The sequence below is a fragment of the Oncorhynchus mykiss genome, chromosome 5 (genome assembly GCF_057628025.1).
Source record: "Oncorhynchus mykiss isolate SJ-2025 chromosome 5, ASM5762802v1, whole genome shotgun sequence".
Lineage (NCBI taxonomy): Eukaryota > Metazoa > Chordata > Actinopteri > Salmoniformes > Salmonidae > Oncorhynchus > Oncorhynchus mykiss.
In genome coordinates this window covers 90,922,321-91,209,820 of record NC_143026.1, presented here as the reverse complement: position 1 = coordinate 91,209,820, position 287,500 = coordinate 90,922,321, and the positions used below count along the sequence as shown (strand labels likewise).

The following is a 287,500-nucleotide window of genomic DNA, read 5'->3' as shown; positions in this document are numbered from 1 at the left end:
GGCAGCACCTCCTACTGGAGAGTTGATCAACCTACAGCTATCCTTAGGTCTCCTATCGAGGCTGGGCAGCACCTCCTACTGGAGAGTTGATCTATCTACAGCTATCCTTAGGTCTCCTATCGAGGCTGGGCAGCACCTCCTACTGGAGAGTTGATCTATCTACAATTATTAATTTGGTCTCACATCCAGGGTTTTAACAAAGCCCAGCCCTGATTAGCTTTGATATTTGTCACTGACTAATACCAATGTGCTATCATGAGAATCATTATTGAAAGATATCTTAATAACCAATTATATTTGCAAAGTCATTCCAAAGGGTAGGTTTAAGAGACGAAATGAAATATAACCATAAGTCATATAGCATCAATGAGACTATTTAGGACGATATAGCGTTTGCATCATCAACAGCTGTTGTTTAAATTCAACCCAGGGTTTAACTAAAATAGACAGGCAGGTAGCTTAGGAGTTATGAGTGTTGGGCCAGTAACTGAAAGGTTGCTGGTTCAAATCCCTGAGCTGACTAGGTGAAAGATCTGTCAATGTACCCTTGAGCAAGGCACTTAACCCCTAATTGCGCCTGTAATTCGCTCTGGATAAGAGTGTCTGCTAAATTATGTAAATACAGGTCTAGGATTTCAAGCTTTGGTGGATTTTAAATGTTATCATCAAGTGAATAATTAATATGTTGGATTCACGTCTCTATCTCAACCAAACAAGTCAAAGAAAATACTAAATCAAATCAAACTTTTTTAAAAATGCATTTAAAGTTTGATTTGTTTTAGTCCTATTCTTTAACTGTGATTTTTGGTGGAGATAGAGACATGAATCCAACGTACTGTCTCAATTATTAATTTGTAGACGAACTAGACATTGAATTGTGTTTGGTTGTCAACGCAACCAAACATCAACATTTGAAGGAGATGCAGGTTCTGCTTTGATAGGTCCATCCTGTGCCACCGACTTAGTCTGGCTTTAATCCTACTGTATACACTGACTTAGTCTGACTTTAATCCTACTGTATACACTGACTTAGTCTGGCTTAGACCTACTGTATATACTGTATACACTGACTTAGTCTGACTTTAATCCTACTGTATACACTGACTTAGTATGGCTTAGACCTACTGTATATACTGTATACATTGACTTAGTCTGGCTTAGACCTACTGTATATACTGTATACACTGACTTAGTCTGGCTTAGACCTACTGTATATACTGTATACACTGACTTAGTATGGCTTAGACCTACTGTATATACTGTATACACTGACTTAGTCTGACTTTAATCCTACTGTATACACTGACTTAGTATGGCTTAGACCTACTGTATATACTGTATACATTGACTTAGTCTGGCTTAGACCTACTGTATATACTGTATACACTGACTTAGTCTGGCTTAGACCTACTGTATATACTGTATACACTGACTTAGCCTGGATTTAATTCTACTTTGTCTACAAATGAATAATTGATATGTTGGATTCAAGTGTCCACCTCAACCAAAAATAACACTTAAAGAACAGGACTAAATCAAATGAAACTTTAAATGCATTTTAAATCAAGTTTGATTTGGTCATATTCTTTAACTTTGATGTTTGGTTGAGATGGAGACGTGAATCCAAACATATCAATTATTCATTTGTAGGCAAACTGGAATTAAAGCCAGACTAAGTCAGTGGTACAAAAGATACATCTCCTTTTTGCGTTGACAACCAAACATAATCCAATAGCACTTTTACAATACATTACATATCCCATGAACTATTAACAAGTTAACAAATGATATGTTTGGATGCACATCTCCAACTAAACCAAAAATCAAAGTTAAATTATAGGATTAAGCCAGTGGCTCAGATGAAACTATCCAAGCATTAGATATCTTTTAAATGTTGATATTTGGTTGCGTTGTCAATCAAACACATTTAATTATACAGTGCCTTCAGAAAGTATTTATACCCCTTGACCTATTCCACATTTTGATGTGTTACAGCCTGAAATTCAAAATGGATTAAATAGATTATTGTTCACCAATCTACACACAATACCCCATAATGACAAGAGAAAACCCGTTTACATGAGTATTCACACCCCTGAGTCAAAACTTTGTAAAAGCACCTTTGCCAGAGATTACAGCTGTGAGTCTTTCTGGGTACGTCTCTAAGAGCTTTCCACACCTGGATTGTACAACATTTGCCCATTATTCCTTCAAAAAATTCTTCAAGCTCTGTCAAATTGGTTGTTGATCATTGCTAGACAACCATTTTCGGGTGTTGCCATAGATTTTCAACGTGATTTTAGTCAAAACTGTAACTCAGCCACCCAGGAACATTCACTGTTTTCTTGGTAAGCAACTCCAGTGTATATTTGGCCTTGTGTTTTAGGTTATTGTCCTGCTGAAAGGGGAATTCATCTCCCAGTGTCTGGTGGAAAGCAGACTGAACCAGGTTTTCCTCTAGGATTTTGCCTGTGCTCAGCTCCATTCCATTTCTCTTTTATCATTAACTTTCCAGTCCTTAATTAACGATTACAAGCATACCCATAACATGATACAGACACCACTATGTTTGAAAATGTGGAGAATGGATTTTCCAAGCATACAGTAACACTTTGTATTCAGGACATAAAGTACATTTCTTTGCCACATTTTTAGCTATTTTATTTTAGTGCCTTGTTGCAAACAGGAAGCATGTTTTGGAATATTTGTATTCTGTACAGGCTTCCTTTTTTTCACTATATCAATTAGGTTTGTATTGTGGAGTAACTACAATGTTGTTGATCCATCCTCAGTTTCCTCCTATCAAAACCATTAAGCTCTGTAACTGTTTTAAAGTCATCCCTGGCCTCAAGGTGAAATCCCTGAGCGGTTTCCTTCCTCTCCGGCAACTGAGTTAGGAAGGACGCCTGTATCTTTGTAGTGACTGGGTATATTGATATACCATCCAAAGTGTAATTAATATCTTCACCATGCTCAAAAGGATATTCAATGTCTGCTTTTTATTTATTTTTTACCCATCTACCGATAGGTTCTCTTCTTTGTGAGGCATTGGAAAACCTCCCTGGTCTTTGTGGTTGAATCTGTGTTTGAAATTCACTGCTTGACTGAGGGACCTTACAGATAATTGTATGTGTCAGGTACAAATATGAGGTGGTCATTCAAAAATCATGTCAAACTCTATTATTGAGTCCATGCAACTTATTACAATATATGACTTGTTAAGCACATTTTTACACCCAAACTTATTTAGGCATAAGAAAGGGGTTGAGAGTATTCATACTCCTTGTCATTTTCCAAATATTTTGTTGTGTTACAGCCTGAATTTAAAATGGATTCAATTGAGATTGTGTGTCAAAGGCCTGCACACAATAACCAATAATGTCAAAGTGGAATCATGTTATCAAACAATTGGTTATAAATTAATTTAAAAAATGAAAAGCTGAAATGTCTTGAGTCAGTAAGTATTCAACCCCTTTGTTATGGCAAGCCTAAATAAGTTGAAGAGAAAGAAATTGCACGTCACATAGTAAGTTAATAATAGTGTTTAAAGTGATTTTTTGAATGACTCTATACCCCACACATACCTGTAAGGTCCCTGAGTCGAGCAGTGAATTTCAAACACAGATTCAACCACTAAGACCAGGAAGGTTTTTCCAACGCCTCGCAAAGAAGAGCATAGGTGCATAGGTGGGTAAAAATGTAAAAAGCAGACACTGAGGGCTCTATTTTCAGCCGGTGTTAAGGTGGCGCCGGTGTCAAATGCACGTTAGTTTGCAATTTTGTCATGTTAAAATTGCCACACTGGCATTTTCCAGCCCTAGCGCCAAGACTCAGCAATTCACCTGTCTTAAATCAGCTCGCTTGCTGGGTGGATGGGGGGGGAAATATTTGAGGTGTGTCCTTAAAAACATTATCCAAAGTGCTAATTTCAGGCAGCGCTGCAGAATACGTTTAGAAACTCTGCCTTCCACCAGACACTGGGAGATGAAGTCACCTTTCAGCAGGACAATAACCTAAAACACAAGGTCAAATATACACTGGAGTTGCTTACCAAGAAGACAGTTAATGTTCCTGAGTGGCTGAGTTACAGTTTTAAATTAAATTGTCTTGAAAATCTATGGCAAGACTTGAAAATGGCCGTCTAGCAATGATATGTTTTACGCTGCTGCTACTGGCTGTTTATTATCTATGCATAGTCACTTTCCCCCTGCCGACATGTACATATTACCTCAATTACCTTGAAGGCAGGTAGCCTAGCGGTTAAGAGCGTTGGGCAGGTAGCCTAGTGGTTAGAGCAGGTAGCCTAGTGGTTAGAGCAGGTAGCCTAGCGGTTAGAGCAGGTAGCCTAGTGGTTAGAGCAGGTAGCCTAGCGGTTAGAGCAGGTAGCCTAGCGGTTAGAGCGTTGGGCAGGTAGCCTAGTGGTTAGAGCGTTGGGCAGGTAGCCTAGCGGTTAGAGCGTTGGGCAGGTAGCCTAGCGGTTAGAGCGTTGGGCAGGTAGCCTAGCGGTTAGAGCGTTGGGCAGGTAGCCTAGCGGTTAGAGCGTTGGGCAGGTAGCCTAGCGGTTAGAGCGTTGGGCAGGTAGCCTAGCGGTTAGAGCGTTGGGCAGGTAGCCTAGTGGTTAGAGCAGGTAGCCTAGTGGTTAGAGCAGGTAGCCTAGCGGTTAGAGCAGGTAGCCTAGTGGTTAGAGCAGGTAGCCTAGCGGTTAGAGCAGGTAGCCTAGCGGTTAGAGCGTTGGGCAGGTAGCCTAGTGGTTAGAGCGTTGGGCAGGTAGCCTAGCGGTTAGAGCGTTGGGCAGGTAGCCTAGCGGTTAGAGCGTTGGGCAGGTAGCCTAGCGGTTAGAGCGTTGGGCAGGTAGCCTAGCGGTTAGAGCGTTGGGCAGGTAGCCTAGCAGTTAGAGCGTTGGGCAGGTAGCCTAGCGGTTAGAGCGTTGGGCAGGTAGCCTAGTGGTTAGAGCGTTGGGCAGGTAGCCTAGCGGTTAGAGCGTTGGGCAGGTAGCCTAGCGGTTAGAGCGTTGGGCAGGTATCCTAGCGGTTAGAGCGTTGGGCAGGTAGCCTAGCGGTTAGAGCGTTGGGCAGGTAGCCTAGCGGTTAGAGCGTTGGGCAGGTAGCCTAGCGGTTAGAGCGTTGGGCAGGTAGCCTAGTGGTTAGAGCGTTGGGCAGGTAGCCTAGCGGTTAGAGCGTTGGGCAGGTATCCTAGTGGTTAGAGCGTTGGGCAGGTAGCCTAGCGGTTAGAGCGTTGGGCAGGTATCCTAGTGGTTAGAGCGTTGGGCAGGTAGCCTAGTGGTTAGAGCGTTGGGCAGGTATCCTAGTGGTTAGAGCGTTGGGCCAGGTAGCCTAGTGGTTAGAGCGTTGGGCAGGTAGCCTGGTGGTTAGAGCGTTGGGCAGGTAGCCTAGTGGTTAGAGCGTTGGGCAGGTAGCCTAGTGGTTAGAGCGTTGGGCAGGTATCCTAGTGGTTAGAGCATTGGACTAGTAACCATAAAGGTTGCTAGATCGAAATCCCAGAGCTGACAAGGTAAACATCTGTCGTTCTGCCCCTGAACAAGGAAGTTAACCCACTGTTCCTAGGCCGTCATTGCAAATAAGGAATTTGTTCTTAACTAACTAACTTGTCTAGTTAAATGAAGGTTAAATAAATAAACTAACCTGTGCCCCACACATTGACTTGGTACCGGTACCACCTGTATATAGCCTATTGTGTTACTTTTGTACCATGAGATTTTCTTAACTCTTATTTTTCTTAAAACTGCATTGTTGGTTAAAGGCTTGAAAGTAAGCATTTCATGGTAAGGTATTCGGCACATGTGACAAATAGAATTTGATTTGATTTGATCAAGAACCAACTTGACAGCGCTTGAAGAATAAAAAATATAAAAAAGTGTAAATATTGTACAATCCAGGTGTGCAAAGCTCTTAGAGAGTTACCCAGAAACACACAGCTGTAATCACAGCCAAAAGTGATTCTATCATGTATTGACCCAAAGGTTTGAATACTTATGTAAATGAGATATTTCTGTATTTCATTTTCAATAAATTTGCAAACATTTCTAAAAACATGCTTTCACTTTTGTCGTTATGGGGTATTGTGTGTAAATGGGTAATAAAATATATGTATTTAATCCATTTTGAATTCAGGCTGTAACACAACAACGTGTGGAATAAGTCAAGGGGTGTGAATACTTTCTGAAGGCCCTGTTTATGGTTGAAATCACAGTGATTCACACATTTTGATGACAACTAAACCAAATATCTGACATTATTTTTTCCATTGAAATTTTGGTTGTGCTTTTAGATGGTTGAAAGTATGGTGATAATACATTGGGAATTAAACTTATGTCTGTCTTCTTGAGTTGGGTGAATAAATGTTGAAATCTCATTGATCAACGTCTCAACCAAATATGACCTACATTTTCCCGTTGAAAGAAGGTGGTGTGCCCAGCGGGAAGTTTCCAAATGCATGACAAAACAAATGGCTACATTTCATCATGTTCCAAATAGAGACATTGACACATTGGCACAGAACATTTGAAAAGAGGAAGAGGATCAATGGTTTGGCCGGTGCTGAGACAGACAGACAGAGACAGACAGACAGACAGACATACAGAAAGAGATAACAGATTTTTTTGGTTGCGAGATAAAGAAGCTCAACTCAAACAACAACAGGACAGGGCCAGTCAGACCTAACCCAACGATTCCCGATCGAGCGTGAAGGGGACAGACTGACCAGATTTTGCCACACAACAAACAAATAACAGCAGAAGAAGTAACCAGCTGACCAGTCCCTGTTCCAAACTAACATTCTCATGTGGTTACTGGATGGGAAGAGGAGGAGGAGGGGAGGAGGAGAGGAAGAGTGGAGAGAAGTAGGAGAGGAGGAGGGGAGAGAAGTAGGAGAGGAGGAGGGAGGAGGAGAAAGGGAGGGGAGGAGGAGTAGGAGAGATGGGAGAGAAGGAGGAGAGGAGGAGAGAGGAGTCAGAGAGGAGGAGGGAGGAGGAGAAGAGGAGGAGGAGGGGAGAGGAGTAGGAGAGGAGTAGGAGAGGGGGAGGGGAGGAGGAGGGCAGAGGAGTAGGAGAGATGGGAGAGAAGGAGGAGAGGAGGAGAGAGGAGTCAGAGAGGAGGAGGGAGGAGAAGAGGAGGAGGGGAGAGGAGTAGGAGAGGGGGGGAGGAGGAGAGGAGTAGGAGAGGGGGAGGGGAGAGGATTAGGAGAGGGGGAGGGGAGGAGTAGGGGAGAGGAGTAGGAGTAGAGGGAAGAGGGGAGGTGAAAACAGGAAGTGAGACAAAGCTGTGGGGATAAACGAAATAAGGCTGGTGCATGTGCTGTTGCTGGCAAGGGAACATCCCTGTTCACTCTGACTCCTCTGGTGCGCTGCTCATTCCCGTCTAACCCACTCACATCCAGTGACCCTTGACCTGGGTAGGTTGCCCTGACCAGACTGTGACACACTACCAGAGCGCCCCAGTCTCAGCGTACTGCACAGAGACCATTTGAAAGATCATCATGTATCATGGCCCAATCAGCACACTGCAGACAGATAAGGAGAGAGTAAAACACCCAGACAGACTGACTGTTTGTGTTTACTAGTCAGATCGCTCTGTTTCTCATAGACTAGACATATTCACCTAAGAGCAGTGGGCTTAAAAACGGCGGTCAGTAGTATTCATCTGTTATCTCGTCCTCTCTCAGGATCAGTAGGATTCATCTGTCATCACAGTCATCTCTCAGGATCAGTAGGATTCATCTGTCATCTGTCATCTCGTCCTCTCTCAGGATCAGTAGGATTCATATGTCATCACAGTCATCGCGTCCTCTCTCAGGATCAGTAGGATTCATCTGTCATCTGTCATCTCGTCCTCTCTCAGGATCAGTAGGATTCATATGTCATCACAGTCATCTCGTCATCTCTCAGGATCAGTAGGATTCATCTGTCATCACAGTCATCTCTCAGGATCAGTAGGATTCATCTGTCACCACAGTCATCTCGTCATCTCTCAGGATCAGTAGGATTCATCTGTCATCACAGTCATCTCTCAGGATCAGTAGGATTCATCTGTCATCTGTCATCTCGTCCTCTCTCAGGATCAGTAGGATTCATATGTCATCACAGTCATCTCTCAGGATAAGTAGGATTCATCTGTCATCACAGTCATCTCTCAGGATCAGTAGGATTCATCTGTCATCACAGTCATCTCGTCCTCTCTCAGGATCAGTAGGATTAATCTGTCACCACAGTCATCTCGTCCTCTCTCAGGATCAGTAGGATTCATATGTAATCACAGTTGTCTCTCAGGATCAGTAGGATTCATCTGTCATCACAGTCATCTCATCCTCTCTCAGGATCGGTAGGATTCATCTGTCATCTCGTCATCTCTCAGGATCAGTAGGATTCATATGTAATCACAGTTATTATCTCTCAGGATCAGTAGGATTCATCTGTCATCACAGTCATCTCATCCTCTCTCAGGATCAGTAGGATTCATCTGTCATACCGTCATCTCTCAGGATCAGTAGGATTCATCTGTCATCACAGTCATCGCGTCCTCTCTCAGGATCAGTAGGATTCATCTGTCATCACAGTCATCGCGTCCTCTCTCAGGATCAGTAGGATTCATCTGTCATCACAGTCATCTCTCAGGATCAGTAGGATTCATATGAAATCACAGTTATCTCTCAGGATCAGTAGGATTCATCTGTCACCACAGTCATCTCGTCATCTCTCAGGATCAGTAGGATTCATCTGTCATCACAGTCATCTCTCAGGATCAGTAGGATTCATCTGTCATCACAGTCATCTCGTCATCTCTCAGGATCAGTAGGATTCATCTGTCATCACAGTCATCTCGTCATCTCTCAGGATCAGTAGGATTCATCTGTCATCACAGCCATCTCGTCATCTCTCAGGATCAGTAGGATTCATCTGTCATCACAGTCATCGCTCAGGATCAGTAGGATTCATCTGTCATCACAGTCATCTCTCAGGATCAGTAGGATTCATCTGTCATCACAGTCATCTCTCAGGATCAGTAGGATTCATATGTAATCACAGTTGTCTCTCAGGATCAGTAGGATTCATCTGTCATCACAGTCATCTCATCCTCTCTCAGGATCGGTAGGATTCATCTGTCATCTCGTCATCTCTCAGGATCAGTAGGATTCATATGTAATCACAGTTATTATCTCTCAGGATCAGTAGGATTCATCTGTCATCACAGTCATCTCATCCTCTCTCAGGATCAGTAGGATTCATCTGTCATACCGTCATCTCTCAGGATCAGTAGGATTCATCTGTCATCACAGTCATCGCGTCCTCTCTCAGGATCAGTAGGATTCATCTGTCATCACAGTCATCGCGTCCTCTCTCAGGATCAGTAGGATTCATCTGTCATCACAGTCATCTCTCAGGATCAGTAGGATTCATATGAAATCACAGTTATCTCTCAGGATCAGTAGGATTCATCTGTCACCACAGTCATCTCGTCATCTCTCAGGATCAGTAGGATTCATCTGTCATCACAGTCATCTCTCAGGATCAGTAGGATTCATCTGTCATCACAGTCATCTCGTCATCTCTCAGGATCAGTAGGATTCATCTGTCATCACAGTCATCTCGTCATCTCTCAGGATCAGTAGGATTCATCTGTCATCACAGCCATCTCGTCATCTCTCAGGATCAGTAGGATTCATCTGTCATCACAGTCATCGCTCAGGATCAGTAGGATTCATCTGTCATCACAGTCATCTCTCAGGATCAGTAGGATTCATCTGTCATCACAGTCATCTCTCAGGATCAGTAGGATTCATCTGTCATCTCGTCATCTCTCAGGATCAGTAGGATTCATCTGTCATCACAGTCATCGTGTCCTCTCTCAGGATCAGTAGGATTCATCTGTCATCACAGTCATCTCTCAGGATCAGTAGGATTCATCTGTCATCACAGTCATCTCTCAGGTGCTCACCGGTATCCAAGAGAGAATCCCGAGCAAGCGAGTGAGTGAGTGAGTGAGTGAGTGAGTGAGTGAGTGAGTGAGTGAGCAAGTGAGCGAGCGACTGAGTGAGAAAAGCGGTTGTGAATGTCTGAGTCCATGCGTGTCTGCGAGTAAGAGTTGTACCATAGAGACTTAGTTTCCACTTTTGCACAGAGATGGGAAATACATTTACAAATAAATAATAAAATAATGAAAGTAAACAAAAGCTGTGAAACTTCAGAAACATATTTTCATCCAATCATTTATTTGTTTGATCTAACTGGGCAAGTCGGTTAAGAACCAATTCTTATTTACAATGACAGCCTACCCCGGCCAAACCCGGACGACGATGGGCCAATTGTGCGCCGCCCTATGGGACTCCTAATCAATGCTGGTTGTGATACAGCCTGGAATCAAACCAGGGTCTGTAGTGACGCTTCTAGCACTGAGATGCAGTGCCTTAGATGCCTGCGCCACTCGGGATCATGATCATGATTTTCCTAGACACCCATCTGAGCGACCCACCCACCCACCAGACATCCTTGCCCGTTTGATGGGCCTACTGCAAGTAGCCTATGTAGCCAAGACCGAAGCAATGAAGAATCTAGACACAAAACAAAAATATAACTTATTCAGGAAAGATGAGGTTTCATTTATTTAAAATAAAAACAGACAAAAAAACGGCGAAAAATGTTTTTCCTAAGCGACCAAAATTAACCTACAGAAAATAGCTACAAACAATGGAGAAATCCTTATCTCACCAAAGGAGATTTTGAATGAGGAAGTAAAATATTTAAAACAAGTTCCTCCAACCTTATTTGATGATGGGTTTTGAGTGAGATCTTGTGATGTCACAGGACAAACTATGGTTGGCAATCGATTCCTTTCAGACGGGAAAAACCGCCGAGCCTCGGTGGCATTCCAATAGAGATATATCAAACTTTTTATGAACCCCCGGAAGATTCATTACTATCATGTTGTAATTGCTAATACAGTGCCTTGCGAAAGTATTCGGGCCCCCTTGAACTTTGCGACCTTTTGCCACATTTCAGGCTTCAAACATAAAGATATAAAACTGTATTTTTTTGTGAAGAATCAACAACAAGTGGGACACAATCATGAAGTGGAACGACATTTATTGGATATTTCAAACTTTTTTAACAAATCAAAAACTGAAAAATTGGGCGTGCAAAATTATTCAGCCCCTTTACTTTCAGTGCAGCAAACTCTCTCCAGAAGTTCAGTGAGGATCTCTGAATGATCCAATGTTGACCTAAATGACTAATGATGATAAATACAATCCACCTGTGTGTAATCAAGTCTCCGTATAAATGCACCTGCACTGTGATAGTCTCAGAGGTCCGTTAAAAGCGCAGAGAACATCATGAAGAACAAGGAACACACCAGGCAGGTCCGAGATACTGTTGTGAAGAAGTTTAAAGCCGGATTTGGATACAAAAATATTTCCCAAGCTTTAAACATCCCAAGGAGCACTGTGCAAGCGATAATATTGAAATGGAAGGAGTATCAGACCACTGCAAATCTACCAAGACCTGGCCGTCCCTCTAAACTTTCAGCTCATACAAGGAGAAGACTGATCAGAGATGCAGCCAAGAGGCCCATGATCACTCTGGATGAACTGCAAAGATCTACAGCTGAGGTGGGAGACTCTGTCCATAGGACAACAATCAGTCGTATATTGCACAAATCTGGCCTTTATGGAAGAGTGGCAAGAAGAAAGCCATTTCTTAAAGATATCCATAAAGACTGTCGTTTAAAGTTTGCCACTAGCCACCTGGGAGACACACCAAACATGTGGAAGAAGGTGCTCTGGTCAGATGAAACCAAAATTGAACTTTTTGGCAACAATGCAAAACGTTATGTTTGGCGTAAAAGCAACACAGCTCATCACCCTGAATACACCATCCCCACTGTCAAACATGGTGGTGGCAGCATCATGGTTTGGGCCTGATTTTCTTCAGCAGGGACAGGGAAGATGGTTAAAATTGATGGGAAGATGGATGGAGCCAAATACAGGACCATTCTGGAAGAAAACCTGATGGAGTCTGCAAAAGACCTAAGACTGGGACGGAGATTTGTCTTCCAACAAGACAATGATCCAAAACATAAAGCAAAATCTACAATGGAATGGTTCAAAAATAAACATATCCAGGTGTTAGAATGGCCAAGTCAAAGTCCAGACCTGAATCCAATCGAGAATCTGTGGAAAGAACTGAAAACTGCTGTTCACAAATGCTCTCCATCCAACCTCACTGAGCTCGAGCTGTTTTGCAAGGAGGAATGGGAAAAAATGTCAGTCTCTCGATGTGCAAAACTGATAGAGACTTACCCCAAGCGACTTACAGCTGTAATCGCAGCAAAAGGTGGCGCTACAAAGTATTAACTTAAGGGGGCTGAATAATTTTGCACGCCCAATTTTTCAGTGTTTGATTTGTTAAAAAAAGTTTGAAATATCCAATAAATGTCGTTCCACTTCATGATTGTGTCCCACTTGTTGTTGATTTTTCACAAAAAAAATACAGTTTTATATCTTTATGTTTGAAGCCTGAAATGTGGCAAAAGGTCGCAAAGTTCAAGGGGGCCGAATACTTTCGCAAGGCACTGTATATAAAGCGAATTGTCTGACACAAAAAGAGGGACTGATCTCGCTCCTACTGAAGCAGGAACCTGGGGGACAGAACAAATACCCTGTCTCTTTAAAAAATTGGAGTCCCGGCCTCCCGGGTGGCGCAGTGGTTAAGGGCGCTGTACTGCAGCGCCAGCTGTGCCATCAGAGTCCCTGGGTTCGCGCCCAGGCTCTGTTGTAACCGGCCGCGACCGGGAGGTCCGTGGGGCGACGCACAATTGGCCTAGCGTCGCCCGGGTTAGGGAGGGCTTGGTCGGTAGGGGTGTCCTTGTCTCATCGCACACCAGCGACTCCTGTGGCGGGCTGGGCGCAGTGTACGCTAACCAACCTTCGTCTCTCCCGAGCCCGTACGGGAGTTGTAGCGATGAGACAAGATAGTAGCTACTACAACAATTGGATACCACGAAATTGGGGAGAAAAAGGGGTAAAATTCAAAAAAAAAAAATAATAATAATAATTGGAGTCCCCTCACCCTTCAATGTTATGACACAAAAATATTGGCAAAATGTATTGCTCATATAAATAAAAAAGGTCCTATCAGACATTATTCATCACAATCAGACGGGAGACAACATCAGACAACTACTAGAAATAATGGAAAACTTTGAGAACGCAGGGAACTCAGGTATAATCTTGAAATCAGATTTCCCTTGAATTTTTTTACTTTGGAGAATCTCTCCTAAAATGGCTAAAAGTAATGTACAACAATCCTTCTGAGAAATTTAAATTGTCAAGAGGCGTAAAACAAGGTTGCCCTCTGTCACCAAACTTATTAGGGCCATTGAACTGTTATCTATAATTTAAAAAAAAATATGGTTGAGAGGGACAAGGAATGGGAAATACAGTGCCTTCTGAAAGTATTCAGACCCCTTGACTTTATCCACTGTGTTCATGAGGACCTTCAATGCTGCAGACATTTTGTTATGTTACATGTTGTTACTTTACAGCTTTATTCTAAAATGGATTAAATAAAAACAATCCTCAGAAATATACACACAATATCCCATAATGGGACAAAGCAAAAACAGGTCATTCTAAATTACTGCTAATTTATATAATTTTCTTTTTAAATAAATGTATTCACATAAATATTCAGACCCTTTACTATGAGACTCCAAATTGCATCCTCCGGTGCGTCCTGTTTCCATTGATCATCCTTGAGATGTTTCTACAACTTTATTGGAGTCCACCTGTGGTAAATTCAATTGATTCAACAGGATTTGGAAATGCACACACCTGTCTATATAAGGTCCCACAGTTGACAGTGCATGTCAGAGCAGAAACCGAGCCATGAGGTCGAAGGAATTGTCCGTAGAGCTCTGAGACAGGATTGTGTCGAGGCACAGATCTTTCTTAAATGGAAGACGTTTGGAAGACTCTTCCTAGTGCTGGTCGCCCGGCCAAACTGAGCAATCGGGGGAGAAGGGCCTTGGTCAGGGAGGTGGCCAAGAACCCAATGGTCACTCTGACAGAGCGCCTGAGTTCCTCTGTGGAGGAAGCTACTCCTCAGTAAAAGGCACATGACAGCCCGCTTGGAGTTTGCCAAAAGGCACCTAAAGACTCTCAACAAGATTATCTGGTCTGATGAAACCAAGATTGAAATCTTTGGCCTGAATGCCAAGCGTCTCGTCTGGAGGAAACCTGGCAGCATTCCAATGGTGAAGCATGGTGGTGGCAGTATCATGATGTGGGAATGTTTTTCAGCGGCAGGGACTGGGAGACTAGTCAGGATTGAGGGAAAGATGAATGGAGCAAAGTACAGAGAGATCATTGATGAAAACCTGCTCCAGATCGCTCAGGACATCAGACTGGGGAGAAGGTTCACCTTCCAAAAGGACAACAACCCTAAGTACACAGCCAAGACAACACAGCAGTGGCTTCGGGATAAGTCTCTGAATGTCCTTGAGTGGCCCAGCCAGAGCCTGGAATTGAACCCAATCAAAAATCTCTAGAGAGGGGCCTCCCGGGTGGCGCAGTGGTTAAGGGCGCTCTGTGCCATCAGAGTCCCGGGGTTCGCGCCCAGGCTCTGTCGTAACCGGCCGCGACCGGGAGGTCCGTGGGGCGACGCACAATTGGCCTAGCGTCGTCTGGGTTAGGGAGGGATTGGTCGGTAGGGATCTCCTTGTCTCATCGCGCACCAGCGACTCCTGTGGCGGGCCGGGCGCAGTGCGCGCTAGCCAAGGTTGCCAGGTGCACGATGAGGGTGGGTTGTGTATCCGAGGACATTCAGCCTTCGTCTCTCCCGAGCCTGTACGGGAGTTGTGAGACAAGATAGTAGCTACTACAACAATTGGATACCACAAAAATGGGGAGAAAAAGGGGTAAAATTTAAAAATAAAAAAAACATTCTCTAGAGAGACCTAAAAATAGCTGTGCAGCAACGCTCCCCATCCAACCTGACAGAGCTTGAGAGGATCTGCAGGGAAGAATGGGAGAAACTCTCCAAATACAGGTGTGCCAAGCTTGTAGTTTCATACCCAAGGAGACGCAACGCTGCCAAAGGTGCTTCAACAAAGTACTGAGTAAAGGGTCTGAATACAGCAACGCTCCCCATCCAATGTGATATTTCAATTATTATTATTTTTTGTCAATATGGTGATTGATGCAGGGAAAAAATAATTAGAATAAGTCTGTAATGTAACAAAATGTAGAAAAAGTCAAGTGGTCTGCCACCACAAACTTTCCGAATGCACTGTAAGTCTAATAACATTAAGGAGCCAAAAATGTATGGATTAGACACAAAAGTATCAATGTATGCTGATGATTCAAGTTTTCTCTTGAGTCCTCAATCAATAACCTTGAAGGGCCTTATTGAGAACCTGGATACATTTGCCAGTTTATCTGGTCTAAAACCCAACTATGATAAGAGTACTGTATTAGAGATTGGGTATCTAAAAGATACCACATTTTTTAACTGCCATGTGGTCTCCCGATTAAATGGTGTTGATGTGATTGGTGTACACATCCCGGAAAAGTTGAGTGATAGAAAAACATATAGGATCTTGAAACCGTGGAAACACCTGGCCATCTTTGGGAGAATGACCCTGATTCATTCTCTAGTGATGTCACAGTTAACACATTTATTCATGGCTCTACTAACTCCAGGAGATTCCTTTTGTCAAATCATGTGACACATTTTTTTTCTCTCCCCTATTTCATTTGGATTGGCAAACCAGATAAAGTTCAAACAACATGAGTTTTGAGGGTTAAAGGCATTAACTGCCAGGTCAAAAGTTGTAAATGAGAACTTGTTCTCAACTAGCCTACCTGGTTACCTGGTTAAATAAAGGTGAAAAAAAAATTCAATTATTTTTTATTTTTTTACTTCTCTCTTAAAGCATAACAAAATGATATCTAAATCCAAACTGGTTTTCCAGCAGGCTACTATGAAAAACAAGAAGGGGTCTTTTTTTGCAGTTATACAGATTAAAACCAACCATTTCCAATGAATTGACAATTGATCCCTATTTAAAACTACCTTCCTTTTAAAATGAAGCCACACAGAGTTGGTTAATATTACAATTTCATCCTCCAGTAGAGGCCGAACAAATATTAGAGCAAATAATATGTCTCAACTGAGGAAAGGACCATTTTCTTGGGATATTTGTTTTTTTAAGGAAGTTAGTATCATGTTCACGAATGACATTGTAAATAAGGAAGGTCAAATTATGGCACACAACCAGTTAACAAAAGGTGTATGGAGACGTATGCTCAACAGAAAAATATAACCAACTCATCGCAGCTCTGCCGCAAAAATACACACACACACACACACACAGTGTCGGTCCTCTCGGCTGATAATGGCTAGCGACAGGACCCTGTCCGTGTCTCTCTTCTGTCTGTGTGTAAAAGGATCACATCATCACCTCCAACACCTCGCCAACCAGAGGAGGGGGAAAACACAGAGGAAGAGGGGTGATGGTGAGATCAGAGTGACAGACAACAGAGACAGAGAGAGAGGGAGAGAGAGGTGTTGAGAGATAGATAGATGTGCTGAAGGTAATACTAGGTAGAGTGCAGAGAATGAGAGAGAGTTGTTATGGTGATAGCTTGGTGGTGACATCAGCTCAACGACCACCTTTGAACCGTGAACTGAGAGAGCTAGGCTTCCATACTCAGATCCCCCTAAAAATCTCTCTCTCTCTCTCTCCCCCTCTCTCCCTCCCTCTCTCCCTCCCTCTCTCCCTCCCTCCCTCTCTCCCTCCCTCTCTCCCTCCCTCCCTGTTTCACACATTAAATCATTTTCTGACCTCTTCTTGTATCATACGCAATCATCCATGACACCATATAACAATAGTTAAAATATCTAAGAAGATCACCAAATAAGAGGCAGGTAACAGAACACATTCAAACCATACTTCATTAATCTAAACCAAGACACAGAAAAGGCCCATTCTGTTCCCCTTATAGGAGCCCCCTGACCAAAACACGACCCCCCCCCTCCCCTCCCCCAACCCCGCTCTACTTCGTGACACTTACAGCCTACATTCTGACTTACAGTAACAGCTATCAGCCAATTCAAACGGTATCATAAACCACAAGTCTATAAACAGCCCTCACATACCACAAAGCACATATTACAAAATAACCACCCAACATACTGCAGTAAAGGAACTCATCAAATGAAAGCAAAGCTCAGAACAGAAGAACGCATCTATCCAGATGCTTAAAGGGATAGACAGACACATAGAAATATCCCTGACTTCCTCTGACTCTGGGTAAGTAGCAAAAGATCATACTATAAACAAACAACAGCCCATAAAACGACACTGAATACAAAAAGACAGTTTAAAAACCTGTTGTCTTTAGACGCTTTGAAAACAACATTTTCAGGACTTTGCAGTGTTGCAAACGTGTTACCAAACACACACAAACACCATAAACCAGACACACTCCTATATATATCCGCTCTGCACTGCCACTGACTGCCAGGATAAATAATTAACCTCCCTGATCCATGATCTTTACATTTCTCCTCCCTGATCTATGATCTTTACTATTCACCTCCCTGATCCATGATCTTTACTATTCACCTCCCTGATCCATGATCTTTACTATTCACCTCCCTGATCCATGATCTTTACTATTCTCCTCCCTGATCTTAACTATTCACCTCCCTGATCCATGATCTTTACTATTCACCTCCCTGATCCATGATCTTTACTATTCTCCTCCCTGATCCATGATCTTTACTATTCTCCTCCCTGATCTATGATCTTAACTATTCACCTCCCTGATCCATGATCTTTACTATTCACCTCCCTGATCTAGGATCTTTACTATTCTCCTCCCTGATCTATAATCTTAACTATTCTCCTCCCTGATCCATGATCTTTACTATTCACCTCCCTGATCTAGGATCTTTACTATTCTCCTCCCTGATCTATGATCTTTACTATTCACCTCCCTGATCTATGATCTTTACTATTCACCTCCCTGATCTATGAGCTTTACTATTCACCTCCCTGATCTAGGATCTTTACTATTCTCCTCCCTGATCTATGATCTTAACTATTCTCCTCCCTGATCCATGATCTTTACTATTCACCTCCCTGATCTAGGATCTTTACTATTCTCCTCCCTGATCTATGATCTTTACTATTCACCTCCCTGATCTATGATCTTTACTATTCACCTCCCTGATCCATGATCTTTACTCTTAGGAGTATGTCTGTCAGTGTCCCAGTCCTGCGGTACTCACAGCGCATATAACCCAGCTCCCTTCTGTCCCAGTCCTGCGGTACTCACAGCGCATATAACCCAGCCCCCTTCTGTCCCAGTCCTGCGGTACTCACAGTGCATATAACCCAGCTCCCTTCTGTCCCAGTCCTAAGGTACTCACAGTGCATATAACCCAGCTCCCTTCTGTCCCAGTCCTGCGGTACTCACAGTGCATATAACCCAGCTCCATTCTGTCCCAGTCCTAAGGTACTCACAGTGCATAAAACCCAGCTCCCTTCTGTCCCAGTCCTAAGGTACTTACAGCGCATATAACCCAGTCCCCTTCTGTCCCAGTCCTGCGGTACTCACAGTGCATATAACCCAGCTCCCTTCTGTCCCAATCCTGCGGTACTCACTGTGCATATAACCCAGCTCCCTTCTGTCCCAGTCCTAAGGTACTCACAGTGCATATAACTCAGCTCCCTTCTGTCCCAGTCCTGCGGTACTCACAGTGCATATAACCCAGCTCCCTTCTGTCCCAGTCCTAAGGTACTCACAGTGCATATATCCCAACTCCCTTCTGTCCCAATCCTGCGGTACTCAGAGTGCATATAACCCAGCTCCCTTCTGTCCCAGTCCTAAGGTACTCACAGTGCATATAACCCAGCTCCCTTCTGTCCCAGTCCTAAGGTACTCACAGTGCATATAACCCAGCTCCCTTCTGTCCCAGTCCTGCGGTACTCACAGTGCATATAACCCAGCTCCCTTCTGTCCCAGTCCTAAGGTACTCACAGTGCATATAACCCAGCTCCCTTCTGTCCCAGTCCTGCGGTACTCACAGTGCATATAACCCAGCTCCATTCTGTCCCAGTCCTAAGGTACTCACAGTGCATAAAACCCAGCTCCCTTCTGTCCCAGTCCTAAGGTACTTACAGCGCATATAACCCAGTCCCCTTCTGTCCCAGTCCTGCGGTACTCACAGTGCATATAACCCAGCTCCCTTCTGTCCCAATCCTGCGGTACTCACTGTGCATATAACCCAGCTCCCTTCTGTCCCAGTCCTAAGGTACTCACAGTGCATATAACTCAGCTCCCTTCTGTCCCAGTCCTGCGGTACTCACAGTGCATATAACCCAGCTCCCTTCTGTCCCAGTCCTAAGGTACTCACAGTGCATATATCCCAACTCCCTTCTGTCCCAATCCTGCGGTACTCAGAGTGCATATAACCCAGCTCCCTTCTGTCCCAGTCCTAAGGTACTCACAGTGCATATAACCCAGCTCCTTCTGCCCCAGTCCTAAGGTACTCACAGTGCATATAACCCAGCTCCCTTCTTTCCCAGTCCTAAGGTACTCACAGTGCATATAACCCAGCTCCCTTCTGTCCCAGTCCTAAAGTACTCACAGTGCATATAACCCAGCTCCCTTCTGTCCCAGTCCTAAGGTACTCACAGTGCATATAACCCAGCTCCCTTCTGTCCCAGTCCTAAGGTACTCACAGTGCATATAACCCAGCTCCTTTATGGGGCTTCCAGATGAGGCTGATGCCATTGGGTGCCACATGGCTCCAGAGGGGGTGGAGAGGGGTGACAGACGAACTACCTTGCCAAAGAACACAGCCTCCCTAGCAGCTGGAGAGAAGGACGTACTCTGACTCCTGCTCCCGCTCCGACAGGAGAGAGAGACGAGAGGACAGAGAGGGACGGATAGAGGAAAGAGAGGGAGGGACGAAGGGAAAAGGAGGGAGAGAGGCAAAGTCCACCCGCGTCGTTTATGGGATTAACCAGATTATTCTCTGATCAATCCCAGAGGAACCAATTGCAGTCGCGGATCAACTCGTTTAACTCTAGAATTCCTACCCTCTATATCTGAAATGAGGATCTCTCTTTTCTCTCTCCTCTCTTCTTTAGGCACGTCCGTAAGTTCCCAGGATGCCTTTTTTTGTAATTAGGGCAGCATACATGCCTGTTAGCGCTGTGTTGGCACACTGCACGTCGCCTGTGTGTGTGTGTGTCCCTGTCACTCCGTGCCTTAGAGCCAAAAGAGTCCAGCATGGTTTGTGTGTGTGTGTGTGCGCGCATGCACGAGTGTGTATGTGCGTGTCGTCTAACAAGCCTTGCATTCCTGGAACTGTCTATTCCTATGTATGTGTCTCGGTACAGAAAACAGTACGGACCTAGAGCGAAATGTGTGCACTCAAAACAAGACCCAAGACCAAGACATTTAAAGGAACACACACTGAAAATCAACTACAATGAATGACTTCCTTCAGCAGCCCATAGCACCTGACTGACAGTGAAGTTAAGCTAGCATGCCTGGAGGCTCTGCTCCCTATAGAGTAGAGACCGGAGCAGCTGTCATACCAGTCTATTACACCCAACAAGTCTTCAGGGAACAGCTCAAATAATACACACCTCTTCACAGTCATGTGGAGTTGGAATAATAAGCGATGGCCCACATAAAACACATCGCCCTGAAAGACATAATTAGCATTCATGAAGACATTTTGCACATTGAGAGGTTAATGTGTTTCCTCATTGGAGAAATGAAACATTGAATTCCAAACAAAGCTTCAGGGTAATAATGATGTTTGTGCGTGTGTGTGTTTTCCTAAAAGCACTGACAGAAGAAGCTGACTCACATAGGCTTTTAATTCAATTTGATCTGAGGAGGTACGAGGAGGAGGCAGTTTAGTTTTCATACCTTCCTCTGTCCCTGAGGTACGAGGATGCAGTTTAGTTTTCATACCTCCCTCTGTCCCTGAGGTACGAGGAGGCAGTTTAGTTTTCATACCTCCCTCTCTCCCTGAGGTACAAGGAGGCAGTTTATTTTTCATACCTCCCTCTCTCCCTGAGGTATGAGGAGGCAGTTTATTTTTCATACCTCCCTCTGTCCCTGAGGTACGAGGAGGAGGCAGTTTAGTTTTCATACCTCCCTCTGTCCCTGAGGTACGAGGAGGAGGCAGTTTAGTTTTCATACCTCCCTCTGTCCCTGAGGTACGAGGAGGCAGTTTAGTTTTCATACTTCCCTCTGTCCCTGAGGTACGAGGAGGCAGTTTAGTTTTCATACTTCCCTCTGTCCCTGAGGTACGAGGAGGCAGTTTAGTTTTCATACCTCCCTCTCTCCCTGAGGTACGAGGAGGCAGTTTATTTTTCATACTTCCCTCTGTCCCTGAGGTACGAGGAGGCAGTTTAGTTTTCATACTTCCCTCTGTCCCTGAGGTACGAGGAGGCAGTTTAGTTTTCATACCTCCCTCTCTCCATGTTCTCTAATACCGCTGGCTGGACACTGTGTATTTTGGCAGGGAGGAGGACTCAAACATGTGACATCTTTTGTAACCCTGTGTGTTTTCAAGGAAAATAACTGATAGACAGGGATAATAGATATCAGAGAAATAAAATAAAAACGATAAGACTGACAGACAGGGATAATAGATATCAGAGAAATAAAAAAACAGAGAAGACTTGACAGACAGGGATAATAGATATCAGAGAAATAAAAAAACAGAGAAGACTTGATAGACAGGGATAATAGATACCAGAGAAATACAATTAAAACGATAAGACTGACAGACAGGGATAATAGATACCAGAGAAATATAATTTTTTTGAAAAGGACAGTCAGCTGTGAAGCAATCAGTGTGTGTGTGTTTAACTGTGTGCACGGGTGTGTATGTGCATGTGTCTGTCCATGCGTCTGTGTGAGTGTGATCGTGCGTGTGATGGGTTGGACTGACATGGCACTCTGAGCCCTCAAAATAGATATGTGGAGCTGCATTCTGTTCTGTGTAGAGCAGAGGGGCAGAGCAGAAAGGAGGGGTGGAGGAGAGATGAGGGGTGGAGGAGAGAGGAGGGGCGGAGGAGAGCGGAGGGGCAGATGAGAGAGGGGGCCAGCAGCCCAGGGGGCCAGGGGTCTGTGAGGCACATTGCTTGACTAAAGCAAGAATTAAAGCGTCAACACTTTGACCTTCACTTCACTAATGAGTAATTACTGACAATTAGCTGAAAGAACACTCCCCTCCCTCTTACCCCCATACCTCCCCCTTGAGACTCCTCTAAAACACACACACACAGGGTTTCTGTTAGCCAGCAATTGATGACTTTTAGCCGATAAATAAAACTGTTGCCTTATCTGTTGCCGTTGCAAAATGACTGGGAGGAAATAAATGCCATTGTATGTACATTTGACAGTCATGTTTATCGGTCTATAGGTTCATTTGCATAATTTAGTGGAATTAAATTAGCTCGTGTGTATTTTCGTTAGTCATCATGTATCTTATTTATCCAACACAACGAATCACATGTGCACAGCATACAGAGCCTATTTTGAGCAGGATTTCTCCTGAGGCACGTCAGCTGGTTGCGGCTGGAGTAAAAATGTGCTTTCATTGCGCAACAATTTTAAATGCAATCGCGTGTTACAGTTTTGATGCACACTTAAAAGAAGATACTATGTTTATTTCTAAACTGGCAATTGAAGCACACATCCCATTCACCATTCAAGGGCAGGCAACAGGCTATGAGCGCTTCACCCACCACTTTACAATGTGAGCTGGAGGCAGAACGCATTTTGAAAACACTTAATTGTTTGAAACCTAAATGTTTTATTTCATATTATGAGGCGTGTCTTACATTGCTTCAACATGGCCTTCAAGGCGAAATCCGACCATGGAAACGTGGAGGCAATTATTTTATAAAGACTTCATAGGTGGCGCGTGAGTTTCAGGTTTACAATTTATCCTACAATTTCTACCGTTCTGCGTTCCATTTCTGATTCTCATATGCGTATTTTCATGGAACAGTTTCATTTCAAAAACAACGTTTTCGTTTCTCTTAGTCATTGCCAAGTGGATAATCATAAAAATCAGAATTAAAATGATAAAAATCTAAAAGTTCAAAGTCAATTCATGCGAGATCACCAGCCACTTGGACTGTAACGGTTGTCGTTGCAGGATGAGGATGAGGAAGAGTAGTCGGACTAAAGCGCATTGTGGTAAGTGTTCAAATGATTTATTGAACTGAACACTAAATACAAAAATAACAAGAGAATAACTGAAACCGAAACAGTCCCGTAAGGTGCAAACACTGATACGGAAAACATAGAACACAAAAACATAGAATGCCCACCCCAACTCAGGCCCCTACCAAACCAAAATAGAGACATGAAAAGGATCTCAAAGGTCAGGGCGTGACATGGACACATTAATACTAGAGGTAAACGGATTATGATTTTTCAATGCCAATACCGATTATTGGAGGACCAAAAAATTGATACAGATTAATCTGCCGATTTTTTAAAAGGTATTTATTTATTTATTTGTAATAATGACAATCACAACAATACTGAATTAACACTTTTATTTTAACTTAATATAATACATCAATCAAATCAATTTAGCCTCAAATAAATAATGAAACATGATCAATTTGGTTTAAATAATGCAAAGACAAACTGTTGGAGAAGAAAGTAAAAGTGCAATATGTGCCATGTAAGAAAGCTAATGTTTAAGTTCCTTGCTCAGAACATGAGAACATATGAAAGCTGGTGATTCCTTTTAACACAGTCTTCAATATTCCCAGGTAATACATTTTAGATTGTAGTTATTATAGGAATTATAGGACTATTTCTATCTCATATACATTTGACTATTGGATGTTCTTATAGGCACTTTAATATTGCCAGTGTAACAGTATAGCTTCCGTCCCTCTCCTCGCCCCTACCTGGGCTCGAACCAGGAACACATCGACAACAGCCACTCTCGAAGCATCGTTACCCATCGCTCCACAAAAGCAGCAGCCCTAGCAGAGCAAGGGGAAAAACCACTCAGTCTCGGAGCGAGTGACGTTTGAAACGCTATTAGCGCGCACCCCGCTAACTAGCTAGCCATTTCACATCGGTTACACCAGCCTAATCTCGGGAGTTGATCGGCTTAAAGTCATAAACAGCTCAATGCTTGAAGCACAGCGAAGAGCTGCTGGCAAACGCACAAAAGTGCTGTTTGAATGAATGCTTACAAGCCTGCTGCTGCCTAGCATCGCTCAGTCAGACTGCTCTATCAAATATCAAATCATAGACTTAATTATAACATTAATAACACACAGAAATATGAGCCTTCGGTCATTAATATGGTCGAATCCGGAAACTATCATTTAAAAAATAAAATGTTTATTCTTTCAGTGAAATACGGAACCGTTCCGTATTTTATCTAACGGGTGGCATCCCTAAGTCTAAATATTGCTGTTACATTGTAAAACATTCAATGTTATGTCATGATTATGTACAATTCTGGCAAATTAATTACGGTCTTTGTTAGGAATAAATGGACTTCACACAGTTCGCAACGAGCCAGGCGGCACGAACTGCTGCAAATACTGCTTGCACAGAACGCAAGAGAAGTGACACAATTTCCCTAGTTAAAATAAATTAATGTTAGCAGGCAATATTAACTAAATATGAAGGTGTATTGATTTTAAAGAAAGGCATTGATGTTTATGGTTAGGTACACATTGGTGCAACGACAGTGCTTTTTTTCACGAATACACTTGTTAAATCATCACCCGTTTGGCGAAGTAGGATGTGATTCGATGAGAAATTAACAGGCACCGCATCGATTATATGCAACGCAGGACACGCTAGATAAACTAGTAATATCATCAACCATGTGTAGTTAACTAGTGATTATGTTAAGATTGATTGTTTTTTTATAAGATAAGTTTAATGCTAGCTAGCAACTTACCTTGGCATCTTGCTGCCCTCGCGTAACAGGTAGTCAGCCTGCCACGCAGGCTCCTTGTGTAGTGCAATGTAAGGCAGGTGGTTAGAGCATTGGACTATTAACCGGAAGGTTGCAAGATCGAATCCCCGAGCTGACAAGGTAAAAATCTGTCGTTCTGCCCCTGAACAAGGCAGTTAACTTCTCAACCAGTGAAATTGCAGGGCGCCAAATTCAAAACAACAGAAATCCCATAATTAAAATTCCTCAAACATACAAGTGCTATACACCATTTTAAAGATAAACATCTTGTAAATCCTGCCACAGTGTCCGATTTCAAATAGACTTTACGGAGAAAGCACACCATGCGATTATGTTAGGTCAGCGCCTAGTCACAGAAGACCATACAGCCATTTTCCAGCCAAGAAGAGGGCTCACAAAAGTCAGAAATAGCGATTAAATTAATCACTAACCTTTGATGATCTTCATAAGATGGCACTCACAGGACTTTATGTTGCACAATAAATGTTGTTTTGTTCGATAAGGTACATCATTTATGTCCAAATACCTCCTTTTTGCTTGCGCGTTTAGCCCAGTAATCCAAATGCTCAATGCGCGATCACTTAGTTCAGACGAAAATTTTTAAAAGTTATATAACAGTTTATAGAAACATGTCAAACGATGTATAGAATCAATCTTTAGGATGTTTTTATCATAAATGTTCAATAATGTTTCATGTGTTTTCCCAGATGCGCTGTTTAGAATGTGTCACGCCCTGGTCGAAGTATTTTGTGTTTATCTTCATTTATTTGGTCAGGCCAGGGTGTGGCATGGATTTTTGTATGTGGTGTGTTGGTATTGGGATTGTAGCTTAGTGGGGTGTTCTAGTTAAGTCTATGGCTGTCTGAAGTGGTTCTCAATCAGAGGCAGGTGTTTATCGTTGTCTCTGATTGGGAACCATATTTAGGCAGCCATATTCTTTGAGTGTTTCATGGGTGATTGTCCTTAGTGTCCTTGTTCCTGTCTCTGTGCTACTTTGCACCAGTTTTAGGCTGTTTCGGTTTTCGTGTTACGTTTATTGTTTTGTATTTGATTCGTGTTTTCTTTGTTTCATTAAACATGTATCGCAATAGCCACGCTGCGTTTTGGTCCGACTCTACTTCGCCCAAAGAAAACCGTTACAGAATCACCCACCCCAACAGGACCAAGCGGCGTGGTGAAAGGCAGCAGGAGCAGCGTAAAGAGGAATGGACATGGGAGGACGTTTTGGATGGCAAGGGCTGTTACACTTGGGAGGAGATACTGGCTGGAATAGATCGCCTCCCATGGGAACAGGTGGAGGCACTTAGGAGAGCAGAGGCAGCCGGAGAGAGGAGTCGGCGATACGAGGGAACACGGTTGGCAAGGAAGCCCGGGAGTCAGCCCCAAAAATGTATTGGGGGGGGGGGGGGGGGGGGGGGGCTCACAGGGAGTATGGCTACGCCAGGTAGGAGACCTGTGCAAACTCCCTGTGCTTACCGGGGGGCTAGAGAGACCGGGCAGGCACCGTGTTATGCTGTGGTGCGCACGGTGTCTCCAGTGCGGGTGCATAGCCCGGTGCGGTACATTCCAGCTCCGCGTATCGGCCGGGCTAGAGTGAGCATTGAGCCAAGTGCCATGAAGCCGGCTCTACGCATCTGGTCTCCAGTGCGTCTCCTTGGGCCGGCTTACATGGCACCAGCCTTGCGCTCGGTGTCTCCGTTTCGCCTGCATAGCCCAGTGCGGGCTATTCCACCTCGACGCACTGGCAGGGCGACCGAGAGCATTCAACCTGGTAAAGTTGGGCAGGCTCGGTGCTCAAGAGCTCCAGTGCGCCTGCACGGTCCGGTCTACCCAGTACCACCTCCACGCACCAGCCCTCCGGTGGCAGCTCCCCGCACCAGGCTTCCTGTGCGTGTTCTCGGCCCAGTACCACCAGTGCCAGCACCACGCATCAGGCCTACAGTGCGCCTCACATGTCCAGCGCTGTCAGAGCCTTCCTCCTCTCCAGCGCTGCCGGAGTCTCCCACCTATCTAGCGCTGCCAGAGCCTTCCGTCTCTACAGCGCTGCCGGAGTCTCCAGTCTGCATAGAGCTGCCAGTCTGCAAGGAGCTGCCAGTCTGCAAGGAGCTCCCAGTCTGCAAGGAGCTGCCAGTCTGCAAGGAGCCGCCAGAGCTGCCAGTCTGCAGGATGCCACCAGAGCTGCCAGTCTGCAAGGGGCCGCCAGAGCTGTCAGTCTGCAAGGAGCCGCCAGAGCTGCCAGTCTGTAGGGAGCAGCCAGATCCGCCAGTCAGCATGGAGCAGCCAGAGCCGCCAGTCAGCATGGAGCAGCCAGTCAGCATGGAGCAGCCAGAGCAGCCAGTCAGCATGGAGCAGCCAGAGCTGCCAGTCAGCATGGAGCAGCCAGAGCTGCCAGTCAGCATGGAGCAGCCAGAGCTGCCAGTCAGCCAGGATCTTCCAGATCCGCCAGTCAGCCTGGATCCGCTATTCAGCCAGGATCCGCCATTCAGCCAGGATCTTCCTGAACCGCCAGTCAGCCAGGATCCGTCAGTCAGCCAGACTCTTCCAGATCTGCCAGTCAGCCAGACTCTTCCAGATGTGCCAGTCAGCCAGACTCTTCCAGATGTGCCAGTCAGCCAGACTCTTCCAGATCTGCCAGTCAACCAGACTCTTCCAGATCCGCCAGTCAGCCAGGATCTGCCAGAACCACCAGCCAGCCAGGATCTGCCAGATCCAACTACCTGCCTGAGCTTCCTCTCAGTGCTGAGCTTCCTCTCAGTGCTGGGCTTCCCCTCAGTGCTGAGCTTCCCCTCAGTGCTGAGCTTCCCCTCAGTGCTGAGCTTCCCCTCAGTCCCGAGCTGCCCCTCAGTCCCGAGCTGCCCCTCAGTCCCGAGCTGCCCCTCAGTCCCGAGCTGCCCCTCAGTCCAGTGGGATTCTGGGTGAGGACTACTAGGCCATGGTCGGCGGCGAGGGTGGACTATCCTAGGACGCGAGGAGGAGGGACTAAGACATTGATTGAGTGGGGTCCACGTCCCGCGCCGGAGCCACCACCATGGACAGACGCCCACCCGGACCCTCCCTATTGTTTTGATGTGCGTCCGGGAGTCCGCACCTTAGGGGGGGGGGGTTCTGTCACGCCCTGGTCGAAGTATTTTGTATTTATCTTCATTTATTTGGTCAGGCCAGGGTGTGGCATGGGTTTTTGTATGTGGTGTGTTGGTATTGGGATTGTAGCTAGGTGGGGTGTTTTAGTTAAGTCTATGGCTGTCTGAAGTGGTTCTCAATCAGAGGCAGGTGTTTATCGTTGTCTCTGATTGGGAACCATATTTAGGCAGCCATATTCTTTGAGTGTTTCATGGGTGATTGTCCTTAGTGTCCTTGTTCCTGTCTCTGTGCTACTTTGCACCAGTTTTAGGCTGTTTCGGTTTTCGTGTTACGTTTATTGTTTTGTATTTGATTCGTGTTTTCTTTGTTTCATTAAACATGTATCGCAATAGCCACGCTGCGTTTTGGTCCGACTCTACTTCACCCAAAGAAAACCGTTACAGAATGGTGTTTTCCCAGGTGTACTGTTTAGAATGGTGTTTTCCCAGGCGCTCTGTTTAGAATGGTGTTTTCCCAGGTGCTCTGTTTAGAATGGTGTTTTCCCAGGTGTACTGTTTAGAATGGTGTTTTCCCAGGTGTACTGTTTAGAATGGTGTTTTCCCAGGTGTACTGTTTAGAATGGTGTTTTCCCAGGTGTACTGTTTAGAATGGTGTTTTCCCAGGTGATCTGTTAGAATGGTGTTTTCCCAGGTGTACTGTTTAGAATGGTGTTTTCCCAGGTGCTCTGTTTAGAATGGTGTTTTCCCAGGTGTGCTGTTTTGAATGGTCTTTTCTCAGGTGTACTGTTTAGAATGGTGTTTTCCCAGCAGGTGATGATAGCAGGTGATAACACCAGTCAGTAGGGCTGTGATGATAGCAGGTGATGATAGCAGGTGATGATAGCAGGTGAGGATAACACCAGTCAGCAGGGCTGTGATGATAGCAGGTGAGGATAACACCAGCAAGCAGGGCTGTGATGATAGCAGGTGAGGATAACACCAGTCAGCAGGGCTGTGATGATAGCAGGTGAGGATAACACCAGTCAGCAGGGCTGTGATGATAGCAGGTGAGGATAACACCAGTCAGCAGGGCTGTGATGATAGCAGGTGAGGATAACACCAGTCAGCAGGGCTGTGATGGTAGCAGGTGATGATAGCAGGTGATGATAGCAGGTGAGGATAACACCAGTCAGCAGGGCTGTGATGATAGCAGGTGAGGATAACACCAGTTAGTAGGGCTGTGATGATAGCAGGTGAGAATAACACCAGTCAGCAGGGCTGTGATGGTAGCAGGTGATGATAGCAGGTGATGATAGCAGGTGAGGATAACACCAGTCAGCAGGGCTGTGATGATAGCAGGTGAGGATAACACCAGTTAGTAGGGCTGTGATGATAGCAGGTGAGGATAACACCAGTCAGCAGGGCTGTGATGGTAGCAGGTGATGATAGCAGGTGATGATAGCAGGTGAGGATAACACCAGTCAGCAGGGCTGTGATGATAGCAGGTGAGGATAACACCAGTCAGCAGGGCTGTGATGATAGCAGGTGAGGATAACACCAGTCAGTAGGGCTGTGATGATAGCAGGTGAGGATAACACCAGTCAGCAGGGCTGTGATGGTAGCAGGTGATGATAGCAGGTGATGATAGCAGGTGATGATAACACCAGTCAGCAGGGCTGTGATGATAGCAGGTGAGGATAACACCAGTCAGCAGGGCTGTGATGATAGCAGGTGAGGATAACACCAGTCAGCAGGGCTGTGATGATAGCAGGTGAGGATAACACCAGTCAGCAGGGCTGTGATGATAGCAGGTGAGGATAACACCAGTCAGCAGGGCTGTGATGATAGCAGGTGAGGATAACACCAGTCAGCAGGGCTGTGATGGTAGCAGGTGATGATAGCAGGTGATGATAGCAGGTGAGGATAACACCAGTCAGCAGGGCTGTGATGATAGCAGGTGAGGATAACACCAGTCAGCAGGGCTGTGATGATAGCAGGTGATGATAGCAGGTGATGATAGCAGGTGAGGATAACACCAGTCAGCAGGGCTGTGATGGTAGCAGGTGATGATAGCAGGTGAGGATAACACCAGTCAGCAGGGCTGTGATAGTAGCAGGTGATGATAGCAGGTGATGATAGCAGGTGAGGATAACACCAGTCAGCAGGGCTGTGATGATAGCAGGTGAGGATAACACCAGTCAGCAGGGCTGTGATGGTAGCAGGTGATGATAGCAGGTGATGATAGCAGGTGAGGATAACACCAGTCAGCAGGGCTGTGATGATAGCAGGTGAGGATAACACCAGTCAGCAGGGCTGTGATGGTAGCAGGTGAGGATAACACCAGTCAGCAGGGCTGTGATGATAGCAGGTGAGGATAACACCAGTCAGCAGGGCTGTGATGATAGCAGGTGAGGATAACACCAGTCAGCAGGGCTGTGATGATAGCAGGTGAGGATAACACCAGTCAGCAGGGCTGTGATGATAGCAGGTGAGGATAACACCAGTCAGCAGGGCTGTGATGATAGCAGGTGAGGATAACACCAGTCAGCAGGGCTGTGATGATAGCAGGTGAGGATAACACCAGTCAGTAGGGCTGTGATGCAATGTTGTATTCCATGGCAAAAAAAGAAAACATGAAGCAGACAACTCTTTGGTCCTTTAAAAACCTGCTGTATGTGATAGAGGTCGTCCGATTATGATCTTTCAACGCCGATACCGATACCGACGATTGGAGGACCAAAAAGCTGATACCGATTAATCGGCCGATTTTTATTTATTTATTTGTAATAATGACAATTACAACAATACTGAATGAACACTTATTTTAACTTAATATAATACATAAATAAAATCTATTTAGCCTCAAGTAAATAATGAAACATGTTCAATTTGGTTTAAATAATGCAAAAACAAAGTTTTGGAGAAGAAAGTAAAAGTGCAATATGTGCTATGTAAGAAAGCTAACGTTTCAGTTTATTGCTCAGAACATGAGAACATATGAAAACTGGTGGTTCCTTTTAACATGAGACTTCAATATTCCCACGTAAGAAGTTTTAGATTGTAGTTATTATAGGAATTATAGGACTATATCCCTCTATACCATTTGTATTTCATTAACCTTTGACTATTGGATGTTCTTACAGGCACTTTAGTATTGCCAGTGTAACAGTATAGCTTCCGTCCCTCTCCTCGCTCCGCCCTGGGCTCGAACCAGCAACACAACGACAACAGCCACCATCGAAGCGGCGTTACCCATGGGGAAGGGGAACAAGCCATTTCACTTCGGTTACACCAGCCTCATCTCGGGAGTTGATAGGCTTGAAGTCATAAACAGTGCAATGCTTGACGCACAACGAAGAGCTGCTGGCAAAACGCACAAAAGTGCTGTTTGAATGAATGTTTACGAGCCTGCTTCTGCCTACCACCGCTCAGTCAGATACTTAGATACTTGTATGCTTGTATGCTCAGTCAGATTATATGTAACGCAGGACACGCTAGATAATATCTAGTAATATCATCAACCATGTGTAGTTAACTAGTGATTATGATTGATTGTTTATTATAAGATAAGTTTAATGCTAGCTAGCAACTTACCTTGGCTTACTGCATTCGTGTAACCGGCAGTCTCCTTGTGGAGTGCAACGAGAGAGAGGCAGGTCGTTATTAACTGTAAGGTTGCAAGATTGGATCCCCGAGCTGACAAGGTGAAAATCTACCGTTCTACCCCTGAACAGGGCAGTTAACCCACCGTTCCTAGGAAATAAGAATGTGTTCTTTAACTGACTTGCCTAGTTAAATAAAGGTATACAAAAAAAAATATATATATATATATCGCAGTTCTGATGTCCATATATATATATATAATATATAAAAATTGGTAAATTGGCGCCCAAAAATACAGATTTCCGGTTGTTATGAAAACTTGAAATCGGCCCTAAGTAAATCGACCTCTAGTATGTAACATATTGTGTGCTGTAGTTTGGAAAATAAATAAATGTGCCTCAGGATGACAACATAATGATGATTGTTTCCAACATAAGGGCTGTTTTCCTAAAGAAGTTAAATCTGCTTCATGTTTTGTTTCCTTGACACAATAGTAAGGAGTATCGCGATACTGGTATCATCCTGGCTCTAGTAAAAGTGGAAATACATGAACTAAATTTAAAAAGTGTCAAGACATCCAAGCACTGTATAGCAGAAAAGACAATGTGCCAAAATGGGCATGTGACGAAGCATATGAATGCGAGGGCCTATTTAAATATGAAACCAAACCAGCCTGTGAACAACAAACTCACAAGTTGACTCTCCCTCTATTGACTCCCCCCCCCCCCCCCCGGTAATACCAAGCCATACAGGTGTGGGTGTGTCGACCAAGCCATATTTGCACAAGGATTCTGCCATTTCATACCAACTGCAGTTCAAAACTGTCATATGTATTAGCAGACGGCACACAATAGATGTGAGCCTGGTAAAAGCCTATTGGAGTGTGTGTGAGTGAGTGAGTGAGTGAGTGAGTGAGTGAGTGAGTGAGTGAGTGAGTGAGTGAGTGAGTGAGTGAGTGAGTGAATGAGAGAGTGAGAGAGTGTGTACATGTAGAGTGGGTATCCATGATGACGTCGGAGGGGAAGGCTAACGTCTTATTGGCTCTTAACCAGCCAAGCTATTTTGTTAGTTTTTTCGCGTTGTTCGTAACTTGTTTTGTACATAATGTTGCTGCTAATGAAAAGAGCTTCTGGACATCAGAACTGCGATTATTCATCTAAGATTAGAAGAAGAGTTTTTCTTCAATGAGTCAGAGGGGAGGGATATACTACAGACACCGAACCATTACCGATCCCCGTAATTCGCTGGAGAAGGAAACAGAGATTTTGCTGAAAAATATTGGGGTGCCTCGTGAGCATCAGGTGACAAATTGCTAATCTGTCTTTGCCTTCTGTCCTGCTAGCTAACATTTAATCGCTGGAAAATAAATGGGACGAACTGAAAGCACGTATATCCTACCAACGGGACATTAAAAACTGTAATATCTTATGTTTCACCGAGTCGTGGCTGAACGACGACATTAAGAACATACAGCTGGTGGGTTATACACTCTATCGGCAGGACAGAACAGCAGCCTCTGGTAAGACACGGGGCGGCGGTGGCCTATGCATATATGTAAACAACAGCTGGTGCACGATATCTAAGGAAGTCTCAAGGCTTTTCTTGCCTGAGGTAGAGTACCTCATGATAGGTTTTAGACCACACTATCTTCCTAGAGAATTTTCACCTGTATTTTTCGTAGCTGTCTACATACAACCACAGACCGACGCTGGCAATAAAACCTCACACAATGAGCTGTATACCGCCATATGCAAACAGGAAAACACTCATCCAGAGGCGGAGCTCCTAGTGGCCGGGGACTTTAATGCAGGGAAACTTAAATCAGTTTTACCTCATTTCTATCAGCGTGTTAAATGTGCAACCAGAAGGGGAAAAAACTCTGGACCACCTTTACTTCACACACAGAGAAGCATACAAACCTCTCCCTCGCCCTCCGTTTGGAAAAATCTGACCATAATTATATCCTCCTGATTCCTGCTTACAAGGAAAAATTAAAGCAGTGAGCACCAGTGACTCGGTCTATAAAAAAGTGGCCAGATGAGGCAGATGCTAAACTACAGGACTGATTCGCTAGCACAGACTGGAATATTCCTCTGATGGCATTGAGGAGTACATCACATCAGTCACTGGCTTTATCAATAAGTTAACGTTGTCCCCACTGTGACTGTACGTACATACCCCAACCAGAAGCCATGGATTACAGGCAACATTTGCACTGAGATAAAGGGTAGAGCCGCCGGTTTCAAGGAGAGGGACTCTAACCCGGAAGCTTCTAAGAAATCCCGCTATGCCCTCAGACGAACCATCAAACAGGCAAAGCGTCAATAAAGGACTAAGATCGAATCGTACAACACCGGCTCTGACGCTCGTCGGATGTGGCAAGGCTTGTAAACTATTACAGACTACAAACGGAAGCACAGCCTACCAGACGAGCTAAATAACTTCTATGCTCGCTTTGAGGCAAGTAACACTGAAACATGCATGAGAGCATCAGCTGTTCCGGACGACTGTGTGATCACACGCTCTCCGCAGCCGATGTGAGTAAGACCTTTCTTTAAACAAGTCAACATTGACAAGGCCGGATTACCAGGATATGTTCTCCGAGCATGTGCTGACAAAGTGGCGAGTGTCTTAAATGACAATTTCAACCACTCCCTATCTGAATCTGTAATACCAACATGTTTCAAGAACACCACCAAAGTCCCTGTGCCCAAGAACAATGCAATGAAAAAATGAAATGCTTTGAAAGGCTGGTCATGGCTCACAACACCATTATCCCAGAAACCCTAGACCCACTCCAATTTGCATACCGCCCCAACAGATCCACAGATGATGCCGTCTACATTGCACTCCACACTGCCCTTTCCCACCTGGACAAAAGAACACCTATATGAGAACGCTATTCATTGACTACAGCTCAGCGTTCAACACCATAGTGCCCACAAAGCTCATCACTAAGCTAAGGACCCTGGGACTAAACACCTCCCTCTGCAACTGGATCCTGGACTTCGTGACGGGCCGCCCCCAGGTGGTGAGCTAGGTAAAAACACATCCGCCACGCTGATCCTCAACACAGGGGCCCCTCAGGGGTGCGTGCTCAGTCCCCTCCTGTACTCCCTGTTCACTCATGACTGCACGGCCAGGCACGACTCCAACACCATCATTAAATTTGAAGATGACACAACAGTCAACACTGATCACCGACAACGATGAGACAGCCTATAGGGAGGAGGTCAGAGACCTGACCATGCGGTGCCAGGACAACCTCTCCCTCAACGTGATCAAGACAAAGGAGATGATTGTGGACTATAAAAAAAAGAGAACCGAGCACACCCTCAATCTCATCGACAGGCCTGTAGTGAAGCAGATTGAGAGCTTCAAGTTCCATCCACATCACCAACATACTGACATGTTCAAAGCACACCAAGACAGTCGTGAAGAAGGCACGACAAAGCCTATTCCCCCTCAGGAGACTGAAAAGATTTGGCATGGGTCCTCAGATCCTCAAAAGAGTTTTCAGCTGCACCATCGAGAACATCGTGACGGGTTGCATAACTGCCTGGTATGGCAACTGCTCGGCCTCCGACCGCATGGCACTACAGAGGGTAGTGCGTACGGCCCAGTACATCCCCAGGGCCAAGCTTCCAGCCATCCAGCACCTCTATACCAGGCGGTGTCAGAGGAAGGCCCTAAAAATGGTCAAAGATTCCAGCCACCCCAATCATAGACTGTTCTCTATTATGCTACCGCACGGCAAGCGAAGCACCAAGCCTAGGTCCACGAGGCTTCTAAAGAGCTTCTACCCCCAAGCCATAAGACTCCTGAACAGCAAATCAAATGGCTACCCAGGCTATCTGTATTGTCCCCCCCCTTCTACGCAATTGTTATTTCATTGCAAGGTATTGTTGTATTCGGCGCATGTGACAAATACAATTTGATTTGATTTGGTTACTCAAACAGAAAACTGGAGGATCATTGACCCTTGGCAGCAGTTAAACAAGAGTTGCTACTGTTAACCAGTCCTGGTGGGACCCCTCTCTCTCCTCTCTCTTTCTCTTTCTTCCCTCCTTTTCTCTCTCTCTTCACTCTCGCTTCCCTCTCTCTTTCTCACTCTCTCTTCTCTCTTCTCTCTCGCTTCCCTCTCTTTCTCACTCTCTCTTCTCTCTCTCTCTTCTCTCTTGCTTCCCTCTCTCTTCTCTCTAGCTTCCCTCTCTCTTTCTCACTCTCTCTTCTCTCGCTTCCCTCTCTCTTTCTCACTCTCTCTTCTCTCTCGCTTCACTCTCTCTTTCTCTCTCTCTCTCTTCTATCTCGCTTCTCTCTCTCTTTCTCACTCTCTTTTCTCCCTCTTCTCTCTGTCTCTTTCTTTCCTATTCCAATACTTATTTTCCACCCCATCTCCGTTGACTGTCTTTATCTCCAGGACTTCCACAGATCTGTGAGTTATGTGCATATCGTTTCCCTGAACAGCAGCAGCAGAGTGAATGCCTGCACGTCTGTGAACCCCCAGACTGACGGGAAACCACAGAAATGCCAAAAAGCAAGAACATTTATAACTTGGCATAATCCACTGAAGTTCTCCAAACTTTATTAAACTATGATGTGCTGCTGAGTCCGACCTCTCCCTGATTTGATTCATAGAATTAGGAATTGGAATGCTAGAATGGACATGAATCTTCTTATGATGTGATAAAGGTCAGCTATTTTGGTCAGGGAATTGGTCAACCATGATTTGCCATTGCTGTGTAAGATAGTGTAAAATAATGAACTTGAAGAATGTTCCTGTACTGTATGTTTGCTAGCTAGCCATCTTTAGAGGAATTATTCTTTACAGGTTTTTAATTAACTGCCGATATGCCAACCTTCCGTTCAACCAATGCAGTCAATCCACAGCCAGACACTGGCTGAAATCAGTTGTTGACAGGACTCAGACAAGTTGTGAATGCAACAAGTACTGATATTGTATCATATAACAGCATTCACAGCTTTCCAAGAAAAATCATTTAGACATTTATGGTCTGTTTACATATATTTTAGAGGCTATTTACCGGTATACAGAAAATTGGTATAAAAGCCTTATAAACTATATTTTAAGAGTTTATTTCCAAACCGCTATACAACTATTTTCTTGAAGAGCATAGTCAGAACTACAAATTTCAGATTTTTCCATGCAAAGCATTGGCACCTTCGGATTACAGAGTATCAGTGGGGTTTGAAAACAGCGACCCTTGTGTTCAGTGCCGGTATTACAGAATATCCAGGGTATGGCACAAGGTCGGTATGAAAGTAGGACAATCTGGATACCGCTCAAGCCTACTAGCTACATGCCAAATTGATAGGCTACCCTCACATATCTGAAACTACATGATCAATTGATGTTTACTGATCATGAAAAGCATGCAGTTACTTCCTGTATAACTCCGATGATTGAGATAAACGTGGAATGATCTGAAAATGTGTAGTTCTGACGAGGCTCTTCAAGAGGTGATGATATTGAAACCAAATAGTTAGAACATTTATTTAACAATCCCTTGAAAACGGCTTGAAGTTGTCAATGGTTTTATTAGAGCTGGGAGTCTCCTTTCCAAATCGAACTCTCCGTATTGTGAAGTTTTATTGATAACGTCCTGTAGGATCTCTACTGTCGGCTCGATGCACAGATTCTCTATTACATGTTACAAATTCCGAGGGACAGTTTTATTATTTTGTCAATGTGATCGTCCATGGCTATGAAACGACACTATATTATAGCTAATAAATATGCTTTCCTGTACATTAGGTTGTCCTGAACAGTGTGTCAATTGAATGACTGTACTTGAATGGCCTGTTTTACAGCCTTCACAGAACTCGGTGTCACTACAACAGTTTATGTTTAGTACGAAATAATAAACCATTAAAAAAAAGATAGAATTGAATGTTTCATATCAGAACTCTTATGTCTGTTATGGAACATGAATAAAATAACACCTTATCAAATCAAATCTAATTTATTTATATAGCCCTTCGTACATCAGCTGATATCTCAAAGTGCTGTACAGAAACCCAGACCTAAAACCCCAAACAGCAAGCAATGCAGGTGTAGAAGCGCCTGCATATTAGACCTATGAACTTGTTATTTCCAGTACTCTGTAGGGAATAACAATTTCAACAAGACACAACAGAAGTGAACTGAGTGAGATTCTAGTCTGAGGGGGATACAAATGGTCCGTTTAGGAATATTCTGTCATGTTTGCTCACCGCTTCACAACAGTCTCCCATTACCAGGAGGCACAACCGTTCACAGCGATGGCAGTTTCACTCACATACAAGCTGCTGAACTATCTAGTCAGGCAACAACATCCCAAAGATAAATGACTCCAAGAGACTCCAATCCCTTTAATGTGGTTTTAGATGTATTTTATTTGAGTTGAACCTTTATTTAACTAGGCGAAGCCAGTTAAGAACAAATGTTTATTTACAATGACGGCCTACCCCGGGCCAACCCCTAATCCGGACGACGCTGGGTCAATTGGGCGCTTCCCTATGGGACTCCCAATCACGGCCGATTGTGATACTGCCTGGAATCGAAACTAGGGTCTGTTGTGATGCAGTGCCTTAGACCACTGCACCACTCGAGATCTCCCGACATTGTCACAAAGCACTGTTGATGATAATAATAACATCATGCTCTATTGCAGTGGCTTGGCAATGAATGTTTCATTCAAGGAGAACATCACATGATAAATGATGCATGTAGTGTGTGACTCACTATGTGGACTTAAAGAAGCCCTGGGCTGCTTAACTGCTGCACAAATCACAGACTGAAAGCGTCACAAAAAAGTCTCACATCATGTTAGTATTCACCTCAGCATGTACTGCTGCCTTTTACACACATCTTGCATTATGATTACATGAGTAGGATGCAGACTAGACTACAACCAATACATAAGAAATAACAGCGTTATTAGCTATGGGCCTATTTGCTGCCTAGGCTCCTCAATGTTTTTTTTATTTTTTCTTGTTGTTTTCTGTGCAGTTTCTCTTGTCTGAATAAGTTCGTGGTATGTATGTGTGAACCATAACTCCAATAGGGCAGCCTCCAGTCTCCACATTGACCAGGGAGCCCCATAAGATTATTATTTTTTTCCACTCGGGAAAAGTTTTGTTGAAGACCTGGACAGAAAAGCCCCACTCTTTCGATCGTTAGGCCTAGACATATCGCCCACGATAGGGAAAACACCATTGTAAACCAATAAATTGTGTTTATGTCAAAAACAGTTGGCAAGAAATGCCGGACGACCATTCATAAATTACATACATTTAAGCGCAATTAAACTGCCAACCTCTGACCTTGTCTGAACAGGAGAACCGCAATCCCATGACTTTTACATTGCCCGCAGCCCCTCATTGTCAAGAGGCACTACTACAGCCGGACGAGTGCTAAGCAGGCCGAACTAAACATGAACATTGAATAAATATCTACGGAGGGAAATCTCCAGCCGAGTCCGTGGACTGCTCCATCTAGCTCGCCCGCTGGCACTCCGAGAAAAAGACGCCATGGACCGTCTCCAAATAGCAGAACTAACCAACGAATATAGAGGATTAAACGTATTTCAAACAGAGCAAGGAAAGATACTTACTGGGGTGTAAATATGGGTCATTATGCCTTCTGTCCATAATGTGTGAGTTAGCGCTGTGTCGTTCTCTGTAGCCGCGCCGTCACAGGCAGCAACAGCATCCCAGCGAATAACACTCCCCAACCGGGAAAACTGTGCAAGGGCAGGTCAACGCGGGGCCCAGCAAGGGGGTGGCAAAAGCAGGTCTCCTCCCAATGACAACAGTCATCGAGATATCTAAGCCCACGAACCTGACGAAACTTCTTGCCTCGCAGCGTAACAACGTTGCAACCTAGAATGTATAAAATGTGACACAAATCATTTTCCCAAACAGAAAGTAACGAGGGGAAAAAAAATCCAATATGGCGTTCGAAAAGCCAGAGTCGTGGGTTTTTTAAGCTAAGTGAAATCAGGTGGATGTTTCCACATTTCCAAAAGCCTTTCTATACGCTCTACTTCTACGCTCATTTTATTTTAGGCTACATTTTATTTGTGTGTTTTATAGCCTACCAAATAGAGCCTATTCATAATTTCAACAATATATATATATTATTTTTTTGTCTAATCTTTGCCTTTGGGCTATGTTTTGTAATTACTCTGTAATGACATTTTGATTTATTGATTTTTTTTCACCTTTATTTATCCAGGTAGGCCAGTTGAGAACAAGTTCTCATTTACAACTGCAACCTGGCAAAGATCATTAAGACATTTTGTAGGGCCAAGAGGCATATTGTTTCGTGTAGTCAGTCCCTCGTTATAAATTGCGTGAATAGGCTGTTTACCGATTTTAATAGCCTACAATATTTTCACCTTCTGAATTATGTTCACACATTTAGCTTAATTTTGAATATGATTAGGCCGATTTCCATTAAATGGGATTGATTCAAATTAACAAAAATGTGTCAATGTGTGCGTATGTGTGTAATGTATTCTATGTGTAATCTGAACGCCTGTGTGCGATGTTTTTGTTTGTGTAGTGATATATAATTAGTTCTCTCTCTCCGGCAACCCAAAGCACCCTCCACATTCAGCGGTCTACCTATTGAAAAGTGCGGGTCCGGGTCTCGTGACCCCTTGGAATCCCCCTAGATCTTTCTTCAGAGTTTGGGGTCATTTGAGGGTGAGTTCGCGGTACCTCAGAAGGTTACTCAGGAGTCAACCCGCGCTGAGGGATTCACAATCTTGAACTGGGGGAGCAGGCCGCGCAGACGCTCTGTCAACGCCGGTCCCTGACCACTCAGAGAGAGCCTTTCGCTGCCCTGTTAATGGAACAAGCACCTCGACCCGCGGCCTTGTAACAACGAGCCCCGGAGGATACTAGCCAAGATGAATGGCATTTTTTTCTCCAGTCATTGTACACTGATCAGGGCTTTTCATTTGTTACCCCTCCTCATCCCCACCCCCACCACCTCCATTAGATTACATAAATTCATTAAAGTCAAAGAAAGGCATTAAAAGGGCTATTTGTCAGTTCTCTCTTTTGTGTGTTCCTAATGGCTGCATGTGGTTCAAGGTATTCGTATTTTCTTTTTAAAGGGTTGCACATGGGTTTATGGACCACATGGAGAGGGAAATTGAGGGGAGGAAATCAGAAGTAAGATTTACAAGCACAATACCATACCATGCTTTCATGTTGCCTAGACTGAGGTCATATGAAATAGCCTTTTAGCACATCTCTTAAATTGCATTTCATTTGTACGGCAGTCAAGGAATGGGGCTTGTGCAAATATTCAACAGGATTGAGTAGAAGGCCTAATGTTATTGTCAACATTACCTCAAAGATAGGCGAAGCTGTGGGGTGTTGGATTACTGAAGCTGTGGGGTGTTGGACTACTGAAGCTGTGGGGTGTTGGACTACTGAAGCTGTGGGGTGTTGGACTACTGAAGCTGTGGGGTGTTAGACTACTGAAGATGTGGGGTGTTGGACTACTGAAGATGTGGGGTGTTGGACTACTGAAGATGTGGGGTGTTGGACTACTGAAGCTGTGGGGTGTTGGACTACTGAAGCTGTGGGGTGTTGGACTACTGAAGCTGTGGGGTGTTAGACTACTGAAGATGTGGGGTGTTGGACTACTGAAGATGTGGGGTGTTGGACTACTGAAGCTGTGGGGTGTTGGACTACTGAAGCTGTGGGGTGTTGGACTACTGAAGCTGTGGGGTGTTGGACTACTGAAGCTGTGGGGTGTTGGACTACTGAAGCTGTGGGGTGTTGGACTACTGAAGCTGTGGGGTGTTGGACTACTGAAGCTGTGGGGTGTTGGACTACTGAAGCTGTGGGGTGTTGGACTACTGAAGCTGTGGGGTGTTGGACTACTGAAGCTGTGGGGTGTTGGACTACTGAAGCTGTGGGGTGTTAGACTACTGAAGCTGTGGGGTGTTGGACTACTGAAGCTGTGGGGTGTTGGACTACTGAAGCTGTGGGGTGTTGGACTACTGAAGCTGTGGGGTGTTGGACTACTGAAGCTGTGGGGTGTTGGACTACTGAAGCTGTGGGGTGTTGAACTACTGAAGCCGTGGGGTGCTGAACTACTGAAGCTGTGGGGTGTTAGACTACTGAAGCTGTGGGGTGTTAAGACTACTGGCAGATGCATTATTTTATTTTACCATTCCATCTAGATCTCTACCATCATCACCTAAATTCCAAGCCACCTCCCAAACACAAATATATATATATACACACACACACACACACACACACACACACACACACACACACACACACACACACACACACACACACACACACACACATACGGTCAATGAAGCAACCCTTGGACTAATCCCTTTGTATTCACAGCACCATTCCCACCAAACAATGTCCTAAAGCCTAATCCCTCACCCAACACAACAGACCTGGGCCACCTGCTAGCACAGCTCTTATAGTGGAGGACAGAAGCAGAACAGAGAAGGAGCAACACTGACCAACCCAGAGTCAGGAATGTGTTAGCCCACTGAACTAAAGCCTATGCATCAGCTTGAGGATCTTATAGTCTTCAGGTCTAAGGCAGACGTTACTCATCACATGAGCCTAGTTCACCGAACGACCTCCATTACACATGCACAGCAAAAATAACCATGTTGAATGAAACACACATACACATCACAGAACACGGAATACAGAACACAGAATACAGAATACCTAATACAGAACACAGAACACAAAACAGTCAATGCCTGCAAAAATACACTCTTTCCCCTCTCTCTCTCTGGCTGTGCTTATAGTGTGTTTAAGGGAAGTCATGGGAGACGGTTCTCTCTTCATCTGCTTCTGTCCTCATTAACCCATCTCCACCATGCTTTATCAAACCCCTCTGCTCCCCTCCCCCATCCACCTACACCCCTACCCCCTCCCCATATATAGGCTTGAGATGATAAATGTTCCCCTTCCTCGTGGCTGCTGGGATGAGACTATGCCACACAACAGTAACGAACATCATCCATCTCACAAACACAAAAGATTAAATGTGGCAGACCGGGATTCTGTTTGGTAGGGATTGATCTTTCTTTTTGTTTATAACTAAGCAAGCTCTTGTCTACCTCTCTCTCTCTCTCTCTCTCTTTTCTCTCTCTCTCTCTCTCTCTCTAGGTCCAGGGACTCTGTCTCTCTAACCGCCCCCTCTCTCTCTCTCTCTCTCTCTCTCTCTCTCCAGGTCCAGGGACTCTGTCTCTCTAACCGCCCCCCCCCCCTCTCTCTCTCTCTCTCTCTCCATCTCCTTGGGGTCCTCTTTATCTCATTTTGTTTCCTTCCCTGTGTGGTTAGTTGGCAGGGAAAGTGCTCTGGTGAGCATGCCAGGAATGAGAATATTTTTCATGAGTCTCGATGATAGAGCTGGGCTAGTATTAAATTCCCATATGAATCAGATCTGCTCTTTCTCTCCCTCTTTCTCTGCCTCTCTCCCTTTTTCTTTCTTTCTCCCTCTCCACCTCCATATTCTTTCCTTGAAGTTGTTGTCTTTCACCAGCATCCCTGATAGCCAGCCCCAGTAAGGGGCGGGGGGGTGGGGATCTAGGCATATGCAACATGAAATGGTTGGCTTTCCACTGGTTCTCTGGGAACAACAAATGAGTGTAGAGTAAAAGAGGGGAACAGACCTAATACAGTCTATGGCAAATCCATGAAACAAACAAACTGGTGGTCTCAAAATTTTGCTCCATTTTGCTCCTTTGCACCCCCATTATTTCTATCTCTACTTTGCACATTCTTCCACTGCAAATCTACCATTCCAGTGTTTATTTTTTATATATATTTATTTTACTTGCTGTATTGTATTTACTTCGCCACCATGGCCTTTTTTGCCTTTATCTCCCTTATCTCACCTCATTTGCTCACACTGTATATAGACTTATTTTTCTACTGTATTATTGACTGTATGTTTGTTTTACTCCATGTGTAACTCTGTGTCGTTGTATGTGTCGAACTGCTTTGCTTTATCTTGGCCTGGTCGCAGTTGTAAATGAGAACTTGTTCTCAACTTGCCTACCTGGTTAAATAAAGGTGAATAAAATAAAAAAAATAAAAAAAGACACAATGTTGAGTCTCATTCTTGTAACACTTTTGAAGGCTACGAACAGACGCCAATCTATGAGTGTAACAGGATGGTAAAGGAGCCGTCAGTCTCATGCATGCTAGTGCTGTTTATCCCACCTCGTCTCCTCATCATGTACAGGTACAGCTAACTGTATTCTGTTCACTTAGACAGCATTGGATCCTGTTGTAAACAAACAGAAAGGATTACGGGAAACCAGTAACTAACTCACAGTCAAAATCCTACAGAAACCCTGCAGGTTGTTTCACAGGAAAATGGGCACAAAAACCATGTGGGATTTTTCACTGTTAAATTCCTGTATGCAGGATTGCTGTAGGATTTGCACAGATGTATTTTTTTATCCCAAATTAAATGAGATAGTCTGAATGGACTGTTATCAAGACAATAGTAAATTAATGGTCTGTTATGAATTATGCAAATTACAATGTAATTACAATGTTGTGCTTCAGATTTACCTACCAGTTATGATCTAACAGAAAAATTAATCATACCCAGACGTAGCATTTTCCATAGCAACGGATGTATCCAAATCCCCTAATCGATTTTACACAGATGTTCCGTTTAACCGTTCTGACTTCTGGCATTAGGGTAACCTGTTAATCTCCTGTCTGGTTCTAGGGGCTTAACACACAATCACCACAATGGGACCTCCTAGACCTGGACCTATCGTCAGTTTAAAACACCAACGCCACTACCCATCATACCGTGCGCCTCCAAACAACTACCACTACCATTCAATGTTATTATCAGTTAGTAACACAATACAATTAAGACTACATCAACCTACCAACAGGGTTGATTATGTTTTAATGGTCTTGTTACTTTGTCACATAATGATGGAGTAAAGAAAGAGGTTAAATATCTTTATCTGGAGCTTTTCTTTATAAAACAGAGAGGATCCAATCCATCCAATGCGTAGGGAGGTAATCAGGAAGACCACCTCAGGTTAAGCCTTCCCTGTCCCAAGTTGCCCAGGACAGATTATTCCAAGCAGGCACTTGCTACTGATCTTTACTATGCCAATGTGAGTGACCTGCGGCTGGGGCATTTCGGAATCACCACTAATGTCTAAGAATATACCTGGAAAGAACAGGCTTCTATTGTTACCACAGAACAGGGCCCCGGCCCAGTTTGAACTGACTGGCATGTCCCCATCTGTCTGTCTGATCGATTGGAAAAGAAACCTAGCTATGGAACATAGCTGGGCTATTTGAGCTGGCTGATGCTGTCTCACCTTTCAAATGTGTATACAGCATTTCTAGATATAGTCTACAGTAGACCAAAGTCTGAGTGGACAAGGCCTCTTTCACTTGGAAGATATAATTGTAGGACTATTTTGTTAATTAAAACATATTTGAGGCTGCTACTGGGGTGGAGCCGGTAAATAATTGTGTTTTTGAGGTGTAGTTGTGTTTTTAATTTAAAGGCATGAATAGAGGCCAAAAGTCGCAAGACGATTAAATCAGAACATCAGCTTTCTCTGCATAAATTAACCTTACTAAACCAATGATGCCCTTCTAACCCTAAGCCCACTGTTGACAAAATATCTGTCCCCTTCACTTTAGGAGTAATATAAATTAATCGTTTTAAATTGGGATGACGGATATGGCTAATTGTGTGCACCCACTGGTTAAGGAAAATTATACTTTTTAGAACCTGTGCTTTGCTGCAGCCTCATGGTGTATCTCGTCATTACAACCACCGAGGGATTTATATACCCTTCTCGGGAGCCGTAGATTTACGGTAAAGCAAGACGTGTATCTTGTTTTTTTTAAAGTAGAACAGGAAGAACATTTATCTGTGAATACGAACCAGCAACATGTACAGCCGATGCTAAGCATATGACCTATTAGAATAAACAATTTCTTTAAAATCGGTTACTAATGTATTCGAGGAAGTATGTCGTCCGATTTAATGTTAGACTTCGAGACTCAAGAACAACAAATGATGAACAGTGAAACTGGCACCATGTCCATCGACCAGGATGGCGAGTGGGGTAAGCAAGCGTCACTTGCCAACAGCTAACGTTAGCTTGCTAGTGTACGGTTAAAGAGAGACACCAACTCCTCGGAAATATTTACTACAAATGTCAACATGTTGGTTGTGTTTACGATGGTTATAGTCTATCGAATGAATGTTCTTCATTTGCCATGCTTGTTGCTAACATAGTAGCTAGCTAGTTATTTGGCAAGCTGGCTAGCTAACGTTTAACTGCCTCAAGTCAGTAACCGCTATCGCCCACTGGTAGCTGTTGCCATGTCTAAAAATAACGTTTTACAATCTGAATTCTCTACAATCTAAGTTAAATTATTTGTAACTATCTCTGCCCTGTACGAATATGTTATTATTATCATCATCATAAAACAAATAGCCTGTTAGATAGGGGGGGGGGGGTAGGGTTATGAATTCGCGAGAAGAGAAACAAAAACATTAGATTGCAAAACGTCTAATCCTTTTAGTTATAGATATGGCTAGCCTTAGCCCAAAATGCACTCTTATTAAGGAGCCAACTGTTACATTCTAAGCAAAGATAGAACATCGAGACAGATATTTAACCGGATGTATAAATGTGAAGCATCCGGTTGGCGTTTGCAATCGCTAGCAAGATGGAGCTAGATGGAATTTCTGGCCGATATTTCTGCTTATTTCCTCATCGATTAAACATTTGATCTCAATGCAGTTTTCTGTTTCTAAAACTAGAATCTATTACGAACAGAGTGGACACATGTTTGTAGACTTTACCCTTTGCCAAAGTTTCCCCGAAATTGCGTTGTTTAGAAGGAGTGTACTCGCATTTCACAGAGTAGGCCCTCCCTAAAGGAAATATGCAAATACATGCTAGAACGCGCCAATCGGCTCCTACTATGTGTCATTTGCTGACATGCTGTGTGGTCTTTCTTGGGTTAGTTGTAAAAACCCTTGCCGTACGTTATTTTCGAGGTAGACTGGCTCTTGCGGCCAAAACAGCCAAATCGAAACGTGAATCGATTATCAATTGCGATAGGGTTCAATAAACATAAAGCCCTTTACTTTAATATCACATCAAAAATAATGTCACTAATACAAAATATACACTTACTGTATGTACACAGTTTTAACCGGCTTTATCACAGTTGCAGCCAACTGATTTTTTTCATTGACAACACGTTTCTGTTTTCACGTTTCTTCAGTTGCACACAGGTGTTCAGAGCATGCTAGACAGCTAATTTCCACAGGTGGCTTTGTTTTACAGCTGTCTTCCGTAAATATGCTTTGTAACGAGTGTAGGGGCTCTTAACACAACTCCCTCATACAGAAGATACCTTGGTCCAATGACTCTCTTATGTGTTATGTAATGGAACTGAGAGTCATGATCAAATCAAATGTATCGGTCACATACACATGGTTAGCAGGTGTTTATTGCGAGCGTAGCGAAATGCTTGTTCTTCTAGTTCCCAGACAGTGCAGCAATATCTAACAATTCCACGACAAATACCGAATACACACAAATCTAAGTAAACTATAAGAATGTACATATGTGGATGAGCCAGGCTAGCCTAGGCTCTTTTTAGAATCCAAGAGTGAAATGCTTACTCACCTCTCTATCACACCTACAGGGTCATTGTGCAAAATGGTACGCAGCATCATCTGGATTTGTGTGCAACAAAAAGTTCAACATTACACCTTCTGCTACCATTTCTGCCAAGCCGTCTTCGCGTACAGTTTGACACGTACGTTCGATAAATCCAACGTGTGCACCACCCAGAACGCACTGCAACTTCCTCTGTAATGTAACGCAACGCTGCAAGGCAAACGCAGCGTTCCATTGGAAATGAATGGACATCTGGTGTAGCAAAACGCAAACGACGCTGTCGGTGTGATGGATGCGTAACATGTAGGCTCTAGTGTTGTCACGATACTGGCATTTTGACTTCGATACCTTTAGTATCACAATACTCGATACCATCACGATAATTTACCAAAACAACACCAAAATGATACCAGGGCAAGCAAAATAAGAATGGCACTTAATCCAGACAAATCTTTTGATTTCAATATCATTCATTACTTTAGTCATTTTAGATTGTTTTATTGTATGCATTAATGAATCAATTATACAGTCAAACATTCAATTTGACTTTGGTATAATAAAAAAAAATGTAAACAATCTAACTACATAATAGTAATAATTTGTTTGAATAGTAAATCTGTAGTCTGTTGATAAACTGGGTAAATCAAGATGTAGCCGAGGCCTATTCACAATGCAGGTGAATGCATATTCAATAGGACTGTGTGCATGCATTGAGTTATTGAGCTTGTTCTGGCTGATTTTTCATGGATGAAAATAAATCTGTCTCTTTTCCATTTAGGTCTTTTATTTTATGATGCTGATCAACAACATTTGCATAGAAGAAGTCATCTCTTTTATAGAAGTGTGCACCGTCTCTTTAAAGGGGCAATCAGCAGTTGTTACATCCATTTTTGGACGTATAAATGTACTGATATGTATCCATTGATTCCTAAAGAATATAACTTATAAATGTCTCATGAGCTTAGTTCAACTGTCACACCCCCACCCTCAGAACCCCAAATTACAAGCTTGTTTTACTCCAACGATGTAAACATGAGAAATATGTAAACAAACACTATATAGCCTCAAAACATGGTTAAAACTATCATTTTCATATCATGGCTGGGACTGATCCTTGCATCCATAGCTCTCTTGTCTATGAATTTGTGTTTACATTTCTTCAGCCACATCCCCTCAGCTTTTCACTGTGCCAGGGGGCGGGGACGCGGCTTTGTTATTGTTTCTATTGCTGCTTTGAGACCCACGACATTTACACACAGTCTGTTCGAGGCTCGAGCAAAGATGATCTTGACTGGGGGAGACAAAATGAAAGTATAACGTTTTTGGTGACAATCCGCTTTGTAATCCAGCAATATTTTGTGTTATTGTGTGTATCACAAACAAGGTAATAGGGTAGTGAAGTGATTTTAGCTTCAGCTGTAAGCTAGCAAAGAAAGCTAGCCTACAAAGCTGGAAGCTACCGGTGTCTTCTTGCATTGTAAAGTGTTCCTGCCTTTAATGAACCATTGTTTTGTGAACAGTAATGTACAGTTTCAACATTTCTACATGCCGTGTTGCGTCGATCAAGTGAGTTAACTTCTGTGCAGCATAATGTGATGCAGCCCAGACTCCCAGTGGTTCCTCAGGACAGACTAGAGTCAGTATGAGAGGGGAGCTAACATGATACAGTCCAGACTCCCAGTGGGTTCAGTGGTTCCTCAGGACAGACTAGAGTCAGAATGAGAGGGGAGCTAACATGATACAGTCCAGACTCCCAGTGGGTTCAGTGGTTCCTCAGGACAGACTAGAGTCAGAATGAGAGGTGAGCTAACATGATACAGTCCAAACTCCCAGTGGTTCCTCAGGACAGACTAGAGTCAGAATGAGAGGTGAGCTATCATGATACAGTCCAGACTCCCAGTGGTTCCTCAGGACAGACTAGAGTCAGAATGAGAGGTGAGCTATCATGATACAGTCCAGACTCCTAGTGGTTCCTCAGGACAGACTAGAGTCAGAATGAGAGGGGAGCTAACATGATACAGTCCAGACTCCCAGTGGGTTCAGTGGTTCCTCAGGACAGACTAGAGTCAGAATGAGAGGGGAGCTAACATAATACAGTCCAGACTCCCAGTGGTTCCTCAGGACAGACTAGAGTCAGAATGAGAGGTGAGCTAACATGATACAGTCCAGACTCCCAGTGGTTCCTCAGGACAGACTAGAGTCAGAATGAGAGGGGAGCTAACATGATACAGTCCAGACTGCCAGTGGGTTCAGTGGTTCCTCAGGACAGACTAGAGTCAGAATGAGAGGGGAGCTAACATGATACAGTCCAGACTCCCAGTGGGTTCAGTGGTTCCTCAGGACAGACTAGAGTCAGAATGAGAGGTGAGCTAACATGATACAGTCCAAACTCCCAGTGGTTCCTCAGGACAGACTAGAGTCAGAATGAGAGGGGAGCTAACATGATACAGTCCAGAACCATTGTCTTCAACAAGGTCCGAAGGGCCACACTGAAAATTGGCTATATTTCCTCATGGTCAAAATTAACAAAAAAATAGTCCTCTATTCATCGTTTTCTAGTCTTTGATGCTCTGTGACAGTCTAGCTTGAATTTGTTGTGATTTTTTAGTGAACTGGACATTTCAAGAAAATGTTCTATGAATGTAGGTCCATTATGTCTACACAGTTTAGATTTGGTTTTAGTCATTTTAAAGCACATTCTAATTTAAAAAAAAGTTTTTATTTAACCTTTATTTAACTAGGTACGTCAGTTAAGAACAAATTCTTATTTACAATGACGGCCTAACCCAGACGGCGCTGGGCCAATTGTGCGCCACCCTTTGGGACTCACAGTCACGGCCGGTTGTGATACAGCCTGGAATCCAACCAGGGTCTGTAGTGACGCCTCTAGCGCTGAGATGCAGTGCCTTAGACTGCTGCGCCACTCGGGAGCCCTTACCAACAGGAAAACGTAAATGGAATGTTTACTAATTTGATCAAACAAGTGGGCCGTCAGTTATGCATTAACAATGTGTAAATAATAAGTGAATAGCCATATCTATGACCTAAGAGAAGCCGTTTACAATATGAATTCTCCTTCTTTAGCCCCATGTGGCTAAACTGTGATTAACTATCTGACGTGGCGTTGTGGATAACTATCTGAAACATGTCAAGACATCTGTTAAACTAGCCTTCGATGAAAACAGTAGTTAGTCTTTGGCGAAGGCAACTAAGTATTGTTTTCATGTAAGGCTACTGTTAAATCCGACGTGTGTGTGTGTGTGTGTGTGTGTGTGTGTGTGTGTGTCTCTTGCTCTCAAGCAGACATCAGCCTGTTTGACGAGCTGGACAACCTTGGAGATGCAGACGAACTTTTTCAGGGCTTGGAGTGCGTGGGATATGTGAGTACAGGGCTACAGACACACTCTAGGCTACACAGACACACTCTAGGCAACACAGACTACACAGACACTCTAGGCAACACAGACTACACAGACACACTAGGCAACACAGACACACTCTAGGCAACACAGACTACACAGACACACTCTAGGCAACACAGACTACACAGACACACTCTAGGCAACACAGACTACACAGACACACTCTAGGCAACACAGACACACTCTAGGCAACACAGACTACACAGACGCACACTAGGCAACACAGACTACACAGACACACTCTAGGCAACACAGACTACACAGACGCACACTAGGCAACACAGACTACACAGACACACTCTAGGCAACACAGACTACACAGACACACTCTAGGCAACACAGACTACACAGACACACTCTAGGCAACACAGACTACACAGACACACTCTAGGCAACACTGTCTCTTAAAGTGGAACTGACAAGTGTTTTAACTACTTTGCTGATTTCAAACAGACAATCATAATATCAGTAAAAAAAATACATAGAATTCCCAGTTTCTTCTACAAAACCAATAGGTTCTATTTGATGATGAGTTCCATGATGTAGAGTAAGGCATTGTTGGCAGAATAGATGGATGCAGTTAAATGTATGATTAATATAATTATACAATACATTTCTTGGAAGTCCCACAAATATTGCTATCAGGTTGTAAATCACAGCTGGCCTGTTAACATTGTTTGGTTCCTCCGGCCATTTAGGAATGCACTGTTTCAGTTTCAAAGACCTAATGTTTTTGGGTAAAAACAGATGAATGTAACAAGAGCTGGGAATGCCAATACAATCAAAACTAGCAATGGCAATGGTCACAGGTCAGTCGTACCATGGCTAATAGGTTATCTATTTATTTACCAAGCTAAAAAAAAACTGAGAGTAATGTTAGCTAGCTAGCTGCTGGGAGGGTGTTGTCATTGGATGAGTGGGTGATTGGCTGACTCCCCTCCCGAGAAAGATATATCGCCCAGCCCTTTTAGTGTTAATAGTAAATGATGGCAGGCAAATGGCTTATTTGCATACAGGCCTTCTGTAGCTCTGATTGGCTATGGCACAACAGTCGAGATGGATGTTGTTGTTTTTTTCATTAGGTTTTATTTACTGCAGTGTCTTAATTGTACCAACGCACGGCCACTTCCCTACTATATATTGCTATAGAATTTTCACAAATGCCTTTAGTATACAGAATTTCCAAACATTCTGTGAATGACCACATCTAAATGCTCCCTTGTCATAAAATGTAAAAAAAAAGTGTCATATTCTTCCCGGAGGTTGTATATGAACAGATTTTAGATTTTTTTTTACAAGATTTCATGTTGCTAAAACACCGTCAGTTCCACTTTAGAAAATCGTAACAGACCAGATTCACAGTGAACCATCATAATGAGAAGTACAGCGATTGTGTGTCTGCTCTGTTTAACCCTCTAGGCCGGCGATGCCCCAGACCTCGACTTTGACATCGACCTGCCTCCCTGGAGCACTGACACAGGCAGCACCTACACAGGTGTGTCTAATACCGGTCTAATCAGGTCTATGGTATAAGGTGGTATTGGACAAAAATTGTTTAAACATGTCAGTACCAGTATTTCTCTTGTGTAAATTTGAGTGTGGACTCTCTCCTTCCTGCCCACACCATGAGCTCTGTGTTCCTTGTCTGCAGATGGGGATCTGAGTGTGGACTCTCTCTCTCCTGCCCATACCATGAGCTCTGTCACCTCGCCTGCATCCCGAGAGGCCCTGTCACCTTACTCCATACAAGTAAGTCCCCCTGTCTCTCTCCAGTGTGTTTCACTGTAGGTCATTTTGCATTTATGTGTTTGATGTGCCTATTTTGTATGGCTGGGAGTATTTCCAGTGTGTGTCTAGGCCCATCTGTGTTAGTTTGTGTTTTTCGCCCCACATGGTACCATTACACACGTTGCTATCTCTGCCATCTGCTTTCGCAATCCACACACACACACACACACACACACACACACTTGAGCACCTCATTAAGGAAGGTCTGAAGCACCTTGTCAGACTAATTATCCACCATCTGCCAGAGGTGTGGCCCCGCCCCCTCGTTAAAATGAGGTGATGACAACTCTGGCCATATTAACATAATGTAGCAGGCAGTTGTTTTCACAGCATGTCAGAAAGAGGACTAGGGTTAGATCTTGTGACCCTACACTGCACATGTTTATATCTCCTGCCATTATGATCAAGGGCATTTGTGCACTACACCTCAAAGATACTTTGGATGTCGCCAAAGGCATCAAGTCTTCAAAAACTTTGTAGTTCCTTTTAGTAAGATTTTGATTTTTTTATTTCACCTTTATTTAACCAGGTAGGCTAGTTGAGAACAAGTTCTCATTTACAACTGCGACCTGGCCAAGATAAAGCACAGCAGTGTGAACAGACAACACAGAGTTACACATGGAGTAAACAATAAACAAGTCAATAACACAGTAGAAAAAAAAGAGAGTCTGTATACATTGTGTGCAGCGGTGAATACCTTCCTTGGCCATACATCTATACAATCGGCATTATAACACTCAAATATTTAGTATTTTAGCCGTGGTGGTGCGCTGCGTGTAAATGCATATAGGGGAACACTGGACCTTCTGGAGGTATTGTAAAACCTCACACAGCAGGGAAACATTGATGGCTCGTCTCTCTGCTGCCCCCTACAGGAGGATCTAGCCCAATCTCCTGCCGTCTCTGTCTGCTCCGAGTCCAGTGGCTTCTCAGAGCCCCCCCTGCCCCTGGCCAAGAGGGCCCCCAAGAGGACCAATCAGGCTACGCGAGGTCAGATATACACCTCTCCATCCATCCATCCATCCATCCATCCATCCATCCATCCATCCATCATCATCCTCCTCTTCTTTCATATCAGGCTGCCATTTCTTCCTGTAGTTACATTGGCTTTCAGTGAAAATACTGTATCACTCTCCCTCGTCAGTCTGTTTCTGATTTGGAAAATATGTTATTGATTGACTTTGTTAGTTTTAATGGATCGGAAAAAGTATGATGACTCAAGCCAAACATTAGTAGAACCAAACAACAGATGTTTATTGGCTCAAGTCCATTCGCCCTGTTTTCATTGGACCAAATATATATTTTTTATGATACATAAAATAGCATCTGGAGGGGGAAGAAGGCTCCGTTTTAAAAAATGGAAACAGTTATGAATTATGATCCGTCTCACAGTGAAGAGGCCTATCCAGCTCACCCCCAAGGTGTCCATCCAGCCCAGACCAGTTGTAATGGCTGTACCCCAGCATGCCGCGGGCCCTCTCCAGACCATCATCATCCAGCCCCTGCAGACCACCCTGGTGCCTCACCCTGCTGTGGTCAAACCTGCCCCTGTCAGCATACAGCCAGCGCCACCTATAGGTGAGTCTAAAACTACACTATAATACATATTATAAACTGGGTGGTTGGAGAACTGAATGCTGATTGGCTGAAAGCCGTGTTATGAGACACTATACCACGGGTATGACAAAACCATTGTATTTTTACTGTTCTAATTATCTTTGTAACCAGTTTTATAATAGCAATTATAAACTGGGTGGTTCGAGCCCTGAATGCTGATTTGGCTGACAGCCGTGGTATATCAGACCGTATACCACGGGTATGACAACTTATTTTTACTGCTCTAATTGCGTTGGTCACCAGTTTATAACAGCAATAAGGCACCTCGGTGGTTTGTGATATATGGCCAATATACCACGGCTAACGGATGTATCCAGGCACAACGCCATGTACCACAAACAGGAGTTCCCTGATCCTGGTGCAGAATGCACAGCGTTTCTCCCTCCCGATATTGACTGATACCATTCATTTCAGTAATACATTTAAAAAAAAGACAATACAAGTAAGTGTCTACTAACATTTTTAATGCAGAGTGCCAGGTCTCTCTCCATTCAGAGACATCAGTATCAAGCCTGTCTGTCAGAGTGCCAGGTCTCTGTCCATTCAGAGACATCAGTATCAAGCCTGTCTGTCAGAGACATCAGTATCAAGCCTGTCTGTCAGAGTGCCAGGTCTCTCTCCATTCAGAGACATCAGTATCAAGCCTGTCTGTCAGAGTGCCAGGTCTCTCTCCATTCAGAGACATCAGTATGAAGCCTGTCTGTCAGAGTGCCAGGTCTCTCTCCATTCAGAGACATCAGTATCAAGCCTGTCTGTCAGAGTGCCAGGTCTCTCTCCATTCAGAGACATCAGTATCAAGCCTGTCTGTCAGAGTGCCAGGTCTCTGTCCATTCAGAGACATCAGTATCAAGCCTGTCTGTCAGAGTGCCAGGTCTCTCTCCATTCAGAGACATCAGTATCAAGCCTGTCTGTCAGAGTGCCGGGTCTCTGTCCATTGAGACATCAGTATCTGTCTGTCAGAGTGCCAGGTCTCTCTCCATTCAGAGACATCCGTATCTGTCTGTCAGAGTGCCAGGGCTCAGTCCATTCAGAGACATCAGTATCAAGCAAAAGCATCTCCAGTCCATCTGTAGAAATACAGTAGGCAGAGTTCAGCAGTGACACATAGAATGAAAAGGGTGTTGCTGTTACTGGACTGTGTTATTAGAAATCACCTCACTGTGGCTATGTTACTGGGCTGTGTTATTAGAAATCACCTCACTGTGGCTATGTTACTGGGCTGTGTTATTAGAAATCACCTCACTGTGGATGTGTTGAGGGGGAGTGTTGAGGGGGCGTGTTGAGTGCCAGGTCTCTCTGCATCTCATATGCATCAGTGAACACACAGTCACTGTTCTATTACCAATGGCAGTTAGGGATGGGTGATATGACACACACACAGATACTATGTTGAAGTTTAAACCGGTCAGACTAAATTTACCTAATTCTGTTCTCCCCATTGACGACCGTTGGAAAGCAGGCAAGAGGTGAGGCTGGAGATAAGGTCTTTGCCAGAGCCCCGATTGATGGGCATAGCAGTTTAGATTAGCACCTGGGCCCTCAAAGATACTTGTTGGTCACACACACACACAGTGATCAGGCTGGTTCCGCTAGGCTAGGTTATACCCTGGACATTATATAGTGAACACAGTGATCAGGCTGGTTCCACTAGGCCTGGTTATACCCTGGACATTATATAGTGAACACAGTGATCAGGCTGGTTCCACTAGGCCTGGTTATACCCTGGACATTATATAGTGAACACAGTGATCAGGCTGGTTCCACTAGGCCTGGTTATACCCTGGATATTATATAGTGAACACAGTGATCAGGCTGGTTCCACTAGGCCTGGTTATACCCTGGACATTATATAGTGAACACAGTGATCAGGCTGGTTCCACTAGGCCTGGTTATACCCTGGATATTATATAGTGAACACAGTGATCAGGCTGGTTCTGCTAGGCCTGGTTATACCCTGGACATTATATGGTGAACACAGTGATCAGGCTGGTTCCGCTAGGCTAGGTTATACCCTGGACATTATATAGTGAACACAGTGATCAGGCTGGTTCCACTAGGCCTGGTTATACCCTGGACATTATATAGTGATCAGGCTGGTTCCACTAGGCCTGGTTATACCCTGGACATTATATAGTGAACACAGTGATCAGGCTGGTTCCACTAGGCCTGGTTATACCCTGGATATTATATGGTGAACACAGTGATCAGGCTGGTTCCGCTAGGCCTGGTTATACCCTGGACATTATATGGTGAACACAGTGATCAGGCTGGTTCCGCTAGGCTAGGTTATACCCTGGACATTATATAGTGAACACAGTGATCAGGCTGGTTCCACTAGGCCTGGTTATACCCTGGACATTATATAGTGAACACAGTGATCAGGCTGGTTCCACTAGGCCTGGTTATACCCTGGACATTATATAGTGAACACAGTGATCAGGCTGGTTCCACTAGGCCTGGTTATACCCTGGACATTATATAGTGAACACAGTGATCAGGCTGGTTCCACTAGGCCTGGTTATACCCTGGACATTATATAGTGAACACAGTGATCAGGCTGGTTCCACTAGGCCTGGTTATACCCTGAACATTATATAGTGAACACAGTGATCAGGCTGGTTCCACTAGGCCTGGTTATACCCTGGACATTATATGGTGAACACAGTGATCAGGCTGGTTCCGCTAGGCTAGGTTATACCCTGGACATTATATAGTGAACACAGTGATCAGGCTGGTTCCACTAGGCCTGGTTATACCCTGGACATTATATAGTGAACACAGTGATCAGGCTGGTTCCACTAGGCCTGGTTATACCCTGGACATTATATAGTGAACACAGTGATCAGGCTGGTTCCACTAGGCCTGGTTATACCCTGGATATTATATAGTGAACACAGTGATCAGGCTGGTTCCGCTAGGCCTGGTTATACCCTGGACATTATATAGTGAACACAGTGTTCAGGCTGGTTCCGCTAGGCTAGGTTATAGGGCCGAGACGGTACCATTATCTCAATATTCTTTCCATGGCAAAAATCTAAACACGAAAAACACCGAACTCTGTAATGCTTTAACCTGCTGTATGTAAAGTATTGTTGCTATAGATACATGTGACTCTGGATGGCATTATGATGTCTGTTTGCAACATTAGGGCTGTTTTCCTAAAGAAGTTAAATCCACGTCTTGTTTTGTTCCCTTACCACGATTACTAATGAGTGCCACGATTACTAATGAGTGCCACGATGACTAATGAGTGCCACGATGACTAATGAGTGCCACGATGACTAATGAGTGCCACGATGACTAATGAGTGCCACGATGACTAATGAGTGCCACGATGACTAATGAGTGCCACGATGACTAATGAGTGCCACGATGACTAATGAGTGCCACGATGACTAATGAGTGCCACGATGACTAATGAGTGCCACGATGACTAATGAGTGCCACGATTACCAATGAGTGCCACGATGACTAATGAGTGCCACGATGACTAATGAGTGCCACGATGACCAATGAGTGCCACGATGACCAATGAGTGCCACGATGACCAATGAGTGCCACGATGACCAATGATTGCCACGATGACTAATGAGTGCCACGATTACCAATGAGTGCCACGATGACCAATGAGTGCCACGATGACCAATGAGTGCCACGATGACCAATGAGTGCCACGATGACCAATGAGTGCCACGATGACCAATGAGTGCCACGATGACCAATGAGTGCCACGATGACCAATGAGTGCCACGATGACCAATGAGTGCCACGATGACCAATGAGTGCCACGATGACCAATGAGTGCCACGATGACCAATGAGTGCCACGATGACCAATGAGTGCCACGATGACTAATGAGTGCCACGATGACTACCGAGTGCCACGATGACTACCGAGTGCCACGATGACTAATGAGTGCCACGATGACTAATGAGTGCCACGATGACTAATGAGTGCCACGATGACTAATGAGTGCCACGATGACTAATGAGTGCCACGATGACTAATGAGTGCCACGATGACTAATGAGTGCCACGATGACTACCGAGTGCCACGATGACTACCGAGTGCCACGATGACTACCGAGTGCCACGATGACTAATGAGTGCCACGATGACTAATGAGTGCCACGATGACTAATGAGTGCCACGATGACTAATGAGTGCCACGATGACTAATGAGTGCCACGATGACTAATGAGTGCCACGATGACTAATGAGTGCCACGATGACTAATGAGTGCCACGATGACTAATGAGTGCCACGATGACTACCGAGTGCCACGATGACTAATGAGTGCCACGATGACTAATGAGTGCCACGATGACTACCGAGTGCCACGATGACTAATGAGTGCCACGATGACTAATGAGTGCCACGATGACTAATGAGTGCCACGATGACTAATGAGTGCCACGATTACCAATGAGTGCCACGATGACTACCGAGTGCCACGATGACTACCGAGTGCCACGATGACTACCGAGTGCCACGATGACTACCGAGTGCCACGATACTGGTATCGTCCTGGGTCTACTAGGTTATACTCGGGACATTACATGCACCTAAGAAGTAGAAAATAAAGCAGTTTACATAAATTATGTTTCACAATTGGGTTATCTAATGTGTCAAAGTAATGAAGTGGGTTTACTTACCTTCTGTATTTGAACAAATGATGAGCCTGTGAAAGCTGTTGTCGCTGACAGGTGAAGGTTGCTGGCTGGATACTTGCCAACATGTGGCTGACTGTTCTATGTATAGGAAGGCTCACAGTGAGGCCATGTCTGTCTGTTCTATGTATAGGAAGGCTCACAGTGAGGGCACGTCTGTCTGTTCTATGTATAGGAAGGCTCACGGTGAGGCCATGTCTGTCTGTTCTATGTATAGGAATGCTCACGGTGAGGCCATGTCTGTCTGTTCTATGTATAGGAAGGCTCACAGTGAGGGCACGTCTGTCTGTTCTATGTATAGGAAGGCTCACAGTGAGGGCATGTCTGTCTGTTCTATGTATAGGAAGGCTCACAGTGAGGGCACGTCTGTCTGTTCTATGTATAGGAAGGCTCACAGTGAGGGCATGTCTGTCTGTTCTATGTATAGGATGGCTCACAGTGAGGGCATGTCTGTCTGTTCTATGTATAGGAAGGCTCACAGTGAGGGCATGTCTGTCTGTTCTATGTATAGGAAGGCTCACAGTGAGGGCACGTCTGTCTGTTCTATGTATAGGAATGCTCACGGTGAGGCCATGTCTGTCTGTTCTATGTATAGGAAGGCTCACAGTGAGGGCATGTCTGTCTGTTCTATGTATAGGAATGCTCACGGTGAGGGCATGTCTGTCTGTTCTATGTATAGGAATGCTCACGGTGAGGCCATGTCTGCATTGATGCTGATGAGAGCCCCCTTTGCTGGTCTTCTCTATGCTGCATGTTCGGCTGAAAACGGGACATCTCTCGAACAACTGCAGCAGGCAATCTTATGAGGTGGTGTGACAGTGTGATATAATGGACAGTCAAGTGGTAAATTGCAAAGAAAATACAAATATTTTTGCTAATGTACTTAACAACCAAAATGACTATACTTAGTTGTATCTGCTTGGCCGGAGAATTAGCCCACTAGTTTATCAACCTGGGTAATTTTGAATACAACGTTTTTATTTATTTATTTACATAATGCACATTACCTGTCGTTGTTGATCAGGGCAGTAACTCGGGTCACTATCAGAGGTCTCACGATAGCGTGTCCTTTTCATAGGAGTCGAGGGAGACTGGCAACAACAGAGGAGGTGTCACAAGGCTACTTGTGTTGCATGACACACTTTTAAAAAATTCTGAGGTCTTGCCTGACAAACTGTGAAAATAGCAAGTGAACAGTGAATTAAATTATTTTTGGAGGTAGCTAAACCATTGCAATCACATTTGCTGGACATGTTATGATACCCACCTTTGCTTCTCTGGTAGGCGCCGGCATCCGTTCATGACCCGGGGATCAGTCTTCCACTTGGTGCAACAGGGAAAAACAGGGTCAACGATTGTCACATCATCCCTCAATAATAAACATATCTTGAGAAATAACGTAATGTCGTTTTGTAAACTAATTACATGAATTACAGATGTAGACTGACCGGCTTCAGATGGATTTAGATTCAGACCGGTAACGCTGTTACACTGTGCAACCAACTGGGACATGTTCTGCTATGGCCCTGCGTTGGTTTGAGTTTGTTGCTGCCAGTACACTGTTGTAGTCCTAGTCAGACATAAATGTTGTTTTGAGTTTGTTGCTGCCAGTACACTGTTGTAGTCCTAGTCAGACATAAATGTTGGTTTGAGTTTGTTGCTGCCAGTACACTGTTGTAGTCCTAGTCAGACATAAATGTTGGTTTGAGTTTGTTGCTGCCAGTACACTGTTGTAGTCCTAGTCAGACATAAATGTTGGTTTGAGTTTGTTGCTGCCAGTACACTGTTGTAGTCCTAGTCAGACATAAATGTTGGTTTGAGTTTGTTGCTGCCAGTACACTGTTGTAGTCCTAGTCAGACATAAATGTTGGTTTGAGTTTGTTGCTGCCAGTACACTGTTGTAGTCCTAGTCCGACATAAATGTTGGTTTGAGTTTGTTGCTGCCAGTACACTGTTGTAGTCCTAGTCCGACATAAATGAGCTAATACTACCATCGCTGCATCCAATATGTATTTGTGCCCCTAGACATGGGGTTGCTCCTCACAGGCTAATGTGTGACTGTTTCATCTAAATTACACTCATTTAGAGTGGAATGGAAATACGATGACATTGCTAAAGTAGACAAATAAATAGTAGGAAACAGCTAGAGAGGTTTGTCAAAAATAGCTACCGATACTAATGTTAGCTAGTTAAAAAATACGGTGGTCCCTTCAATCCTAGTTTGCTAGCTAACGTCAGCTATGATAGAGATAATAATGATCAAACTATACATAACCAGCAGTCTCTAGTCTAGTCAACAGGTATACTCACCACTACTGGTTGGTCGATCCGTACAGGGATGTTCAGTCTCTAGTCAACCGGTATACTCACCAGTACTGGTTGGTCAATCCGTACAGGGATGTTCAGTCTCTAGTCAACCGGTATACTCACCAGTACTGGTTGGTCAATCCGTACAGGGATGTTCAGTCTCTAGTCAACCGGTATACTCACCAGTACTGGTTGGTCAATCCGTACAGGGATGTTCAGTCTCTAGTCAACCGGTATACTCACCAGTACTGGTTGGTCAATCCGTACAGGGATGTTCAGTCTCTAGTCTAGTCAACAGGTATACTCACCACCACTGGTTGGTCAATCCGTACAGGGATGTTCAGTCTCTAGTCAACTGGTATACTCACCAGTACTGGTTGGTCAATCCATACAGGGATGTTCAGTCTCTAGTCAACAGGTATACTCACCACCACTGGTTGGTCAATCCGTACAGGGATGTTCAGTCTCTAGTCTAGTCAACAGGTATACTCACCAGTACTGGTTGGTCAATCCGTACAGGGATGTTCAGTCTCTAATCTAGTCAACCGGTATACTCACCAGTACTGGTTGGTCAATCCGTACAGGGATGTTCAGTCTCTAGTCAACAGGTATACTCACCAGTACTGGTTGGTCAATCCGTACAGGGATGTTCAGTCTCTAGTCTAGTCAACAGGTATACTCACCACCACTGGTTGGTCAATCCGTACAGGGATGTTCAGTCTCTAGTCAACAGGTATACTCACCAGTACTGGTTGGTCAATCCGTACAGGGATGTTCAGTCTCTAGTCTAGTCAACAGGTATACTCACCACCACTGGTTGGTCAATCCATATATGGATGTTAAGTCTCTAGTCAACCGGTATACTCACCAGTACTGGTTGGTCAATCCGTACAGGGATGTTCAGTCTCTAGTCAACCGGTATACTCACCACCACTGGTTGGTCAATCCATATATGGATGTTCAGTCTCTAGTCAACCGGTATACTCACCACCACTGGTTGGTCAATCCGTACAGGGATGTTCAGTCTCTAGTCAACCGGTATACTCACCAGTACTGGTTGGTCAATCCATATATGGATGTTCAGTCTCTAGTCTAGTCAACCGGTATACTCACCACTACTGGTTGGTCAATCCATACAGGGATGTTCAGTCTCTAGTCAACCGGTATACTCACCACCACTGGTTGGTCAATCCATATATGGATGTTCAGTCTCTAGTCAACCGGTATACTCACCACCACTGGTTGGTCAATCCATATATGGATGTTCAGTCTCTAGTCAAGAGGTATACTCACCACCACTGGTTGGTCAATCCATATATGGATGTTCAGTCTCTAGTCAACCGGTATACTCACCAGTACTGGTTGGTCAATCCATACAGGGATGTTCAGTCTCTAGTCAACAGGTATACTCACCACCACTGGTTGGTCAATCCGTACAGGGATGTTCAGTCTCTAGTCAACCGGTATACTCACCACTACTGGTGGGTCAATCCATATATGGATGTTCAGTCTCTAGTCAACCGCTATACTCACCAGTACTGGTTGGTCAATCCGTACAGGGATGTTCAGTCTCTAGTCAACCGGTATACTCACCACCACTGGTTGGTCAATCCATATATGGATGTTCAGTCTCTAGTCAACCGGTATACTCACCAGTACTGGTGGGTCGATCCATATATGGATGTTCAGTCTCTAGTCAACCAGTATACTCACCACCACTGGTTGGTCAATCCGTACAGGGATGTTCAGTCTCTAGTCAACAGGTATACTCACCACCACTGGTTGGTCAATCCGTACAGGGATGTTCAGTCTCTAGTCAACCGGTATACTCACCACCACTGGTTGGTCAATCCGTACAGGGATGTTCAGTCTCTAGTCAACAGGTATACTCACCAGTACTGGTTGGTCAATCCGTACAGGGATGTTCAGTCTCTAGTCAACAGGTATACTCACCACTACTGGTTGGTCAATCCATATATGGATGTTCAGTCTCTAGTCAACCGGTATACTCACCACTACTGGTGGGTCAATCCATATATGGATGTTCAGTCTCTATTCAACCGGTATACTCACCACCACTGGTTGGTCAATCCGTACAGGGATGTTCAGTCTCTAGTCAACCGGTATACTCACCAGTACTGGTTGGTCAATCCATATATGGATGTTCAGTCTCTAGTCTAGTCAACCGGTATACTCACCAGTACTGGTTGGTCAATCCATATATGGATGTTCAGTCTCTAGTCAACCGGTATACTCACCAGTACTGGTTGGTCAATCCGTACAGGGATGTTCAGTCTCTAGTCTAGTCAACTGGTATACTCACCACTACTGGTGGGTCAATCCGTACAGGGATGTTCAGTCTCTAGTCAACCGGTATACTCACCACCACTGGTTGGTCAATCCATATATGGATGTTCAGTCTCTAGTCAACTGGTATACTCACCACTACTGGTGGGTCAATCCATATATGGATGTTCAGTCTCTATTCAACCGGTATACTCACCACCACTGGTTGGTCAATCCGTACAGGGATGTTCAGTCTCTAGTCAACCGGTATACTCACCAGTACTGGTTGGTCAATCCATATATGGATGTTCAGTCTCTAGTCTAGTCAACAGGTATACTCACCACTACTGGTGGGTCGATCCATATATGGATGTTCAGTCTCTAGTCAACCGGTATACTCACCACCACTGGTTGGTCAATCCATATATGGATGTTCAGTCTCTAGTCAACAGGTATACTCACCACCACTGGTTGGTCAATCCATATATGGATGTTCAGTCTCTAGTCAACCGGTATACTCACCAGTACTGGTTGGTCAATCCATACAGGGATGTTCAGTCTCTAGTCAACAGGTATACTCACCACCACTGGTTGGTCAATCCGTACAGGGATGTTCAGTCTCTAGTCAACTGGTATACTCACCAGTACTGGTTGGTCAATCCATATATGGATGTTCAGTCTCTAGTCAACCGGTATACTCACCACTACTGGTGGGTCGATCCATACAGGGATGTTCAGTCTCTAGTCAACCGGTATACTCACCAGTACTGGTTGGTCAATCCATATATGGATGTTCAGTCTCTAGTCTAGTCAACTGGTATACTCACCACTACTGGTGGGTCAATCCGTACAGGGATGTTCAGTCTCTAGTCAACAGGTATACTCACCACCACTGGTTGGTCAATCCATATATGGATGTTCAGTCTCTAGTCAACTGGTATACTCACCACTACTGGTGGGTCAATCCGTACAGGGATGTTCAGTCTCTAGTCAACCGGTATACTCACCAGTACTGGTTGGTCAATCCGTACAGGGATGTTCAGTCTCTAGTCAACCGGTATACTCACCACCACTGGTTGGTCAATCCGTACAGGGATGTTCAGTCTAGTCAACCGGTATACTCACCACTACTGGTGGGTCAATCCATATATGGATGTTCAGTCTCTAGTCAACCGGTATACTCACCACCACTGGTTGGTCAATCCATATATGGATGTTCAGTCTCTAGTCTAGTCAACAGGTATACTCACCACTACTGGTTGGTCGATCCATATATGGATGTTCAGTCTCTAGTCTAGTCAACCGGTATACTCACCACTACTGGTGGGTCGATCCATATATGGATGTTCAGTCTAGTCAACCGGTATACTCACCACCACTGGTTGGTCAATCCATATATGGATGTTCAGTCTCTAGTCTAGTCAACAGGTATACTCACCACTACTGGTGGGTCGATCCATATATGGATGTTCAGTCTCTAGTCAACAGGTATACTCACCACTACTTTTGGGTCGATCCATACAGGGATGTTCAGTCTCTAGTCAACCGGTATACTCACCACCACTGGTTGGTCAATCCATATATGGATGTTCAGTCTCTAGTCAACCGGTATACTCACCACTACTGGTGGGTCGATCCATACAGGGATGTTCAGTCTCTAGTCAACCGGTATACTCACCAGTACTGGTGGGTCAATCCATATATGGATGTTCAGTCTCTAGTCAACAGGTATACTCACCACTACTGGTTGGTCAATCCATATATGGATGTTCAGTCTCTAGTCTAGTCAACTGGTATACTCACCAGTACTGGTTGGTCAATCCGTACAGGGATGTTCAGTCTCTAGTCAACTGGTATACTCACCAGTACTGGTTGGTCAATCCATACAGGGATGTTCAGTCTCTAGTCAACCGGTATACTCACCACTACTGGTGGGTCGATCCATATATGGATGTTCAGTCTCTAGTCAACCGGTATACTCACCAGTACTGGTTGGTCAATCCATATATGGATGTTCAGTCTCTAGTCAACCGGTATACTCACCAGTACTGGTTGGTCAATCCGTACAGGGATGTTCAGTCTCTAGTCAACCGGTATACTCACCACCACTGGTTGGTCAATCCATATATGGATGTTCAGTCTCTAGTCAACCGGTATACTCACCACCACTGGTTGGTCAATCCATATATGGATGTTCAGTCTCTAGTCAACAGGTATACTCACCACCACTGGTTGGTCAATCCATATATGGATGTTCAGTCTCTAGTCAACAGGTATACTCACCAGTACTGGTTGGTCAATCCGTACAGGGATGTTCAGTCTCTAGTCAACCGGTATACTCACCAGTACTGGTTGGTCAATCCATACAGGGATGTTCAGTCTCTAGTCAACAGGTATACTCACCACCACTGGTTGGTCAATCCGTACAGGGATGTTCAGTCTCTAGTCAACCGGTATACTCACCACTACTGGTGGGTCAATCCATATATGGATGTTCAGTCTCTAGTCAACCGGTATACTCACCAGTACTGGTGGGTCGATCCATATATGGATGTTCAGTCTCTAGTCAACCAGTATACTCACCACTACTGGTGGGTCAATCCGTACAGGGATGTTCAGTCTCTAGTCAACCGGTATACTCACCACCACTGGTTGGTCAATCCGTACAGGGATGTTCAGTCTCTAGTCAACAGGTATACTCACCAGTACTGGTTGGTCAATCCGTACAGGGATGTTCAGTCTCTAGTCAACAGGTATACTCACCACTACTGGTTGGTCAATCCATATATGGATGTTCAGTCTCTAGTCAACCGGTATACTCACCAGTACTGGTTGGTCAATCCATACAGGGATGTTCAGTCTCTAGTCAACCGGTATACTCACCAGTACTGGTTGGTCAATCCATACAGGGATGTTCAGTCTCTAGTCAACCGGTATACTCACCACCACTGGTTGGTCAATCCATATATGGATGTTCAGTCTCTATTCAACCGGTATACTCACCAGTACTGGTTGGTCAATCCATATATGGATGTTCAGTCTCTAGTCTAGTCAACCGGTATACTCACCACTACTGGTGGGTCGATCCATATATGGATGTTCAGTCTCTAGTCAACCGGTATACTCACCACCACTGGTTGGTCAATCCATATATGGATGTTCAGTCTCTAGTCAACCGGTATACTCACCACCACTGGTTGGTCAATCCATATATGGATGTTCAGTCTCTAGTCAACCGGTATACTCACCACCACTGGTTGGTCAATCCATATATGGATGTTCAGTCTCTAGTCAACAGGTATACTCACCACCACTGGTTGGTCAATCCATATATGGATGTTCAGTCTCTAGTCAACCGGTATACTCACCAGTACTGGTTGGTCAATCCATACAGGGATGTTCAGTCTCTAGTCAACAGGTATACTCACCACCACTGGTTGGTCAATCCGTACAGGGATGTTCAGTCTCTAGTCAACTGGTATACTCACCAGTACTGGTTGGTCAATCCATATATGGATGTTCAGTCTCTAGTCAACCGGTATACTCACCACTACTGGTGGGTCGATCCATACAGGGATGTTCAGTCTCTAGTCAACCGGTATACTCACCAGTACTGGTTGGTCAATCCATATATGGATGTTCAGTCTCTAGTCTAGTCAACTGGTATACTCACCACTACAGGTGGGTCAATCCGTACAGGGATGTTCAGTCTCTAGTCAACCGGTATACTCACCAGTACTGGTTGGTCAATCCGTACAGGGATGTTCAGTCTCTAGTCAACAGGTATACTCACCACCACTGGTTGGTCAATCCATATATGGATGTTCAGTCTCTAGTCAACTGGTATACTCACCACTACTGGTGGGTCAATCCGTACAGGGATGTTCAGTCTCTAGTCAACCGGTATACTCACCAGTACTGGTTGGTCAATCCGTACAGGGATGTTCAGTCTCTAGTCAACCGGTATACTCACCACCACTGGTTGGTCAATCCGTACAGGGATGTTCAGTCTAGTCAACAGGTATACTCACCACTACTGGTGGGTCGATCCATATATGGATGTTCAGTCTCTAGTCAACAGGTATACTCACCACTACTGGTGGGTCGATCCATACAGGGATGTTCAGTCTCTAGTCAACCGGTATACTCACCACCACTGGTTGGTCAATCCATATATGGATGTTCAGTCTCTAGTCAACCGGTATACTCACCACTACTGGTGGGTCGATCCATACAGGGATGTTCAGTCTCTAGTCAACCGGTATACTCACCACCACTGGTTGGTCAATCCATATATGGATGTTCAGTCTCTAGTCTAGTCAACAGGTATACTCACCACTACTGGTGGGTCGATCCATACAGGGATGTTCAGTCTCTAGTCAACCGGTATACTCACCACCACTGGTTGGTCAATCCATATATGGATGTTCAGTCTCTAGTCTAGTCAACAGGTATACTCACCACTACTGGTGGGTCGATCCATACAGGGATGTTCAGTCTCTAGTCAACAGGTATACTCACCACCACTGGTTGGTCAATCCATATATGGATGTTCAGTCTCTAGTCAACCGGTATACTCACCACTACTGGTGGGTCGATCCATACAGGGATGTTCAGTCTCTAGTCAACCGGTATACTCACCAGTACTGGTGGGTCAATCCATATATGGATGTTCAGTCTCTAGTCAACAGGTATACTCACCACTACTGGTTGGTCAATCCATATATGGATGTTCAGTCTCTAGTCTAGTCAACTGGTATACTCACCAGTACTGGTTGGTCAATCCGTACAGGGTTGTTCAGTCTCTAGTCAACAGGTATACTCACCACTACTGGTGGGTCGATCCATATATGGATGTTCAGTCTCTAGTCAACCGGTATACTCACCAGTACTGGTTGGTCAATCCATATATGGATGTTCAGTCTCTAGTCTAGTATACTCACCAGTACTGGTGGGTCAATCCATATATGGATGTTCAGTCTCTAGTCAACAGGTATACTCACCACTACTGGTTGGTCAATCCATATATGGATGTTCAGTCTCTAGTCTAGTCAACTGGTATACTCACCAGTACTGGTTGGTCAATCCGTACAGGGATGTTCAGTCTCTAGTCAACAGGTATACTCACCACTACTGGTGGGTCGATCCATATATGGATGTTCAGTCTCTAGTCAACCGGTATACTCACCAGTACTGGTTGGTCAATCCATATATGGATGTTCAGTCTCTAGTCTAGTCAACTGGTATACTCACCAGTACTGGTTGGTCAATCCGTACAGGGATGTTCAGTCTCTAGTCAACAGGTATACTCACCACTACTGGTGGGTCGATCCATATATGGATGTTCAGTCTCTAGTCAACAGGTATACTCACCACTACTGGTTGGTCAATCCATATATGGATGTTCAGTCTCTAGTCTAGTCAACTGGTATACTCACCAGTACTGGTTGGTCAATCCGTACAGGGATGTTCAGTCTCTAGTCAACAGGTATACTCACCACTACTGGTTGGTCAATCCATATATGGATGTTCAGTCTCTAGTCTAGTCAACTGGTATACTCACCAGTACTGGTTGGTCAATCCGTACAGGGATGTTCAGTCTCTAGTCAACAGGTATACTCACCACTACTGGTGGGTCGATCCATATATGGATGTTCAGTCTCTAGTCAACCGGTATACTCACCAGTACTGGTTGGTCAATCCATATATGGATGTTCAGTCTCTAGTCAACTGGTATACTCACCACCACTGGTTGGTCAATCCATATATGGATGTTCAGTCTCTAGTCAACTGGTATACTCACCACCACTGGTCTGTCAATCCATATATGGATGTTCAGTCTCTAGTCAACTGGTATACTCACCAGTACTGGTTGGTCAATCCATATATGGATGTTCAGTCTCTAGTCAACTGGTATACTCACCACCACTGGTTGGTCAATCCATATATGGATGTTCAGTCTCTAGTCAACTGGTATACTCACCACCACTGGTTGGTCAATCCATATATGGATGTTCATTCTCTAGTCAACTGGTATACTCACCAGTACTGGTTGGTCAATCCATATATGGATGTTCAGTCTCTAGTCAACAGGTATACTCACCACCACTGGTTGGTCAATCCATATATGGATGTTCAGTCTCTAGTCAACCGATATACTCACCACCACTGGTTGGTCAATCCATATATGGATGTTCAGTCTCAAACCGCCTTTTGATTTGAACGTTTTGGGGGAAACGGAGTCCCATTCTAGGGGTTTGTTTTTCTGTCCCGGGTTACCCCAGTGGGAGGAGTTTGAACCGGGTAAAAAAAAGTGATTGCATTCGGTTTGGAACCGGCCTTTCTCCCGGGAGTGAGCCAGGTGCCCCGCTCTGGTGCCCCGCTCTGGTGCCCCAGTGAGCCAGGTGCCCCGCTCTGGTGCCCCAGTGAGCCAGGTGCCCCATTGAGCCAGGTGCCCCGCTCTGGTGCCCCAGTGAGCCAGGTGCCCCGCTCTGGTGCCCCGCTCTGGTGCCCCAGTGAGCCCTGTGCCCCGCTCTGGTGCCCCAGTGAGCCAGGTGCCCCGCTCTGGTGCCCCAGTGAGCCAGGTGCCCTGCTCTGGCCGACGGCAAAGTCGGTCTCAAAACAAATAATAATCAATCACGTGGAGTGATGAGAAGGATTCAGTGTTTTCACATGTAGAAGTGACTGCTTTTGATAACGTGTTATCTGCCTTCCCAGTGAAAACAACTAGTTTTACAATTGAAACACTATGTTTCTGGACGATGCAACTAGCTTGCTTGTAGACAACATGACCAAGCGGAGCAGATTAGTTTACTGGTGATCTTCCCTCCCTTCTTTCACGCGTTGACGTGATTGGTCCATTGTCGGTTCAACGCGGCCAGTGCAATAGAGTGAGCGGAGGGGCGATTTGCACGTGGAGCTTGGCGAAAGGAGGCACGATATGTTGGCGACATTGTATATCCCAAACCCAACCTTAATTTACTCCAAACTCCGTTTTAGACTGCCTTTATGACCAAACATTTTCCTATTTACACTGTAGTCAATTATGACACTATAATAAATGTTTCTGACTCATATCGATGCCACGTTGGTTTTTGGAGGGCAGTCGATCTGTAAAGCATTAGGGAAGTTTTGGGTGGGAGTTTGGGAGGGTGTTGTGTATCGTTGGCCAGCAGATGTCGCCCTATCTCTACTTTCGTTGACCCTCTTTTTAGGATCTGTGTTTAATCATTTGTGAGTCAATGTTTTAGTAGTGTTTCCTTACCTCGGCCCACCAGCCTGTGTTTCATTCAGACCTACCAATCTGATCCTCTTTCTGATCTTCTACCTCAGCTGAGTCTGGGCCAATACAGTCTGCCCGGGACTAAACCAACACTGGAATATTTGACCTCTGTAGTCTTGAATGTGAATTTGAACCACATTTTTAGTTTAGAGTTTGAATATAACTTTCTCTCTAGATCAGGGCTCTCCATCCCTCTTCCTGGAGAGCTACCGTCCTGTAGGTTTACACTACAACCCTAATCTAGCGCACCTAATTCCTGTTAAGTAGCAGTTAGCTGCTAGCCGTCATGGAAACGGAGCAGGCTAACGCTAGTAGTGCTTAACCCTCTAGTGTTTTTATCCACGACTGGGCACAAATGCTTTAGGTGTGAGATGACTTCCACACAATCACAAGATTAAGATAAGGTGGAACTGAACAATGGACAGGGATTTGTCTGCCCTAAATGCACCACCATCAAGCAACTCCGGGAAGAGATCCTCCAGCTGCTCGCTCGGCTGCGAGAAAAGGATTACCTGCTTTCTAAGTGCACCAACCTTGCTGTAACCCAGACAAACCCAATCCCATTTTTAAATCCCTCCTGTAGCAAACGAGGTAGTAAAAAAGACCAAGAGTGATCAGATAAAGCAACATCAACAATAGAGGATGTGTCAGTAGAAAGCCCCTTGGTAATAACCAGGTCCAGAGTATGACTGCGGTTATGGGTGGGCCCAGTAGAAAGCCCCTTGGTAATAACCAGGTCCAGAGTATGGCTGTGGTTATGGGTGGGCCCGGTAACATGTTGGAAAAAGTCCATGAAGCTCAAAACATTCATAAATTCAATGGTCTTGGAGTCAGTCTCTTTGTCAACATGAATATTAAAATTCCGCAACACAATGATTTTTAAAATAAAGAGTGAAGAAAAAGCAGCCAACAATTTGGAACTCCTTCAATACTGTTGGAAAAGCATTCCAGGTGAAGCTGGTTGAGAGAATGATCTTGGTCGGTCCACAGATCGTAGGCAGGCCAATATTTTTCCCCATCGAGCTGTCCACAATGATGGTGGTCTTGATGGAATCCAATGAGGGAAGAGGGGGAGCAGGGTCTTGAGTCCGCGACCTCCTGAACTGTGGTGGTCGTGGAGAAGGTGCCACTGGGCGGCCACCACCTGGTGATATACTCCCAGGAACCGTCACATCTGGAGGAAACATGGTGATGGCAGCATCATGCTGTGGTGATGTTTTTCAGTGGCAGGGACTGGGAGACTAGTCAGGATCAAGTGGAAAGATAAACAGAGCAAAGTACAGAGCAATCCCTGATGGAAACCTGCTCCAGGGCGCTCTGGACCTCAGACTGGGGAGAAGGTTCACCTTCAAACAGGACAACAACCCTAAGCACACAGCCAAGACAATGCCAGAGTGGCTTCAGGACAAGTCTCTGAATGTCCTTGAGTGGCCCAGACTTGAACCCAATCGAACATCTCTGATGTGACATGAAAGTGGCTGTAACGCTCCCCATCCAACCTGACAAGAGCTTAAGAGGATCTGCAGAGAAGAATTGGAGAAACTCCCCAAATACAGGTGTGCCAAGCTTGTAGCGTCATACCCAAGAAGACGCAAGGCTGTAATCGCTGCCAAAGGTGCTTCAAGAAAGTCCAGAGTAAAGGGGCTGAATACTTGATATTTCAGTATTTTTATTTTTGCGTTGTCATTATTGGGTATTGTGTGTAGATTGATGAGGGGGGGGGGGGGGGGGACAATTAAATACATTTTAGAATAAGGCTGTAACCTAACAAAGTGTGGAAAAAGTCAAGGGGTCTGAATACTTTTTAAATGCCAGACAGGCTCTAATCTGATCACTAATCATTTGAGAGATATCCTACACCTGCAAACCTACTGTATATGAACTTTCCTCCACATCTAAATGAGATGCGTTTGCAGCATATTTTAGAGATAAGATTAACAAACATTAGGCTGGGTATCAGTCAAGAAAGACCTGATAAGAAGTTTGATATGTGCCCTAGCCTACAACGCAAAGTTACTATGGAGTTATTTTCCCTATTTGACACAGACATGCCCAGCAAAGTGATATCACAACTTAAGCCTTCTACACCTAGGTTTTCTTTCAAAAACAAAGGACATTTCTAAGTGACTCCAAACTTTTGAAAGATAAGTGTATATGGCTCACAACTTCCTCTCTAACTAAATCAAGTAAATACAGAGTTACTTATTGTTTGAGCCAAAGTACAGAGAGAGAATCTGGACGAACATTTTAATTCATGGGAAATAAAGATACAACACCAGGATAAAAAAACCTTTGTCATTTTAGATTCTGAACTAAATGTCGAATCACACATTAGGAATGTGACCAAAATAGCTTTTACCACCTGAGGAACATTGCCACGGTGTGGCCATTTCTCTCCCAGGCTGATAGAGAGACTCATCCATGCTTTTATTACAAGCAGGCTTGACTACTGTAATGCTCTCCTGTCTAGTCTACCCAAGAAAGCCATTGGTCAACTGCAAAACATACAGATTGTTGCAGCACAGATTTAATACCAAGATGGTGTAGCAGTCAGACGTCTTTGTCTTTTGTCCTGTCGTGTCCCTTGTATATATCTTTTTACATATTTTTCTTCGCATATCTTTTAAAAATATTTTGCTAAACCTCAACTTCTAAATACTCTCCTGCAACCCGCCTCACCCAATGTGGCGTGGATCTGCTTTTTTCTAAAATATTTCTATTTACTTTGGATCTGGAGTCCCTCAACTGAAGCTAGCGAGCTAACTACCTACCAGCTATCAGTTAGCAAACCATTGCTAGTTGGTCATCAGCTAACCTTTTAGCTTGGAAAGCTCTCGCCAGTTCGAACAACGTGACTCAAACCAGAGCATAACGGACCTATTTCTCTCCATATCCAGATGGCCTGCAGAGTTCTGTATTACTATGCAAGTCTGTATCCAAACAATTCGAGCTTCTACTTCTAAAAATGCACCTTTCCAGAAACAAGTCTCACTGTTGCCGCTTCCTATAGACCTCCTTCTGCCCCCAGCTGTGCCCTCGATACTATATGTGAACTGATTGCCCCCCATCTATCTTCTGAACTCGTGCTACTAGGTGACCTAAACTGGGACATGCTTAACACCCCTGCTATCCTACAATCCAAGCTTGATGCCTTCAATCTCACACAAATTATCAATGAACCTACCAGGTTCAACTCCAAATCCGTAAACACAGGCACCCTCATAGATGTCATCCTAACTAACTCGCCCTCCAAATACACCTCTGCTGTTTTCAATCGAGATCACTGCCTCATTGCCTCATTGCCTGCATCCGTAATCGGTCTGCGACCAAACGACTACCCCTCATCACTGTCAAATGCTCTCTAAAACACTTCTGCGAGCAGGCCTTTCTAATTGACCTGGCCGGGGTATCCTGGAATGACATTGACCTCATCCCGTCAGTAGATGATGCCTGGCTATTCTTTAAAAGTGCCTTCCTCACCATCTTAAATATGCATGCCCCACTCCAAAAAAATATAGAACTAGGAATAGATATAGTCGGTCCTTGGTTCACTCCAGACCCTCTTCAAAGGGGGTGACACTCTAGACCCAAACTGCTATATCTATCCTACCCTGTCTTTCTAAGGTCTTCGAAAGCCAAGTTAATAAACAGATTACCGACCATTTAGAATCCCACCGTACCTTCTCCGCTATGCAATCTGGTTTCAGAGCTGGTCATGGGTGCACCTCAGCCACGCTCAAGGTCCTAAACGACATCATCACCGCCATCGATAAGAGACATTACCGTGCAGCCGTATTCATAGACTTGGCCAAGGCTTTCGACTCTGTCAATCACCACATTCTTATTGGCAGACTCGACAGCCTTGGTTTCTCAAATGATTGCCTCGCCTGGTTTTCCAACTACTTCTCTGACAGAGTTCAGTGTGTCAAATCGGAGGGCCTGTTGTCCGGACCTCTGGCAGTCTCTATGGGGGTGCCACAGGGTTCAATCCTCGGGCCGACTCTCTTCTCTGTATACATCAATGATGTTGCTCTTGCTGCTGGAGATTCTCTGGTACACATCTACGCAGACAACACCATTCTGTATACTTCTGGCACCTCTTTGGACACTGTGTTAACTAACCTTCTGGTGAGCTTTAATGCCATACAACTCTCCTTCCGTGGCCTCCAACTGCTCTTAAACGCAAGTAAAACTAAATGCATGCTATTCAACCGATCACTGCCCGCACCTGCTCGCCCGTCCAGCATCACTACTCTGGACGGCTCTGACTTAGAATACGTGGACAACTACAAATACCTTGGTGTCTGGTTAGACTGTAAACTCTCCTTCCAGACTCACATTAAGCATCTCCAATCCAAAATTAAATCTAGAATTGGCTTCCTATATCAAAACAAAGCATCCTTCACTCATGCTACCAAACGTACCCTCATAAAACTGACCATCCTACCGATCCTCGAGTTCGTAGTCTATCGCAGTGCCATCCGTTTTGTCACCAAAGCCCCATATACTACCCACCATTGCAACCTGTACGCTCTCATTGGTTGGCTCTCGCTTCATACGCATCGCCTAACCCTCTGGCTTCAGGTTATCTACAAGTCTCTGCTAGGTAAAGCCCCGCCTTATCTCAGCTCACTGGTCACCATAGCAGCACCCACTCGTAGCACGCGCTCCAGCAGGTATATCTCACTGGTCACCCCCAAAGCCAATTCCTCCTTTGGTCGTTTTTCCTTCCAGTTCTCTGCTGCCAATGACTGGAACGAGCTGCAAAAATCTCTGAAGCTGGAGACTCATATCTCCCTCACTAGCTTTAAGCACCAGCTTTCAGAGCATCTCACAGATCACTGCACCTGTACATAGCCCATCTGTAAACAGCCCATCTATCTACCTACCTCATCCCCATACTGTATTTATTTATTTATCTTGCTCCTTTGCATCCCAGTATCTCTACTTGCACATTCATCTTCTGCACATCTACCATTCCAGTGTTTAATTGCTATATTGTAATTACTTCTTCACCATGGCCTATTTATTGCCTTAACTCCCTTATCTTACCTCATTTGCACACACTGTATATAGACTTTTTGTTTTCTTTTGTTCTACTGTATTATTGACTATGTTTGTTCATTACCTGTGTAACTCTGTGTTGTTGTATGTGTTGAATTGCTATGCTTTATCTTGGCCAGGTCGCAATTGCAAATGAGAACTTGTTCTCAACTAGCCTACCTGGTTAAATAAAGGTGTTCTCAACTAGCCTACCTGGTTAAATAAAGGTGTTCTCATCTAGCCTACCTGGTTAAATAAAGGTGTTCTCAACTAGCCTACCTGGTTAAATAAAGGTGAAATATTATTATTTTTTAAAGATACAGACCAAGACCAGACGGAGAGCACATATTACACTGGTTTAAAACACTGACTGCCTGTGAGTTTTACAATACATTTTAATATTCTTCTATTGGTTTTTAAATCAATCCATGATTGTGCACCACAATACATGTCAGACATGCTTTTAAGTTATGTACCCAGTAGGTCCTTCAGGTCCTCTGGCCTTCTAACTATCCCAAAGCCTCGGACCAGGAGGCATGGAGAGACAGTCTTTTAACTATCCCAAATCCTAGGACCAGGAGGCATGGAGAGACAGCCTTTTAACTATCCCAAAGCCTCGGACCAGGAGGCATGGAGAGACAGTCTTTTAACTATCCCAAAGCCTAGGACCAAGAGGCATGGAGAGACAGCCTTTAGTTACTATAGTTACTATGCTGCCAGCCTCTGGAATAGCTTGCCGGGGGGATGGGGGGTGAAACTGTGGACGTATTGAAGAGATCATCCACGTTCCTTTATCAGCGCTGTAGCTTTGTCTAATCTCATCATCATTAACGCTGACAGGTCATTTAGCAGGAGACGGACGGACGGACGGGGGGGGGGGGCTGTGCCAGTGTTTCTGTGTGATGGATGGTTCCTGGTACAGAGAGTGGTTTGACACTGCGCTGTGGGCCACAGCTTTAAACCATGGACATGGTGTTTTATAAACATTAGTATTGTATTACATTAGTATATATATTACCGTGAGACCGCCACGCTAACTGTCCAGTTAGTTACCCAGTGTTCAGTTCTCCTACATGTGGGGAGAAGGGAGTTCTATTAATGCTCAGGGGTTAATGCAGGGTCGCTGAGAGGTCAGAGGGTAGAAGGAACTCTGGGTGCACTCTGTACAGACAGTACCACTGGGGAAGGGGGGGGGCTTTTTGAGACGGACCAGACAGTACCACTGGGGAAGGGGGGGACCGCTTTTTAAGACGGACCAGACAGTACCACTGGGGAAGGGGGGGACCGCTTTTTGAGACGGACCAGACAGTACCACTGGGGAAGGGGGGGGGGGGGGTTAATGCAGGGTCGCTGAGAGGTCAGAGGGTAGAAGGAACTCTGGGTGCACTCTGTACAGACAGTAGCACTGGGGAAGGGGGGGACCGCTTTTTGAGACGGACCAGACAGTACCACTGGGGAAGGGGGGGACCGCTTTTTGAGACGGACCAGACAGTAGCACTGGGGAAGGGGGGCCGCTTTTTAAGACGGACCAGACAGTAGCACTGGGGAAGAGGGGCTCCCAGCTGTCACGGGTGACCAAGTGCTCTGGTGTTTTTGTAGTTAGCGACTGGCGAGGAATACCGAAACGCACAGCTTATTATTTAATAACAGCTCAGTAAAGGTATATAATATAATCTAAGTGTTGTTTGTCCCCTCCTAACAGGTGGTCCGTTGGTGCTGTGCCAGCCGGCCCAGGTGCTGCAGATCCACACTCCACAGGCAGTCACCGGGCACCTGGTTACCATGCCAACACTGACCCAAGAGAGGCCCGCCCCCATTGCAGTCACACTCCACAGCCCTGGCTCTGACGAAGATGTAAGTGTGTGTGTGTGTCTGCTGTGTGTGAGAGAGAGAGTGTGTCCTACATGTCTGGGTTTGCTCGTATGCCTCTGATTTCATTCTCCAATGGAAGACTGTATCTCCCTCTGTGGTGCTGGTTCCTCTTCACTTCATTGATTTTAATTCCTGGGTGAAATACGAAAACACAAAATGGCAGCTAGAAAAAAAAATAGCCACCATTATTATTGATGATGCTGTCAGTCTTTTTTCTAGACTGACAGAAACTAGATTCACAGCATCCAGGATTGACATACAGCTGAGCTTAATTTAATGTCAAATCAAATTGTATTAGTCGCATGCGCCGAATACAACAGGTGTAGGTAGACCTTACAGTGAAATGCTGAATACAACAGGTGTAGGTAGACCTTACAGTGAAATGCTGAATACAACAGGTGTAGTAGACCTTACAGTGAAATGCTGAATACAACAGGTGTAGTAGACCTTACAGTGAAATGCTGAATACAACAGGTGTAGTAGACCTTACAGTGAAATGCTGAATACAACAGGTGTAGTAGACCTTACAGTGAAATGCTGAGTACAACAGGTGTAGTAGACCTTACAGTGAAATGCTGAATACAACAGGTGTAGTAGACCTCACAGTGAAATGCTGAATACAACAGGTGTAGTAGACCTTACAGTGAAATGCTGAATACAACAGGTGTAGTAGACCTTACAGTGAAATGCTGAATACAACAGGTGTAGTAGACCTCACAGTGAAATGCTGAATACAACAGGTGTAGTAGACCTTACAGTGAAATGCAGAATACAACAGGTGTAGTAGACCTTACAGTGAACTGCTGAATACAACAGGTGTAGTAGACCTTACAGTGAAATGCTGAATACAACAGGTGTAGTAGACCTTACAGTGAACTGCTGAATACAACAGGTGTAGGTAGACCTCACAGTGAACTGCTGAATACAACAGGTGTAGTAGACCTTACAGTGAAATGCTGAATACAACAGGTGTAGTAGACCTTACAGTGAAATGCTGAATACAACAGGTGTAGTAGACCTTACAGTGAAATGCTGAATACAACAGGTGTAGTAGACCTCACAGTGAAATGCTGAATACAACAGGTGTAGTAGACCTTACAGTGAAATGCTGAATACAACAGGTGTAGTAGACCTCACAGTGAAATGCTGAATACAACAGGTGTAGTAGACCTTACAGTGAAATGCTGAATACAACAGGTGTAGTAGACCTCACAGTGAAATGCTGAATACAACAGGTGTAGTAGACCTCACAGTGAAATGCTGAATACAACAGGTGTAGTAGACCTTACAGTGAAATGCTGAATACAACAGGTGTAGTAGACCTCACAGTGAAATGCTGAATACAACAGGTGTAGTAGACCTTACAGTGAAATGCTGAATACAACAGGTGTAGTAGACCTCACAGTGAAATGCTGAATACAACAGGTGTAGTAGACCTTACAGTGAAATGCTGAATACAACAGGTGTAGTAGACCTTACAGTGAAATGCTGAATACAACAGGTGTAGTAGACCTTACAGTGAAATGCTGAATACAACAGGTGTAGTAGACCTTACAGTGAAATGCTGAATACAACAGGTGTAGTAGACCTTACAGTGAAATGCTGAGTACAACAGGTGTAGTAGACCTTACAGTGAAATGCTGAATACAACAGGTGTAGTAGACCTTACAGTGAAATGCTGAATACAACAGGTGTAGTAGACCTTACAGTGAAATGCTGAATACAACAGGTGTAGTAGACCTTACAGTGAAATGCTGAATACAACAGGTGTAGGTAGACCTTACAGTGAAATGCTGAATACAACAGGTGTAGTAGACCTTACAGTGAAATGCTGAATACAACAGGTGTAGTAGACCTTACAGTGAAATGCTGAATACAACAGGTGTAGTAGACCTCACAGTGAAATGCTGAATACAACAGGTGTAGTAGACCTTACAGTGAAATGCAGAATACAACAGGTGTAGTAGACCTTACAGTGAACTGCTGAATACAACAGGTGTAGTAGACCTTACAGTGAAATGCTGAATACAACAGGTGTAGTAGACCTTACAGTGAAATGCAGAATACAACAGGTGTAGTAGACCTTACAGTGAACTGCTGAATACAACAGGTGTAGGTAGACCTCACAGTGAACTGCTGAATACAACAGGTGTAGTAGACCTTACAGTGAAATGCTGAATACAACAGGTGTAGTAGACCTTACAGTGAAATGCTGAATACAACATGTGTAGTAGACCTTACAGTGAAATGCTGAATACAACAGGTGTAGTAGACCTCACAGTGAAATGCTGAATACAACAGGTGTAGTAGACCTTACAGTGAAATGCTGAATACAACAGGTGTAGTAGACCTCACAGTGAAATGCTGAATACAACAGGTGTAGTAGACCTTACAGTGAAATGCTGAATACAACAGGTGTAGTAGACCTCACAGTGAAATGCTGAATACAACAGGTGTAGTAGACCTTACAGTGAAATGCTGAATACAACAGGTGTAGTAGACCTCACAGTGAAATGCTGAATACAACAGGTGTAGTAGACCTTACAGTGAAATGCTGAATACAACAGGTGTAGTAGACCTCACAGTGAAATGCTGAATACAACAGGTGTAGTAGACCTCACAGTGAAATGCTGAATACAACAGGTGTAGTAGACCTTACAGTGAAATGCTGAATACAACAGGTGTAGTAGACCTCACAGTGAAATGCTGAATACAACAGGTGTAGTAGACCTTACAGTGAAATGCTGAATACAACAGGTGTAGTAGACCTCACAGTGAAATGCTGAATACAACAGGTGTAGTAGACCTTACAGTGAAATGCAGAATACAACAGGTGTAGTAGACCTCACAGTGAAATGCTGAATACAACAGGTGTAGTAGACCTTACAGTGAAATGCTGAATACAACAGGTGTAGTAGACCTTACAGTGAAATGCTGAATACAACAGGTGTAGTAGACCTTACAGTGAAATGCTGAATACAACAGGTGTAGTAGACCTCACAGTGAAATGCTGAATACAACAGGTGTAGTAGACCTTACAGTGAAATGCTGAATACAACAGGTGTAGGTAGACCTCAGTGAAATGCTGAATACAACAGGTGTAGTAGACCTTACAGTGAAATGCTGAATACAACAGGTGTAGTAGACCTCACAGTGAAATGCTGAATACAACAGGTGTAGTAGACCTTACAGTGAAATGCTGAATACAACAGGTGTAGGTAGACCTCAGTGAAATGCTGAATACAACAGGTGTAGTAGACCTTACAGTGAAATGCTGAATACAACAGGTGTAGGTAGACCTCAGTGAAATGCTGAATACAACAGGTGTAGTAGACCTTACAGTGAAATGCTGAATACAACAGGTGTAGTAGACCTTACAGTGAAATGCTGAATACAACAGGTGTAGTAGACCTTAGTGAAATGCTGAATACAACAGGTGTAGGTAGACCTAACAGTGAAATGCTGAATACAGCAGGTGTAGTAGACCTCACAGTGAAATGCTGAATACAACAGGTGTAGTAGGCCTTACAGTGAAATGGTGAATACAACAGGTGTAGTAGACCTTACAGTGAAATGCTGAATACAACAGGTGTAGTAGACCTTACAGTGAAATGCTGAATACAACAGGTGTAGTAGACCTTACAGTGAAATGCTGAATACAACAGGTGTAGTAGACCTTACAGTGAAATGCTGAATACAACAGGTGTAGTAGATCTAACAGTGAAATGCTGAATACAGCAGGTGTAGTAGACCTCACAGTGAAATGCTGAATACAACAGGTGTAGTAGGCCTTACAGTGAAATGGTGAATACAACAGGTGTAGTAGACCTTACAGTGAAATGCTGAATACAACAGGTGTAGTAGACCTTACAGTGAAATGCTGAATACAACAGGTGTAGTAGACCTTACAGTGAAATGCTGAATACAACAGGTGTAGTAGACCTTACAGTGAAATGCAGAATACAACAGGTGTAGTAGACCTTACAGTGAACTGCTGAATACAACAGGTGTAGGTAGACCTCACAGTGAACTGCTGAATACAACAGGTGTAGTAGACCTTACAGTGAAATGCTGAATACAACAGGTGTAGTAGACCTTACAGTGAAATGCTGAATACAACATGTGTAGTAGACCTTACAGTGAAATGCTGAATACAACAGGTGTAGTAGACCTCACAGTGAAATGCTGAATACAACAGGTGTAGTAGACCTTACAGTGAAATGCTGAATACAACAGGTGTAGTAGACCTCACAGTGAAATGCTGAATACAACAGGTGTAGTAGACCTTACAGTGAAATGCTGAATACAACAGGTGTAGTAGACCTCACAGTGAAATGCTGAATACAACAGGTGTAGTAGACCTTACAGTGAAATGCTGAATACAACAGGTGTAGTAGACCTCACAGTGAAATGCTGAATACAACAGGTGTAGTAGACCTTACAGTGAAATGCTGAATACAACAGGTGTAGTAGACCTCACAGTGAAATGCTGAATACAACAGGTGTAGTAGACCTCACAGTGAAATGCTGAATACAACAGGTGTAGTAGACCTTACAGTGAAATGCTGAATACAACAGGTGTAGTAGACCTCACAGTGAAATGCTGAATACAACAGGTGTAGTAGACCTTACAGTGAAATGCTGAATACAACAGGTGTAGTAGACCTCACAGTGAAATGCTGAATACAACAGGTGTAGTAGACCTTACAGTGAAATGCAGAATACAACAGGTGTAGTAGACCTCACAGTGAAATGCTGAATACAACAGGTGTAGTAGACCTTACAGTGAAATGCTGAATACAACAGGTGTAGTAGACCTTACAGTGAAATGCTGAATACAACAGGTGTAGTAGACCTTACAGTGAAATGCTGAATACAACAGGTGTAGTAGACCTCACAGTGAAATGCTGAATACAACAGGTGTAGTAGACCTTACAGTGAAATGCTGAATACAACAGGTGTAGGTAGACCTCAGTGAAATGCTGAATACAACAGGTGTAGTAGACCTTACAGTGAAATGCTGAATACAACAGGTGTAGTAGACCTCACAGTGAAATGCTGAATACAACAGGTGTAGTAGACCTTACAGTGAAATGCTGAATACAACAGGTGTAGGTAGACCTCAGTGAAATGCTGAATACAACAGGTGTAGTAGACCTTACAGTGAAATGCTGAATACAACAGGTGTAGGTAGACCTCAGTGAAATGCTGAATACAACAGGTGTAGTAGACCTTACAGTGAAATGCTGAATACAACAGGTGTAGTAGACCTCACAGTGAAATGCTGAATACAACAGGTGTAGTAGACCTTACAGTGAAATGCTGAATACAACAGGTGTAGGTAGACCTCAGTGAAATGCTGAATACAACAGGTGTAGTAGACCTTACAGTGAAATGCTGAATACAACAGGTGTAGTAGACCTTACAGTGAAATGCTGAATACAACAGGTGTAGTAGACCTTAGTGAAATGCTGAATACAACAGGTGTAGGTAGACCTAACAGTGAAATGCTGAATACAGCAGGTGTAGTAGACCTCACAGTGAAATGCTGAATACAACAGGTGTAGTAGGCCTTACAGTGAAATGGTGAATACAACAGGTGTAGTAGACCTTACAGTGAAATGCTGAATACAACAGGTGTAGTAGACCTTACAGTGAAATGCTGAATACAACAGGTGTAGTAGACCTTACAGTGAAATGCTGAATACAACAGGTGTAGTAGACCTTACAGTGAAATGCTGAATACAACAGGTGTAGTAGATCTAACAGTGAAATGCTGAATACAGCAGGTGTAGTAGACCTCACAGTGAAATGCTGAATACAACAGGTGTAGTAGGCCTTACAGTGAAATGGTGAATACAACAGGTGTAGTAGACCTTACAGTGAAATGCTGAATACAACAGGTGTAGTAGACCTTACAGTGAAATGCTGAATACAACAGGTGTAGTAGACCTTACAGTGAAATGCTGAATACAACAGGTGTAGTAGACCTTACAGTGAAATGTTGACAGGTACTGGTACAGAGTCAATGTGCGGGGGCACCGGTTAGTCAAGGTAATTGAGGTAATATGTACATGTAGGTAGAGTTATTACAGTGACTATGTGGTTTGAGTCTTTTAGGGCCTTCCTCTGACACCGCCTGGTATCGAGGTCCTTGGATGGCCGGAAGCTTGGCCCCAGTAATGTTCTGGGCCGTACGCACTACCCTCTGTAGTGCCTTGCGGTCGGAGGCCGAGTAGTTGCCATACCAGGCAGTGATGCAATCAGTCAGGCAGGATGCTCTCGATGGTGCAGCTGTAGAACCTTTTGAGGATCTGAGGATCCATGCCAAATCTTTTCAGTCTCCTGGGGGGGGGGGGTAGGTTTTGTTGTGCTTGGACTATGTTAGTTTGTTGGTGAAGTGGACACCAATGAACTTGAAGCTCTCAACCTGCTCCACTACAGCCCCGTCGATGAGAATGGGGGCGTGCTTGGTCCTCCTTTTCCTGTAGTCCACAATCATCCCCTTTGTCTTGATCACGTTGAGAGAGAGGTTGTTGTCCTGGCACCACACGGCCAGGTCTCTGACCTCCTCCCTTTAGGTAGTCTCGTCGTTGTCGGTGATCAGGCCTACCACTGTTGTCATCGGCCAACTTAATGATGGTGTTGAAGTCGTGCCTGGCCGTGCAGTCATGAGTGAACAGGGAGTACAGGAGGGGACTGAGCACGCACCCCTGAGGGGCCCCTGTGTTGAGGATCAGCGTGGCGGATGTGTTTTTACCTAGCTCACCACCTGGGGACGGCCCGTCAGGAAGTCCAGGATCCAGTTGCAGAGGGAGGTGTTTAGTCCCAGTGTCCTTAGCTTAGTGATGAGCTTTGTGGGCACTATGGTGTTGAATGCTGAGCTGTAGTCAACGAATAGCGTTCTCATATAGGTGTTATTTTGTCCAGGTGGGAAAGGGCAGTGTGGAGTGCAATGTAGACGGCATCATCTGTGGATCTGTTGGGGCGGTATGCAAATTGGAGTGGGTCTAGGGTTTCTGGGATAAGGGTGTGGATGTGAGCCATGACCAGCTTTTCAAAGCACTTCATGGCTACTGACGTGAGTGCTACGTCTCGGTGTGTAATATGTATCCACATTAACTGTACAGCGTACAGGAAATGCACCCAGTCTACAGAACGCCATTGTTGATGATTCACTTCATCGTCCTGAAGATGTTTCTTCAGTCTCAGTTTGTTCCATTCCGTTTCCCGCCTCTTGATCTTCAGTATAGGTGACGATTGCAAAATGACAGGTCAGTGTTGTAGTAATGGAACAGCTGGCTACAGTCGGAATGTGTTGTAGTAATGGAACAGCTGGCTACAGTCGGAATGTGTTGTAGTAATGGAACAGCTGGCTACAGTCGGAATGTGTTGTAGTAATGGAACAGCTGGCTACAGTCGGAATGTGTTGTAGTAATGGAACCGCTGGCTACAGTCGGAATGTGTTGTAGTAATGGAACAGCTGGCTACAGTCAGAATGTGTTGTAGTAATGGAACAGCTTGCTACAGTCAGAATGTGTTGTAGTAATGAAACCGCTGGCTACAGTCAGAATGTGTTGTAGTAATGGAACAGCTGGCTACAGTCAGAATGTGTTGTAGTAATGGAACAGCTGGCTACATTCAGAATGTGTTGTAGTAATGAAACCGCTGGCTACAGTCAGAATGTGTTGTAGTAATGGAACAGCTGGCTACAGTCAGAATGTGTTGTAGTAATGGAACAGCTGGCTACAGTCAGAATGTGTTGTAGTAATGGAACAGCTGGCTACAGTCAGAATGTGTTGTAGTAATGGAACAGCTGGCTACAGTCAATGTGTTGTAGTAATGGAACAGCTGGCTACAGTCAGAATGTGTTGTAGTAATGGAACAGCTGGCTACAGTCAGAATGTGTTGTAGTAATGGAACAGCTGGCTACAGTCAGAATGTGTTGTAGTAATGGAACAGCTGGCTACAGTCAGAATGTGTTGTAGTAATGGAACAGCTGGCTACAGTCAGAATGTGTTGTAGTAATGGAACAGCTGGCTACAGTCGGAATGTGTTGTAGTAATGGAACAGCTGGCTACAGTCAGAATGTGTTGTAGTAATGGAACAGCTGGCTACAGTCAGAATGTGTTGTAGTAATGGAACAGCTGGCTACAGTCAGAATGTGTTGTAGTAATGGAACAGCTGGCTACAGTCAGAATGTGTTGTAGTAATGGAACAGCTGGCTACAGTCAGAATGTGTTGTAGTAATGGAACAGCTGGCTACAGTCGGAATGTGTTGTAGTAATGGAACAGCTGGCTACAGTCAGAATGTGTTGTAGTAATGGAACAGCTGGCTACAGTCGGAATGTGTTGTAGTAATGGAACAGCTGGCTACAGTCGGAATGTGTTGTAATAATGGAACAGCTGGCTACAGTCGGAATGTGTTGTAGTAATGGAACAGCTGGCTACAGTCAGAATGTGTTGTAGTAATGGAACAGCTGGCTACAGTCGGAATGTGTTGCAGTAATGGAACAGCTGGCTACAGTCAGAATGTGTTGTAGTAATGGAACAGCTGGCTACAGTCAGAATGTGTTGTAGTAATGGAACAGCTGACTACAGTCAGAATGTGTTGTAGTAATGGAACAGCTGACTACAGTCAGAATGTGTTGTAGTAATGGAACAGCTGGCTACAGTCAGAATGTGTTGTAGTAATGGAACAGCTGGCTACAGTCAGAATGTGTTGTAGTAATGGAACAGCTGACTACAGTCAGAATGTGTTGTAGTAATGGAACAGCTGGCTACAGTCAGAATGTGTTGCAGTAATGGAACAGCTGACTACAGTCAGAATGTGTTGTAGTAATGGAACAGCTGGCTACAGTCAGAATGTGTTGCAGTAATGGAATGGTAAAACAGCTGGCTACAGTCAGTTGGAGGAAATATCATGTGACGGGTCAAAAGGGGTGGTGTCCTTCGGGTGCTTTTATGTTTCGCTAGGGTGCTGTAAGGACAGCTGCAACACATAACACACAATTCACACTGGTGATATGACCTCCTGTGCTGTCTACACACTAATTACCAGTACTGAGAAGTCCTACACACCACACTACACTGGTTTCAGCTCAGACAAGGCATTATTTCACTTCAGCAGAGGCCGTCCAAGAGAAGCAAACCAGGCACAAACAAGACAAGAATAGTCAGTTATAGCGTATTTTTTGGGGTTTATACTAGCCAGTGGTTTCTCAGTAAAAGTCCTCTGTCTTTTGTGCTGGTTTTTGTTTTAGGGGGCAGCTTTCGTTGTTCTCTATTAAAAGCTAAGGGATAGTTTTTTGTTTCTTTTGGTCTTTTTGTTACTATGTTGTAAACTCATTTGAAAATGCCGGCTTACACACACTTCAGACGCCCGAATTTATGGAGAGTCAAACTTGACTAGAAATTAAAAGTGGGCTGGCACGTTTTTAAAAGCTTTTCCTGACATACCGAATGGTTTCATACAACCGCTCTCAACCCCGTTCGGTTTTTGGGGTCGAATTCAGGCATAACAGCGACCTCTCACAGAAGTCCCCCGCCTGCTAATCCGAGGCCATGGTTGTGCTTCCGTTGTGGGTGTGATAGAGAAGCAACCTTTTTATTTGCATGCAATTAACATATATTAACATGCATTAGCATTTCTCCCGACAGTGGAAGGACTTCTCTGGCGCGCTGCATCAAACAGAGGTGTGCTTCAGCAGCAAGGAAGAGACTCGCACTATTGTTTCAGATGGCACTTTAACCTCTTCGAAAGAGAAAGTGACTTATTTTTTGTTCAGTGTTCGATAGAGCGCTGTTTGAACTCAGGCTTATTGCTTTTAGATTGGTCTTGGTTTCTAGAAGGATCCTTCATATAGCCAGCAGGTAGTAAAAGGTCATTCCTGTGGCTGTGAGTACCAGTAATTCCTTATAGTAACCACCACTTGCAACAGCCCTTGTGGTTTTCACAAGGATCTTTCAGAAGTACACATCCTCGGTTTCTCTCTCGGTTTCTCTCTCTCTCTCGGTTTCTCTCTCTCGGTTTCTCTCTCTCTCTCGGTTTCTCTCTCTCTGTCTCTCTGTCTCGGTTTCTCTCTGTCTCTCTCTGTCTCTCTCTCTGTCTCTCTCTGTCTCTCTCTCTGTCTCTCTCTGTCTCTCTGTCTCTGTTTCTTTCTCTCTCTCTGTTTCTTTCTCTCTCTCTCTGTTTCTGTCTCTCTCTCTCTCTGTTTCTGTCTCTCTCTCTCTGTTTCTCTCTCTCTGTTTCTCTGTCTCTCTCTCTGTCTGTCTGTCTGTCTGTCACTCTCTCTCTGTCTGTCTGTCGCTCTCTCTCTGTCGCTCTCTGCGTCCTCCCCCAACAGGACGGGTAGCCTATTCTCATCAGAGAGGTCTTTGAAACCTTAAATAAGGGTTTCAAATATGGGGAAATGACACTCTCAATTTTTTTTTTTTTTTTTAACATTTTGTCAGGAAATGCAGCTCTGTCTCAGGTTCTGCTGTGGTGCAGTGGTTACACAGCCTTTCCTCTACAGGGAGCCAGGTTTTCCTGTGTCTACCCTTCTCAATGGCAAAACTGTGCTCAGTGAGCCTGTACTTTGTCAAGGGTTTTCAAAGGTTTTGATCAGTAACCATGGTCAAAGAGTTAGCCACGGTGTACTGTCGATTTAGGGCCAAATAGCACTGCATTTTGCTTTGTGTTTGTGCATGTGTTTCCCAATAAGCAGTGTAGTTTTGTTTTGACTGTGTTGTAATTTGGTTTATTCTGATTGATTGGATGTTCTGGTCCTGAGGCTTCAGTGTGTTAGTAGAACAGGTTTGTGAACTCAGCCCCAGGACCAGCTGGATGAGGGGACTGAGGCTTCAGTGTGTTAGTAGAACAGGTTTGTGAAATCAGCCCCAGGACCAGCTGGATGAGGGGACTGAGGCTTCAGTGTGTTAGTAGAACAGGTTTGTGAACTCAGCCCCAGGACCAGCTGGATGAGGGGAATGAGGCTTCAGTGTGTTAGTAGAACAGGTTTGTGAAATCAGCCCCAGGACCAGCTGGATGAGGGGACTGAGGCTTCAGTGTGTTAGTAGAACAGGTTTGTGAAATCAGCCCCAGGACCAGCTGGATGAGGGGACTGAGGCTTCAGTGTGTTAGTAGAACAGGTTTGTGAAATCAGCCCCAGGACCAGCTGGATGAGGGGACTGAGGCTTCAGTGTGTTAGTAGAACAGGTTTGTGAACTCAGCCCCAGGACCAGCTGGATGAGGGGAATGAGGCTTCAGTGTGTTAGTAGAACAGGTTTGTGAAATCAGCCCCAGGACCAGCTGGATGAGGGGACTGAGGCTTCAGTGTGTTAGTAGAACAGGTTTGTGAAATCAGCCCCAGGACCAGCTGGATGAGGGGACTGAGGCTTCAGTGTGTTAGTAGAACAGGTTTGTGAACTCAGCCCCAGGACCAGCTGGATGAGGGAACTCTTTGTTTTCTTTGCTCAGTGCTTGGCATTGCAGGGCTTGGTAATGATATGAGAGGGGGTCACTGTATTTAAGTTTTGGAAACATCTAAATGGCTCTTTTTTTAAAGTTTTTATTATTAGTGGATATTGGCCTAATTCTGCCCTGCATGCATTGTTTGTAGTTTTCCTCTGGACATGTAGGATAATCTTACAGAACTCTGCATGCGGGATTTCAATGGGGTGTTTGTCTCATTTGGTGAAATCTTGTTTTGCAAGTGGAACCCACACCTCGCTGGAATAAAGTGCAATTGGTTCTATGACGCATTCAATTAGTTTTTGCCAAATTTGAATAGGTATTTCAATTTGAATTGGTTTTTTAATGGTGCAGAATGCCCTGCGTGCTTTCTCTCTCAGCTCATTCACTGCATCATTAAGGTGTCCAGTTGAGCTTATTTTTAAACCTAAGTAATTGTAGTGTATTTTGTACCAATTGAAAACTTTGGTCTAATTCCCTGAGATCTGGATCTTCCCTCCAAAATCATTATTTTAGTATTTTTGGGGTTTACTGCTCTAACAGGTCCAGGTTCTGATGTAGGCCATGTGCTGTGGGTGACAGCAGGCATTGGTCATCTGTGAGGAGTAGGCATTTATCCTCTGAATTGTGGAGACTAACACCAGGGGCTGAGGATTTTTCTAGAATAGTGGCCAATTCGTTGATGTAAATATTGAAGAGTGCAGGGCTCAGATTGCAACCCTGGCGAAGGCCCCGCCCCCTGGTTAAAGAATTCTGTTATTTTCTTGCCAATTTTAATGCTGCACGTATTGCCATTATACATTGATTTAATTATGTCATATGTTTTACCCCCTACACCACTTTCAATAACTTTGTCGAACAGTCCTCCTGTATGCCAAATAGAATCAAATGCTTTTTAGAAGTCGATAAAGCAAGTGTATATTTTGGTGGACATGTTTATCTATCAGGGTGTGTAGGGTGTAAATAAAATCAGTCGTGAGTTTAGGCCCTGAATGTTCCACATGCTGACTGATAGGTTGAGTTTAGACCCTGGATGTTCCACATGCTGACTGATAGGGTTGATGACTTAAGGCCCTGAATGTTCCACATGCTGACTCATAGGTTGATGAGTTTAGGCCCTGAATGTTCCACATGCTGACTGATAGTGATTTCATGTCGCAGAAAGAAAGAATAGCAATCAGAAATACAGTAACTACTAACTAAAGTTAAGAGATAAACAGGATAACAACTAACATTTTTTTAAATATATATTCCTATTCATTGAACAACTAACTTTTAGTACAATTAGTGTTTAGTTTAGTTTAGTGCAGATGTATTGGAGGAGCTGTTTAATCTCACTCAATCCTACAGAGTTCTCTTGTCCTCAGTGTTATAATAGTAGAAAACACAAGGTGCAATTTTGAAATTTGGTTGTGCATCAGCAGTTTTTCAACAATTTAGCCTTCGGGCTCCCAAAAAGACTTGGGCTGTCTTTGACTGCATTTGTACTCAGACCTGCGAGCCAATGTGTGCCCTACATGATGAATTTACGATTCTTTTGTGGTCCCCACCTCCATCAAAGTTGCCCATCCTTGCTCTGGGGGAATAATCTAGACTGCCCTCTCTGTTATGTTATCTGTTATGCCAGTCCAGTCGACTGAAGGATTGCTGTTGACATTAACATGGAACATATTTTAGCAGTTGTTGTTGTTGTTTTTATGAATGGTAATGGTGAACCTCAGCTGTTTCAGAGCTGTGTTTGCACAGTTCGAGTGGAGACGAGGACTGGGAGTGTCTGGTAGTTAAATAATCGTGACGGAGTCTGGAGAGGAGGAGTCTGGAGAGAGAGCATTGACCAGGAATTCCGCCGAGCTACAAGAGGCCAAAACAAACCAGCCACTTAGGCCGTTTTTTACAAACCTGACAGTCAATAACGTTACAATACAGAAATGAAAGGGGGGGGGGGGGTTCATTGTGAGAAAAGCATCAAAACCAGGTTTTTGGAGCTGAAATAAACCAGAATCTCAGGATAAATAGTCCATCCATGGTTCCAGAGAATAAACCTGTATTTAGACTCATCAAATGTCTAAAATCAAAATGATTTGAACTCTGTCAGATATGTTTATACGCTGAAAAGCAGTGGTAAATGGTTTAGCTATGTCTGTTGTGTTAGGCCTGGTGTGCTGCCTTAAACAGACTTTTTGCATGACTCAGCCGCATTGGCTCACACAAAGCAGTTGGGGTGTGTGTGTGTGTGTGTGTGTGTGTGTGTGTGTGTGTGTGTGTGTGTGTGTGTGTGGTTTGACCCATCGCAGCTGTTTTGACTGTATCGTTGTGGTTTGGCCACAGCACAGTGGTTAGAGTGATCAGTAAACCGCGTGGCCTACTTCAGGCAGGTGTTGGAGTGTGTTTACATCAGTGTCATTCCTCAGTGCCAGTCTGTGTTTGAGCTGTGAGCGTGTTTGTGTGTACAGTGCATTTGGACTCCTTGACTTTTTCCACATTTTGTTACATTAGAGCCTTATTCTAAAATTGATTACATTTAGTTTTTTCCCCCTCATCAACCTACACGCAATACCGCATAATGACATCGCAATACCCCATAATGACATCGCAATACCCCATAATGACATCGCAATACCCCATAATGACATCGCAATACCGCATAATGACATCGCAATACCGCATAATGACATCGCAATACCGCATAATGACATCGCAATACCCCATAATGACATCACAATACCCCATAATGACATCACAATACCCCATAATGACATCGCAATACCCCATAATGACATCGCAATACCGCATAATGACATCGCAATACCGCATAATGACATCGCAATACCGCATAATGACATCGCAATACCCCATAATGACATCCCAATACCCCATAATGACATCACAATACCCCATAATGACATCGCAATACCCCATAATGACATCGCAATACCCCATAATGACATCGCAATACCGCATAATGACATCGCAATACCGCATAATGACATCACAATACCGCATAATGACATCGCAATACCCCATAATGACATCACAATACCCCATAATGACATCGCAATACCCCATAATGACATCGCAATACCCCATAATGACATCGCAATACCCCATAATGACATCACAATACCCCATAATGACAAAGCAAAAAACGTTTTTGGGACATTTTTGCACATGTATTAAACATTTTAAAAATGATATCACATTTACATACACTACTGTTCAAAAGTTTGGGGTCACTTAGAAATGTCCTTGTTTTTTAAAGAAAAGCAATTTTTTTTGTCCATTAAAATAACCTCAAATAGATCAGAAATGCAGTGTAGATAATGTTGTAAATGACTATTGTAGCTGGTTTTTTTTTAATGGAACATCTACATAGGCGTACAGAGGCCCATTATCAGCAACCATCACTCCTGTGTTCCAATGGCACATTGTGTTAGCTAATACAAGTTTAGCATTTTAAAGGCTAATTGATCATTAGAAAACCCTTTTGCAATTATGTTAGCACAGCTGAAAACTGTTATTCTGATTAAAGAAGCAATAGAACTGTCCTTCTTTAGACTAGTTGAGTATCTGGAGCATCAGCATTTGTGTGCTCGATAACAGGCTCAAATTGGCCAGAAACGAAGCACTTTCTTCTGAAACTCATCAGTCTATTCTTGTTCTGAGAAATGAAGGCTATTCCTTGCGAGAAATTGCCAATAAACTGAAGATCTCGTACAACGCTGTGTTACTACTCCCTTCACAGAACAGCGCAAACTGGCTCTAACCAGAATAGAAAGAGGAGTGGGAAAACCCGGTGCACCACTGAGCAAGATGATACGTACATTAGTGTCTAGTTTGAGTAACGCCTCACAAGACCTTAACTTGCATCTTCATTAAATAGTACCCGCAAAACACCAGTCTCAACGTCAACAGTGAAGAGGCGACTCCGGGATGCTGGCCTTCTAGCTCTGTCAGGTTGGATGGGGTGCGTTGCTGCACAGCTATTTCCAGGTCTCTCCAGAGATGTTCGGTCGGGTTCAAGTCCAGTCTCTGGCTGGGCCACTCAAGGATATTCGGAGACTTGTCCCGAAGCCACTCCTGCATTATCTTGGCTGTGTGCTCGGGGTGATTGTCCTGTTGGAAGCTGAACTTTCACCCCCGTCTGAGGTCCTGAGCGCTCTGGAGCAGGTTTTCATCAAGGATCTCTCTGTACTTTGCTCCATTAATCTTTACCTCGATCCTGACTAGTCTCCCAGTCCCTGCCGCTGAAAAACATCCTCACAGCTTGATGCTGCCACCATGCTTCACTGTAGGGATGTTGGCAGGTTTCCTCCAGACATGACGCTTGGCATTCAGGCCAAAGAGTTTAATCTGGGTTTCATCAGACCAGACAATCTTGTTTCTCATGGTCTGAGAGTCCTTTAGGTGCCTTTTTGGCATACTCCAAGTGAGCTGTCATGTGCCCTTTACTGGGGAGTGGCTTCCGTCTGGCCACTGTACCATAAAGGCCTGATTGGTGGAGTGCTGCAGAGATGGTTGTCCTTCTGGAAGGTTCTCCCATCTCCACAGAGGAACTTTGGACGTCTGTCAGAGTCACCATTGGGTTCTTGGTCACCTCCCTGACCAAGGCTCTCCTCCCCCGATTGCTCAGTTTGGCCGGGCGACCAGCTCTAGGAAGAGTCTTGGTGGTTCCAATCTTCTTCTATTTAAGAATGATGGAGGCCACTGTGTTCTTGGGGACCTTCAATGCTGCAGACATTCTTTGGTACCCTTCCAAAGATCTGTGCCTCGACACAATCCTGTATCGGAGCTCTACGGACAATTCCTTCGACATCATGGCTTGGTTTTTGCTCTGTCAACTGTGGGACCTTATATAGACAGGTGTGTGCCTTTCCAAATCATGTCCAATCAATTGAATTTACCACAGGTGGACTCCAATCAAGTTGTAGAAACATCTGAAGGATGGTCAATGGAAACAGGATGCACCGGAGCTCAATTTTGAGTCTCATAGCAAAGGGTCTGAATAATTATGTAAATAAGCTATTTCTGTTTTTATTTTTAATACATTTGCAAACATTTCTAATAACCTGTTTTCGCTTTGTCATTATGGGATACTGTGATGTCATTATGGGGTACTGTGATGTCATTATGGGGTACTGTGATGTCATTATGGGGTACTGTGATGTCATTATGGGGTACTGTGATGTCATTATGGGGTACTGTGATGTCATTATGGGGTACTGTGATGTCATTATGGGGTTTTGTTTGTAGATTGATGAGGAATAAAAAAATATATATTCCATTTTAGAATAAGGCTGTAAAGTAACAAAATGTGTAAAAGGTGAAGGGGTCTGAATACTTTCCCAATGCACTGTTCGTAATTATGAGGGTGTGAAAAGCTTACTAAATATTGGGACAGGTGTCGAAATAGAGTGGCAAAGCTGAAAAACTGAGCTATTTGTAAAATAATATGCTCAGATTTCCTTCGAGATTTTCTGCTACGTTCTGGGCTGTAAATCATTACACTACAGGCCTCGGGGAAGCCCCCAACACGGGTAGACACCAGGCCAGGGGGAGGATGCTGTGACCCTGGGTACGATGTGTGTCCAGATGCTTGCCTGTGGAAACACTTGTCACTAAAACCTGTTTAACGTCCCCTCGTAAACTAAAGAAATGTTTTCGTCTTACTTGTTAAAAGATCTGAATTTTGAAGGGTTAACGGATCATCACACACTTCCTCCTTAATTAACCTCTGACCTCTGAGGTGATCTGAATGGAAAGAACAGTCCTGAACAACACCAGGGTGGTCAGCTGATCAAGGAACAGGCTCTGTAGTGCTGCTGTTTATTGCCCTCTGATTAGTCTCGTGTGCCAAACCTCAAAACGTGAGTCTTATGAATCGATAATTCAAGATAATGTGTTGGGAGCGGCTGGTGTTGAGGTTCAGGCTACCAACTGAAGGCAGTTGGAATCTATCAGTGAAAAGTTACCAGGCCTGCCAGTGGTACTCAACCCAACTCCCCCCTCACCGGTTCTGTTGATGTGGCGATTGAACCAGAGCCCACCCCGTGTCCTGGTAACCTCTGTCTCCCGGCGTTCCCAGGCTCTGGTGGTGGCACGGATCCCAGATCTGGGCCTGGAGGACAGAGCGAGAGAGTTTCTCAGGAGACGGAATACCAACTGTTACGGAGCTGTCATCTCTCCTCCTCGTCTGCTCTCCGGATCCAAATAACTTAATCAACCAGCTGGTCCATTAGACCCAGTGTCTTACAGGCTTACTGCTGCTGGGGGGAGAGGGGTGCCGTCAGGTTCCTGGGAGGGGATGTGTTTAGCTGTCATTCACACAGATGGGGGAAGTGTGTGTTTGGGTTAGGATGATTGAGTGTTGATTTAAATCCTTGGGATAAGAGGTGATGTTCAGGATGATAAGGTTTAAAAGTTTTTTACTGGGACAAATGACATTTTATTTCTAGTGTGTGTATGAGGCCTAACTCTAACCTCTGATATTAGTCCCTCCAGCTGTCTCTTCAATATGCCCTTCTGGTTCCTTTGGCGCCTGGCTCTCAGACAGAGCCATCTCTCAGATAGGCTAAAGTGTTTAAAGCTTGAACTTCGAAAGAGTATATACACTGGCTATACCAAACATTATATACACTGGCTATACCAGGAACATCTTCCTAATATTGAGTTGCTCCGCCCCCCCCCCCCCCACCCCTCTTTTGCCCTCAGAGCAGCCCCCATGCCCTCAGAGCAGCCCCCATGCCCTCTGCCCTCAGAGCAGCCCCCATGCCCTCTGCCCTCAGAGCAGCCCCCATGCCCTCAGAGCAGCCCCCATGCCCTCAGAGCAGCCCCCATGCCCTCTGCCCTCAGAGCAGCCCCCATGCCCTCAGAGCAGCCCCCATGCCCTCAGAGCAGCCCCCATGCCCTCAGAGCAGCCCCGATGCCCTCAGAGCAGCCCCCATGCCCTCAGAGCAGCCCTCACTCAGAGCAGCCCCCATGCCCTCAGAGCAGCCCCCATGCCCTCAGAGCAGCCCCCATGCCCTCTGCCCTCAGAGCATCCCCCATGCCCTCAGAGCATCCCCCATGCCCTCAGAGCATCCCCCATGCCCTCAGAGCATCCCCCATGCCCTCAGAGCAGCCCCCATGCCCTCAGAGCATCCCCCATGCCCTCAGAGCATCCCCCATGCCCTCAGAGCATCCCCCATGCCCTCAGAGCAGCCCCCATGCCCTCCGAGCAGCCCCCATGACCTCAGAGCAGCCCCCATGACCTCAGAGCAGCCCCCATGACCTCAGAGCAGCCCCCATGACCTCAGAGCAGCCCCCATGCCCTCAGAGCAGTCCCCATGCCCTCAGAGCAGCCCCCATGCCCTCAGAGCAGCCCCCATGACCTCAGAGCAGCCCCCATGCCCTCAGAGCAGCCCCCATGCCCTCAGAGCAGCCCCCATGCCCTCTGCCCTCAGAGCAGCCCCCATGCCCTCAGAGCAGCCCCCATGCCCTCAGAGCAGCCCCCATGCCCTCAGAGCAGCCCCGATGCCCTCAGAGCAGCCCCCATGCCCTCAGAGCAGCCCTCACTCAGAGCAGCCCCCATGCCCTCAGAGCAGCCCCCATGCCCTCAGAGCAGCCCCCATGCCCTCTGCCCTCAGAGCATCCCCCATGCCCTCAGAGCATCCCCCATGCCCTCAGAGCATCCCCCATGCCCTCAGAGCATCCCCCATGCCCTCAGAGCAGCCCCCATGCCCTCAGAGCATCCCCCATGCCCTCAGAGCATCCCCCATGCCCTCAGAGCATCCCCCATGCCCTCAGAGCATCCCCCATGCCCTCCGAGCAGCCCCCATGCCCTCCGAGCAGCCCCCATGACCTCAGAGCAGCCCCCATGACCTCAGAGCAGCCCCCATGACCTCAGAGCAGCCCCCATGCCCTCAGAGCAGTCCCCATGCCCTCAGAGCAGCCCCCATGCCCTCAGAGCAGCCCCCATGACCTCAGAGCAGCCCCCATGACCTCAGAGCAGCCCCCATGCCCTCAGAGCAGCCCCCATGCCCTCAGAGCAGCCCCCATGACCTCAGAGCAGCCCCCATGACCTCAGAGCAGCCCCCATGACCTCAGAGCAGCCCCCATGACCTCAGAGCAGCCCCCATGACCTCAGAGCAGCCCCCATGACCTCAGAGCAGCCCCCATGCCCTCCAGCCCCCATGCCCTCAGAGCAGCCCCCATGCCCTCAGAGCAGCCCCCATGCCCTCCAGCCCCCATGCCCTCAGAGCAGCCCCCATGCCCTCAGAGCAGCCCCCATGCCCTCAGAGCAGCCCCCATGCCCTCAGAGCAGCCCCCATGACCTCAGAGCAGCCCCCATGACCTCAGAGCAGCCCCCATGACCTCAGAGCAGCCCCCATGCCCTCAGAGCAGCCCCCATGCCCTCCAGCCCCCATGCCCTCAGAGCAAGTACCTAGGTGTCTGGCTAGACTCTAAACTCTCCTTCCAGACCCATATCAAACATCTCCAATCGAAAATCAAATCAAGAGTTGGCTTTCTATTCCGCAACAAAGCCTCCTTCACTCACGCCGCCAAACTTACCCTAGTAAAACTGACTATCCTACCGATCCTCGACTTCGGCGATGTCATCTACAAAATTGCTTCCAACACTCTACTCAGCAAACTGGATGCAGTTTATCACAGTGCCATCCGTTTTGTCACTAAAGCACCTTATACCACCCACCACTGCGACTTGTATGCTCTAGTCGGCTGGCCCTCGCTACATATTCGTCGCCAGACCCACTGGCTCCAGGTCATCTACAAGTCCATGCTAGGTAAAGCTCCGCCTTATCTCAGTTCACTGGTTACGATGGCAACACCCATCCGTAGCACGCGCTCCAGCAGGTGTATCTCACTGATCATCCCTAAAGCCAACACCTCATTTGGCCGCCTTTCGTTCCAGTTCTCTGCTGCCTGTGATTGGAACGAATTGCAAAAATCGCTGAAGTTGGAGACTTTTATCTCCCTCACCAACTTCAAACATCTGCTATCTGAGCAGCTAACCGATCGCTGCAGCTGTACATAGTCTATTGGTAAATAGCCCACCCATTTTCACCTACCTCATCCCCATACTGTTTTTATTTATTTATTTTTCTGCTCTTTTGCACACCAATATCTCTATCTCTACCTTTACATAACCATCTGATCATTTATCACTCCAGTGTTAATCTGCATAATTGTAATTATTTGCCTACCTTCTCATGCCTTTTGCACACAATGTATATATAGACTCCCCTTTTTTCTACTGTGTTATTGACTTGTTAATTGTTTACTCCATGTGTAACTCTGTGTTGTCTGTTCACACTGCTATGCCTTATCTTGGCCAGGTCGCAGTTGCAAATGAGAACTTGTTCTCAACTAGCCTACCTGGTTAAATAAAGGTGAAATAAAAAAAATAAAAAATAAAAGAGCAGCCCCCATGCCCTCAGAGCAGCCCCCATGACCTCAGAGCAGCCCCCATGCCCTCCAGCCCCCATGCCCTCCAGCCCCCATGCCCTCAGAGCAGCCCCCATGCCCTCAGAGCAGCCCCCATGCCATGCCCTCCAGCCCCCATGCCCTCAGAGCAGCCCCCATGACCTCAGAGCAGCCCCCATGCCCTCAGAGCAGCCCCCATGCCCTCAGAGCAGCCCCCATGACCTCAGAGCAGCCCCCATGCCCTCAGAGCAGCCCCATGACCTCAGAGCAGCCCCCATGACCTCAGAGCAGCCCCCATGCCCTCCAGCCCCCATGACCTCAGAGCAGCCCCCATGCCCTCAGAGCAGCCCCCATGCCCTCAGAGCAGCCCCCATGACCTCAGAGCAGCCCCCATGCCCTCCAGCCCCCATGCCCTCAGAGCAGCCCCCATGCCCTCAGAGCAGCCCCCATGACCTCCAGCCCCCATGCCCTCAGAGCAGCCCCCATGACCTCTGACCTCAGAGCAGCCCTGTTCATAGGCCCTTGAATATTTTGTCTTTCCCACAATCCACGTCTCAATTGTCTCGAGACCTTAAAAATCCTTCTTTTAACATGTTTCCTCCACTTCATCTACACTGATTTGAAGTGGATTTAACAAGTGACATCAACAAGGGATCATAGCATTCACCTGGTCAGTCTATTTCATGGACAGAGCAGGTGTTCTTAATGTTTTGTCCCCTCAGTGTATATGCCTTCTTCCCCATTCTGTGCATGTATAAACCTGTGTTTCTGTTTTATGATGACTAATTCTTCATGGAATGACACCGCCTATAAACACATCCATCGTCTATAGAGCAGAGCAGGATGATCACATGCGCCATTCTGTCTCCTTTATCCTGACCCCCCGACCTCTGAGTCAGGAAGTTTGATCCTGCAATTGTCTGTGTACTCTGGAGTCTTAGGGGTGACTTAAACCCATGCTGTGTTGCCGGGGGAACCGTTTACGATGTCACATGTCTTAGATGTCTTTATTATTTTCTGCTGCAGAGAGCGGTAGCCATCAGCGAGCGGTAGCCGTCAGTGAGCGGTAGCCGTCAGCGAGCGGTAGCATCAAAGGCTAAATAATTATCCCAGGAAATGAAGTAGAGCAAGGCTAGTTTTTATGTTAACCCCACCTTCTTTCCATTCACTCTCTCTCGCTTTCTGTCGCTACTTTCCCACCCACTCTCTTCTCACACATCCCCCTCTCTTCTCCTATGGTTCTCACTCTTTATTTTAAGGAGCCACATTCCTTAATGATGCTCACTGGTGTTCTGTGCCAGATCTCTCTCTCTCTCTCTCTCTCCTCTCCTCTCCTCTCCTCTCCTCTCCTCTCCTCTCCTCTCCTCTCCTCTCCTCTCTCTCGGACTATGAGTGCTCATGGGTACGTCATCCTTTTACCACCTGTTTAAGTCCAACTGATAAATCAGATGATATGAATGATGGTCCAGCTGATAAATCAGATGATATGAATGATGAAATGCCCTTCTCCTGTTGACACAACCACCACTGAGAACTAGAACCACCCCTGAGAACTAGAACCACCCCTGAGAACTAGAACCACCCCTGAGAACTAGAACCACCCCTGAGAACTAGAACCACCCCTGAGAACTAGAACCACCCCTGAGAACTAAGAACCACCCCTGAGAACTAGAACCACCCCTGAGAACTAGAACCACCCCTGAGAACTAGAACCACCCCTGAGAACTAGAACCACCCCTGAGAACTAGAACCACCCCTGAGAACTAGAACCACCCCTGAGAACTAAGAACCACCCCTGAGAACTAGAACCACCCCTGAGAACTAGAACCACCCCTGAGAACTAGAACCACCCCTGAGAACTAAGAACCACCCCTGAGAACTAGAACCACCCCTGAGAACTAAGAACCACCCCTGAGAACTAAGAACCACCCCTGAGAACTAAGAACCACCCCTGAGAACTAGAACCACCCCTGAGAACTAGAACCACCCCTGAGAACTAGAACCACCCCTGAGAACTAGAACCACCCCTGAGAACTAGAACCACCCCTGAGAACTAGAACCACCCCTGAGAACTAGAACCACCCCTGAGAACTAGAACCACCCCTGAGAACTAGAACCACCCCTGAGAACTAAGAACCACCCCTGAGAACTAAGAACCACCCCTGAGAACTAAGAACCACCCCTGAGAACTAAGAACCACCCCTGAGAACTAGAACCACCCCTGAGAACTAAGAACCACCCCTGAGAACTAGAACCACCCCTGAGAACTAAGAACCACCCCTGAGAACTAAGAACCACCCCTGAGAACTAAGAACCACCCCTGAGAACTAAGAACCACCCCTGAGAACTAAGAACCACCCCTGAGAACTAGAACCACCTTCCTGCTGAGTACTAACTGTAATCCACAACAGGTGCTCAGGGCACTCACAGATCAAACCTTTTTTTCTAATGAATGTCTTGTTTTTTGCCCTTTCATCATGATGATTACACTTTTTTCATTTCAATCAGCTGTGATACTGGGGTGGAAGTAACCTATAGGTAGAAATGTCAGTGAAACAAAGTTACGGGGGGGGGGGTTGATTTAAAAACATTTTTTTTTAAATGATAATTTAATTTGTTAGAACTTTAACCCCGTAGAGTCGATGTCCATGCCACAGAGGAAATCGTGTTAGTATAATAATACAAATCCCCCATCAATCTGTCTGTTTTTAAATAACTGTATTATCATTTGAGGAAAAAATACAACAAAATCACCATTTTAGTTTCAGTTATACCATGGCATTGGTGAATAATCGTTTCTGATTGGCTTGAAGGGCATTCTAGAGTGTGCATCATTTCCCTATAATGCACGGAATATTAGCACGGTCGAGTTCAATGGCTGTAGTTCATTCTTACTGTTTTATTGAACAGCCTTTTGAAAGCAAAAGTTGAATTGAAAACATAATTCAATACTAGCAAGCTAGGACTGGATGACTTGGTTAGCTATGACTTGGTTAGCTATGCCTTGGTTAGCTATGCCTTGGTTAGCTATGACTTGGTTAGCTATGCCTTGGTTAGCTATGACTTGGTTAGCTATGACTTGGTTAGCTATGACTTGGTTAGCTAAACTAGCGCAAGTCTGTTTGGTTACCAGGGCAACTACTGTAGCTATCTAGTAAACGCGCATGCTACTTCAGTGGACGTTGAACACATTTCTACTTGCAAATGAACACATTTGTTGCGGTTTAATGTGCTAAATTATAGCCATGGTATAAAAGGGATAATCAACGAGGGGCTTTATACGTTCTGTGGAAAATAATGCAACTTAGTGGAAGGTCAATTTCACGTCGTGGAACACACCTTCCACGTAGGTCGTTCATTATTTTTCAGAGAACGCATAACCCTCGTTGATTATCCCTTACATGTCCAAATGTGTAGCCTACAGTTCAGGAATATTTACTTTTGCCCTCATGGCTATATTGTTAAGAAGTAAAGTCATTACTCCATGCAGGGTAAGACTATATTGTTAAGATGTAAAGCCATTACTCCATGCAGGGTAAGACTATATTGTTAAGAAGTAAAGTCATTACTCCATGCAGGGTAAGACTATATTGTTAAGAAGTAAAGTCATTACTCCATGCAGGGTAAGACTATATTGTTAAGAAGTAAAGTCATTACACCATGCAGGGTAAGACTATATTGTTAAGATGTAAAGCCATTACTCCATGCAGGGTAAGACTATATTGTTAAGAAGTAAAGTCATTACTCCATGCAGGGTAAGACTATATTGTTAAGAAGTAAAGTCATTACTCCATGCAGGGTAAGACTATATTGTTAAGAAGTAAAGTCATTACTCCATGCAGGGTAAGACTATATTGTGGTGGTAAACGAGGAAATTAAATACTTTAATTCAGTTGTTCGGGATGATTGTCAAATAGATAAATCACTATAGTCTGCTATAATAGCAGGATTAAATTGTTCTGAGGATGATGATGATGATGATACCCACCACAGGGTGAAATGTTCTTGAAAAATGTTGGCAGAAATCAGAACTAAGAGTAAACACCGACATTTAGGGAGAGGGAAATCGGTAGAGTAAACCCCCGACGTCCGCTTTAGGGAGAGGGAAATCAGTGGAGTAAACCCCCGACATCCGCTTTAGGGAGAGGTAAATCAGTGGAGTAAACCCCCGACATCCGCTTTAGGGAGAGGTAAATCAGTGGAGTAAACCCCCGACATCCGCTTTAGGGAGAGGTAAATCGGTGGAGTAAACCCCCGACATCCGCTTTAGGGAGAGGGAAATCGGTGGAGTAAATCCCCGACATCCGCTTTAGGGAGAGGGAAATCGGTGGAGTAAACCCCCGACATCCGCTTTAGGGAGAGGGAAATCGGTGGAGTAAACCCCCGACATCCGCTTTAGGGAGAGGTAAATCGGTGGAGTAAACCCCCGACATCCGCTTTAGGGAGAGGGAAATCGGTGGAGTAAACCCCCGACATCCGCTTTAGGGAGAGGGAAATCGGTGGAGTAAACCCCCGACATCCGCTTTAGGGAGAGGTAAATCGGTGGAGTAAACCCCCGACATCCGCTTTAGGGAGAGGTAAATCGGTGGAGTAAACCCCCGACATCCGCTTTAGGGAGAGGGAAATCGGTGGAGTAAACCCCCGACATCCGCTTTAGGGAGAGGTAAATCGGTGGAGTAAACCCCCGACATCCGCTTTAGGGAGAGGTAAATTGGTGGAGTAAACCCCCGACATCCGCTTTATGGAGAGGGAAATCGGTGGAGTAAACCCCCGACATCCGCTTTAGGGAGAGGTAAATCGGTGGAGTAAACCCCCGACATCCGCTTTAGGGAGAGGGAAATCGGTGGAGTAAACCCCCGACATCCGCTTTAGGGAGAGGTAAATCGGTGGAGTAAACCCCCGACATCCGCTTTAGGGAGAGGGAAATCGGTGGAGTAAACCCCCGACATCCGCTTTAGGGAGAGGGAAATCGGTGGAGTAAACCCCCGACATCCGCTTTAGGGAGAGGTAAATCGGTGGAGTAAACCCCCGACATCCGCTTTAGGGAGAGGTAAATCGGTGGAGTAAACCCCCGACATCCGCTTTAGGGAGAGGTAAACCCCCGATGTCCGCTTTAGGGAGAGGGAAATCAGTGGAGTAAACCCCCGACATCCGCTTTAGGGAGAGGTAAACCCCCGACGTCCGCTTTAGGGAGAGGGAAATCAGTGGAGTAAACCCCCGACATCCGCTTTAGGGAGAGGTAAACCCCCGACGTCTGCTTTAGGGAGAGGTAAACCCCCGACGTCTGCTTTAGGGAGAGGTAAACCCCCAACGTCTGCTTTAGGGAGAGGTAAACCCCCGACGTCCGCTTTAGGGAGAGGGAAATCAGTGGAGTAAACCCCCGACATCCGCTTTAGGGAGAGGTAAATCGGTGGAGTAAACCCCCGACATCCGCTTTAGGGAGAGGGAAATCGGTGGAGTAAACCCCCGACATCCGCTTTAGGGAGAGGTAAATCGGTGGAGTAAACCCCCGACATCCGCTTTAGGGAGAGGGAAATCGGTGGAGTAAACCCCCGACATCCGCTTTAGGGAGAGGGAAATCGGTGGAGTAAACCCCCGACATCCGCTTTAGGGAGAGGTAAACCCCCGACGTCCGCTTTAGGGAGAGAGAAATCAGTGGAGTAAACCCCCGACGTCTGCTTTAGGGAGAGGGAAATCAGTGGCCAATAATGGGAGATCAGCTTTGCGGATGATTTCAGCATATATTGATGGTTTAACGACAGATCAGCTGGCGATAATATGGTGGCCATCAATGGTTGCAAATGGCCCGTATAGGCTAACGTCTCTCTCTTCATCCCCGCTCTCTCCTCCAGTCGAAGGTGTCCCAGAGGCAGCAGAGGATGATAAAGAACAGGGAGTCAGCGTCTCAGTCCCGTAAGAAGAAGAAGGAGTACCTGCTGACGCTGGAGGTCCGTCTCAAGATGGCGCTGTCTGAGAACCAGCTGCTCAAGAATGAGAACGGCACCCTGAAGAGACAGCTGGAGGGACTACTGTCAGAGGTCAGAGTTAGACCACAAATACCTGTCAACTATATAAAACAGTTTAGATAAAATGTTTTCTGGGCCAGGCTGGGAGTGGATGTGTGATGTAATGATGCGTTTCCTGTGATATAACGTGATGATGCGTTTCCTATTCCTGTAGAACACGGTTCTGAAGACCAGTGCTCCTAAGAGGCGGGCCATTTGTCTCATGGTTGTGCTGGTGTTCCTCATGCTCAATGTGGGACCAATGAGGTGAGTCTCTGTGGGACTGAGGTGAGGTGAGTCTCTGTGGGACTGAGGTGAGGTGAGTCTCTGTGGGACTGAGGTGAGTCTCTGTGGGACTGAGGTGAGGTGAGTCTCTGTGGGACTGAGGTGAGTCTCTGTGGGACTGAGGTGAGTCTCTGTGGGACTGAGGTGAGGTGAGTCTCTGTGGGACTGAGGTGAGTCTCTGTGGGACTGAGGTGAGGTGAGTCTCTGTGGGACTGAGGTGAGGTGAGTCTCTGTGGGACTGAGGTGAGGTGAGTCTCTGTGGGACTGAGGTGAGGTGAGTCTCTGTGGGACTGAGGTGAGGTGAGTCTCTCTCATTCTACCACACTTACCGCACTTGTTTATTCCCACTGCAAAGCCTTTAAAAAGGTCAGGGGGAGTGAGCACGTGTCTGTCCACTTCTGGGACTGAGAGAAGGGTAGAAAATCATATCGTAGCCTGTGTTCCCCAAACTGTTGGAGTTCAAGGGGCATGATGTGTGCATGCGCTTGTGAAGTGTTGGTGTTCCTAGCTAGGAATTTGCTGTTTCAGTAGCAGACTGAGAGAACATAGTGTGGTTTTGAATGTAACTGTGAATGAGCATGTGACTCTTGAGTCTTTAGAGGAACACTATTGGGGCCGTCCATTGGAATGTAAAATAGCCACCATATGGGGCCAGATGGCATGAAATGATGAGACACATGGAGGTCAGAGTTGAGATTCTGCTGTTGCTTTTAAGACTGAATGTCTTTGGGCCACTGGATGTTAGGCTCATTGATTTCAGCCTTCTTTACTCTGGGTTTTTTGATCATGTCTTTCTTTTTCTGTCTCCCTCTTTCTCTCTCTCCATCTCTCTTCTCCCCTCCTCTCCCCTTCCCCCATCCTGCTTCAGTTTGTTTGAAGGTGGCCGTGGCTCTAAACTTCAGGCTGGCTCCATGCACAGCGGCAGACATCTGCTGGACTTCTCCCCAGAGACAGACACCTCGGTGGGCCCCGAATCCCTCCAGACCACCCCTCCGACCCACAGGTAATGACCTAACTCAGTATCACCACAGACCTGGCTGTGGCGGGAGTGCTGCATGTCATAAACCTGCCTCCCCTTTGCTCTGCACTTTAACTGTTTATACCACACACACACACACACACACACACACGTCAGTGTTGTCCAGGTCAGGATATTCTGACAACTGATCACTTAACCCGGAAGCCAGCTGCACAATTGTGTCGGAGGAAACACCGTTCAACTGACAACTGAAGTCAGCCTGCAGGTGCCCGGCCCGCCACAAGGAGTCGCTAGAGCTCGATGAGCCAAGTAAAGCCCCCCCCTAACCCTGGACGACGCTGGGCCAATTGTGCGCCGCCCTATGAGACTCCCGGTCACGGCCGGTAATGACACTGGGGATCGAACCCCAGGCTGAAGTGACGTCGCAACACTAAGCTGCAGTGCCTTAGAAAAACAGTCTATCTCAGTTCCGTGGACCAGGGCCAGAACGTGGGACGTTGTTGTCTTGTCTCTGAGATGGTTGGTTACCTGACACTAATTTTGTATATTTGTTGATCCCATGTTTAAAAACACTGTCTTAGAACAGATCAGACTCCATGTTCCACTGTAAGATGACCACGGTGGGTCTGGACTGGAGAGGTAGAGACTGGGTTGGGTTGACCAGGACTGGAGCAGTAGAGACTGGGTTGGGTTGACCTGGACTGGAGAGGCGGAGGTAGAGACTGGGTTGGGTTGACCTGGACTGGAGAGGCGGAGGTAGAGACTGGGTTGACCTGGACTGGAGAGGCGGAGATAGAGACTGGGTTGACCTGGACTGGAGAGGGTAGACACTGGGTTGGGTTGACCTGGACTGGAGAGGGGGAGGAAGATGCTGGGTTGGGTTGACCTGGACTGGAGAGGCGGAGGTAGACTCTGGGTTGGGTTGGCCTGGACTGGAGAGGGGGAGGTAGAGTCTGGGTTGGGTTGACCTGGACTGGAGAGGGGGAGGTAGAGTCTGGGTTGGGTTGACCTGGACTGGAGCGGGGGAGGTAGAGTCTGGGTTGGGTTGACCTGGACTGGAGAGGTAGAGACTGGGTTGGGTTGACCTGGACTGGAGAGGCGGTGGTAGAGTCTGGGTTGGGTTGACCTGGACTGGAGAGGGGGAGGTAGAGTCTGGGTTGGGTTGACCTGGACTGGAGAGGGGGAGGTAGAGGAAGAGGCTGGGTTGACCTGGACTGGAGAGGGGGAGGTAGAGGAAGAGGCTGGGTTGACCTGGACTGGAGAGGGGGAAGTAGAGGAAGAGGCTGGGTTGACCTGGACTGGAGAGGGGGAGGTAGATACTAGGTTAGGTTGACCTGGACTGGAGAGGGGCAGGTAGATACTAGGTTAGGTTGACCTGGACTAAAGAGGAGGGGGGGGGGGGGGGGTAGAGATAGAGGCTGGGTTAGGTTGACCTGGACTGGAGAGGGGCAGGTAGATACTAGGTTAGGTTGACCTGGACTGGAGAGGGGCAGGTAGATACTAGGTTAGGTTGACCTGGACTAAAGAGGAGGGGGGGGGGGGGGTAGAGATAGAGGCTGGGTTAGGTTGACCTGGACTGGAGAGGAGAGGAGGAGGTAGAGGAAGAGGCTGGGTTAGGTTGACCTGGACATAGGAGGCAGTGCATTTACTAGTTAGGGTTTGTTGTACGGAAGGGTTATCGATATTTTTGGGAAACGCGACACCGGCCCTTGGGCCTCATTTGTAAATTACCTCAATAACATGCGGCTTTGATGTGTCCACACAGATCATAAAACATGACATAATACAGAACATTAATAGACAAGAACAGCTTGAGGACTGAACTACACAAATGTAATAAACAGGGCATTCGGAAAGTATTTCAGACCCCTTCACTTTTTCCACTTTTTATTACATTACCGACTTATTCTAAAATGGATTAAATAAATTGTCCTCATTCTACACACGATACCCCATAATGACAAAGCCAAAACAAGTTTTTAGAAATGTTTGCAAATGTATTTAAAAAATGTAAAACAGAAATACCGTATTTACATCAGTATTCAGACCCTTTGCTATGAGACTCAAAATTGAGCTCCGGTGCATCCTGTTTCCATTGATCATCCTTGAGATGTTTCTACAACTTAATTGGTCCACCTGTGGTAAATTCAATTGATTGGACATGATTTGGAAAGGCACACCTGTCTGTATAAGGTCCCACAGTTGACAGAGCATGTCTAGGGCTGTTATGTGACTGTATTACTGCCACACCGGAGGTCACAAGCACGGATTGCAGTCACATTCCACGTGACCGTTTAGTCACTGTAGGCTTCGCCAAGCTCTGATGCTGCTGATGGTCATTAGTAGCCTACCAAACCTGCTAAATGCCTGGTCCTCAGCACTCTATTGTCCCTCTAATCACTCAGACATCAATACAAATGTTATCGAAAATCTAATCAAACACCAAACACTTCATGAGCTCATGTTGCACACCATTTCTATAGGCTAAGCAATTGCGTGAGAAAACAGAGTGATGGCCTCTATTAAAAGGAGGAGAATCCCATCAGCTTTAATAGGCTAGGCTTACTATATTTATTTTGGCAGTGGTTAGAGCGTTGGGCAGGTAGCCTAGTGGTTAGAGCGTTGGGCAGGTTGCCTAGTGGTTAGAGCGATGGGCAGGTCGCCTAGTGGTTAGAGCGCTTGGTTGGGTTGTGTTACGGAGGACGCATTGCTTTCGACCTTCGTCTCTCCCGAGCCCGTACGGGAGTTGTAGCGATGAGACAAGATAGTAACTACTAACAATTGGATACCATGAAATTGGGGGGAGAAAGGGGTAATAAATAAATGAATAAACAATTGTTGGAAGAATTACTTGTGTCACGCACAATGTAGATGTCCTAACCGACTTGCCAAAACTATAGTTTGTTAACAAGAAGTGTGTGGAGTGGTTGACAAATTAGTTTTAATGACTCCAACCTAAGTGTATGTAAACTTCCGACTTCAACTGTATGTAAAGACAAGATTAAATCAGGGATTGTCTCATGGGTGTCAATATTAGCCTATCACTTGTGAATTATATATCATTACTGGTGAACGATGCCCAGCTTGCGTGCAATAAGGCAAGAAGCACATTAAACCGCTTTAAATCTTGTCTGCTAAATGAACTAGTATAGCCCGCAGCCATTTGGCTTAGCCAGATCAGGGCCTAACATTAGGACATCTCAGAGTATTCTGTTCTTCTGAAATAAATTTTCTTCATATCATGTTTCTTTAGACCTGTCTAAAATAAATAATGGATTAGAGAGAGAGAGAAAGACAGAGAGAGAGACCTAAAAGTGAGAGAGAGAGACCTAGAGAAAGAAGAGGTTCTCATCTAGATGAAATGACAGAGGCTGAATGTTGTCTAGATAGAGACATACATAGCTGACATGTGTGACCCAGCCGGTCTCTCTTGAGAATGCCTACATATTGTGGCACCACTTCTGTCACTGTCAACCTGCTCTGCACAAGGCCTACATGGTTCAAACTTGGCATCACAGCTATTTGGCTTAGTCAGATCTCAGAGTATACTATTCTGTTCTTCTGAAATACATTTTCTTCATATCATGTTTCTTTAGACCTAAAATAAATAATGGATTTATTGTGAAGGCGTTGGCTTTATTACGTGGATTTTGTTCAACTTTTTAAAAATGTTCCGAAGTTCTGCGCCAGTGTCTTGTAGGCTGCGTGGAAGCCAGGAGACGCTAAATGTGTTTATGTTAATTAACGGTCAATTACCGGGAGACCGGCAGTTATCTGCTTGACAATCACCGGCTGCCGTAATGTCATGACCGCCACAGCCCTAGTGAGCATACACAGCCCTAGTGAGCATACACAGCCCTAGTGAGCATACACAGCCCTAGTGAGCATACACAGCCCTAGTGAGCATACACAGCCCTAGTGAGCATACACAGCCCTAGTGAGCATACACAGCCCTAGTGAGCATACACAGCCCTAGTGAGCATACACAGCCCTATGCATGTCGGAGCAAAAACCAACCCATGAGGTCGAAGGAATTGTCCGTAGAGCTCCGAGACAGGATTGTGTCGAGGCACAGATCTGGGTACCAAAAAAAAAAAATGTCCTGGTCTTGTCTCATCGCTGCAACTGCCGTACGGACTCAGGAGAGGCGAAGGTCGAGAGCCGTGCGTCCTCCGAAACGTGTCACCTCGCACTGCCACCCGGTCATCCACAAGAGTCGCTAGTGCGCGATGGGACAAGGGCATCCCTGCCGGCCAAACCCTCCCCTAACCCAGACGACGCTGGGCCAAGTGTGTGCCGCCCCATGGGTCTCCCGGTCGCGATAGAGCCTGGACTCGAACCCAGAATCTCTAATGGCACAGTTAACATGCAGTGCCTTAGACCACTGCGCCACTTGGAGAGGAGAACCATCTCTGCAGCTCTCCACCAAGCAGTCCTTTATGGTAAGAGTAGATTCACAGACATGTTGTTTCTCATCTTACTGCAGTCCGATTTCATCACATCAAGCTCTCTGGGAGAATTGAGAACTGTTTTTTCATGTCCTGGACCTCTGGTCAGATCGTACATTATTTGACTTGTTGTATCCACCAATATCTGAACAAAGCTCTTAAAACTATTCTCCTGCTGTTGTAACAACTCCTTGTAGAGTCATTTTTGTTGGTTTTTAAAATATATTTTACTCTGCAGCTTTAGGGGGTGGTGGTAGCAGAGTCGGCTAAAGTTGGTAGCTATACCGCGCAGTTCCAGCCAGGTCCGGTTGCAGGGAAACAACAACAGGCACCAGGGAATACAGCCACAATTAGCACGAGACGCCACCTCCGTGGTCCACAAGGGCTATCCGTGTTCAAGCTGTTTGTGGAAACCCCTGCTAGCTGAATAGCTAGGCTAGTAGCTAGCTGAATAGCTAGGCTAGTAGCTAGCTGAATAGCTAGGCTAGTAGCTAGCTGAATAGCTAGGCAAGTAGCTAGCTGAATAGCTAGGCTAGTAGCTAGCTGAATAGCTAGGCTAGTAGCTAGCTGAATAGCTAGGCTAGTAGTACAGCAAACAACTTCAGACTGTTTTTGTCTCGCAGGGACAGATACAGTGTTAAATAATAGTTAAAGAAAAACTAACAGGTCTGTGAGAGCCGGGAATTCTTACTGGTTGGTAGGTGATCAAATAGTTATGTCATGCAATAAAATGCAAATTAATTACTTAAAAATCATACAATGTGATTTTCTGGATTTTTGTTTTAGATTCCGTCTCTCACAGTTGAAATGTACTTATGATTAAAAAAAATTACAGACCTCTACATGCTTTGTAAGTAGGGAAACCTTCAAAATCGGCAGTGTATCAAAATACTTGTTCTCCCCACTGTAGGAGTGCTCACAGTAACTGAGGCTAGGCCACATCGCGCGATCCAAAATCAAAAAGTACATAAACCGAACTTTACGAGAAAACACTGTCACAACGTTACAATAATAAACCGAGGTCTCTCGTTCAGCATACGTCACGCTCTGATGACGTGAGGTTGGTCGTGCCTCCCGCTAGCCCTCTGTTTGAAAATGTAATTTTTCTGCACAGCTTTCATAGCCTCTCGTTGCCTTCTTATTAAAATTCTGGGTCGTAGTATCTGAGCCGATGCGTGAGGCAGGTCACGTTTCACACAAACCATTTCTTCTTCCTGTGGTATCACGTCTCTCCCAAAGCATCTGTGCCCAATACGCTGGCCTGCCTCCCTTCCTGCCTCCCCCCTCCCCCTCTCTCTCCATCCCTGCCTCCCCCCTCCCTCGCTCTCTCCATCCCTGCCTCCCTTCCTGCCTCCCTCCCTCCATCCCTCCCTCTCTCTCTCCATCCCTGCCTTCCCCCTCCCTCGCTCTCTCCATCCCTGCCTCCCTTCCTGCCTCCCTCCCTCCATCCCTGCCTCTTTCTCTCCATCCCAGCCTCCCCCCTCCCTCGCTCTCTCCAGCCCTGCCTCCCTCCCTCCATCCCTGCCTCTTTCTCTCCATCCCAGCCTCCCCCTGCCTGCCTGCCTGCCTCCATCCCTGCCTCCCTCCCTCCATCCCTGCCTCTTTCTCTCCATCCCAGCCCCCCCCTGCCTGCCTGCCTCCATCCCTGCCTCCCTCCCTCCATCCCTGCCTCTTTCTCTCCATCCCAGCCTCTTTCTCTCCATCCCAGCCTCCCCCCCTGCCTGCCTACCTTCCTCCCTCCATCCCTGCCTCCCTCCCTCCATCCCTGCCTCTTTCTCTCCATCCCTGCCTCCCCCCTCCCTCGCTCTCTCCATCCCTGCCTCCCTTCCTGCCTCCCTCCCTCCATCCCTCCCTCTCTCTCTCCATCCCTGCCTTCCCCCTCCCTCGCTCTCTCCATCCCTGCCTCCCTTCCTGCCTCCCTCCCTCCATCCCTGCCTCTTTCTCTCCATCCCAGCCTCCCCCCTCCCTCGCTCTCTCCAGCCCTGCCTCCCTCCCTCCATCCCTGCCTCTTTCTCTCCATCCCAGCCTCCCCCTGCCTGCCTGCCTGCCTCCATCCCTGCCTCCCTCCCTCCATCCCTGCCTCTTTCTCTCCATCCCAGCCCCCCCCTGCCTGCCTGCCTCCATCCCTGCCTCCCTCCCTCCATCCCTGCCTCTTTCTCTCCATCCCAGCCTCTTTCTCTCCATCCCAGCCTCCCCCCCTGCCTGCCTACCTTCCTCCCTCCATCCCTGCCTCCCTCCCTCCATCCCTGCCTCTTTCTCTCCATCCCAGCCTCCCCCTCTGCCTGCCTACCTCCCTCCCTCCATCCCTCCCTCCCTCCCTCCATCCATCCCTGCCTCCCTCCCTCCATCCCTGCCTCCCTCCCTCCATCCCTGCCTCCCTCCCTCCATCCCTGCCTCTTTCTCTCCATCCCAGCCTCTTTCTCTCCATCCCAGCCTCCCCCCCTGCCTGCCTACCTTCCTCCCTCCATCCCTGCCTCCCTCCCTCCATCCCTGCCTCTTTCTCTCCATCCCTGCCTCCCCCCTCCCTCGCTCTCTCCATCCCTGCCTCCCTTCCTGCCTCCCTCCCTCCATCCCTCCCTCTCTCTCTCCATCCCTGCCTTCCCCCTCCCTCGCTCTCTCCATCCCTGCCTCCCTTCCTGCCTCCCTCCCTCCATCCCTGCCTCTTTCTCTCCATCCCAGCCTCCCCCCTCCCTCGCTCTCTCCAGCCCTGCCTCCCTCCCTCCATCCCTGCCTCTTTCTCTCCATCCCAGCCTCCCCCTGCCTGCCTGCCTGCCTCCATCCCTGCCTCCCTCCCTCCATCCCTGCCTCTTTCTCTCCATCCCAGCCCCCCCCTGCCTGCCTGCCTCCATCCCTGCCTCCCTCCCTCCATCCCTGCCTCTTTCTCTCCATCCCAGCCTCTTTCTCTCCATCCCAGCCTCCCCCCCTGCCTGCCTACCTTCCTCCCTCCATCCCTGCCTCCCTCCCTCCATCCCTGCCTCTTTCTCTCCATCCCAGCCTCCCCCTCTGCCTGCCTACCTCCCTCCCTCCATCCCTCCCTCCCTCCCTCCATCCATCCCTGCCTCCCTCCCTCCCTCCCTCCCTCCATCCATCCCTGCCTCCCTCCCTCCATCCCAGCCTCTCTCCCTCCATCCCAGCCTCCATCCCTGCCTCTTTCTCTCCATCCCAGCCTCCCCCCCTGCCTGCCTGCCTGCCTCTCTCTCCCTCCATCCCTGCCTCCCTCCCTCCATCCCTGCCTACCTCCCTCCCTCCATCCCTGCCTCCCTCCCTCCATCCCTGCCTACCTCCCTCCCTCCATCCCTGCCTACCTCCCTCCCTCCATCCCTGCCTCTTTCTCTCCATCCCAGCCTCCCCCCCTGCCTGCCTGCCTGCCTCCATCCCTGCCTCTCTCCCTCCCTCCCGGTGTTATGTAAGTTTTCTTTATCTTGGTTGTGATATTCTGTGAGTGTTTAGTCTGGCCCCCGTTACATTTCCATTATTTAGGCTCAGCCCCCTCGCCGTATTTCAACTCGCGAGTCGTCGAGTTTGCACTTTTCCCTCGTCTTTTCTCTGTGCCAGAGCTCGGTGTCAGCAGAAGCTCGTCTCAGAGTTCTGTCATTGTCAGCCTGATCCCCAAGGTATCCCTGATATTCCCCAGCCTGTGACAGACGGTGGACACATTGTATTGAACAGATCAGCACTTCCTGGATGGTACGACTCATCATTTTAAAGTCCTCAGATGTAAACGCACGCCCACTGCCAGCTCTGCACGTGTTACTGTTTCACAGCCTCGTTTTGGCATTCCGTACGTGCAGATATCATTTAACATGGGATTAATGACCTCCATGTTGAAGAGTTGAGAGTGTCATTTGGACTCTTAGCTACACTACTCTGTGGGTAGTCTCAGGGCTCCGCGTGGCCTTGGTAGGCAGAGGCAGTGCCATCTTGGTTCCAGTCACTACCTCACAGTGGGGAATCTCTCGCCTGTATCCAAGAATAGTTTGTTTTTTGCCACCAAAGTAAAATAAATCTGAACTTTTCTCTCATTGTTCTCCCTCTCTGTCTGTGTCTCCCTCCCCGACTGTGTCTCTCTCCCTGTCTCTCTCTGTCTCCCTCCGTCCGTCCGTCCGTCTGTCTGTCTTAGTTCGGAGGACAAGGCTTTGATGGTGGTGAAGAAGGATCCTCTGTTCTTCGGACCTCCTCCTCCCTGTCTGCCGCCTGTCAACAGGACCAAATGCCTCAGGTCAGTTCTACACGCTGTTACACTCTGCCCTAGGGTTACACTCTGTTTCACTCTGCCCTAGGGTTACACTCTGTTTCACTCTGCCCTAGAGTTACACATCTGTTTCACTCTGCCCTAGGGTTACACTGTGCCCTAGGGTTACACGCTGTTTCACTCTGCCCTAGGGTTACACTCTGCCCTAGGGTTACACGCTGTTTCACTCTGCCCTAGGGTTACACGCTGTTTCACTCTGCCCTAGGGTTACACGCTGTTTCACTCTGCCCTAGGGTTACACGCTGTTTCACTCTGTCCTAGGGTTACACGCTGTTTCACTCTGCCCTAGGGTTACACTCTGTTACACTCTGCCCTAGGGTTACACACGGTTTCACTCTGCCCTAGAGTTACACTCTGTTTCACTCTGCCCTAGGGTTACACTCTGCCCTAGGGTTACACGCTGTTTCACTCTGCCCTAGGGTTACACTCTGCCCTAGGGTTACACGCTGTTTCACTCTGCCCTAGGGTTACACTCTGCCCTAGAGTTACACTCTGTTTCACTCTGCCCTAGAGTTACACTCTGTTTCACTCTGCCCTAGGGTTACACTCTGCCCTAGGGTTACACGCTGTTTCACTCTGCCCTAGGGTTACACTCTGCCCTAGGGTTACACGCTGTTTCACTCTGCCCTAGGGTTACACTCTGCCCTAGAGTTACACTCTGTTTCACTCTGCCCTAGGGTTACACTCTGTTTCACTCTGCCCTAGAGTTACACATCTGTTTCACTCTGCCCTAGGGTTACACTGTGCCCTAGGGTTACACGCTGTTTCACTCTGCCCTAGGGTTACACTCTGCCCTAGGGTTACACGCTGTTTCACTCTGCCCTAGGGTTACACGCTGTTTCACTCTGCCCTAGGGTTACACGCTGTTTCACTCTGCCCTAGGGTTACACGCTGTTTCACTCTGTCCTAGGGTTACACGCTGTTTCACTCTGCCCTAGGGTTACACTCTGTTACACTCTGCCCTAGGGTTACACACGGTTTCACTCTGCCCTAGAGTTACACTCTGTTTCACTCTGCCCTAGGGTTACACTCTGCCCTAGGGTTACACGCTGTTTCACTCTGCCCTAGGGTTACACTCTGCCCTAGGGTTACACGCTGTTTCACTCTGCCCTAGGGTTACACTCTGCCCTAGAGTTACACTCTGTTTCACTCTGCCCTAGGGTTACACTCTGCCCTAGGGTTACACTCTGCCCTAGGGTTACACTCTGCCCTAGGGTTACACTCTGCCCTAGAGTTACACTCTGTTTCACTCTGCCCTAGGGTTACACTCTGCCCTAGGGTTACACTCTGTTTCACTCTGCCCTAGGGTTACACTCTGCCCTAGGGTTACACTCTGTTTCACTCTGCCCTAGGGGCAACTTTTACGAAAGTTTCCAGAATTTTGCAACCCTACTTAGTCCCATCTCTAGTTCCTCCACATTGGGCCATAAGACTATGTACGCCTTTTGAAATAACGACATCTAAACCACAAGATTTTATTAAAGCAATGCCCATATCTGATTCAGGTGAATTCATATCTTTCCTGGGTCTTTTTCAATAGTTAGATGGAAACCATCTAAGGCTCCGTTTACGAGCGTTCAGAACATATCGGTTCTGGAGGTTCAGCATGTGGACTCCATGTGGACTCTCTTCAATTCACTGCAGCAAATTGGCTCCCAAGCTTTATGGAACAATGAATCACACCTAGTGTTTCTTTACGTGTCATAAAGATATGCTTTCATCCTGAATCCATTTAGTTGGGTTTTAATTATTGTCTTATTGTTGGCTTTAATTTGAGAGAGAGTTTTATAAATGTAAAGTGTTGTGTTATTATTATTATTAGTAGTAGTAGTATCTCGAAAGTGCTACAGTGGCTGAATTAAAGTCAAATCCAAGATGTAGACAGAGTAAGGACACAACTTTATAGGCTATAGTTGGAGAAACCTATCACAGCAAAGCAGGGGGGGGGGGGGGCAGCCAACCAGATCTCTCCCAGTCTACGGAGTGCACACGTATGTGGAAATGTCTAAGTGACTTGACTCAGTGATTTGGTTGACAGGTTGAACCATGAGCTGCGAGGCTGGGTCCATCGACATGAGGTGGAGCGGACCAAGACCAGACGCATGAGCAACAGCCAGCACCGAGCAAACAGGACTATCCCTGTACGCACAGTACTGATGCATCTAGTAAAGCAGCACCCTACACACACACACACGCACACGCACGCACACTCTCTCACACTCTCACACTCTCACACTCTCACACTCTCACACTCACACACTCACACACTCACACACTCACACACTCACACACTCACACACTCTCACACTCACACACTCTCACACTCTCACACTCTCACACTCTCACACACTGACACACTGACACACTCTCACACTGACACACTCTCACACTGACACACGCACACACACTCACACATATAATAAACTAAGATTTTCAAACTGTACAATAACCGATCTGTAATGTTACTCCAGTTTAATAACCGATCTGTAATGTTACTCCAGTTGAATAACCGATCTGTTATGTTACTCCAGTTTAATAACCCATCTGTTACGATAGTTTAATAACCCATCTGTTATGTTACTCCAGTTTAATAACCCATCTGTTATGTTACTCCAGTTTAATAACCCATCTGTTATGTTACTCCAGTTTAATAACCCATCTGTTATGTTACGACAGTTTAATAACCCATCTGTTATGTTACTCCAGTTTAATAACCCATCTGTTATGATATTCCAGTTTAATAACCCATCTGTTATGTTACTCCAGTTTAATAACCCATCTGTTATGTTACTCCAGTTTAATAACCCATCTGTTACGACAGTTTAATAACCCATCTGTTACGACAGTTTAATAACCCATCTGTTATGTTACTCCAGTTTAATAACCCATCTGTTATGTTACTCCAGTTTAATAACCCATCTGTTATGATATTCCAGTTTAATAACCCATCTGTTATGTTACTCCAGTTTAATAACCCATCTGTTATGTTACTCCAGTTTAATAACCCATCTGTTATGTTACGACAGTTTAATAACCCATCTGTTATGTTACGACAGTTTAATAACCCATCTGTTATGTTACGACAGTTTAATAACCCATCTGTTATGTTACTCCAGTTTAATAACCCATCTGTTATGTTACTCCAGTTTAATAACCCATCTGTTATGTTACTCCAGTTTTAATAACCCATCTGTTATGTTACTCCAGTTTAATAACCCATCTGTTATGTTACTCCAGTTTAATAACCCATCTGTTATGTTACTCCAGTTTTAATAACCCATCTGTTATGTTACTCCAGTTTAATAACCCATCTGTTATGTTACTCCAGTTTTAATACCCCATCTGTTATGTTACTCCAGTTTAATAACCCATCTGTTATGTTACGACAGTTTAATAACCCATCTGTTATGTTACGACAGTTTAATAACCCATCTGTTATGTTACTCCAGTTTAATAACCCATCTGTTATGTTACGACAGTTTAATAACCCATCTGTTATGTTACTCCAGTTTAATAACCCATCTGTTATGTTACGACAGTTTAATAACCCATCTGTTATGTTACTCCAGTTTAATAACCCATCTGTTATGTTACTCCAGTTTAATAACCCATCTGTTATGTTACTCCAGTTTTAATAACCCATCTGTTATGTTACGACAGTTTAATAACCCATCTGTTATGTTACTCCAGTTTAATAACCCATCTGTTATGTTACTCCAGTTTAATAACCCATCTGTTACTCCAGTTTAATAACCCATCTGTTATGTTACTCCAGTTTAATAACCCATCTGTTATGTTACTCCAGTTTTAATAACCCATCTGTTATGTTACTCCAGTTTAATAACCCATCTGTTATGTTACGACAGTTCATGCTTTAAATTCTTAGGTCTTTTGGATCTCTCCTCTACCCTGCCACACTCTCTGCCTCTCCTCCTCCCCTCTCCATCTCTTACTCCCCTCTCCTCCTCCCCTCTCCCTCTCTCTTCATGGGAATGAACCTAATCCAGCAGTCTTGGGAAAGTAAACACAACTGTTAGAGGAAGGATTTTAGTAATCACTTTCACCTCTGCTCTCTCGCCCTCTTTGTTTAGAAGAATGAACAAAGCCCTCATCTAAACAGTCTTATGTCTGCTGATGACGGGTGGATGTGTTATCCCATGACAGTCCAATACTCCAGTTCCCACTCTCTCCAGTCCACACAGGCACTGTGTCAGAGAAGATGGAGATATATTTTCCCAGGACCCCTATAGACTTCTTGGGTTCTTGTGATTCCAACATGTTGAAGGATTCCAATACAGAACAGCACCACTCTACACCGTGTTTTTAGGAGTGGGCAGGTCCACTACTCAGTGTTTGTTTATTGGACAGATGTAGAGGTGGAAAGATTGAGGACAGTTTGTTTGTTTATTGGACAGGACATTAGTAGACTATCATGATTCAGTTTCAAGAAAGGATTTGTACTTGTGTTAATGTTCTGTGAAGCTGGGAGGTTAGCTAATTGAAGTAATATTGATAGTTTGTAATGTGAAGCTAGGAGGTTAGATAATTGAAGTAATATTGATAGTTTGTAATGTGAAGCTAGGAGGTTAGCTAATTGAAGTAATATTGATAGTTTGTAATGTGAAGCTAGGAGGTTAGCTAATTGAAGTAATATTGATAGTTTGTAATGTGAAGCTAGGAGGTTAGCTAATTGAAGTAATATTGATAGTTTGTAATGTGAAGCTAGGAGGTTAGCTAATTGAAGTAATATTAATAGTTTGTAATAGTAAAGTGAACAGTTCAGCAGGAAACCTGTGGCTTAGTTAAGTCAGAATGACTGAGTGAGTTTCTACTGAAAGGAAACAGTTGAGTTGTTCAGCAATGAGCTGCACTTCTGTTTTCCCTGTATTTACCATACACAGCCCCCTGAAACATGACACACCCCTGTATTTACCATACACAGCCCCCTGAAACATGACACACCCCTGTATTTACCATACATAGCCCCCTGAAACATGACACACCCCTGTATTTACCATACACAGCCCCCTGAAACATGACACACCCCTGTTTCCCCTGTATTTCCCATACACAGCCCCCTGAAACATGACACACCCCTGTTTCCCCTGTATTTACCATACACAGCCCCCTGAAACATGACACACCCCTGTTTCCCCTGTATTTACCATACACAGCTCCCTGAAACATGACACACTTCTGTTTTCCCTGTATTTCCCATACACAGCCCCCTGACCCACCATGACTACTTGGAAAGGTCTTAGCAGCCCAGTTGAATCGAAACAACATTAGCATTGTTGGTTTAATTTCTACTCATTCAAATAAATGATCGTACAGACATGTCTGTTTTTAGTTTTGAGTCATTTGTTTGGGAGGTATTCACAGCTAGCTGTTTCCCTAAGGCCTTGGTTTTAAGGTTTTAATGAGAACCATCCATTAAGCCAAGCCCAGGAGGGCCCAGCTATGCTCCCACAAGAAAAACACTTGAGTTATGCCTGGAGTGATGTCATTTGTCTGGGGGAAACTGTGTGGCTGGCATGGCCCCTGAGGTAGAGGTGGTCAGTGACTTGGGCTGTGTTTACACAGGAAGCCCGATTCTGATCTTTTGCCCAATTATTGGCAAAAGATGTGATCTGATTTGTCAAAAGACCAATTAGTGGCAAAAAAAAATCTGAATTGGGCTGCCTGTGTAAACACAGCCTTGGTGATGTGACGTCTTCCTGAAAGGGATAGAGTGTCATCCAGCTCTCTGCTGGAAAAAAGAGGCCAGGGAGCTTGTCATTGACTGTGTGGGATGAAAACACATACACACCTGAACATATACTGTACCAACATACATACACACACCTGGACATATACTGTACTGTACCAACATACTGTATGAACACACTGAACTGTACCAACATACTATACTGTACCAACATACTGAACTGTACCAACATACTATACTGTACCAACATACTGAACTGTACCAACATACTATACTGTACATACACAGCCAACAAATGTATCTCCAGTAGTTTTCACTTCATTCAAATGTTCTAACCACTAACTAACTCTCTTTCTCCTCTGTCTCTGTCTCTCTCTCGGTCTCCTCTGTCTCGGTCTCCTCTGTCTCCTTCTCTCTCTCTCCTCTGTCTCTCTCGGTCTCCTCTGTCTCCTCATCTCTCCTCTGTCTCTCTCCTCTCTCTCGGTCTCCTCTGTCTCGGTCTCCTCTGTCTCTTTCTCTCCATACAGAAAGAGGATAAGAAGGCTGAGGTGTCCCAGGTCCTAACAGTCCAGTACACTGACTCCACAGAGAAGTGAGTTGAGGAGTGTGTATATATACAAAATATATATGATTTCTAGATGTATGTCATGTTTACCTTATTCCAGTGTTTAGATCGTCAGACTGCCTGGGAGTATCTATCAGATGTCTTTACTGTGTCAGTCTGCCTGGGAGTATCTATCAGATGTCTTTACTACATCAGTCTGCCTGGGAGTATCTATCAGATGTCTTTACTGTGTCAGTCTGCCTGGGAGTATCTATCAGATGTCTTTACTGTGTCAGTCTGCCTGGGAGTATCTATCAGATATCTTTACTGCATCAGTCTGCCTGGGAGTATCTATCAGATGTCTTTACTACATCAGTCTGCCTGGGAGTATCTATCAGATGTCTTTACTACATCAGTCTGCCTGGGAGTATCTATCAGATGTCTTTACTACATCAGTCTGCCTGGGAGTATCTATCAGATGTCTTTACTGTGTCAGTCTGCCTGGGAGTATCTATCAGATGTCTTTACTACATCAGTCTGCCTGGGAGTATCTATCAGATGTCTTTACTACATCAGTCTGCCTGGGAGTATCTATCAGATGTCTTTACTACATCAGTCTGCCTGGGAGTATCTATCAGATGTCTTTACTACATCAGTCTGCCTGGGAATATCTATCAGATGTCTTTACTACATCAGTCTGCCTGGGAGTATCTATCTGATGTCTTTACTGTGTCAGTCTGCCTGGGAGTATCTATCTGATGTCTTTACTGTGTCAGTCTGCCTGGGAGTATCTATCAGATGTCTTTACTGTGTCAGTCTGCCTGGGAGTATCTATCTGATGTCTTTACTGTGTCAGTCTGCCTGGGAGTATCTATCTGATGTCTTTACTGCGTCAGTCTGCCTGGGAGTATCTATCTGATGTCTTTACTGTGTCAGTCTGCCTGGGAGTATCTATCAGATGTCTTTACTGTGTCAGTCTGCCTGGGAGTATCTATCAGATGTCTTTACTGTGTCAGTCTGCCTGTGAGTATCTATCAGATGTCTTTACTGTGTCAGTCTGCCTGGGAGTATCTATCAGATGTCTTTACTACATCAGTCTACCTGGGAGTATCTATCAGATGTCTTTACTGCGTCAGTCTGCCTGGGAGTATCTATCAGATGTCTTTACTACATCAGTCTACCTGGGAGTATCTATCAGATGTCTTTACTACATCAGTCTGCCTGGGAGTATCTATCAGATGTCTTTACTACATCAGTCTGCCTGGGAGTATCTATCAGATATCTTTACTGTGTCAGTCTGCCTGGGAGTATCTATCTGATGTCTTTACTGTGTCAGTCTGCCTGGGAGTATCTATCAGATGTCTTTACTACATCAGTCTGCCTGGGAGTATCTATCAGATGTCTTTACTACATCAGTCTGCCTGGGAGTATCTATCAGATGTCTTTACTACATCAGTCTACCTGGGAGTATCTATCAGATGTCTTTACTGCGTCAGTCTGCCTGGGAGTATCTATCAGATGTCTTTACTACATCAGTCTACCTGGGAGTATCTATCAGATGTCTTTACTACATCAGTCTGCCTGGGAGTATCTATCAGATGTCTTTACTACATCAGTCTGCCTGGGAGTATCTATCAGATGTCTTTACTACATCAGTCTGCCTGGGAGTATCTATCAGATGTCTTTACTGCGTCAGTCTGCCTGGGAGTATCTATCAGATGTCTTTACTACATCAGTCTGCCTGGGAGTATCTATCTGATGTCTTTACTGTGTCAGTCTGCCTGGGAGTATCTATCAGATGTCTTTACTACATCAGTCTACCTGGGAGTATCTATCAGATATCTTTACTGTGTCAGTCTGCCTGGGAGTATCTATCAGATGTCTTTACTGTGTCAGTCTGCCTGGGAGTATCTATCAGATGTCTTTACTACATCAGTCTACCTGGGAGTATCTATCAGATATCTTTACTGTGTCAGTCTGCCTGGGAGTATCTATCAGATGTCTTTACTGTGTCAGTCTGCCTGGGAGTATCTATCAGATGTCTTTACTACATCAGTCTACCTGGGAGTATCTATCAGATGTCTTTACTGTGTCAGTCTGCCTGGGAGTATCTATCAGATGTCTTTACTACATCAGTCTGCCTGGGAGTATCTATCAGATGTCTTTACTACATCAGTCTGCCTGGGAGTATCTATCAGATGTCTTTACTACATCAGTCTGCCTGGGAGTATCTATCAGATGTCTTTACAACATCAGTCTGCCTGGGAGTATCTATCAGATGTCTTTACTACATCAGTCTGCCTGGGAGTATCTATCAGATGTCTTTACTGTGTCAGTCTGCCTGGGAGTATCTATCAGATGTCTTTACTGTGTCAGTCTGCCTGGGAGTATCTATCAGATGTCTTTACTACATCAGTCTGCCTGGGAGTATCTATCTGATGTCTTTACTACATCAGTCTGCCTGGGAGTATCTATCTGATGTCTTTACTACATCAGTCTGCCTGGGAGTATCTATCAGATGTCTTTACTGTGTCAGTCTGCCTGGGAGTATCTATCAGATGTCTTTACTGTGTCAGTCTGCCTGGGAGTATCTATCAGATGTCTTTACTACATCAGTCTGCCTGGGAGTATCTATCTGATGTCTTTACTGCATCAGTCTGCCTGGGAGTATCTATCTGATGTCTTTACTACATCAGTCTGCCTGGGAGTATCTATCAGATGTCTTTACTGCATCAGTCTGCCTGGGAGTATCTATCAGATGTCTTTACTGTGTCAGTCTGCCTGGGAGTATCTATCAGATGTCTTTACTGTGTCAGTCTGCCTGGGAGTATCTATCAGATGTCTTTACTGCGTCAGTCTGCCTGGGAGTATCTATCAGATGTCTTTACTACATCAGTCTGCCTGGGAGTATCTATCAGATGTCTTTACTGTGTCAGTCTGCCTGGGAGTATCTATCAGATGTCTTTACTGTGTCAGTCTGCCTGGGAGTATCTATCAGATGTCTTTACTGTGTCAGTCTGCCTGGGAGTATCTATCTGATGTCTTTACTACATCAGTCTGCCTGGGAGTATCTATCTGATGTCTTTACTGTGTCAGTCTGCCTGGGAGTATCTATCAGATGTCTTTACTGCGTCAGTCTGCCTGGGAGTATCTATCAGATGTCTTTACTACATCAGTCTGCCTGGGAGTATCTATCAGATGTCTTTACTGTGTCAGTCTGCCTGGGAGTATCTATCAGATGTCTTTACTGTGTCAGTCTGCCTGGGAGTATCTATCAGATGTCTTTACTGTGTCAGTCTGCCTGGGAGTATCTATCAGATGTCTTTACTACATCAGTCTGCCTGGGAGTATCTATCAGATGTCTTTACTACATCAGTCTGCCTGGGAGTATCTATCAGATGGCTTTACTACATCAGTCTGCCTGGGAGTATCTATCAGATGTCTTTACTACATCAGTCTGCCTGGGAGTATCTATCAGATGTCTTTACTACATCAGTCTGCCTGGGAGTATCTATCAGATGTCTTTACTACATCAGTCTGCCTGGGAGTATCTATCAGATGTCTTTACTGTGTCAGTCTGCCTGGGAGTATCTATCAGATGTCTTTACTGTGTCAGTCTGCCTGGGGGTATCTATCAGATGTCTTTACTGCATCAGTCTGCCTGGGAGTATCTATCAGATGTCTTTACTACATCAGTCTGCCTGGGAGTATCTATCAGATGTCTTTACTGTGTCAGTCTGCCTGGGAATATCTATCAGATGTCTTTACTACATCAGTCTGCCTGGGAGTATCTATCAGATGTCTTTACTACATCAGTCTGCCTGGGAGTATCTATCAGATGTCTTTACTGTGTCAGTCTGCCTGGGAGTATCTATCAGATGTCTTTACTACATCAGTCTGCCTGGGAGTATCTATCAGATGTCTTCACTGTGTCAGTCTGCCTGGGAGTATCTATCAGATGTCTTTACTACATCAGTCTGCCTGGGAGTATCTATCAGATGTCTTTACTACATCAGTCTGCCTGGGAGTATCTATCAGATGTCTTTACTACTTCAGTCTGCCTGGGAGTATCTATCAGATGTCTTTACTACATCAGTCTGCCTGTGAGTATCTATCAGATGTCTTTACTGTGTCAGTCTGCCTGGGAGTATCTATCTGATGTAGTAAAGACATCAGTCTGCCTGGGAGTATCTATCAGATGTCTTTACTACATCAGTCTGCCTGGGAGTATCTATCAGATGTCTTTACTACATCAGTCTGCCTGGGAGTATCTATCAGATGTCTTTACTGTGTCAGTCTGCCTGGGAGTATCTATCAGATGTCTTTACTACATCAGTCTGCCTGGGAGTATCTATCAGATGTCTTTACTACATCAGTCTGCCTGGGAGTATCTATCAGATGTCTTTACTACTTCAGTCTGCCTGGGAGTATCTATCTGATGTAGTAAAGACATCAGTCTGCCTGGGAGTATCTATCAGATGTCTTTACTACATCAGTCTGCCTGGGAGTATCTATCAGATGTCTTTACTACATCAGTCTGCCTGGGAGTATCTATCAGATGTCTTTACTACATCAGTCTGCCTGGGAGTATCTATCAGATGTCTTTACTGCGTCAGTCTGCCTGGGAGTATCTATCAGATGTCTTTACTACATCAGTCTGCCTGGGAGTATCTATCAGATGTCTTTACTGTGTCAGTCTGCCTGGGAGTATCTATCAGATGTCTTTACTGTGTCAGTCTGCCTGGGAGTATCTATCAGATGTCTTTACTGCGTCAGTCTGCCTGGGAGTATCTATCTGATGTAGTAAAGACATCAGTCTGCCTGGGAGTATCTATCTGATGTCTTTACTACATCAGTCTGCCTGGGAGTATCTATCAGATGTCTTTACTGTGTCAGTCTGCCTGGGAGTATCTATCAGATGTCTTTACTGTGTTAGTCTGCCTGGGAGTATCTATCTGATGTCTTTACTACATCAGTCTGCCTGGGAGTATCGATCAGATGTCTTTACTGTGTCAGTCTGCCTGGGAGTATCTATCTGATGTCTTTACTGTGTCAGTCTGCCTGGGAGTATCTATCAGATGTCTTTACTACATCAGTCTGCCTGGGAGTATCTATCAGATATCTTTACTGTGTCAGTCTGCCTGGGAGTATCTATCAGATGTCTTTACTGCGTCAGTCTGCCTGGGAGTATCTATCTGATGTCTTTACTGCGCCAGTCTTCCTGGGAGTATCTATCAGATGTCTTTACTACATCAGTCTGCCTGGGAGTATCTATCTGATGTCTTTACTGTGTCAGTCTGCCTGGGAGTATCTATCAGATGTCTTTACTACATCAGTCTGCCTGGGAGTATCTATCAGATGTCTTTACTGTGTCAGTCTGCCTGGGAGTATCTATCTGATGTCTTTACTACATCAGTCTGCCTGGGAGTACCTATCTGATGTCTTTACTACATCAGTCTGCCTGGGAGTATCTATCTGATGTCTTTACTACATCAGTCTGCCTGGGAGTATCTATCAGATGTCTTTACTACATCAGTCTGCCTGGGAGTATCTATCTGATGTCTTTACTACATCAGTCTACCTGGGAGTATCTATCAGATGTCTTTACTGTGTCAGTCTGCCTGGGAGTATCTATCTGATGTCTTTACTGCGTTAGTCTGCCTGGGAGTATCTATCTGATGTCTTTACTGCGTTAGTCTGCCTGGGAGTATCTATCTGATGTCTTTACTACATCAGTCTGCCTGGGAGTATCTATCTGATGTCTTTACTGTGTCAGTCTGCCTGGGAGTATCTATCTGATGTCTTTACTGCGTTAGTCTGCCTGGGAGTATCTATCTGATGTCTTTACTACATCAGTCTACCTGGGAGTATCTATCAGATGTCTTTACTGTGTCAGTCTGCCTGGGAGTATCTATCAGATGTCTTTACTGCGTCAGTCTGCCTGGGAGTATCTATCTGATGTCTTTACTGCATCAGTCTGCCTGGGAGTATCTATCTGATGTCTTTACTACATCAGTCTGCCTGGGAGTATCTATCTGATGTCTTTACTACATCAGTCTGCCTGGGAGTATCTATCTGATGTCTTTACTACATCAGTCTGCCTGGGAGTATCTATCTGATGTCTTTACTACATCAGTCTACCTGGGAGTATCTATCAGATGTCTTTACTGTGTCAGTCTGCCTGGGAGTATCTATCTGATGTCTTTACTACATCAGTCTGCCTGGGAGTATCTATCAGATGTCTTTACTGTGTCAGTCTGCCTGGGAGTATCTATCAGATGTCTTTACTACATCAGTCTGCCTGGGAGTATCTATCTGATGTAGTAAAGACATCAGTCTGCCTGGGAGTATCTATCTGATGTAGTAAAGACATCAGTCTGCCTGGGAGTATCTATCAGATGTCTTTACTACATCAGTCTGCCTGGGAATATCTATCAGATGTCTTTACTACATCAGTCTGCCTGGGAGTATCTATCTGATGTCTTTACTACATCAGTCTGCCTGGGAGTATCTATCTGATGTAGTAAAGACATCAGTCTGCCTGGGAGTATCTATCAGATGTCTTTACTACATCAGTCTGCCTGGGAGTATCTATCAGATGTCTTTACTTTGTCAGTCTGCCTGGGAGTATCTATCAGATGTCTTTACTACATCAGTCTGCCTGGGAGTATCTATCTGATGTCTTTACTGTGTCAGTCTGCCTGGGAATATCTATCTGCCTTATTGGACGTTTGAGTTTTTGGCCTCGCAAAGCTTTTCCCATTTGTAAATCCGATTTTATAAAATAGCTTTCAACTTTTCAGGACACCATACAACATGAACAACGGGCATATTCACTTGCAGTACAAGTTCTGTTTTTAGTATGAAATGGAAAAAAATAAATATTCTAAATATGACATTTTGTATTTGTTCCCCCAGAGGACTAATGTTTTTGTTCGTAATCATATGTTATTTTGGTCCTACATTTTCCTCATGCTTTTGACTTTCCCACATTTGAAAATCAAGTTGATGGCCAACCAGACACTCTGGGGCATAGTAGCAGGCCTTGCCAAACCTTTAACCTTGACCCCTGACTGTCTGTCATTAAAGTGAGATACAGACTGCAGAGAAGGACCACGTTTACATGATGCTCACAGTTTTCCGGGATAGTAGCTCATATCACGCTAGCACCTTTTTGATATCCCGCTCACAAGTATCCCTGTTGCCATGAATAAACAGAATATTCTTCATTTAAATTCATAAGGGTTAAATGGTATAGTAACTGAAATATGGTCACTGATTGTAGGCCCATAACCTCTCACATGTAATATAGTATTAACTCATGCAGAATTATGCATTTCTTGCAGTAAAATTATACAAAACATTTTTACATTTTGTCTCGGGAACAGGAGTGGAGAAATACGATTTCTTTCTTTCAGCATCTCTTGAGAAAACACATGTGCTGGTGCATATAACTGTTATATTTGACACTATTATGAAAGCAGACAGTATTTCAACCACCAAATTTGTACCCAAGACAAACTGAAGTCTTATCAGAAACATGTTTCATAGTTTTCTCAGCTTTTCATTTCCTTAAAACTGGTCAAACTGATGACATTTGGACATTTTGCTTTGGGAACAATCTTTCCACTGTTTTGAAATGTATTGTATTTTCTCCCCGGTCCCTAAACGTAACAGACAACTTTGCCGGTGTAAACTAGATTACTAATGCATTCATTCTATCTATGTAAGACATTCAGTTAAGGCAGTTAACCCACTGTTCCCCGGTAGGCCGTCATTGAAAATAAGAATTCGTTTTTTAACTGACTTGCCTAGTTAAATAAAGGTAAAATAAAAATAAAATTCAGCTGAGCCCTAGTTTATTTAGTCTTCTGGGGCAACAAGTTATGATAGAAAAGAAGCTGAGTCCTAGTTTATTTAGTATTCTGGGGCAACAAGTTATGATAGAAAAGAAACTGAGCCCTAGTTTATTTAGTCTTCTGGGGCAACAAGTTATGATAGAAAAGAAGCTGAGCCCTAGTTTATTTAGTCTTCTGGGGCACAAGTTATGATAGAAAAGAAGCTGAGCCCTAGTTTATTTAGTCTTCTGGGGCAACAAGTTATGATAGAAAAAAAGCTGAGCCCTAGTTTATTTAGTCTTCTGGGGCAACAAGTTATGATAGAAAAGAAGCTGAGCCCTAGTTTATTTAGTCTTCTGGGGCAACAAGTTATGATAGAAAAGAAGCTGAGCCCTAGTTTATTTAGTCTTCTGGGGCAACAAGTTATGATAGAAAAGAAGCTGAGCCCTAGTTTATTTAGTCTTCTGGGGCAACAAGTTATGATAGAAAAGAAGCTGAGCCCTAGTTTATTTAGTCTTCTGGGGCAACAAGTTATGATAGAAAAGATGCTGAGCCCTAGTTTATTTAGTCTTCTGGGGCAACAAGTTATGATTAGAAAAGAAGCTGAGCCCTAGTTTATTTAGTCTTCTGGGGCAACAAGTTATGATAGAAAAGAAGCTGCGTGTATCAAACTATAGTTGACAAACAAATGGCCTATGTCGTACATTATAGTAATATGGCCTACCAAATGTCGTAAATTATATTATTACGGCCTACCAAAGGTCGTAAATTATTAGCAGAAACATACTAGCAGAAACTTACTAGCAGAAACATACTAGCAGAAACATATTAGCAGAAACATACTAGCAGAAACATACTAGCACAAACATACTAGCAGAAACATACTAGCAGAAACATACTAGCAGAAACATATCTAAATGGGGGTGAAAGTAGCCTAAGCCAGTGGACTATACGGTCCAGTATGAGGTATCAGCAGAACTATTTATGATGGCATTAGTATGGTGGATCAAACTGAGCAGGTAACCTACTTTTTTAAATGATTTGTTTTGACAATCAGATGAAAACATTATCACACAACATCAGTGATATATGAAACTGACCCTGTGCAGACTGCAATTTTTTTTTAAAACAACACTAAACGGGAGAAGATGTTTACATGCCAGAGTATCCCGTTTAAGATCAGCATATCCCAGGCATATTATCCAGGTTTCTCATGACCGGGAGACATTGTTTTTTGGGGTTATTGTAAATGGGATATGACGTTAAGTATCACGAATAATAACAGGATATTAGTGTGTAAATGTGATCAGTGACTAGGGCTTGTGTGACACTGGGCTTGTGTGACTAGGGCTTGTGTGACTAGGGCTTGTGTGACTAGGGCTTGTGTGACTAGGGCTTGTGTGACTAGGGCTTGTGTGTCTAGGGCTTGTGTGACTAGGGCTTGTGTGTCTAGGGCTTGTGTGTCTAGGGCTTGTGTGACTAGGGCTTGTGTGACTAGGGCTTGTGTGACTAGGGCTTGTGTGTCTAGGGCTTGTGGGTCTAGGGCTTGTGTGACTAGGGCTTGTGTGTCTAGGGCTTGTGAGGTCCTAAGACAGAGGCTGGTGTGTGGTAGTGCGTTCTCCTGATGTTTTGGCTGTAGATTTGAAAAACTCTGTCAAAATGTATTAAATCTGTTATTCATCTTGTACTGCGAGAATGCACATGTTTGATTCCTGTGAAAACAAAAGCTCAACTGCATATTCATGCAAATGTCCCTGAGGGAAGGAGTTTAGAATCCGTTCTGGTGTTTGTTGTATACACCGGAGCCTGTAACTGAGGTAAATATTGTATTTGTCGTCCCCCCCCCTCCCACAGGAGCCCAGGTAATGAGCTGCAGGTGTACTTCGCTCCTCACCGCACCTACAACGACTTCTTTGACGAGATCCATCGCCGTGGAGACACCTTCTACGTGGTGTCTTTCCGCAGGGTGAGCTTGGAATGACTTTTAAGTTATTTATACATATTATACAACTTCAAAGGTAACCTAAACCTAATCTATACCTGCTGGCTAGTTCACATAAAATCATGTTTGATAGGTGACATATATTCAGTAATATAAATCAACTAAGGGGTGGGTTTAGTAGCAGGCTTCCAGAGACATTATTTCCATGTCCCTAGGGCTGGTTAGAGAAACACTGCACATGCTGATGGAATACAGATGGATCGACTTATAGATTATTAATAACATGTAAAAGGAAAAACACTGCAAATGCTGATGGAATACAGATGGATTGACTGCTCCGCTGTTCTTGGCCACCCTGTGTGCTCCTCTCTCTTCTAAAGGACAGATCTGATGTTTTCTCTGAGTGAGAGTGAGAGTGAGAGTGAGAGAGAGTGAGTGAGAGAGTGAGAGAGAGAGAGAGAATATGACTCTATCTATCTATCTATCTATGTACATGTCTGTGATGTATTGTCTAGGTAGAACATCACAGATGCAGGGCGAAAGCCCGTAAAGTCATCAGACACTGAGACAGGCTATTAGGTCTATTCTACATCCAGGGGCCAGGTCCAAGACGTTAGCATCAGTCAGCTCACACCTCTGCCTGTGTTAAGGTTTGGATTTGGGTGAGAAGGGAAGGAAGGGTGTAGTTCCTCTTTCCAGCCTATCCCCAGGCCATTCATAATCATCAGTTAAACTGTGTCTAGAGGTTACTCTCTGTTTTTGATGAAACAAAGATGTGGTTGAATTGATTCTGCTTATTGTCTCGTCTTAAGGCCTATATATCACGCTGGCAAGGCATATGAAGACAGTTTGGCTGTCTTGGTTATACAAGTATTACATCTGAGCTCCTAGAGTGTACTACTCTCCTTTTTCTTTTTCCAAGTCCTATGAGCTATCAGGTTATACAGCGAACAACTCACTTATCAAAGAACAGGTTGTAATATGAATTTTTCTTCTGGAGAAAGTTTCCCCGGTGATTTTACCCCACACTCCACTACTGAGTTTAACTTTGTTTTACCTGAGAGAGTCTGACCACCAATCAGAGACCTCTATGGTGACACGCCAAGTGATGACCACCAATCAGAGACCTCTATGATGACACACCAAATGTGTTTGATGGATCATTTTTGTTGTCTTCTAATGTCTCTTAAGAGGAAAGTAATAGGGAAAGTAACTGAAAGTAATCCGATTACGCTACTGATTTTGGGTAATCTGAAAGTTATGTTACTGATATCAATTTTGGACAGGAAACTAGTAACTGTAACAGATTCCATTTAGAAAGTAACATACCTAACCCTGGCGAGCAGACACAGGTCTACGTAACCTAGCCTGGATTGACCTCTCCCGTACACACTTCTTGTGCTCTAGCTCTGACTAAACAAAAGGAGACCAAATCTGTTAAAGGTTGCACAAGTTTCCCTAAATTATAATTACTTCCATAAAGCCCTGGATCCCCATGTTCTCGGTTCCATCCCTTTGTAGACTATACCGCTGCACTTCCAGACACTCTAAACTGGGCCAAGGACTGAGAAAAAAGGACACTTAATGACATTGTTTATTGGAAAAATAGCTAATGTTAGGTAATGACTAATTGCAGTCGAAAAACAGGCTTGTAAATTTGAAACTCTTCCTGCCGTCCGTTCAAACAAAGACGTGCTCATGGTCCTGTGGCCAAGGAACAGACCGGAGGATTAAAACTGACCTGCTTCTCACCACCTCTAGGCTCTCTCTCTCTCTCTCTCTCTCGCTCTCGCTCTCGCTCTCGCTCTCTTTTTCTCTCGCTCTCTTTCTCTCTCTCTCTCTTTTCTCTCTTTCTTTCTCTCTCTCTCTCTCTCTCTCTTTCTTTCTTTTTCTCTCGCTCTCTCTTTCTCTCTATTTTTCTCTCGCTCTCTCTAATTCAAGCTGCTTTATTGCCATGAGCAACAATGTATACAATATATACACATCACACTCTTCGCAGCTGATGTAAGTAAGACCTTTAAACGGGTCAACATTCACAAGGCCGCAGGGCCAGACGGATTACCAGGACGTGTACTCAGAGCATGCGCTGACCAACTGGCAAGTGTCTTCACTGACATTTTCAACCTCTCCCTGTCCGAGTCTGTAATACCAACATGTTTTAAGCAGACCACCATAGTCCCTGTGCCAAAGAACACTAAGGTAACCTGCCTAAATGACTACCGGCCCGTAACGCTCACATCTGTAGCCATGAAGTGCTTTGAAAGGCCCTCATCCCAGAAACCCTAGACCCGCCCCAACAGATCCACAGGTGATGCAATCTCTATTGCACTCCACACTGCCCTTTCCCACCTGGACAAAAGGAACACCTATATGAGATTGCTATTCATTGACTACAGCTCAGCTTTCAACACCATAGTGCCCTCAAAGCTCATCACTAAGCTAAGGACCCTGGGACGAAACACCTCCCTCTGCAACTGGATCCTGGACTTCGTGATAGGCCGCCCCCAGGTGGGAAGGGTAGGTATAACAACACATTCGCCATGATGATCCTCAACACAGGGGCCCCTCAGGGGTGCGTGCTCAGTCTCCTCCTGTACTCCCTGTTCACTCATGACTGCACAGCCAGGCATGACTCCAACACCATAATTAAATTTGCCGACGACACAACAGTGTCGCCTGATCAACGACGATAGGGAGTAGGTCAGAGACCTGGCCGTGTGATGCAAGGACAACAACCTCTCTCTCAACGTGATCAAAACAAAGGAGATGATTGTGGACTACAGGAAAAAGAGGACCGAGCACGCCCCCATTCTCATCGACGGGGCTGCAGTGGAGCAGGTTGAGAGCTTCAAGTTCCTTGGCACACCAAGACGGTTGTGAAGAGGCCACGACAAAACCTATCCCCCCCCCCCAGGAGACTGAAAAGATTTGGCATGGATCCTCAGGTCCTCAAAAGGTTCTACAGCTGCACCATCGAGAGCGTTGCATCACTGGTTGCATCACAGCCTGGTATGGCAACTGCTCGGCCTCCGACCACAAGGCACTACAGAGGGTAGTGCGAACAGTTCAGTACATTACTGGGGCCACGCTTCCTGCCATCCAGGACCTGTATACCAGGTGGTGTCAGAGGAAGGCCCTAATAATTGTCAGACTCTAGCCACCCTACCCATAGACTGTTCTCTCTGCTACCACATTTAATTACTAGTTACATTTATCTGTTATTCTTATCCTTATTTTCTTTTAACTTCATTGTTGGTTTGGGGCTCGTAAGTAAGCATTTCACTGTAAGGTCTGCACCTGTTGTAGTTGGCGCATGTGACTAATAAAATTTGATTTGACATTGTAATAAAATAATGAATTATAATAATTTAAAAGTGATTTAAAATAATTTTAAATAACAATCAAATAGTAACAGTGAAGAGTAATAGGATAATCTACTAAATAATACTATTATTATTACTACACAAATGAATGCTACCACCACTATTATTAGCACTAATACTACCATTACCACTAGTAGCATTACTACCTCTAATATACAGTGCCTTGCGAAAGTATTCGGCCCCCTTGAACTTTGCGACCTTTTGCCACATTTCAGGCTTCAAACATAAAGATATAAAACTGTATTTTTTTGTGAAGAATCAACAACAAGTGGGACATAATCATGAAGTGGAACGACATTTATTGGATATTTCAAACTTTTTTAACAAATCAAAAACTGAAAAATTGGGCGTGCAAAATTATTCAGCCCCTTTACTTTCAGTGCAGCAAACTCTCTCCAGAAGTTCAGTGAGGATCTCTGAATGATCCAATGTTGACCTAAATGACTAATGATGATAAATACAATCCACCTGTGTGTAATCAAGTCTCCGTATAAATGCACCTGCACTGTGATAGTACTACTACCACCACCACCATCATCATTACTACTACCACCACCACCATCATTACTACTACTACTACTACCACCATCATCATTACTACTATTACTACTACTATTACTCCCACCACTACCACCACCATTACTACTACTACTACCACCACTACCACCACCATCATCATTACTACTACTACTACCACCACCACCAACATTACTACTACTACTACTACTACCACCATCATCATTACTACTACTACCATTACTCCCACCACTACCACCACCACCATCATTACTACTACTACTACTACCACCACTACCACCACCATCATCATTACTACCACCACCACCACCATCATCATCATTACTACTACTACCACCACCATCATCATTACTACTACTACCACCACCATCATCATTACTACTACTACTACCACCATCATCATTACTACTACTAATACTACTACCACCACCATCATCACCACCATCATCACTACTACTACTACTACCACCACCATCATCACCACCATCATCATTACTACTACTACTACTACTCCCACCACTACCACCACCATCATCATTACTACCACCACTACCACCACCATCATCATTACTACCACCACTACCACCACCATCATCATTACTACCACCGCTACTACCACCATCATCATTACTACTACTACCACCACCATCATCATTACTACTACTACCACCACCATCATCATTACTACTACTACCACCATCATCATTACTACCACCCCATCATCATTACTACCACCACCATCATCATTACTACTACTACCACCACCATCATCATTACTACTACTACTACCACCATCATCATTACTACTACTAATACTACTACCACCACCATCATCACCACCATCATCATTACTACTACTACTACTACTACTCCCACCACTACCACCACCATCATCATTACTACCACCACTACTACCACCATCATCATTACTACTACCACCACCATCATCACCACCATCATCATTACTACTACTACTACTACTACTACTACTACCACTACCACCACCATCATCATTACTACGACCACCACTACCACCACCATCATCATTACTACTACCATCATGATTGCTACTACTACTACTCCCACTACTACCACCACCATCATCATTACTACTACTACTACTACTACTACTACCACTACCACCACCATCATCATTACTACGACCACCACTACCACCACCATCATCATTACTACTACCATCATGATTGCTACTACTACTACTCCCACTACTACCACCACCATCATCATTACTACTACCATCATCATTACTACTACTACTACTCCCACTACTACCACCACCATCATCATTACTACTACTACTACCACTACTACTACCACCACCATCATCATTACTACTACTACCACTACCACCACCACCATCATCATTACTACTACCACCATCACCACCACCACCATCATCATTACTACTACCACCATCATCATTACTACTACTACTACTACTACTACCACCACCATCATCATTACTACTACCACCATCATCATTACTACTACTACTACTACTACTACTACTACTACTACTACTACTACTACCATCATCATCATTACTACTACCACTACTACCACCACCACCATCATCATTACTACTACCACCACCACCATCATCATTACTACCATCATCATTACTACTACCACTACTACCACCACCACCATCATCATTACTACTACCACTACTACCACCACCACCATCATCATTACTACTACTACTACTATTACCACCACCATCATCATTACTACTACCACCACTACCACCACCATCATCATTACTACTACCATCATCATTACTACTACTACTTTTACTCCCACTACTACCATCATCATTACTACTACTACTACCACTACTACTACTACTACCACCATCATCATTACCACTACCGCCACTACTACTCCTACTACTACTACTACCACTACCACCACCATCATCATTACTACTACTACTACTACTACTACTACTACTACTACTACTACTACTACTACTACCACCATCATCATCATTACTACCACCACCACCATCATCACTACTACTACTACTACTACCACCACCACCATCATCATTACTACCACCACCACCATCATCACTACTACTACTACTACTACTACTACTACTACTACCACCATCACTACTACTACTACATCATTACTACTACTACTACTACTACTACTACCACCACCATCACTACTACTACTACCACCACCACCACCATCATTACTGCTACTACCACCACTACCACCACCATCATCATTACTACTACCATCATCATTACTACTACTACTACTCCCACTACTACCACCACCATCATCATTACTACTACTACTACCACTACTACTACTACTACTACCACCATCATCATTACTACTACTCCCACTACTACCACCACCATCATCATTACTACTACTACTACCACTACTACTACTACTACCACCACCATCATCATTACTACTACTGCTACTACCACCACTACCACCACCATCATCATTACTACTACTACTACTGCCACTACCACCACCATCATCATTACTACCACTACCACCACCACCATCATCACTACTACTACTACTACTACTACTACTACTACTACTACTACTACTACCACCACCATCATTACTGCTACTACCACCACTACCACCACCATCATTACTGCTACTACCACCACTACCACCACCATCATCATTACTACTACTACTACCACCACCACCACCATCATTACTGCTACTACCACCACTACCACCACCATCATCATTACTACTACTACTACCACCACCACCACCATCATTACTGCTACTACCACCACTACCACCACCATCATCATTACTACTACTACTTCTACTACTACGTTACCATCACCTCGTACCACTACTATTTGGAGTAATAATCACAACAATAATAATGTTTATGATGATAATAATGACAATAATACTAATAATAAGTAAGTTACTTCTTACTGTGCAGACGTTATTATTCAGTGTCCCTCAGGCTTTGGCAGGCATCCAATGATTGCCAAGGTCAGGGGTCATGTCATGAACTCTTGTCACAAAGGAAATCACAAACAAACCCCCGTTGAGGAATTGTTGACATGGCGACGACAGTTGTGTTTTCTTTGGTCATTACATGTTGTTGGTGGGAAGGAGGTCTTCTGACCTCAGTGAGACTCCCTTTTTAAATAAAAGTTAAGGGCTTGATTCAATCAGTAGGACAAAATATCAGCATTATTGCGCGATTGACATTTAAAGGCAATGTTTCCGAGTTTGCTCAGACTGCATTCACGGTAAACGCTGCATATGTCGGCACAATCTAAAAAATACTTTTAAATTTAAACTGCGCTACTACAAAGCAGATTTTCTACGCCACGGATTGAAACAAACCCTGATTTGTAAAACAAATTATAATAATCTGAAGGTCAAGTGCCAATCTATCTGGTTAGAGAAGTAACTGAGCAGGACTGGACAGTGTAGTCTGGCCAGGGAAAGACCACTAACCTCTGCCCTGTCTAACCTTTGACCTCAGTGCTCACTCGTCAATAGTCTTAAGACTTTAAACCATACTTGATCTCTGTTGAGACACAGCCATATTGGATGTATCTTCCTCCATGATCTCTGTTGAGACACAGCCATATTGGATGTCTCTTCCTCCATGATCTCTGTTGAGACACAGCCATATTGGATGTCTCTTCCTCCATGATCTCTGTTGAGACACAGCCATATTGGATGTCCCTTCCTCCATGATCTCTGTTGAGACACAGCCATATTGGATGTCCCTTCCTCCATGATCTCTGTTGAGACACAGCCATATTGGATGTCCCTTCCTCCATGATCTCTGTTGAGACACAGCCATATTGGATGTCTCTTCCTCCATGATCTCTGTTGAGACACAGCCATATTGGATGTCTCTTCCTCCATGATCTCTGTTGAGACACAGCCATATTGGATGTCCCTTCCTCCATGATCTCTGTTGAGACACAGCCATATTGGATGTCCCTTCCTCCATGATCTCTGTTGAGACACAGCCATATTGGATGTCCCTTCCTCCATGATCTCTGTTGAGACACAGCCATATTGGATGTCTCTTCCTCCATGATCTCTGTTGAGACACAGCCATATTGGATGTCTCTTCCTCCATGATCTCTGTTGAGACACAGCCATATTGGATGTCTCTTCCGCCATGATCTCTGTTGAGACACAGCCATATTGGATGTCTCTTCCTCCATGATCTCTGTTGAGACACAGCCATATTGGATGTCTCTTCCTCCATGATCTCTGTTGAGACACACCCATATTGAATGTGCCTTCTTCCATCATCTCTGTTGAGACACAGCCATATTGGATGTCTCTTCCTCCATGATCTCTGAGACACAGCCATATTGGATGTCTTTTCCTCCATGATCTCTGAGACACAGCCATATTGGATGTCCCTTCCTCCATGATCTCTGAGACACAGCCATATTCCTCATGGTCTCTGAGGGAAAAGGTGGATCAGAAGTCTTTATATTGGTATAGTTAATGGCTGACTTTTCCACCCTTGTTCAACAGCATCACGAGAGGCTTAAAAGGGATCAATTCTCTAATGATTTTATGAGAGGTGATGAAGGTAGAGATTGACGGAGGGAGTCTGAAACGGAGAAAGATGGAGAGACCGCTAAAGGAGAGAGGAAGGGAACTCCTCCAGCTCTGTGCAGAGCCCACAGCTCGTCACCCCGTTGCCCACGGTGATAGTTTACATTTTTTACAGTCCTTTATTAGCTCTGCTGCTTTATTATTTGCTTGTGTTTTGTTTCCTGGGTTTCAGCAGGGTGTTTCCTGGGTTTCAGAAGGGTGTTTCCTGGGTTTCAGCGGGGTGTTTCCCTGAGAGGGGGTGTGGCTTTTGTTTTTGTTCCCCTTCGTGTGATGGTGATGTGACTGTAAGTCTGCCAAGGCTCTGGACTTCATTTGAGATTTGTTTTAAATCCAACATTTTCTATAGCAGACTAACTAGAGGCACTAATTCTTGCCTTCCTGTACTGTAGTCTGCTGTGACAGTGGTCAGTCTCTGCACCCTGTATCCACTCTGACCGTGTGGACTGTAACATTCAGAGCTGCCACATTTAGGGTAGCCTAGTGGTTAGAGTGTTGGACTAATAACCGAAAGGTCAGCTCGGGGATTTGAACTTGCAACAAGGTACAAATCTGTCGTTCTGCCCCTGAACAGGCAGTTAACCCACTGTTCCCTAGGCCGTCATTGAAAATAAGAATCTTAACTGACTTGCCTAGTTTAAATAAAGGTCAAATAAAAATGTATAGCTTTACATTACCTGTGGTTTTGTGGCAGTGTGAAATGAGACTGAGGTGACGGAAAGAATAGATCTGGACAAAACCCAGTCATGTATAGGTCATTTTGCGGACATGCCGCGGTCACCATCATCTCAGTATGCTGTACCTGTGGCTTTACTGGCTTTGTGGAAGTGTGAGCTGAGGTCAGCGGTTCCTGTGACCGGCGTCCAGCAACGTTCCAGCAACCTGCTCTGACCGTCGCCATGGTAGCAGCAGCCATGTCAGATTGGCGGGCAGCCTCTGCAGCAGGAAGGGCTCTGATGAGAAGAGCAGCAGGACTGGGGTCCTGATTTTCCATATTGATATAACTGAAACGTAGACCTGGGCCCATATCCACAAAGCTCTGAGTAAGAGTGCTGATCTGGGATCAGTTTTGCCTTTTAGATCATAATGAATAAGATTATCCCCTCCCACTATGCTTTGGCGGTATCCAGATTTTCATATCGTCATATTGTCCTTCTCTCATCCCGGGATTTAGGGTATTACCCTCTTAGTACACAAGGGGGCGCTAAAACGCAAGAAAACCCCATTGGGCCCCTATTACCAGAATACTAGCAACATTTGCAAAACATTATAGACATACATTTTCGGTGAGTGTGGACATTTACAGGTGAAAGCGAATAAGAGAAATGTTGCGATGCATGCTTGTCTGAAGGAAGAGCAGCATGTGTACACGGAGCAGAGGGGAGAAGAACGGAGGAGGAGGTTAAAAAACACTTGCAGGAAGCACAGGGACAAAATGGCAGCTCTACAGATAACTCATCCAGAGATCTTTGAAGCAGCGTTACCCATGCAGAGCAAGGGGAACAACTACTCGAAGTCTCAGAGCTAGTGATGTTTGAAATGCTATGAGAGAGAGAGAGAGAGAGAGAGAGAGAGAGAGAGAGAGAGAGAGAGAGAGAGAGAGAGAGAGAGAGAGAGAGAGAGAGAGAGAGAGAGAGAGAGAGAGAGAGAGAGAGAGAGAGAGAGAGAGAGAGAGAGAGAGAGAGAGAGAGAGAGAGAGAGAGAGAGAGAGAGAGAGAGAGAGAGAGAGATCTCTTCATTGAATCTAAGGCCCTGAGTTTATGTGATGCCAAGTTTGAACCATGTAGGCCTTGTGCAGAGCAGGTTGACAGTGACAGAAGTGGTGCCACAATATGTAGGCATTCTCAAGAGAGACCGGCTGGGTCACACATGTCAGCTATGTATGTCTGTATCAAAACAACATTCAGCCTCTGTCATTTAATCTAGATGAGAACCACTTCTTTCTCTATCTCTCTCTAGGTCTCTCTCTCTTTTAGGTCTCTCTCTCTCTCTCTAATCCATTATTTATTTTAGACAGGTCTAAAGAAACATGATATGAAGAAAATGTATTTCAGAAGAACAGAATACTCTGAGATGTTCTAATGTTAGGCCCTGATCTTGCTATGCCATATGGCTGCGGGCTACGCTAGTTCATTTAGCAGACAAGATTTAAAGCAGTTTAATGTGCTTCTTGCCTTACTGCACACAATCTGGGCATTATTCACAAGTAATAATATACAGTTGAAGTCGGAAGTTTACATAGACCTTAGCCAAATACATTTAAACTCAGTTTTTCACAATTCCTGACATTTAATCCTAGTAAAAAATTCCCTGTTTTAGGTCAGTTAGGATCACCACTTTATTTTAAGAATGTGAAATAATAATAATAATAGTAGAGTTATTTATTTCAGCTTTTATTTATTTCATCACATTCCCAGTGGGTCAGAAGTTTACATACACGCTATTATTTGATAGCATTGCCTTTAAATTGTTTAACTTGGGTTAAATGTTTCGGGTAGCCTTCCACAAGCTTCCCTCAGTAAGTTAGGTGAATTTTGTCCCATTCCTCCTGACAGAGCTGGTGTAACTGAGTCAGGTTTGTAGGCCTCCTTGCTCGCACACGCTTTTTCAGTTTTGCCCACAAATTTTCTATAGGCATGAGGTCAGGGCTTTGTGATGGCCACTCCAATACCTTGACTTTGTTGTCCTTAAGCCATTTTGCCACAACTTTGGAAGCATGCTTGTGGCCATTGTCCATTTGGAAGACCCATTTGCGACCAAGCTTTAACTTTAACTGATGTCTTGAGATGTTGCTTCAATATATCCTCATAATTGTCCTTCCTCATGATGCCATGTATTTTGTGAAGTGCACCAATCCCTAATGCAGCAAAGCACCGCCACAACATGATGCTGCCACCCCCGTGCTTCATGGTTGGGATGGTGTTCTTCAGCTTGCAAGCCCCCCCCTTTTTCCTCCAAACATAACGATGGTCATTATGGCCAAACAGTTCTATTTTTGTTTCATCGGACCAGAGGACATTTCTCCAAAAAGTACGATCTTTGTCCCCATGTGCAGTTGCAAACCGTAGTCTGGCTTTTTTATGGCGGTTTTGGAGCAGTGGCTTCTTCCTTGCTGAGCGGCCTTTCAGGTTATGTCGATATAGGACTTGTTTTACTGTGGATATAGATACTTTTATACCTTTTTCCTCCAGCATCTTCACAAGGTCCTTTGCTGTTGTTCTGGGATTGATTTGCACTTTTCGCACCAAAGTACGTTCATCTCTAGGAGACAGAACACGTCTCTTTCCTGAGCGGTATGACGGTCCCACGTGGTCCCATGGTGTTTATACTTGCGTACTATTGTTTGTACAGATGAACGTGGTACCTTCAGGCATTTGGAAGTTGCTCCCAAGGATGAACCAGACTTGTGGAGGTCTACAATTTTTTTTCTGATGTCTTGACTGATTTCTTTTGATTTTCTCATGATGTCAAGCAAAGAGGCACTGAGTTTGAATGTAGGCCTTGAAATATATCCACAGGTACATCTCCAATTGACTCAAATTATGTCAATTAGCCTATCAGAAGCTTCTGAAGCCATGATATAATTTTCTGTAATTTTCCAAACTGTTTAAAGGCACAGTCAACTTAAACTTCTGACCCACTGGAATTGTGATACAGTGAATTATAAGTGAAACAATCTGTTGTTTGAAAAATTACATGTCATGCACAAAGTAGATGTCCTAACCGACTTGCCAAAACTATAGTTTGTTAACAAGAAATGTGTGGAGTGGTTGAAAAACGAGTTTTAATGACTCCAACATAAGTGTTTGTAAACTTCCAACTTCAACTGTATGTGGGTTGTACTTGTAATGGTGTTTGTTCTTCACTGGTTGCCCTTTTCTTGTGGCAACACGTCATAAATCTTGCTGCTGTGATGGCACACTGTGGTATTTCACCAAATATACATGGGAGTTTATCAAAATTGGGTTTGTTTTCAAATTATTTGTGGTGTGTAATCTGAGGGAAATTTGTGTCTCTACTATGGTCATACATTTGGAAGGAGGTTAGGAAGTGCAGCTCAGTTTCCACCTCATTTTGTGGGCAGTGTGCACACACACTTCTCTTGAGAGCCAGGTCTGCCTACGGTATTCAGGTATTCTGACACTGTTTACTCTCTAGGGCCAAATAGCATTCTAGTTGCTCTGTTTTTAAAAAATGATTTCCAATGTGTTAAGTAATTATCTTTTTGTTTTCTCATGATTTGTTTGTGTCTAATTGTGTTGCTGTCCTGGGGCTCTGTGGGGTCTGTTTGTGTTTGTGAACATAGCCCCAGGACCAGCTTGCTTCGGGGACTCTTCTCCAGGTTCATCTCTCCGTAGGTGATGACGATTGGCGGGTATCGGCCTAGTTCTGCTCTGCATGCATTATCTGGTGTTTTGCCTTGTACACAGAGGATACTTTTGCAGAGTCTCAATTTGGCATTTGTCCCATTTTGTGAATTCTTGGTTGGTGAGCGGACCCTCATCCCTCAAAACCATAAAGGGCAATGGTGCTCTCTCTGTGTTTGCTGTCTCATTTATTTCAAATTGAGTTCCACATTTCAGTTGTCACTTCAAGATGGATACCATGTTCGGGTTATAATCCTTGCCTTTATGTAATTGTAATCGTCTCAGAGACCAAGGGTTGTTAGTCTCCCTAAACATCTAAAGGCAGAGCCAGACATTAATATTTAAGAGTTTTGGTGAGGTTATTTCACCTCTGAAGTAGTATTTATCTACTCTTGAAGCCGTGGGGGGAGAGAGACCGTTGACAGAGACTATCCCATATGGTAGCCATCTGATTTGTGATTCGCATGTTTATGACGAGAGATGTGGAGATGCTTTCATGTTGCTTGTGGCCTTTGGCTGTGACTTCCTGAACTCACTGTAAACTCTGGATTATGTTTCGATTGTCTGTACTGGCGCCTCACTGTCCTGTAGTGTGATGACACTATAGATGTACTGTAGGGTTTAGTGGAGCATTAGAGATACTGTCTTGTAGTGTGATGACACTATAGATGTACTGTAGGGTTTAGTGGAGCATTAGAGATACTGTCCTGTAGTGTGATGACACTATAGATGTACTGTAGGGTTTAGTGGAGCATTAGAGATACTGTCCTGTAGTGTGATGACACTATAGATGTACTGTAGGGTTTAGTGGAGCATTAGAGATACTGTCCTGTAGTGTGATGACACTATAGATGTACTGTAGGGTTTAGTGGAGCATTAGAGATACTGTCCTGTAGTGTGATGACACTATAGATGTACTGTAGGGTTTAGTGGAGCATTAGAGATACTGTCCTGTAGTGTGATGACACTATAGATGTACTGTAGGGTTTAGTGGAGCATTAGAGATACTGTCTTGTAGTGTGATGACACTATAGATGTACTGTAGGGTTTAGTGGAGCATTAGAGATACTGTCCTGTAGTGTGATGACACTATAGATGTACTGTAGGGTTTAGTGGAGCATTAGAGATACTGTCCTGTAGTGTGATGACACTATAGATGTACTGTAGGGTTTAGTGGAGCATTAGAGATACTGTCCTGTAGTGTGATGACACTATAGATGTACTGTAGGGTTTAGTGGAGCATTAGAGATACTGTCCTGTAGTGTGATGACACTATAGATGTACTGTAGGGTTTAGTGGAGCATTAGAGATACTGTCCTGTAGTGTGATGACACTATAGATGTACTGTAGGGTTTAGTGGAGCATTAGAGATACTGTCCTGTAGTGTGATGACACTATAGATGTACTGTAGGGTTTAGTGGAGCATTAGAGATACTGTCCTGTAGTGTGATGACACTATAGATGTACTGTAGGGTTTAGTGGAGCATTAGAGATACTGTCCTGTAGTGTGATGACACTATAGATGTACTGTAGGGTTTAGTGGAGCATTAGAGATACTGTCCTGTAGTGTGATGACACTATAGATGTACTGTAGGGTTTAGTGGAGCATTAGAGATACTGTCCTGTAGTGTGATGACACTATAGATGTACTGTAGGGTTTAGTGGAGCATTAGAGATACTGTCCTGTAGTGTGATGACACTATAGATGTACTGTAGGGTTTAGTGGAGCATTAGAGATACTGTCCTGTAGTGTGATGACACTATAGATGTACTGTAGGGTTTAGTGGAGCATTAGAGATACTGTCCTGTAGTGTGATGACACTATAGATGTACTGTAGGGTTTAGTGGAGCATTAGAGATACTGTCCTGTAGTGTGATGACACTATAGATGTACTGTAGGGTTTAGTGGAGCATTAGAGATACTGTCCTGTAGTGTGATGACACTATAGATGTACTGTAGGGTTTAGTGGAGCATTAGAGATACTGTCCTGTAGTGTGATGACACTATAGATGTACTGTAGGGTTTAGTGGAGCATTAGAGATACTGTCCTGTAGTGTGATGACACTATAGATGTACTGTAGGGTTTAGTGGAGCATTAGAGATACTGTCCTGTAGTGTGATGACACTATAGATGTACTGTAGGGTTTAGTGGAGCATTAGAGATACTGTACTGTAGTGTGATGACATTATAGATGTACTGTAGGGTTTAGTGGAGCATTAGAGATACTGTCCTGTAGTGTGATGACACTATAGATGTACTGTAGGGTTTAGTGGAGCATTAGAGATACTGTCCTGTAGTGTGATGACACTATAGATGTACTGTAGGGTTTAGTGGAGCATTAGAGATACTGTCCTGTAGTGTGATGACACTATAGATGTACTGTAGGGTTTAGTGGAGCATTAGAGATACTGTCCTGTAGTGTGATGACACTATAGATGTACTGTAGGGTTTAGTGGAGCATTAGAGATACTGTCCTGTAGTGTGATGACACTATAGATGTACTGTAGGGTTTAGTGGAGCATTAGAGATACTGTCCTGTAGTGTGATGACACTATAGATGTACTGTAGGGTTTAGTGGAGCATTAGAGATACTGTCCTGTAGTGTGATGACACTATAGATGTACTGTAGGGTTTAGTGGAGCATTAGAGATACTGTCCTGTAGTGTGATGACACTATAGATGTACTGTAGGGTTTAGTGGAGCATTAGAGATACTGTCCTGTAGTGTGATGACACTATAGATGTACTGTAGGGTTTAGTGGAGCATTAGAGATACTGTCCTGTAGTGTGATGACACTATAGATGTACTGTAGGGTTTAGTGGAGCATTAGAGATACTGTCCTGTAGTGTGATGACACTATAGATGTACTGTAGGGTTTAGTGGAGCATTAGAGATACTGTCCTGTAGTGTGATGACACTATATATGTACTGTAGGGTTTAGTGGAGCATTAGAGATACTGTCCTCTAGTGTGATGACACTATAGATGTACTGTAGGGTTTAGTGGAGCATTAGAGATACTGTCCTGTAGTGTGATGACACTATAGATGTACTGTAGGGTTTAGTGGAGCATTAGAGATACTGTCCTGTAGTGTGATGACACTATAGATGTACTGTAGGGTTTAGTGGAGCATTAGAGATACTGTCCTGTAGTGTGATGACACTATAGATGTACTGTAGGGTTTAGTGGAGCATTAGAGATACTGTCCTGTAGTGTGATGACACTATAGATGTACTGTAGGGTTTAGTGGAGCATTAGAGATACTGTCCTGTAGTGTGATGACACTATAGATGTACTGTAGGGTTTAGTGGAGCATTAGAGATACTGTCCTGTAGTGTGATGACACTATAGATGTACTGTAGGGTTTAGTGGAGCATTAGAGATACTGTCCTGTAGTGTGATGACACTATAGATGTACTGTAGGGTTTAGTGGAGCATTAGAGATACTGTACTGTAGTGTGATGACATTATAGATGTACTGTAGGGTTTAGTGGAGCATTAGAGATACTGTCCTGTAGTGTGATGACACTATAGATGTACTGTAGGGTTTAGTGGAGCATTAGAGATACTGTCCTGTAGTGTGATGACACTATAGATGTACTGTAGGGTTTAGTGGAGCATTAGAGATACTGTCCTGTAGTGTGATGACACTATAGATGTACTGTAGGGTTTAGTGGAGCATTAGAGATACTGTCCTGTAGTGTGATGACACTATAGATGTACTGTAGGGTTTAGTGGAGCATTAGAGATACTGTCCTGTAGTGTGATGACACTATAGATGTACTGTAGGGTTTAGTGGAGCATTAGAGATACTGTCCTGTAGTGTGATGACACTATAGATGTACTGTAGGGTTTAGTGGAGCATTAGAGATACTGTCCTGTAGTGTGATGACACTATAGATGTACTGTAGGGTTTAGTGGAGCATTAGAGATACTGTCCTGTAGTGTGATGACACTATAGATGTACTGTAGGGTTTAGTGGAGCATTAGAGATACTGTCCTGTAGTGTGATGACACTATAGATGTACTGTAGGGTTTAGTGGAGCATTAGAGATACTGTCCTGTAGTGTGATGACACTATAGATGTACTGTAGGGTTTAGTGGAGCATTAGAGATACTGTCCTGTAGTGTGATGACACTATAGATGTACTATAGGGTTTAGTGGAGCATTAGAGATACTGTCCTCTAGTGTGATGACATTATAGATGTACTGTAGGGTTTAGTGGAGCATTAGAGATACTGTCCTGTAGTGTGATGACACTATAGATGTACTGTAGGGTTTAGTGGAGCATTAGAGATACTGTCCTGTAGTGTGATGACACTATAGATGTACTGTAGGGTTTAGTGGAGCAGTAGAGATACTGTCCTGTAGTGTGATGACACTATAGATGTACTGTAGGGTTTAGTGGAGCATTAGAGATACTGTCCTGTAGTGTGATGACACTATAGATGTACTGTAGGGTTTAGTGGAGCATTAGAGATACTGTCCTGTAGTGTGATGACACTATAGATGTACTGTAGGGTTTAGTGGAGCATTAGAGATACTGTCCTGTAGTGTGATGACACTATAGATGTACTGTAGGGTTTAGTGGAGCATTAGAGATACTGTCCTGTAGTGTGATGACACTATAGATGTACTGTAGGGTTTAGTGGAGCATTAGAGATACTGTCCTGTAGTGTGATGACACTATAGATGTACTGTAGGGTTTAGTGGAGCATTAGAGATACTGTCCTGTAGTGTGATGACACTATAGATGTACTGTAGGGTTTAGTGGAGCATTAGAGATACTGTCCTGTAGTGTGATGACACTATAGATGTACTGTAGGGTTTAGTGGAGCATTAGAGATACTGTCCTGTAGTGTGATGACACTATAGATGTACTGTAGGGTTTAGTGGAGCATTAGAGATACTGTCCTGTAGTGTGATGACACTATAGATGTACTATAGGGTTTAGTGGAGCATTAGAGATACTGTCCTGTAGTGTGATGACATTATAGATGTACTGTAGGGTTTAGTGGAGCATTAGAGATACTGTCCTGTAGTGTGATGACATTATAGATGTACTGTAGGGTTTAGTGGAGCATTAGAGATACTGTCCTGTAGTGTGATGACATTATAGATGTACTGTAGGGTTTAGTGGAGCATTAGAGATACTGTCCTGTAGTGTGATGACATTTATAGATGTACTATAGGGTTTAGTGGAGCATTAGAGATACTGTCCTGTAGTGTGATGACATTATAGATGTACTATAGGGTTTAGTGGAGCATTAGAGATACTGTCCTGTAGTGTGATGTCATTATAGATGTACTGTAGGCTTTAGTGGAGCATTAGAGATACTGTCCTGTAGTGTAATGACATTTATAGATGTACTATAGGGTTTAGTGGAGCAGTAGAGAGATATTGTTGCTTTCTACAGTTAGCAGTTAGTCAGTAGCTCATCCACTGACTGACTGGATTGAATTTGGTCAAACTGTCCTCGAGACACGCTACAGACAGACAGACAGATTGACGTCATACAGACAGAGCTGTGGGTCGATGGGGTTTTTCCTTTTGATTAACAAATAGCAACCACGGGGTTCCTTTCACACCTTCACTACAAAGCCGTCTTGTCTGATGAACATCAGTGTGTTTTTCAGTTTCTATGACTACCGTGTGGTTATTACTAAAAAGTTGTAGTCTGATGTTATGTGGTATTTGATGTGTGGGGTCAAGGTGTGCTTCATGCTTCTGACCTTTAACCCTTCATTATAAAGCCAGCTATCTGATAAACATACAGCCTGATGTTAGGTGGTATTTGATGTGTGGGGTCATGGTGTGCTCCATGCTTCTGACCTTTAACCCTTCATTATAAAGCCAGCTATCTGATAAACATACAGCCTGATGTTAGGTGGTATTTGATGTGTGGGGTCAAGGTGTGCTCCATGCTTCTGACCTTTAACCCTTCATTATAAAGCCAGCTATCTGATAAACATACAGCCTGATGTTAGGTGGTATTTGATGTGTGGGGTCAAGGTGTGCTCCATGCTTCTGACCTTTAACCCTAATCCTTCATTATAAAGCCAGCTATCTGATAAACATACAGCCTGATGTTAGGTGGTATTTGATGTGTGGGGTCAAGGTGTGCTTCATGCTTCTGACCTTTAACCCTTCATTATAAAGCCAGCTATCTGATAAACATACAGCCTGATGTTAGGTGGTATTTGATGTGTGGGTCAAGGTGTGCTTCATGCTTCTGACCTTTAACCCTTCATTGTAAAGCCTAAGTGCTACGATTTGAACTCCAGTTTGACATCCGTTGATCTGGTGTGTTGAAGTCTTCGCTAAGGTCAAAGTGTGCTTCATTAAGTTAGACCTTTGACCTTTTTTTGATTGTTCCTTGTTCTCAGGATCACCTTTTACTTCCCGCTACCAGCCACAACAAAGGAAGTAGGCCCAAGATGTCTGTGGTGTTGCCAGCCATGAACATTAATGGTGAGTCAACTCTACTACAGATCTGTCACCATACACTGTACATTTAATGGTGAGTCAACTCTACTACAGATCTGTCACCATACACTGTACATTTAATGGCTTCGCTCTCTTTTCTTCCTGTCCTCTGGGTTTCTTCACAAATTGATTGATGTATACAACTGGCCTTCTTTAGACTAGTTGAGTATCTGGAACATCAGCATTACAGACTCAAAATGGCCAGAAACAAAGACCTTTTTCTTCTGAAACTCGTCAGTCTATTCTTGTTCTGAGAAGTGAAGGCTATTCCATGTGAGAAATTGCCAAGAAACTGAAGATCTCGTACAACGCTGTGTACTACTCCCTTCACAGAACAGTGCAAACTGGCCCTAACCAGAATAGAAAGAGTGGGAGGCCCCGGTTTACAACTGAGCAAGATGACAAGTACATTAGAGTGTCTAGTTTGAGAAACAGACACCTCACATGTCCTCAACTGGCAGCTTCATTAAATAGTACCCGTAAAACACCAGTCTCAACGTCAACAGTGAAGAGTCGACTCCGGGATGCTGGCCTTCTAGGCAGAGTTGCAAAGAAAAAGCCATAAAAAAGAAAATAAAAAATAAATAAAAAAAACACAGACACTGGACAGAGGAACTCTGCCTAGAAGGGAAGGGACCAGTACGAAAAAGCACAAGAATTGATGCACTCAGTATTTTAAGTCGCTTTGGATAAAAGTGTAAAACCGGCTTTAAAGCTCTCAGATGAAAGCTGCCGTGTTAGAGAGTTGGCACTGGTGCTGTAAGACCTCAATCAGGCTGTTGATTGGCTAGTTGAACAGTATGGTACTGTAAGACCTCAATCAGGCTGTTGATTGGCTAGTTGAACAGTATGGTGCTGTAAGACCTCAATCAGGCTGTTGATTGGCTAGTTGAACAGTATGGTGCTGTAAGACCTCAATCAGGCTGTTGATTGGCTAGTTGAACAGAATGGTACTGTAAGACCTCAATCAGGCTGTTGATTGGCTAGTTGAACAGTATGGTACTGTAAGACCTCAATCAGGCTGTTGATTGGCTAGTTGAACAGTATGGTGCTGTAAGACCTCAATCAGGCTGTTGATTGGCTAGTTGAACAGTATGGTGCTGTAAGACCTCAATCAGGCTGTTGATTGGCTAGTTGAACAGTATGGTGCTGTAAGACCTCAATCAGGCTGTTGATTGGCTAGTTGAACAGTATGGTGCTGTAAGACCTCAATCAGGCTGTTGATTGGCTAGTTGAACAGTATGGTGCTGTAAGACCTCAATCAGGCTGTTGATTGGCTAGTTGAACAGTATGGTGCTGTAAGACCTCAATCAGGCTGTTGATTGGCTAGTTGAACAGTATGGTGCTGTAAGACCTCAATCAGGCTGTTGATTGGCTAGTTGAACAGTATGGTGCTGTAAGACCTCAATCAGGCTGTTGATTGGCTAACTTAAATGTATTGGTCACATACACAGGTTTAGCAGATATTATTGTGAGTGTAGCGAAATGCTTGTGCTTCTAAACTCAGCAAAAAAATAAACGTCCCTTTTTCAGGACCCTGTCTTTCAAAGATGATTTGTAAAAATCCAAATAACTTCACAGATCTTCATTGTAAAGGGTTTAAACACGGTTTCCCATGCTTGTTCAACGAACCATAAACAATTAATGAACACGCACCTGGGGAACGGTCGTTAAGACACTAACAGCTTACAGACGATAGGCAATTAAGGTCACAGTTATGAAAACTTAGGACACTAAAGAGGCCTTTCTACTAACTCTGAAAAACACCAAAAGAAAGATGCCCAGGGTCCCTGCTCATCTGCGTGAACGTGCCTTAGGTGTATACTCCAAGGAGGCATGGGACTGCAGACATCACACCTGCGGGAAAGATACAGGATGGCAACATCTGCCTGGGTTACACCAGGAATGCACAATCCCTCCATCAGTGCTCAGACTGTCCACAATAGGCTGAGAGAGGCTGGACTGAGGGCTTGTAGGCCTGTTGTAAGGCAGGTCCTCACCAGACATTACCGGCAACAACGTCGCTTATGGGCACAAACCCATCATCGCTGGACCAGACAGGACTTGCTGAGTTTAGTTCCGACAGTGCAGTAATATCTAACAAGCAATCTAACAATTCCACAACAACTACCTAATACACACAAATCTAAGGAAAGTCATCTCTAACTCAACAGTATTGTACTGCTAGACCTCAATCAGGCCGTTGATTGGCTAATTTAACAGGAAGTACGAAGTGTGAGTAGATGCACATGAGCCAATCACGATCAGACCACATGGCTATATTTTCACATAGATCTGTATGTGTTAGCCATTAGGAAGTGTGTTTTGAGCTATCGGCTCATTTGAAAAGCAGTCATCCAAGTCGTAGTTCACTATGCTAGGGTGTAAGGATGTCTCAGAAACCCGTCATTTATTACACAAAAACCACACTGTTGCTTTGGGCACCACAGGATCGGATCAGGTTCTCTTATCTCATCCACAAGCAAACCTGTTCACCTCAAGACCTGCGTGATCGGTTGATATTTCTGTCTGAACTAGTTGTTTATTATATTTGTCATTCTCGTGTGGCCCGAAGTATTTTCTGTGCTGTCCTAACTGAACATCTGTTTGTGTTTTGGCCTTGATTTCCATGACAACATCGTGGTCTTGTTTTCTCTATGGTCCTTCTCTTGGCTGGCTGGACCACTGATACTGATTTAATGGGAGAACAAAGGCCATAGAGATGACCCGACTCCATGTTTGGCATCCATGCTAGGCTACGTACTGTACCTTATCTCTGCAGTACTGTCTGGAGTGGGTTAGCATCATCTCCACACAATGAACAAGAACATTAAACTGACTTGGAAGGGTTTTGTCGTGTTGCAAGATACTGAAGCCAAAAGATGAGTGTGAATAATTAAATGAATGATTCTGTTGTTCTTGGCTTTTCAACTGGCCCTGTTATTACAGAATGATTCTTGCTCTCTCTTCTTCACATTTTTATGTCTTTTTTTTTTGTTGGCAAAATTGTGTTTATTGTCTTTCTCGATCTCTTTCTTTCCCTCTCTATTTATCCCTTCCTCCCTTCATTCTGGCTCTGTATGTAGCATCTGAATTGATTAGCGGTGAGCTAGCCCAAGGAGGGAGTGAGTCAGTCAGTGGAACATGATATTGTTACTCAGCAGGGAGGGAAGAGCACGGCATTATATTGGTAAAGACTCTCTCTCTCTCTCTCTCTGGGGCGTTGTTGTAGATGAATGAAGGTAAACATTGTTCTTGGTCCGTTTCGTCAGGGATGGAATGCTTAAGGCCACATTGGTCACTTGGTTTACTGAAGTCACGTAAATAGTGAAATCCGATAGCCGTTTTCCCACTAAATGTCCTGAATCCCCAACAATGATTGTAGTGGTATTCAAGGGTATTATACTGACTCTGTAAGATGTTAGTTTATTATACCGCACAAAAAAAGATGTCCATTTGAATTCCAGGAAGTGTGGTAAATGCATGCATACCCACCTGCCAAAGCAAAACTGTTTGAATGTACAGTGGGGCAAAAAAGTATTTAGTCAGCCACCAATTGTGCAAGTTCTCCCACTTAAAAAGATGAGGGAGGCCTGTAATTTTCATCATAGGTACACTTCAACTATGACAGACGAAATGAGGGAAAAAAATCCAGAAAATCACATTGTAGGATTTTTTATGAATTTATTTGCAAATTATGGTGGAAAATAAGTATTTGGTCACCTACAAACAAGCAAGATTTCTGGCTCTTCAAGAGGCTCCTCTGTCCTCCACTCGTTACCTGTATTAATGGCACCTGTTTGAACCTCCATAATTTGCTATTAAATTCATTAAAAATCCTACAATCTGGACATGTTTCTACAACTCGATTGTTGTCCACCTGTGGTAAATCCAATTGATTGAACATGATTTAGAAAGGCACACACCTGTCTGTAGAAGGTACCACAGTTGCCAGTGCATGTCAGAGCAAAAATCCAGCCATGAGGTCGAAGGAATTGTCAGTAGAGCTCCGAGACAGGATTGTGTCGAGATCCCCAAGAACACAGTACTTAGTACATTGTTGAAGCACCTTTGGCAGCAATTATAGCCTTGAGTCTTCTACAAGCTTGACACACCTGCATTCTTCTCTGCAGATCCTCTCAAGCTCTGTCAGGTTGGATGGGGAGCGAGAGATCCTTGATGAAAACCTGCTGCAGAGCACTCAGGACCTCAGACTGGGGTTGAAGGTTCACCTTCTAACAGGACATTGACCCTGCACAGCTATTTTCAGGTCTCCAGAGATGTTCGATAGGGTTCAGGTTGGGCTCTGCATTGTCTTGGCTGTGTGCTTAAGGTCAATGTCCTGTTGGAAAGTGAACCTTTGCCCCCGTCTGAGGTCCTGAGCACTCTGGAGCAGGTTTCCATCAAGGATCTCTCGCTGCTTTGCTCCGTTAATCTTTCCCTCGATCCTGACTAGTCTTCCAGTCCCTGTCGCTGAAAAACATCCCTACAGCATGATACTGCTACCACCAGGCTTCACCTTACGGATGGTGCCATGTTTCCTCCAGGCGTGACGCTTGGCATTCAGGCCAAGAGTTCAATCTTGGTTTCATCAGACCAGAGAGACCATCTTGTTTCTCATGGTCTGAGTGTCTTTAGGGGCCTTTTGGCAAACTCCAAGTGAGCTATCATGTGCCTGAGGAGTGTCTTCCGTCTGGCCACTCTACCATAAAGGCCTGATTGGTGGAGTGCTGCAGAGATGGTTGTCCTTCTGGAAGGTTCTCCCATCTCCACAGAGGAACTCTGGAGCTCTGTCAGAGTGACCATTGGGTTCTTCATCAACTCCCTGACCAAGGCCCTTCTCCCCCGATTGCTCGGTTTGGCCTTGCGACCAGCTCTAGGAAGAGTTTTGGTGGTTCCAAACTTCTTCTATTTCAGAATGATGGAGACCACTGTGTTCTTGAGGACCTTCAATGCTGCAGACATTTGTTGGTCCTCTTCCCCAGATCTGTGCCTCGACACAATCCTGTCTCGGAGCTGTACGGACAATTCCTTCGACCTCATGGCTTGGTTTTTGCTCTGACATCCACTGTCAACTGCAGGACCTTATATAGACAGGTGTGTGCCTTCCCAAATCATGTCCAATCAATTTAATTTACCACAGGTGGACTCCAATCAAGTTGTAGAAACATCTCAAGGAAGATCAATGGAAACAGGATGCACCTGAGATCAACTTCGAGTCTCATAGCAAAGGGTCTGAACACTTATGTAAATAAGGTATTTCAACAACAACAAACAAATTAAAAACCTGTTCGCTTTGCCATGAGGTGCGTAGGTTGATGAGCATTTTTTTTGTATTTAATCCTTTTTAGAATAAGGCTGAAACGAAATATGGAAAAAGTCAAGGGGTCTGAATACTTTCCGAATGCATCTTTAGTTGGGCCCAGACCCTTAGATAGAAAAAAAAATACCTCAATACCATTAGTGCTCCATGGCAGAGGAAGGGAGGGTAATTCTTTCCAGCTGTCTTGCTCTGCAGGAATGCCCCCCCCCAGTCACCAAATGGCTTTCATCTGGAGGGAGGGGATCGGTTTTGCTAATAGGGAACCATCGTTTGGTCTGTCCTGGACAATAACATACAATTCGGGATTGGGACTTTGATGTCATTTTTCCTAGCCACCGTGCTTCTACACCTGCATTGCTTGCTGTTTGGGGTTTTAGGCTGGGTTTCTGTACAGCACTTTGAGACATCAGCTGGGCTTTATAAATACATTGGATTGATGTAGGTCATTGGCTATTTCGGAACAGTGGTATGTCTATGGTTAATTGATTCTGTAAAAGTTAGTTGACGTTCTATGATTTTCCAAATATTTCTGGCTGAAGGGTTGGCTCCTTAAATGGAGAGAAGGACTCTCTCTCTCTCTCTCTCTCTCTGTTATGTTTAACGATCCCCTTCGTTTGAAAGGAGCTCAATCAATTGGAAGCGACGTGTTTAGAATCGAAGAATGTTTGGAAATTACTGACATAATTTTTTGATTACAGGTGTTTTTACTGGGGGCCATCGTCTCTGTCTCTGTCTCTCTCTCTCTGTCTGTCTGTCTCTGTCTCTCTCTCTCTCTCTCTCTCTGTCTCTGTCTCTGTCTCTGTCTCTCTCTCTGTCTCTCTCTGTCTCTCTCTGTCTCTCTGTCTCTATCTCTCCCTCTCTCTCTCTCTGTCTCCTCTCTCTCTCTGTCTCCTCTCTCTCTCTGTCTCCTCTCTCTCTGTCTCCTCTCTCTCTGTCTCCTCTCTCTCTGTCTCCTCTCTCTCTGTCTCCTCTCTCTCTGTCTCCTCTCTCTCTGTCTCCTCTCTCTCTGTCTCCTCTCTCTCTGTCTCACTCACTCACTCACTCACATACACACCCTGCGGCGTCTTTCCAATTTTGAGTATTTTAGGTTCACTGCATAGTGGCAGAGTGTAACAGGAGGTTGAGCACAACAGTGCTGTCAGCAGTAGTTGTGTTCAAATGGTCCTACTCCTAACTCAACCTAACCACTGGGGACAGAAACCTAGCAGAGGAGCCCCCACCAGTTCTATAGACATCACTCTATATCAAGCCAGTTCTATAGACGTCACTCTATATCAGGCCAGTTCTATAGACGTCACTCTATATCAGGCCAGTTCTGTAGACGTCACTCTATATCAGGCCAGTTCTATAGACGTCACTCTATATCAGGCCAGTTCTGTAGACGTCACTCTATATCAGGCCAGTTCTGTAGACGTCACTCTATATCAGGCCAGTTCTGTAGACGTCACTCTATATCAGGCCAGTTCTGTAGACGTCACTCTATATCAGGCCAGTTCTGTAGACGTCACTCTATATCAGGCCAGTTCTGTAGACGTCACTCTATATCAGGCCAGTTCTGTAGACGTCACTCTATATCAGGCCAGTTCTGTAGACGTCACTCTATATCAGGCCAGTTCTGTAGACGTCACTCTATATCAGGCCAGTTCTATAGACGTCACTCTATATCAGGCCAGTTCTATAGACGTCACTCTATATCAGGCCAGTTCTATAGACGTCACTCTATATCAGGCCAGTTCTATAGACGTCACTCTATATCAGGCCAGTTCTGTAGACGTCACTCTATATCAGGCCAGTTCTATAGACGTCACTCTATATCAGGCCCGTTCTATAGACGTCACTCTATATCAGGCCCGTTCTGTAGACGTCACTCTATATCAGGCCCGTTCTGTAGACGTCACTCTATATCAGGCCAGTTCTATAGACGTCACTCTATATCAGGCCAGTTCTGTATCAGGCCAGTTCTATAGACGTCACTCTATATCAGGCCAGTTCTATAGACATTCGGGATGTGAAAAATGTAAAACGTTTTCTTAATGTTTAAACTGCCATTTTATTTATAGTTTAAACGACAAGGGGGGGAAATTATTTATATATATGTGAATTCACAGTGCAGATATGGTCCTGCGTATGACCGCTAGGGGGCAGTGCAGTTCCAACTACCACAGTCCTGTAGTTAATACCGTTTCATGTTCTCTGCTGTGTTCCTCTCCTCCATGTTCTCAGTGGTCAGTACATGGGAGGGACTTCATGTCCCACTTCTCATCAATGTGATTACTCGTTGGGGTGATGTATGACAGCGTGTTCATAGACGTCCAACTATCTGTTTACTCCACCTATGGGGTTTTTGAGAGCTCGTTCTTTGTACTTTGTAGGGTTGAATACCGGGATACCGAGATTTCCCGCCCAAACCAAACTCCCTTTTCCTGGGATAAATAACTGCCAGAAACTGGTCAATTCTAATAAACTCAGCAAAAAAAGAAACGTCCTCTCACTGTCAACTGCGTTTATTTTCAGCGAACTTAACATCTGTAAATATTTGTATGAACATAATAAGATTCAACAACTGAGACATAAACTGAACAAGTTCCACAGACATGTGACTAACAGAAATTGAATAATGTGTCCCAAATCAAAAGTAAGTCATTATTTGGTGTGGCCACCAGCTGCATTAACTACTGCAGTGCATCTCCTCCTCATGGACTGCACCAGATTTGCCAGTTCTTGCTGTGAGATGTTAGCCCACTCTTCCACCAAGGCACCTGCAAGTTCCCGGACATTTCTGGGAGGAATGGCCCTAGCCCTCACTCTCTGATCCAACAGGTCCCAGACGTGCTCAATGGGATTGAGATCCGGGCTCTTCGCTGGCCATGGCAGAACACTGACATTCCTGTCTTGCAGGAAATCACGCACAGAACGAGCAGTATGGCTGGTGGCATTTTCATGCTGGAGGGTCATGTCAGGATGAGCCTGCAGGAAGGGTACCACATGAGGGAGGAGGATGTCTTCTCTGTAACGCACAGCGTTGAGATTGCCTGCAATGACAACAAGCTCAGTCTGCTGATGCTGTGACACACCGCCCCAGACCATGACGGACCCTCTACCTCCAAATCGATCCCGCTCCAGAGTACAGGCCTCGGTGTAATGCTCATTCCTTCAACGATAAACGCGAATCCGTAAACCATCACCCCTGGTGAGACAAAACCGCGACTCGTCAGTGAAGGGCACTTTTGCCAGTCCTGTCTGGTCCAGCAATGGTGGGTTTGTGCCCATAGGCGACGTTGTTGCCGGAGATGCCTACAAGCCCTGTCCAGCCTCTCTCAGCCTATTGCGGACAGTCTGAGCACTGATTGAGGGATTGTGCATTCCTGGTGTAACTCGGGCAGTTGTTGTTGTTGCCATCCTGTACCTGTCCCGCAGGTGTGATGTTGGGATGTACCAATCCTGTGCAGGTGTTGTTACACGTGGTCTGCCACTGCGAGGACGATCAGCTGTCCATCCTGTCTCCCTGTAGTCTTAGGCGTCTCACAATACGGACATTGCAATTTATTGCCCTGGCCACATCTGCAGTCCTCATGCCTCCTTGCAGCATGCCTAAGGCACGTTCACGCAGATGGGCAGGGACCCTGGGCATCTTTCTTTTGGTGTTTTTCAGAGTCAGTAGAAAGGCCTCTAGTGTCCTAAGTTTTCATAACTGTGACCTTAATTGCCTACCGTCTGTAAGCTGTTAGTGTCTTAACGACCGTTCCCCAGGTGCGTGTTCATTAATTGTTTATGGTTCGTTGAACAAGCATGGGAAACCGTGTTTAAACCCTTTACAATGAAGATCTGTGAAGTTATTTGGATTTTTACAAATTATCTTTGAAAGACAGGGTCCTGAAAAAGGGAAGTTTCTTTTTTTGCTGAGTTTAGAAGCACAAGCATTTCTCTACACTCACAATAATATCTGCTAAACCTGTGTATGTGACCAATAAAAATGTATTGCTGCTTTAATATTGAAGGAGAACTGGCTGGATTGGTAGCTCGGTTGGCTAGATTGGTAGCTAGGTTGGCTGGATTGGTAGCTCGGTTGGCTAGATTGGTAGCTAGGTTGGCTGGATTGGTAGCTCGGTTGGCTAGATTGGTAGCTAGGTTGGCTAGATTGGTAGCTAGGTTGGCTAGATTGGTAGCTAGGTTGGCTAGGTTGGCTAGATTGGTAGCTAGGTTGGCTAGATTGGTAGCTAGGTTGGCTGGATTGGTAGCTCGGTTGGCTAGATTGGTAGCTAGGTTGGCTGGATTGGTAGCTCGGTTGGCTAGATTGGTAGCTAGGTTGGCTAGATTGGTAGCTAGGTTGGCTAGATTGGTAGCTAGGTTGGCTAGGTTGGCTAGATTGGTAGCTAGGTTGGCTAGATTGGTAGCTAGGTTGGCTAGATTGGTAGCTCGGTTGGCTAGATTGGTAGCTCGGTTGGCTGGATTGGTAGCTCGGTTGGCTGGATTGGTAGCTAAATTGGCTGGATTGGTAGCTAGGTTGGCTGGATTGGTAGCTAGGTTGGCTGGATTGGTAGCTCGGTTTGGCTAGATTGGTAGCTAGGTTGGCTAGATTGGTAGCTAGGTTGGCTGGATTGGTGGCTCGGTTGGCTGGATTGGTGGCTCGGTTGGCTGGATTGGTGGCTCGGTTGGCTGGATTGGTAGCTCGGTTGGCTGGATTGGTAGCTCGGTTGGCTGGATTGGTAGCTCGGTTGGCTGGATTGGTGGCTCGGTTGGCTGGGTTGGTCGCTCGGTTGGCTGGATTGGTGGCTCGGTTGGCTAGATTGGTAGCTCGGTTGGCTGGATTGGTAGCTCGGTTGGCTGGATTGGTAGCTCCGTTGGCTGGATTGGTAGCTTGGTTGGCTGGATTGGTAGCACGGTTGGCTGGATTGGTAGCACGGTTGTTAGAAGCATTTTAAACGGCCCACTGACTGACTGTCTTATTAGAACATAATTTGTTTTTGTTGACTGAAATTGCCTCTAACAAAAAACCCAATTCCAAACTGTGCCCAGTGCCCACTCTTATCTCCATAATCTTTATCAAGCTGGCTGACCACTGAATCACAAATGCCCTCTTGAGTTTCCACTAATGTTGTTTTGTCAGACCCAGAGGCTTAATCAAAACAAAGGGGAGTGACGCACACACACACACACACACACACACACACACACTGGCACACAGCAGACTATCCTGCCAGACTGCCACTGACAGTCCGTGTGGGAAGGAAGGAGCTTTCTGGAAGGCGTCCAGGTGGCACTAGTAAAAGGGGAAAGGAGAGACCTGACACACACACACACACACACACACACACACACAGACCTGGCAGACACAAACAAAGACCTGGGGGGCTTTTGGTAGGTACCTCAGTCATGCTGTTTGAAGTGGGCCCCTCTGTGTGTATATGCGTGCGTGTTTGTGCGTGTGCTTGTGTGTCCTGGCTGTCTGTGTTTTGGCCACTCAGTCAGCGGGCTAAGGAGAGTTGGGACGTTTGGTAATTTGTTAGAAATGTTTGCCAACAGTGTGCAGAAACCCAGTTTTAGGAATAGCTTATATTTCATGATGTTTCTCTAGCCCACACATGCTGTAATGCCAACGGTGTTGGGTTTCTCACGGCCTAGCCTCTCATACCTCTCCTCTCTACCTCTCATACCTCTCCTCTCTACCTCTCATACCCCCAAATGTAGCTGGCTGTCCAGAACCCTCTTTCTAATGTGACTTTCTGCATTGCCTGTAAACTACTGTAACCCCCCCCCCATGCAGCTGGAGATAGAGACATCATATAGGGACCCCCCCTCCCCTCCCCATGCAGCTGGAGATAGAGACATCATATAGGGACCCCTCCCCGCCCCTCTCCATGCAGCTGGAGATAGAGACATCATAGGGAGCCCCCCCTCTCTCTCTCTCACCACAGACCCACCACCACCAGTCCTATAGACAGACAAAGCCATAGTAAGAGATATGAAGTGTCAGTGGTTTGGTAATGTAAACCTGCTTGCAGGGATCCGTTCAGACATACTCTCCATGCTCCATCTTCCCCTCTCTCCTCTTCCTCTCTCCTCTTCCTCTCTCCTCCTCTTCCTCTCTCCTCCTCTTCGTCTTTGTATCTCCATCTTCCTCTCTACCTCCCTCTTCCTCTCTCTTCCTCTCTCCCCCTCTCTCTCTTTCTCTCTCTCTCTCCCCCTCTCTCTCTCCCTCTTTCTCTCTCTCTATCCCTCTCTCTCCCTCTTCCTCTCTCTCCCTCTCTCTCACACACCAGGGAACTTCTTTATGTTCTCTCTGTCTGGTTTGCATGTCTGTCTTTGTTTAGAGCTGTTGTGTTTCTCTCTACAGGAGAGAGTGCCAGTGGGTGACTCACCTCTCTCCTCTGTTTACCTCTCCTTCATCCCTCTCTCTGGCTCTTAACCCCTAACTAACCGCCCACTCCACTCTACTACTATTGATAGAGGTATCTACTCCCTCTCTCTCTGTCATAGGGAGGGGGGGAGGAGGGAAGGTATAGCCAGGCCCAGCTGGGTTTCAACTGAGGAAGCTTACTTGGTTTTTTTTCTTCTAATGCATTGATTCTCCCTGTCTCGTTAACAGATCGTGTGATCAAGGACCAGGAGTTTGAGGTGATGATGCAGATTGACTGTGAGGTCACAGACACCAGGATCCTCCACATCAAGTCCTCCAGTATCCCACCATTCCTGCGTGTCAACCGCACCGACACCCTGTACCCGCCTTCACCTGCGGACAGCAAGGCCACGTCTCCTGTCCAGGTGCTCATGGGTTCCGCGTAACCTCTATCAACCAATCGAATTGACGCACAAACCCGTAACTCCCACCAACCAATTGAACAGTGAAATTGAAAAGATGGAACAACAACAAACGTCTGTTCTCCTCCACCAGTTTAAAAGATGGAACAACAACAGGTCACATGTTTCTATTTACCTTGTGTTCTTTTTTTAATTTTCTACAGATCTAAGATCATCTTTAAATGATTATATACAAATGTATTTGACTGAACTCTGGTATCAGGTTTTCTCCCTTATCCTTGATTTGGATTATGCAATACCAAGCTAGCTCAAATGGTCAGTGTGAGTTAGCCATTCTGTTTTCAGCTCTGATATCCGTCATGGTTGTTGAAGGTCAAAGACCAGAGCCAGGCTCTGTGTGTGTCTGGACTGACCCGGACCAGGCTCTGTGTGTGTCTGGACTGACCAGGACCAGGCTCTGTGTGTGTCTGGACTGACCAGGACCAGGCTCTGTGTGTGTCTGGACTGACCAGGACCAGGCTCTGTGTGTGTCTGGACTGATTGACTGTGGCCCTACGCCCCTCTTACCAGGGTAATTGCTGAGCAACAGCAGGGGGCCGAGCATTGAACCCTGAGTCACCCCAACATAACACAAATACTTTCACCCCATGGCTGCCATGTTGTTCTCTCCCTCCCTTTCTCTTCGTCAGTCTCCATCCCTCACATCTCTTTTGTTTTCTTGAGGCTTTATATAGAAGTATTTCATGCTGATTCAAGCTTTCATCACCCTCGCCTGTGATACCATTGAAATGATCACAGCAATAGTGGCATTACACTCAGGAAGTAATTTCAACGTGTTAAAGCTAAAGCAGTCCAACCACTAAAAGTATGGGTCACTGTTGTTTCTCTGTTTTTAGGTTTTGTTTTCAATATAGTGTAGCTACGATGAAGAATTCCTAATGGATGTTGTTTTTGTTTTCACTTCTGTTTGCACTGTGCTAATATACGTTTGGGGAGTGTTATACTCTACAGAAAATGTTATTTGTTGAAGTGCTATCCTCTGTTTTGAATAGAGACCACATCTGTACTGAAATGTTGTCATACCTATGAAAGTATATCATTGACATACTGTATATTTCATTGATCTGAAAAGTTATTGTTTCCCAAATATGTTCCATTTGGGGATACATCATATTGTATAGTGTGACTATGTTATTGTAGAGGTTTCGTTTGGAGAGAGTGGATTGTAGTGTGGGTAGGGGAGAGAAGGGATTGTAGTATGGGCAGGGGAGAGAGTGGATTGTAGTGTGGGTAGGGGAGAGAGTGGATTGTAGTATGGGTAGGGGAGAGAGTGGGTAGAAGTGTGGGGAGTGGAGAGAAGGGATTGTAGTATGGGTAGGGGAGAGAAGGGATTGTAGTATGGGTAGGGGAGAGAAGGGATTGTAGTATGGGTAGGAGAGAGAAGGGATTGTAGTATGGGTAGGAGAGAGAAGGGATTGTAGTATGGGTAGGAGAGAGAAGGGATTGTAGTATGGGTAGGGGAGAGAGTGGGTAGAAGTGTGGGTAGTGGAGAGAGTGGGTAGAAGTGTGGATAGTGGAGAGAGTGGGTAGAAGTGTGGGGAGTGGGTAGAAGTGTGGATAGTGGAGAGAGTGGGTAGAAGTGTGGGGAGTGGGTAGAAGTGTGGGTAGTATGGTGTTGGCTATTTGAAGGTCATTGTTTTTTATATAAGCCCAAGGACTTTCAATTTCCATGGACACATAGGAAACATACTTACACATTGATGAATGGACGGTTAGCAGCTGAAATATCAGATATGAGATGAGACATTATCTCTATGAAATATCAATGTGTCACAGTCTTAAACGCTCGTCTTTGAAAAATTATTTTTTAAAGTCATTTAGATTCAACAGGTTGGCAAGGAGCAGCAACGTTTGGCAGACCTAATCCTAGTGAGTAAAGAGGAGTTCATGTTGACCCATGTCGGTTGTCATAGTGACCCGAGATGTTAACCCTAACCCGTCTGTCCACTTGGCCTGATTGCACTTTTATTGAAGTGCACTTTAACAAACAGAAATATTTTCTGATGACGGAGGATCCCTGTGCTCAGAATATGGATGCACGTATGACTAGGTCGTTTGGATAAAAGCGTATGTGTATTATAATATTTAGCTTACTGAAAAGAGCGTTTAAAAAAATAAAAAAAAGAGTTAGTTGCCACGGGAACGCTTTTTGAAATGAGGGGGCATAATACTTTTTGTTTTAAACATTAAATAGTTTTGCACCGTTGCTAGGCAACCTGCTTGTCTCAAACGTCTAGATCTTGATTCACTCACTCGATTCACTCACTTCCCAACTGCATTTGATAACGTTAAAGTAGTTTTTATTTGTAATACTATTGTGACTTGTTCAGTTTGGTGTATCCATGGTGTATCCATGGTGTATCCATGCTCGCTGTTCTCTGGCTGGGAGTCCTGATTATAATATCCCGTGTACGATTGTTGTTTCATTTCAGAAAGCAATAGGATGATTTTTCTCCCCCAAATATTGTAGTTTATAAGCGTTTAGTTTGAACGAGTGTTCTGATTAGCGCAACAGCATTTCAACCTTTTAAATGTGACCCTCTATCCACTCATGTCTGTGTGTGTATGACACCAGCAGTTATATTGTGCATTCATTTGCTTGAAAAACACGTTTTATTCAGAGTAATGTCATTTTGACTGTGTACCCATGATTATTCAGGGAGCTGAGAGGAAAATTATGACAGTTTCCACCTGATGAAGGTTTTTGTATAATATTGCTAAATGCAAATAAATAAAACACTGGATGAAACTTTGGATGTGTGTGTGTTGTCATGGTGAGGATCACAATGGGTCGGATCAGCTTGGCAATCGCTGACAATAACCATACCTTCTCTCACCCGCAGAGGGGATGAGGGAACTGGTGTGGGGGTTTTGACATCTACACACCCGGTTGTAAATTAAGCAGGAGAGGACTCTCTCTCTCTCTCTACCCTCCAGTATTGGCTAAAGGAATGTATTTTGTCTCCAGAGACTTTTGCCCGCCCAAAACTCTTAACGTTCAAAAAGTGAATACCGGAACAATATTTCGAACATCACGTGGGGAATGGTCAGTGGGGAACAATGGAAAACAAAGGTAACATTGGTTTTCATTTTGTGATGTCATTAAAACTTGTATAACGTAAATATTGTAACTTGAAAAGTATATCCTCTTTATCTGTCAAGTTTTCATCCAATATGTTGTGCATATAATATGAAACATGATTAAAGTATTTTTGTTAAGATAGGGATGTGATTTTAGTTTTCTAATAAGATAATTGTTTTTGATAATACTTTGCACAGTAACTAGCCACGCCGCGAGTGAGGTCAGAGAGCTTGTCAGCATGACGGAACACCCTTTTGACCAAGAGTGCATAAAAGCTTAGAAGAGAAGAGAAATCAACCTGTAGACCAGGAAACATGAGGCGTTACCTAAATGTTTGTAATGGTTGAAACTTTTAACCTCAACACGAGGTGAATAAATAAACACACCTTCCCCTGAATAATCAACACGGGGAGTATGATTGTGACAAATTCTCCTCTCAAACAATCACTTGTACAGCTGATTAGCTGTCCTGAGTCAAATATCTCAAACTCTTAACCATCCGATCCTACTACGAGTCTCAAATCACCGTACGCTACTCTCATCACCCCACTGGAACCATCTGGCTGGCTTATCTTCAAATAAGCAACTTCAGGAGCGAATGGAAGAGTGAACTCTGTAGTTCTGTTCAGGACAACATGACGGACAAGGGCACCCACACGTAAATACTTTTCATGATTTCGTATTCCAAACGTGGGGCGGTTCGTGTGCAAACTATATGATTGTGAGAATAGTTATCGAATGTGTCTACGATAAGTCTCTCTTTCTCTCGCTCTCTCTGGGAAAACATGCGATAATGTGTCAGTCCGCTAGGGACCTTTGTTCCATGTAGTAAGTGTGTGTATTCGGTCTTATTATTTGGTTAGTTAGTAAATAAATAATTAAACCAATTGGTGTAGTACTGAATAATGAGCAAGGCTGGGTTTTTTTGCAGATCCAATAAGGTTACGACTGTTCAGAATGATGATATTAATCAATACCTCTTATCATCCTTCTGACCAGTCATCTGATTAATCATTACCTCTTATCATAAGATGACTGTTCAGAATGATGATATAAGAGTTCATGATTAATCCGATGACTGTTTATTGATGAAATAGATATGCACCTTTATAGAGTTTAATTCAGGAGATGGCAACTCTTTAAACAACCACTTCCGTGGTACCCCAAATCTTAATGAGTTAATTGTTACACGATTCATTTAATTAATTCATTAATAATAATTAATAATTAAACATAGTGGATGAAATGACAGTCATCAGATGAATGAAAGTAAAGTCACGACATCTGTTTACTTTTCAAGTCACTCCAAAAATGTAATTTCTGAGAAATAAAGGTTTAAAATGGGTTATCTTCAGATTGACCTCTTGTGTGTTACAGTAGCTCCATGGATTTAAATCCGAGACCAGGGAGATTAGCCAAATGCTCCTTCCTTCTGCACTTTGTAGACTTGTGGGTCTCTGAGTCTTGTCTGGTGTGTTTCTGTTTTTAGCTGGTCGTTTTCCATCCTGACAGTTCAGATTAGATTGCTGCTTTACATGAGCTAATTATGGCCACTTGGACCATAAATTAAAGCCTACAGTGGAGACATTTTTTTTTTTGTGTCGTTTCACTTCTTTATTGCAGTCTCTACAAACAGTACAATCTGATAGGAAAAGAATACGTGCATTCCACAAGACTAAGGGAAACTGCTATGTAAAGTATATGTACAGAGATTCAAAGGTACTGTAGATATACATTGAGTGAACAAAACATTAAGAACACCTGCTCTTTCCTTGACATTGACTGACCAGGTGAATCCAGGTGACTGACCAGGTGACTGACCAGGTGAATCCAGGTGAAAGATGATATCCTTTTGATGTTGCCTGTTAAATCCAATTCAATCAGTGTAGATGAAAGGTAGGATACAGGTTTTTTTTTTAAAAACAAAGTCAAGAGACAATTGAGACATGGATTGTGTATGTGTGTCTTTCAGAGGGTGAATGGGCAAGACAAAATATTTAAATGCCTTTAGATGGGGTATGGTAGTAGGTGCCAGGCACACCAGTTTGAATGTGTCAAGAACTGCAACGCTGCTGGATTTTTCACACTCAACAGTTTCCCGTGTATCAAGAATGGTCCACCCCCCAAAAGGACATCCAGCCAACTTGACACAACTGTGGGAAGCATTGGAGTCAACATGGGCCAGCATCCCTGTGGAATGCTTTCGACGCCTTGTAGAGTCCATGCCTGAGGAATTAAGGCTGTTCTGAGGGCTAAAGGGGGGTGCAACTCAAGATTAGGAAGGTGTTCTTAATGTTTTGTACACTCAGGGCCTTCAAAAAGTGTTCACACTCTTTGACTTTTTCTACATTTTGTTTTTTCAGATTTTTACAAATGTATTAAAAATGAAAAGCTTTAATGTCAATAAGTCAAGTGTTCCGGCCCTTTGTTATGGCAAGCCTATATAAGTTTAGGAGTAAACATTTGCTTAAACAAATCACATAAATTGCATGGACTCCCTCTGTGTACAATCATTTTTGAATGACTACCTCATTGACTACCTCATCTCAGCCCACACATACAATTTTATGTAAGGTCCCTCAGTCGAGCAGGGAATTTCAAACACCGATTCAACCACAAAGACCAGGGCGGTTTCCCAATGCCTCACAAAGAAGGACACCTGTTAGTAGATGGATAAAACAATTAAAAGCAGACATTGAATACCCCTTTGAGCATGGTGTAGTTATTAATTACACTTTGGATGGTGTATCAAAACACCCAGTAACTACGAAGATACAAGCGTCCTTCCTAACTGAGTTGCCGGAGAGGAAGAAAACCGCTCAGGGATTTCACCATGAGGCCAAAGGTGACTTTACAACAGTTATAGAGATTAATGGCTGTGGTAGAACTGAGGATGGAACAACATTGTACTTACTCAACAATACCAACCTAATTGACAGTGGAAAAAAGGAAGTCTGTACAGAATAAAAATATTCCAAAACATGTATCCTGTTTGCAACAAAGCAAACTACGGTCTACGGTGACGTAGACCACCAGTTCCGGAGGTCTACGTCACCGGGTTTCTAGGCTTCACTGAACGGGATTCATTATCATCAACCCCGGACTGTCTTGTCTGATTAGACACCCCTGGTTCCCATTTCCCCTGATTAGTATGTTATATACAGTATGTGCCCCCTGGTTCCCATTTCCCCTGATTAGTATGTTATATATGTGCCCCCTGGTTCCCATTTCCCCTGATTAGTATGTTATATACAGTATGTGCCCCCTGGTTCCCATTTCCCCTGATTAGTATGTTATATACAGTGTGTGCCCCCTGGTTCCCATTTCCCCTGATTAGTATGTTATATATGTGCCCCCTGGTTCCCATTTCCCCTGATTAGTATGTTATATACAGTATGTGCCCCCTGGTTCCCATTTCCCCTGATTAGTATGTTATACATGTGCCCCCTGGTTCCCATTTCCCCTGATTAGTATGTTATATACAGTATGTGCCCCCTGGTTCCCATTTCCCCTGATTAGTATGTTATACATGTGCCCCCTGGTTCCCATTTCCCCTGATTAGTATGTTATATACAGTGTGTGCCCCCTGGTTCCCATTTCCCCTGATTAGTATGTTATATATGTGCCCCCTGGTTCCCATTTCCCCTGATTAGTATGTTATATACAGTATGTGCCCCCTGGTTCCCATTTCCCCTGATTAGTATGTTATATATGTGCCCCCTGGTTCCCATTTCCCCTGATTAGTATGTTATATATGTGCCCCCTGGTTCCCATTTCCCCTGATTAGTATGTTATATATGTGCCCCCTGGTTCCCATTTCCCCTGATTAGTATGTTATACATGTGCCCCCTGGTTCCCATTTCCCCTGATTAGTATGTTATATATGTGCCCCCTGGTTCCCATTTCCCCTGATTAGTATGTTATACATGTGCCCCCTGGTTCCCATTTCCCCTGATTAGTATGTTATATATGTGCCCCCTGGTTCCCATTTCCCCTGATTAGTATGTTATATATGTGCCCCCTGGTTCCCATTTCCCCTGATTAGTATGTTATATATGTGCCCCCTGGTTCCCATTTCCCCTGATTAGTATGTTATATTTGTGCCCCCTGGTTCCCATTTCCCCTGATTAGTATGTTATATACAGTGCCTTGCGAAAGTATTCGGCCCCCTTGAACTTTGCGACCTTTTGCCACATTTCAGGCTTCAAACATAAAGATATAAAACTGTATTTTTTTGTGAAGAATCAACAACAAGTGGAACGACATTTATTGGATATTTCAAACTTTTTTAACAAATCAAAAACTGAAAAATTGGGCGTGCAAAATTATTCAGCCCCTTTACTTTCAGTGCAGCAAACTCTCTCCAGAAGTTCAGTGAGGATCTCTGAATGATCCAATGTTGACCTAAATGACTAATGATGATAAATACAATCCACCTGTGTGTAATCAAGCCTCCGTATAAATGCACCTGCACTGTGATAGTCTCAGAGGTCCGTTAAAAGCGCAGAGAGCATCATGAAGCTGAGGTGGGAGACTCTGTCCATAGGACAACAATCAGTCGTATATTGCACAAATCTGGCCTTTATGGAAGAGTGGCAAGAAGAAAGCCATTTCTTAAAGATATCCATAAAAAGTGTTGTTTAAAGTTTGCCACAAGCCACCTGGGAGACACACCAAACATGTGGAAGAAGGTGCTCTGGTCAGATGAAACCAAAATTGAACTTTTTGGCAACAATGCAAAACGTTATGTTTGGCGTAAAAGCAACACAGCTGAACACACCATCCCCACTGTCAAACATGGTGGTGACAGCATCATGGTTTGGGCCTGCTTTTCTTCAGCAGGGACAGGGAAGATGGTTAAAATTGATGGGAAGATGGATGGAGCCAAATACAGGACCATTCTGGAAGAAAACCTGATGGAGTCTGCAAAAGACCTGAGACTGGGACGGAGATTTGTCTTCCAACAAGACAATGATCCAAAACATAAAGCAAAATCTACAATGGAATGGTTCAAAAATAAACATATCCAGGTGTTAGAATGGCCAAGTCAAAGTCTTACAGCTGTAATCGCAGCAAAAGGTGGCGCTACAAAGTATTAACCTTTCTGATCTCCCCATCCCGGATCCGGGATCGTGAATACAGACTCAAGCTCATTACCATAACGCAACGTTAACTATTCATGAAAATCGCAAATGAAATGAAATAAATATGCTAGCTCTCAAGCTTAGCCTTTTGTTAACAACACTGTCATCTCAGATTTTCAAAATATGCTTCTCAACCATTGCAAAACAAGCATTTGTGTAACAGTATTGATGGCTAACGTAGCATTTAGCATTAGCATTCAGCTGGCAACATTTACACAAAAAAACAGAAAAGCATTCAAATAAAATCATTTACCTTTGAAGAACTTCAGATGTTTTCAATGAGGAGACTCTCAGATAGCAAATGTTCAGTTTTTCCTGAAAGATTATTTGTTTAGGACAAATCGCTCCGTTTTCTGCCACGTTTAGCTATGAAAAAACCCCTGTATCCAGGATTGTGTAAATCTATCAGCAAGCTCATTAGCATAACACAACATTAACTATTTATGAAAATCGCAAATGAAATGAAATAAATATGCCATCTCTCAAGCTTAGCCTTTTGTAAACAACACTGTCATCTCAGATTTTCAAAATATGCTTCTCAACCATAGGAAAACAATCATTTGTGTAAAAGTAGCTAGCTAGCGTTAGCATTTCGCGTTAGCATTTAGCGTTAGCATTAGCGTTAGCATCCAGCACGCAACATTAACAAAAACATAAAAGCCTTCAAATAAAATCATTTACCTTTGAAGAACTTCTGTTTTCAATGAGGATACTCTCAGTTAGATAGCAGATGCTCAGTTTTTCCAAAAAGATTCCTTGTGTATTAGAAATAGCTCCGTTTTATACATCACATTTGGCTACCAAAAAAAATCCGGAAATTCAGTCCTCAAAACGCGAACTTTTTTCCAAATTAACTCCATAATATCGACTGAAAACATGGCAAACGTTGTTTAGAATCAATCATCAAGGTGTTTTTCACATATCTCTTCATTGATACATCGTTCTTGGACACATGCTTTCTCCCCTGAATCAAATGGTAAAGTAGAAGCAGCTGGCAATTGCGCACCGAATTCGACGCAGGACACCAGGCGGACACTTGGAAAATGTAGTCTCTTATGGTCAATCTTCCAATGATATGCCTACAAATACGTCACAATGCTGCTAAGACCTTGGGCGAACGACAGAAAGTGTAGGCTCATTCGTTGCGCAATCACAGCCATATAAGGAGAGAATGGAAAACAGAGCTTCAGAAATTCTGCTAATTCCTGGGTGATGCATCATCTTGGTTTCGCCTGTAGAATGAGTTCTGGGGCACTTACAGACAAAATCTTTGCAGATTCTGAAACTTCAGTGTTTTCTTTCCAAAACTGTCAAGAATATGCATAGTCGAGCATCTTTTCGTGACAAAATATCGCGCTTAAAACGGGAACGTTTTTTATCCAAAAATGAAATAGCGCCCCTAGAGCTCTAACAGGTTTTAACTTAAGGGGGCTGAATAATTTTTGCACGCCCAATTTTTCAGTTTTTGATTTGTTAAAAAAGTTTGAAATATCCAATAAATGTCGTTCCACTTCATGATTGTGTCCCACTTGTTGTTGATTCTTCTACAGTTTTATATCTTTATGTTTGAAGCCTGAAATGTGGCAAAAGGTCGCAAAGTTCAAGGGGGCCGAATACTTTCGCAAGGTGTGCCCCCTGTTCCCTCTGTCTTTTGTCGGTTATTGTTTCCATGTCCGTTGGTGGTGTGAGTACCTATGTGTTGGTGGTGTGAGTACCTATGTGTTGGTGGTGTGAGTACCTATGCGTTGGTGGTGTGAGTACCTATGTGTTGGTGGTGTGAGTACCTATGCGTTGGTGGGGTGAGTACCTATGCGTTGGTGGTGTGAGTACCTATGCGTTGGTGGGGTGAGTACCTATGCGTTGGTGGTGTGAGTACCTATGCGTTGGTGGTGTGAGTACCTATGTGTTGGTGGTGTGAGTACCTATGCGTTGGTGGGGTGAGTACCTATGTGTTGGTGGTGTGAGTACCTATGCGTTGGTGGTGTGAGTACCTATGTGTTGGTGGTGTGAGTACCTATGCGTTGGTGGGGTGAGTACCTATGTGTTGGTGGTGTGAGTACCTATGCGTTGGTGGGGTGAGTACCTATGTGTTGGTGGTGTGAGTACCTATGCGTTGGTGGTGTGAGTACCTATGCGTTGGTGGGGTGAGTAACCTATGCATTGGTGCAGCTGTTATGCTGCATGCTATATATATATATATATATATATATATATAAAACGGGTATCGTCCCGTGGCATTCAATGAGGTTTACCCTCGCTCTTTTGTTTGGGTACAGCCCAGTGTTTTTGTATAGGGGTTTGTTTTGGGTGTATTTAAATAATTAAATAAACCCTATTGTGTATTCCTGTGCCTGTCTCCAAATCCTTTATACCAGCGTGACAGTATTGACTCAACAGTGTGAATACTTATGTAAATGAGATATTTCTGTATTTCATTTTCAATAAATCTACAAACATTTCTAAAAACATGTTTTTATTTAGTCAATATCAGGTATTTTGTGTAGATGGGTAAGAAACCAAATATATTTAATCCATGTTGAATTCAGGCTGTAACACAACAACGTGTGGAATAAGTCCAGGGGTGTGAATACTTTCTGGAGGCACTGAAGGTATACAAATGAGTATAAAACAAAATATCTAGTGACATTTTAACCCACACTGCTGTCGTCATGGTTGGGAACTAACTGTTTTGGTGAAGTAATGTCTTCGTCTATAGCCCAAGTCTTGAGTGCAATGTTGTATTCCTCTACAGTACATTCATTTCTCTCACAATGGTTTATATTACAGTATATACAACATATGTTCTTTAGACTACGGCAACACTTTTGCATATTGTAGCTTCTCTACTGTTTAAACAAATTGTCAGGTCAATAAAAACAAACACGGTGACAGAACAACAAGCTTTATAAAAGGCTGACATGAGTGGCCAGGAGGACTGGTCTACAATCCACTTCAACTCATAGAATCTCTTTTCACTTCCGGTAATTCTTTTATACAAAAACAAAGTGACCTTTTCCCGACCTCTTTACAAGGGGTAAACGTAGGCGAAGTCGACGTTGTACGTGACCTGGTGTCCGTTGTCCCAGGCGTACAACTTTCCCTCCTTGGGGTTGTAGTCGATCTGTGTGGTGTAGGTGTAGTTGTTGGTGAAGGGCATCCTGGGAACCATCTGGGTGTTGGTGTGCGTGTCGAAGGCGTACGACAGGTTGGCGTCCTTCTCGTTGTAGCTGTCGACGGCGTACAGGACGCCACACACGATAAAGCAGTTCCCATAGCGGTTCCTCCTGAGGCCCGTCCTCCAGGTAGTCTCCCTCTGGGTGCTGAGGTCAGAGGGGTTCAGCCGCGTCAGGACGATCACTTCCTGTAGGAAGCCCTCATCGTCCAGTGCAGGGTAGATGACCCACAGGCCGCTCTCGTCCACTGCGAAGTCGACGTCGGAGTGACCTCGCCATTGCCATGGTGTGGAGACCTCGTGGAACACGGCGTCGTGCAGCGTGGTCCAGGCCGCCACGTAGCGCAGACGCAGGTCGAATTTGATGACGTCACGGGAGAAGGCTCGGTTGTAGTAGAAGGCTCCGTCGTAGACCACATGGCCCGTTCCGATCCAGTTGTAGGAAAGCTTGTAGGAGTTGGTGAAGCGGCCTTGTGGGGAAAGAAAACAAAGATAATGTATGGCCACAGTCAGAATCAAGATAATCATCTGAAAATAAAACCTGAATCTGGCCTCCGTATAACACTATTATAACAATCTAATAACAAGTTCCTCTCCGAGGAGGCAAGGAACATGAAGGATTGTGACATTTTTTTTGCTGCGTTCGTAACTAATAAAAAAGTTGCTAAATACCTGATTTGAAGGTCTCCATGTTGCGGAACTCCAGCAGGTTGTTTCCGTAGTAGTAGTTAGTGACGTAGATCTTGTCGTTGTTGGCCAGAGGATCCTTCATCCAGGCCCCCTCGTTCCGGCCGTAGGTGTTATGGAGGACCGGCTCAGAGATGGTGGACAGTGTGTCCTTACACTCTCCTGTGGATACACAGATTGTCAGTTAGAGCAGTGTACCCAATCACAACCCTCTCCTGGGGAACACTACCCGGACAGTCCAATCCCAACCCTCTCCTGGGGGACTGCTACCCAGACAGTCCACGTTTTGGGTTCTAACCCTGTACTGATGCACCTGATTAAACTAAATAATCATAAATCCTTAATGAATGGCATTAACCTACCTTAGTAGTATTTTAATGTTGAACGAAAAGCCATCCGGAGGAACTGACAAGAAGAACCTACCAAGCTTCCTGGTGGATGTTTGTTGTCCTGGTTCCTTTGGGTCCTCAGGGGTCCCCCTCTCCTCCTCCCAACTGATGCTATACCTGCGTCTGGCAGGCTGAGGCTGGCCGATGGTGGTGGTAGTAGAGGTGGTGGTGGTGGTGGTGGTAGTAGAGGTGGTGGTGGTGGCTGGTGGTCTAGTGGAGGAGGGGGTGGTTTGCCTCTGTGTTGTGGGAGACAAAGTCAGCCTAGAGCTTTCCATTGGCGATGCGGTAGTCGCTAGCAAGACCGTTGTTGTGGGCGTTTTAGGAGTTACTGTCATGGCAGCAGTTGTCGTGCCAACTGTAGTGGTCTTTGTGTTGATGGTCGAAGCCTCTGTAGTTATTGTTAGTCTTTGAGTGTTGAGCTTGTCGACTGTACTAGTGCTTACAATGGTCTCTGGTAGTCTTTTGTTTTTTACTTCCAAGGCCCTGAGTGATTCCAAACCAGTGCTTTCCAAGGCCCTGAGTGATTCCAAACCAGTGCTTTCCAAGGCCCTGAGTGATTCCAAACCAGTGCTTTCCAAGGCCATGACAGGTGTGTCAGTCGGTCTGACTGTTGTCCGCCTCATGGTCTCCTTGGATACCGGAGTGGTTGTTGTAGTGACTGGTCCCTCTGTGGTCTGAGTGATGCTGGCTGGTTTGACCATCATGGGGATGGGCCTCTCATTTCCTCTAGTGGTGGTCTGACCAGTGGTTTGACCAGTGGTCTCAGCCATGGCTGAGTTAATATCAGCGTTCCTGGTGGCGGTGACTGTCTGGCTCTCTGCTGTATGTCCTACAGGCGACGCAGTCGTCTTAGAAGTCACTGTTGCTACAGTGTCGGGTTGCGTTTGGATGGGATGTGTTGATTGGCTGGTCTGCCTGGCCCCTCCCACTTGGTCTCTGCTCTTTGGCCGAGCAGCTCTTGGTCCCTCCTTCCCTTTGGCTCGTTGAGGGGGTCTGTGCTGAATAAGCTGCTCCTCGATGAGATGGTTGACTGGGCCGTCGCCACTGAACGTATCATACTCAAAGACTGGTCAGAGAAAATAACACAAACAATAGTTTACACATCGGGACAAAATTGTCAGTTTAATGTTAAACAGGAGAGATGACGGGCCTGTAAGGTGGGCACTTCTGACTGACACCAAGACGAGTAATTCCAGCTCTCGCAAGAAATACAAAAACAGTATTAAAAAGGACAAATGACCCTGGCTGCTTGGGGACTGAGGCTCTGTGGAAATGACCCTGGCTGCTTGGGGACTGAGGCTCTGTGGAAATGACCCTGGCTGCTTGGGGACTGAGGCTCTGTGGAAATGACCCTGGCTGCTTGGGGACTGAGGCTCTGTGGAAATGACCCTGGCTGCTTGGGACTGAGGCTCTGTGGAAATGACCCTGGCTGCTTGGGGACTTAGGCTCTGTGGAAATGACCCTGGCTGCTTGGGGACTGAGGCTCTGTGGAAATGACCCTGGCTGCTTGGGGACTGAGGCTCTGTGGAAATGACCCTGGCTGCTTGGGGACTGAGGCTCTGTGGAAATGACCCTGGCTGCTTGGGGACTGAGGCTCTGTGGAAATGACCCTGGCTGCTTGGGACTGAGGCTCTGTGGAAATGACCCTGGCTGCTTGGGGACTTAGGCTCTGTGGAAATGACCCTGGCTGCTTGGGACTGAGGCTCTGTGGAAATGACCCTGGCTGCTTGGGACTGAGGCTCTGTGGAAATGACCCTGGCTGCTTGGGACTGAGGCTCTGTGGAAATGACCCTGGCTGCTTGGGACTGAGGCTCTGTGGAAATGACCCTGGCTGCTTGGGACTGAGGCTCTGTGGAAATGACCCTGGCTGCTTGGGACTGAGGCTCTGTGGAAATGACCCTGGCTGCTTGGGACTGAGGCTCTGTGGAAATGACCCTGGCTGCTTGGGACTGAGGCTCTGTGGAAATGACCCTGGCTGCTTGGGGACTTAGGCTCTGTGGAAATGACCCTGGCTGCTTGTGGACTTAGGCTCTGTGGAAATGACCCTGGCTGCTTGGGACTGAGGCTCTGTGGAAATTACCCTGGCTGCTTGGGACTGAGGCTCTGTGGAAATGACCCTGGCTGCTTGGGACTGAGGCTCTGTGGAAATGACCCTGGCAGCTTGGGACTGAGGCTCTGTGGAAATGACCCTGGCTGCTTGGGACTGAGGCTCTGTGGAAATGACCCTGGCTGCTTGGGGACTTAGGCTCTGTGGAAATGACCCTGGCTGCTCAGCATAGCCAGTGACCAGCCATTAGCCAGGGACCAGCCATTCTAAATAGCAGTTTGTGGAAAAGACAGAGATAGATATGTTGTCCGTCTGATGAGGTCTATAAGATCTGAGATCTCAAAAGTCAGAACTCACAATTCTCCCCTGGCTCCCCGTCATCAGCCACCATTTGGTCAAATTTGTAGAAGGTCATCCCCCTGATCACCATCCCTTTGGGGCCAGTCTTCACCCCCTGGGACACCCTCTGGCTCTCTTGGCTGGCCCCATCCTGGGGGGTCACCTCTGGGATCACCTGGGCAGTCACCAGAGGGGTGGGGCTGGGTCCTGGTTCTGAAGCATCCGTCTTAATTAAGGGTCTGGGGGACTCGTGGCCTCCGTCAAATCTCTCCTCGTGCCTCTCCTGTCAAGTGGATGAAACATACCCATTCTTATCAGTGGTGACAAAGAAACTGTCAGAAGTATCCTGATAAACATGCACCAATGATTACACAATACCTGGCAGAAGACAGACATTACAAATTGAGTTCTGTCCTGGGTATGTTTTCTTATTCTCATTCCCCTCAAGTTGTGCCATTATTGTCAGAGTATGTTTTGATAAGTGAAAACAAGAAACATTTGAAAGGAACTGAACACACTCTTGAGACAACATATCAATATACTGAATAGTTTGATTGTAGGGTCCAGGTCCGCCCATCCCTGCTGGACCGTTTCCCTGGTTGCATCCCAAATGGCACCCTATTCCTGATATAGAGCACTACTTTTGGGGCGGCAGGGTAGCCTAGTGGTTAGAGCGTTGGACTAGTTAACCGTAAGGTTGCAAGATCGAATCTCCGTCGTCGTTCTGCACCTGAACAAGGCAGTTAACCCACTGTTCCTAGGCCGTCATTGAACATAAGAATGTTACTTGCCTAGTAAAATAAAAAAATACTTTTGACCAGGGCTCTAATTTTATTTTACCTTTATTTAACTAGGCAAGTAAGTTAAGAACAAATTCTTATTTTCAATGACGGCCTAGGAACAGTGGGTTAACTGCCTGTTCAGGGGCAGAACGACAGAGTTACTAGTCCAACACTCTAACCACTAGGCTACCCCCTAATAGGACTAGGGCTCTTAACATGGCTATAATAGGGCTCTAATAGAGCTCACTACTCTAATAAAAAGTAGTGTCCTATAAAGAGGTCAGCGTTCGCCTGGCTGGATGCCTCTGTAATATCCACATCCACTAACCTGGCTGGATGCCTCTGTAATATCCACATCCACTCCTATACCGGATGAATAATCCACTGGACCTGCCAAACCACAAATTACTGTGTTTATTATCTGAAATATATAATGTGCCGTTATATAAAAGTCTGAGTTTATTGGGGAGAAAGGTGTGGAAAAAAACATGGCCGTTCTTGGTCGTTTTGTTGAAGGAACAACGTGACATGGCTAATATCAACATCATTATTTGCAGCCTACTTGGTGTGGGAACTGTTTCCTGTCTTCCCAGCAGTCTACTTGGTGTGGGAACTGTTTCCTGTCTTCCCAGCAGCCTACTTGGTGTGGGAACTACTGCCTGTCTTCCCAGCAGCCTACTTGGTGTGTGAACTGTTTCCTGTCTTCCCAGCAGGCTACTTGGTGTGGGAACTACTGCCTGTCTTCCCAGCAGCCTACTTGGTGTGGGAACTACTGCCTGTCTTCCCAGCAGCCTACTTGGTGTGTGAACTGTTTCCTGTCTTCCCAGCAGCCTACTTGGTGTGGGAACTACTGCCTGTCTTCTCAGCAGCCTACTTGGTGTGGGAACTGTTTCCTGTCTTCCCAGCAGTCTACTTGGTGTGGGAACTACTGCTTGTCTTCTCAGCAGCCTACTTGGTGTGTGAACTGCTGACTGTCTTCCCAGCAGCCTACTTGGTGTGGGAATTACTGCCTGTCTTCCCAGCAGCCTACTTGGTGTGGGAACTACTGCCTGTCTTCCCAGCAGCCTACTTGGTGTGGGAACTACTGCCTGTCTTCCCAGCAGCCTACTTGGTGTGTGAACTGTTGTCCGTCTTCCCAGCAGCCTACCTGGTGTGGGAACTACTGCCTGTCTTCTCAGCAGCCTACCTGGTGTGGGAACTACTGACTGTCTTCCCAGCAGTCTACTTGGTGTGGGAACTACTGCCTGTCTTCCCAGCAGCCTACCTGGTGTGGGAACTACTGACTGTCTTCCCAGCAGCCTACTTGGTGTGGGAACTACTGCCTGTCTTCCCAGCAGCCTACTTGGTGTGGGAACTACTGCCTGTCTTCCCAGCAGCCTAGTTGGTGTGTGAACTGTTGTCCGTCTTCCCAGCAGCCTACCTGGTGTGGGAACTACTGCCTGTCTTCTCAGCAGCCTACCTGGTGTGGGAACTACTGACTGTCTTCCCAGCAGTCTACTTGGTGTGGGAACTACTGCCTGTCTTCCCAGCAGCCTACCTGGTGTGGGAACTACTGACTGTCTTCCCAGCAGCCTACTTGGTGTGGGAACTACTGCCTGTCTTCCCAGCAGCCTACTTGGTGTGGGAACTACTGCCTGTCTTCCCAGCAGCCTAGTTGGTGTGTGAACTGTTGTCCGTCTTCCCAGCAGCCTACTTGGTGTGTGAACTGCTGACTGTCTTCCCAGCAGCCTTCTTGGTGTGGGAACTACTGCCTGTCTTCCCAACAGCCTAGTTGGTGTGTGAACTGTTGTCCGTCTTCCCAGCAGCCTACCTGGTGTGGGAACTACTGCCTGTCTTCTCAGCAGCCTACCTGGTGTGGGAACTACTGACTGTCTTCCCAGCAGTCTACTTGGTGTGGGAACTACTGCCTGTCTTCCCAGCAGCCTACCTGGTGTGGGAACTACTGACTGTCTTCCCAGCAGCCTACTTGGTGTGGGAACTACTGCCTGTCTTCCCAGCAGCCTACTTGGTGTGGGAACTACTGCCTGTCTTCCCAGCAGCCTAGTTGGTGTGTGAACTGTTGTCCGTCTTCCCAGCAGCCTACTTGGTGTGTGAACTGCTGACTGTCTTCCCAGCAGCCTTCTTGGTGTGGGAACTACTGCCTGTCTTCCCAACAGCCTAGTTGGTGTGTGAACTGTTGTCCGTCTTCCCAGCAGCCTACTTGGTGTGTGAACTGCTGACTGTCTTCCCAGCAGCCTTCTTGGTGTGGGAACTACTGCCTGTCTTCCCAGCAGCCTAGTTGGTGTGTGAACTGTTGTCCGTCTTCCCAGCAGCCTACCTGGTGTGGGAACTACTGACTGCTTATAAAACTTGCAGATGATTGTTGACACATCAACCAGGATTAAGGGGCAGATTAACGTAGGACTCTTGTCATTTTGGTAATCGGTGCCTGTATTGGAGGGGGAGTGGTTTCTCCTCTCCTAGGCAATCAGCAATTAGTACAAGGAGGTTGCTAGGCAACTGGCAAATAGTGTTAGTACTTCAGTCTTCCCTGGTTTTTCAGCGGGAGCTATAAGTGGCGGTCTCGTCTGCAAAAGTAAGACCGTCGCCAAAACTGGGATGGTTATGCCGCGTTGTTCTGCGGAGTTGTTCAAGGAAGGAACTAGAGGAAGGCTCCAGTCTCTCACTTGAGTATCTTACCTAGTTATTTTGTTTGTTTTCTATACCTGTTCTCTCCTCTTCCTGTGGGCTTTACAGACGCTGCAACTCTTCTAATTGAGTTTACCCTGAGCGCACAACCGATGTGGAGTTCCTGGTCTCTGGCGGCGTTTGGAACTGCCGATCTGCGGTCAAGAGTTCCTCTCAGCCTATTCTGCCATTCAGTCCCTGACGGAGACATGGATCACCTCAGAGAACACTGCTACTCCAGCTGCTCTCTCTACATCTGACTAAGTTTTCTCTCATAGTCCGAGAGCATCTGGTCGTCACGGCTGCAGCACAGCCCTACTCAATTCTCCTAACTGGAGATTTTCATTTTTCTCACCTGTCCAGCTCCTCATTTGAATTCCATGCTGTCACTGTCACTTGTCCACTCAAGCATGACATTGTTGTAATCTATCATCCACCAGGTGCCTTTGAAGAGTTCCTTAATGAGTTTGACACCTTGAATGAGCTCATTTCCTGACGATGGCTCACCGCTCTTCGTACTTGGCAACTTCAACCTCCCGATGTCTGTCTTCGATCAATTTCTTTCAAACTCTCTCGTTCCCTTCCTTGCCTCTTTTGACCTCACCCTTTCACAGTCCCCTCCCACTTTCACAGTCCCCTCCCACGTTCACAGTCCCCGCCCACTTTCACAGTCCCCTCCCACTGACAAAGCAGGCAAGTCGATTGACATCTTTACTAGAGGCTGTTCTCCTACTAATCTCACTGCAACCGCCCTCCAGGTATATGATCACTATTTTGTTTCCTTTTCTCTCCCATCTCTCCTCCTACCCACGCAGCCCCTACCCATCTCTCCTCCTACCCACGCAGCCCCTACCCATCTCTCCTCCTACCCACGCAGCCCCTACCCATCTCTGCTCCTACCCACACAGCCCCTGCCATCTCTCCTCCAATCCTACCCATCTCTCCTCCAACCCACTCACTCCCTACCCATCTCTCCTCCAACCCTACCCATCTCTCCTCCAACCCTACCCTCTCAGCCCCTACCCATCTCTCCTCTAACCCTACCCTCTCAGCCCCTACCCATCTCTCCTCCAACACTACCCTCTCAGCCCCTACCCATCTCTCCTCCAATCCTACCCATCTCTCCTCCAATCCTACCCATCTCTCCTCCAATCCTACCCATCTCTCCTCCAACCCACTCAGCCCCTACCCATCTCTCCTCCAACCCTACCCTCTCAGCCCCTACCCATCTCTCCTCCAACCCTACCCTCTCAGCCCCTACCCATCTCTCCACCAACCCTACCCTCTCAGCCCCTACCCATCTCTCCTCCAACCCTACCCACTCAGCCCCTACCCATCTCTCCTCCAACCCTACCCTCTCAGCCCCTACCCATCTCTCCTCCAACCCTACCCACTCAGCCCCTACCCATCTCTCCTCCAACCCTACCCTCTCAGCCCCTACCCATCTCTCCTCCAACCCTACCCTCTCAGCCCCTACCCATCTCTAGTCCAACCCTACCCATCTCTCCCTTCTGCTAAATCCTTCTCCCTCCTGATTACGCCTCTTCAAACCTACTCTCCTCCCTTTCCGCATCTTATGATTCGCACTGTCCCCGTACCTTCCCGGCCGGCTCGGCCCTCCCCTCATGCTCCGTGGCTGAGTTTCTCATTGCGAGCTCAGAACAGGGCTGCGGGCAGTTGAGCAAAAATGGAGGAAAACTAAACTTTCGGAGGACCTTCTTCCTCTCTACCTTCTCATCTGCTGCTGAAGCCACTTTCTATCACTTTACATTTTAAACTTCTGCCTCTAACCCTAGGAAACTCTTTAACACCTTCTCCTCCCTCCTCCACCCCCTCCCTCCTCCCTCTCTCTCTGCGGGAGACTTTGTCAACCACTTCGAAAAGAAAGTTGACGACATCCGCTCCTCATTCACTCAGCCTATTGAGTCCACATGGTCCCACTCACACAGAACTACCCTACGCCTCCACTTCTTTCTCACATCTCTCTCCAGATGTCATCCTGTGACTAGTGAGATCTGGCCACACAACAACCTGCCCACTCGACCCCCATCCCCTCCTCCCTTCTCCAGACCATCTCTGGAGACCTTATCCCATTCCACACTTCCCTCATCAACTCATCCCTGACCACTGGCTGTGTTCCATCCTCATTAACTCATCCCTGACCACTGGCTGTGTTCCATCCTCATTAACTCATCCCTGACCACTGGCTGTGTTCCATCCTCATCAACTCATCCCTGACCACTGGCTGTGTTCCATCCTCATCAACTCATCCCTGACCACTGGCTGTGTTCCATCCTCATCAACTCATCCCTGACCACTGGCTGTGTTCCATCCTCATCAACTCATCCCTGACCACTGGCTGTGTTCCATCCTCATCAACTCATCCCTGACCACTGGCTGTGTTCCATCCTCATCAACTCATCCCTGACCACTGGCTGTGTTCCATCCTCATCAACTCATCCCTGACCACTGGCTGTGTTCCATCCTCATCAACTCATCCCTGACCACTGACTGCGTCCCATCTGACTTCAAAATGTCCCGAGTCATTTCCCTCCTCAAGAAACTAACACTCGACTCATCTGATGTCAAAAACTACAGACCTGTATCCCTTCTTTCTTTTCTTTCCAAAACACTTGATCGTTCTGTCTCTGATCAACTCTCTCGTTATCTCTCCCAGAACGATCTTCTTGACCCTAACCAGCCAGGCTACAAGATGGGTCACTCAACCAAGACTGCTTTTCTCTGTGTCAAGACTGCCCTTCTCTGTGTTACGGAGGCTCTCTGCCAAAGCTGACTTTCTCTCGTCTGTTCTCATCCTTCTAGAGCTATCTGCTGCCTTCGACACCTGGGACCATCAGATCCTCTCCTCTCCACCCTCTCAGGGCTGGGCGTCTCAGGCTCTGCACACTCTTAGATTGCAACCTACCTTGCAGGCCGCTCCTACCAGGTGACGTAGAGAGGATATGTGTCTGCACTACATACACTGGTGTCCCCCAGGGCTCGGTTCTTGGCCCTCTCTTTTTCTCTCTATACACCAAGTCACTCGTCTCCATCATCTCCTCACATGGTTACACCTAGTATTGCTATGTGGATGGCACTCAACAATTTGTATCCTTTCCCTCTTCTGACACCCAGGTGGCGACATGCATCTCTGCGTGCCTGGCAGATATCTCGGCTTGGATGTTGGCCCACCACCTCAAGCTCAACCTCGACAAGACAGAGCTGCTCCTCCTCCCGGGGAATGCCTGCCCGCTCAAAGACCTCTCCATCACGATTGATAACTCAACAGTGTCACCCTCCCAGAGTGCAAAGAACCTTGGTATGACCCTGGACTAAACCCTGTCGTTCTCTGCAAATATCAAAGCAGTGATTCGCTCCTGCAGGTTCATGCTCTACAACATCCGTATAGTACGACCCTACCTCACACAGGAAGCGGCACAGGTCCTAATCCAGGGACTTATCTCCCGTCTTGACTACTGCAACTCGCTGTTGGCTGGGCTCCCCGCTTGTGCCATCAAACCCCTGCGACTTATCCAGAACGCTGCAGCCCGCCTGGTGTTCAACCTTCCCAAGCTCTCCCATCCCACTCCTCCGCACTCTCTACTGGCTTCCAGTCGGAGCTTGCATCCACTATGGTGCTTGCCTACGGAACAGCAAGAGGAACTGCCCCTCCCTACCTTCAGGCTATGCTCAAACCCTACACCCCGAGCACTCCGTTCTGCCACCTCTGGTCTCTTGGCCTCCCACCCCTACGGGAGGGCAGCTCCTGCTCAGCCCAGTCCAAGCTCTTCTCTGTCCTGGCACCCCAATGGTGGAACCAGCTTACCCCTGAAGCTGGGACACTGCCCATCTCACAAATGTACCTAAACCCTACCTCTTCAAAGAGTATACACTTTCAAGGAGCGGGACACTAATCCGGACGATTCTAATAAATCCCGCTATGCCCTCAGACGAACCATCAAACAGGCAAAATGTCAATACACGACTAAGATTGAATCCTACTACACCGGCTCTGACGCTCATCGGATATGACAGGGCATTCAAACTATTACGGACTACAAAGGGAAACCCAGCCATGACGAGTGAAATGCCGTTTATGCTCGCTTCGAGGCAAGCAACACTGAAGCATGCATGAGAGCACCAGCTGTTCCGGACAACTGTGTGATCAAGCTCTCCATAGCTGATGTGAGCAAGACCTTGAAACAGGTCAACATTCACAAGGCCAGACGGATTACCAGGACATGTACTCAAAGCATGAGCAGACCAACTGGCAGGTGTCTTCACCGACATTTTCAACCTCTCTCTGACCGAGTCTGTAATACCGACAGACAAGCAGACATCCATAGTCCCTGTACCTAGGAAAGCGAAGGTAACCTGCCTAAATGACTACCGCCCCGTAGCACTCACGTCGGTAGCCATGGCTCACATCAACACCATCATCCCGGAAACCCTAGACCCAATCCAATTCGCATACCGCTCCAAAAGATCCACAGATGATGCAATATCAATCACACTCCACACTGGAAGGAAGGAACCTAAATGTGAGAATGCTGTTCATTGGCTACAGCTCAGCGTTCAACACCATAGTGCCCACAAAGCTCATCACTAAGCTAAGGACCCTGGGACTAAACACCTCTCTCTGCAACTGGATCCTGGACTTCCTGATGAACTGCCCCAAAGTGGTAAGGGTAGGCAACAACACATCTGCCACGCTGATCCTTAACACAGGGGCCCCTCAGGGGTGCGTGCTTAGTCCCCTCCCGTACTCCCTGTTCACCCACGACTGCGTGGCCAAGCACGACTCCAACACCATCATTAAGTTTGCTGACGACACAACAGTGGTAGGCCTGATCACTGACAACGATGAGACAGCCTATAGGGAGGAGGTCAGAGACCTGGCCATGTGATGGCAGGATAACAACCTCTCCCTCAAAATGATCAAGAAAAAGGAGCTGATCGTGGACTACAGGAAAAGGAGGGCCGAACACAGCCCCATTGACATCGACGGGGCTGTAGTGGAGCGGGTCGAGAGTTTCAAGTTCCTTGGTGTCGACATCACCAACAAACTATCATGGCCCAAACACACCAAGACAGTCGTGAAGAGGGCATGACAGCACCTTTTCCCCCTCAGAAGACTTGGCATGGGTCCCCAGATCCTAAAAAGGTTCTACAGCTGCACCATCGAGAGCATCCTGACCGGTTTCAACACCGCCTGGTATGACAACTGCTCTGCATCCGACCGGAAGTCGCTACAGAGGGTAGTGCGTACTGCCCAGTACATCACTGGGGCCAAGCTTCCTGCCATCCAGGACCTCTATACCAGTCGGTGTCATAGAAATGATCACGACTCCAGTCACAGACTGTTCTCACTGCTACCACAAATGATACCGGAGCACCAAGTATAGGTCCAAAAGACTCCTTAACAGCTTCTACCCCCAAACCATAAGACTGCTGAACAATTAATCAAATAGCCACCTGGACTATTTACATTGACCCCGATCACTGCCCTGGGGAATTGGGATATTTTTTAGACCAGAGTTTCTCCTATTGGCCCTCCAACACCACTTCCAGCAGCATTTGGTCTCCCATTCAGGGACCAACCCTGCTTAGCTTCAGAGGCAAGCCAGCGGTGAATGCAGAGTGGTATGCTGCTGGCATGAAGAAAGTAATACAATGGGATCCCAATGTGTTGTTTTTTTGTAAAGCCACTCGAGATCATTGGTGCTGCAGTGTTACCAAACCTGATGACCCCCAGATCCTACCCACCTCTTTATTCTGATAGGCTGTAGCCACATCACTCAGTCTCTTCTTCTCCTGCCTCAGGGGGAGTGAGGGGGATGGTGTCTCCTTCACCTGCTGTGGCTGGATAGAGGGTCTCCTCTCTTGGCCTGGACCAGCCTCATCCTGGCTGTGTTTCTGAGAGACTGCTTGGTTCTAGTTGGACACATATAGGATGTTTTCTTATGGTAAAATAATGATGACAATGTTTGTCAGTGCTTTATAATAGACTGTATCTCATTCACAAGCAGCTACATTTAAATAAATATCAGGCACTCAATAAGTGAGCATGTTTTCTGGGAAATGGGACCTTGGCCAAAGAAGGGTGTTTTTCAAGACATAAAATGTCTGTAACTCACTATTTGTATTTATTTCACCTTTATTTAACCAGGTAGGCTAGTTGAGAACAAGTTATCATTTACAACTGCGACCTGGCCAAGATAAAGCAAAGCAGTGCGACACATACAACAACACTGAGTTACATATGGAATGAACAAAACCAACAGTCAATTATACAGTAGGTAAATATATATACAGCATGTGCAAATGAGGTAGGATAAGGGAGATAAGGCAATAAATAGGCCATGGTGGCGAAGTAATTACAATATAGCAATTAAAACACTGGAATGGTAGGATGTGCAGAAGATGAATGTGCAAGTTCAGATACTGGGGTGCAAAGGAGCAAAATAAATAAATAAATACAGTATGGGGATGAGGTAGTTGGATGGGCTATTTACAGATGAGATATGTGCAGTGATCTGTGAGCTGCTCTGACAGCCGGTGCTTAAAGCTAGTGAGGGAGGTAAGAGTCTCTATCAAGAAAAGTTATGCTTCAGGCATAATTCATTTCTAATTTCCATCACTTAAATGGAGTGTGTTGGACACGACTTTCAGGTCCATAAAGGCCAGTCGCCTGTGGCATGCATCAGAACCACTAATAAAGCAGAGCAATGGCTCCTGGGAGACCCATTCTAGTCTAAGTGATTGGTTTCCTTCCATTCAACTGGCCCGTCTGGTTGTTCTAATCTACAACATACAGTATACACCCAGTCTACTTACTGTATCATATGGAGTTCTGTTTTCATTCAGTGTGTGGGCGTGCTGCTGTGCTCACCACATCTCAGATTCACTGTATGTGCCCGTCAGCCCATGATGTATATAGTCTACTCTTTACAGGCAGGACTTACCTTTTCAATGTTTTCCACACGGTCCAGGAGCTTAGTGGTGACGGAGTGGAGCTTCAGGAGATCCAGGCCATAGAAGGATCCCTCCAGCAATTCGGTAATCATGGAGAGCTAGAACGGATGAAGTCATTTCCATCAGACGGGTTTGCTCTCATTCTGAGCACAGCACAGGCATGCCACAATCAAACTATTTCCCACAGCCCATCCATAGAGATTACTCTCTCAGCACAGACATGCCATAAAACTCCATAGCCCATCCATGAGTATAAAATTCAAAATTGAACATCCAAATCGTCAAATGAATCCTAAAAAAGGTGTCAGAAGACAGAAGCTGCAGTGACACTGAGGAGGACACAGACAGAGCCACCGTTTGTAATATGATTGAGTGGATCCAGGCGAGATCACCTTGATGTTATCCTTCCCAGATTCCCGTAGCTGCTTCAACCTGAAGTCCCCCTCGCAGGGATTGACCGCCGACGGAGGAGCGATGCAGGCGCACTTGCACTCTGGCCCCGAGGTGATAGTCTCTACGGTGTAGTAGTCCTGCGCCGTGCCGCTGCCCTCTTCTATCCGCCGGCAGGCGCTCCTGCTCAGGGGTCTGACAACACATTTACAGCGACAGTCTGAGCCTTCGGAGAGGGCTTTCACTTTGTCATAATCACCCAGCAGCTACAAAGAGAAGAGGACGGACGCATTTTCCACCACGTATAATCAGAACACATTTTACTTGATAGAAATGCATCTTGACCATATGTTCAGTATAGGAATGCATTCAGTAAATGCATGCTTTCAGTATTGCCATGTTTCAGTATAGGCATGTTTTCAGTATTGGCATGCATTCAGTATAGGCATGTTTTCACTATAGGCATGCCTTCAGTGCCACCATATATTATCCATTTTAAAATACTGATTCAATATTGACTAATGCAAATAGATCTGTTGACATGAACAACTCTTCCAGTTGATTATAGGCTAGGTGATGTCACCATGGACCTACCTGAGTCAGAATGTTATGATGCGTGTCCATCTCTTCCTGTAGCGTGTCATTCTCATCTCCAAGGTCCTCTTTATGTTCGGGGTTAATCCCAGGATTAGTGTCCGCAGGTATGGCCGTGCCCGCGCACTCCTTTGGGGCAGCTGAACATAACGCCAAAAACACGCACCAAATTACGCACAGGAAAGCCCTTTCACGCATCATGTAGGCTAAGGCCCAGACGAAGGAAAAATCTGCATAAAAAATATTTTTTTAAACTGCCTTTCACTTTAAATTTGAGATTGTATTTTCATTTGATCCCATACGAATTGCATCTTTCTATTTCATCAGCAAATCGCCTTTTCCTGCTTGGTAAGTGAAAAGCAAGTGTTTTATGGTCCTCTGTGTGTGTGTGTGTGTGTAAGTGCATCTGCTGGGAGTGACTGCGGGGGATGAGAGGGACTGGGCTCAGTGCGCTGGAGTCCTAGGACGGAGGAGAGAAAGGAGAGGACCTGAAAGAACCAGGGGCAAGGAGGAGTTTAACTGCTGCAAATGCCAAGTGGCACACACAATGAATACATAAAATGACGGCCATGTTGGAAATATTAGAATGAATACGAGTGTCCATTTAAAAATGGTTGAATCATGACAATGTCCGCCACATACATTTTGTGAGTAGTTTATCTTTAAAATAGTTTATGAAGCAACTTTCCTAGACAGAAGAGAATGAACCAAGCTACAGCCATGCGATATATGGTCTTTGGTGCCCTCTGGTGGTACGTCGCGAGGCAGACCAAACACTACTTTGTACCTGTCATTTAGCCATTTCTATATTTCTGGAGAACGAGCCAGCCCATGAAATACACACTCATTCTACGAAGAACACAATACACACATTCCCCATATTTTATTATTTCCATTTAAGGCACATTGTTCTCGCCAAAGTCCTTGACAGGTGAGGCAATCTGGGTAATCTTGACAAAGTAAACCCCTGGTTACATCAAAACACACACACACACACACACACACCTCGATAGACATATATAGATAGGATCATTAAAATATGAGAGTAAACAGACTCATAATAATCACATCCTTCATTATTAACCCAATCTCATTCATGCTGTACATACAATACACACCCTGCAGTGTCTCCCTGATCACTAATTACTACATTACTGCAATGTCTCTCTGGGTGTGTTTTCTTTTCTCCTTCTTGTCTCTGCCTTTTGTAGTAGACTTATAAACTTATAAAGTGGCAAGTGGTCAACCATTGCTGTTCTATTCACGTCCCTGTGCGCTGTGACCATTAAAACATCACAACTGATGATGATGAAAGTTTCATATAGTTGATTGATTGGAGTATTAGAAGGTTTGTTTGGGTGCCAGTCTTCCTGCTCAACTCCCTATGGAACTGTGACACAGCCCCTCTGCTCTATCCTCTCCTCTGCTGCCACTGGCAGAACCAGGTGGGAGATGCGGCTCCACAGACCACTAAACTTGTCCAGGTCCATCAAGTCAAAGGCGGCCGGCTGGTCAGAGAAGAGGAACTTGTCCTGCAGGTGGTCATCCACCATCTCCTCCACGGCACTCAGTCCCAGGCTGGCCGGCAGCTCCTCCTCACCCCCCAGCAGCACGGTGAAGATGAGCAAGGCCTCTTTGTAGGCTGCGTTCTCGTGGTCACAGTAGCGGTAGAATATGATCGTGGAACCTGGGGGCAGCTCCTCGAAGCGGTGGATGACGGCTACGGGCTGGTCCCCCTCGAAGGCTTCCCCCAGCTGGGTGTCGATGTCCAGCTTGACCTGGTCGCTGTCCTGGCCAGCGTAGCTGGCCCCGTCGATGTGGAGGATGGACGAGGTGTTGAAGGCAGAGGAGAAGGCGGAGGCTAGCTGCAGGGCAAGGCAATGCAGCGTCTTCTCCCCCCTGCGGCCTGCTGTCAGCATCAGGCTGACTGGCTCCGTTGGCCGGGCCGTCTGGAGGTGCCTCTCCAGGTGGATCCTGCTCCTCCTCCACAGCTCAGAGCGCTGCCCAGGGAAAGCCACCTCCACCTTCTTCAACGCTCTGTGGAAGGTCTCTGTTCGGTTGAACACTGTGTTCTCAGGGAGAGACTTAGGGATGAAGCTCATAGCCACAGCCAGCAGCAACACTACAAGGCCAGCGAGCATCGGAATTGTCGCATAACCTGTAGAAAAAGAATAGTTTAGAATTAGTCATGAGGGAGAATACATATATTTTTTAAAACACTATAGCCTATTTCCTTGAATTGCAAGTGCCACATCAAATCAGTCAGAGACTACCTAGTGTCTACTAACCAATGAAAACAGAAAGGAAGTGGCAGTGGTATTCACGTTCTTTAGTAGCCCTCTGGTCTGTGAAGAGGAGTGGACTCTGGGACTCTACAGCTCCATCCTTATCTTCCTCTTCAGAGCCTCTCTCACTGCTCTCCACTTGGGCAGTGGTGTTGTTCTCCTCTGGATCACGGCCTGGCTGTTCCATCACTGCAGCAGAAGGCCCCGTCTCCTTTTTTACTAGAGCTACAGGAAACACAGAGGACGGACACAATAAGCAGTGCCTGGTGAAAGTATACACACCTCTTGCACCTCTCTGATTCAGAGGGGTTGGGTTAAATGTGGAAGATACACTTCAGTTGAATACATTCAGATGACATTTACTTTTTGGCCTAAATTACAAACTAGATTGGGTCAAATCCAATACAACAGAGTAAAACCCTCTGCATGTTCAAGTATTGTGATGGCAGCATCATGTTATGGGTATGCTTGTCACCAGCAGGGACTGGGGAGTTTGTCAGGATCAGAAGAAATATGAAAGGAACAAAGCCCAGGTAAAACTTTAAGAGAAAAACCCACCTCAGTCTTCTGAAAACTACAACTATCCCAGGTTTAGAATTAAACTAAATACACTGCTCAAAAAAATAAAGGGAACACTAAAAAAACACATCCTAGATCTGAATGAATGAAATATTCTTATTAAATCATTTTCTCTTTACATAGTTGAATGTGCTGACAACAAAATCACACAAAAATGATCAATGGAAATCTAATTTATCAACCCATGGAGGTCTGGATTTGGAGTCACACTCAAAATTAAAGTGGAGAACCACACTACAGGCTGATCCAACTTTGATGTCATGTCCTTAAAACAAGTCAAAATGAGGCTAAGTAGTGTGTGTGGCCTCCACGTGCCTGTATGACCTCCCTACAACGCCTGGGCATGCTCCTGATGAGGTGGCGGACGGTCTCCTGAGGGATCTCCTCCCAGACCTGGACTAAAGCATCCGCCAACTCCAGGACAGTCTGTGGTGCAACGTGGCGTTGGTGGATGGAGCGAGACATGATGTCCCAGATGTGCTCAATTGGATTCAGGTCTGGGGAACGGGCGGCCCAGTCCATAGCAGCAATGCCTTCCTCTTGCAGGAACTGCTGACACACTCCAGCCACATGAGGTCTAGCATTGTCTTGCATTAGGAGGAACCCAGGGCCAACCGCACCAGCATATGGTCTCACAAGGGGTCTGAGGATCTCATCTCGGTACCTAATGGCAGTCAGGCTACCTCTGGCGAGCACATGGAGGGCTGTGCGGCCCCCCAAAGAAATGCCACCCCACACCATAACTGACCCTCCGCCAAACCGGTCATGCTGGAGGATGTTGCAGGCAGCAGAACGTTCTCCACGGCGTCTCCAGACTGTCACGTCTGTCACATGTGCTCAGTGTGAACCTGCTTTCATCTGTGAAGAGCACAGGGCGCCAGTGGCGAATTTGCCAATCTTGGTGTTCTCTGGCAAATGAAAAACGTCCTGCACGGTGTTGGGCTGTAAGCACAACCCCCACCTGTGGACGTCGGGCCCTCATACCACCTTCATGGAGTCTGCTCAAATGGTCAGAAACAGTTTGAGCAGACACATGCACATTTGTGGCCTGCTGGAGGTCATTTTGCAGTGCTCTGGCAGTGCTCCTCCTGCTACTCCTTGCACAAAGGCGGAGGTAGCGGTCCTGCTGCTGGGTTGTTGCCCTCCTACGGCCTCCTCCACGTCTCCTGATGTACTGGCCTGTCTCCTGGTAGCGCCTCCATGGTCTGGACACTACGCTGACAGACACAGCAAACCTTCTTGCCACAGCTCGCATTGATGTGCCATCCTGGATGAGCTGCACTACCTGAGCCACTTGTGTGGGTTGTAGACTCCGTCTCATGCTACCACTAGAGTGAAAGCACCGCCAGCATTCAAAAGTGACCAAAACATCAGCCAGGAAGCATAGGAACTGAGAAGTGGTCTGTGGTCCCCACCTGCAGAACCACTCCTTTATTGGGGGTGTCTTGCTAATTGCCTATAATTTCCACCTGTTGTCTATTCCATTTGCACAACAGCATGTGAAATTTATTGTCAATCAGTGTTGCTTCCTAAGTGGACAGTTTGATTTCACAGAAGTGTGATTGACTTGGAGTTACATTGTGTTGTTTAAGTGTTCCCTTTATTTTTTTGAGCAGTGTATATTGCCAAGGACACACCAGAATGGCTTTCCAGTAGGTTGTGAGTGTTCTGGTCTCAGTCCTGACTTAAAATTGCTTGAAAATCATTGTTTTAATATTGCTGTCCTAACCAAGGACAGCAATAATGATTCCTAACCAAGGACAGCAATAATGATTCCTAACCAAGGACAACAATAATGATTCCTAACCAAGGACAGCAATAATGATTCCTAACCAAGGACAGCAATAATGATTCCTAACCAAGGACAGCAACAATGATTCCTAACCAAGGACAGCAATAATGATTCCTAACCAAGGACAGCAACAATGATTCCTAACCAAGGACAGCAACAATGATTCCTAACCAAGGACAGCAACAATGATTCCTAACCAAATGAACTGAGCTGGAGCAAATATGACAAAAACTATGGATATACACAGTGTAAAAAAAACATTAAGAACACCTGCTCTTTTCATGACAGACTGACCAGGTGAATCATTAGGAACACCTGCTCTTTCCATGACAGACTGACCAGGTGAATCATTAAGAACACCTGCTCTTTTCATGACAGACTGACCAGGTGAATCATTAGGAACACTTGCTCTTTTCATGACAGACTGACCAGGTGAATCATTAGGAACACCTGCTCTGTCCATGACAGACTGACCAGGTGAATCATTAGGAACACCTGCTCTTTTCATGACAGACTGACCAGGTGAATCATTAAGAACACCTGCTCTTTTCATGACAGACTGACCAGGTGAATCATTAAGAACACCTGCTCTTTTCATGACAGACTGACCAGGTGAATCATTAGGAACACCTGCTCTTTTCATGACAGACTGACCAGGTGAATCATTAGGAACACCTGCTCTTTTCATGACAGACTGACCAGGTGAATCATTAGGAACACCTGCTCTTTCCATGGCAGACTGACCAGGTGAATCATTAAGAACACCTGCTCTTTTCATGACAGACTGACCAGGTGAATCATTAGGAACACTTGCTCTTTTCATGACAGACTGACCAGGTGAATCATTAGGAACACCTGCTCTTTTCATGACAGACTGACCAGGTGAATCATTAGGAACACTTGCTCTTTTCATGACAGACTGACCAGGTGAATCATTAGGAACACCTGCTCTTTTCATGACAGACTGACCAGGTGAATCATTAGGAACACCTGCTCTTTTCATGACAGACTGACCAGGTGAATCATTAAGAACACCTGCTTTTTTCATGACAGACTGACCAGGTGAATCATTAAGAACACCTGCTCTTTTCATGACAGACTGACCAGGTGAATCATTAGGAACACCTGCTCTTTTCATGACAGACTGACCAGGTGAATCATTAGGAACACCTGCTCTTTTCATGACAGACTGACCAGGTGAATCATTAGGAACACCTGCTCTTTTCATGACAGACTGACCAGGTGAATCATTAGGAACACCTGCTCTTTTCATGACAGACTGACCAGGTGAATCATTAGGAACACCTGCTCTTTTCATGACAGACTGACCAGGTGAAGGCTTTGATCCCTTATTGATGTCACTAGTTAAATCCACTTCAATCAGTGTATCAATACTAGGAAGATGTTCTTAATGTTTTGTGCATCACTGGTTTTGGACATGAGGCCGTAGCCAATATGCATATCACATACACTTTGTCATGTAGGATATTATTTTAAATGTATTTAAATAGGATTCCAATGTTGGCCTCGCTGATCGTAGAAATTCCTTGAGATTGTGAAGTGTCATTTTCTTTTTTTACATAACCATTTGGAAAACTGAAATCTATATTTTTTGGGTCCAACATTTTTAAAAACTTGGCCTGGAAAGAGGACAAGTGTTAATGTCAAGACTTGCAATAAGACAGAATCAGGGAATTAGATGGTACCATTGTTTGGGGGAGAAACATTCCACTTTTCTCACCTTCGGTATCAAGATCCCCCAAGTTCTGGCTCCCCTGACCACTTGATGTATTTGGGGGTAAAGAGGAATCCTGGTTCTGGTTGCTCTGCTCTGCAGGAGTATCTATATCTGCGGTTGTCTGCTCTACCTGAGCATCTTTCTCTGTAGAGCCTCTCTCACTGCTCTCCACTTGGGCAGTGGTGTTGTTCTCCTCTGGATCACGACCTGGCTGTTCCATCACTGCAGCAGAAGGCCCCGTCTCCTTTTTTACTAGAGCTACGGGAAACACAGAGGACGAACACAATAAGCAGTGCCTGGTGAAAGTATACACACCTCTTGCACCTCTCTGATTCAGAGGGGTTGGGTTAAATGTGGAAGATACACTTCAGTTGAATACATTCAGATGACATTTACTTTTTGGCCTAAATTACAAACTAGATTGGGTCAAATCCAATACAACAGAGTAAAACCCTCTGCATGTTCAAGTATTGTGATGGCAGCATCATGTTATGGGTATGCTTGTCACCAGCAGGGACTGGGGAGTTTGTCAGGATCAGAAGAAATATGAAAGGAACAAAGCCCAGGTAAAACGTTAAGAGAAAAACCCACCTCAGTCTTCTGAAAACTAAAACTATCCCAGGTTTAGAATTAAACTAAATACACTGCTCAAAAAAATAAAGGGAACACTAAAATAACACATCCTAGATCTGAATGAATGAAATATTCTTATTAAATCATTTTCTCTTTACATAGTTGAATGTGCTGACAACAAAATCACAAAAATGATCAATGGAAATCAAATGTATCAACCCATGGAGGTCTGGATTTGGAGAACCACACTACAGGCTGATCCAACTTTGATGTCATGTCCTTAAAACAAGTCATAATGAGGCTCAGTAGTGTGTGTGGCCTCCACGTGCCTGTATGACCTCCCTACAACGCCTGGGCATGCTCCTGATGAGGTGGCGGATGGTCTCCTGAGGGATCTCCTCCCAGACGTGGACTAAAGCATCCGCCAACTCCTGGACAGTCTGTGGTGCAACGTGGCGTTGGTGGATGGAGCGAGACATGATGTCCCAGATGTGCTCAATTGGATTCAGGTCTGGGGAACGGGCGGGCCAGTCCATAGCAGCAATGCCTTCCTCTTGCAGGAACTGCTGACACACTCCATCCACATGAGGTCTAGCATTGTCTTGCATTAGGAGGAACCCAGGGCCAACCGCACCAGCATATGGTCTCACAAGGGGTCTGAGGATCTCATCTCGGTACCTAATGGCAGTCAGGCTACCTCTGGCGAGCACATGGAGGGCTGTGCGGCCCCCCAAAGAAATGCCACCCCACACCATAACTGACCCTCCGCCAAACCGGTCATGCTGGAGGATGTTGCAGGCAGCAGAACGTTCTCCACGGCGTCTCCAGACTGTCACATGTGCTCAGTGTGAACCTGCTTTCATCTGTGAAGAGCACAGGGCGCCAGTGGCGAATTTGCCAATCTTGGTGTTCTCTGGCAAATGAAAAACGTCCTGCACGGTGTTGGGCTGTAAGCACAACCCCCACCTGTGGACGTCGGGCCCTCATACCACCCTCATGGAGTCTGCTCAAATGGTCAGAAACAGTTTGAGCAGACACATGCACATTTGTGGCCTGCTGGAGGTCATTTTGCAGTGCTCTGGCAGTGCTCCTCCTGCTACTCCTTGCACAAAGGCGGAGGTAGCGGTCCTGCTGCTGGGTTGTTGCCCTCCTACGGCCTCCTCCACGTCTCCTGATGTACTGGCCTGTCTCCTGGTAGCGCCTCCATGCTCTGGACACTACGCTGACAGACACAGCAAACCTTCTTGCCACAGCTCGCATTGATGTGCCATCCTGGATGAGCTGCACTACCTGAGCCACTTGTGTGGGTTGTAGACTCCGTCTCATGCTACCACTAGAGTGAAAGCACCGCCAGCATTCAAAAGTGACCAAAACATCAGCCAGGAAGCATAGGAACTGAGAAATGGTCTGTGGTCCCCACCTGCAGAACCACTCCTTTATTGGGGGTGTCTTGCTAATTGCCTATGTAACAGATGTGAAACGGCTAGCTTAGTTAGCGTGGGCGCTAAATAACGTTTCAATCAGTGACGTCACTTGCTCTGAGACCTTGAAGTAGTAGTTCCCCTTGCTCTGCAAGGGCCGCGGCTTTTGTGGAGCGATGGGTAACGATGCTTCGAGGGTGACTGTTGATGTGTGCAGAAGGTCCCTGGTTCGCGCCCGGGTATGGGCGAGGGGACGGTCTAAAATTATACTGTTACATTGATGCTGTTGACCCGGATTACTGGTTGCTGCGGAAAAAGGAGGAAGGTCAAAAGGGGGGTGAGTGTAACAGATGTGAAACGGCTAGCTTAGTTAGCGTGGGCGCTAAATAGCGTTTCAATCAGTGACGTCACTTGCTCTGAGACCTTGAAGTAGTAGTTCCCCTTGCTCTGCAAGGGCCGCGGCTTTTGTGGCGCGATGGGTAACGATGCTTCGAGGGTGACTGTTGATGTGTGCAGAAGGTCCCTAGTTCGCGCCCGGGTATGGGCGAGGGGACGGTTTAAATTTGTACTGTTACACCTATAATTTCCACCTGTTGTCTATTCCATTTTCACAACAGCATGTGCAATTTATTGTCAATCAGTGTTGCTTCCTAAGTGGACAGTTTGATTTCACAGAAGTGTGATTGACTTGGAGTTACATTGTGTTGTTTAAGTGTTCCCTTTATTTTTTTGAGCAGTGTATATTGCCAAGGACACACCAGAATGGCTTTCCAGTAGGTTGTGAGTGTTCTGGTCTCAGTCCTGACTTAAAATTGCTTGAAAATCAGAGTTTCAATATTGCTGTCCCTAACCAAGGACAGCAATAATGATTCCTAACCAAGGACAGCAATAATGATTCCTAACCAAGGACAGCAATAATGATACCTAACCAAGGACAGCAATAATGATTCCTAACCAAGGACAGCAATAATGATTCCTAACCAAGGACAGCAACAATGATTCCTAACCAAGGACAGCAACAATGATTCCTAACCAAGGACAGCAATAATGATTCCTAACCAAGGACAGCAATAATGATTCCTAACCAAGGACAGCAATAATGATTCCTAACCAAGGACAGCAATAATGATTCCTAACCAAGGACAGCAATAATGATTCCTAACCAAATGAACTGAGCTGGAGCAAATTTGACAAAAACTATAGATATACACAGTGTAAAAAAAACATTAAGAACACCTGCTCTTTTCATGACAGACTGACCAGGTGAATCATTAGGAACACCTGCTCTTTTCATGACAGACTGACCAGGTGAATCATTAGGAACACCTGCTCTGTCCATGACAGACTGACTAGGTGAATCATTAGGAACACCTGCTCTTTTCATGACAGACTGACCAGGTGAATCATTAGGAACACCTGCTCTGTCCATGACAGACTGACCAGGTGAATCATTAGGAACACCTGCTCTTTTCATGACAGACTGACCAGGTGAATCATTAGGAACACCTGCTCTTTTCATGACAGACTGACCAGGTGAATCATTAGGAACACCTGCTCTGTCCATGACAGACTGACCAGGTGAATCATTAGGAACACCTGCTCTTTTCATGACAGACTGACCAGGTGAATCATTAGGAACACCTGCTCTTTTCATGACAGACTGACCAGGTGAAGGCTTTGATCCCTTATTGATGTCACTAGTTAAATCCACTTCAATCAGTGTATCAATACTAGAAAGATGTTCTTAATGTTTTGTGCATCACTGGTTTGGACATGAGGCCGTAGCCAATATGCATATCACATCACTTTGTCATGTAGGATATTATTTTAAATGTATTTAAATATGATTCCAATGTTGGCCTCGCTGATCGTAGAAATTCCTTGAGATTGTGAAGTGTAATTTTCTTTTTTTACATATGCATTTGGAAAACTGAAATCTATATTTTTTGTGCCAAACATTTTTAAAAACTTGGCCTGGAAAGAGGACAAGTGTTAATGTCAAGACTTGCAATAAGACAGAATCAGGGAATTAGATGGTACCATTGTTTGGGGGAGAAACATTCCACTTTTCTCACCTTCGGTATCAAGATCCCCCAAGTTCTGGCTCCCCTGACCACTTGATGTATTTGGGGGTAAAGAGGAATCCTGGTTCTGGTTGCTCTGCTCTGCAGGAGTATCTATATCTGCGGTTGTCTGCTCTACCTGAGCATCTTTCTCTGTAGAGCCTCTCTCACTGCTCTCCACTTGGGCAGTGGTGTTGTTCTCCTCTGGATCACGACCTGGCTGTTCCATCACTGCAGCAGAAGGCCCCGTCTCCTTTTTTACTAGAGCTACGGGAAACACAGAGGACGAACACAATAAGCAGTGCCTGGTGAAAGTATACACACCTCTTGCACCTCTCTGATTCAGAGGGGTTGGGTTAAATGTGGAAGATACACTTCAGTTGAATACATTCAGATGACATTTACTTTTTGGCCTAAATTACAAACTAGATTGGGTCAAATCCAATACAACAGAGTAAAACCCTCTGCATGTTCAAGTATTGTGATGGCAGCATCATGTTATGGGTATGCTTGTCACCAGCAGGGACTGGGGAGTTTGTCAGGATCAGAAGAAATATGAAAGGAACAAAGCCCAGGTAAAACGTTAAGAGAAAAACCCACCTCAGTCTTCTGAAAACTAAAACTATCCCAGGTTTAGAATTAAACTAAATACACTGCTCAAAAAAATAAAGGGAACACTAAAATAACACATCCTAGATCTGAATGAATGAAATATTCTTATTAAATCATTTTCTCTTTACATAGTTGAATGTGCTGACAACAAAATCACAAAAATGATCAATGGAAATCAAATGTATCAACCCATGGAGGTCTGGATTTGGAGAACCACACTACAGGCTGATCCAACTTTGATGTCATGTCCTTAAAACAAGTCATAATGAGGCTCAGTAGTGTGTGTGGCCTCCACGTGCCTGTATGACCTCCCTACAACGCCTGGGCATGCTCCTGATGAGGTGGCGGATGGTCTCCTGAGGGATCTCCTCCCAGACGTGGACTAAAGCATCCGCCAACTCCTGGACAGTCTGTGGTGCAACGTGGCGTTGGTGGATGGAGCGAGACATGATGTCCCAGATGTGCTCAATTGGATTCAGGTCTGGGGAACGGGCGGGCCAGTCCATAGCAGCAATGCCTTCCTCTTGCAGGAACTGCTGACACACTCCATCCACATGAGGTCTAGCATTGTCTTGCATTAGGAGGAACCCAGGGCCAACCGCACCAGCATATGGTCTCACAAGGGGTCTGAGGATCTCATCTCGGTACCTAATGGCAGTCAGGCTACCTCTGGCGAGCACATGGAGGGCTGTGCGGCCCCCCAAAGAAATGCCACCCCACACCATAACTGACCCTCCGCCAAACCGGTCATGCTGGAGGATGTTGCAGGCAGCAGAACGTTCTCCACGGCGTCTCCAGACTGTCACATGTGCTCAGTGTGAACCTGCTTTCATCTGTGAAGAGCACAGGGCGCCAGTGGCGAATTTGCCAATCTTGGTGTTCTCTGGCAAATGAAAAACGTCCTGCACGGTGTTGGGCTGTAAGCACAACCCCCACCTGTGGACGTCGGGCCCTCATACCACCCTCATGGAGTCTGCTCAAATGGTCAGAAACAGTTTGAGCAGACACATGCACATTTGTGGCCTGCTGGAGGTCATTTTGCAGTGCTCTGGCAGTGCTCCTCCTGCTACTCCTTGCACAAAGGCGGAGGTAGCGGTCCTGCTGCTGGGTTGTTGCCCTCCTACGGCCTCCTCCACGTCTCCTGATGTACTGGCCTGTCTCCTGGTAGCGCCTCCATGCTCTGGACACTACGCTGACAGACACAGCAAACCTTCTTGCCACAGCTCGCATTGATGTGCCATCCTGGATGAGCTGCACTACCTGAGCCACTTGTGTGGGTTGTAGACTCCGTCTCATGCTACCACTAGAGTGAAAGCACCGCCAGCATTCAAAAGTGACCAAAACATCAGCCAGGAAGCATAGGAACTGAGAAATGGTCTGTGGTCCCCACCTGCAGAACCACTCCTTTATTGGGGGTGTCTTGCTAATTGCCTATGTAACAGATGTGAAACGGCTAGCTTAGTTAGCGTGGGCGCTAAATAACGTTTCAATCAGTGACGTCACTTGCTCTGAGACCTTGAAGTAGTAGTTCCCCTTGCTCTGCAAGGGCCGCGGCTTTTGTGGAGCGATGGGTAACGATGCTTCGAGGGTGACTGTTGATGTGTGCAGAAGGTCCCTGGTTCGCGCCCGGGTATGGGCGAGGGGACGGTCTAAAATTATACTGTTACATTGATGCTGTTGACCCGGATTACTGGTTGCTGCGGAAAAAGGAGGAAGGTCAAAAGGGGGGTGAGTGTAACAGATGTGAAACGGCTAGCTTAGTTAGCGTGGGCGCTAAATAGCGTTTCAATCAGTGACGTCACTTGCTCTGAGACCTTGAAGTAGTAGTTCCCCTTGCTCTGCAAGGGCCGCGGCTTTTGTGGCGCGATGGGTAACGATGCTTCGAGGGTGACTGTTGATGTGTGCAGAAGGTCCCTAGTTCGCGCCCGGGTATGGGCGAGGGGACGGTTTAAATTTGTACTGTTACACCTATAATTTCCACCTGTTGTCTATTCCATTTTCACAACAGCATGTGCAATTTATTGTCAATCAGTGTTGCTTCCTAAGTGGACAGTTTGATTTCACAGAAGTGTGATTGACTTGGAGTTACATTGTGTTGTTTAAGTGTTCCCTTTATTTTTTTGAGCAGTGTATATTGCCAAGGACACACCAGAATGGCTTTCCAGTAGGTTGTGAGTGTTCTGGTCTCAGTCCTGACTTAAAATTGCTTGAAAATCAGAGTTTCAATATTGCTGTCCCTAACCAAGGACAGCAATAATGATTCCTAACCAAGGACAGCAATAATGATTCCTAACCAAGGACAGCAATAATGATACCTAACCAAGGACAGCAATAATGATTCCTAACCAAGGACAGCAATAATGATTCCTAACCAAGGACAGCAACAATGATTCCTAACCAAGGACAGCAACAATGATTCCTAACCAAGGACAGCAATAATGATTCCTAACCAAGGACAGCAATAATGATTCCTAACCAAGGACAGCAATAATGATTCCTAACCAAGGACAGCAATAATGATTCCTAACCAAGGACAGCAATAATGATTCCTAACCAAATGAACTGAGCTGGAGCAAATTTGACAAAAACTATAGATATACACAGTGTAAAAAAAACATTAAGAACACCTGCTCTTTTCATGACAGACTGACCAGGTGAATCATTAGGAACACCTGCTCTTTTCATGACAGACTGACCAGGTGAATCATTAGGAACACCTGCTCTGTCCATGACAGACTGACTAGGTGAATCATTAGGAACACCTGCTCTTTTCATGACAGACTGACCAGGTGAATCATTAGGAACACCTGCTCTGTCCATGACAGACTGACCAGGTGAATCATTAGGAACACCTGCTCTTTTCATGACAGACTGACCAGGTGAATCATTAGGAACACCTGCTCTTTTCATGACAGACTGACCAGGTGAATCATTAGGAACACCTGCTCTGTCCATGACAGACTGACCAGGTGAATCATTAGGAACACCTGCTCTTTTCATGACAGACTGACCAGGTGAATCATTAGGAACACCTGCTCTTTTCATGACAGACTGACCAGGTGAAGGCTTTGATCCCTTATTGATGTCACTAGTTAAATCCACTTCAATCAGTGTATCAATACTAGAAAGATGTTCTTAATGTTTTGTGCATCACTGGTTTGGACATGAGGCCGTAGCCAATATGCATATCACATCACTTTGTCATGTAGGATATTATTTTAAATGTATTTAAATATGATTCCAATGTTGGCCTCGCTGATCGTAGAAATTCCTTGAGATTGTGAAGTGTAATTTTCTTTTTTTACATATGCATTTGGAAAACTGAAATCTATATTTTTTGTGCCAAACATTTTTAAAAACTTGGCCTGGAAAGAGGACAAGTGTTAATGTCAAGACTTGCAATAAGACAGAATCAGGGAATTAGATGGTACCATTGTTTGGGGGAGAAACATTCCACTTTTCTCACCTTCGGTATCAAGAGCCTCCAAGTTCTGGCTCCCCTGACCACTTGATGTATTTGGGGGTAAAGAGGAATCCTGGTTCTGGTTGCTCTGCTCTGCAGGAGTATCTATATCTGCGGTTCTCTGCTCTACCTGAGCATCTTTCTCTGTAGAGCCTCTCTCACTGCTCTCCACTTGGGCAGTGGTGTTGTTCTCCTCTGGATCACGGCCTGGCTGTTCCATCACTGCAGCAGAAGGCCCCGTCTCCTTTTTTACTAGAGCTACGGGAAACACAGAGGACGGACACAATAAGCAGTGCCTGGTGAAAGTATACACACCTCTTGCACCTCTCTGATTCAGAGGGGTTGGGTTAAATGTGGAAGATACACTTCAGTTGTACAACTGACTAGGTATCCCCCTTTCCCATTTTACTGCCATCAATTTAAATAACAAAAATAGATGAAATTAGATGTTTTTCCTACCGATCTACACAACCTACTCCACATTTTCAAAGGTAAAGAAATTACAGATTTTAGATGGAGATGTCTTGATTGTGTGTCTTTATACCCCAGAGTTTATACTTGGCGGAGACATCGTTGGCAGCCATTACAGAAGTAAATCATTTTGAATAAGATTCTACAAACCTCACACAACTCTTAGGGCAACATACAGTGTACAAAACATGACATATAAAAAGGGATTTGATGTGCCCCTGGTGACTCGTTGGGCAGGCCGCACCACCCTCTGGAGAGCCCTGCGGTTGTGAACGGTGCAGTTGTCGTACCAGGCAGTGATACAGCCCGACACATTGGTGCGGCCTGCCCAACGAGTCACCAGGGGCACACTGCCTGCCCTCCAGAACAACTACAGCGCCCGGTGTCACAGGAAGGCCAAGAAGATCAAGGACCCCTGCTACCCGAGCCACAGCCCGTTCATCCCACCACCATACAGAAGGCAAGGTAAGTACAGGTGCATCAATGCTGGGACAGAGAGACTGAAAAACAGCTTCTATCTCAAGGCCATCAGACTGTTAAATAGTCCGCCCAGTACCTTGCCGTGAACTTTAGTCCCTGTCATTAGCCGGCTATCAACCGGTTACTCAATCCTGAACCTTAAACGCTGCCGTCTTATTTACAGACATGGAACACTGGTCAACTTTAATCATGTTGACATATTGTTTTAGCCACTTCATATGTATATACTGTATTCTAGCTCATTCTACTTAATGTTTGCTGTCCATATACTATTCTATGTGTTTTTCCAGATTTGCTACATATTCAATCCACATACTGTCTATAAATCATCCCCCACACACACACACACCGACATTGCTCGTTCTTAATTACATTCTTTGACTTTTTAGATTCATGCGTTTGTTGTGAATTGTTAGATATTAGTTGACTTTTGGAGCTAGAAACACAAGCATTTTGCTACACCCACAATAACATCTGCTAACCGTGTGTATGCGACCAATAACATCTGCTAAATGTGTATGCGACCAATAACATCTGCTAACCGTGTGTATGCGACCAATAACATCTGCTAAATGTGTATGCGACCAATAACATCTGCTAACCGTGTATGCGACCAATAACATCTGCTAACCGTGTGTATGCGACCAATAACATCTGCTAAATGTGTATGCGACCAATAACATCTGCTAAATGTGTGTGCGACCAATAACATCTGCTAAATGTGTGTGCGACCAATAACATCTGCTAAATGTGTGTATGCGACCAATAACATCTGCTAAATGTGTATGCGACCAATAACATCTGCTAACCGTGTGTATGCGACCAATAACATCTGCTAAATGTGTATGCGACCAATAACATCTGCTAACCGTGTGTATGCGACCAATAACATCTGCTAAATGTGTGCGCGACCAATAACATCTGCTAAATGTGTATGTGACCAAAAACATCTGCTAACCGTGTGTGCGACCAATAACATCTGCTAAATGTGTGTGCGACCAATAACATCTGCTAAATGTGTATGCGACCAATAACATCTGCTAAATGTGTGTGCGACCAATAACATCTGCTAAATGTGTGTGCGACCAATAACATCTGCTAAATGTGTGTGCGACCAATAACATCTGCTAAATGTGTATGCGACCAATAACATCTGCTAAATGTGTGTGCGACCAATAACATCTGCTAACCGTGTGTATGGACCAATAACATCTGCTAAATGTGTATGCGACCAATAACATCTGCTAACCGTGTGTATGGACCAATAACATCTGCTAAATGTGTATGGACCAATAACATCTGCTAAATGTGTATGTGACCAATAACATCTGCTAAATGTGTATGCGACCAATAACATCTGCTAAATGTGTGTGCGACCAATAACATCTGCTGAATGTGTATATGTGACCAATAACATCTGCTAAATGTGTATGGACCAATAACATCTGCTAAATGTGTGTGCGACCAATAACATCTGCTAAATGTGTGTGCGACCAATAACATCTGCTAAATGTGTATGTGACCAATAACATCTGCTAAATGTGTATGTGACCAATACAATTTGATTTTGGAAATCATGATCGATAAGAAACGGATCAATTTAGAACTGAACAAAAATATAAAAAAACGCAACATGCATCAATTTCTAAGATTTTACAATTCATATGAGGAAATCAGTCAATTTGAAATAAATTGGTTGTGGAAATCATTAGGCCCTAATCTGTGGATTTCAAATGACTGGGAATACAGATTCGCAACAGATGGTCACAGAAACCTTACAAAAAAAAAGGTAGGGGTACCACTTGCCAGGTGGTAGCAGAGAGAACAGTCTATGACTTGGCTGGCTGGAGTCTGACCATTTGTAAGGCCTTCCTGTGACACCGCCTGGTATAGAGGTCCTGGATGGCAGGAAGTGCCTTGCGGTTGGATGCAGAGCAGTTGCTATACCAAACGATGATGCAGCCAGTCAAGATGCTCTCAATGGTGCAGCTGTAGAACTTTGAGGATCTGAGGGCCCACGCCAAATCTTTTCAGCCTCCTCAGGCTTGTTGTTAAGTTAGGTAATTGGCACCAGGCGTGTCCATACAGCCTTTCCCTAGATAAAGTTCACCCCATTCATAGTGCCTATGATGAAGGCATCTTCTTCCCGAGTTCTGTTAACAGCCCCAACGCTCGGTCTGAATGTTAACACACATTGCTTGAGGTACAGTTTTGGAAACATATATGTGTGTGTGAGAGAGAGAGAAGAGAGAGAAAGAGAGAGAGAGACACACACACACACATCTTTCATATCAGCAAGATTTTTTTTTTCCTAAAACCAAGGTTAAATTACGACACCATATCTCCACGTTACAGCGTGTATACAGAAGACAGGCAGAAGACAGAGGCAACCACCTGTGCTAATTAGCTCTCTAGAATGCTCCTGTGCTAATTAGCTCTCTAGAATGCTCCTGTGCTAATTAGCTCTCTAGAATGCTCCTGTGCTAATTAGCTCTCTAGAATGCTCCTGTGCTAATTAGCTCTCTAGAATGCTCCTGTGCTAATTAGCTCTCTAGAATGCTCCTGTGCTAATTAGTTATCTAGAATGCTCCTGTGCTAATTAGTTATCTAGAATGCTCCTGTGTGTAATGAAAAGATGCCAGAAATATGTAATAAAAACTGTCAGCTGCAACTGTGTTAAAGATTAGACTTGATTTGTTTAATTCGTTTAAGCCTGTTAAAACAGTGTACAGTAAGTGTATATTTAGCATTTGTGAAATTATTTTGATGTGATATGAAAGTAAAGGGCTTCATGTTTCTAGAACCGTATCACAATTGAGAATCGATTTACGTTTAGATGGAGTCATTGTATTTTGCCAGAGCTAATCTACCTCTGAAAATAACACAATGTCCTTGGACCAAGGAGTAACGCAGTAGGCACGCCTATACTCTGGTTTAAAGATTTAATGTCACTTTTTGGACGACCCAATAAAATACACATAGAAGTGTGTTATAGATCTGTCAGTCATTGAACGCAAGTTTAGGAAGCGGTATATCTGTTCTATGCTTCCCCGTTCTTAGAGATTCTTCGGGATTTTGACAATAAAGCCCTTTATCTACTTCCTCATAAGATGAACCATGGATTCCGTTTGCTGTTTGAAGGTAGTTGTTAACTAGCTTCCTTCATACTGGATGCAGACACAAAAGTGGTAACCATAAATTCATCTGACATTAGGGAAGTAGATAAAGGCCTTAATGGCCAAAGTCCCGAAGTGTCCCTTTAATTTTTGTTTTACTCTTCTACTTTAGGTTTTGTACACCAGCTTCAAAAAGCTGAAAATACAATGTTTTTGGATACATATTTCACAGCGGTTTAGATGGTGCGATGATTCTGTACACTTAGTGCTTGTTCTGTCACATAAACTTAAATTAGGCAAACTGTTAGAATTTTAGCAAACAGAAAATGGCGGAACGATTTCTGTTTACCTGAAGTGATATTAAGTTAGTGTTGCTAACTATTAGTATAAACACTGTTGTGGTTATTTACCGTAATTGTTTGCATTTCTATAGTGTTATGAGTATACTTACCCACTGTATCGCCTTCCTCAGATAAATATCCGCTTTAAATTTGCCTCTTGGTACAGAGGAGCAATAGGAAATGTCGCAGAATGACCGCTTATAGCCGGAACATAGATTCGTTGGCTATTTTTTTCCAACGAAATGTATGGAACGTGTCACTTATTTCCGGTGTTCTGTCGAAACGGCCCCTCCTAGAAAACGCTTCTGAGAACTATGTAGCTAGCTAGTCTAAATATTTCATTTGCGCTATACGGTATAATTTATAGTGGAACCATGGATCCTAAGATTTTACTAAACAACCCTACTCAACCAGCGAGGAGGTCGGGTCGACAAAAACAATTGACGAATGTTTTGTCAAACAGGCAGCTATACCTAATTCCATCTACACTGAGCAAAAATATAAACGCAACATGCAACAATTTCAAAGATTTTATAGAGTTACGGTTCAAATGAGTAAATCAGACACTTGAAATAAATTCATTAGGGCCTATTCTATAGATTTCAAATGCCTGGGAATATACAGATATGCATCTGTTGGTCACAGATTGATAGTAAAAAAAAATAAGTAGGGATGTATATCAGAAAACCAGTCAGTATCTGGTGTGACCAACATTTGCCTCATGCAGCGCCACATCCGGTTGTTGATTGTTGCCTGTGGAATGTTGTCCCACTCCTCTTCAATTGATGTGCAAAGTTGCTGGATATTGGCGGGAACTGTAGCACACTGTTGTACACGATGATCCAGAGCATCCCAAACATGTTTAATGTGTGACTGCGAGTATGCAAGGCATGGAAGAACTGGGACATTTTAAGCTTCCAGGAATTGTGTACAGATCCTTGCGACATGGCATTGTGCATTATCATGCTGAAACATGAGGATGTCGGTGGATGAATTGCACGACAATGGGCCTCAGGATCGTGTCACGGTATCTCTGTGCCATCGATAAAATGCAATTGTGTTTGTTGTCCGTAGGTTATGCTTACCCATACCATAACCCCACCATTCCCCATGGAGCAGTCTGTTCACAATGTTGACATCAGCAAATCCACTCACCCACACGACACCATTCACACTGTCTGCCATATTCCCAGTACAATTGAAACTGGGATTCATCAGTGAAAAGCACACTTGTCCAGCAGGCCAGGAAGGTGAGCATTTGCCCACTGAAGTCGGTTAAGATGCTGATCGGCAGTCAGGTCAAGACCCTGGTGAGGACGATGAGCACGCAAATGAGCTTCCCTGAGACGGTTTTGTACAGAAATGAATTGGTTGTGGAAACCCAGAGTTTCATCATCTGTCCGTGTGTCCACCCCCCCCCACCAAAAAAAATATATATATTTATTATTATTATATATATACAGTAATAGTCAAAAGTTTGGACACACCTACTCATTCAAGGGTTTTTCTTTATTTTTTACTATTTTCTACGTTGCAGACTAATAGCGAAGACATCAAAACTATGAAATCACACATATGTAATCATGTAGTAACCAAAAAAGTGTAAAACAAATCAAAATATGTTATTTGAGATTCTTCAAAGCAGCCACCCTTTGCCTTGAAAGCTTTGCACACTCTTGGCATTCTCTCAACCAGCTTCATGAGTAATGCTTTTCCAACAGTCTTGAAGGAGTTCCCACATATGCTGAGCATTTGGCTGCTTTTCCTTCACTCTGCGGTCCAACTCATCCCAAACCATCTTAGTTGGGTTGAGGTCGGATGATTGTGGAGGCCAGGTCATCTGACGCAGCACTCCATCACTCTCATTGGTCAAAAAGCCCTTACACAGCCTGGAGGTGTGTTATGAGTCATTGTCCTGTTAAAAAACAAATTATAGTCCCACTAAGCGCAAACCAGATGGGATGGCATATTGCTGCAGAATTCTGTGGTAGCCATGCTGGTTAAGGGTGCCTTGAATTCTAAATAAATCACAGACAGTGTCAGCAGCAAAGCACCATCACACCTCCTCCTCTATGCTTCACGGTGGGAACCACACATGCAGAGATCATCCGTTCACCTACTCTGTGTCTCAAAAACACGGTGGTTGGAACCAAAAATCTCACATTTGGACTCATCAGACCAAAGGACAGATTTCCTACCGGTCTAATGTCCGTTGCTCGTATTTCTTGGCCCAAGCAAGTCTCTTCTTTTATTGGTGTCCTATAGTAGTGGGTTCTTTGCAGAAATTCAACCATGAAGGAAAGATTCACACAGTCTCCTCTGAACAGTTGATGTTGAGATGCGTCTGTTACTTGAACTCTGTGAAGCATTTATTTGGGCTGCAATCTGAGGTGCAGTTAACTCTAATGCATTTATCCTCTGCGGCAGAGGTAACTCTGGGTCTTCTTTTCTTTTGGCGGTCCTCATCAGAGCCAGTTTCATCATAGCGCTTGATGGTTTTTGCAACTGCACTTGAAATAACTTTCAAAGTTCTTGAAATGTTCCGGATTGACTGAGCTTCATGTCTTAAAGTAATGATGGACTGTTGTTTCTCTTTGCTTATTTGAGCTGTTCTTGCCATAATATGGACTTTGTCTTTTACCAAATAGGGCTATCTTCTGTATACCACCCCTACCTTGTTACAACACAACTGATTGGCTGAAACGCATTAAGAAGGAAAGAAATTCCACAAATTGACTTTTAACAAGGCACACCTGTTAATTGAAATGCATTCCAGGTGACTACCTCATGAAGCTGGTTGAGAGAATGCCAAGAGTGTGCAAAGCTGTCATCAAGGCAAAGGGTGGCTATTTGAAGAATCTCAAATATAAAATATATTTTGTTTTGTTTAACACTTTTTTTGGTTACTATATGATTCCATATGTGTTATTTCATAGTTTTGATGTCTTCACTATTATTCTACAATGTAGAAAATAGTAAAAAATAAAGAAAAAACCTTGAATGAGTAGGTGGGTCCAAACTTTTGACTTGTACTGTATATATTTTTTGAGCTCAATCCAGCTTTAAACTTACTTATGAAAGTTGTAATAGTAGAATGCATTGGGTATTGCATCATCAGTTCTTCTTTCATGTTAGTCATTGCATACATTAGAGAGCTATTTATAACTTGCCTGAAATATCCAGATCAACTAGCCCATTTCAGCTTATGTTTATTTAGGTTTTTTAGCCCATAGATATTGTTGTAATTTTTTTCTCTCTCACTCAAATAGCACATGAATACACATTACGCATGTATAGAACTGCAAGAAAATTTGCTTTAAAACTGCAACATTTTCTTTGCAGCCCATGACAAAATATGTCAAATTGCAGGAAATAAGCTTTAAACCTGCAAAATTCTCTCCACCAACCAACAATAGGGGTGTGAACAGTTTGTGTCATGAACAGTGCTTGTGCCCATAGATGTAGCCGTGGCGCGGGGGGGATGTTCTCCATTGCTGGAATGAGGGCCCGAATTAAAGTTTGCATCCCCTGAGCTAACTGCACCCACAAGTCAAAAATGGATATATCGTAAAAACTCATGAAATCAAAAAATATGCTATCTCTTCATTAGCAGTCATTAAAAGTATTCACATGGTCCTCATTAATTAGCTTAACCCGGCGCTAACGTTACTCATTAATTAGCTTAACCCGCGGCTAACGTTACTCATTAATTAGCTTAACCCGGCGCTAACGTTACTCATGAATTAGCTTAACCCGGCGCTAACGTTTCTCATTAATTAGCTTAACCCGGAGCTAACGTTACTCATTAATTAGCTTAACCCGGCGCTAACGTTACTCATTAATTAGCTTAACCCGGCGCTAACGTTACTCATAAATTAGCTTAACCCGGCGCTAACGTTTCTCATTAATTAGCTTAACCCGGCGCTAACGTTACTCATTAATTAGCTTTACCTGCCGCTAATGTTACTCATTAATTAGCTTAACCCGGCACTAACATTACTCATTAATTAGCTTAACCCGGCGCTAACGTTACTCATTAATTAGCTTAACCCGGCGCTAACGTTACTCATTAATTAGCTTAACCCGGCGCTAACGTTTCTCATTAATTAGCTTAACCCGGCGCTAACGTTACTCATTAATTAGCTTTACCTGCCGCTAATGTTACTCATTAATTAGCTTAACCCGGCGCTAATGTTACTCATTAATTAGCTTAACCCGCCGCTAACGTTACTCATTAATTAGCTTAACCCGGCGCTAATGTTACTCATTAATTAGCTTAACCCGGCGCTAACGTTACTCATTAATTAGCTTAACCCGCCGCTAACGTTACTCATTAATTAGCTTGTTGAAGCTACATACCTAGCTAAGAATTTAGTGTTTCAATTGAATTTGTTATGAGTTAGCTAGTAGCTAGCTAAGTTAATGGTTAACCAGTCAAAAATGTGGAAGTTGGCGGTCAGATATAGAGATATAAATATATATATAGTTGTGAGAAGGATATATAAATATATATATATAGAGAGAGATATACAGTATATAGAGATATATATGTATCCATCTTGGATGTAATGTTTCGCTTGCGTTATTGTCACTCACTAAACTCCTTTTCTCACCTTCGCCAACAGTTACTGTAAAGTTGACACCCACAGATCTGCTGAAGAGGAGGAGGGAAGAGAACAAGATCCCATCCTCACCTGTCGATGGCCAAAGCAGAGTTGCAAAGAAAAAGCCACATCTCAGACTGGCCTATAAAAATAAAATATTAAGATGGGCAAAAGAACACAGACACTTGACAGAGGAACTCTGTCTAGAAGGCCAGCATCCCGGAGTCACCTCTTCACTGTTGACGTTGAGACTGGTGTTTTGCGGGTACTACTTAATGAAGCTGCCAGTTGAGGATTTGTGAGGCGTCTGTTTCTCAAACTAGACACTAATGTACTTGTCCTCTTGCTCAGTTGTGTACCGGGGCCTCATTCCTCTTTCTATACTGGTCAGGGCCAGTTTGCACTGTTCTGTGAAAGGATTAGTACACAGGGTTGTTCGAGATCTTCAGTATCTTGGCAATTTCTCACATGGAATAGCCTTCATTTCTCAGAACAATAATAGACTGACAAGTTTCAGAAGAAAGTTATTTGTTTCTGGCCATTTTGAGACTGTAATCTAACTCACAAATGCTGATGCTCCAGATACAATGCAAATTAATTATTTGAAAATCATACAATGTGATTTTCTGGATTTTTGTTTTAGATTCCGTCTCTCACAGTTGAAGTGTACCTATGATAAAAATGACAGACCTCTACATGCTTTGTAAGTAGGAAAACCTGCAAAATAGGCAGTGTATCAAATACTTGTTCTCCCCACTGTACATATTTATTACAAAAAAAAATATCTGTCCTTCACTGAGAGAAGGGGTCAGAGGTTATATTAGTGTCCGCACCATAGACCGTATTGGAAACGGGGGATGGAAATGTTTTATTTATTCAACAAGCGTTTCCCAGAAATGACTTTAGTCTGGAATGTTCTTTGTCAAGAACTTCCTCCTAACCTCTGTGTAGTGTGTTGATTAACTACCCAGGAGACTTTCTATCTTATAGTCACACCCTGATATAACCCCCCCAGATATGGAATGACAAACTCCTGTCTCTTCCTTGCAGGACATACCTCAGTCTTGATATGCTTGATAGAGGGGATCTCCAGCTTTCCTTCTCAGTGAGGCTGTTTCCCTGTTGATTAGGTTGTTGAATTAATGTCACGATAGACTCATATATTAAATCTACTTATTTACCTCAGATCTCAAAAGAGTGTTTTAGTTGTTTTGTCTGAACATAAAACAAGCCAAACAGATATGTTTGCATTACTCCATTTCCTGTTAATTAAAATTAGGCCAGACAAAAAAAAAAAGTAGATTATTTCCATATTTTTATACTTAGAATATGAAAAATGCTAATCTGTGACATCTGAAAGGTTATCATTTGTAGACAAAAGTTTTAACTATTATTTATTTTTTACTAAATTCCCCAAAAGTTGAACAAAATCACAGCCATTGTTATTCTGTTTGTTATATCAGTCAATCCCTGTCAATTGTAATGTTTTGTTTTGTCTTTGGATCAAAGTATCAACAGTAGAATCCTCTCAATGTTCAACACAAGCAGACAACTGATTGTGTGTATGTTTGGGTCAGTGTAGTCTCCTTAGAGGTGAAAGGGGAGGAACATCCTCCTCACTGAATTTCATACATTTATTGCCACCGGGGCCCACTGGTGTAACTGCTAAACTGCTTTCTGACTGTATACTGTGCTGTGTGATTGGTAGCGGGTTTACTAACGCGTTAGTTCTAGTAGCTATGTTGACTATGATGTGACAACGATGTAGGCTGTGTGTAGCAGTAATAGCAGTCACGTTATGAGGGTTTGGCTTGGAAAGTGTTTTTTTGCCTGGTCACAGACAGCTGATGTGTTGTGCACTGAAGTCCACAAGCGAAGGGAAAGGTGATAGGTGGAGAGCGCTTAGAAAGTTGTGAGAAGGAATTATAAATACAACGAGCAAAATGATCGTGCTGTTTTGAAAAGTGAACTGTGTATTCATTCCGCTGATTCTGTTGAAAAACTTTTCTTCAACGGAAGCAAACGGAACGGGATAAAGTACATTCTACTAATCACTAAAGTAAATATTAGGCTACTTATTCATATAGCATGCATGACTTTTCAAACTCAACGAAAGACCTACATCTACATGGTTTTGAGTAAAGATAATTTGACAAGAGGAGCTCTAGAAAGATGCCTGAGTCTCCGAGTTGGATGACCGTTCACAACGATTTTCCCCAGTCGATTCAGTTCTATATTGAACAAAAATATAAACGCAACATGTAAAGTATTTGTCTCATGTTTCATGAGCTGAAAATAAAAATCCCCGAAATGTTCCATAAATAGTTTTTAAAAGGCACACATAGCCTATATATCAATACATACACACAATACATACAAACTATGTCAAATAGGGGAGAGACGTTTTTTGAAACCAGATTTGCTGTTTATTTGAGCAATATGAGATGGAACAGAGTTCCATTCAACAATGGCTCCATATAATACTGTACGCTTTCTTGAATTTTTCTGGATTTGGGGACTGTGAAAAGACCCCTGGTGCATGTCTGGTGGGGTAAGTGTGTGTGTCAGAGCTGTGTGTATGTTGACTATGCAAATAATTTGGGATTTTCAACACATTAATATTTCTTATAAACATCAGAAGTGATGCAGTCAGTCTCTCCTCAACTCATAGCCAAGAGAGACTGGCATGCATCGTATTTATATCAGCCCTCTGATTACAATGAAGAGCAAGACATTCCGCTCTGTTCTTGGTCAGCTGGAGTACACATCGTTGGATTCCTTAACGGATAAAATAAATCTATATTTTAAGAACGGAGCATTTTCTACATTCAAACTGAACCCCTGCAACTGGACACTGACATTTTGAGAGTCCGGTCTCCCCAAATTGAGGGCGAAGACCTCATCGCTAAAGTTGGTCGAAAATTCGATGTGCTACACCAAGCAGTACATATCCTGTAACTCCCAGTAATATATACCACAAATCTTTGGTTAAATCACATTATCTGATGTACCAACCTGTAGCTAATAGAACTGGTGGTCATGATGAAATTGCCATTCACAAAGAAACATACAGTAAGACAACACAGTATGATCAGTAAAGTTCAGGGACTTTGACTTGTAAAGCTGTGGAAGGAGTGTTATCATGATCTAACTGCCATTCCCGAGTCATCTGCTTGAAATCTAGCATAATGTCTAATCCCGAGAGAAAGAGAGAGATACAGAGAGAGAGAGAGAGAGATAGAAAGAGAGAGAGAGATACAGAGAGAGAGAGAGAGAAAGATACAGTTCACGGGATACAATTCCGCTACAATGACCCACGCAGGCAAAGGAATTCTGTTTCTGTATCTAGACTCAACTAGAAATCAAGAATGAAGCCAGGCGCCACACTGTATTGTCTGTTAGACAAAAATAAGATAATAAATTATACTCTATTGTACTTTGTGAACGACAGTTGAACTGTGCCAGCATAACATCAACATTATAGTAGACTAGATGAACATGCATACATGTGCACAGGCACAGAGATTACATTTACAACAATATTTAGCCTAATAGAAAGAAATGTGGCATAACCCTCAAGCTTTGCACAGTGACCAGACTGTACAAATGTACCTATGTAGGTAGGCAGACAGTATCTACCTACAGCCATGTCTATTAAGCATGCTTAGGCAAATAGTTGTGCAATAAAACCAGCTTCAGTTTCAGAGATTTACAACACTAAATTGTTGTATTATTGTTTCTTGTCACTGGTTGCTAGTAAATGTAGCTAGCTAGCTAGCTTGATATACATGTTATTTACATCTGTTTGGAATCCCATCTTGCGTCATGCCTATAATTTTGTGAGACTGAAATGCATCCACGATCATAATCATTACCAACGTCAACCCTCGTCAGTTATGTTACATAGCTAGCTCGTGAAAAATAATTTACAGTTGCTGATCTTACACGTTTGCTAACAAGTGACAAATGTGTGGCGTGGCGCATAACAAGTTAGCAGGCGCCAGGCTAACTAGCTAGCCATCTAGTTTGCTGGGAAACCTAGCATTTGGTGGCTGGTTGTAACATTGTAGCTCGCTGTTTAATATCCATATCTACTAAAAAGAGAACAGGTTTTACAATCGAGATACTAAAGATTTTTAGTCATAGATATGGATACCGGTAGTTGTTTAGCTAACTTAGCTAGCTACCTAGCTAGCTACGTAGCTAAGTTAGCAAACAGAAAAATAATTAGATTTCTCCCCCACTGTAACACAGTAGTATGTTAGCAATACACAATATGGGTTTCAGTAGATAAACTAAAGTTAGCTAGATAGCTAGGCAGGTAGGTGGCTTGCAGGAAAAATAACTTACTTAGCTAGGCACCATATTTGTCATCTGCCCTCTACAGCATCGACTGTAGCTGAGCTTCTAACATTAGCTAAATCCAACTCTTTGTTTCAAATTCTCTTTGCTATATTCCGTTGGAAAGTCACCGAGTAGCTAATAGAACATAAAAAAAAGTGCTCCATCGCCAAATTTGTGTTGATGAGAGGCGTCACTTGAAGCCATTGCGTCCGGTCAGTTCTTTCAGTTTTGCCCAAAGGATTGTGTTGTTAGTGTTCGCCTCCTTTTTTAAAAGAAAGCCTGACTTGGGAGAGGGACGGGGCCAGAGCACAAAGCACCGCCCACCTCAAGTTGTAGTCTTTCAGAGACTGAACACAATGTGTCTGCTTGTATATTTAGCAATGAATCCGCTGATAGAAACTTTGATGAAAGACATCCAAAGGCTCTATCGAACAAAGGAAAACCATATCTACACGCAGGAAAATCCTCATCAATCCACCGGAAGCCGTCATAGGGTGTATAATTCAGCGAGCGAAGCCCAGACCTGCCTTCCTCCTGGGCCATTATGTGTGAAACACATCTCACTGTCCTAGAAATGCCTCGGACATGATGAAAACAGGCCCATATTCCCCCCAGGGTGAAATTCCCCTTAAGGGTGCCAGGATATGAGAATGACAAAAGAAAGCATAATTAATTAGAACAAAGGAACGTACAAAAGTCTCCACAGCCTCAGAACAAGCAGTTAACCAACCAACCAACCAACCGTCTGAGGTCAAATACCTAGCTATATACTATACATACATGGAGCCCTACCCAGCTATATACTCTACATACATGGAGCCCTACCCAGCTATATACTATACATACATGGAGCCCTACCCAGCTATATACTATACATACATGGAGCCCTACCCAGCTATATACTATACATACATGGAGCCCTACCCAGCTTGCACTGAACCAGTACTGCAATTAAAATGAGGGTATGCTACACAACTGGAAGTTCAGATAAATGCTTTCAAACCTGATAACTATTGGTAAACAGTTTCCCACAACATCAATGGCATAATAATAGCGCTCAATACATTATTCATTAACATGATTTTCAATAGATACAGCACTAGGCCTTCCCTTTGAACTTGGCGGTTCCCACACAACATTCAAAAATACGAGCGCACTGAATTCTTGGGGTCAAGAACAACAGGCCTACTCCCCTCAATGTTTGACCTTTCAACGACCCCTAGAGACTTCATCACACCAAGCTCTTTCTTGAGTACCGGGACCAGCCGCTCTGGAATACTGTACATTCTCTGGTGAACTGGAGTGGAGTGTTTCAAATCCAAATCAAATCAAATCTGGTGAACTGGAGTGTTTCAAATCAAATCAAATCAAATCTGGTGAACTGGAGTGGAGTGTTTGAGTGGGATCTTGTGCTCCACCAGTGTAAGCTGTCTTGTCTGAAAACAGTTCAGTACAGTTCTCTCTTTCCTTTGACCTTTATTTAACTAGGCAAGTTAGTTAAGAACAAATTCTTACTTTCAACGACAGCCTAGGAACAGTGGGTTAACTGCCTTGTTCAGGGGCAGAACGACAGATTTTTACCTTGTCAGCTCAGGAGATTTTGATCTTGCAACCTTCAGGTTACTAGTCCAACGCTCTAACCACTGGGCTACCTGCAGCCCCAGTTGGAGATGGCCTCCAACTCCTTCTGCTATGGAGACAAATTAGATAAGTCCAGATCTTCAACTGTTCGATTAGACTTTGAAGGGAAGACCTGTTCAATTTCGTCTTTGTCTTCCTTCACTGCCCTGACAAACAGTTGCTGACTGACAGGAACATCTCTTTACCTCCATTCTTTCAGTGGATTGACATTGAAGGTCTGTTTTTGTCTTTCGGCGCCCCGGCATTTAAATTTCACAGGTGGAAGGACGGACCCATATTGCAAAGGACTTTAAAGGGCAACTGCCATTGGGCTAACCGATTGATTTCTAAGGTAGGTAAGAGCAGCATAACCTGTTGTCCTGGCTCAAAGACCCTTTCTTTATCTTTCTTGTCAAACCAACCTTTTTGTCTCCATGTTTCCATGGCTGTCTTTTCTCTCCATTTGCAGTACGTAGTTGAGGAATGGATTCTGGCTCTGGGATCTTTGGCTTGTCCCAGGTGTTTATGAGGACATTCGGGGCTCCTCTGACCTGTCTTCCATACAGGAGTTCGAAAGGTGGATGCTTAGGGAACCTCTCTGTATGAAAACAACAGGTAAGGCAGCCAATGGTCCCAGTCCTTTCCATTTTCTGTCACAAACTTTCTCAACGTGGATTTCAACGTCTGGTTGTACCTCTCCACAAGATCATCTGTCTGTGAGTGGTAGGGAGTGGTCCTAATACATCTGTTACCTAATAGATACCTTGGATAAGAAGGTTGTACCTAGATCTGTCACAATTTCTTGGGGTACACCATATCTCAATTTTTACAGAAGACGGACGGAAGACAAAAGGCAACCATCTGTGCTAATTAGCTATCTAGCATGCTCCGAACACCTGTGTGTAATGGAAGAAGGCTGCCTGAAACGTGTTTTCACTGAAAAATACTGTCGGCGGCAACTGTGATAAAGATTAGATTTGATTCGTTTAATTAGTTTAAGCCGGTTAAAACTGTGTTCAGTAAGTGAATATTTAGCATTTGTGAAATTATTTTGATGTGATATTAATGTAAAGGGCTTTATGTTTCTAGAACGCAATTGAAAATTGATTCACATTTAGATGGAGTATTTGGCTGTATTTTATCAGAGCCAGTCTACCTCTGAATATAACACAAGGTCCTTGAACGAAGGAGTAACGCGGTAGGCTCGCCTACACTCTGGCTTAAATCTTTAATATGTAACTTCTTGGGTGACCCAACCAAATTCACATAGAAATGTGAGTTATAGATCTGTCACAAATTGAAAGCAAGTCTAAAAATCTCTAGATCTGTTAAACTACATTTTTAAATGTTTTATTTAACCTTTATTTAACGAGGCAAGTCAGTTAAGAACAAATTCTTATTTACATTGATGGCCTACCCCGGCCAAACCCTCCCCTAACCCGGACGATGCTGTGCCAATTGTGCGCCGCCCTATGAGACTCCCGATCACGGCCGGTTGTGATACATCCCGGGATCAAACCAGGGTCTGTAGTGACGCCTCTAGCACTGAGATGCAGTGCCTTAGACTGCTGAGCCACTCAATGTGAGCTATTGCTATGCTTCCTGTTCTTAAAGGGATACTTCCAGGATTTTGTCAATGAAGCCCTTTATCGACTTCCCACAGAGTCAATTGAACCCGTGGATTCCATTATAATGTATTTTTCTTGGAGTCTGAAGGAGATTGCTAACTAGCGTTAGCACAATTGCTGACTAGTTTCCTTCATACTGGATGCAGAGACAAAAAAATGGTATCCATGAGTTCATCTGACTCTTGAGAAGTCGATAAAGGACTTAATTGCCAAAATCCCAAAGTAGCCCATAAAATGTTGGTTTTGTACACAGCTTCAAACAACTGTAAATACAATTTTTGGCTTATTGAAAATATATTTAACACCGGTTTACATAGTACCGTGGCTCCCAAACTGTGGGGCCGAGGAATCGGCAAGGGGGTCCCCCCCCCACAAGTTGTAATAGTAGAATGCACAAGGTGCAATTCCGAAATCGGGTAGTGCATCATCAGTTCCTCTTGTGATGTTTAGTCATTGTATACCTTCGAGAGTTCTGGAAGTGGGGCCTGAGTGAAAAACTGTGGGAACCCCTGACATAGTACAATGATTCTGTACTACACTCTGAATGCTTATTTTGTCGCATAAACTCAGACCCCCCCCCCCCCCCCCCCCCCCCCCCTATTAGAATTTGAAGTGTTATGTAAGAGTACATCCTTGGGCTAGCTAGCTAACGTTATTCATATAAACCCTGTAGTGGTAATTTACCAGCATTATTTGCATTTCTATAGTGTTATGAACATACCCACTGTATCGTATTCCTCAGATAAATACCAGCTTTGAATTTGCCCCTTGTTGCAGAGGAGCAATAAGAAACGTGACAGATGTGGAGTGGCAGAATGACCGTTTATATCCGGAACATAGATTCGCCAGCTATGTGTTTCCAACGAAATCTGTTGAACGTACAACTTATTTCCTGTTTTGTTAAAAAAAAAAAACGACCCATCCTAGGAAATGCGTTTGAGAAGTTGTGCTATAGGGTGAATATTTAATTTGCGCTATAAGGTATAATTTAGAGTGGAACCATGGATCCTGAGATTTTACCAAACAACTCTGCTCAACCAGCGAGGAGGTCGACAAGGCAATCGATGAAAGGTTTGTCAGCCAGGCAGCTACCCTAATCCTATCTACATAACCGAGCTAGCTAGCCAGTCTTCCGTTTCCTCTAGCTGTTTCCGCAAACTAGATAACACACCCACAAGTAAAAATTGGCTATATCGTAAAAATGCATGAAAACAAACATTTGCTAGTTAACACGATGTTTTAACATGTTAGTTAGCTAGTTAACTTAGCTATCTCTTTATTAGAATTTATTAAAATAATTAACATGGTCCTCATTAAATAGCCTAACCGGAGCTAACGTTTCTCATTCATTACAAACTTAGCCTTTCCAATTTAATTAGTTATGAGTTAACTAGCTAAGTTAATGGTTAACCAGTAAATAATTTGGAAGTTAGCAGTCCGATATATCCAGCTTGGATGTAACTTTTAGCTGACGTTATTGTCACTCACTAAACTCCTTTTCTCGCCCTTGCCAGCAGTTACTTTAGAGTTGGCACCCAGAGGTCCGCTGAAGAGGAAGAGGGAAGAGATCAAGCTCCCATCCACACCTGTCAATGGCTCCATGGAGGACGATGGTAAAAGTCAATCGGCTACTAGTCGTAAAGGCTTGCGGAGGTTAAACAGATGATTGAGATTGTAGTACTTCTTTATCTACTGCTTTCCTTTCCCAACTCAAGAGTCCCCTGGCAAGAAGAATAAGTCAGAGATTGGAGTGGCAGGGGATGGCAGTTGTGATGAGGATGAGATGGATGTCCAGGAGACCACTGGGGATGAAGATCTGGACTCGGAGCAGAACGAGGAACAGGAGATGAGTGCCGAGGAAGACTCCTCCCATCACAATGTCACACAGCATAAACGTGAGTTTAGGAGGACCACATTACCGTTCACCCCAACCCGACCAAATTCACAAATAGGAAACATAACTGATTCTTGATGCTATTTTTCCTTAGCCCACTTAAAGGTGCAGTATGCAAAAATCGCTCCACCATTTCCTGGTTGAAAAAACTAGTTTGCCTAATTTCAGTTTGTGACAAAAAAAAGCAGTTATAGTGTAGAGAATGATTGTATCATCTAAACTGCTATGAAATATAATTTCAATAACCACAAATATTGTATATTCAGCTGTTTGAAGCTGGTGTACAAACCCCAAAGTAAAAGACACACACACACACACACACAAAAACGTAATAACGGGAAGCATAGAAATGCTTTCATTGGGGAAGACAGATCTATAACTCACATTTCTATGTGATTTTGATTGGTATGCCCAAAAAGTTACATATTGCAGCTTTAATGGTGCATTCTAGGCTTGATGGTTGTCCTGTGGCTTACCCATCCTGTAACAGGTCCCTTTGATACAACTTTGATGGGGCACATGAATGTGAACGTACCGAAGACGGTCGGTGTTGGCTCCCAAGAGATTGTAGATCCCAGGTTGTACCTACTGAGTCGCAGTTCCATTCATACAACCGAGGAGCTGAAAACAGATCTGTTTAAAACCAAGAGAAGTAGGACCTCATTTTAACTTGTAATCTTAACGATCTCTAAAGATCAGAGAATATCAAACTGAGATTTTTCTCTAAAGGGCTTTTCATGTGTTTTGTTTTCAGTGGACATGTCAAGAAGAGCTGCGTCTGGTACCAAGCCTGCAACCCAACTCAGACCCCTGGAGAACCGACCAGAGGTTTTGATTTACAAGACTAGCAGCATGGCACAGTACAAGGAGAATATGGAGAGGAAAGGCAAAAAAACTGGTAAGAGGACAGAGCTAATGTAGTTTTCCTAGTCAATCTAAAGTGTTGTGTATTTTAACATTGTCTTCTGTGTAGGATTGCCCAGCGCTAACCATTATAGCATGAGAGGTTACCCCACCTCTGAAGAGTCCTACACATCGAGCTGTCGGGTGAACAATATTCCTACTCAAAAACAAACTACCAAACTCAGAAAACAAGGTACCGTTATGTATACTGGTGCAGTTTTATTGAGGAAGTAGTGTTTGAGATTATTTCAGTATTATTTCAATATGAATATTCTTCTATTTTAAGATATTAAGAAATCAGCTGTTATCAAGGCAATTCCTGGGAAACCTTTTGGGGGTAAGTTAAAAAAAATGTATATATTTTTTTTTAATCTCTCCTTGAATTGTCCTAAAGTAGGAGTCATTTTAATATTATTTATATTTGCATTTGTTTCTGGAATTAAACATGGTCATCTTCTCATCCCTGCAGGGTACATGTGGAAACTGTGTCAGGCTCTGGTGCTGCTTGTCTCTGGTGTTCTGGGTCTCCTGGCCTACCAGCACTTCTCACTGCCCTTCGGACCTTCAGGGGGTGGAGATCATCCAGCCTGGCCTGTGAGAGAGGGGAAGTTTGTTTCTCAGTTATCTGCTCTGGAGGCCCTGTTCCCCGGGCAGCGCTCTGAGCTGTGGAGGAGGAGCAGGATCCACCTGGAGAGGCACCTCCAGATGGCCCGGCCAACGGAGCCAGTCAGCCTGATGCTGACAGCAGGCCGCAGGGGGGAGAAGACGCTGCACTGCCTTGCCCTGCATCTGGCCTCCGCCTTCTCCTCTGCCCTCAACGCCTCCTCCATCCACATCGACGGGGCCAGCAAAGCTGGCCAGGACAGCGACCAGGTCAAGCTGGACATCGACACCCAGCTGGGGGAAGCCTTCGAGGGGGACCAGCCCGTAGCCGTCATCCACCGCTTCGAGGAGCTGCCCCCAGGTTCCACGATCATATTCTACCGCTACTGTGACCACGAGAACGCAGCCTACAAAGAGGTGTTCCTGCTCTTCACCGTGCTGCTGCCTGAGGAGGAGTTAGGGAAGGAGCTCAGTCTGAATGAGGTTGAGGAGAGGGTCCAGGATTATATTACAGACACCTTTGTGGAAAGTAACAGCTCAGACAAGCCTGGTTCCTATAATCGGATGGACCTGGACAAGCTGAGTGGACTATGGAGCCGTATCTCCCACCTGGTCCTGCCTGTGGCAGTAGAGGAGAGGATAGAGCAGGGAGGATGCATGGACTGAACTGGCAGCTACAGGAGACGTCTGGCTAGGTAGGAGCAGGCTCGCTGGGCTGGGCTCCTCTCCGTCTTTATGGAGCTCTGGAGAAGCTGTGGCTCTGTAGCTGAGGGGTGATGGTATGAAGACACACCCAGGTGCTCTGTGGGGTTTTTAGACTTCACAGGTGAACTCTAGGACCTAGAGGTGATATCTTCCAGAGGTCATTTGCTCTTAATAGAGATTTCTATGCTGACAGATCCAAACCAACATTTAACTGAGATGTCCTCTCTTTCTGGTCCTCTTGTCATATTTCTGATCATTTCACAACTGCCAGCTGCTGTAATTACAGAGTGACGGTCTGGGTTGAGGAATCGGGAAGTAATTACAGAGTGACGGTCTGGGTTGAGGAATCGGGAAGTAATTACAGAGTGACGGTCTGGGTTGAGGAATCGGGAAGTAATTACAGAGTGACGGTCTGGGTTGAGGACATCAGTTTGTTGTGGGTGGTTTTTATTTCAGACCCAAAGTTTGCTTTATAGGGAAGATGTACAGCATTGATTTTTATAATATGATGTCTAATTTCACGTTTTTCTTGTTTTGTCTTTTCTACTGAAAATGAAATGAAATCGTTACCTTGAAAAAAAGATTCCTTTTGCTATTCAATTTAAAGTGTTTTGTTGATGCATGAAATTTAATCTGAGTCTAAATTCCAGGATTTCACCACTGATCCACGCATTGGTAAAATGACTAACTGAGTTCCTTTTCTGCTGTTCAACGCTCATGTATACATATTTTAAAAATATCATTTCAATACCTCCATTCCCTGCATATTTGGCTGAAATGTCTTGCACTAATTCTCGGGTTTTACATTTTCAACCAACCAGCTCACCTCGAGGATTGGCAGACATGAAGACGGAAATAATCGTAATTTGGGATGCGGCGTTAGGTTTGTCTCTCTCTATCTCTCTCGCTCTATGTGTGTGTGTGTGTATTTGTGTGTGTGTTATTTGCTTAATGAAAAATATTATTAGATGACTATATTGGGAATATTTTGAAGTGATTGTTAAGTGGTAGTTCTATTTTTATAGGACAAGTTGGACAGGGAGGGGGGTTACAGAGAAGAGATGTTGAATATGATATTTTCACATGGAAATTCCAATAATTCTGTGAGGAGAGGGATCGCTGTAATTTATCAGAGATTCTTACTGCTATGATGCTTTTTTTTTTTTTCCAAAATGCTTGTGTGTCTTAATGAAGTAAACAATTCTAGATTATTCCAGAATAAGTGTTGGCATAATTTAGCAGTATAATCTGAACTGATTGAAACAGTCAATCAAAAAATGGATATTACATAACTGGTATTGCCAGTCAGACATTGTGCCTTTTTTATATAGAATATTTTAATTGGTGAGATTTAGATTATATTTGATACGTTGTACCAAATTACTCGGTGATGAAGATGAATATTGAACCAAGTAATTGAACTACAATGTCCCAGAACCAACTATTTTCTTCCCACTGAGAAATATTTTCTAGTTTATGCTCTGTTGTTGTAACTAAGATATTTTGTATTTTGCTTTCCCCTGAATAAGTTCTCTTTGATTTGTTTTTGGTTGTCCTATAATAATAAAATATTTTTTAATAGTTGCTTATTGACTTTATTAATCTGAGGGGATATGTTTTTCTTAGCTTGAGGAACAAAGTTATGGTGTCATGATGCGATTATTCACATGTTATCCACAGGGAAGCACTTCCAAGAGCGTTACTAGTGGTCTTTTTGCAGGAAGTCTCTTGATTTTATATTATCTGTGGCCAGTTCCCCTCACTAATGGGCTGGTAATGATGGCTTATTTTTAGAATCGCTCATTGAGGGTTGAGTGTCAAAAGGAAGAGCTGAATGTCAAATATGTGAACACTTGAACAGTGACATCGGTAGGAAATAAACTGTCTTTCCCTGAATAAAACCTACAGTATCTTGTGGAGTAACAGAACAACAGACAATCTTCCAAGGCAGTTACCGAAAGGGGATTTTTCTCAACTGACATCCTATGGCGACGTTATCGTAACCTCATTTAACTTTGTGACTCTTGTACATGTCGTGATATCACGCACCGTGACAGCCCTATTCTCATCCACCAGTTGACTCATCCAGCAGTTATCCTGTGAGTAAGGTTATGACAGCCCTATTCTCATCCACCAGTTGACTCTTTCTCTAGCAGTTATCCTGTGGGTAGGGTTATGGCAGCCCTACCTCCAGAACCAATCTTTGGGAACAGGAGGCTTTCAATGATGGAGGTTAAAACTAAACTTGGTGGGGCCTTCCGAGTGGCGCAGCGGTCTAAGGCACTGCATCGCAGTGTTGTACCCTCACTACAGCCTGGGGTTCGATCCCAGACCATGTCAGAACCGGCCGTGACCGGGAGTCCCATAGGGCGATGTACAATTGGCCCTGCGTCGTCCTGGTGAAGGGAGAGTTTTCCCTTGGTTCATCGCGCTCTAGCGACTCCTTGTGGCGTGGCGGGCCGGGCTCCTGCAGGCTGACTTCAGTTGTCAGTAGAACGGTGTTTCCTCCGACACATTGGTGCGGCTGGCATCCGAGTCAAGCGAGCGGGTGTTAAGAAGCATGGCTTGGCGGGTCATGTTTTCGGAGGATGCATGACTTGCCGCTCCCCTCTCCCGAGCTCATTGAAGAGTTGCCGCAATGAGACTATCACAAAAAGCGGTAAAAAAAACCTGACCTTGGTGTTGAGTAGAAAGTAGAAACAATAGCTGTTCTCATAAGATGTTTCCTGTTGATAAGGCAAAAATAAACAGAAACATGCTGATGTTGAAGGAGGAAGACATTTTAATAAATCAAGACTTCTCCACTTTGTATAAAACTCTGGTCATTATATTTCTGCTCCACTGGTTTAAATATGTATTACAAAACAAAAATATCTGTCCTTCACTGAGAGAAGGGGTCAGAGGTTATGTTCGAGTTTCCGCACCATTGACTTTTTATGAAATGGGGCGGGGCTGTGAAATTAGGTAACACTTTATTTATTCAACAAGCCTATCACAGAAATGACTTTATTGTAGAATGTTCCTTTGAAATAATATTTAGAATTTGTCTGAGGTTGGGGTCCCGACCTTGGTATAGAGTGATTATTAACTACCCAGGAGACTCTTTTTATGGAATAGTCACACCCCACCAGATATGGAAAGCCATATTTCTATTTAATGGTGGCCTAGGAACAGTGGGTTAACTGCCTGTTCAGTGGCAGAATGACAGATTTGTACCTTGTCAGCGCGGGGATTTGAACTTGCAACTTTCCGGTTACTAGTCCACCGCTCTAACCACTAGGCTACCCTGCCACCCCAACTGACTTAAAGGTTAAATAAACATTTTTTTTAATCATCCGGTTTGATAGAGGGGATCTCCAGCCTCTTGTTTTAACCTGTCCATCACTTTCCTTCTCAGTAAGGCTGTTTCCCTGTTGATTAGGTTGTTGAATTAATGTCATGATAGACTCATATATTAAATCTACTAATTTACCTCAGATCTCAAAAGAGTGTTTTAGTTGTTTTGTCTGACCATAAAACAAGCCAAACAGATATGTTTGCATTACTCCATTTCCTGTTAATTAAAATTAGGCCAGACAAATTCTAAATATTATTTCAATATTTTTATTCTTTAGATTATGAAATATGCTCATCTGTGCCATCTGAAAGATCATTTCTACATAAGAGCTTAATTTAACTTAATTTTTTTTTACAAAATTGCAAAACATTTGAACAAAAACACAGCCATTGTTATTCTGTATGTTATATCAGTGTGTGTATGTTTGTGTGTGTCTACAGATTAAAACATGTCCCAATGTCATTGTTCCTGGGTTTGCGTGTGAGGATGTTGGCAGGCCTGGGAAGACAGGAAGGAGTCTGCTGAAGAGTGCCCTGCAGTGGGGCCAAGAACTGCCTGGCCTGCTGTAGAGTGTATGAACTGACGTGAATTCCCCCTCATCTCAGTCGTCAGTTCCACTGGAGCTCTTGCAGACTACAGTCACAGGAGACTACTGAAGAGGACAATGGAGTACCTGCAATCCTATCACTGTTTACTATGCTACCTTCTGCTGGCTCTTAGAGGTACCCATCCTCCATTCTACTTTTTCTTAAATACATGTATTAACAATAATGTAATATTTATTGTTGACAGTTGAAAAAAGTTTGAAGTAACTAATTTAAGATTTTTGTAAAACAAAGAAGACTGTAAAAAAAAATCCATATTCAATACACCATGTAATTTACTGTTGCCGGTTATAACTTTTATTTAGATCCTGCACTCTGTGCTAAAGAGATCACTGTTAGCCCAGCCAAACCCGTTGTCAAGGTGGGAGATGCTGTGACCTTGATCTGTGAGACAACCTGCTCCCAAGGCAAACCACGCTGGATGAAACTAGACGAGAGCGATGTCACTCAGAATACCACAAAAAACAGAAGTTATCTCCATATTGCAGCTGTACACCCGAATCACGAGGGAAAGTATACCTGCACAGCAGAAAAATGTAGGACACAGAGGAAGGAAACAATCCAGCTCAGAGTTTACTGTAAGTTACTGACCTGGGATCATTTATGTAGGTCCATGGGTTTCAAAGTCAGCTTCTCTACCCCTTAATGATTACATATCGGCTCAGATACTCTCTTCTCTACCCCTTGATGATTACATATCGGCTCAGATACTCTCTTCTCTACCCCTTAATGATTACATATCGGCTAGTTAAAGTTACTCTCTCCTCTACCCCTTAATGATTACATATCGGCTCAGATACTCTCTTCTCTACCCCTTGATGATTACATATCGGCTCAGATACTCTCTTCTCTACCCCTTGATGATTACATATCGGCTCAGATACTCTCTTCTCTACCCCTTGATGATTACATATCGGCTAGTTAAAGATCCTCTCTTCTCTACCCCTTAATGATTACATATCGGCTCAGATACTCTCTTCTCTACCCCTTAATGATTACATATCGGCTCAGATACTCTCTTCTCTACCCCTTAATGATTACATATCGGCTAGTTAAAGATCCTCTCTTCTCTACCCCTTAATGATTACATATCGGCTCAGATACTCTCTTCTCTACCCCTTAATGATTACATATCGGCTCAGATACTCTCTTCTCTACCCCTTAATGATTACATATCGGCTCAGATACTCTCTTCTCTACCCCTTAATGATTACATATCGGCTCAGATACTCTCTTCTCTACCCCTTAATGATTACATATCGGCTCAGATACTCTCTTCTCTACCCCTTAATGATTACATATCGGCTCAGTTACTCTCTTCTCTACCCCTTAATGATTACATATCGGCTCAGATACTCTCTTCTCTACCCCTTAATGATTACATATCGGCTCAGTTACTCTCTTCTCTACCCCTTAATGATTACATATCGGCTAGTTCAAGTTACTCTCTTCTCTACCACTTAATAATTACACATTGGCTAGTTAAAGTTACTCTCTTCTCTACCCCTTAATGATTACATATCGGCTCAGATACTCTCTTCTCTACCCCTTAATGATTACATATCGGCTCAGATACTCTCTTCTCTACCCCTTAATGATTATCTCTTCTCTACCCCTTAATGATTACATATCGGCTAGTTAAAGTTACTCTCTCCTCTACCCCTTAATGATTACATATCGGCTCAGATATTCTCTTCTCTACCCCTTAATGATTACATATCGGCTCAGATACTCTCTTCTCTACCCCTTATGGATTACATATCGGCTAGTTAAAGTTATTCTCTTCTCTACCCCTTGATGATTACATATCGGCTCAGATACTCTCTTCTCTACACCTTAATGATTACATATCGGCTAGTTAAAGTTACTCTCTTCTCTACCCCTTGATGATTACATATCGGCTCAGATACTCTCTTCTCTACCCCTTAATGGTTACATATCGGCTCAGATACTCTCTTCTCTACCCCTTAATGATTACATATCGGCTAGATAAAGTTACTCTCTTCTCTACCCCTTAATGATTACATATCGGCTCAGATACTCTCTTCTCTACCCCTTAATGATTACATATCGGCTCAGATACTCTCTTCTCTACCCCTTAATGATTACATATCGGCTAGTTAAAGTTACTCTCTTCTCTACCCCTTGATGATTACATATCGGCTCAGATACTCTCTTCTCTACCCCTTAATGATTACATATCGGCTCAGATACTCTCTTCTCTACCCCTTAATGATTACATATCGGCTCAGATACTCTCTTCTCTACCCCTTGATGATTACATATCGGCTCAGATACTCTCTTCTCTACCCCTTGATGATTACATATCGGCTCAGATACTCTCTTCTCTACCCCTTCATGATTACATATCGGCTCAGATACTCTCTTCTCTACCCCTTGATGATTACATATCGGCTCAGATACTCTCTTCTCTACCCCTTAATGATTACATATCGGCTAGTTAAAGTTACTCTCTCCTCTACCCCTTAATGATTACATATCGGCTCAGATACTCTCTTCTCTACCCCTTGATGATTACATATCGGCTCAGATACACTCTTCTCTACCCCTTAATGATTACATATCGGCTCAGATACTCTCTTCTCTACCCCTTGATGATTACATATCGGCTCAGATACTCTCTTCTCTACCCCTTAATGATTACATATCGGCTCAGATACTCTCTTCTCTACCCCTTAATGATTACATATTGGCTAGTTAAAGTTACTCTCTTCTCTACCCCTTAATGATTACATATCGGCTCAGATACTCTCTTCTCTACCCCTTAATGATTACATATCGGCTCAGATACTCTCTTCTCTACCCCTTAATGATTACATATCGGCTCAGATACTCTCTTCTCTACCCCTTAATGATTACATATCGGCTAGTTAAAGTTACTCTCTTCTCTACCCCTTGATGATTACATATCGGCTCAGATACTCTTTTCTCTACCCCTTAATGATTACATATCGGCTCAGATACTCTCTTCTCTACCCCTTAATGATTACAAATCGGCTCAGATACTCTCTTCTCTACCCCTTGATGATTACATATCGGCTCAGATACTCTCTTCTCTACCCCTTAATGATTACATATCGGCTAGTTAAAGTTACTCTCTCCTCTACCCCTTAATGATTACATATCGGCTCAGATACTCTCTTCTCTACCTCTTGATGATTACATATCGGCTCAGATACTCTCTTCTCTACCCCTTGATGATTACATATCGGCTCAGATACTCTCTTCTCTAACCCTTAATGATTACATATCGGTTAGTTAAAGTTACTCTCTTCTCTACCCCTTAATGATTACATATTGGCTAGTTAAAGTTACTCTCTTCTCTACCCCTTAATGATTACATATAGGCTCAGATACTCTCTTCTCTACCCCTTGATGATTACATATCGGCTAGTTAAAGTTACTCTCTTCTCTACCCCTTAATGATTACCCCTTGATGATTACATATCGGCTCAGATACTCTCTTCTCTACCCCTTAATGATTACATATCGGCTCAGATACTCTCTTCTCTACCCCTTAATGATTACATATCGGCTCAGATACTCTCTTCTCTACCCCTTGATGATTACATATCGGCTCAGATACTCTCTTCTCTACCCCTTAATGATTACATATCGGCTAGTTAAAGTTACTCTCTCCTCTACCCCTTAATGATTACATATCGGCTCAGATACTCTCTTCTCTACCCCTTGATGATTACATATCGGCTCAGATACTCTCTTCTCTACCCCTTGATGATTACATATCGGCTCAGATACTCTCTTCTCTACCCCTTGATGATTACATATCGGCTAGTTAAAGATCCTCTCTTCTCTACCCCTTAATGATTACATATCGGCTCAGATACTCTCTTCTCTACCCCTTAATGATTACATATCGGCTCAGATACTCTCTTCTCTACCCCTTAATGATTACATATCGGCTAGTTAAAGATCCTCTCTTCTCTACCCCTTAATGATTACATATCGGCTCAGATACTCTCTTCTCTACCCCTTAATGATTACATATCGGCTCAGATACTCTCTTCTCTACCCCTTAATGATTACATATCGGCTCAGATACTCTCTTCTCTACCCCTTAATGATTACATATCGGCTCAGATACTCTCTTCTCTACCCCTTAATGATTACATATCGGCTCAGATACTCTCTTCTCTACCCCTTAATGATTACATATCGGCTCAGTTACTCTCTTCTCTACCCCTTAATGATTACATATCGGCTCAGATACTCTCTTCTCTACCCCTTAATGATTACATATCGGCTCAGTTACTCTCTTCTCTACCCCTTAATGATTACATATCGGCTAGTTCAAGTTACTCTCTTCTCTACCACTTAATAATTACACATTGGCTAGTTAAAGTTACTCTCTTCTCTACCCCTTAATGATTACATATCGGCTCAGATACTCTCTTCTCTACCCCTTAATGATTACATATCGGCTCAGATACTCTCTTCTCTACCCCTTAATGATTATCTCTTCTCTACCCCTTAATGATTACATATCGGCTAGTTAAAGTTACTCTCTCCTCTACCCCTTAATGATTACATATCGGCTCAGATATTCTCTTCTCTACCCCTTAATGATTACATATCGGCTCAGATACTCTCTTCTCTACCCCTTATGGATTACATATCGGCTAGTTAAAGTTATTCTCTTCTCTACCCCTTGATGATTACATATCGGCTCAGATACTCTCTTCTCTACCCCTTAATGATTACATATCGGCTAGTTAAAGTTACTCTCTTCTCTACCCCTTGATGATTACATATCGGCTCAGATACTCTCTTCTCTACCCCTTAATGGTTACATATCGGCTCAGATACTCTCTTCTCTACCCCTTAATGATTACATATCGGCTAGATAAAGTTACTCTCTTCTCTACCCCTTAATGATTACATATCGGCTCAGATACTCTCTTCTCTACCCCTTAATGATTACATATCGGCTCAGATACTCTCTTCTCTACCCCTTAATGATTACATATCGGCTAGTTAAAGTTACTCTCTTCTCTACCCCTTGATGATTACATATCGGCTCAGATACTCTCTTCTCTACCCCTTAATGATTACATATCGGCTCAGATACTCTCTTCTCTACCCCTTAATGATTACATATCGGCTCAGATACTCTCTTCTCTACCCCTTGATGATTACATATCGGCTCAGATACTCTCTTCTCTACCCCTTGATGATTACATATCGGCTCAGATACTCTCTTCTCTACCCCTTCATGATTACATATCGGCTCAGATACTCTCTTCTCTACCCCTTGATGATTACATATCGGCTCAGATACTCTCTTCTCTACCCCTTAATGATTACATATCGGCTAGTTAAAGTTACTCTCTCCTCTACCCCTTAATGATTACATATCGGCTCAGATACTCTCTTCTCTACCCCTTGATGATTACATATCGGCTCAGATACTCTCTTCTCTACCCCTTAATGATTACATATCGGCTCAGATACTCTCTTCTCTACCCCTTAATGATTACATATTGGCTAGTTAAAGTTACTCTCTTCTCTACCCCTTAATGATTACATATCGGCTCAGATACTCTCTTCTCTACCCCTTAATGATTACATATCGGCTCAGATACTCTCTTCTCTACCCCTTAATGATTACATATCGGCTCAGATACTCTCTTCTCTACCCCTTAATGATTACATATCGGCTAGTTAAAGTTACTCTCTTCTCTACCCCTTGATGATTACATATCGGCTCAGATACTCTTTTCTCTACCCCTTAATGATTACATATCGGCTCAGATACTCTCTTCTCTACCCCTTAATGATTACAAATCGGCTCAGATACTCTCTTCTCTACCCCTTGATGATTACATATCGGCTCAGATACTCTCTTCTCTACCCCTTAATGATTACATATCGGCTAGTTAAAGTTACTCTCTCCTCTACCCCTTAATGATTACATATCGGCTCAGATACTCTCTTCTCTACCTCTTGATGATTACATATCGGCTCAGATACTCTCTTCTCTACCCCTTGATGATTACATATCGGCTCAGATACTCTCTTCTCTAACCCTTAATGATTACATATCGGTTAGTTAAAGTTACTCTCTTCTCTACCCCTTAATGATTACATATTGGCTAGTTAAAGTTACTCTCTTCTCTACCCCTTAATGATTACATATAGGCTCAGATACTCTCTTCTCTACCCCTTGATGATTACATATCGGCTAGTTAAAGTTACTCTCTTCTCTACCCCTTAATGATTACCCCTTGATGATTACATATCGGCTCAGATACTCTCTTCTCTACCCCTTAATGATTACATATCGGCTCAGATACTCTCTTCTCTACCCCTTAATGATTACATATCGGCTCAGATACTCTCTTCTCTACCCCTTAATGATTACATATCGGCTAGTTAAAGTTACTCTCTTCTCTACCCCTTAATGATTACATATCGGCTCAGATACTCTCTTCTCTACCCCTTAATGATTACATATCCGCTAGTTAAAGTTACTCTCTTCTCTACCCCTTAATGATTACATATCGGCTAGTTAAAGTTACTCTCTTCTCTACCCCTTAATGATTACATATCGGCTCAGATACTCTCTTCTCTACCCCTTAATGATTACATATCGGCTCAGATACTCTCTTCTCTACCCCTTAATGATTACATATCGGCTAGTTAAAGTTACTCTCTTCTCTACCCCTTAATGATTACATATCGGCTCAGATACTCTCTTCTCTACCCCTTAATGATTACATATCGGCTCAGATACTCTCTTCTCTACCCCTTAATGATTACATATCGGCTCAGATACTCTCTTCTCGACCCATTAATGATTACATATCGGCTCAGATACTCTCTTCTCTACCCCTTAATTATTACATATCGGCTAGTTAAAGATCCTGTCATGTACTGTCATGTTGTCTTGTCTCTGTCCTTTCCCTTCACCCTGTCTCCCTCTGCTGGTCGTGTTAGGTTACCTTTTCTCCCCCGCTTTCCCCCAGCTGTCCCTTGTCTCCTCTAACTACCCATTCACCCCGTTCCCCACCTGTTCCCTTTTTTCCCTCTGATTAGGTCCCAATATCTCTCTCTGTTTCTGCTCCTGTCCTTGTCGGATTCTTGTTTGTTTGTGTCATTCATGCCTGAACCAGACTGTCGTCATGTTTGCTGTAACCTTGTCCTGTCCTGTCGGAATCTGCCGGTCCATCTGAGCCTACCTATGTTTGGTAATTAAAGAAGCTCTGTTTAAGTTGATTCGCTTTTGGGTCCTCATTCACGCACCGTAACAGAAGAATCCGACCAAGAATGGACCCAGCGACTTTGGATCCTCTCCACTCAGCCGTCGAGATCCAGGGAGCGATGCTAGGCAGACACAAGCAGGAATTGTCTGCTGCTCGACATGCCGTTGAGACCCTGGCCACCCAAGTCTCCAACCTCACAGAACAGGTTCACCATCTCCGCCTCGATCCACCGGCCACTTCCAGGGCTTTCGAATCTCCGGAGCCCAGAATCAATAACCCGCCGTGTTACTCTGGGGAGCCCACTGAATGCCGCTCGTTCCTCACCCAGTGTGATATTGTGTTTTCTCTCCAGCCCAACACTTACTCCAGGAGCACTGCTCGTGTCGCCTACGTCATATCTCTCCTTATTGGACGGGCTCGTGAGTGGGGCACGGCAATCTGGGAGGCAAGGGCTGAGTGTACTAACCAGTATCAAGACTTTAAGGAGGAGATGATACGGGTTTTTGATCGATCTGTTTTTGGGGAGGAGGCTTCCAGGGCCCTGTCTTCCCTATGTCAAGGCAATCGATCCATAACAGACTACTCTATTGAGTTTCGCACTCTTGCTGTCTCCAGTGGCTGGAACGAGCCGGCCTTGCTCGCTCGTCTTCTGGAGGGTTTCCGCGCAGAGGTAAAGGATGAGATTCTCTCCCGGGAGGTTCCTTCCAGCGTGGATTCCTTGATTGAACTCGCTATTCGCATTGAGCGACGGGTTGATCTTCGTCACCGAGCTCGTGGAAAGGAGCTCGCGCTCTCCGTCGCCTCCCTCTCCGCATCACTACCATCTTCCTCTGCCGGCTCGGGTGCTGAGCCCATGCAGCTGGGAGGTATCCGCATCTCGACTGAGGAGAGGGAACGGAGAATCACCAACCGCCTCTGTCTCTATTGCGGTTCCGCTGGTCATTTTGTCACTTCATGTCCAGTAAAAGGCCAGAGCTCGTCAGTAAGCGGAGGGCTACTGGTGAGCGCTACTACTCCTGTCTCTCCTTCAAGATCCTGCACTACCTTGTCGGTCCATCTACGCTGGACCGGTTCGTCAGCTTCCTGCAGTGCCTTAATAGACTCTGGGGCGGAGGGCTGTTTTATGGACGAGACCTGGGCTCGGGAACATGACATTCCTCTCAGACAGTTAAAGGAGCCCACGGCCTTGTTCGCCCTGGATGGTAGTCCTCTCCCCAGGATTCAGCGTGAGACGCTACCTTTAACCCTCACTGTTTCTGGTAATCATAGTGAAACCATTTCTTTTTTAATTTTTCGTTCACCTTTTACACCTGTTGTTTTGGGCCATCCCTGGCTAGTTTGTCATAATCCTTCCATTAATTGGTCTAGTAATTCTATCCTCTCCTGGAACGTCTCTTGTCATGTGAAATGTTTAATGTCTGCTATCCCTCCTGTTTCCTCTGTCTCTTCTTCACAGGAGGAGCCTGGTGATTTGACAGGGGTGCCGGAGGAATATCACGATCTGCGCACGGTGTTCAGTCGGTCCAGGGCCACCTCTCTTCCTCCACACCGGTCGTATGATTGTAGTATTGATCTCCTTCCGGGAACCACCCCCCCCCGGGGTAGACTATACTCTCTGTCGGCTCCCGAACGTAAGGCTCTCGAAGATTATTTGTCTGTAGCTCTTGACGCCGGTACCATAGTCCCCTCCTCCTCTCCCGCCGGAGCGGGGTTTTTTTTTGTCAAGAAGAAGGACGGGTCTCTGCGCCCCTGCATAGATTATCGAGGGCTGAATGACATAACAGTGAAGAATCGTTATCCGCTTCCTCTTATGTCTTCAGCCTTCGAGATCCTGCAGGGAGCCAGGTTTTTCACTAAGTTGGACCTTCGTAACGCTTACCATCTCGTGCGCATCAGGGAGGGGGACGAGTGGAAGACGGCGTTTAACACTCCGTTAGGGCACTTTGAATACCGGGTTCTTCCTTTCGGCCTCGCTAACGCTCCAGCTGTCTTTCAGGCATTAGTCAATGATGTCCTGAGAGACATGCTGAACATCTTTGTTTTCGTTTACCTTGACGATATCCTGATTTTTTCACCGTCACTCCAGATTCATGTTCAGCACGTTCGACGTGTCCTCCAGCGCCTTTTAGAGAATTGTCTTTTTGTGAAGGCTGAGAAGTGCACTTTTCATGCCTCCTCCGTCACATTTCTCGGTTCTGTTATTTCCGCTGAAGGCATTAAGATGGATCCCGCTAAGGTCCAAGCTGTCATTGATTGGCCCGTCCCTAAGTCACGCGTCGAGCTGCAGCGCTTTCTCGGCTTCGCGAACTTCTATCGTCGTTTCATCCGTAATTTCGGTCAGGTGGCAGCTCCTCTCACAGCCCTTACTTCTGTCAAGACGTGCTTTAAGTGGTCCGTTTCCGCCCAGGGAGCTTTTGATCTCCTCAAGAATCGTTTTACATCCGCTCCTATCCTTGTTACACCTGACGTCTCTAGACAGTTCGTTGTCGAGGTTGACGCGTCAGAGGTGGGAGTGGGAGCCATCCTTTCTCAGCGCTCCCTCTCTGACGACAAGGTCCACCCATGCGCGTATTTTTCTCATCGCCTGTCGCCGTCGGAACGTAACTATGATGTGGGTAACCGCGAACTGCTCGCCATCCGGTTAGCCCTAGGCGAATGGCGACAGTGGTTGGAGGGGGCGACCGTTCCTTTTGTCGTTTGGACTGACCATAGGAACCTTGAGTACATCCGTTCTGCCAAACGACTTAATGCGCGTCAGGCGCGTTGGGCGCTGTTTTTCGCTCGTTTCGAGTTCGTGATTTCTTATCGTCCGGGCTCTAAGAACACCAAGCCTGATGCTTTGTCTCGTCTCTTCAGTTCTTCAGTAGCCTCCACTGACCCCGAGGGGATTCTCCCTGAGGGGCGTGTTGTCGGGTTGACTGTCTGGGGAATTGAGAGGCAGGTAAAGCAAGCACTCACTCAAACTCCGTCGCCGCGCGCTTGTCCTAGGAACCTTCTTTTCGTTCCCGTTCCTACTCGTCTGGCCGTTCTTCAGTGGGCTCACTCTGCCAAGTTAGCCGGCCACCCTGGCGTTCGGGGTACGCTTGCTTCCATTCGCCAGCGTTTCTGGTGGCCCACCCGGGAGCATGACACGCGTCGTTTCGTGGCTGCTTGTTCGGTCTGCGCGCAGACTAAGTCCGGTAACTCTCCTCCTGCCGGCCGTCTCAGGCCGCTTCCTATTCCCTCTCGACCGTGGTCTCACATCGCCTTAGATTTTGTCACCGGACTGCCTTCGTCAGCGGGGAAGACTGTTATTCTTACGGTTGTCGATAGGTTCTCTAAGGCGGCTCATTTCATTCCCCTTGCTAAGCTTCCTTCTGCTAAAGAGACGGCACAAATCATCATCGAGAATGTTTTCAGAATTCATGGCCTTCCGTCAGACGTCGTTTCGGACAGAGGTCCGCAATTCACGTCTCAATTTTGGAGGGAGTTTTGCCGTTTGATTGGGGCTTCCGTCAGTCTCTCTTCCGGCTTTCACCCCCAGTCTAACGGTCAAGCAGAACGGGCCAATCAGACTATTGGTCGCATCTTACGCAGTCTTTCTTTTCGCAACCCTGCGTCTTGGTCAGAACAGCTCCCCTGGGCAGAATACGCCCACAACTCGCTTCCTTCGTCTGCGACCGGGCTATCTCCTTTTCAGAGTAGCCTCGGGTACCAGCCTCCGTTGTTCTCATCTCAGTTCGCCGAGTCCAGCGTCCCCTCCGCTCAGGCTTTTGTCCAACGTTGCGAGCGCACCTGGAAGAGGGTCAGGTCTGCACTTTGCCGTTATAGGGCGCAGACTGTGAGAGCTGCTAATAAGCGTAGAACTAAGAGCCCTAGGTATTGTCGCGGTCAGAGAGTTTGGCTCTCCACTCAGAACCTTCCCCTTAAGACGGCTTCTCGCAAGTTGACCCCGCGGTTCATTGGTCCATTCCGTATCTCTCAGGTCATTAATCCTGTCGCAGTGCGACTTCTTCTTCCGCGATATCTTCGTTGCGTCCACCCGGTCTTCCATGTCTCCTGTGTTAAGCCCGTTCTTCGCGCCCCCGCTCGTCTTCCCCCCCCCCCCCCATCCTTGTCGAGGGCGCACCTATCTACAGGGTCCGTAAAATCTTGGACATGCGTCCTCGGGGCCGTGGTCATCAGTACCTAGTTGACTGGGAGGGGTACGGTCCTGAGGAGAGGAGTTGGGTTCCCTCTCGGGACGTGCTGGACCGTGCGCTGATTGATGATTTCCTCCGTTGCCGCCAGGTTTCCTCCTCGAGTGCGCCAGGAGGCGCTCGGTGAGTGGGGGGGTACTGTCATGTACTGTCATGTTGTCTTGTCTCTGTCCTTTCCCTTCACCCTGTCTCCCTCTGCTGGTCGTGTTAGGTTACCTTTTCTCCCCCGCTTTCCCCCAGCTGTCCCTTGTCTCCTCTAACTACCCATTCACCCCGTTCCCCACCTGTTCCCTTTTTTCCCTCTGATTAGGTCCCAATATCTCTCTCTGTTTCTGCTCCTGTCCTTGTCGGATTCTTGTTTGTTTGTGTCATTCATGCCTGAACCAGACTGTCGTCATGTTTGCTGTAACCTTGTCCTGTCCTGTCGGAATCTGCCGGTCCATCTGAGCCTACCTATGTTTGGTAATTAAAGAAGCTCTGTTTAAGTTGATTCGCTTTTGGGTCCTCATTCACGCACCGTAACAGATCCTCTCTTCTCTACCCCTTAATGATTACATATCGGCTCAGATACTCTCTTCTCTACCCCTTAATGATTACATATCGGCTAGTTAAAGTTACTCTCTTCTCTACCCCTTAATGATTACATATCGGCTCAGATACTCTCTTCTCTACCCCTTAATGATTACATATCGGCTCAGATACTCTCTTCTCTACCCCTTAATGATTACATATCGGCTCAGATACTCTCTTCTCTACCCCTTAATGATTACATATCGGCTCAGATACTCTCTTCTCTACCCCTTAATGATTACATATCGGCTCAGATACTCTCTTCTCTACCCCTTAATGATTACATATCGGCTCAGATACTCTCTTCTCTACCCCTTGATGATTACATATCGGCTCAGAGACTCTCTTCTCTACCCCTTAATGATTACATATCCGCTAGTTAAAGTTACTCTCTTCTCTACCCCTTAATGATTACATATCGGCTAGTTAAAGTTACTCTCTTCTCTACCCCTTAATGATTACATATCGGCTCAGATACTCTCTTCTCTACCCCTTAATGATTACATATCGGCTCAGATACTCTCTTCTCTACCCCTTAATGATTACATATCGGCTCAGATACTCTCTTCTCGACCCATTAATGATTACATATCGGCTCAGATACTCTCTTCTCTACCCCTTAATTATTACATATCGGCTAGTTAAAGATCCTCTCTTCTCTACCCCTTAATGATTACATATAGGCTCAGATACTCTCTTCTCTACCCCTTGATGATTACATATCGGCTAGTTAAAGTTACTCTCTTCTCTACCCCTTAATGATTACCCCTTGATGATTACATATCGGCTCAGATACTCTCTTCTCTACCCCTTAATGATTACATATCGGCTCAGATACTCTCTTCTCTACCCCTTAATGATTACATATCGGCTCAGATACTCTCTTCTCTACCCCTTAATGATTACATATCGGCTAGTTAAAGTTACTCTCTTCTCTACCCCTTAATGATTACATATCGGCTCAGATACTCTCTTCTCTACCCCTTAATGATTACATATCGGCTCAGATACTCTCTTCTCTACCCCTTAATGATTACATATCGGCTCAGATACTCTCTTCTCTACCCCTTAATGATTACATATCGGCTCAGATACTCTCTTCTCTACCCCTTAATGATTACATATCCGCTAGTTAAAGTTACTCTCTTCTCTACCCCTTAATGATTACATATCGGCTAGTTAAAGTTACTCTCTTCTCTACCCCTTAATGATTACATATCGGCTCAGATACTCTCTTCTCTACCCCTTAATGATTACATATCGGCTCAGATACTCTCTTCTCTACCCCTTAATGATTACATATCGGCTCAGATACTCTCTTCTCGACCCATTAATGATTACATATCGGCTCAGATACTCTCTTCTCTACCCCTTAATTATTACATATCGGCTAGTTAAAGATCCTCTCTTCTCTTCCCCTTAATGATTACATATCGGCTCAGATACTCTCTTCTCTACCCCTTAATGATTACATATCGGCTAGTTAAAGTTACTCTCTTCTCTACCCCTTAATGATTACATATCGGCTCAGATACTCTCTTCTCTACCCCTTAATGATTACATATCGGCTCAGATACTCTCTTCTCTACCCCTTAATGATTACATATCGGCTCAGATACTCTCTTCTCGACCCATTAATGATTACATATCGGCTCAGATACTCTCTTCTCTACCCCTTAATGATTACATATCGGCTAGTTAAAGTTACTCTCTTCTCTACCCCTTAATGATTACATATCGGCTCAGATACTCTCTTCTCTACCCCTTGATGATTACATATCGGCTCAGATACTCTCTTCTCTACCCCTTAATGATTACATATCGGCTCAGATACTCTCTTCTCTACCCCTTGATGATTACATATCGGCTCAGATACTCTCTTCTCTACCCCTTGATGATTACATATCGGCTCAGATACTCTCTTCTCTACCCCTTGATGATTACATATCGGCTCAGATACTCTCTTCTCTACCCCTTGATGATTACATATCGGCTAGTTAAAGATCCTCTCTTCTCTACCCCTTAATGATTACATATCGGCTCAGATACTCTCTTCTCTACCCCTTAATGATTACATATCGGCTCAGATACTCTCTTCTCTACCCCTTAATGATTACATATCGGCTAGTTAAAGATCCTCTCTTCTCTACCCCTTAATGATTACATATCGGCTCAGATACTCTCTTCTCTACCCCTTAATGATTACATATCGGCTCAGATACTCTCTTCTCTACCCCTTGGTGATTACATATTGGCTCAGATACTCTCTTCTCTACCCCTTAATGATTACATATCGGCTCAGATACTCTCTTCTCTACCCCTTAATGATTACATATCGGCTCAGATACTCTCTTCTCTACCCCTTAATGATTACATATCGGCTCAGATACTCTCTTCTCTACCCCTTAATGATTACATATCGGCTCAGATACTCTCTTCTCTACCCCTTAATGATTACATATCGGCTCAGATACTCTCTTCTCTACCCCTTGATGATTACATATCGGCTCAGATACTCTCTTCTCTACCCCTTAATGATTACATATCCGCTAGTTAAAGTTACTCTCTTCTCTACCCCTTAATGATTACATATCGGCTAGTTAAAGTTACTCTCTTCTCTACCCCTTAATGATTACATATCGGCTCAGATACTCTCTTCTCTACCCCTTAATGATTACATATCGGCTCAGATACTCTCTTCTCTACCCCTTAATGATTACATATCGGCTCAGATACTCTCTTCTCGACCCATTAATGATTACATATCGGCTCAGATACTCTCTTCTCTACCCCTTAATTATTACATATCGGCTAGTTAAAGATCCTCTCTTCTCTACCCCTTAATGATTACTTATAGGCTCAGATACTCTCTTCTCTACCCCTTGATGATTACATATCGGCTAGTTAAAGTTACTCTCTTCTCTACCCCTTAATGATTACCCCTTGATGATTACATATCGGCTCAGATACTCTCTTCTCTACCCCTTAATGATTACATATCGGCTCAGATACTCTCTTCTCTACCCCTTAATGATTACATATCGGCTCAGATACTCTCTTCTCTACCCCTTAATGATTACATATCGGCTAGTTAAAGTTACTCTCTTCTCTACCCCTTAATGATTACATATCGGCTCAGATACTCTCTTCTCTACCCCTTAATGATTACATATCGGCTCAGATACTCTCTTCTCTACCCCTTAATGATTACATATCGGCTCAGATACTCTCTTCTCTACCCCTTAATGATTACATATCGGCTCAGATACTCTCTTCTCTACCCCTTAATGATTACATATCGGCTCAGATACTCTCTTCTCTACCCCTTAATGATTACATATCGGCTCAGATACTCTCTTCTCTACCCCTTAATGATTACATATCCGCTAGTTAAAGTTACTCTCTTCTCTACCCCTTAATGATTACATATCGGCTCAGATACTCTCTTCTCTACCCCTTAATGATTACATATCGGCTCAGATACTCTCTTCTCTACCCCTTAATTATTACATATCGGCTAGTTAAAGATCCTCTCTTCTCTTCCCCTTAATGATTACATATCGGCTCAGATACTCTCTTCTCTACCCCTTAATGATTACATATCGGCTAGTTAAAGTTACTCTCTTCTCTACCCCTTAATGATTACATATCGGCTCAGATACTCTCTTCTCTACCCCTTAATGATTACATATCGGCTCAGATACTCTCTTCTCTACCCCTTAATGATTACATATCGGCTCAGATACTCTCTTCTCTACCCCTTAATGATTACATATCGGCTCAGATACTCTCTTCTCTACCCCTTAATGATTACATATCGGCTCAGATACTCTCTTCTCGACCCATTAATGATTACATATCGGCTCAGATACTCTCTTCTCTACCCCTTAATTATTACATATCGGCTAGTTAAAGATCCTCTCTTCTCTACCCCTTAATGATTACATATCGGCTAGTTAAAGTTACTCTCTTCTCTACCCCTTAATGATTACATATCGGCTCAGATACTCTCTTCTCTACCCCTTGATGATTACATATCGGCTCAGATACCCTCTTCTCTACCCCTTAATGATTACATATCGGCTCAGATACTCTCTTCTCTACCCCTTGATGATTACATATCGGCTCAGATACTCTCTTCTCTACCCCTTGATGATTACATATCGGCTAGTTAAAGATCCTCTCTTCTCTACCCCTTAATGATTACATATCGGCTCAGATACTCTCTTCTCTACCCCTTAAGGATTACATATCGGCTCAGATACTCTCTTCTCTACCCCTTAATGATTACATATCGGCTAGTTAAAGATCCTCTCTTCTCTACCCCTTAATGATTACATATCGGCTCAGATACTCTCTTCTCTACCCCTTAATGATTACATATCGGCTCAGATACTCTCTTCTCTACCCCTTGATGATTACATATCGGCTCAGATACTCTCTTCTCTACCCCTTGGTGATTACATATTGGCTCAGATACTCTCTTCTCTACCCCTTAATGATTACATATCGGCTCAGATACTCTCTTCTCTACCCCTTAATGATTACATATCGGCTCAGATACTCTCTTCTCTACCCCTTAATGATTACATATCGGCTCAGATACTCTCTTCTCTACCCCTTGATGATTACATATCGGCTCAGATACTCTCTTCTCTACCCCTTAATGATTACATATCGGCTCAGATACTCTCTTCTCTACCCCTTAATGATTACATATCGGCTCAGATACTCTCTTCTCTACCCCTTAATGATTACATATCGGCTCAGATACTCTCTTCTCTACCCCTTAATGATTACATATCGGCTCAGATACTCTTTTCTCTACCCCTTAATGATTACATATCTGCTCAGTTACTCTCTTCTCTACCCCTTAATGATTACATATCGGCTCAGATACTCTCTTCTCTACCCCTTAATGATTACATATCGGCTCAGATACTCTCTTCTCTACCCCTTAATGATTACATATCGGCTCAGATACTCTCTTCTCTACCCCTTAATGATTACATATCGGCTCAGATACTCTCTTCTCTACCCCTTAATGATTACATATCGGTTCAGATACTCTCTTCTCTACCCCTTAATGATTACATATCGGCTCAGATACTCTCTTCTCTACCCCTTAATGATTACATATCGGCTCAGATACTCTCTTCTCTACCCCTTAATGATTACATAAAATAAAGGTACATTAAATAAAGGTGAAATAAAAAAATTAAAAAAACATATCGGCTCAGATACTCTCTTCTCTACCTGCTAAAATACTTTATTCTCTATGCTCCTTAACTGATATCTATCATGGTCTCTACTCCTCTAGCTTTCCCGGTGCCTGTCCTGTCCACAGTGCCAGAGAACCCTGTCTCTGGTCAACCTTTTAAGGTGAAATGCACACTGACAAACGTTTACCACGGAGAATATGACAACGTTGAGATGCTTCTCTTGCACCTTGAGAGGCTTGAAACAGAACACTCCAAAAACTGTAATGATGACAGATTTTGTGATCATACGTGGTCTTCTAAGAATCAGATGGGCACTAGCAAAACAGATTATCAGTGTGAAACCAATCTTACTATTGGCCCTAACAGCTTTACTGAAAAGGCTCGTCTTACCATACATTTCCAGGGTAAGTTGTTTCAATTTGAGGTATTTCATACAGTATATTTAATACAGTAGACTCTATGTTAGTCGGTTCTGTGTTAGTCAGCTCTATGTTAGTAGACTCTATGTTAGTTAACTCTATGTTTGTTTGCTCTATGTTAGTAGGCTGAATGTTAGTAAGCTCTATGTTAGTAGGCTCTATGTTAGTAGACTCTATGTTAGTAGACTCTATGTTAGTAGACTCTATGTTAGCAGGTTCTATGTGAGTTGACTCTATGTTAGTAGTCTCTGTTAGTTGACTTTGTTATTAGGCTGAATGTTAGTAAGCTCTATGTTAGTAGACTCTATGTTAGTAGGCTCTATGTTAGTAGACTATGTTAGTAGGTTCTATGTTAGTTGACTCTATGTTAGTAGGCTGAATGTTAGTATGTTCTTTGTTAGTAGGTTTTATGTTAGTAGTTTCTATGTTAGTAGGCTCTATGTTAGTAGGCTGAATGTTAGTATGTTCTATGTTAGTAGGTTCTATGTTAGTTGACTCTATGTTAGTTGACTTTATGTTAGTAGGCTCTATGTTAGTAGACTATGTTAGTAGGTTCTATGTTAGTTGACTCTATGTTAGTAGACTCTATGTTAGTAGGCTCTATGTTAGTAGACTATGTTAGTAGGTTCTATGTTAGTTGACTCTATGTTAGTAGGCTGAATGTTAGTATGTTCTATGTTAGCAGGTTCTATGTTAGTTGACTCTATGTTAGTTGACTTTATGTTAGTAAGCTGAATGTTAGTAGACTCTATGTTAGTAGACTCGATGTTAGTAAACTCTGTTAGTAGACTCTATGTTAGTTGACTCTATGTTAGTAGGCTCTATGTTAGTAGGCTCTATGTTAGTAGAGTTTGAGTTTGAAAAGTAATTCATGCTATATGAAGTAAGTTGAAGCCTAATATTTACTTTAGTGATAAGTAGAATGTATTACTATAATTTTAAATGGCATTCAGACCTCAATCTCATCCGTTAAATACTACCTGCTCAGTATAAAAAGTAAGAAAATGTATTTCCTAACTACTGTAAGTCGCTCTGGATAAGATATTCTGCTAAATGACTAAAATGTAAATGCAGATATTTAAAATAAGGAAGGTGAAAATCAATGTGAGATACGTAGATCAATCTGAGCACAAAGTTCTATATTTAATGAATGAGATTGAGGTCTGAATGCCATTCAAAATGAGTTTCCACCTCTTCATCAGTGTGATGATGGTTTGACTGTGTTGATTTGTTGTTGTCAGGTGATGCTGGTGATGACTATAATGATACCAGAAGCACTGCCATGTCTCGTGAGTATGTTATATAAAATGTAATAGAATTGAACGTCATCTTTTGGGCGTCTCCACATTTCAGACTGAAGATAAAACGAATAGAATATTTTTTTTACTGTACTGTTATTCCTTTGTCAGCTGAACAGATGGAAACACAAACGTCAGAACCTGTCAGTACAGAAGGCAAAGGTCAAGGTGAGATAGATAAATCTGAGCAGGCAGTTCTACAGTATATTTAATGGAGGAGATTGAGGTCTGAATGCCATAAAAAAAATATATAGTAAGACATTCTACTTAACACTCAAGTAAATATTAGGCTACTTATTCATATAGCATGCATGACTTTTCAAACTCAATGAAAGACCAGTGATCTACATGGTGTTGTGTAAAGCCAATTTGACAAGGGGAGCTCTAGAAACATGCCTGAGTTTCCGAGTTGGAAGACCGTTCAAAACTATTTTTCCCTGTCGGAGCTGTTTTTTTTTTCTGAGTTCCCAGTTGTTTTGAAGGCACTAAAGTCAGAGAGTTCTGAGTTCCCAGTTGTTTTGAACGTGGCAATTTTGATTATGGTTTGACCTTTGCTGCATTCAAAGCAACTGGGAACTTTGAACACAGATATCTCCAACTTTTTACTTCAGTGGGTTCAAGACAAGTGGTAACTCTGAAAAATACGAGCTCGAAATTCCGAGTCGGAAACTCTGCCATCTTTCTGGAGTTCCAACGTTGCGACCTGAAGATCACTGACGTCATGATTTGACTTCGTTTTTTTTGTTGATTTCCCAGTTGTCTTGAAAGCAGCTACTGATTTAGAGATGGAAAATCAACCAACCCCTTGTCAAATTGGCATTACTCTATACCATGTAAATCACTGGTTTTTTATTTACTTTTCAAAGTTATGCATGGTATATTAATGAGTAGCCTAATATTTATTTTCGTGATAAGTAGAATGTATTACTATAATTTTAAATGCCGTTCAGACCTCAATCTCATCCGTTAAATACTGCCTGCCAGTATAAAAAAGTAAGAAAATGTATTTCCTCACTACTGTAAGTCGTAAGAGCTTCTGCTAAATGACTAAAATGTAAATGCAGAAATGTTAAATAATGTTGTCGGAGGTCAATGTGAAATACGAAGATCAATCTGAGCACGAAGTTCTATATTTAATGCATGAGATTGAGGTTTGAATGCCATTAAAAATGATAGTAATACATTCTACTTATTTTTTTACTGTACTGATATTCGTTTGTCAGCTGAACAGATGGAAACACAAACGTCAGAACCTGTCAGTACGGAAGGCAAAGGTCAAGGTGAGATAGATAAATCTGAGCAGGCAGTTCTACAGTATATTTAATGGAGGAGATTGAGGTCTGAATGCCATTTAAAATTATAGTAATACATTCTACACATCACTCAAGTAAATATTAGGCTACTTATTCATATAGCATGCATGACTTTTCAAACTCAATGAAAGACCAGTGATCTACATGGTGTTGTGTAAAGCCAATTTGACAAGGGGAGCTCTAGAAAAATACCTGAGTTTCTGAGTTGGATGACCGTTCAAAATTATTTTTCCCTGTCGGAGCTCATTTTTTTTCCAGAGTTCCCAGTTGTTTTGAAGGCACTAAAGTCAGAGAGTTCTGAGTTCCGAGTTGCCAGTTGTTTTGAATGTGGCAACTTTGATGATGGTTCGACTGTTGCTGCATTCAATGCAACTGGGAACTGGGAACACAGATATCTCCAACTTCTGACTTCAGTGGGTTCAAGACAACTGGTAACTCTGATAAATATGAGCTTGGAATTCCAAGTCGGAAACTCCGGGCATCTTTCTAGTGTTCCTACTTTCCGACCTGAAGATCACTGAAGTCATGATTTGACCTGTTTTTTGGGGGATTTCCCAGTTGTCTTGAAGGCAGTGAAGTAGGAAGTCAGAGATTTTAGAGTTCCGATAGGGCTTTTGTAACGGATGTGAAACGGCTAGCTTAGTTAGCGGTGGTCCGCGCTAAAATAGCGTTTCAATCGGCGACGTCACTTGCTCTGAGACCTTGAAGTAGTAGTTCCCCTTGCTCTGCAAGAGCCGCGGGTTTTGTGGAGCGATGGGTAAACGATGCTTCGTGGGTAACTGTTGATGTGTGCAGATGGTCCCTGGTTCGCGCCCGGGTATGGGCGAGGGGACGGTCTAAATTTACACCGTTACACTTTCATGACAACTCAGTCATGTTCAGGTCTGAGTCAGTCAAGTTTAGATCTGAGTTCCAACGTTGCGACCTGAATATCACTGACGTCATGATTTGACTTCGTTTTTTTTGTTGATTTTCCAGTTGTCTTGAAAGCATCTACTGATTTAGAGATGGAAAATCAACCAACCCCTTGTCAAATTGGCATTACTCTACACCATGTAGATCACTGGTTTTTAATTTACTTTTCAAAGTTATGCATGGTATATTAATGAGTAGCCTAATATTTATTTTAGTGATAAGTAGAATGTATTACTATAATTTTAAATGGCATTCAGACCTCAATCTCATCCGTTAAATACTACCTGCTCAGTATAAAAAGTAAGAAAATGTATTTCCTAACTACTGTAAGTCGCTCTGGATAAGATCTTCTGCTAAATGACTAAAATGTAAATGCAGATATTTAAAATAAGGAAGGTGAAAATCAATGTGAGATACGTAGATCAATCTGAGCACGAAGTTCTAAATTTAATGAATGAGATTGAGGTCTGAATGCCATTCAAAATGAGTTTCCACCTCTTCATTAGTTTGATGACGGTTGATTGATTTGTTGTTGTCAGGTGAGGCTGGTGATGACTATAATGATACCAGAAGCACTGCCATGTCTCGTGAGTATGTTATATAAAATGTAATACAATTGAATGTCATCTTTTGGGCGTCTCCACATTTCAGACTGAAGATAAAACGAATAGAATATTTTTTTTACTGTACTGTTATTCCTTTGTCAGCTGAACAGATGGAAACACAAACGTCAGAACCTGTCAGTACGGAAGGCAAAGGTCAAGGTGAGATAGATAAATCTGAGCAGGCAGTTCTACAGTATATTTAATGGAGGAGATTGAGGTCTGAATGCCATAAAAAAAATATATAGTAAGACATTCTACTTATCACTCAAGTAAATATTAGGCTACTTATTCATATAGCATGCATGACTTTTCAAACTCAATGAAAGACCAGTGATCTACATGGTGTTGTGTAAAGCCAATTTGACAAGGGGAGCTCTAGAAACATGCCTGAGTTTCCGAGTTGGAAGACCGTTCAAAACTATTTTTCCCTGTCGGAGCTGTTTTTTTTTTCTGAGTTCCCAGTTGTTTTGAAGGCACTAAAGTCAGAGAGTTCTGAGTTCCCAGTTGTTTTGAACGTGGCAATTTTGATGATGGTTTGACCTTTGCTGCATTCAAAGCAACTGGGAACTTTGACCACAGATATCTCCAACTTTTTACTTCAGTGGGTTCAAGACAAGTGGTAACTCTGAAAAATACGAGCTCGAAATTCCGAGTCGGAAACTCTGCCATCTTTCTGGAGTTCCAACGTTGCGACCTGAAGATCACTGACGTCATGATTTGACTTCGTTTTTTTTGTTGATTTCCCAGTTGTCTTGAAAGCAGCTACTGATTTAGAGATGGAAAATCAACCAACCCCTTGTCAAATTGGCATTACTCTATACCATGTAAATCACTGGTTTTTTATTTACTTTTCAAAGTTATGCATGGTATATTAATGAGTAGCCTAATATTTATTTTCGTGATAAGTAGAATGTATTACTATAATTTTAAATGCCGTTCAGACCTCAATCTCATCCGTTAAATACTGCCTGCCAGTATAAAAAAGTAAGAAAATGTATTTCCTCACTACTGTAAGTCGTAAGAGCTTCTGCTAAATGACTAAAATGTAAATGCAGAAATGTTAAATAATGTTGTCGGAGGTCAATGTGAAATACGAAGATCAATCTGAGCACGAAGTTCTATATTTAATGCATGAGATTGAGGTTTGAATGCCATTAAAAATGATAGTAATACATTCTACTTATTTTTTTACTGTACTGATATTCGTTTGTCAGCTGAACAGATGGAAACACAAACGTCAGAACCTGTCAGTACGGAAGGCAAAGGTCAAGGTGAGATAGATAAATCTGAGCAGGCAGTTCTACAGTATATTTAATGGAGGAGATTGAGGTCTGAATGCCATTTAAAATTATAGTAATACATTCTACACATCACTCAAGTAAATATTAGGCTACTTATTCATATAGCATGCATGACTTTTCAAACTCAATGAAAGACCAGTGATCTACATGGTGTTGTGTAAAGCCAATTTGACAAGGGGAGCTCTAGAAAAATACCTGAGTTTCTGAGTTGGATGACCGTTCAAAATTATTTTTCCCTGTCGGAGCTCATTTTTTTTCCAGAGTTCCCAGTTGTTTTGAAGGCACTAAAGTCAGAGAGTTCTGAGTTCCGAGTTGCCAGTTGTTTTGAATGTGGCAACTTTGATGATGGTTCGACTGTTGCTGCATTCAATGCAACTGGGAACTGGGAACACAGATATCTCCAACTTCTGACTTCAGTGGGTTCAAGACAACTGGTAACTCTGATAAATATGAGCTTGGAATTCCAAGTCGGAAACTCCGGGCATCTTTCTAGTGTTCCTACTTTCCGACCTGAAGATCACTGAAGTCATGATTTGACCTGTTTTTTGGGGGATTTCCCAGTTGTCTTGAAGGCAGTGAAGTAGGAAGTCAGAGATTTTAGAGTTCCGATAGGGCTTTTGTAACGGATGTGAAACGGCTAGCTTAGTTAGCGGTGGTCCGCGCTAAAATAGCGTTTCAATCGGCGACGTCACTTGCTCTGAGACCTTGAAGTAGTAGTTCCCCTTGCTCTGCAAGAGCCGCGGGTTTTGTGGAGCGATGGGTAAACGATGCTTCGTGGGTAACTGTTGATGTGTGCAGATGGTCCCTGGTTCGCGCCCGGGTATGGGCGAGGGGACGGTCTAAATTTACACCGTTACACTTTCATGACAACTCAGTCATGTTCAGGTCTGAGTCAGTCAAGTTCAGATCTGAGTTCCAACGTTGCGACCTGAATATCACTGACGTCATGATTTGACTTCGTTTTTTTTGTTGATTTTCCAGTTGTCTTGAAAGCATCTACTGATTTAGAGATGGAAAATCAACCAACCCCTTGTCAAATTGGCATTACTCTACACCATGTAGATCACTGGTTTTTAATTTACTTTTCAAAGTTATGCATGGTATATTAATGAGTAGCCTAATATTTATTTTAGTGATAAGTAGAATGTATTACTATAATTTTAAATGGCATTCAGACCTCAATCTCATCCGTTAAATACTACCTGCTCAGTATAAAAAGTAAGAAAATGTATTTCCTAACTACTGTAAGTCGCTCTGGATAAGATCTTCTGCTAAATGACTAAAATGTAAATGCAGATATTTAAAATAAGGAAGGTGAAAATCAATGTGAGATACGTAGATCAATCTGAGCACGAAGTTCTATATTTAAGGAATGAGATTGAGGTCTGAATGCCATTCAAAATGAGTTTCCACCTCTTCATTAGTTTGATGACGGTTGATTGATTTGTTGTTGTCAGGTGAGGCTGGTGATGACTATAATGATACCAGAAGCACTGCCATGTCTCGTGAGTATGTTATATAAAATGTAATACAATTGAATGTCATCTTTTGGGCGTCTCCACATTTCAGACTGAAGATAAAACGAATAGAATATTTTTTTTACTGTACTGTTATTCCTTTGTCAGCTGAACAGATGGAAACACAAACGTCAGAACCTGTCAGTACGGAAGGCAAAGGTCAAGGTGAGATAGATAAATCTGAGCAGGCAGTTCTACAGTATATTTAATGGAGGAGATTGAGGTCTGAATGCCATAAAAAAATATATAGTAAGACATTCTACTTATCACTCAAGTAAATATTAGGCTACTTATTCATATATCATGCATGACTTTTCAAACTCAATGAATGACCAGTGATCTACATCGTTTTGAGTAAAGACAATTTGACAAAGGGTTGGTTGAGTTTCCACCTCTTCATCAGTGTGATGATGGTTTGACTGTGTTGATTTGTTGTCATCAGGTGATGCTGGTGATGACTATAATGATCCCAGAAGCACTGCCATGTCTCGTGAGTATGTTATATAAAATGTAATAGAATTGAACGTCATCTTTTGGGCGTCTCCACATTTCAAACTGAAGATAAAACGAATAGAATATTTTTTCCTACTTCTTTTTTTACTGTACTGTTATTCCTTTGTCAGCTGAACAGATGGAAACACAAACGTCAGAACCTGTCAGTACGGAAGGCAAAGGTCAAGGTGAGATAGATAAATCTGAGCAGGCAGTTCTACAGTATATTTAACGGATGAGATTGAGGTCTGAATGCCATAAAAAAATATATATAGTAAGACATTCTACTCATCACTCAAGTAAATATTAGGCTACTTATTCATATAACATGCATGACTTTTCAAACTCAATAGAAGACCAGTGATCTACATGGGTGTTGAGTAAAGCCGATTTGACAAGGGTTTGGTTGAGTTTCCACCTCTTCATCATTGTGATGATGGTTTGACTATGTTCTCCAGCAGTGGAGTCCTCCAGCTCCACCACCACGGCCATGGTTGTACTGGGCTCCATAGTGGGATTCCTATCCATTTTCTGCTTCCTGGTTTGCCTGATCAAACGGAGTAAATGCAAGTCACCTTCCAGTGGTCCCGAGAACCATCCTGATGGCTGCTGACCACCATGACATCAGCTTCATTTTATGTTCTCAAGTTTTTGTTTTGTTCCTATGTGTTAAACGCCAATGTAGGACTCTAGCCTGCCTACATGCAACTTCCTATAACAAGTCAAAAGTAATGTATACTGAATCTGATCTCCTCATGTAATGCCTGCTGTATAAATATATATATTTTTAAACTATCTATTAAAATTAAAGCAAACATATATCCTACAAATAATAATGTACTGGGAAAATGCCAAAGAAGAACAGTCAAACAGAAACATTGTGACTAACATAAAGCATACTGTTTGATTAATATCATATGTTCATAATAAACCTCTTGAGAAACAGGATTTTTGTGATTTTTCTGTTTATTTAGGCCAGCCTGTATACTGTGTTTCTCTTGTAAAACAGACCAATGTGTTATATATTACAATGTTGTCAATACATTTTGATTTATAAATTGTAATTGTAAATATATTTGATAGAATTATTCTCAAAATATTCAAGATTTTATTTTAAAGACATAACGTGGTAAATGTGGAACTTTTTTTCTGGGGTTTTGTAATGGTCGTCACTAGTTACCACAGACACAAACTCATAAACCCCGCCTATGTCTACAATTTATCCTGGTAAATCGCCATTAAAAAAAATCCACAGAAGAACAATAATTTCAATGTTTAAAATATGTTAAACCCAAACCCCTCTGTTAACCTTATGTCTAACCGTAAACTTACATTTTTAATTTATTTTTTACTTTAATTAATGTTTCCGATATATATGTGGTAACTAGTGGAAACGGAACTACTTCCGGAAAATCTTTGCGACACCTTGTCATATTCAAACATGGCTTCGTCTAGATTAGAAATAAATTTTATCCGATTATTGTCCCGCTGCGAATCTATAGCTTCAGAGAAGCGAGTGGAAACGGAATGGAGGTTGGAAAAGGTAAGACATTTAGACGTTGACCAATGCAACCTTCATCAAACGCAGTCGATGAGAAACGAATGTCCTGTCAAATGATGTTGACAGTGTCTGCTAACGTTACGTTAGCTTGTCAGTGGGTTAGCATGCTAGATAGCCACGTCGCCAGCAGCTTGGAACGAGCAAGTTGGTTAACTATACTACAACTGACTGTATTTTCTAGCAAATCAGTAGCTCGTCGTAGTAGTTAACAGTATTAGCTAATGCAAGCGCACATTACTTATTTACACAATTTTATATTATAAAATTAGCTATAATCCAAATACGACAGGTCAATGAATCTTGCGAAAGGTGTATGTAGATAGCCATGATCATCTCTCACCTAGGTTTAGTTGGCAAGCTAACGTTAGATCATTTGACAAGGTTGTGTAACTAACTACAGTAGTTATAAGCTACATTTATTTTCCCAGGTTAAATTGTATCTGTTTGTGTTCGCTAGAAGATTTACATTCAGGCCTTTCCAATCAGTCATGTTTTGATGGCAACTAGCTAACGTTACAGCCCCCCCCTTTTCAGAAAAGCCTAACTAGTTAACGTTACCGCTAACAGATACACCCCCCCCCCCCCCCCCCCCAATAGTCTGCCTTTGTCATCGTTTGCAAAAAATATATATATATTTTTTTCGTTTGCTTACTAGTTGTTTTCTGCATAGCTGCTCAAACTGTGTTCCCATGCTTTTAAGAAGCTTGGCAATTGTCGTGTCTCTAAATGCCATCCCTATTATGACTCTACCAAACTGTAGGTCTTGACTTTTGCTCTTTCTCTTCTAGTATGTTGGTGCTCTTGAAGAGATGTTGGTGGCTTTGAGGAAAAGTCCAAGGTATATCTAAACTGAGGCCTTTTACCTATGAGTAACATTCTTAAAACAGGGCAATGCCAGACTTTGCACTTACTTAATACTTACCTAACAAACCTCCTCTCTCTCAACTAAATCTTACATGGATTTATTGTTTCAGATTTTATATAAAGGTGATACTTTCACCTCAATCAAGCGGTCAGAAAAACTGCTATAATGATAATGCAGATTTATGATTTTTTAAAAATATATTATTGATAGGCTTGTACTTGAAGGGAGCTGCATTTAACTTATAGTGCATTCTGAAAGTATTCAGGCCCCTTGACTTTTTCACATTTTGTTACGTTACTGCCTTATTCTAAAATGGATTCAATTGTTTTTTTCCCACACTCAATCTACACACAGTATTCAAATAATGACAAAGCAAAAACAGGTTAAGAATTTTCTGCTAATTACACAAATAAAAAATGGGACACCAGAATTAGGGGAGTTTCTCCCATTCTTCTCTGCAGATCCTCTCAAGCTCTATCAGGGGAGCTTCGCTGCACAGCTATTTTCAGGTCTTTGCCAGAGATGTTCGATTGGGTTCAATTCTGGGCTCTGGCTGTGCAACTCAAGGACATTCAGAGACTTGTCCCAAAGGTTTTCATAAAGGGTCTCTCTGTCTTGACTGTATGCTTAGGGTCGTTGTCCTGTTGGAAGATGAAACTTTGCGCCAGTCTCAGGTCCTGAGCCCTCTGAAGCAGGTTTTCATAAAGGATCTCTCTGTACTTTTCTCCATTCATCTTTCCCTCGATCCTGACTTGTCTGCGGTTGAAAACATCCCCACAGCATGACTCCGCCAGCACCATGCTTCACCGTAGGGATGATGCCATGTTCCCTCCAGATGTGACACTTGGCATTCATGCCAAAGAGTTCCCTCTTGCTTTCATCAGACCAGAGAATATAATCTTGCTTCTCATTGTCTGTGAGTCCTTCAGGCCAGCATTTCTTAAAGTATGGGTCGCAAAGTGTCAGTAAATGTATAATTATTTAATGAATTACTGGAATTGATTTGGCCAAGTGCAACTGTTCAGTGCGCTCTCTGCTTAGCAGAGGTCTCTGTTCAGTGCGCTCTCTGCTTAGCATAGGTCTCTGTCCTGTGCGCGCTCTGCTTAGCATTGGTCTCTGTCCAGTGCGCGCTCTGCTTAGCATAGCTCTCTGTCCAGTGCGCGCTCTGCTTAGCATTGGTCTCTGTCCAGTGCGCGCTCTGCTTAGCAGAGGTCTCTGTCCAGTGCGCGCTCTGCTTAGCAGAGGTCTCTGTCCAGTGCGCGCTCTGCTTAGCAGAGGTCTCTGTCCAGTGCGCGCTCTGCTTAGCAGAGGTCTCTGTCCAGTGCGCGCTCTGCTTAGCAGAGGTCTCTGTCCAGTGCGCGCTCTGCTTAGCAGAGGTCTCTGTCCAGTGCGTGCTCTGCTTAGCAGAGGTCTCTGTCCAGTGCGCGCTCTGCTTAGCAGAGGTCTCTGTCCAGTGCGCGCTCTGCTTAGCAGAGGTCTCTGTCCAGTGCGCGCTCTGCTTAGCAGAGGTCTCTGTCCAGTGCGCGCTCTGCTTAGCAGAGGTCTCTGTCCAGTGCGCGCTCTGCTTAGCAGAGGTCTCTGTCCAGTGCGCGCTCTGCTTAGCAGAGGTCTCTGTCCAGTGCGCGCTCTGCTTAGCAGAGGTCTCTGTCCAGTGCGCGCTCTGCTTAGCATTGGTCTCTGTCCAGTGCGCGCTCTGCTTAGCATTGGTCTCTGTCCAGTGCGCGCTCTGCTTAGCATTGGTCTCTGTCCAGTGCGCTCTCTGCTTAGCAGCGGTCTCTGTCCAGTGCGCTCTCTGCTTAGCAGCGGTCTCTGTCCAGTGCGCTCTCTGCTTAGCAGCGGTCTCTGTCCAGTGCGCTCTCTGCTTAGCAGCGGTCTCTGTCCAGTGCGCTCTCTGCTTAGCAGCGGTCTCTGTTCAGTGCGCTCTCTGCTTAGCAGCGGTCTCTGTTCAGTGCGCTCTCTGCTTAGCAGCGGTCTCTGTTCAGTGCGCTCTCTGCTTAGCAGCGGTCTCTGTTCAGTGCGCTCTCTGCTTAGCAGCGGTCTCTGTTCAGTGCGCTCTCTGCTTAGCAGCGGTCTCTGCTCAGTTTGGCAGCTGCGCGAGTGGGAGAACGAGATGCCCGTGTGCTTCGCGGTTTATCGGATCTTTTATTTCAAAGTTTTTTTTTTTTTTAAGATCCCTCGGTGACACGCGCTGTGGTTCAGCAGCAGATGATGCGCTGTCAGCCACGGACTTGTCATTCCCACTCACCGACGTCACCAAATAGACTCATGCTAGCAACAAGTTCTGACTGAGCTCAATCGTCACGAAACACCAATACATCGATGAGTTTCTCTCTTTCATACAAACTTTGAGAAATAACGAGGAGCTCCCTCAATGTGTTTTTTTGTTGTTGTGGGGAAGTGCTTAGTAATGAGTTAATCAAAACGAACAAATTCGTATAACGACACATCCTGACCAAACATCCACAGCATGGTGGTAAACCCAGGGAATTACTTCAGAACAGGGCAGAGTGCAACAGGAAACAGTGCTTCAACAGTGGAATTGTTGTCATTTTAGAACAGGTGATATAAGCAGAAATAGGGGAGTACTATCTCATAGTAGTATATGTGAGTTTCTCTTTCAAACAATCCCCTGGCCTTGTACACAGCTAATAGCTTGCTTTGGCGAATGTTAGCTAACTAGTTACATTTTACAGTAGAAATTATTGTTGAAAGCAAGTCTAGGTTGGAACCGTTGCTGTTAAAATACGTCATCATTTTTATTGAAGCAAGATGCTTTTTGAGGCAAACACACACACAGTTCTGGGTTGCTCATCTACAGCATGAAGCGGTAGATGCTGAAGCGGTAGATGCTGACTGAGAAAGCAGTAATGTCCTGGTCCAGTACAGCCCCACATACCTATGTCAGTCAGGGTTCTCAACTCTGGGTTACTTAATGAAAAAAAAAAAAACAAGTACAGAAACCGTCTCAATGCTGAGCAGTGTTGTACTGTCAAAAACGGATCCCAGAAGAGACATGCGTGTTGACAACTTCAACCAGCCACACACCTCTCATTAGGAGAGAGTGTGTTTTTGTTTTCTGATCTACATCCATGTGATTGTTCTTTTGAAATATTTGTTTTATTTCAATTGAACCTTTTTTTAAATTTAACTAGGCAAGTCGGTTAAGAACAAATACTTATTTACAGTGACGGCCTACCCCGGACGAACCTAGACGACACTGGGATAATTGTGCGCCGCCCTATGGGACTCATGTCCGGATGTGATTCAGCCTGGATCAATCAGTTTATTCCAGTTCAGAATAAAAACCTATGATTTCTATTTTAACAGCAACAGTTCCAACCTAGACTTTGCTTTTGACAATCATTTCTACAGTAAGAGGTACAGTAGGCCTGATCATTTTTCATCTGTACTGTTACTTGGTGTTGCATCAAAGAGCCTGCGTCTGTGTGACGTGATCAATCAGTTTGTTCCAGTTCAGAATGAAAATGATGTATTGTATTTTAACAGCGACAGTTCCAACCTAGACAGATACGTAAGAGAGGAAAATAAACATGAATAGATATTTATATGACCATTTTAATTTCGTTATTCGTTTTTGTCTATATTGCATTTGTTTTAGGCATAAGGGCAATGATATGGACCAATATTTACGTATAGTTGCATATGTTCCTAAACACAGCATTTTTTATTTGGGTCCCAGGCTGAAAAAGTTTAAGAACCCCTGCTTTAGGGGCCTTTTTACTGAGGAGTGGCTTCTGTCTGGTCACGCTACCATAAAGGCCTGATGGGTGAAATGCTGCAAAGATGGTTGTCCTTCTGGAAGATTCTCCCATCTCCACAGAGGAACTCTGGAGCTCTGTCAGAGTGACTGTTGGGTTCTTCGTCACCACCCTGACCAAGGCTCTTCTCCCCCGATTGCTCAGTTTGGCCGGGCTGCCAGCTCTAGGAAGAGTCTTTGTGGTTCCAAACTTCTTCCATTTAAGAATGATGGAGGCCACTGTGTTCTTGGGGACCTTCAATGCGGCAGACATTTTTTTGGTACCCTTCCCCAGATCTGTGCCTCAACACTATCCTGTCTCAGAGCTCTACGGACAATTCCTTCAACAGAGCAAAAACCAAGACATGCACTGTCAACTGTGGGACCTTATATAGACGGGTGTTTGCCTTTCCAAATCATGTCCAATCAATTGAATTTACCACAGGTTGACTCCAATCAAGTTGTAGAAACATCTCAAGGATGATCAATGGAAACAGGATGCACCTGAGATCAATTTCAAGTCTCATAGCAAAGGGTCTGAATACTTAGGTAAATAAGGTAATTCTGTTTATTTTTAATACGTTTGTCAACCTGTTTTCACTTTTGCCATTATGGGGTATCGTGTGTCGATTGGGTGGATTATTTAAACCATTTTTAGAATAAGGCTGTTAAGTAACAAAATGTGGAAAGAATCGGGGACTGAATACTTTCCGAATGATCTGTATTAGCCGAATTCATGTCCTCCTGAGGCAATCGTTGTTTTTAAATATTAATTCATTATTTTCCATCTCTCCCTTCAGCAAACCCACAGTAGAGGTGATGACAGACTACACACGGAAGGTGGACTTCTTGAAAGGACTTCTAGAAGCAGAGAAACTGGTTAGTATAATTACCCTCAAGGATTTCATTCTGATACGTAGCTAAAACAACTGATTTTAAATTCTGTTTGAAGCCATTAGCATTACATTATAGAAACGTTTTCTTCTCACCAGTTTGTTTTTAATGTTTTCTTCACTTGAGCCAATGAGACGCTGGCCTGTCCTATGTTCTTCTTTTATAGTCGGGGACAGAGAAAGCCCTGGCCAATCAGTTCCTAGCTCCTGGACGCACCCCCACCATAGCCAATGAGAGGATGCCAGCCAGTAAGACAGTTCACATGCAGACCAAAGCCCGGTGCACAGGGGAGATGAGGAACGAGCTGTTAGGCACTGTAAGATAACCTCATACTGTTGGATGGGTCTCAATAGTGTGTATTTTACTTAGAAAATGTTATAGTTTGTTTTAATGGACATGATCGGTCTTCTTTATAAAGGGCTATTTCTGCTAACTGTTTTATTGCGTTTCTTTATAGGGTCTGTCGAACAAAGGTAAACACTCGTTTTTATTTTATTTTAATATATTCCGATGTACAATAGCGTCATTTTAAAGTGTAATTATTTTCTCTGTAATTAAACAGGAAACTTGGAAACAGACTTGAGAAACAGAAGGTAACATTAACCTAATTTCCTCTCACTCTGCTCTAAAATGTGAAACCGGACTTACCAAATGTACGATACAGTTTTTTATTTTTATACCCACAATCAAATCAATCAATAAAACCAATCCCTCCCTCTCCGCTTCGAAAGGGGTTTGGTTCTGGATGAACGGCAGTCAGCAGCCGAGCTGGATGCAGTGTTGCAGCACCATCACAACCTACAGGAAAAGTTGGCTGAAGACATGCTGAACCTGGCGCGCAACCTGAAGAACAACACGCTGGTGGCCCAGAACATTATCAAACAGGACAACCAGGTGTGGAAGAAGACGAGCTCTGCTTGAACAGTTTCTATGCTGAATTACAATTCCACCTTTTAGCCTCATTCTCAGGTCAGACAACAGGAAGACTCTCTCTGCCCTTGTAGAGTTAGAAAAGTGAGGATAATCCCCCTGGGGTTTTAGCGCCTAACACTTGGTAATTATATATATTTTTTTAAACCTTTAACTAGGCAAGTCAGTTAAGAACAAATTCTTATTTTCAATGACGGCCTTCCGAGGAACAGTGGGTTAAATTCCTTGTTCAGGGGCAGAACAACAGATTTTTAACTTGGCAGCTCGAGGGATTCGATCTTGCAACCTTTCGGTAACTAGGCCAACGCTCTAACCGCTAGGCCAACGCTCTAACCGCTAGGCCAACGCTCTAACCGCTAGGCCAACGCTCTAACCGCTAGGCCAACGCTCTAACCGCTAGGCCAACGCTCTAACCGCTAGGCCAACGCTCTAACCGCTAGGCCAACGCTCTAACCGCTAGGCCAACGCTCTAACCGCTAGGCCAACGCTCTAACCGCTAGGCCAACGCTCTAACCACTAGGCCAACGCTCTAACCGCTAGGCCAACGCTCTAACCGCTAGGCCAACGCTCTAACCGCTAGGCCAACGCTCTAACCGCTAGGCCAACGCTCTAACCGCTAGGCCAACGCTCTAACCGCTAGGCCAACGCTCTAACCGCTAGGCCAACGCTCTAACCGCTAGGCCAACGCTCTAACCGCTAGGCCAACGCTCTAACCGCTAGGCCAACGCTCTAACCGCTAGGCCAACGCTCTAACCGCTAGGCCAACGCTCTAACCGCTAGGCCAACGCTCTAACCGCTAGGCCAACGCTCTAACCGCTAGGCCAAAGCTCTAACCGCTAGGCTAACGCTGCCGCCTAACACTCCTGTAGATCTCAAAGGATTGGACAGGTGTATCCAATATGGCGAGAATTTGACCACACTTATCAGGAAAAACATGTTGAAGCTATTTCCATATGACTTACTTAATAATTTATACGAGCCTTGGAATTCAACAAGAGCTTCTATTCTGGTTGACAGAAAAGTGTTTTGGTGTCCGTCCAGAAGGTGGCGGTATTACATAAGCTTCTATTCTGGTTGACAGAAAAGTGTTTTGGTGTCCGTCCAGAAGGTGGCGGTATTACATAAGAAACATTCCAGAACTAAAGCGTTTGAACAACTTGTGGGATATATGATTTAACAGCTGCTGCTATGAGGCCTGGAATTCCACTAGTCTAAATGGAAGGATGGATTCTTTTCAGGCTCAATCCATTTTTGGATAAAAAATATGCATCACTATGCATTTCAAAGGCCAATGAAGTCTCTTATGAAAAGTGCAAGTGTTTGACGACAGCCCCTTAAAAGTTTAACAGAAGAAGTGTTGTCTATGTTCACCCTGACCCAGTCTATCCTTCAGCCACAGCAGAAATATTCATAGGATCCTGTCTCCCTGACCCTGATCCAGTCTATCCTTCAGCCACAGTATAAATATTCATAGGATCCTGTCTCCCTGACCCTGACCCAGTCTATCCTTCAGCCACAGTATGAATATTCATAGGATCCTGTCTCCCTGACCCTGATCCAGTCTATCCTTCAGCCACAGTATAAATATTCATAGGATCCTGTCTCTCTGACCCTGATCCAGTCTATCCTTCAGCCACAGTATAAATATTCATAGGATCCTGTCTCCCTGACCCAGTCTATCCTTCAGCCACAGTATAAATATTCATAGGATCCTGTCTCTCTGACCCAGTCTATCCTTCAGCCACAGTATGAATATTCATAGGATCCTGTCTCCCTGACCCTGATCCAGTCTATCCTTCAGCCACAGTATAAATATTCATAGGATCCTGTCTCTCTGACCCTGATCCAGTCTATCCTTCAGCCACAGTATAAATATTCATAGGATCCTGTCTCCCTGACCCTGACCCAGTCTATCCTTCAGCCACAGCAGAAATATTCATAGGATCCTGTCTCCCTGACCCAGTCTATCCTTCAGCCACAGTATAAATATTCATAGGATCCTGTCTCTCTGACCCTGACCCAGTCTATCCTTCAGCCACAGTATAAATATTCATAGGATCCTGTCTCTCTGATCCAGTCTATCCTTCAGCCACAGTATAAATATTCATAGGATCCTGTCTCTCTGACCCTGACCCAGTCTATCCTTCAGCCACAGTATAAATATTCATAGGATCCTGTCTCTCTGACCCTGACCCAGTCTATCCTTCAGCCACAGTATAAATATTCATAGGATCCTGTCTCTCTGACCCTGACCCAGTCTATCCTTCAGCCACAGTATAAATATTCATAGGATCCTGTCTCTCTGACCCTGATCCAGTCTATCCTTCAGCCACAGTATAAATATTCATAGGATCCTGTCTCCCTGACCCTGACCCAGTCTATCCTTCAGCCACAGCAGAAATATTCATAGGATCCTGTCTCCCTGACCCTGATCCAGTCTATCCTTCAGCCACAGCAGAAATATTCATAGGATCCTGTCTCTCTGACCCAGTCTATCCTTCAGCCACAGTATAAATATTCATAGGATCCTGTCTCTCTGACCCAGTCTATCCTTCAGCCACAGCAGAAATATTCATAGGATCCTGTCTCTCTGACCCCGATCCAGTCTATCCTTCAGCCACAGCAGAAATATTCATAGGATCCTGTCTCTCTGACCCAGATCCAGTCTATCCTTCAGCCACAGCAGAAATATTCATAGGATCCTGTCTCTCTGACCCTGATCCAGTCTATCCTTCAGCCACAGCAGAAATATTCATAGGATCCTGTCTCTCTGACCCTGACCCAGTCTATCCTTCAGCCACAGTATAAATATTCATAGGATCCTGTCTCTCTGATCCAGTCTATCCTTCAGCCACAGTATAAATATTCATAGGATCCTGTCTCTCTGACCCTGACCCAGTCTATCCTTCAGCCACAGTATAAATATTCATAGGATCCTGTCTCTCTGACCCTGACCCAGTCTATCCTTCAGCCACAGTATAATTATTCATAGGATCCTGTCTCTCTGACCCTGACCCAGTCTATCCTTCAGCCACAGTATAAATATTCATAGGATCCTGTCTCTCTGACCCTGATCCAGTCTATCCTTCAGCCACAGCAGAAATATTCATAGGATCCTGTCTCTCTGATCCAGTCTATCCTTCAGCCACAGTATAAATATTCATAGGATCCTGTCTTTCTGACCCTGACCCAGTCTATCCTTCAGCCACAGTATAAATATTCATAGGATCCTGTCTCTCTGACCCAGTCTATCCTTCAGCCACAGCAGAAATATTCATAGGATCCTGTCTCTCTGACCCTGATCCAGTCTATCCTTCAGCCACAGTATAAATATTCATAGGATCCTGTCTCTCTGACCCTGATCCAGGCTATCCTTCAGCCACAGTATAAATATTCATAGGATCCTGTCTCTCTGACCCTGACCCAGTCTATCCTTCAGCCACAGCAGAAATATTCATAGGATCCTGTCTCTCTGACCCTGACCCAGTCTATCCTTCAGCCACAGTATAAATATTCATAGGATCCTGTCTCTCTGACCCAGTCTATCCTTCAGCCACAGTATAAATATTCATAGGATCCTGTCTCTCTGATCCAGTCTATCCTTCAGCCACAGCAGAAATATTCATAGGATCCTTTCTCTCTGACTCTGATCCAGTCTATCCTTCAGCCACAGTATAAATATTCATAGGATCCTGTCTCTCTGACCCAGTCTATCCTTCAGCCACAGTATAAATATTCATAGGATCCTGTCTCCCTGACCCTGATCCAGTCTATCCTTCAGCCACAGTATAAATATTCATAGGATCCTGTCTCTCTGACCCTGATCCAGTCTATCCTTCAGCCACAGTATAAATATTCATAGGATCCTGTCTCCCTGACCCAGTCTATCCTTCAGCCACAGTATAAATATTCATAGGATCCTGTCTCTCTGACCCTGATCCAGTCTATCCTTCAGCCACAGTATAAATATTCATAGGATCCTGTCTCTCTGACCCAGTCTATCCTTCAGCCACAGTATAAATATTCATAGGATCCTGTCTCTCTGACCCTGATCCAGTCTATCCTTCAGCCACAGTATAAATATTCATAGGATCCTGTCTGTCTGACCCTGATCCAGTCTATCCTTCAGCCACAGTATAAATATTCATAGGATCCTGTCTCTCTGACCCTGATCCAGTCTATCCTTCAGCCACAGTATAAATATTCATAGGATCCTGTCTCTCTGACCCTGATCCAGTCTATCCTTCAGCCACAGTATAAATATTCATAGGATCCTGTCTCCCTGACCCAGTCTATCCTTCAGCCACAGTATAAATATTCATAGGATCCTGTCTCTCTGACCCTGATCCAGTCTATCCTTCAGCCACAGTATAAATATTCATAGGATCCTGTCTCTCTGACCCAGTCTATCCTTCAGCCACAGTATAAATATTCATAGGATCCTGTCTCTCTGACCCTGATCCAGTCTATCCTTCAGCCACAGTATAAATATTCATAGGATCCTGTCTGTCTGACCCTGATCCAGTCTATCCTTCAGCCACAGTATAAATATTCATAGGATCCTGTCTCTCTGACCCTGATCCAGTCTATCCTTCAGCCACAGCAGAAATATTCATAGGATCCTGTCTCTCTGACCCAGTCTATCCTTCAGCCACAGTATAAATATTCATAGGATCCTGTCTCTCTGACCCTGACCCAGTCTATCCTTCAGCCACAGTATAAATATTCATAGGATCCTGTCTCTCTGACCCTGACCCAGTCTATCCTTCAGCCACAGTATAAATATTCATAGGATCCTGTCTCTCTGACCCTGATCCAGTCTATCCTTCAGCCACAGCAGAAATATTCATAGGATCCTGTCTCTCTGATCCAGTCTATCCTTCAGCCACAGTATAAATATTCATAGGATCCTGTCTTTCTGACCCTGACCCAGTCTATCCTTCAGCCACAGTATAAATATTCATAGGATCCTGTCTCTCTGACCCTGATCCAGTCTATCCTTCAGCCACAGCAGAAATATTCATAGGATCCTGTCTCTCTGATCCAGTCTATCCTTCAGCCACAGCAGAAATATTCATAGGATCCTGTCTCTCTGATCCAGTCTATCCTTCAGCCACAGTATAAATATTCATAGGATCCTGTCTTTCTGACCCTGACCCAGTCTATCCTTCAGCCACAGTATAAATATTCATAGGATCCTGTCTCTCTGACCCTGACCCAGTCTATCCTTCAGCCACAGTATAAATATTCATAGGATCCTGTCTCTCTGACCCTGATCCAGTCTATCCTTCAGCCACAGCAGAAATATTCATAGGATCCTGTCTCTCTGATCCAGTCTATCCTTCAGCCACAGTATAAATATTCATAGGATCCTGTCTTTCTGACCCTGACCCAGTCTATCCTTCAGCCACAGTATAAATATTCATAGGATCCTGTCTCTCTGACCCTGACCCAGTCTATCCTTCAGCCACAGCAGAAATATTCATAGGATCCTGTCTCTCTGACCCTGACCCAGTCTATCCTTCAGCCACAGTATAAATATTCATAGGATCCTGTCTCTCTGACCCAGTCTATCCTTCAGCCACAGTATAAATATTCATAGGATCCTGTCTCTCTGATCCAGTCTATCCTTCAGCCACAGCAGAAATATTCATAGGATCCTTTCTCTCTGACCCTGATCCAGTCTATCCTTCAGCCACAGTATAAATATTCATAGGATCCTGTCTCTCTGACCCCGATCCAGTCTATCCTTCAGCCACAGTATAAATATTCATAGGATCCTGTCTCCCTGACCCAGTCTATCCTTCAGCCACAGTATAAATATTCATAGGATCCTGTCTCTCTGACCCAGTCTATCCTTCAGCCACAGTATAAATATTCATAGGATCCTGTCTCTCTGACCCAGGCTATCCTTCAGCCACAGCTGAGGATCTGATCTAATAGTTATCTGCTTTTCTCCTCTCTCACTCAGACCCTGACCCAGTCTATGCGTCAGGCAGACACCAACTTCGAGAAACTGAAGGTTGAGTCGGAGCGTTTGGAACAGCACACCAAGAAGTCTGTCAACTGGACCCTGTGGCTGATGCTCATCCTGGTCTCCTTCACTTTCATCAGTATGATCCTCTTCATCAGGATCTTCCCCAAGCTCAGATGATGATGATGATGATGATGCACACCTACTGGACATGCATAGAAGAATAACTGCTGTGCTGCTTGTACATATTCACATGTAGGCCTAGGTGTATACGTACCGCCAACCGGGTTAGAAGTTGCCCAGTAAGCACAGATCTTCGATCAGCTCATCCTTCAACCAGCTTCTCCAATCCTATTTGATGGAATGAAATGTACAATTGACCTTAGATCACTGTCTAGGGGGTAACTTCCTCCTGCTCCTTTATGGGTATCCAATATGCACACAAATATAGCTAGCGATAGATATATATAGATATTTATTTAGAGTGAGGGACAGTGAGATGGGCCTAGTCTAATCAGATGGAGATTGGATGTGACTAAGAGCCTTAATCTCAATCCAGGGATGTCTGTATGGCAGCAGTACACAGTAGCATGGCCCAGTCTGTACCGCGTAGATTAAGTTACCATTGATTGACTGCAAACAATATCAGTAATCTCATTGGTCATCTGTATGTTTGGAACAAGTGGAGATTTAAGGCATTCTGTCCTATATAAGGAAGTAAGATGTTCTAATTTTGTCTGATTTGATTAATTAACCACTTGACAAGGTCTTTGGTCCTAAAAAAATCCCTTGCATCAATGCCTTTTTCATTGTTAATTTTCAGTGTAATAGTGTGAATCTGGCCATTGTTGATGTGCATGAATGGGTGACAGTGATTGATTCATTATGGTGACCTGATTTGAGAATATGATTGGCCCTCTCTTAGGAAGGAGGAGTGTTACTTCCCAACTAATTTCTCCCTCCTTTATCGCTGTGGTCTGTGTTGAACTGTGTGATTAAATGTTTTTAACTGGAGAGATTTGAGCTTTTATGTTATGTATAATTTTTTTTCTGTTCAGGAAGTCTGATCACTTTGCCTCATTGTAAGAAGCTGTATGTTCAGTAGTTTGACTAGTGCCCTGTAATGCTAGGAAAGGGAAATTACAGCTGTGAACAGTCCAGTAGGTGGCAGGCTCTCTCTGCATAGCAGCTACTAACAACCTCTTTGACCTGGGAAGAGGGAGTAGGGCTGCTATTCCAATTCATTACCCTGCTCTTTGAAGACGGTCTGTACCCTTCACCCTTCTCTTTGAAGACGGTCTGTACCCTTCACCCTTCTCTTTGAAGACGGTCTGTACCCTTCACCCTTCTCTTTGAAGACGGTCTGTACCCTTCACCCTTCTCTTTGAAGACGGTCTGTACCCTTCACCCTGCTCTTTGAAGACGGTCTGTACCCTTCACCCTTCTCTTTGAAGACGGTCTGTACCCTTCACCCTTCTCTTTGAAGACGGTCTGTACCCTTCACCCTTCTCTTTGAAGACGGTCTGTACCCTTCACCCTTCTCTTTGAAGACGGTCTGTACCCTTCACCCTTCTCTTTGAAGACGGTCTGTACCCTTCACCCTGCTCTTTGAAGACGGTCTGTACCCTTCACCCTTCTCTTTGAAGACGGTCTGTACCCTTCACCCTTCTCTTTGAAGACGGTCTGTACCCTTCACCCTTCTCTTTGAAGACGGTCTGTACCCTTCACCCTTCTCTTTGAAGACGGTCTGTACCCTTCACCCTTCTCTTTGAAGACGGTCTGTACCCTTCACCCTTCTCTTTGAAGACGGTCTGTACCCTTCACCCTTCTCTTTGAAGACGGTCTGTACCCTTCACCCTTCTCTTTGAAGACGGTCTGTACCCTTCACCCTTCTCTTTGAAGACGGTCTGTACCCTTCACCCTTCTCTTTGAAGACGGTCTGTACCCTTCACCCTTCTCTTTGAAGACGGTCTGTACCCTTCACCCTTCTCTTTGAAGACGGTCTGTACCCTTCACCCTTCTCTTTGAAGACGGTCTGTACCCTTCACCCTTCTCTTTGAAGACGGTCTGTACCCTTCACCCTTCTCTTTGAAGACGGTCTGTACCCTTCACCCTTCTCTTTGAAGACGGTCTGTACACTTCACCCTTCTCTTTGAAGACGGTCTGTACCCTTCACCCTTCTCTTTGAAGACGGTCTGTACCCTTCACCCTTCTCTTTGAAGACGGTCTGTACCCTTCACCCTTCTCTTTGAAGACGGTCTGTACCCTTCACCCTTCTCTTTGAAGACGGTCTGTACCCTTCTCTTTGAAGACGGTCTGTACCCTTCACCCTTCTCTTTGAAGACGGTCTGTACCCTTCACCCTTCTCTTTGAAGACGGTCTGTACCCTTCTCTTTGAAGACGGTCTGTACCCTTCTCTTTGAAGACGGTCTGTACCCTTCTCTTTGAAGACGGTCTGTACCCTTCTCTTTGAAGACGGTCTGTACCCTTCTCTTTGAAGACGGTCTGTACCCTTCTCTTTGAAGACGGTCTGTACCCTTCACCCTTCTCTTTGAAGACGGTCTGTACCCTTCACCCTTCTCTTTGAAGACGGTCTGTACCCTTCACCCTTCTCTTTGAAGACGGTCTGTACCCTTCTCTTTGAAGACGGTCTGTACCCTTCACCCTTCTCTTTGAAGACGGTCTGTACCCTTCACCCTTCTCTTTGAAGACGGTCTGTACCCTTCACCCTTCTCTTTGAAGACGGTCTGTACCCTTCACCCTGCTCTTTGAAGACGGTCTGTACCCTTCACCCTGCTCTTTGAAGACGGTCTGTACCCTTCACCCTGCTCTTTGAAGACGGTCTGTACCCTTCACCCTGCTCTTTGAAGACGGTCTGTACCCTTCACCCTTCTCTTTGAAGACGGTCTGTACCCTTCACCCTGCTCTTTGAAGACGGTCTGTACCCTTCACCCTGCTCTTTGAAGACGGTCTGTACCCTTCACCCTTCTCTTTGAAGACGGTCTGTACCCTTCACCCTTCTCTTTGAAGACGGTCTGTACCCTTCACCCTTCTCTTTGAAGACGGTCTGTACCCTTCACCCTTCTCTTTGAAGACGGTCTGTACCCTTCACCCTTCTCTTTGAAGACGGTCTGTACCCTTCACCCTTCTCTTTGAAGACGGTCTGTACTCTTCACCCTTCTCTTTGAAGACGGTCTGTACCCTTCACCCTTCTCTTTGAAGACGGTCTGTACCCTTCACCCTTCTCTTTGAAGACGGTCTGTACTCTTCACCCTTCTCTTTGAAGACGGTCTGTACCCTTCACCCTTCTCTTTGAAGACGGTCTGTACCCTTCACCCTTCTCTTTGAAGACGGTCTGTACCCTTCACCCTGCTCTTTGAAGACGGTCTGTACCCTTCACCCTTCTCTTTGAAGACGGTCTGTACCCTTCACCCTTCTCTTTGAAGACGGTCTGTACCCTTCACCCTTCTCTTTGAAGACGGTCTGTACCCTTCACCCTTCTCTTTGAAGACGGTCTGTACACTTCACCCTTCTCTTTGAAGACGGTCTGTACCCTTCACCCTTCTCTTTGAAGACGGTCTGTACCCTTCACCCTTCTCTTTGAACACGGTCTGTACCCTTCACCCTTCTCTTTGAAGACGGTCTGTACCCTTCACCCTTCTCTTTGAAGATGGTCTGTACCCTTCACCCTTCTCTTTGAAGACGGTCTGTACCCTTCACCCTTCTCTTTGAAGACGGTCTGTACCCTTCACCCTTCTCTTTGAAGATGGTCTGTACCCTTCACCCTTCTCTTTGAAGACGGTCTGTACCCTTCACCCTTCTCTTTGAACACGGTCTGTACCCTTCACCCTTCTCTTTGAAGATGGTCTGTACCCTTCACCCTTCTCTTTGAAGACGGTCTGTACCCTTCACCCTTCTCTTTGAAGACGGTCTGTACCCTTCACCCTTCTCTTTGAAGACGGTCTGTACCCTTCACCCTTCTCTTTGAAGACGGTCTGTACCCTTCACCCTTCTCTTTGAAGATGGTCTGTACCCTTCACCCTTCTCTTTGAAGACGGTCTGTACCCTTCACCCTTCTCTTTGAACACGGTCTGTACCCTTCACCCTTCTCTTTGAAGATGGTCTGTACCCTTCACCCTTCTCTTTGAAGACGGTCTGTACCCTTCACCCTTCTCTTTGAAGACGGTCTGTACCCTTCACCCTTCTCTTTGAAGACGGTCTGTACCCTTCACCCTGCTCTGTGAAGACGGTCTGTACCCTTCAGTCTGCCGTATGCATTAAAAGATAAGGGGTGAGAGAAAGGAAATATGGTGGGAACTGGGAACCATTTTTTTTTAGCCCATGCCTACACCAATCCCATGCTTTTGAATCCTTACATAAGGTGGTGGTGACCAAGTGCCCTCTTCAGAGAACAAGGTAGAGGATTCAGATCGCGCTCAATTCCAGATAGAAGAATGGACTGTTAGGAACACAGGCCTCCTTGAATCTCAATGGTTAATCACAAGAGAAACACTGATGTTTTGTGGGCAGTGTTTTCCCCTTGGTTTTATATACAGTAGACTGATCACAAAGAACCCACATATCCAATTGAAACCAATCATATTCAAATACTTTAAAGTGGAGGAGAGATGGCCTTGCCTGGTTGGGCTGCTGCCCAAATAAAGATGTGGTAGGGAAAACACTAGGTCATTCACCGGCTCTGACACAGTGTCGGTGTTTAACGCACCGGTGTTGTCACTGGGACAGGAGACTATTCTGGGGGCTGGCTGACTTGTCCAGGCTTGCTGCCCTACCCTACCCTGCTGCAGCAGATGGCTGTGGGGCTGTAGTATTCTGGGATCTCCTGGTGGTTATTTTTAATTCTCAGAAGAGTAGGAATGTAATGCTACCACGAGACCAAAAGAGGTATTTTCAACATGAAGGCACTTGACGTCATCACGGTGGCATCCAACTGAGATCATATTGTTATGACATTAGTCCTTAAAAGTTCAGATGATGTTTGATTGTGTAAAGTGTCCTAGTCCCTTTTTATTTACAGTATAATAGTACTAGGTCCCTCCCTCCCTCCACCACTAGGTCCCTCCCTCCCTCTACCACTAGGTCCCTCCCCCCCTCTACCACTAGGTCCCTCCCTCCCTCTACCACTAGGTCCCTCCCTCCCTCTACCACTAGGTCCCTCCCTCCCCTCTACCACTAGGTCCCTCCCTCCCTCCACCACTAGGTCCCTCCCTCCCTCCACCACTAGGTCCCTCCCTCCCCTCTACCAATAGGTCCCTCCCTCCCTCTACCACTAGGTCCCTCCCTCCCTCCACCACTAGGTCCCTCCCTCCCTCCACCACTAGGTCCCTCCCTCCCTCTACCACTAGGTCCCTCCCTCCCTCCACCACTAGGTCCCTCCCTCCCTCCACCACTAGGTCCCTCCCTCCCTCCACCACTAGGTCCCTCCCTCCCTCTACCACTAGGTCCCTCCCTCCCTCCACCACTAGGTCCCTCCCTCCCTCCACCACTAGGTCCCTCCCTCCACCACTAGGTCCCTCCCTCCACCACTTGGTCCCTCCCTCCCTCCACCACTTGGTCCCTCCCTCCCTCCACCACTAGGTCCCTCCCTCCCTCCACCACTAGGTCCCTTCTTGCAGACAGATTCTACAGTTGCCATAGGGATGGGCTCAAAATAAAGTGTTGAGAACTTCGTGTTCTGACAGAAACATTGTTATATAAAAGTGTCCTATTTTAATTAATAACTGCCTTGGCCTCAGTCTGCAGTGTGTGTTTGACCTCTGTTTCCTGTCTGTGTTCGTTGAGTACCACGTCTGTCCATCTCCTGCGACTCCAGATGTTTGTGGTGGAGACGCTGTTAATTGGGTTGATCTTTTAACAGTTGGACTACAAGAACAAGTTGTTAAGCATCTCCCTTCCTCCTCAATGCTGTTGCTTTTGAACACCCAATCTTTTCAGTGTATTTCTTGGCTGGAGCTACAGCACAGCGAGTGAAGTGAGGGTTTAGGATTGCCTACGGAGTTAAAAGGCTGTGCTTTCTCCCCTCGTCTGCCACCCTGAGTGGAAGAGGGATGAGTTCTAGCTGAGTTTTAGAGTGTTGTTACTGGGTCAGTGTTGTTACTGGGTCAGTGTAGTTATTGGTCAGTGTTGTTATTGGTCAGTGTTGTTATTGGTTCAGTGTTGTTACTGGGTCAGTGTTGTTACTGGGTCAGTGTAGTTATTGGTCAGTGTTGTTATTGGTTCAGTGTTGTTACTGGGTCAGTGTTGTTACTGGGTCAGTGTAGTTACTGGGTCAGTGTAGTTATTGGTCAGTGTTGTTATTGGTCAGTGTTGTTATTGGTTCAGTGTTGTTACTGGGTCAGTGTTGTTACTGGGTCAGTGTAGTTACTGGGTCAGTGTTGTTACTGGGTCAGTGTAGTTACTGGGTCAGTGTTGTTATTGGGTCAGTGTTGTTATTGGGTCAGTGTAGTTATTGGGTCCCCCCCCCCCCCCCCCTGTAAGCTAGAAGACCTGCTCTGGCCTGAACCACACAAGTCTCTCTTGAAGATTCACAGGTAATGTTAGTTGCCCTGCAAACCATTGGACCATTGGCAGTCCTACCTATGAAATGCAGCCGGTGGTCAATAGGCTCTGGTAAACACTGCCGGGCACTGGTACCGGTACCGATCCCAATCTGTGCCCTGCCTACCGGTGTTGCTGAGGCTGGCAGGAGGAGTCATCTTTGTTTCGTTTTTTTTTGTTTCATAGTGGTTTCTCAGCAGCTACGGAAGGCCATCGAGGACATGTGAAGCCAAATAGAATGTCCCTCGTTATGTCTATCGCAACTTATTTTTATCGTGATAACGACATAACAAAAGTTGTTTTGACAAGGTCACAATATCATTTTCTTGTGATAACGACATAACAAAAGTTGTTTTGTCAAGATCAGAAGATCATCAAAAGTACCAGATGCACGATAACCACCTCATTCATCAAGGAGCCCTGTGGCTGCGTTGGTCTCAATGCTCTCGTGTGGCATTTAAGCCCTGAACGATGCCTGACAGTCAGCCCTGTCTGCCACGCTGCCCCAAAACCACAGCCAATCACATGCAAAGAAGAACGCAGCTGACTTGGCTAGTTAGCTGGGTAGTCTTTTTTTATTATTTTTTATTTTTTTATTTCACCTTTATTTAACCAGGTAGGCTAGTTGAGAACACCTTTATTTAACCAGGTAGGCCAGTTGAGAACACCTTTATTTAACCAGGTAGGCCAGTTGAGAACACCTTTATTTAACCAGGTAGGCCAGTTGAGAACACCTTTATTTAACCAGGTAGGCTAGTTGAGAACACCTTTATTTAACCAGGTAGGCCAGTTGAGAACACCTTTATTTAACCAGGTAGGCCAGTTGAGAACACCTTTATTTAACCAGGTAGGCCAGTTGAGAACACCTTTATTTAACCAGGTAGGCCAGTTGAGAACACCTTTATTTAACCAGGTAGGCCAGTTGAGAACACCTTTATTTAACCAGGTAGGCCAGTTGAGAACACCTTTATTTAACCAGGTAGGCCAGTTGAGAACACCTTTATTTAACCAGGTAGGCCAGTTGAGAACACCTTTATTTAACCAGGTAGGCCAGTTGAGAACACCTTTATTTAACCAGGTAGGCTAGTAGAGAACACCTTTATTTAACCAGGTAGGCTAGTTGAGAACACCTTTATTTAACCAGGTAGGCCAGTTGAGAACACCTTTATTTAACCAGGTAGGCCAGTTGAGAACACCTTTATTTAACCAGGTAGGCTAGTAGAGAACACCTTTATTTAACCAGGTAGGCTAGTAGAGAACACCTTTATTTAACCAGGTAGGCTAGTTGAGAACACCTTTATTTAACCAGGTAGGCCAGTTGAGAACACCTTTATTTAACCAGGTAGGCCAGTTGAGAACACCTTTATTTAACCAGGTAGGCTAGTAGAGAACACCTTTATTTAACCAGGTAGGCTAGTTGAGAACACCTTTATTTAACCAGGTAGGCCAGTTGAGAACACCTTTATTTAACCAGGTAGGCTAGTTGAGAACACCTTTATTTAACCAGGTAGGCCCAGTTGAGAACACCTTTATTTAACCAGGTAGGCTAGTTGAGAACACCTTTATTTAACCAGGTAGGCTAGTTGAGAACACCTTTATTTAACCAGGTAGGCTAGTTGAGATCAAGTTCTCATTAACAACTGTGGCCTGGCCAAGATAAAGCAAAGCAGTTCGACACAAACAACAACACAGAGTTACACATGGAATGAACAAAACATACAGTCAATAATACAGTAGAAAAAGTCTATATACAGCATGTGCAAATGAGGTAAGATAAGGGAGGTAAGGCAATAAATAGGCCATGGTGGTGAAGTAATTACAATATAGCAATTAAACACTGGAATGGTAGGATGTGCAGAAGATGAATGTGCAAGTAGAGATACTGGGATACACACACACACACACACACAAACACACACACACACACCAGAGTGTCAACATGTGGGTTAAGGTCTCAAGCATCCACCCTATTCCTCAGCCTGTGCGACATTGACAAGGGTCCCCTGCAATCTCGCCAGCTGATTCAGATCTGTCTTTGGTAAAGCAATGTGGCTGAGAGTTTAATTTCTCGGTCCCCTGCTTTTTAGCCTTTCGAGGTTAAAGCCTGCATGGTGGGTCCCTGGAGGGGCCTGGAGGCTGAGGTGTAGCGATGGCTGACGCAGGAGGCTGTGTAATGGGATTGGGAGAGCAGGAACACATCCATGGGGCCAGCAGGTGCTGTGAATATACTGTGACATAGTTAGTACAGTCAGTAAAATTACACTAGATTGGAAAAAAGACTGAATCCTTGAAAGAACAGTTTGTTCTACCAAGGCTCTTTTTTTCTTCAAAGGTCAGAGTCGGTGTCATTCATCAGATGTTTTGTCCGTCCTTGAGAATGCTGGACTTGGTATGTCAAGGGGAAAAAAACAGCAGTGGAGAACAAAACTACAATAGGTTACATTTTGTCCTTGGCTTGGACTGTCAATACAGTACTACATTGTACTGCATGGACTGTAAAACTGTGCTGATAGCCTGATGTTCTGACTGAGCTGATCATATCAAGTGTTTTATGATGGGAGATGACGAGCTGTTCCCTCATACACAGGATACACAGGATACACAGGATTATAAAAAAGACTGGTTGGTCAGGTAGCAATCAATTATCTTTTATAATGTCATTTTACATTTTTTTGTTTTTTATTTTTTTTTATTACTTGATTCTTAGCTACCTGCACTGAACTGTCCATTCATAGGCCTACGTTGTGGCATCTTTAAAATAAGACAAATCAATGGCTGCAATGTCAGTAGGCTCATTATCAAGCCTGTCTGCCTTTTTTACAAAGGCATTTATTCTGCTGGTGTGTCTCTCTCTCTCTCTCTCTCTCTCTCTGCCTCCTCTGGTCTGTGAGGATGGATTTATCCAGCTCTGGGCCCTCTGCTGTGGCTGTGATACTGAGAGCACAGATGGCCCTTACAGTGTACCGTAGCTGGGTTTTTTTTTTAAACAGTCCTCCCTCCACCGTTCACTCTCAGCAGGGTTTCAGTCATGGAGGACAGTTGAGTGTATGGTAATTGTGCTCCCCAATTCTACTGATTTCTTCAAGGACCTGGCTAGAGTGTATTTGTGTGTAATACCAGGTTTTAAAAAAAAAAAAAAATGTTATAAACATTGCGTTTTACTACAGCCTTTGTTTTGCATTACAAACTTGTGTTACTTAAATGTTTAAACAACATGTCAATCATTTAAGAATCACTGTTGGTTGAGTTCGTTCAGGTATGATCCACTTAAAGCTATGAGATATTTTGGCATCGCGGTCTCTCAAGCTTTTCTGTGTTAAAGCATAACAGAACACAGTGATCCAAGAGACCGTATATCCTCCATTTTAGCAGGGTTGAAGGTGGCAGGAAACCATTGTCGTATCTACAGTGTTAAATGGAGATAAAAACAGCCGTTGCTGCTCGTCTGAGGAAAAGAGCTCGAGCGTGGCCTTTCCTTGTGTACGGTATATCCTTGCAGGTTGCCGTAGCTACCGCTGCAACACTGCCACGCTGCCAGGCAGGATGGGTTCAGCTCAGGGCACAGTGCTCTGGCTCTCTGGTACAGTTTCCCAAACAGCTCGGTGTGAAAATGTCAGTGTTCTGTAAAAATGACCCTTCTCAGTAAATGTCACGCTGCCCTCTAGTACTGTCATTTAGAGAGGTAGATGATGAGGTTCAGCACTTATCTCTCTCTCTCTCTTCCCCCCCCCTCTCTCTCCCCCCCCCCCTCTCTCTCTCTCTCTCTCTGTCTCTTTCTCCCTCCCTCTCTCTCTCTTTCTCTCTCTCTTTCTCCCTCCCCCTCTCTCGCTCTCTTTCTCTCTCTCTTGCTTTCTCTCTCTCTCTTGCTCTCTTTCTCTCTCTCGCTCTTTCTCTCTCTCTCTCTCTCTCTCGCTCCTTTCTCTCTCTCTCTCTATCTCTCACTCTATACTGCTCTCTATCGTGTTCTCTCATTCTCTCTCTCCCTTTCTCCCTCTCTCCAGGGCTGGGTGAATATCTCTCTCTCTCCAGCTGCCTGGGAGGAAGGAAGGTGTACAGTCCCTCTGACCAGGGCTGGGTGAATATCTCTCTCTCTCCAGCTGCCTGGGAGGAAGGAAGGTGTACAGTCCCTCTGACCAGGGCTGGGTGAATATCTCTCTCTCCAGCTGCCTGGGAGGAAGGAAGGTGTACAGTCCCTCTGACCAGGGCTGGGTGAATATCTCTCTCCAGCTGCCTGGGAGGAAGGAAGGTGTACAGTCCCTCTGACCAGGGCTGGGTGAATATCTATCTCTCTCTCTCCAGCTGCCTTGGAGGAAGGAAGGTGTACAGTCCCTCTGACCAGGGCTGAGTGAATATCTCTCTCCAGCTGCCTGGGAGGAAGGAAGGTTAGCTGTACAGTCCCTCTGACCAGGGCTGGGTGAATATCTCTCTCTCTCCAGCTGCCTGGGAGGAAGGAAGGTTAGCTGTGTACAGTCCCTCTGACCAGGGCTGGGTGAGCTATTGCACATGATGGTAATGAGGCGGCAGGTGGCCTAGAGATTGGGAGTGTTGGGCCAGTAACTGAAAGGTCTCTGGTTTGAGCCGACAAGATAAAAAAAATATGTTGATGTGCTCTTGAGCAAGGCACTTAACCCTAATTTGCTTCATACCATGACTGACCGTGTTAAAACACCACATTTCACTGTAGCTATTTGGTGTATGTGACAATATTTGTACTTATTTTTTATTTACCCCTTTTTTCTCCCCAATTTCGTGGTATCCAATTGTTGTAGTAGCTACTATCTTGTCTCATCGCTACAGCTCCCGTACGGGCTCGGGAGAGACGAAGGTTGAAAGTCATGCGTCCTCCGATACACAACCCAACCAAGCCGCACTGCTTCTTAACACAGCGCGCATCCAACCCGGAAGCCAGCCGCACCAATGTGTCGGAGGAAACACCGTGCACCTGGCCACCTTGGTTAGCGCACACTGCGCCCGGCCCGCCACAGGAGTCGCTGGTGTGCGATGAGACAAGGATTTCCCTACCGGCCAAACCCTCCCTAACCCGGGCGACGCTGGGCCAATTGTGCGTCGCCCCACGGACCTCCTGGTCGCGGCCGGTTGCGACAGAGCTAGCGATGCAGCAGAGCTAGCGATGCAGCACAGCTAGCGATGCACCACCCGGGAGGCCCCGTATTTGTACTTATTTAACTGCCAGTCATTTACTGGACTGGAGCTCTGGTACTCTATCCACTCTCCAATGATGAAAGCATGGATTTCTTAAGTCAATTGAATGCTAGGCAGTCGACTGTGTGATGAATGTATTTGATGACAGTAGCATCCCATCTGTATTTCTGTAGTGAGAGGGAGGTTGTTATAGGGTATCATCACACACTCAAACGTCTATTATGGATGTAGTCATTATTTAAAGATATTACCCCTCTCTCTCTCTCTCTCTCTCTTTCTCTCTCTCTCCCGTTATTCATTCTCCCGTCATTGTCTGTATTTGAATTGCGTGGGAGGAAAACTAGCAGTAAGGATTGTAGATTCACTAACTCCCCTTATCAGATAATCAACCACAGATCTGAACTGCAGGCAGAGCCTGCGGGAAAAAAATCCATCTGAGTGAACAGGAAGAAAGAGACGGGTACGACCAGGTACGACTGGGAACGAACGGGTACGACCAGGTACGACTGGGAACGAACGGGTACGACCAGGTACGACTGGGAACGAACGGGTACGACCAGGTACGACTGGGAACGAACGGGTACGACCAGGTACGACTGGGAACGAACAGGTACGACCAGGTACGACTGGGAACGAACGGGTACGACCAGGTACGACTGGGAACGAACGGGTACGACCAGGTACGACTGGGAACGAACGGGTACGACCAGGTACGACCGGGAACGAACGGGTACGACCAGGTACGACCGGGAACGAACAGGTACGACCGGGTACGACCAGGTACGACCGGGAAGGACCGGGTACGAACAGGTACGACCAGGTACGACTGGGAACAAACGGGTACGACCAGGTACGACCGGGAACGAACAGGTACGACCGGGAACGACCGGGAACGTCCGGGTACGGCCGGGAACGGCCGGGTACGACCGGGAATGGCCGGGTACGACCGGGAACGACCGGGAACGACCGGGAACGGCCGGGAACGACCGGGAACGACCGGGAACGACCGGGAACGGCCGGGAACGACCGGGAACGACCGGGTACGACCGGGAACGACAAATGGTTAGGAATGTGTCGCTTAGGCTGTCAGAGAGAGGACGTCACCTAGGCTGTCAGAGAAAGGACGTCACCTAGGCTGAGGGAGAGGACGTCACCTAGGCTGTCAGAGAGAGGACGTCACCTAGGCTGAGGGAGAGAACATCACCTAGGCTGAGGGAGAGAGGACGTCACCTAGGCTGAGGGAGAGAGGACGTCACCTAGGCTGAGGGAGAGAGGACGTCACCTAGGCTGAGGGAGAGAGGACGTCACCTAGGCTGAGGGAGAGAGGACGTCACCTAGGCTGAGGGAGAGAGGACGTCACCTAGGCTGAGGGAGAGAGGACGTCACCTAGGCTGAGGGAGAGAGGACGTCACCTAGGCTGAGGGAGAGGACGTCACCTAGGCTGAGGGAGAGGACGTCACCTAGGCTGAGGGAGAGAGGACGTCACCTAGGCTGAGGGAGAGAGGACGTCACCTAGGCTGAGGGAGAGAGGACGTCACCTAGGCTGAGGGAGAGAGGACGTCACCTAGGCTGAGGGAGAGAGGACGTCACCTCGGCTGAGGGAGAGAGGACGTCACCTCGGCTGAGGGAGAGAGGACGTCACCTCGGCTGAGGGAGAGAGGACGTCACCTCGGCTGAGGGAGAGAGGACGTCACCTAGGCTGAGGGAGAGAGGACGTCACCTAGGCTGAGGGAGAGAGGACGTGTGAGAAATGCCTGTCCCCCATTAGTCAACGAGGGGAACAACACTTCCCTTCCCTGATGCAGATATCACATGTCCTGTCCCAGCACTTCCCTTCCCTGATGCAGATATCACATGTCCTGTCCCAGCACTTCCCTTCCCTGATGCAGATATCACATGTCCTGTCCCAGCACTTCCCTTCCTGATGCAGATATCACATGTCCTGTCCCAGCACTTCCCTTCCCTGATGCAGATATCACATGTCCCGGTCACTAAGTTTAGTCTTTCACTAGGATCTGATTGTGTTTTTTTACTATTTATACAGACGCTCGTAAACCACGTGTCCCAATTTGGGCTATTTTCTCCCATGTTTTCTAAAAGGTCTATTCATAGCAGCTGCTGGCTTTTGCAGTGCTGAGTCTCACGGCTGCTTGTAGGGCAGCCCTCATCGTGTCAGTAGACATATAGACTACTACTGGTTTCTGTTTGTTGACAGTCAGAGACCCTTTACTGAACACACTGTTGAGACCCTCTCTCTCTCCAACTTCATTGTTCTCTCTATGTGAGATTATAAACATACTCATTTATTTATTGTCCTTCTGGGATGTGGAGACACAATATGGGCCCAGTTAGTTCCTCTCCTATTCTTGGTAAGCGAGCGGAGCAGAGCAGAGGTCTGTTTCCTGGTTGAGATTGGGCTGTGGTCAGCTGGAGGTCTGTTTCCTGGTGGGCTGGGGTCAGCTGGAGGTCTGAGAGTGGGCTGTGGTCAGCTGGGGGTCTTGTTCCTGGTTGAGAGTGGGCTGTGGTCAGCTGGAGGTCTGAGAGTGGGCTGTGGTCAGCTGCAGGTCTGGTTCCTGGTTGAGAGTGGGCTGTGGTCAGCTGGGGGTCTGGTTCCTGGTTGAGAGTGGGCTGTGGTCAGCTGGAGGTCTGGTTCCTGGTTGGGCTGGGACTGAAGATGGGAATGGTACTGGTGCTGGGATTGGTGCTGGTGCTGGGCTTGGTGCTGGGCTTGGTGTTGGTGCTGGGCTTGGTGCTGGGCTTGGTGTTGGGCTTGGTGCTGGGCTTGGTGCTGGGCTTGGTGTTGGGCTTGGTGCTGGGCTTGGTGTTGGGCTTGGTGCTGGTGTTGGGCTTGGTGCTGGGCTTGGTGCTTGGCTTGGTGCTGGGCTTGGTGTTGGGCTTGATGCTGGTGTTGGGCTTGGTGCTGAGCTTGGTGCTGGGCTTGGCTCTGTGGTTGGTGCTGATGTTGGGCTTGGTGCTGATGTTGGGCTTGGTGCTGGTTCTGGGCTTGGTGCTGGTGCTGGGCTTAGTGCTGGGCTTGGTGCTGGTTTTGGGCTTGGTGCTGGGCTTGGTGCTGGTGCTGGGCTTGGTGCTGTGCTTGGTACTGGTGTTGGGCTTGGTGCTGTGGTTGAGGAGTCCAGGCCACACACACCTCGCCTGGCTGTCTCTGGAACACCTCTCTGACAGGGTTCGGTCCGGGACTGGAGGAAAACAAAATGAATCGACGTTTGACAGTTTGTTTGGCTTCTTCTCGCTACTATGGAAACGAAAAGGGGAAATTGTTTTGTGAGGTGAATTTACCGACAGTGGCAGCACTAGTGGAGCCTTAGTTCCCCCTGTAATTGATGGTTAACAGCCGACATGAAAAAAAATACTACAGTTTACTATAGAATACTACAGTTTACTATAGAATACTACAGTTTACTATAGAATACTACAGTTTACTATAGAATACTACAGTACGTAATATAGAATTTTAGAGTAAACAGTAGTATACTGCAGAAAACTATAGTAAATAATACAGGTTTTAATTTGCATATACCCTGCCCTTTCCCCACCCGCATATCGTAATTTGTGCCACCCACAAGTGAGAAACTACACGCCAAGTATAGACCACGTATTGTGTTCCCTACAGGTTATAACTCTCTGTTCAGAATGCAGACCTACTTACTTACTTACTTACAGGTTATGGAAAAAGGTGCTATTTTAGTGTTTCTCCAGTGGGGTTTCCTAGAGGAGATATCCTCCGCTTCTATGTCAAAGATAATAAAACAAAAACACTTTAGTAAATACTACAGAAATGTCTGCATAAACACTATAGTAAATACAACAGTGTACTACAGTATCTGTCTGCAAAACATTACAGTAAATACTACGGTAATGTCCGCAAAAACATTACAGTAAATACTACGGTATACTACGATCCGCAAAACACTGTATTAATTACTATAGTTTATACGACAGTTTTCTTTTGCGACAGTATTTAAACTATAGTTAACTGTAAATACTACAGTAAATACTACTGTAAATACTACAGTAAATACTACTGTAAATACTACCGTGAATACTATAGTATTTTATACCATATTATAATTTAGTATTTTTTTAGTGTGGGAGAGAGAATGTCGTCCCTTTTTAAGATCACTGTCAACCTGACCCTTTACAAGGACACAGAGCAGCCGTAATTATCGCCTTGGATGTGGCGTTGTGTTGTGTTGTTGTATGCATTCAGGATGGGTGGTGGTGGTGGTGGTGGTGGTGTGGGGGCTTGGCTAGTTTCCACTGTAAACACACTGATACAATGCTGCCGCCTCCTACACATACTCACATACACAGTTTACAGCCACAGGGAGCAATTTGGTCGTACCGCTTTCCGATTTAGTCCCGCAGTGTTCCAGAGAATACGACTTAAGTCCAGTGAGACATTCCTCCCCCTGGGAACAGGGGAAACATGAAAAAAGGTAGAGAGAGATGGAGGAGCAGATAGTGTAGGTGACTTGTCAAGGCACATCTTCCAGGCCCGGCCCGGGCCCGAGTGGACACAGGGTGTCATTGTCACGTCCCAGTGTCGTAGGAATCCTGAGAATGTTTTTCCCCTTCTGCGATCTCTAATCACAAACTCACAATGTTACAGGTTTAATTTTCAACTGGAAAAGCAGATTTGATATTGACAAGTTAAACAAACGACCACATCTCCCTGGCTGTCTGAATGGTGATGGTCACTTTGGAGAAAAACAAGTTGTCTACCAACTACGGGAATATCTATCCTTCCTATCAACACAAGTGGAAAAAGGTTTTTTAAACAGAAGCAAACGGAACAAAACAGAGATAAACATACTTGAATTTGTCCAATAGAAACTCTCGTTTGCAACTGTTGAACTAATGATTACACCCTATAGCAGCAGCTAGATGCAGGCAAGAGTATGCAAGTGTGCTGGAGGAATGAGGGCCTGGGGGTTGGAGGAATGAGGGCCTGGGGCTTGAAGGAGTTGTATGGGTGTGGGGGGGTAGATGGGTGGGGGGCTGGAGGAAATGGGGGCCTGTGGGTTGGAGGAGTTGTATGGGTGGGGGAGGGGGGCGGGGAGGGGTAGATGGCTGGGGGGCTGGAGGAATGAGGGCCTGGGGGTTGGAGGAGTTGTATGGGTGGGGGAGGGGGGCGGGGAGGGGTAGATGGCTGGGGGGCTGGAAGAAATGGGGCCCTGGGTTGCTGGAAGATTTGGAGGTGGAGGGGTGGGTGGTGGGGTTCACCATGGACACAGTCCCCTTCCTGACCTTCTGACTGTTTATTTGGCTGATGAGGTCCCCTGCTTCCCATGTCTGTATACATTACATACAATCTACAATACAGCTGGTATTACTAAAACAAAGTCTCCTCTATACACTGAGTGTACAAAACATTAAGAACACCTTCCACCTGGTGTCTATGTCATGGAAAGAGCAGGTGTTCCTAATGTTTTGTCCACTCGGTGTATATGAACTATACTGTTTTGTACACTTGTTCAAACACTCAAGATTGTTCAGAGTGTGTTAAATACACTTTAATGAGACTGAACATGAGGAGAATGGGGTGTGCTGACTGCCGAGGGGTAAATAACCCCCTCGAGTCTATTGACGCACCGGTGTGTCAATCTAAGTAGCATAATACAAAAATCTACATTAAATCTACATTAAAAAGCCGTCAGTTTAAACTAGTGTTATTTTTTGCATTGGCTGCATCTCAATCCACCTCCTCCACCTTTGTGTCACTTCCACGTCTGTGGTGAGGAAGGTGACGGAGCCAGAGTGGTTGTTTGTCAGACCATGAGACATCCTGAAAATCGGTCTTCTCACCAAAAAAAAACGAGTATGACCCCTCTGTGAAAAGACGAGACTCTCAGAAACACGATGGTGTTCTGCTCTACGACCCCCACAAGTGTCACGGGACTCGTTTAAAGGTAACTGTACCGGTTGTAAAAAATGATTATGACCCCTCTGTGAAAAGACGAGACTCTCACAAACACGATGGTGTTCTGCTCTACGACCCCCACAAGTGTCACGGGACTTGTTTAAAGGTAACTGTACCGGTTGTAAAAAATGATTATGACCCCTCTGTGAAAAGACGAGACTCTCACAAACACGATGGTGTTCTGCTCTACGACCCCCACAAGTGTCACGGGACTCGTTTAAAGGTAACTGTACCGGTTGTAAAAAATGATTATGACCCCTCTGTGAAAAGACGAGACTCTCACAAACACGATGGTGTTCTGCTCTACGACCCCCACAAGTGTCACGGGACTCGTTTAAAGGTAACTGTACCGGTTGTAAAAAATGAATGGAAGTACGAAGGTAGTTTTGTTCCACCCAAAAAAAGAGGTTAAATGTGTGTAAAAAATAGAAAGATATATTTCCTGAGTTTTCTTATACAGTGCCTTGCGAAAGTATTCGGCCCCCTTGAACTTTGCGACCTTTCGCCACATTTCAGGCTTCAAACAAAGATATAAAACTGTATTTTTTTGTGAAGAATCAACAACAAGTGGGACACAATCATGAAGTGGAACGACATTTATTGGATATTTCAAACTTTTTTAACAAATCAAAAACTGAAAAATTGGGCGTGCAAAATTATTCAGCCCCCTTAAGTTAATACTTTGTAGCGCCACCTTTTGCTGCGATTACAGCTGTAAGTCGCTTGGGGTATGTCTCTATCAGTTTTGCACATCGAGAGACTGACATTTTTCCCATTCCTCCTTGCAAAACAGCTCGAGCTCAGTGAGGTTGGATGGAGAGCATTTGTGAACAGCAGTTTTCAGTTCTTTCCACAGATTCTCGATTGGATTCAGGTCTGGACTTTGACTTGGCCATTCTAACACCTGGATATGTTTATTTTTGAACCATTCCATTGTAGATTTTGCTTTATGTTTTGGATTATTGTCTTGTTGGAAGACAAATCTCCGTCCCAGTCTCAGGTCTTTTGCAGACTCCATCAGGTTTTCTTCCAGAATGGTCCTGTATTTGGCTCCATCCATCTTCCCATCAATTTTAACCATCTTCCCTGTCCCTGCTGAAGAAAAGCAGGCCCAAACCATGATGCTGCCACCACCATGTTTGACAGTGGGGATGGTGTGTTCAGCTGTGTTGCTTTTACGCCAAACATAACGTTTTGCATTGTTGCCAAAAAGTTCAATTTTGGTTTCATCTGACCAGAGCACCTTCTTCCACATGTTTGGTGTGTCTCCCAGGTGGCTTGTGGCAAACTTTAAACAACACTTTTTATGGATATCTTTAAGAAATGGCTTTCTTCTTGCCACTCTTCCATAAAGGCCAGATTTGTGCAATATACGACTGATTGTTGTCCTATGGACAGAGTCTCCCACCTCAGCTGTAGATCTCTGCAGTTCATCCAGAGTGATCATGGGCCTCTTGGCTGCATCTCTGATCAGTCTTCTCCTTGTATGAGCTGAACGTTTAGAGGGACGGCCAGGTCTTGGTAGATTTGCAGTGGTCTGATACTCCTTCCATTTCAATATTATCGCTTGCACAGTGCTCCTTGGATGTTTAAAGCTTGGGAAATATTTTTGTATCCAAATCCGGCTTTAAACTTCTTCACAGCAGTATCTCGGACCTGCCTGGTGTGTTCCTTGTTCTTCATGATGCTCTCTGCGCTTTTAACGGACCTCTGAGACTATCACAGTGCAGGTGCATTTATACGGAGACTTGATTACACACAGGTGGATTGTATTTATCATCATTAGTCATTTAGGTCAACATTGGATCCTTCAGAGATCCTCACTGAACTTCTGGAGAGAGTTTGCTGCACTGAAAGTAAAGGGGCTGAATAATTTTGCACGCCCAATTTTTCAGTTTTTGATTTGTTAAAAAAGTTTGAAACATCCAATAAATGTCGTTCCACTTCATGATTGTGTCCCACTTGTTGTTGATTCTTCACAAAAAAATACAGTTTTATATCTTTATGTTTGAAGCCTGAAATGTGGCAAAAGGTCGCAAAGTTCAAGGGGGTCGAATACTTTCGCAAGGCACTGTATCTCCTAGATTGACTGTCTTTTTTGCCATTCATGAACGTGTTATTCAATGCGTTTCTCTGGGCTATAGAAGTAAAGGACAAATTCAATATTTTATCAAATCATTTTTTAATAGATATTTTTTTATAACAATTCCATGTCAGCGTAGAACCCCCCCCCCTGAATACCGAGTGTGTATAGCTGCTCAGAACTCAGGCTAACAAATCAAATCAATTTTTATTTGTCACATACACATGGTTGTCAGATATTAATGCGAGTGTAGCGAAATGCTTGTGCTTCTAGTTCCGACAATGCAGTAGTAACCAACGAGTAATCTAACCTAACAATTCCACAACTACTACCTTATACACACAAGTGTGAAGGGATAAAGAATAGGGTACAGTATATACATACACGTTTGGGTATTATATAGAGTACAGGGAATGTTAAGCAGAGTAGAGAGATGGGCAGTATGGGGATCCACAGACCCTGAGTTTGATCCACAGAAAGCTTAATTAACACATTGCACCCAACCTGTCATAATCACGACCGGCTCACCTGAAAATACTCCTCTTAGCACAAGCTTCTATTTGGAGGGAGTGGAAACACTGTAACCTTGGAAACAGAGGGTGGAGGGTGCTGAGAGAGAGAGAGAGAGAGAGAGAGAGAGACTTCTGGATCTGAGAGGAGCAGATAGAACAGATATCATAGTGGATTATGGGTGCTGAAGAGCTGTTCCAGCAGGGTTTAGCCTAGCCATCCTCTCAGAGGCTTGATAATATTTTTCATCACACTCCTTCCTTGCAGATAAGTAGTTCAGTAGTTCACTGTCTGCCACAAGATGTCTGCTTCACCTTGGCTCACCCCTGACACCAGACAGGAGCTGAACAGTACTAGTCTATCTCAAACCATTATAAATGAGTAGTATCATACAGTTGCTGACGCCTACTGTCCATAGAGGTCAAATGTATAAAATAGAGACATTGTTTACTCCATGTGAGACTGACATGGCTTGGTAACCGAGTTAGAGGAATGGTAATATCTATGTGAAAAGACCATAGTAAGCTATTGATTAAAAACTGAAGCGAATAAGAGAGAGAGAGGAACGCAGATCTCTCTTCCTTCCACAGTCTGAGCCAGATAAGACGTACACCTGATGCCAGAACCAGAGAGCGAGAGAGAGAGCGAGA

General features: G+C 44.6%; 7 protein-coding genes and 2 long non-coding RNA genes across 69 annotated transcripts in view; 6 read left to right on the top strand and 3 right to left on the bottom strand.

Moving 5' to 3' along the window:
• Window positions 1-2,449, top strand: part of LOC149983625 (uncharacterized) — a 184,449-nt gene extending 182,000 nt beyond the window's left edge. The window contains exon 3 of the long non-coding RNA XR_016496368.1: window positions 2,387-2,449. This is a non-coding gene — a long non-coding RNA (uncharacterized LOC149983625). The remainder of the gene's footprint in view (window positions 1-2,386) is intronic.
• rxrgb (retinoid X receptor, gamma b) overlaps window positions 1-39,687 on the bottom strand; it is a 78,184-nt gene extending 38,497 nt beyond the window's left edge. For 2 of the 6 annotated variants that reach the window (XM_036978897.2, XM_036978898.2), the window contains exon 1: window positions 19,764-20,274. In XM_036978897.2, coding sequence (XP_036834792.1) covers window positions 19,764-19,827 — 64 coding nt within the window. In that variant the 5' untranslated portion in view covers window positions 19,828-20,274. Of the gene's footprint in view, window positions 1-18,401; window positions 18,477-19,763; window positions 20,275-39,296 lie in introns of those variants that run through there. The other 4 variants (XM_090236406.1, XM_036978899.2, XM_090236407.1 and 1 more) reach the window with 4 other exon arrangements.
• Window positions 39,688-45,542: 5,855 nt separating this feature from the next.
• On the top strand, window positions 45,543-164,844 carry atf6 (activating transcription factor 6). Its single transcript, XM_036978881.2, has 16 exons — window positions 45,543-45,815; window positions 50,694-50,770; window positions 52,232-52,307; window positions 52,464-52,561; window positions 53,476-53,590; window positions 53,993-54,178; window positions 77,507-77,658; window positions 104,404-104,589; window positions 104,732-104,823; window positions 105,710-105,844; window positions 114,389-114,487; window positions 116,559-116,661; window positions 120,755-120,819; window positions 130,464-130,575; window positions 149,854-149,938; window positions 161,863-164,844. Exons 1-16 carry the CDS (start codon window positions 45,719-45,721, stop codon window positions 162,057-162,059), a joined length of 1,875 nt encoding a protein of 624 aa, XP_036834776.2. The 5' UTR covers window positions 45,543-45,718; the 3' UTR covers window positions 162,060-164,844.
• Window positions 164,845-172,777: 7,933 nt separating this feature from the next.
• On the bottom strand, window positions 172,778-188,854 carry olfml2ba (olfactomedin-like 2Ba). Its single transcript, XM_036978880.2, has 8 exons — window positions 188,364-188,854; window positions 187,772-188,035; window positions 187,370-187,477; window positions 186,171-186,338; window positions 176,974-177,238; window positions 174,604-175,635; window positions 174,166-174,342; window positions 172,778-173,963 (listed from the first exon to the last, which is right to left on the bottom strand). The coding sequence occupies exons 1-8, from the start codon at window positions 188,562-188,564 to the stop codon at window positions 173,347-173,349; spliced, it is 2,832 nt and encodes a 943-aa protein (XP_036834775.2). The 5' UTR covers window positions 188,565-188,854; the 3' UTR covers window positions 172,778-173,346.
• On the top strand, window positions 182,929-186,462 carry LOC149983624 (uncharacterized). The gene is made up of 2 exons (XR_016496367.1): window positions 182,929-183,351; window positions 183,540-186,462. It is a non-coding gene; the product is annotated as an uncharacterized LOC149983624 (long non-coding RNA).
• Window positions 188,855-189,231: 377 nt separating the features above from the next.
• Window positions 189,232-217,192, bottom strand: LOC110524846 (torsin-1A-interacting protein 2). Of its 5 annotated transcripts, none has more exons than XM_090236398.1 (6): window positions 212,959-217,192; window positions 202,893-203,147; window positions 198,827-199,081; window positions 194,761-195,015; window positions 190,652-190,873; window positions 189,232-190,521 (listed from the first exon to the last, which is right to left on the bottom strand). In XM_090236398.1, exons 2-6 carry the CDS (start codon window positions 203,107-203,109, stop codon window positions 189,746-189,748), a joined length of 1,725 nt encoding a protein of 574 aa, XP_090092524.1. In that variant the 5' UTR covers window positions 203,110-203,147; window positions 212,959-217,192; the 3' UTR covers window positions 189,232-189,745. The 5 variants fall into 5 exon arrangements, with proteins under 5 accessions (XP_090092524.1, XP_090092525.1, XP_090092523.1 ...); XM_090236399.1 differs by lacking the exon at window positions 212,959-217,192 and adding an exon at window positions 207,408-207,729 and having other exon boundaries at window positions 190,688-190,873; XM_090236397.1 differs by lacking the exon at window positions 212,959-217,192 and adding an exon at window positions 207,408-207,726.
• A 3,137-nt stretch (window positions 217,193-220,329) lies between these two features.
• Window positions 220,330-225,179, top strand: LOC110524845 (uncharacterized). 2 transcript variants are annotated; one of them, XM_021604799.3, is made up of 8 exons: window positions 220,330-220,564; window positions 221,008-221,106; window positions 221,209-221,388; window positions 221,878-222,039; window positions 222,142-222,285; window positions 222,361-222,483; window positions 222,577-222,627; window positions 222,760-225,179. In XM_021604799.3, the coding sequence occupies exons 1-8, from the start codon at window positions 220,495-220,497 to the stop codon at window positions 223,557-223,559; spliced, it is 1,629 nt and encodes a 542-aa protein (XP_021460474.3). In that variant the 5' UTR covers window positions 220,330-220,494; the 3' UTR covers window positions 223,560-225,179. The 2 variants fall into 2 exon arrangements, with proteins under 2 accessions (XP_021460474.3, XP_021460475.3); XM_021604800.3 differs by having other exon boundaries at window positions 220,347-220,564; window positions 221,011-221,106.
• A 2,196-nt stretch (window positions 225,180-227,375) lies between these two features.
• LOC110524842 (uncharacterized) lies at window positions 227,376-253,559 on the top strand. Of its 50 annotated transcripts, none has more exons than XM_090236344.1 (14): window positions 227,376-227,657; window positions 227,846-228,118; window positions 244,853-245,158; window positions 246,415-246,462; window positions 246,583-246,639; window positions 247,695-247,751; window positions 249,239-249,286; window positions 249,407-249,463; window positions 250,519-250,575; window positions 252,063-252,110; window positions 252,231-252,287; window positions 252,565-252,612; window positions 252,746-252,802; window positions 253,076-253,559. In XM_090236344.1, exons 1-14 carry the CDS (start codon window positions 227,600-227,602, stop codon window positions 253,225-253,227), a joined length of 1,323 nt encoding a protein of 440 aa, XP_090092470.1. In that variant the 5' UTR covers window positions 227,376-227,599; the 3' UTR covers window positions 253,228-253,559. The 50 variants fall into 50 exon arrangements, with proteins under 50 accessions (XP_090092470.1, XP_090092469.1, XP_090092481.1 ...); XM_090236343.1 differs by having other exon boundaries at window positions 253,073-253,559; XM_090236355.1 differs by lacking the exon at window positions 246,583-246,639.
• A 214-nt stretch (window positions 253,560-253,773) lies between these two features.
• On the top strand, window positions 253,774-267,609 carry use1 (unconventional SNARE in the ER 1 homolog (S. cerevisiae)). Of its 2 annotated transcripts, XM_021604762.3 has the most exons (8): window positions 253,774-254,157; window positions 254,964-255,013; window positions 259,598-259,676; window positions 259,858-260,007; window positions 260,149-260,164; window positions 260,254-260,284; window positions 260,423-260,585; window positions 266,593-267,609. In XM_021604762.3, exons 1-8 carry the CDS (start codon window positions 254,056-254,058, stop codon window positions 266,773-266,775), a joined length of 774 nt encoding a protein of 257 aa, XP_021460437.1. In that variant the 5' UTR covers window positions 253,774-254,055; the 3' UTR covers window positions 266,776-267,609. The 2 variants fall into 2 exon arrangements, with proteins under 2 accessions (XP_021460437.1, XP_090092521.1); XM_090236395.1 differs by lacking the exon at window positions 254,964-255,013 and having other exon boundaries at window positions 253,825-254,157.
• Window positions 267,610-287,500: the final 19,891 nt, after the last annotated feature.

Coding starts and splice junctions, on each gene's coding strand:
- atf6 (XM_036978881.2), top strand. CDS start 45,719: ATGTCGTCCGATTTAATGTTAGACTTCGAGACTCAAGAACAACAAATG. Junction 52,562..53,475: donor TGTCACCTTACTCCATACAA/GTAAGTCCCCCT, acceptor TGCCCCCTACAG/GAGGATCTAGCCCAATCTCC. Junction 105,845..114,388: donor ACCACCCCTCCGACCCACAG/GTAATGACCTAA, acceptor TGTCTGTCTTAG/TTCGGAGGACAAGGCTTTGA.
- olfml2ba (XM_036978880.2), bottom strand. CDS start 188,564: ATGATGCGTGAAAGGGCTTTCCTGTGCGTAATTTGGTGCGTGTTTTTG. Junction 175,636..176,973: donor CGGGGAGCCAGGGGAGAATT/GTGAGTTCTGAC, acceptor TTCTCTGACCAG/TCTTTGAGTATGATACGTTC. Junction 173,964..174,165: donor CATGGAGACCTTCAAATCAG/GTATTTAGCAAC, acceptor TTTCCCCACAAG/GCCGCTTCACCAACTCCTAC.
- LOC110524846 (XM_090236398.1), bottom strand. CDS start 203,109: ATGGAACAGCCAGGCCGTGATCCAGAGGAGAACAACACCACTGCCCAA. Junction 195,016..198,826: donor GGGGGATCTTGATACCGAAG/GTGAGAAAAGTG, acceptor TGTTTCCCGTAG/CTCTAGTAAAAAAGGAGACG. Junction 190,522..190,651: donor CTTCCTTTCTGTTTTCATTG/GTTAGTAGACAC, acceptor CTTTTTCTACAG/GTTATGCGACAATTCCGATG.
- LOC110524845 (XM_021604799.3), top strand. CDS start 220,495: ATGGATCCTGAGATTTTACCAAACAACTCTGCTCAACCAGCGAGGAGG. Junction 220,565..221,007: donor GACAAGGCAATCGATGAAAG/GTTTGTCAGCCA, acceptor CGCCCTTGCCAG/CAGTTACTTTAGAGTTGGCA. Junction 221,389..221,877: donor CAATGTCACACAGCATAAAC/GTGAGTTTAGGA, acceptor ATCCTGTAACAG/GTCCCTTTGATACAACTTTG.
- LOC110524842 (XM_090236343.1), top strand. CDS start 227,600: ATGGAGTACCTGCAATCCTATCACTGTTTACTATGCTACCTTCTGCTG. Junction 246,463..246,582: donor CAGAAGCACTGCCATGTCTC/GTGAGTATGTTA, acceptor TTCCTTTGTCAG/CTGAACAGATGGAAACACAA. Junction 252,288..252,564: donor TACGGAAGGCAAAGGTCAAG/GTGAGATAGATA, acceptor TGTTGTCATCAG/GTGATGCTGGTGATGACTAT.
- use1 (XM_021604762.3), top strand. CDS start 254,056: ATGGCTTCGTCTAGATTAGAAATAAATTTTATCCGATTATTGTCCCGC. Junction 255,014..259,597: donor GCTTTGAGGAAAAGTCCAAG/GTATATCTAAAC, acceptor CTCTCCCTTCAG/CAAACCCACAGTAGAGGTGA. Junction 260,586..266,592: donor TTATCAAACAGGACAACCAG/GTGTGGAAGAAG, acceptor TCTCTCACTCAG/ACCCTGACCCAGTCTATGCG.